The following is a 252,181-nucleotide window of genomic DNA, read 5'->3' as shown; positions in this document are numbered from 1 at the left end:
ACAGGGCATGAAACAAAACCATGTGACAGCACGCTATTGCAGTGAAGCACAAAGATCTGGGGCTTGCCCTGATAGATTGGTTTATTTGTTTTATCTATCCGCTTTGGAAAATTTGGCTGCAAACTTTGCAGTACATCTTATAACTGCCCAAAGGCCTTAGTTGTTTGAGTTTTGAGTTTTTCTTCTTCTGTGTGTGTCCTTGTCCTAGGGCTTGAACACAGGGCCTGGGCACTGTCCCTGAGCTTTTGCGCTCATAGCTAGCCATAGGGCCACAACTAGCTTTTTGGTGGTTAGTTGGACATAAATTGTCTTACAGACTTAGGAAAGCCCAGGCTGGCTTCAAACTTCAGTCCTCTGATCTAATGTCCTGAGTAGCTCCACGGGCTTTAGCTTTATTAATCTGCCAAGTTAACAGCAAGACTGTAATAAAATTTTCCTGAAGAAATGACTGGAAATGCATCACTTTGGCAAGGAATTAGAAGTGGTTTCCATTGGGAACTCAAATATCATGAGCACTTCAGCTCCTTTGGGGATGGGTTCTAATTGCCCCTGGGAAGACATTGTGTCCTTGAGCAAACAGAAGATGTAAGCCAGAGGTCTAAGACACTGGATCTTAGAAGTTGAAGTCTAGATGTTGATGGGGAACATCTCCCATCCTCTCTTCCTCCCATGCTTTCCATCTACAAATGGCTTGAGGATGATCCTACAAGTGGCCTGAGTTTGATCCATCTCAATTCAGTAGCATTGTATGGCAGGACATCTTTACTGAAAGGAGAGGAGGAACAAAAATAAGGACTTAGAGGGTTCACTGTAGGTATTCCATCTGTTTATTGAAGGAAGAGAAAACATCAAAGAAATTGGAACTCCTACCCCATATGTTAATGTCTTTGTTTTGTTGTTTTGTTAGTGGTATTACTGTTGATCTCAGGGCCTTACATTTCTAAGCAGGACTCTACTGCTTGCTTTCCAGCCCTTATTGCATTAACTATTTTTCAAGCAAGGTATCTTGTTTTTTCTGGGCAAAGCCTCAGACTACAATTCTCGTATTTATGACCTTTGACATAGCCGCTGAGATTAAAGCATGAAAACCACCAGATCTGGGTTTTGTTTGTTTGTTTTGTTTTGTTTTTCCCAATCGTGGAGCTTGAACTCTGGGCCTGGGCACAATCTCTCAGCTCTTCAGCTGAAGGCAAGCAGCACTTTACTACTTGAACCACAGCACCACTTCCAGTTTTCGGGTGGTTTGTTGGAGAAAAGAGTCTAACAGATTTTCCTGCCTGGGCTGGCTTTGAACCATGATCCTTAGATTTCAACCTCCTAAGTAGCTAGGATTACAGGTGCCAGCTGTGGGCGTATGGCTCAGATCTGATTTATTAAGGTGGGGGTCACACTAACTCTTTTGACCATGGCCTTGAACCTTATCTTTACTTCCCACATAGCTGGGATTACATATATGATTCACTGCACCCAGCCTGGAGTGTCTTTTATTGGTCATAGCCTTGTAAGGATGTCTTCTAAAATAGAAGGTAAAGTGGTGCTGGTGACTCATGCCTATAATCCTCTCTACAGAGGAAGCTGAGATCTGAGGATCATGGTACAAAGCCAGCCCAGGCAGGAAAGTCCATGAGACCCCAAGAAACCACCAGAAAGCCAGAAGTGGTGCTGTGGCTCAAGTGATAGAGTGCTTGCCTTGAGCTGAAGAGCTGAGGGATAGTACCAGGTCCAGAGTTCAAGCCCCACGGCCAACAAATCAAAAAATAAATAAAATAAAATAGAAGGAAACCCATTCCTTTTGTTAGTATGACATTATCAATTGATAATGCATTGTCATCAATATTATCCCATTAAAACTTTATTTCCGATCCTGTGATTAACTCATATATGCAACATATATGTATATACATACATACTACATACATATATACATACACATACATACAAATTAGTGTTTAATTACTTAAGAATCAATGACCTACAAAAATGTCTAGTTTGTGAATATTGATATTTTGATGCAAATTAAGATAATTATTTAAGCTAATATCTTCTTAAAATTTGTTAGAAAAGTTCATATTACTACTGTGAAATTACAACTTGATTCACTAGTTATAATTCCACTAACATATTCAGTGTAAGGCAAATGAAAGTTGGTAGCTGATTTCAGACAGGAAGAGAAGTTTATTTATTCCAAAGGGCCTGCCTCACTGGGCATGGTGGAGAGCAGTGGCCTAAAGAGGCAAGCACCCCAAAGCCAGGACTCATCAAGGGGGGGAGGGGGGGAAGGTGTGGCCAGGTGCGGAAAAGGTGTGGCCACACTGGAAGTGGGTGTGACCTCCAGGCCTGAGACCCTTCCAAGGTCTGATGGGAGCCATAAAGGGGAGCAGCAGCCCAGGGTGAGACCTTGGAGAAGGGAAGGTGACTGCTTCCAGGCACTGGGCAGAGACTTATGCAGGAGGTGGTGTGGCTTCTGCACAAGGCCTGCATGGTCCAGGAGGACCTTACATAAAGTACGCTAGATACCTAAGGAATGATTTTAAAAGGCATGGACCTACCTACCTGTGTTTACCTCTTTTTAAAAGCAATTTTATTGATAAGCAATTAGATATCATAAAACAAATGATTTTTAGTAGTGAATATTATTATATTTAAAAATTAGTTATTTCTTTTTATTATCTTTACATAGACAAAAAAGGATTTCAACTCAACATGTCAGTTTGTAAGTATAATGAATGCATCTTGATCCCAGTTACCCCCACTTAAAAAACAAATCATTCTTTATCTTATCTACTTCTTGGTTTATCTTTCAAAGAATAAGTAAACTTCCCAGTGTCTATCACACAATGAGTTGGTCGTATAGGTATAATTTTAATCAAAAGATGACTGAAAAATTTCCCACTTCTATGCATGTAGTAACTTATTGCAAAAGTGTATTTTTAGCCCAAATTACTGCATTATGAAAAATATAGATTATAATTAATGTTTATTTCAATTTAGATAGAAGTAGCAACAAAAATTAATGATCAAGCCAAGTGTCAGTGTTTCATGCCTATAACTCTAGCTACTCAAGAAGTTGAGATCCGAGGAAGCTAGCCCCAGCAAGAAACTCTGTGAGACTCTTATTTTCAATTATCCATCAAAAAAAAAAAGCAAACCTGTAAATGAACTGTGGCTCAAGTTATAGAGTACCACCTTAAGCCAAAAAGCTAATAGACAGCACCTAGGCCCTGAGTTCAAACCTCAATACTGGCACACAAAAAATTAATGATCATGATATTATTGAAAGTAACAATCACCCACACAATGTTTACTGTGCCAGGAACTATTATAAGGCATTTACATATATTAGCCCATTTATTCTTCCCAATAATTCCCTAAGTTGGATACTATTATTGTCCTTGTTTTGTGAGAAGTTGAGGAAGAAAATGTCTAAGTTACTCTCCTGAAGCAACAAGCTTGTAAATGGCAGAAGAATAAGTAGAACCTCAACAAATTGGCTCCATTATCCATGTGGTATACTTGTCAATATCCAGTCAATATAGAGACATTTAGAGTTCCAAAGTTTAAGATCAGGAAATGGATTTAGCAAACGGTACCTGCAGCAACCACATGAGCTTGATATTATCAGGCAACTGTGATTCAAAGTATTCTGGCCTGTTGTCCACATAAGGACACTTGAGTTTGTAAGATGCCACCAAACTTGAAATGTGCCTGGATCATATTGCACTGCTAAATGTACTTGCAAATGTTATCTTGAATTTGATAGGGCTATTTGTTTGCTTATTGGCTTTTCTGTGACTTGTCTACCATTTGAAAATGAATCCAATTTTATATTGGCAGAAGGAAGCCACTTCAAGCAAACAGTCAGATTCAGGCTTAAGTCATTAAAATCGATACATAGAAAATATTGTCAGCTGGTGTCAGTGGCTCACGCCTGTAGTCCTAGCTACTCAGGAGTCTGAGATATGAGGATTGCAGTTCAAAGCCAGTCTGGGCAGAAAAGTCCATGACGCTCTTATCTCCAATAAATCACTAGAAAACTGGAAGTGGCACTGTGGCTCAAGTGGTAGAGCGTTAGCCTTGAGCCAAAGAGCTCAGGGACAGTGCCCAGGCCCAGAGTTCAAGCCCCACAACCAACCAAAAAAAAAAAAAAAAAAAAAAGGAAATATTGTCAGTTAGTCTCCTTATTGAATCAGAAAGGAATACAGCTAGAAATTAATTCTGTTTTCTCTACTTCAGTGTTCATGCAGATATTTGTTTTCAACTTTTACTTGATAAAACACAAACAAAAAATCCCTGAAAGGGGTCACGTTAATAATCTGGAACTATTTAAATTAAATTAGTATTCTCTCCAAAAGATACTATTTTTCATTAAATGTGACTTGAGAAATCTTGCCACACTATTTATTGTTGTTTTTATTATAATCTTAATGTTAATATTTCCCCACAAATAACAACTAAGAATTAATAACTTTCTCATCTGATAATGGAGAATTAGATTAGATGCTTTAAAGTATATAATGATGAAGTTCCCTAATCAGCAACTGAGACCAGGTAAGAAGGTAGCCTCATGTTTATTCAGGAGATCTGGCACTTGATACTTTATTAAATATTGAATTTTAACATTCAATTTGTACTATTTCCATGAATAGTACAGTCTTTTTCTGTAAAATGAATAGCTATTTCCAAATAACCTCATATTATTTGAAACTAAAAAGTCTGAAAGTACTAACACATGACCATCTGATGAGACTACGAAACAGCTTCCATACTTACTGAGATACATTGCTTATGGTGTTATGAATTGATGCAGTCCCTGTAGAAAGCAATCTGGCAATACTCCAAAAATCATCTATCTGACAGGTGCTGGTGGCTAGCACCTGTAATCCTAGCTACTCAGGAGACTGAGATCTGAGGATCACAGTTCACAGCCGACCCGGGCAGGAAAGTCCATGAGACTCTTATTTCCAATAAACTACTAGAAAACCGGAAGCGATGATGTGGCTCAAGTGGTAGAGCGCTGGCCATGAGTTGAAAGCTCAGGGACCGGGCCCAGGTCCAGAGTTTAGGACCCACAATCAACCCCATTTCTTTCCCCCACCCCCGCCAAAATCATCTGTCTTTTAAAGCCTCTTGAGCCAATAATCCCACTTAGGAGAAATGGAGTAAGAAATTGGAATGATGGGATGTTATGTTCCTGAAGAATTGCAATGCCATTTATAAAATTAGGAACAAGAAAAATGATAAAGTAGAAAATGTATAACTTTAATAATATGGAGAAAATTCCACACCATAAGACTTTTTCCTGCATAAAATTATTCAACTATTATATAATATTAACTTCAGGCTATATGTGTAAGATATATAGAAAACAGAAATGAATATTTTGTTTAGACTTGTTTAGATTTTTTTGTACTATCTCCAAGATAGCTCATTATTTATATGAAAAGATATCAAAAATTTTTAAATTCAAAATGTTAACTTGTTGTTTCAAGCATTTTGGGTAAAGGATAAACAATCTACATACGTTTTGATTTAATTGATTATGAAATAAGAGAAAGGTTAGATGACTTCTTCAGATAATTCATTGAATGTTGTAGATAGCTATTATATCTCCTGAGAATATAAAATTCTGAGCACAACAAACATTGCAATAAATATTTTACATTATCTCACATCTAATTTTGGTAATTCAAATTAATATAAAATGCTTCTGTATTCTCCAAATGCACTATAATATATTTGTGTTTGTTTGTTCGTTTTGTCAATTCTAGGGCTTAAACTCGGGTCTTGGGTGCTGTCCCTGAGCCTCTTTGTACTTAAGGTTAGCATTCTACCACTTTTTTTTAGTATGTATTTTTTTATTGTAAAGATACTGTACAGAGGGATTACAGTTACACAACTACCCTTTAAGCCACAACACCTCTTGTGGCTTGTCTGAGTAGTTTATTGGATTACAGGCATGAGCCACTAGTGTTTTAGTTATATAACAGATCCCATTCAGTAGTGTACTCAGTTTTCTTAAGTAACAGAGCTCAGCCAAATTCATTGACTAGTTAATCTCATTTATTTATACAGGCTAATGATGGGAGAATTGGCTGTTTCCAACTCTTTGGTATTATTAACAATGCTGTAATGAACATCTTTGTTCATATTTATGAGTAACTATATGAATTATGTGTTATATGTACTAATAGGTCCATGGCACTAAGGAACATGATCACACTGCTCTTGTTAACTCTGTGAAATAGTTCCACCCTCCTCATTAATTTTATACATGTACTCCTAACTAATAACATTCCTAGAGTTTGTTTTCCCATCTTTGGACAGAATGGGTTGAGCCATCTTCTCAATATTATTTTATACCTAAAACCAGGCTCTGATTAGATGTGCTTTCCTAGCTCTGTGCTACTGGACAAAAGAAAGCTGAATGTAACATTTCTTCTACCTATTATTTATCTTTACTACCCTGTGCAGTTTGTTTACCCATACTGGTGATATGTAATATGAATTTTTAGCGGCAAACACTTTGTGAAAATAAATTCAGTCTCTCTTTTGTCATTTCATATGCCCTGTTCCTCTAGTTTTTCTCCTTAATAAGTAACATCTGTCACAACTTCCACTTTGTTTTGGCTTACTGTCTTGGTTTTGTTTGCTACTGTATTCTTAGCACCTATAACATTGACAAGGGCACAGTAGGCTTTCAATAATTACTTGCCAAAGAATTAATTATAAAGCAAAATAAAAATGGATCAATACATGAACAAAAGTGAGAAGAATTCTTTCCTCTCTAACCCTTCAGACATACTGACCACAAATTCCACTCCCCTTTCTAAAGCTAACCACTGTCATCAACAAGTGTGCATTCTTCTCTACCTATTTCTGTGGGTTTATCTATGAAGAATTGTAGCAAAATTGTATGTTCACAATAGAAGTGCAGACTAACACTGTGCATTTATTTTACACAAGATTTGCTTAAAATTGGTGACTCTGGTCAAGATGCATTGTACACGTCAACTGACCCAAATATCTTTTGCATAACTATTTAGAAGTAATTGAAAATGTTAAAAAAAATTCTCCTCAACAGGGCTGGGAAGGTGGGTCAGTGGTAGAGCGCTTGCCTTGCATGCCAGAGGCCCTGGGGTTCGATTCCTCAGCATCACATAAGCAAAAAAGAAAAAAAGCCGGAAGTGGCACTGTGGCTCAAGTGGTAGAGCACTAGCCTTTTGCTGAAGAGCTGAGGGACAGTGCCCAGGCCCAGAGTTCAGGCCCAATGACCGGACCCCCCAAAAAAAACTCTCCTCAAAATATATCGTATATATGACATATATGTCATTTATATATACATGTTAATTTCCTCATATACAAAATTTTCCTCCTCATCTTCCAAGATAAGATATCTCCTGGTCTCCACTGGATAAACCCAAGGGTAAAACAAAACAAAACAAAAACTTCTACTATGTTACTAGACATGAAATTTTAATTTTATTGCTGCTCTGAGAATATACATAATTACTCAATCAAGCCAATTAAATGAGAAGTTCACCTGCTGACAAACAGCTTTCTTGGAATATATCAGAGTAAATTGAAGAAACAATTGGATTTTCTAATCAACATTAGCTCCACTATATTATATCATTACTAATTTTCTTTACATTTATGAAAATAACATTTAAAAACTTTTGTGGAAAAATTCTCAATGTTAAGGGAATAAAATCATAATATTGGATCCATTTATAGTAAGAATAATGATCCTGTCAGAAGTACTATTTTCATAAATTCATTAGTCATCTATTAAATGTATAAACATATAAACATGGTGCTTTAGCTGAAAGCTCAGAGGTCTGTATTCTAAATATCACAACTCTGTATTCTGAATAAATCTTGATATGATGTCATAACACTACTTACACAATATTTTCTGAAGCATTCTGTTAACCCATACATACATGGGAAAGCATGAAAACTGCTCAGGTTTCTAAAACCCTTCCCTTTGGAATATTATTCTCTCAGGAAAGCCCCCATACCCATGTACCATAGTTGGAAGTGACTTCTGATGGATGGTTTTTGTTGTTGTTGGTAGTGGAATTTGAACTCTGGGCTTGGGCGCTGTCCCTCGGCTCTTCAGCTCATTTGAACCACAGAGCCACTTCCAGTTTTCTAGTGGTTTATCGGAGATAAGAGTCTCATGGACTTTCCTGCCCGTGCTGGCTTTGAACCGCAATCCTCAGATCTCAGCTTCCTGAGTAGCTAGGATTATAGGCGTGAGCCACTGGCACCCAGCGACTTCAAGTGTTTTATAAGTGATCATTTTGAAGAGCTCACAAAACTTCTTTGCTCAAAATTCTACAATGACTGTCTCACTCAGTGTCAAAGTCAAATTTCCCACTATGATTTTTCATGTTCCTACATGATCTGAGCCCCCAGGTGTGGTTTTTTTTCTTCTTTTTCTCCTTATTCTTATTTCCCATTACTTTTCCTTGACTTCATCACTCTTATTACCTACCCTAGCTTCCTTGCAAGATCCTTGAAAACCACACAAGCTCAAGTTGCTTCCTTTGCCCGTGTGATTCCATCAGCTTGGAAGGTTTTCCTCCAGACTCCACATAATCACCTCAAATCTTATTTGTTATGTTGTTATAGTTATTGTTATATAGTTATATAACTATATATATTTACGTAGTGATATAGTAATAACTATATCCCTATATTATATAGTTATTTCACTTCTCAATTACAGTTCCATTTACAGCTTTTTGATGGTTAATTGGAGATAGGCGGCTCATAGACTTTCCTTCAAACCTCAATCTTTAGCTATCAGTATCCTAAGTAGCTAGGATTCCTTTTTACATTAAAAAGTAATTAATTTTAATTATATATTAATGAATATATAATTGTTTTCATCCTAAGAATGATGGGAAAAATTCCTGAATTTGAGAATATTTGCAATAACTTTATTTTCTCTTATTTCAAATCCTTCAGAGCCTCATTATTGTTTTGCCTGAGATTTTGAAAAAGACTTCTGATGGTCCTCTTTTTCTGCCTCAATTCTTTTTGGTAGTTCAGTTGGTCTTCGACCTTTCTATTATAAAATCCATGTCAGAAGTAAATCATTCATTTATCAATAACAGAAAGCTACTGTATTTGGTTACATAAATGGTGTTTTATTTGTGTTATTCATTATGAAATCTAAGGGTAGTTACCATGTTGCACTTGTTCTCATGGTCCCAGTCTCCTTCCATGTGTGCTCCATACTACAAAAACTTTCACTCCCTTACTATTTGTAGCCTGAATGCAAGATGGCTGTCATTTCTCCAGGCTTCTAAGGAAGGAAGAAGTAGAAGGTAGTCTTAGAAGATTTCATCTTTTACCTTGCCCACAAAGGAAGACAAAGTAGATGAACATAATTATTAATATTATTGTGTGTGTGTGTGTGCACGCGCGCAAGTGCACATACATGCTCTCTGGGACTGGGACTTGAACTCTGTACTTTGTCCTCTTTTTCTGCTCAATGATGGTGCTCTATCACCTGAGTCATATCTCCACTTAAGGCATTTTGCTGTTTAATTGGAGACAGGATTCTCAGATGTGTCTGCCTGTCAACCAAGATCCTGATATCTCAGTTATCTGAGTAACTAGAATAACAGGTATGAGCTACTAGTGCCTGACTTCATTATTATTCTTTGAGAGCCAAATCATCCATAAAATATTTTATCACAACTTGCTGTGCAAAATCTATATCTCTTATTATTGTGTGGCATCATGTCATAGAAGACTTCTTACCTAACTGGAAATTTATAGACAAGTTGTCTTTACTTTTGGTTTACTTGGTTATGAAGGCTACAAAACCAATAAACTGGACTAATGGTGTAGAGACCAGGAAAAACTGATGTAGTAATACAGCTCTGAAGGCAGTCTACTAGAAGGTTTTGTCTTGCCAGAAAGTCAGCTTTTTGTTCTATTCAAGCCTTTTTCTTGTTGGATGATACTGATTCACATTTCTAAGGATACTGTTTAACTCAAAAATCTCTGATTTACAGGGTTAAGTTTCTCAGCCAGAGAGCGTACATTTAGACTATGAGTTTAATCCCTAACACCTGTCCCCCGCCCCCACAAATAAACAAAAACCCCATCAATCTGAATGGTAACCCCATCTCACAACACCCTCACAAAAATATCCAGAGCAATGGCTCATGACATATCTGAATGCCTCTGAAATTTCATTTATATTTCAATTCTAGCCAAATTGAAATATAATACTAACCTTATAGGATCTAAGATAAGTATGTTTTAAGTATCAGGAAATGACATATGCTAGAGAGGATTGAGAGGCCAGGGATCAGTTGACAAACTGAAATGAGTTGTATGTCTACATCTTTGAGTAGCAAAGAATGACTGGGAAAGATGAGCCTGGAAGGGTACGCAGACTCCATATCATGGAGCATTAGAAGTCTTGATGAAGAGAGTAGCCCTCATGTGAACAGCAATAAGGGAAGTAAAAAGAAGAGTCACTTATGATGTTTACTTACCCATTTCTTCTTCTCTTCATACTGTTCCTTCTTTCAACCAAAGCAATTTGTGTGGAGTTGACCTGAGATTGGTCCAAACCATTTCACTAACCCTTTTTCCCACTTGGTTGAAGACAAGTTAATAACTCAATATTCTATGTTCTGGAGCTTCTAACACAGTGCCTCCTGTTGTATGTACAAGTGTAACTACATGATATTCAGAAAATGTTTCTTGAGAGTGTGGGGGAGAGGAAGTACTAACAATATTATTGACACACAGAAGACAAACCTGTGAGATGGATAAACCTGTAACAGAATATAATCTGAGTTCTTGATCAATAGTTATAACTGAAATTAGATTATTCTTAAAATGTTCAACTGAGACAGAAAGTTCTCTTTCATTGGTTTTACACCCACATGGGTTAGGTTTTAGTAACTTACCACATAAATATTCTTAACTAATTTATGTATCTTAACCTCATTTGCATTTTAAAAAGCTCATTTGGTCCCTAGTGATTATGGATTGAACAGAGAAAAGCAGAAAGAACTATTAGAAAGTTGAAACTTGACATTGGCCTGTACCAGCATGGTGACACTTGGGCAAAGAGAAATGATGACTTACAGATATTTAGGAGCTGGAAACATGGCTCAGCAGTAAATCCACCTTGCCTAGCAAGTGAGGCCCTGAGTTTAAACCCAGTATTGCCGAAAATAAAGATATGATTTAGGATATCATACAGAGGATGTGTTTGAATGTAGGGAGAAGCTGAAGAAAATATTCATACATCCAGAAGATGACCACTTCTTACCTTCCCAAGACCACCATGATAATCTTGAGGTCTAGTGTAAGTTCTCTGATGAAACAAAAACCTACTACTCTCTCATTTGGTTATTTCTTTCAGTCAAGCCATCAAATATGACAGGCACCTTCCTGTTTCACTAGTGTTCTTCCTGCCCAGAATGCACTGAGGATTCCCACAAGGTTTTCTTCCTTCCTTCCTTTCCTTCTGCTTCCAAGTCACCTCCATGAAACCCAGCTGAGTACACCATAGAAAATTGCCAAGATGTGTCTCCCCACACTCTCATTTCCTTCTTTCCTGTTCTACTTTATTAGCAATGCACTTCTTACATGTAAGTTTTCACATAAACTGTTTCATATTATTTGTGATTTAGTTTCTCTCTTCTGGCTCGAGAGGAGGCTTTTCTTCACTGATACAAAACAGAGAATTGCTTTCAGTGACTGGCACATAGGGATAAAGAAAAGAAAAAAAAGATATTTTTACCCGAAGGCAAAGAAATTATAGAGTACTAGACAGAATTTGGAGAAATATTTTTCTAAGATGGGGGAGATGTGAGCATGCCTCATTTTTGAAGGCGTACAGAACAGAATGAAGAAGCAGAACAATGTATTTAACCAATTGACAAAGCCCAGGGCTGCAAGGAGGAAGTTTAAAACCTGGTAAATATTTTAAGGAGCCCTCAGCCAGAGTGAACAGTCTAACCATTACCCATGAGGCTTAAATTGCTATGCAATAGTTGGGTCCTGGGGTTCTGAGCCTACGTCTTCCTGGCTGGGCCTGGGAAGTTTAAAAAAAATTGTTAAAGGCCTGGAAACTTTTAACCAACAATCTTCCCCATTTTATCACCACTCCCACCCCATCCTGTCTGCCTGGACAGGCTGAGGGATGACATAACCAGAGGAAATGAAGAAAGCATGAGTACCAAGGCAGATAGGTAGAGGTTCACTGGAGAGACTTCAGGAAGACAAGATAGTTTCTGTCAGCCTTTTGTTTATTGCTGCAGCAGATGAGGTTATTTGCAATAACTCAGTTTTGCTGCTGATGGTAGCTTTAGTTGTGGGAGGAGAATAGAGCTTAGATTTTTTTCTTAAATTACAGAGAATGGGGGAATATTAAGAAATGCTGCTGTGGCCATAGGTAAATGTGTAAATGTGTGTGTGTGTGTGTGTGTGTGTGTGTGTGTGTGTGTGTGTGTGTGTGTGTGTGTGTGTGTAGTTTAGGATTAGGTTTAGTTTAGGTTAATGATGTGAATTCATAGCTGCTAGAATGTGTCTAGTAGTGCAATGCTTCAGCAATGTTCAGCAACCAGGGCTCAGGCATCAAGTTCAGAATCTCAGAGTTGTTATCTCTTTTGGGCCAGGTAAGAGAGTTAGAAAAAGAGGGCAGTAATTCAAGACTGTAAAATATCTTGGCTGAAGTAATGGATGATGAACTCTATACCAGTTGAGGAACCAAAATAAAATTGAGGGCTCTTTGGATTGCAGCAGTGACTGTGCCAACCTTTAATCTGTGTAAGAATCACCCAGAAGGGCCAGATGCTGACATTTTCATTCAGCAAGTCTTAGGTAAAGAACAGACTCTATTTTTTTAATAAGTTATCCTAGTTGATTCTGATATCAGAGAGCTATGGGTCATTGAGAAGTAAGAGTTTTGAAATTGCACTAACTAAGAAAGTGACAGTTTGGATTGAAAAACAGATGAGGAGGATGAAGAGGAGAGGGGAGGAAGAGTGGAACAAGGAAGAGGAAGAGGAGAAGGAAGAGAAAGAGGAAGAAGAAAAGGAGAAAGAGGAGGAGGGTGCAAGCAAGAAGGATAGTTATAGTGTAAGATGATGAATGTATTATGTCAAAGTGAAAGGTACTCAAGGTGTGTCCAAGGGAGTGGTTGCCGAAGTGGAGTGGAGGTCAGTATTGACCCAATGTGAAGATGTCAGATTGTCTATCATTGTCCGTGTGGACCTTGAAGCCATCTCCAAATGATGGTAATATATGAAATAGAGGCAAAACCATGAGCAAGGTCCACTGGGAGGGCCTAAAAATTCACAGACAAACCAAAGACAGAGGTCAGAGAGTTAACTGGTTAATTTTTTACACAATGGAGAAATGAAACTGGCTTGCATTATCTGAGTGGTTGTATTTGCCAGCATTTTAGTACCTTTTTGTTCCCTTTGATAGTGATGTGGAAACTGCACTGAGAGGTTAAGTCTATTAATTCCCACAGTTCTTATCCATTATAGTATATTGACTCATAAAATGATCATGGAAAGTATTTTATTATTATTATTATTATTATTTGGTTTTTAAAATTGTTATTAGAAAGGTGATGTACAGTGGGTACAGTTCATAAGTCAAGTAAAGAATCCCTTTCTTTTTGGACAATGTCACCCCTTCTCTCATTTCTCCCATTTTTCCCCCTCACATCTCCAATCACAAGTTGTACAGTTCATTTTCAGCAGAGTCTCTAGTGAGTACCACTGCTGCATTTGTATTATTATTATTTTGTTCCAGTACTAGGGCTTGAACTAAGGGTCTTCTGCTGTTGCAGAGGCTGGCACTCTACCCCTTGAGCCGCACCTCCATTTTCAGTGTTTTTGCTGATTAATTTGAGGTAAAAGTCTCACTTTCCTGCTAGGTCAACTTTGAATGAAGATCAAGTGATGCTCAGATTTCAGCCTCCTGAATAGCTAAAACATGAGGCACTGACCATTTTTAGAAAGGGAATTGTTTGGAAATTTTTTAATTTTTATTTAAATTAATCGCTACCAAAATATCTGTTTTCTCCAGCAGGTGGTAGCATCAAGTAACAATTTCAAATTAGTCATCAAGTGAAATTATATTAACCTCCACTGCACACATCAGGACTTCTGTGTGATCCATGCCTTGATGATTTCTTCAGCAGCATCCAAGGTGCTGTCTTTCTGGAAATTAAATAAATAATTGTAATAATCACATACCAATACAAGTTCACGATGAAGATTTAAATATACATGATAACCATACTAGGACTAAATAAAGATTTAAGTGAATATTATCCTAGGTAAAGAAAAATTTTCAGTGTAAATGCAAATATAGAACCAAAAGATGAGAGGATAGTTTATCAGACTAACTATAATTATAGAAAAAAGTACAGAAGAGCTTAGAATTGAAAAAATATTAGGGCCTAGCCCCAGTAGTTCATTCCTGTAATCCTAGCTACTCAGGAGGCTGGGATCTAAAGAACACAGTTCAAAGCCAGCTCCAGGCAGAGAAGTTCATGGGACTCTTATCTCCAATTAATCACCAAAAAGCTGGAAGTGGAGCTATGATTCAAGTGATAGAATGATAAGTCTTGAGTGAAAAATCTAAGGGAAAGTGCCTACCTCCTGAGTTCAAGCCTCAGTACACACACACACACACACACACACACACACACACACACACACACACACACACACACACACACACACATACACACACACACGCACATGAAACTCCCAAACAGCAATCCATTCCATCCCTCATACTTTCCCCTAATAATTCCTCCATCTCCCAAGTATACATCTCATAATAAAAAAGTAAATAATGTGCTTATACTTTCATTTGCTTATTCCTGAACTTTACATATTATTTCGCATACTTTGTTCTGAACCAAGAAAATTTAGTCCATTATAAACATGACTTTAATCGTTTTCCTGTCAAAATTCCAATATAATTATTGAAAAAAAATAACATTATTGAAAAGGACAGGCATATCTCTGGTTTACGGCTAAACCAAAGGATAAGCACTAAAAAAATGTAGCTTTTCTTTCTGGTTTTTCTTCAGCTTTTCTAATTCTTTTTTTTTCTCATTTCCCTCTCTACCAGAAAGATTTGGCACAAAAGTCAATAGATAGGGTTAAGGGAAGTGGATGCCCACCTGTGGAGGCCCAGAATGGGCAAGGAGGGTTTCTATGCAGAGACCAGAGGCAGGCTGGTGTGGAGACTTGGAGGAGGGCACAGAGGGCACATCTGCTGGAGGATGACAGGTTGGCATGGGATGCCAAGGATGTATAGTGAGAATAACCATATGGGGCAGTGGCAACCCTTGGTTCCAAATGTAAATGCCAGAATAGGATAATGGACATCTATGTAGTGGCATTCATGGGAGAGTGATCATAGTCAGAGGTATTGATGAAACAAATAATAATGTGAACCAAGCTCCTCAGTGTTGAAGAGGGGAATCACAAGCAAGGAAATGAGGAAAATAAGAGCAAATCCTGTGCTGGTGTTCAATATATCTGCACACAAATAAGTGCAGATGTAAAAATGTGTGCAAACAGCCCTCCATATCTACCCAACTGCCGATCAGAGACAGGATTTCCTAAACAATACAGTGTAACTTTTTTATGGCATTTACATACTTGGAGATGACTTATAGTATATAGAAGGATGAGCATAGCTTACATGCCAATAGTACACTATTATATATGGGACCCGAGTATCTGTGGATATTGGTAGATATGGATTTAGAGCAGTCCTGAAACCAATAACCCCTGGATATGTACTGTCTATATAATAAATATTTGTGTGTGCTTGTACATTCAAATATTCTCTACCTCTGTCAATTGGGAGGCTTGAGATCAGCAACACTCCAACAGCAGTAAGCTCTCTTACTGTCCAGATTTTGGATAAACAGCACTTTCCAGTAAAAGATATAAGATTCACTGAAAATGGCTGATTGCGGAATGGTGTAAATAACAATAAGGTAAATCTAGTACATCTTGTCATGGAGAACATAAAAACATGATCAAAAAATGATGGAGACATGCCAAAGAAAGCTAGCTCAAAGGAGGTCCTAATGGCCCAAATCTGGGGAAATCTGAATCTCAAAATAAGTAATAGTAATAATTGGCTGATTAAGACAGAAGTCCTAGTTTTTTTTACTAAGACAATGACTAGATAAAATGAATAATTTGATGGTATGCCTGGAATATTTCCATAATTTAATACACAAATATTTAAAATTGTTAATGGAAAAAAGTTAAGTTAAAAGAAAGCTTGGCAAACTACACCTTAATCAAGCAATTAAATGAACATCACCAGTAACAGGAAGAATTGAAATCATGTGCCACCTAATTCAACAAAAAGAAGAAAGCATCATTTCTCTGATTTCCTGTCTAAGTGAACAACCTGAACTAATCAAGGGGAAACATCAGGCTTCAATACTATTGTCCAAATACTGGCCACAGTGACTCATGCCTGGAATCCCAGGCACTTGAGAGGTTGAGAATCAAAGAATTTGAAGTTAGCCTAGGCAAAAAAGGTAAGAGACTACCTTCAAAATAACCAGTGAAAGGGGAGTTCCGGGAAGATGGCGGAGGAGAAGCTGGAATCTGAACAAGCTCTCGCATAGAAAGCAGTTTTAGAGTTCCAGTGAACAGTCCTAAGCCAGAGAATCACACCAAGTGTGCCATCACAGGACAGAGAGTTAGACAAGAGAGGGGAAGCCAAGGCAAAAAGACACATCTCAGCGCCTGCCAGCAGCCGCCGCGGTGGCGGCGGCAGGGTCGCGGCGGAGTCCGCAGCCCAGGCCTTACCTGAGTGCTCACACAGACAGTCCGGGACGAAGGAGCCAGACACAGCAGGCGAGCGGATTCTACTCAACACCAGCAAGAACCGACAAGGAGCGGACATCTTCATCCTGCAGTTCACAGACCAGAGACGACCCAGGATCCAAGACTCGACGTGAGTAGAAGCCCGACGTCCTCACTCCTCAGGGAGCAGAGGAGGGAAGGCCACCACTCCCCCCGCCAGCACCGGTGATCTCCATCTTGGATACCGACAAAGCTCGGAGGAGCTGCCAGCACCAACCCAGGCCTTGGAATAAAATGAGTCATCTAGCAGGTCACAAGAACTTAACGGCGAAGTGACCTGCCAGACTCGGCTCCATCCAGGGAAAAGTCACCCAGCTCAGGCACCAGCCATTGGAGTGGCTTTCCTCACTGGGTAACCAGAGCTAGAGGCTGCCCCTCCCTCTAGCAGCCTCCACAATCAATTGAAAAACAGAAACCCTGAGAACGGCTCCAGGCTGGGATCTGTGTTAGGCCCAGGAAAAAGCTACTGATTGTTGAAAGGCCTCAACCCTACCCAGAACCTAGCCTCACCACTGCATCCCCCTCTTTTGTGATTCTCAAAGCAGATCACCTTCCCAGTAAACTAATCTGGGAGGGGGATCTCAAAAGCTTGGGTAAAGCAGAGCATTTTTCTGCCTGTTCGAACAAACTGACTTAAGAAACCAATCAAGCCACAGGACCTCAAGCTGACCAGAGACTCCAACAAGAGGCTGGTTACAGACAAAAGGGAGATACAGGATTCTTCCCACCCCTCCCAAAAAAAATCAAAAAAAAAATCAAAGAACTTTTTTTTTTTTTCTTCCTCTTCTTTTCTTTTTTTCTTTTTTTTGGTACCTTATATATATATATATATATATATATATATATAAATTTTTTTTCCTTTTCTAAAAATTTTATTAATCTTTAATTTTTGCATTTTTTGAAAAAATAATTGTTTTCCAGTAACTTTTTTTTCCTCTTATAATTTTTATTTTAGGAACACATGAATGTGTGTTTTCCTTTCTTTTCTTGTCTTCTTTCTCTTTTTCTTTCTTTCTTAACTATCTTTTTGTTTTTTTGTCTAGCTCTACTGAACTTCTGATCTTTTTTTCTCCCTTTCTAATCCTTTTCACCTTTTCTTCTCTTTTGATCTTCTGTATGTGACTTAACTCTTTTCCTGCACATCCTCAGATAAACCCGTAGTTAACTAGTAGACCCTATCCCCCATTGTGTACACACTTAATCCACAAATTTATTACTCAATTCAAAACCTCTGAGACTTAAATTCCTTAATAGCAGTACTACCTCTTTATACCTATATAATATTTTAAGCATTTTTTTAAGTTTTTCACTTCTCCTCTATGTCCCTACCCTTCTATTAATATACTCACATTCCTCTCTAAACAGATGGTCTTTTAATCTCCATAATAATATTAATTTTTACGTTTCTTTTTTTTCTGGTCTCTTTTCATTTCCCTTTCCCATTCTTCTTTTTTTCTCTCTCTCTACTTGCATCCTACCCAACCTATTTCCTGCATTGGGATTAGGACATAGTTAACTCTCCCTGTGCCTCCCCACACCAATCTATTCCTATTTTCTACCCACATCTCTCCCTAACCGTAATCATTTCTGGTTTTCCAAATTCTTCTCTGCGGTTCGAAGTACTTTAACATATAGTTGTTTGATGTTGAATAGATGTATCTGTTGAACTAGATTGTATCTGTAGACTATTGACTGTACAAATGCAAACTTTGATTGATGGTTGCCTTAAGATAGTGTTCTAGCACAAAACTGGTGCTATTTTCATCTCAAATGGGCAGAGTAAGCCGAAAAAACACTAGAAAAATGGCAAATCCGGATATCTCAAGTCCCAATCTTGATAATCAGGGGTCAGAACAGATAATGAATAATCCAGAGGAGAGTTCCCAAATAGCTCTAAAAACACTGCTGGCAAACATGATAAATGAGAAGTTCGACAACTTACAAAGGACTCTGTATGATCATGAAAGGGAGAGAGAGGAGGCATCCCAAAAGCTTATACAGGAATATCATAAGCGTGAGGAAGCTACTCAAAAACTGATACAGGATTTGCATGAACAACTTGAGAATACTCAAAGAGAAAGGGAGGAATGGCTTGAGCAGGCTGAGAACACTCAAAGAGAACTGCAGGAATCCCATGAACGAGAGGAAAGAGAACTACAGGAATCCCATGAACGGGAAGAAGCTAATCAAAGAGTAATACAGGAATTGAGAGACCAGGTAGAGAATACACAAAAATCACTAAAGGCATTCATGGAATCCACTAACAAAGAGCTGAAGGAAGTTAGGGAGACCACAAAGGGAATGCTGAATGGAACCCAACAGAAGGAATGGGAGTCCAAAGAAACCATAACCAATCAACTAAGTGATTTGAGAACAAACACTAAACACCAAATTAAGGAAGTAAAGAAATTCATACAAGACCTAAAACAGAGCTTCAACAAAGAACTTGAAGCCATCAAAGCTGACCAATTAGAAGGAAAAGAGATAAAAAACAAAGTAGAGAGTCTTGACAGCAGGTTAGACCATGCAGAAGATCGAATCTCAGGGATTGAAGACAGCCTAGATATTATAGAGAAAGAACATACAACCATCCAAGACAAGTCCAAGAAATATGATAGATCTATCCAACACCTGGAAGACACCATCAGAAGGCCTAATCTAAGGATAATGGGTGTAGAGGAGCACCTAGAAACAGAAGTTAATGGACTAGGAAATTTGTTTAACAGGATCCTAGCAGAGAACTTCCCAAACATACAAAAAGATAGGCCTATTCAGATACAAGAAGCTTTTAGAACCCCAAATAGACCAGACCAGAATAGGACATCCCACAGTCACATTATAATCCACACAGGATCAACTCAGACCAAGGAAAAGATCCTTAAAGCTGTCAAGGATAAAAGGGTAATCACCTATAAAGGGAAACCAATTAGAATCACCTCAGATTTCTCAGCAGAGACAATCAAAGCAAGAAGAGCCTGGAATGATGTATGCCATGCCCTAAAAACAAACAACTATCAACCAAGAATACTGTACCCAGCTAAACTCTCCTTCATAACTGAAGGCCAAATAAAAACCTTCCATAGTAAAGAAAAATTGAAACAATACATCTCCACCAAACCAGCCCTACAAAAGATTCTTAAAGATGTCCTACACATAGAAAACCAACAAGAACGCAACAAAGGCCAAGAAACTGCACCCAAACTGAGAATCCAAGAACCTTAGGAAGAACCCAGTTTTCACAGCCCCCAAGAAGGTGGATAACATGGCAGGAACTCCCAAATACCTCTCAGTTCTATCTCTTAACGTTAACTGACTGAACTCTCCAATTAAGCGACATAGACTCTCTAGTTGGATTAAAAAACAAGACCCTTCTATCTGCTGCCTGCAGGAGTCACATCTTGCCCATAAAAACAAATACATTTTCAAAGTTAAAGGCTGGAACAAAATCTACCAAGCAAATGGCCCCCATAAATAGGCGGGAGTTGCAATCGTAATATCAGATAAAATAGACTTCAAATTAAAATTCGTGAGAAGAGATAAAGAAGGTCGCTACACACTAATTAAAGGATCTCTCCTTCAGGAAGATATTACAATTCTAGATATCTATTTGCCAAACAATGGAGCACCAAAATTTATCAAAGAAACACTACTTTCCCTCGAATCCCATATAGATCCAAAGACATTAATTGTTGGGGATTTTAACACACCACTCTCCCCACTAGATAGATCAACTCGGCAAAAACTCAACAGAGAAACCGCAGATCTAAACAGCTGCATAGATAAACTAGACTTAACAGACATTTACCGAACATTTCACCCAGCAGCATCAGAATACACGTTTTTCTCAGCAGCACATGGAACGTTTTCTAAAATAGACCACATTTTAGGCCACAAAGCAAACTTGTCTAAACTCAGAAACATTGAAGTTATACCTTGCATTCTCTCTGACCACAAGGGAATAAAATTAGAACTCAACACCAAAAGCCACCAAAGAAAGTCCAGCATCACATGGAGGCTGAACAACATACTGCTGAATCATGAGTGGGTCATGGAAGAGATTAGAAAGGAAATTCAAATGTTCATGCTATTCAACAAAAATGAACACACAAATTACCAGCTCCTCTGGGACACAGCAAAGGCAGTACTCAGAGGCAAGTTTATAGCTCTGAGCTCCTACATCAACAAATTAGAGAGATCTGAAACTAGCAATTTAATGACACATCTAAACCTCCTTGAAAAAGAGCAGCAAGATAAACCCCAATCCAGTAGATGGAAAGAAATAATCAACATTAAATCAGAATTAAATGAATTAGAATCCAAAAAAACTATAGAAAGAATCAAAAAAACAAAGAGTTGGTTCTTCGAAAAACTTAACAAAATTGACAGACCCTTAGCAAATCTTATCAGAAAAAGAAGAGAACACACCCAAATTAATAAACTCAGAGATGAGAATGGAAACATCACCACAGAAACAACCAAGATTCAGAACATTATAAGGGAATACTTCTCAAAACTTTATGCTAATAAGATTGAGAACTTGACAGAAATGGACCTCTTCCTAGCAAATATTGACATGCCAAAACTAAACCAAGATGAGTTAAACTATCTTAACAGGCCCATATCAAGTACTGAAATAGAAACAGCAATAAGAGACCTCCCAGCTAAGAAAAGTCCAGGACCAGATGGTTTTACAGCGGAATTTTACAAGGCCTTCAAAGCAGAGCTCACACCAATACTCCTCCAACTCTTCAATGATATTGAAAGAGAAAGCTCACTACCGAACACATTCTATGAAGCCATCATAACCCTCATCCCAAAACCAGGCAGGGACTCATCAAAGAAAGAGAAATATAGACCCATTTCTTTGATGAACATTGATGCAAAACTTCTCAACAAAATTTTGGCCAATCGACTTCAACAACTCATCCAAAAAATCATACACCACGATCAAACAGGATTCATTTCAAGGATGCAAAGCTGGTTCAATATACGCAAATCAATTAATATTATTCATCACATCAACAGGAGCAAGAATAAGAAGCACATGGTTATCTCAATAGATGCAGAAAAAGCATTCGACAAGATCCAACACCCCTTCATGATGAAGGTTTTGGAAAAATTAGGAATCCATGGAACATTCCTCAATACAATAAAGGCTGTATATGACAAACCTACAGCCAGCATTATATTCAATGGTGAAAAACTAAAGCCATTTCCTCTTAACTCAGGAACAAGACAAGGATGCCTACTCTCTCCACTACTCTTCAATCTAGTATTAGAATGCCTAGCTACAGCAATAAGACAAGATGCAGACATAAAGGGGATCCAAATAGGGAAAGAAGAAATAAAACTCTCCCTCTTTGCAGATGACATGATCTTGTATGTAAAGAATCCCATAGACTCCACTCCCAAATTACTCAAGCTGATTCAAAACTTTGGCAAAGTAGCAGGTTATAAAATTAACCCCCAAAAATGAATGGCTTTTCTGTATGCCAACAATGAGAAAAGTGTAGCTGAAATTAGGAAAGCAACTCCATTTGTAATAGCCCCACAAAAAATAAAATACCTAGGAATTAACTAAAGAAGTGAAGGATCTCTATGATGAAACCTTTAAAATCTTGAAAAAGGAAATCAACACAGAACTTAAAAAATGGCAAAGCCTCCCTTGCTCCTGGATTGGAAAGATTAACATCGTGAAAATGGCAATACTTCCCAAGGCTATCTACAAATTCAACGCAATACCTATCAAAATTCAAACATCATTCTTCAAGGAAATAGAAGAGGCAATCCAAAAATTCATATGGAACAATAAAAGACCCCGAATAGCAAAAACGCTCCTCAACGGAAAGAACACTGCTGGAGGAATATTAATACCAAATTTCAAACTCTACTTATAGTAATCAAAACAGCTTGGTATTGGCATAAGAACAGACCTCAGGACCAATGGAATAGAATTGAAAACCCAGAAATGGACCTACAGACCTATAGCCATCTAATCTTCGATAAGGGAGCTAAAACAATAAAATGGAAGAAAGACAGCCTCTTCAGTAAATGGTGCTGGCAAAATTGGTTAACTACATGTAGAAAACTAAAGCTAGATCCTTTTATATCACCCTGCACCAGAATCAACTCCAAATGGATCAAAGACCTTGAACTCAAAGCAGACACTCTGAAAACATTACAGGATGGAATAGGAGAAACCCTAGGTCTCCTTGGCTCAGGCCGAAATTTTCTGAATAGAGACCCGGAAACACAACAAATCAAAGAAAGGTTGGACAAATGGGATTGCATAAAGTTGCAGAGCTTCTGCAGGGCAAATGACATAGCTAGCAAGATCAATAGAAAGCCCACGGATTGGGAGAAGATCTTTACTAGCCATACAACGGACAAGGGTCTCATATCTAAAATATACTTGGAACTCAAAAAATTAAACCCCCCAACAACAAATCCTCAAAGAAACAACTGCCCAATAAATAAGTGGGCGAAAGACTTAAAGAGAAACTTCTCTGAAGAAGAAAGGATGGCCAATAGACACATGAAGAAATGTTCAACATCCCTAGCCATAAAAGAAATGCAAATCAAAACAACATTGAGATATCACCTCACCCCAGTTAGAACAGCAAAAATCAAGAACTCTAACAACAACAACAGATGCTGGAGGGGATGTGGACAGAAAGGAACCTTACTTCATTGTTGGTGGGAATGTAAACTTGTTCAACCACTTTGGAAAGCAGTATGGAGGTTCCTCAAAAGTCTTCACATAGAACTCCCCTATGACCCAGCAATCCCACTTTTGGGCATTTACCCAAATGTTTACAAACAAGACCACACTAAAGCTACCAGCACAACTATGTTTATTGCAGCATTATTGACCATAGCTAAGATATGGAACCAACCCAGATGCCCCTCAGTAGATGAATGGATCAAGAAAATGTGGTATATATACACAATGGAATTCTATGCCTCCATCAGAAAGAATGACATTGCCCCATTTGTTAAGAAATGGAAAAACTTGGAAAAAATTATATTAAGTGAAGTAAGCCAGGCCCAAAGAAACATAGGTCCCATGGTTTCCCTTATTTGCAATATCTAGTATAAGCATGAGTCAAGCAGAAAAGGTCAGATAATGTGATGTCAGGAAAATGAACCCTTAGATATGTATTTTAATGTTTTTTTTATTTCATGCATGTGTTTCTAACGCATTTATAAAATTATATCTTTGTTGCTTTGTATGTCCCTCCCCCACAGTATAACCCCTGCTTTCACTATATTTGATGTCAGTATAACTTGAGGAGGAGATGGGGAAAAACCAGTTGTTTAAGGATACAGGTGGACCTGTTGCAACAATGAGAAGTACAAGTTGTCATGTCCAAAACGAACTTTACAACGTCGGTGCGGGGGGGGGGGTAATGGGGGGGAAGGAGAAGGATTGGGATTGGGGGGGAGGGGGGAGGCTTGGAAGGGACGTGACGGGTAAACAAAAGGAGGAGGCTGCAATGCTTGGTAAGAAATGTACGCATTATCCTGCCCATGTAATTGTAACCCCTCTGGACAGTATGTTCACAAATAAAATAACATAAATTAAAAAAAAATAACCAGTGAAAGAACTGGTCTGGAAGTGTGGCCCATATGACAGGGTGCCAGGTCTTGAGTTCAAACTTTAGTAAAGAAAGAAAATTTTTTAAAAAGGGAAACCAAAAGGACAAAGAGAGGAACCATTCCAGATTGCAGGTGGAATAATATCTGGCCTAGACTAATGGCCTTTGGCAGGATTCTGGTCTAGACCTACTTGTACATAAACAACGTGATGGGATCAGTAAAATTTGGGTTGGATCTCAGCATTGGATGGGATAGTAACTTTTCCATGCTGACTTCATTATGTTGTGCATTTTGAGAAAAATGTCTTTGCTGATGGTGAACATTATAATGATGTACTTGTGGTAATAGGGTATCATCAATAATGAGAATGACAACTTATTCTGAAATAGTTTTTTTTTTAGGTTCTTGAAACATATTGAATGCATTTAAAAATCTTTTTTTTTTTTTTTTTTTTTTTTTAGTGGTACCGGGGTTTGAACTTAAGGCTTTGCTCTTGTGCTCTACCATTTGAACCATGCCTTCCAGCTTCCCTATTTTACGTTATTTTTCAGAGAGGGCCTCACAATTTTTGTTTGGGCCAGTCTTGGAGCATTACTCTCCTCAGCTAGCTGACTAATGCCTTTAATCTCAGCTCCTCGGAAGGCAGAAATTAGGTAGACTGTGGACCCATGTCAGCACAAGCAAAAGGCATGAGATCTTACTTGAAAATAACCAGCAAAAAACTGAGTGAGAGGTGTGGCTCAAGTAGTTCAGCAAAGAAAGCTCAGTATGCTGATGCCATGATTTTAAATCCCAGTACCACCAGGAAATAAAAAATAAAATAAAGCATGAGCCACCACACCCAGCCTGAAAATATTTTTAAGTCAGCCAGAAAACCTTTAGAGTCAGCCAGCCTATCTCCCTCAGCATCTCTAGAATTTTATTATGTATCTGTGGAGTGGTAGTTCAAGCACTAAACACATCTGTTGATCTAGCGATTCATCTGTCTATTTTTTTCCCATTTTTACTAATGATGTGTGCAGAGAAACCATTGGGCCTTTGCTTATGCGTTATCACTAATAGGGAGTTGGTTCATATATTCCTTGAAATGCATCAAGCAGCACATGAAGAATGATTCTTTGAAATCTTGCGATTTAGAAATAATGCTCCAATGAAAACCTTTGACTATAAGTCATTCAAAATGTCAAAGAAAACCCATGGGGAGAAAAACTAGATATAAAATTGTTGGCTCTAAGGGTATGCATATTTACATTTGGATGGAAACTTTCAAACTAACCATTGTAGAAATTTTACCTATTTTACCCTATACTCAAACTGTGAGAATGTTTACAAGATTCTTTAGCTGTTTTGAATGCTGCCTATCAATCTAATACATGAAATAATTTTTTTTTTGGTTGGTCGTGGGGCTTGAACTCTCAGCTTGGGTGCTGTCTCTTAGCTTTCCAGCTCAAGGTGAGCCCTCTACCACTTAAGCCCTAGCACCACTTCTGTTTTTCTGGTGGTTTATTGGAGATAAGAGTTTTACAGACTTTTCTTCCTGGGCTGGCTTTGAAACACGATCCTCAGATCTTAGCCTCCTGAGTAGCTAAGCTTACAGGCATGACCCACCAGTGCCAGCCTGAAATAAAATTTTATTGGGGCTTTAATTTTCATCAATTTTATTGTGAGTTTGAACATCCTTTCACAACTTTTTAGAACTTTGGTAGGATTGATGAGGATTTTACCCTTAACATTGTAAGAGTGTTTTGGCCTTATTAACACTTTCATTGTGTCCTGGAGTTCAGCTGCTTCCTTTAGCTTTCCATTACCTTGGCATGTTTGGGTGTTATTTTATTTTTTAGCCTAAGAGGTGCAGGTGGGTGTGTCAGTCCTCTAGAAACTTGCAGCTATTCCTAAACTGTCTTCCAATGCTGAGGGCTGATATGTTGGTCCTCATTTGGCCCCAGATGAGACCTTTATCTTTTTGTCTAGATGCCTGCTGAACTATTTCTTTGTATTTGAAGCCTACTATCACAGATATATCTATGTCCCACAACTTTTCTTGAGGCAAGGTATTCCTCTGCATTAGAGCTTGAACTCAGGGCCCCTTGCTTTTGTTCACCTTTTTCACTTATGTCTGATATACTATACTTGAGTCATACCTCTAGCCAAGCTTTGTGCTGGTTAGTTGGAGATGGAGTCTTGCTGCTTTTTCTTTCTGGCTTGGCTTTGACATTTGATGCTCCAGGTTTCAGCCTCCTGAGTATCTAGGATTACAGGCATGTGACACTGATACCTGGTGTCATTGTGACCTTTTAAAGATTCAGCGCTGGTTCCTTTTTTGATTATGAAACACTGTTGGTAGAATTCCCTTGGCAAGCTCCCACTGTATGCACGGGCACTGCTTCTGGGTAATGGGTGTGTTACCTGCTGTCTATGATTGGAAATGGACTTGCCTATTTCTATAGTGGAGAATTGGAGCGGTGCTGGGAGACAGTGGAAATGTTCCCAGGCTCACGGTACACTTTAATGCCACTAACGTAGAAGCCAGTCTTTCAGACTTTGTTCCCTACTAATGAATGGGCTGTCTCTAATTGAATATGTCTTCTCCACACTGCTTCCACACAGCTTTAGCCACACTATGCACAGATGAATGGGGGAATTTACAGCTAACCTGTTTCCTTTTCACTTGCCTCATGTGACTGTAGGCTTCTTCCTTATTTCTTCCCTCTGCAAGTTCAGGTTGGCAGAACTTACTGTTTATGGCAATGACTATACAATCTGCTGGCTTAGTCCATGATTTGAAGATAAAGTCCTTTGTAAGTATCTTCCCTAACCTCCCTGCACCCCTTTCTTCAGACACTGTGGCATTTGTGAATTATTTGGAATTAAACTTGGGAACTGTTTCTGAACTATCTCCAAGAAGAGAATAAAGGAGGCTTGTGTTTATTATTTTAAAATTGAAGTCTGATGTTTCTTCTTCCTTCTGTTGATTCTATTGATAGTCTCAAATAATGTATTTGCAAACATGGTCTCTGATTGTTGGTGGCTCAACTTATGATTTTTTTTTACTTTTACAATGGTACAAAACCAAAAGATATTCAGTAGAAACCGTGCTTTGGATGTTGATGGTTTCCTAAGCAAGCCATATGTGGTAAGAGGATGGCTCCAGGTCAGCCACGTGAAAATGAGGTGGAACAACAATGCCACAGTAGCCTGTGAAACTAAGCCTGCTCTGCAGTTGGATAGTACACTTCATGCATTGATAACGTATGTTCCCATCAGGCTTATCTGGATATAAGCCCATGGAAAGTGGAGAAGCATACATCCTTTTATTGTAATACTACAGAGCTATGGACAGCCTTTCTTTGTGTATGTCAATCAACTGAATATTTATACTGTTAGGTTATAAATATTTATAGTCTATTCTGATCAGTCTTCAACAGTTTGCTTACAGGATATCCGTGACAGTTGAAAACAGCATTTACTTCATCTTGACTAAGTTTGTGGAAGGTGAAGCAGTATAGAAAGCGCCTTAATTTCACTAAGACTGTTTTCTGTAGCAGTAACATTTGAGAACTGGTAATATCTTCAGAATCTCCTAATACAGGTTTGATGGTGTTGAGTTCTTTCAGCTTTTGCTTTATCTGGTTAAAGGGTTAGGGATTAAATCCATGCTAGCAATTGTGCTACCACTAAGCCACATCCCTAGCATCCTTTTTCATTATTAAAGAATTTTCTTGCCAGGTACTAGAGGCTGTAATCCTAGTTACTCAGAAGGCTGAGATCCGAGGACTGTGGTCCCAAGCTAGCCCATGCAGCAAAGTCCATGAGAGTCTTACCTCCAATTAACCACCAAAGCATCAGAAATGAAGCCTGTGGCTCCAAGTGACAGGATGGGTAAAAAAGCTCAGGGACAATGCATAGGCCCTGAGTTCAAGCCCCAGGGTTGGCAGGAGTGTTATCTTGGACATAGAAACTGGACTGATTTGTTTTTATATCTCTGTGATTTGAACATGTTATTTCATTATATTCTGGTCCCCACTGTTAATAATAAGAATCTAGATAACATTTCATTTTTCCTGTATGTGAAATATACAGGTCTGTCTCTGGCTGCTTGCTTTCTTTCTTTCTTTCTTTCTTTCTTTCTTTCTTTCTTCCTTTCTCTTTCTTTCTTTTTTTCCTTCCTTTCTTCCTCCTTCCTTCCTTCCTTTCTCTCTTTCCTTTCTTTCTTTCTTTCTTTTCTTTCTTTCTTTCTTTCTTTCTTTCTTTCTTCCTTTCTCTTTCTTTCTTTCTCTTTCTTTCTTTTCTTTCTTTCCTTTCTTTCTTTCTTTCTTTCTTTCTTTCTTTCTTTCTTTCTTTCTTTCTTTCTTTCTTTCTTTCTTTCTTTCTTTCTTTCTTTCTTTCTTTCTTTCTTTCTTTCTTTCTTTCTTTCCCCCCCTCTCTCTCCTCTTCCTTCTTCCTTCTGTGTGTGTGTGTGTGTGTGTAAATAGTACTGGGATTTGAACTCAGGGCCTCAAGGCCTCATGCTTGCTAGGCAAGTGCTTTCCTGCTTGAGCCATACCCCCTGATCCTTTTTGCTTTATTCATTTTTTTTCAGATAGGATCTCATGGTTGTTTTTCTTGTTTCGTTTGCCTCAGACTGTGATCCTTTGAAGTACACTTCCCACATAGCTAGAATAAATCTCTACAGATGTGTACCAACATATCTAATTTGTTTATTGAGATGGGAGCTTACAATCCCCTTTTCTCTAGCTAGCTAGCGAGATTCAATCATAATCTTTGTGATCTCTGTCTCTGAGTAGCATGCAATACCACTTTTTTTGAAGGTCTTTTCTTTTCTTTTTTTTTTTTTACTTTGATTTACTTATTTATTTAAAAATTTTAAAATACTCTCCCCCACTGTATAACCCCTGCTTTCACTGTGTTTGATGTCCGTATAATTTGTGGAGGGGAAGGGCAAAAACAAATTGTTTAAATAGGGATACAAGTGGACCCATTGCAACAATGAGATGTACAAGTCGTTATGTTGATAAAAGAACTTTACAACTTTGGTGGGGGTGGTGGTGGGGGGGATTGGGTGGGGAGGAAGGGGGAGGATGAGAAGGGATGAGAAGGGGAAACAAAGGAGGAGGCAACAATGCTTGATAAGATATGTACTCATTATCTTGCCCATGTAATTGTAACCCCTCTGTACAGTATTTCCACAATAAAAAAATTTTAAAATAAAATTCTGAAGTGCCTTTGTGAGTGCTGAGCAAGCCTGCCATCACTCACTTATACCCTTGCCAGGTAAGGCTTAGATATTCTTTTTTTTTTATTTAATTTTATTTTATTTGTGAACATACTGTACAGAGGAGTTACAATTACATGGGCAGGATAATGTATACATTTCTTACCAAGCATTGCAGCCTCCTCCTTTTGTTTACCCTTCATATCCCTTCCCAGCCTCCCCCCTCCCCCATCCCAATCCTATTCCTCCCCCCCCCCCCCCCCCCGCACCGACATTGTAAAGCTTGTTTTGGACATGACAACTTGTACTTCTCATTGTTGCAACAGGTCCACCTGTATCCTTAAACAGTGAAAGCAGGGGTTATACTGTGGGGGAGGGACATACAAAGCAACAAAGAGATAATCTTATAAATGCGTTAGAAACACATGCATGAAAGAAAAAAACATTAAAATACACATCTAAGGGTTCATTTTCCTGATATCACATTATCTGTGAAGGTCTTTTCTTAACATTTGATTTTCAGTAGTTTAATTATGAAGTGTGTAGAATTTTGTTATTGTTATGTTTTATTTTTGCTTTCTTTATCCTATTATAGTTTAGAGCTTTTGAGATATTTTAGTTGCTTTTCAGGATATATGGTAAAATTTTGTCCATTATTTCGTAAAATACTTGTACCTTTTACTTCCATATTCCTCCTCCTCCCTCTCTTTCTCCTACTTCTTGTACTCCAATAGTGTGTATATTTTTACTTGATTCTATCTCATGTATCAAAGGTTGAGTTTATAAATTCTGCTTTGGGTTTTCAGTTGGACAATTACTCTGGATCTATGTTCAACCTTAACTCCTCCCCTGTCCTCTGCTATCCCTCATTAAGCTTTCATATTAGAGATTATACATTTAATTTAATGAATTTCAATTGGTTCTTTTGTATGGTTCTAATTCTTCTGTTAACTCATTATGATCATATTTGCCTTTTGTTTTCTTAACATATTTCCAATATTTACTTGTTTGTTAATATCTACCTCTGGGTCACTTCTAGATAGGTTTCTACTGAATACTTAAAACTTACTAGTCTCTCAGCCGGGCACCAGTGGCTCACGCCTATAATCCTAGCTACTCAGGAGGCTGAAATCTGAAGATTTCAGATCAAAGCCAGCTGGGGCAGGAAAGTCCGTGAGACTCTTTATCTCCAATAAACCACTTGAAAAACTGGAAGTGGCGCTGTGGCTCAAGTGGTAGAGTGCTTGTCTTGAGCTGAAGAGCGTAGGGACAGCACCCAAGCCCGGAGTTCAAGCCCCATGACCAGCCAAAAACACACAAAACTTACTGGTCTCCTTTTCTTGAGTTTTCACACCTAGCAATTATTAATCATATCTTGGACATTGATACTCCTTGCAAAGGTGTCTGACTTACGTTGTCTCTCCTCTAAGAGACATTGAGTTTTGTTCTGGTACATGCACAACTTCATGACAACAGCCCAAATATAAAAAAATGCACATATGCATATTTTTTATAAAAAGAAATAAAAGGTGCTCATAAATTGGAAGGAAAGGTATTATAAATGGAAAGTGGAAAGGAGAACTTACTTTAATGAAGCAAAATCGCACAAACTTCTCAAACTGTGGTTTAGTCTCTGAATTACAGAATGCTGAAACAGGAATGGCAGATAGTTTCTGAAAAATAAAAAGGATGATTTAACGGGAAAGGTACTATACTGGAAATGTGAATTATGAAACCATGGAAATAAAATGTTTTTTTTTCAAAATCTCCCCCAAAAGCTACAAATGGAACAAACACCAGCTAACAAAACTATAGTTAATATTCTTCAAGCACATTGACAAATTTATTGGATAAAAGAACACAATTCCCTTGATAAAATAATAGTTTTTTGATATAAAATACAATACTATACCACAAAATCCATCAATATTACCTTATTTTTAGTCATCCATTTCACAAATTTATAGTCATAAGGTTCATTGCTCTTCATATCAGAGAGGTCAGCATCTAAAACAATGATGGAAATTAGGTGCCTGTGAACATAAGCAATACGTATTTCATTGGCATCTACGGAGACTCAAACATGTCTCCTGATTTGAATGGTTTAGTTTCAAACCTTCTCTGAAGACATTCACAGAACATGCAGGAGACTCCTCCTGTTCATGAGGTACAATATGAGAAATTCATGGATGAGATTTCTAGATGGCTTAAGGTGATGCCACACATACACCCAATCACATTTGTACAGTGGTTATCATCATGCACAACTTGCACATGTATAAACTGCCACCACACTCCCTTTCCACCTAGGAACAAGAGTCTGCCATCATAATTAAGGAATAACAACTAACTCTATATTCACTAATACTTATATCTTCCAATAGATTATGAGGGTAAAGAATCCATTTTTACAGCCTGTTACATCTTCAACTCGCTGATTAGTTCCTAGCATGAAGAATGAAAAGCATATTTGTTAAATGAATAAAATAATACTGTTCTTTGTTTATAAACAGAGAATGCATAGATCACCTGTTACACTTACTGTATAGCATTCCATACTTTGGGCTTCCATACATTGTGCTGTTCTATGCTGTTCTAAATTTTTAATTTGGAGAATGAACCCTTCAAATACATATTCTTATTCTTTTTACTGTTACACACACACACACACACACACACACACACACACACACACACACAAATTCTACTTCTCTTAGAAAAACATTCTTTAGAAGTTCTTTTCTTAGGAAAATAGAATATATTGCCATGTTGCTATGGTGTTGACAGGGGAAAAGGGGGGATGAATATAATTATATATTATAAAGAGAATTTAAATCTATTTCTCCTTCCTTTTTTTCTGTTCCTTCCTTCTTTCCTTTTTTCCTTCCTTCCTTTCTTTCTTTCTGTCTTTTTCTTTCTTTCTGTCTTTTTCTTTCTTTCTTTCTTGCCCTTCCTTCCTTCCTTCCTTCCTTCCTTCCTTCCTTCCTTCCTTCTTTTCTTCCTTTCTTCTCTCTCTCTTTCTCTCTCTCTTTCTGTCTCTGTCTCTCCCTCCCTCCATCCCTTCTGTGTCGTTTCTTAGTTTTTGCTTACAACAATCACTCTTTATCACTTGAGCCACAACTTCAATTCTGGATGGGTTTAACTGAAGATAAGACTATCACACATTTTCTGCTCAGGCTGGCTTTGAACCAAAATCCTCAATTCTTAGCTACCTGAGTAGCTAGGATTATAGGTGTTAGCCCACCAGTGCTCAGCTGTATTTTTCTCAAAATACCTGAGACAGAGATTCTCAAGAAAGTAAGCAAAGCCATTCTTTATGGTTTAAGTCAAATGTACTAGCATATTTAAGTCATCTATATTGGCTTTTGAGTTCCCACTATATCTTTCATGCTTTTGAATCTCATTATCTTAGCAGAAGAACAGGAATAACCTCCTTATTTGTTACTCTGTCCTTATTTGTTGTCCTGTCCTGTACCAAATGTTATTCTTCCAAGTTCTAGAATGAAGCATGTTGGTCTAGAAAGACTGCTAGCAGAAAACATGTATTCACTGGTTAGAATATGTACCTCTGAGTTCAAAGCCCAGTTCTATTTATTAGTTGATTAACTTCAGTTACTTGACTATCTTTTTAATATTTCACCTCAGTCAGAATATGATAGCATATGGCTTTCTTAAGAATATGGTATTTGTAAAGCTTTTCATATACTATACTAGGTCATAAATGTTCAATTAATAGTAACCAGTCAGCCATTGCTATTGATCATAAAGGTAAATAATCACTATGGTTACAAATAATGTGATTTACTTTTATTCTCGTTTCCACATAGTGAAAGTTCTTGTTTTTGTCTTTAGTAAAAGTGTGTGATTAATCTTGATAGTCAACCTCACTGAATTGGGAAGCACCTAGTATAGTAAAGTACACCTCTGGGCATCTGGGTGAGGGAGTTTCTAGAGATGATTAGATCATGAGATGTGACCTACAAAATGAATTAGTCTCTTGCTGGAGTCAAAGTAGGATAATATTGTTGGGAGGTGGTGAAAAGTAGGAGGTGGAAGCTTTGTTTGGGTGCTATCTTGCGTTAGCCCTCTGTCTCTATTGTCTCCACTCTGCCTCCTGTCTGTCAGGAGGGGAAAAAGCTCCTCATGTGCTCCTGATTTCATGCTGTTTTGTTTTGCTCTGGGCCCAGAAACACTGAGGCAAATAACTATGTACAGAATCACCTTAAACCTTGAGCCAAAAATAATTTAATTCCCCTTTATGTTAGGTATTTTGTCACAGTAATGAGAAACGCTAACTAATACAACAGGAGAGAACCAAACTCTAGCATCTTGAAGAGATCACACATTGCAGTTTAATTAAAGCAAATGAAATAATAAAACAAAAATTTCTTTGTATGTTGGAATCTTTTTTTTTTTTTGGGTCCAGTCGTGGGCCTGAAATCTGGGCCTGGCCGCTGTCCCTCAGCTCAAGGCTAGCGCTCTACCACTTGAGCCACAGCGCCACTTCTGGCTTTTTTCTTTTTGCTTATGTGGTGCTGAGAAATCGAACCCAGGGCCTTAAGCATTCAAGGCAAGTGCTCTACCACTGAGCCACCTTCCCAGCCTGTTGGAATCTTTTAGACATTGACATTCTTCCTCATGGTGAAGGAGAACCACAAAGAAGGGACATATACCTGTCCCCCATCAGCAGGAAAGATTTTCTAATCAAAATCCTTTCTCATATTAAAAAAAAAAAAACTAGTTGAAAGATCTAGGAGCTAAACTAGTATTGGTGGATTAAGTAAGGAATAAATGGGAAGCTAAATCAAAGCCTAGTAGAATAACCTGAATTGTTATTACTGTCCTTTTGGTAACAATGTCAGGATGTAATAAATCCTTTCTAGAATTTACTAGAAAAGCATGAAAGAATTGTTTTTATCTACAATGAAGCAATTGATGCTATTTTTCTATTTGCATTTGCTACCAAGAGTCTCCAGTCCTGAGGGAAAGGGTAGGGTTGGGAGGGTTAGGGAAGAATGATGAAAGGGGTAACAAAGATCAAGAAGCATTATAATCATAAATCAAGATGTTGAATGGTAACTCCTTTGTAGAGATACTTAAATACAATAATAATAAAATAGAGCATCTTCAGTTGATGCTAATTACAGCTATGAAAACCTAGGCAACCAAGACACAACTTCTTCCCACTCTTCTCTGCCATTATTTTTTATTTATATACCATCATTTCCATTTACATATATTTTATATGCGTAGACTTAAATTCCTTTTGGAAACATATGATGCATAAGCCATTTTCTTTTAATAAGCAAAAGAATTCACAGGAAAAAAGTTTTGTGGATTTATGATTCAAAGGCAAAAATGTAAGCAATGCAAACTGTGCTATCTCTTATCATCTCATAAAATGAGCTACATACTTGGGCCCAATATAGGAAAAAATGCTTTCCAAAATGTATAAAACACAGGGAATTCATGCAAAGATAGAGCTTGGGTTTTTACCCAACAGGGTTTTCTGGCCCTAGGGCTTTAAAAGCCTCTGCTTACCACAGCTCATTTTTCTTGCAGAACAATTAAAGAAATATATGAAAAGAGAGACTTGATTTCGTTTGAGCCAACCTTTATGGAGTGAAATCTTGTAATTTTACATCAGTTTGATTACCACACTCAACAAAAACTAGACTGTATCATGCCAGAAACAAAGCTTAACAGGGATGGGAAGTGGAAACAAAGGAGGAGGCAACAATGTTTGATAAGAAATGTACTCACTTCCTTGCTCATGTAATTGTAACCCCTCTGTACAGTATTTTCACAATGAAAAAACTTATTAATACAAAAAAGCTTAAGGCATCTTAACACAGTTTCCAGGTCTCTGCCTCCTCCATCCCTAGGACATATCCTATGCAAGGCAAGCACTCTGCCACTGAGCCACCTTTCCAGCCTCTGGACATTTCTTATGTAACCAGCTGGTAACCACCTCCCTATAGGACAGCCAGAGACAACTTACTTGAGTTGCCCAATAATCTCAATGCTCCTTGTGAACTGAAAAGCCATACCACACTTATAAGCTCCCAGAGTGTAACTCCACTGAGCCATGTCTGCGCTAAAACCACTAATTACAATTTGCTGAGGCACATCTACTTGGGTGACTCCTTAGAACACTAATAAAGGCTTTTGGACAGGTTCCTTGTTCTCTCTTTAATTTTCCACTACCTCTTGAGTGTGTGTGTGTGTGTATTCCAGAAGGCTCTTCACTTCCTGTCAGTCCTGCCAGGAGTATGGCCCTTTCTTCTGCTGACCTGATTGTCACAACCAAACTTGACTATCTTCCTGGCCAGAGCTCTTTTGGACAGTGGCTATCTTGGACCCAGAAACTCCAAGGGTGTCTGCCAGGATAAACAAGTTTCCTGTGAGAGAGAAGTTGGGTCATAGGTCAGACACTGAGGCAGCAAGTAGTCTGTTAACCAGGAGAAGGAAGTATTTTAAGCCAGGCACCTGGTAAACATTCATGACACTTTCTTCTGCAACCCCATCAGGGCAAGGCTAGAGCTTACAGCTCTCCAGAGACATATTTCAGGACCAACCAAATTATAGGAAAATTCCAACTTTTCACTTCCCTTGAAACTTGTGAAGATGTTAATGAAATATTATAAAAAGTAGAAACTGCTAATATAAAAAATGCCAGCATATTAGGAAATAATTCCCATTTAGGATATGTAAGGTCAAAAACAAAATCAGCATTTTCAAAGAAAATAAGTTATATATAAAACATTGTTATGCTGTCAACTTGTTAGAATGGCATGTTAGAACTACATCTATTAGTTTAGATATATGAAGGCCAGAAATTTTCTGAGATAGAACTATTTAAAATTCAGCTGTGAAACTTCAAGCAAGTTATTTAAAGGTTTCTAAGCCTTGTTGTCTGCACAATAGCTTTTTCAAATAGGTGTCTAGATACTTGATATGGAGTAGAATCTCGATAAATGTTATTCTCCTTGTTTATTTTATTTCAATATTTGAAAGTGGAAAAATTTCCTGATGGCTTCTATATTTCTAGAAATCTTGTTCTTCTTAACAAAACACTTTATTTATTTTCACTACCTGTAAGTAATTGTACAAAGGGTTTTAATTCAACAATGCATCTTAATCAATGTCATCCCTTTTATCCTGTCCCTCATCTCTTCCAATTCCACACATCCTGTCAATTTTTCTAGTTACATTCCCCATATATATATATATATATATATATATGCATAATACTAGGATTGCATGATTGCATTCTCTCACCTTTCCTCGCTTTATTTGTTGAAGCAAAAGGAAATTTAATTTTTACTCAAGTGAACAAAGAATATTTCATATTATTTCACATACAGAGTTTTAAATTACACATCAGATCAGAATGATGGCAGAGTCTATGTTTGATAGAATACCTTATTTCATAACCATTTAACCAACATCACATTTCAAGAAAAAGTCCTAGATGTAAAGGAAATCGTAGAAAAGCTTGACATCATGGAAATTCATCCTTTTCTATTAGAGTATCAGAGAAAATACTCCTAAAGCTTTGACACCAAACCTTTCCACATAAATCTACTATTATTTCACATGTATGTTTCTGTATATTTGAAAAAATAAAAACTTTCACAAACCTAGTGATGATACATCAGCAATGATAAAGTAGCCTCCGTCAGGAACTATGGGTTTGAGGCCAACACTTTCAAGCAAATGGGCCATCCGATCTCTTTTGGCTTCCAATTCTTTGGGCAAAGAATTAAAATAACATTCTGGGGCATCCATTCGTTTAATGTCAGTCCAAAAAGCTTGAGCCAAGGCTTCCTGTATGTTAAGATTAAAGAATGTAGAAATGAAATAAGATATTGTTACTTATTTCTCAGTTAACTTACTTGGTTTTTTTTGTACGTTTTATAATTGTAAAAGTACTGTACAGAGGAGTTACAGTTACATGAGCAAGGTAATTTCATATAGAGCATTGTTGCCTCCTCCTTTCTTTTTCCCCTACCATCCCTTCCCTCCCACCTCTACAACTACTCCCCCACCTGCCAAAGTTGTAAAGTTCATTTTCAATACAGGGTCTTGTACATCTCATTATTACAATGGGTCAACCTGTATCTCTAATTAAGCATTTTGTTTTTTTCCCTTCCCCTTCTCAAATTAGAGAAGTGTATATACAAGATGCATGGCACCAGAATCAAATACAGTGAAAACTGTAGGGGAGGAACATACAAAGAAACAAAAAAAAAATCACATGGTACATTATGAATACGTTATAAACAATAGCATAGTTAACTTATTTGTAATAAATAAAGGTCACCTGTGGAAGTGGGAAAGTGGTCTCTCAAAAAATTATAGTTAGATTTCTGTGAACTTGTATTAAACTCTATAGATCAATGTAAATGATTAAATTGGATACAAAGAACTGATAATAAGCCATGAAAATCCAAACTGAAAAAGAACTGACAAATAAAGATGGCTTAATTAATAATAATAATAATAAAATAGTGTTTTTTTTTCCTAAAGTGAACAATGAAATGGCTTGTTAAATCTAAGTTTGAAAAATGACCAGAACACTGATGAAGTAGCCATTCTTTCCTCATTGGCATGGGGGACATGGTGGAAATGAAAGCCAATCCACTCTGCAGAAGAGCAAGGAACTTCCTCATTACCTATCACATGTAATCCTTGCTCTAGCTCAAGAAGGCAGTTTAATTGAAATAGGCTACAAGGTACAGAACACACGAGTTGCTCTTTCAGCATTCCTCAGTAAGGCAGAGAAGCCAGGAGAAAAACTGGACCAAAAAAAAAAAAAAAAAAAAGAAGGTCAATATTGTTAAAGGCTAAATCTCCCTAAGTCCATATGTTGAAACTCTCATTCCCAATGCTATGGTATTAAAAGGTAGATGATTTGGGAGGTAATTAGTTCAGAAGGGTAGAGTTCCTAGGAATGCCATTAGTGTCTTTGTAAAAGATAGCTAGCCCTCTGCTCCACCAAGAAAAAGTGGATATCTGTGAGGAAATAGATTTTCCTAAGACAAAGACAAAGTCTCCATTAGAACCTTGATGTGGGATCAAGGTTCCAGCCACTGGAACTATGAGAATGTGTTACCCATTTAGTACTTTGTTACATTAACTTGCATGGATTAAGACATAAAGGACTATGCAGGTATCTGAGTAAGTAGCAGGTTAGGAACATGCAAATGAGTCAGAATCAGGGCATCTATAAAGAACCAAATCTGCACAAGCAGAAGGAAAGAATCTTGGCAAACAATGAACAGGGATGACTTAGAAATAATGATACTAGACAAATGAGGAGAGCCAGGGTAATATGGGAGTCTGGAATAGCTAAGGAATAAGCAAAGTGGTCAAGTTATAAAGTAACTGATCAGAAGCAAGAGATGACAAGAACTAAAGGAAAAAATTTATTTGTTCAATAAATACATACCAAATACCTATGTTAAGTCTGGAATTCAGATAAAAGAGATGAAAATAGAAAAACTAACAAGATAGGCATTGTCCTTGTTTTCCTGGATCTTTCAGTGATCATTATTCTGGAAGTAGGGACAGAGGTAAGGTAGAAACAAATAAAAGGCAGAAAGCAGGGTATAATTTGTTCTCTTGGAAGAACTGAAAGAAACCAACGTAGCTGACAAATAGCAAGAGACATAGTATGATTAGAGATGAGAAAGGGAAAACAGAGGGCAGGATCAGGGAAGTCTCATGGCAAAAGAATTTAGCAGCAAAATAGAATTAATATTGTTTCTCAGGTCAAAGAAACCAGAGATCAGTTTTCAAACAGAAAGCCAAACAGGGCATCTTGCAGAAGTGAAGAAAAAGATGGTTTACAAAAAGAGATTTCTTCTGTCTTTGTCTTAGCAACTACAATATTCACTATACTGAAGACATAGCACTAAAGAATTTGAAGTGCAGAGATATAAATGTCCATCATTGCCAGGCACAGTTGGTTCATGCACATAATCCTAGCTACTCAGGAGGCTGAGATCTGAGGATCACAATTCAAAGCTGATCCAGGCAAGCAAGTCCGTGAGACCCTATCTCCAATAAACCATCAGAAAACTGGAAGTGGTGCTGTGGTAGAGGGGTCACCTTGAGCTGAAGAGCTGAGGGGCAGTGCCTAGGCCCAGAGTTCAAGCCCCATGACCGGAAAAAAAATGTCCATCATAACTCCAATATTACTCTAGGCTGCTCTTCTCCCTAAAACTCTGTATTCAGTTATCCACCAAGATTTTTGGCTTCACCTTAAAAGTATATGGAGAATCCACTCACTTATCACCCTCATACCCTCATATTGGTTCAGCCCATTGGCATTTCTCTCCTGGGCCTCTGGTACAGGTTTTTTTGTTGTTGGTCATGGGGCTTAAACTCTGAGCCTGGGCGCTGTCCCTCAGCTCTTCAACTCAAGGCTAGTGCTCTACCTCTTGAGCCACAGCACCACTTACGGCTTTTTCTGCTTATGTGGAATTGAACCCAGGGCCTCGTGCATGCAAGGCAAGCATTCTACCACTGAGCCACCTTCCCAGCCCGTTGTTTTTTTCCACTCAACAAGCAATAGATATCCTTGATAACACAAGGAAGACTATGCCATTCTTGTTATCAAAACTCTCCCATGACTTTTTTTGGGGGGGGGTCCGGTCGTGGGACCTAAACTCTGGGCTTGGGCACTGTCCCTCAGCTCTTCAGCTCAAGGTTAATGCTCTACCACACTTGAGCCACAGTGCCACTTCCGGCTTTTTTCTTTTTGCTTATGTGGTGCTGAGGAATCGAACCCAGGGCCTCATGCATGCAAGGCAAGCGCTCTACCACTGAGCCACCTTCCCAGCCCCTCCCATGACTTCTTACATCACTCAGACCTACTTGGGCCAGCTTGATCTGTCTCCTAGCCCTCTGACCTTAGCTCCTTCCCCTCTTATCACCTGATCATCTCATTCCAGCCTCTATGCTATTCAATGATATAAACATGTTATCTGTACTGTCTACCCATAAGCCTTTGCACTTGCTATTATTTCAATACACAAGGGTTTTCAATAACTACATGAGCTAAACCTTCCTTTTGCTGCTCAAATGTTATCTTCTTAGCAAGACTTTCAAAGATTACCCTATCACATGTCCATCATATGTCCTTCGATTTCCCTACTTTATTTTTCTTCTTTATATCTCAACATGTGACATTACATTTAAAAACATTTATTACGTGTGTCCCCTGCAAGGTATATACTGCATGAGTGCAGGCATGTTGTCTGCTATATTTCGGTCTTTCGAGTTTCTACCACTTTCCAAAAGTGCATCAAATTATAATTTTGTCAAGGGATGAATCCATTAATTAGGTCAAAGCCTCCATGGTCCAACTGCCTCTCAGCATAACATAGACCTAGGGTAAATTTTCAAAAGACTGCTGACTGTTTCATAGACCCAGAACTTCTAATTTTGCTGAGCGTGCCATTGTCCTCTAGAGAGTTTTTGAAGCACTGTATTTTCCCACCAACAATTTATGCATATTCAAAGGTACAACCTGTTATAAAATGAACAAAACCCCCAAGTCAAACAATCTTGATAACAGTGAGTCTGCACCTAAATTTCCAAATACATTACAGAACCCTCTCAAGAAGCACATGACAGCATGAACTAAGTCAATTCAAATGCAAAATATAAAATTCTCACCTTTACCAATAAACCAGGCTATAACCTAAATTTCTAGAACACGCACCTGTAAAGGAGTTGGACAGGTATAAATGGTGTTTTGTTGCACTGTCTGTAAATGCTTTATCAAATGATGAGGGCCAATGGACCAGCCAAGCTGGGAAAAGAAAAACAAAGTAGTTTTACAAAACAACAACAACAAATTTAATAGTCCACAGAAAGCTTGAGCACAGTTATACAAGGGTTAAGTAAAGACATTCATAAATGTTCACACTATGAAAGCAGGACAGTGTGTGGACTCAGAAGCATTTCAGCATTCTTCTTTCTGTGGAGATGTTTCCAACTGTAGTCAGCATGCTCTGCCTTCATGGCTCAGCTCTGCCTTTGGAAGTAGACTCTAATCTTGATCAACCTTTTCTCTTAGATGCTCTCCCAACCCCCCCTCTGTTTTCACTATGTAACCCAGACTGAGCCTGGACTCCTGATTCTCCTGCCTCAGCCTCAGGAGTGCTAGAGTTACAGATGTGCACTATAATTTTCTACTTCTGACACTTCGAAGGTGGAAGCAGCAGCATGGGGCTTGTTTGAATTACAGATACAAGTAACTCTATGAGAGCCTATGGGATTCCTCCAGAGTTAAATCATATAGACTCAGAATCTCCAGGTCTCCTAACAATGTGCTCTGAATCACAGCACGTTCAGTAGAAGTGAGGCTGGAAGGGAATTAAGCTGCAGCCAAATGAATTGTTATTGTACTAAATGGCACAGAGGTTAAATGTTTTGATTCTGAAGCCAGAGCCCCGGCCCTGCCTTGAACTTGGTAGCTGTGTCATCCCAGGCATGACATTTTATATGTTACTCTTCTATGTTTTAATTCCATAATCCACAAAGCAGGGATAATGGAACCACCTTGGAAAGTAGTTCCAAGAAGGAAATGAATTTACACATGTAAACATTTAGAGTCCGGCACATAGAGGCAGAATATTAGCTATCGTTTTCTCCTTTTATACCAATAAGCAATAATCTGAAATTCCTTTGTAAAGGAAAAGTAGTATTAGTTGATTACTTACAAAATTTAAACAATATTGAAGGCTTCTTACTTTTAAAGAAATGACCAGATCTTAAGAAGGATGAAGCTCAACATGAAAGCTGAATAAGTCAAAAAGTAAAAAAAAAAAAAATTAAAAACCTGTGTAAGTGGAGTATGTATGCACATAACACATATAACGTGACAAAAGATAAAATAGGTGCTTATTTTTAAGCAGTTCGTTTTCCCCCCTTCTTTTGTGGAAAGGTGAGTGCTAATCAGTAAAGCCAGGGCTTCTCACCTGTTAAGTACATGCCTTACTACTGAGTCACATACTCAGCCACAACCAAGTTCCTCCTCTTCTTACCTTCCAGCCAGTCACACTAAACGTCTTCCCAGCACTGCCGATGGTTACTGTTCTCTCCCACATACCTGGAAACGTGGCTGAAACGGGACCCAAAAAAGGGGAGATGCTTAAAGAACGGTTTCTAATCAATGTACATGTAGTATAATCTAAAAACATGACCCAAGTACAGGAATTCAAAGTATTAACTGTAGTATAGGATAGCTGTAGTAGGTTACTTAAGATAATAGAATTTGAAGCCCAAACTGAGGTGAAAATACTTTACAATACTTCAGTGGTGTGCCAAGTAATTTGGAAATAAATTGAATAGTTTCTGGATTGGCAAAATTATTTCCAGGAACGGTAGGGGCAGTAATATGAGCAGGCAGTGATCTGGTGGCATCTGGTGGACCTAAGCTCCTGTGGCTGTACCTTGGCTGTCCTTCTGACTATGGGATAGTCCTTTGTTTGTCCATTTTTTTTTTTGAGATTTTACAATTCATGCTTTCTAGAGCAACAGCTCTTACAATGTGGTCTCACTGTAGTAAGCTACTACTGGGGAATTTCTAAGACAGGCAAATTGTACCCAGGGCCTCATTCCAGACCTACTGAATTAGCTGAACTAGAGGAGGCGGACCCAGGAACTAGTGTGTGCTTTGTTTACAACTCCACTGAGCTGTATATCCCGTGTCATGACTATATTCTTTTTCATTTGTCTACCTACCTTCCCTTGACCCCACCTCCATCTTTCCAGTGCCTGGTTCCTGGTGTTTATTTTGTTGGGCTGTGGGTTAGTCTTTCCAAAGAATTATACCATTTGGATTTTCCCCAAATATATCATACTTCAGTTACTACATACATGTACCCTTGCATACCATCCCAAAGTATTTATGTATACATTTATTCATTAATTGATGCTTCCACATATGAGAGAACATATGTATCCTTTGTCTCTCTGGCCCTGACACTTAACGTGATTTTTTTTCCAAGTCCTTTCATTGTTTTTGTTTTGTTTGTTTTGTCAGTCATGGAACTTGAACTCAGAACCTGGGCGCTGTGCCTGAGCTCTTTTGCTCAAGGGTAGCACTCTACCACTTTGGAGCCACAGTGCCACTTCTGGTTTTCTGGTGGTTAATTGGAGATAAGAGTCTCACAGAACCTTCCTGCCAGGGCTGCCTTGGAACAACAATCCTCATATTTCACCCTCCTTAGTAGATAGGATTACAGTTGTGATCCACCAGTGCCCAGCCCATTGGTCATTATGTTGTTGTTTTTATAATTTACTTTATTGTTATTTTAGAGGTGATGTACAATGGGTTACTTTTATATACATCGGGTAATAAGTACACTTCCTTTTGCGGAGTGTCATCTGTTCCCTCATTCTCTCCCTACCATCTCCACCCATGAGTTGCATAGTTTACTTTCATCAATGTCCAGTGCTGCCCTTTGATTATTTTTGAGACAAAGTCTTGTTTCTGCCCTGACCAGCCAGCCCTGCAATCCTCCTACAGTGCTTCTCTTTGTTGCTGGGTAGACAGATGTGTGTACTGACTGAAATAGTCTCTCAAACTTTATCACTGGGTTGGTTTGAACCTCTACCTCCGGATTATGGTTTCCCAAGTAGATAAGATTACAGGCTTCAATCATTGTGCCCAGCAAATCCTGTCTTTTCTGAATCTTTATTTATTCTGGTGCCAGTTTGTGGGGCTTAAACTCAGTCTGGATGCTGTCCCTGAGCTTTTTTTGCTCAAGGCTAGTGCTCTACTACTTGAGCCATAGCTTCACTACTAGCCTTTTGGTGGTTAATTGGAGCTAAGAGTCTCATGGACTTTCCTGCCCAGGGGCTGGCTTGGAACACATTCATAAGATCTCAACCTCCCAAGTAGCTAGGATTACAGGTATCAGCCACTGGTGCCTGGCTGTCACCTTACTTAATTTGATTATAAAGTTCTTTAGATAAAATCTCACATGTTTCAACTTGTTTTTAGTAGCATAGCAGGAACTTTTGTATTGTTCAGAGTATCTGTATCCACAATGGGAAAATAAATGCTCATTTCTGCAGGTCTGAGTCTTTTTTTCCTTTTAATATGCTCATATGCAAGTAAAAGTGTCTACCACTCTGTGAGGCAGCTAAAGAAAGTTTTAAAGTGTGCAAATTAATTTCAGTCTAGTAAATACCTATCATTATTTGTAACTGTAGGAACACTACTAAATGATAAAGATTATACTTGCATTCTCTGTGCAACACAACACAAACAGAAAAGATAAGTGAAAATATTTAGAAGGATCATTTCTAAAAAAGAATATTGTAATATTTAATGTTATTACATCCTTTTGAGTTTTGAGATGTTTCTTTCTTCACAAACAATACCAAAAGAACATGACACATACTCTGGCTTCCATCTAACCAAAATCTAAACTATATACAATGAGGAGTATATTAAAATAATGATACATCCTAAATCAACAAGGTCTATCTGGAAAACAATATTTAGAAATAAAACCTTGAAAGTAAATATCACCCTGAGGAACTAGTGTAGTTCTCCCATGTTTCCACTCTGTACTGAAAATTAAACATCAAATGCAGGTGTCACTCAACAAAGTGTCAAAACGAATCATAGTAGCTAAATGAAGAGCTCAGTGATTTGTCAGTGACTAATTTTAGCCATATAAAAGTGGTTGTCTTCCCCCCCACAAAAAGTAAGCAGATCAGTTGAACAGCTTACAAGGAGTATATACTAATTTGGCAAATGTCCATGTATTAGTAGATAGAGGGGTAAGAAGAGAAAGTTTTCTTTTGCTGCCTGAAATATAATTTTAGAAAAACTAAATATAATTTGGATGAAAATTAAATATAATTTGAGTAAGAATCTGATCCAAGAGGAACATTTCATAAAACAAACCTTAAATAATGTTAAAATATGGAAAATGGTTATGTTCTTTCAATCAGGGAGATGGAAAAGCACAAAGACATGATTACAGAGAGCTCTGCATGTGAATGTGGTCATTGCAGGCAAAACCCCAAGGAACCAACCAGCGAAATAAAATAAACCCCAAACAAAGCTTTCCATGTCTGACGACTTTAGAAAACTACAACCATTACATTTTGAGTTGCAGTGACATCTGGAAAGCAATTAGCTTTTGCAGTTTTCAGTTATGACAGACAATGCTTACCTTAGCCCCAGCAGCACTAATTATTTCTCACAGGTGACTGCAATTTCAGTAGAAAGCAGAAAAAGAGGAGACATGATAAAGAGTGCAGCACAGTGTTGCTTGGCTGGCAACATGAACAGGACACTAACTGTAGGATATGTGGTTAGATATATAGTCTCAGTGCATTCACATTAGAAAAGGGTCTCCCAGCTTTGTAAACTGAGGAGCCGGCCTTCTGCATCTTTCACTAATGGACCATTGTAGTTGAGAGATCTTTTTGTGTGTTTGTGCCAGTACTAAGGCTTAAACTCAGGGCCTGGCCTCTGTCCCTTAGGGTTTTCCACTCAAGGCTGGCACTCTGCTATCTGAGCCAAAGTTCCACTTCTGGCTTTTTGGTGGTTAGTTGGAGATAAGAGTTTCCCAGACTTTCCTGCCTGGGCTGGCATCCAACTGCAATTCTCAGATCTCAGCCTTCTGAGTAGTTACAATTTCAGGCATGAGCCACAGGTACCCAGCTGAGAGACTTCTTTTACCGCAAACAGATTGACCTATCTAAATTATTGTCTAGTGAACTCTTTTTTTTCCACTTGTTTTAAATTAGTGGGATGTTATACCAGCTAAAAAAAAAAGTTTAGTTAAAGTACATCTTGCAAATCTTTAACAATTATAGTTCTATGCAACCTCGAAGAGCTTGTAATTCATATATCAAGTCAATAAATTTTGTGATCATTTAAAATAATCATAATAATCTTTCAGAATAAGTATTGCTACATTAACTACTATATATATATAAATATATATATATATATATATATATATATATATATATATATATATATATATATATTTGCTGGTCCTGGAGCTTGAACTCAGGGTCTAGACACTGTCCTTGAGCTTCTCTGCTCAAGGCTAGAGCTCTATCATTTGAGCCACAGCACCACTTCTGGCTTTTTCTGTGTATGTTGTACTGAGGAATCAAACCCAGGGCTTCATGCATGCTAGGCAAGCACTCTATCACTAAGCCACATTCCCAGACCCCAACTACAACAATATCAATTAATCAGGTTGGAGTCACTTTTTTCCACCTTTGGTTATGGGGCTTGAACTCTGGCCTGGGTGCTGTCCCTTAGCTCTTCGGGCCCAAGGCAAGTGCTCTACCACTTGAGCCACAGCGCCACTTCCGGTTTTCTGGATTAATTGGAAATAAGTCTCATGGACTTCCCTGCCTGGGCTAGCTTTGATCTGTGATCCTCGGATCTTAGACTCTTGAGCAGCTAGGATTACAGGTGTGAGCTACTGGCACCTGGCAGTTGGAGTGATTTTTAAGTGGACATTGTTCAAATGACTTGAGACAGGAAATTTTCTTCCACAGTTTTCTTATACCTGGGGCTGTCACTTATCTGACAGTGAATGCTAAGGATAATGAAACCAATTATGATTTTTCTTTTGATTTCTAATTGCCATGTTTTTGTTAGGAAAAAGAAATCCTTAAGAGTTTTAGAGTAGGAGTGGAAAGACACCTAAGACACTGATGTGTGAGAGATATCCCAGAAACAATGGCAGAAATCCCAGGCAAAGACCAAGTGTTATTTACTGTCCCTGCTTAGTGCCAACAGTTCAGAACCTGTCAGGAACAGTGACATGTCCAGTGTCTTATATCCCAAGGAATGGCAGGATTTTCTGTAAGAAGCCACAAAAATGGGCAAAGGAATTTCTCTGCTGAGATCACAGCTTTATAGAACAACTCAGTATCTCTTCTAAATTTGGACTACTTGTCCTTCAAATGATTCTCTAACTCACTCAACTCCATTCACCCAAATTCTATTTTTAGGTGTTCATGCAGGCAGATACTCCTTACGAAGAGTGTTTTAAAGCTGCCTGAGGTCTTTTCTAATCAGTTGATACACATGTGCCAAGCACATTTAGATGTGTGGTCCAGCATAATAATGAGTACCTATTTTTATGTGCTTGTTTCCTGTATATACCAGCCACTCATAAACCTCGTCACTGATGCACAGTATGTCATATTTGATGCAAAGGTCCGCAATTACTTGGAGCTCCTCTCTGGTATACACCTACACATATTCAAGGAAAGAGCACAGTAGTCAATACACCCAGAAAACAATAACACAACGACAGTATGTATAAAGAGGTAAGAGACTTGCTTACCTTGCCAAAGGGATTATGTGGAGTATTGAGGATAATGGCTTTGGTTTTCGAGTTAAATTTACTTTCCAGTTCTTGAGGATCTAAGGTCCAGTCAGAACTAGACCATTTTTTTCCAGAAACAGGTTTCTAAGCATGAAGAATGAAGATGTGATTTAAACAAAATAATTCACATTTGCTGTCTTACATACAAGTTACCTAATAAAGAAAAAAAATTGGAGGTAGGCAGGGCAAACTACATGGTAACTACTGAATGACTGGTAAAGACAGTGAGAAGAAAGGACATTAGTTCTAATGTGAGAATTTATGAGGACCTGAATCTTATACTTACACCTACTAAGTGGAAAAATTGACCCTGTCCACGTAATATCTGTTAAAGCACTTCTCTTCCTTTCCTGGGACCAGCTATAAGTGGTTAACATGTGAGGCACAGTAAGGCTAATAGAAGATTCTGTGGTTCATCTTAGTGCATTAATTATTTGGACAAGACTCACAAAAGTCATCAAGGTAACTGATCCTTTAAGCATATGAATAAGCTGGCAAACTTACAGATCTTAGGGGGATAAATACAGGTGTGGCTCCAGCCATCTTTATCATAGGCTCATAGCAGTCATAGAAAGGCACCATTATTATGACCTGAAATTAAAGCAAAGAAAAATACAATCATCGATCACTAACACATGTGAAATACATGTTGAAAAGGGCAGCCCTGGCTTTCATGGGGCTAGTGTTTGAGTATGAAAAACCCTGGGTATAAACTTGTCCAGGGAGTCTAAGTTGGAGTCCCTGGTGCCTTTGGAGGGTCTATGGATCATTTGCAGTGGAGCATTTGAAATGGTAAGATTTTTATATGTGCACAGGACGATTTATCTGGGAAAAGGGGACCATACCTCTAATTATATTCTCAAAAGGATGCTTTATTCAAAGCCATGAAGAATTTCCTTATATTTCAAGTGAGCAAATACAATACAGGATATAAATGATGTACCAGATAATGAGTGGAGCTGGTCTGAAAGGAAAGAGAATGCCACAGTGCTCTTTGACTCAGAGTGCTAGTTTACACAAATTATTTATCCTGAGAGTAAAAATGTTCTTTCTTTTCAAAGGCATCACACAACAGGGAGGGGATGCCTGTCTTTTCCCCAAGTCCTCTGGAGGATCTCCTGTCCTTTTGCCCCTTTCTCTCCCCATCACTCCTCCTGGGCTTTCAAGAGAGTTCTCAAGCCAGCTAGTCTAGTCACTAGCCTATCTTCAACCTATCAGCTTGATCTAGCATTCCTAACTTTTTTCACTTGTAGAAGGAGAGTTCAGACATACAACTTATAACTATCATAAAATATACAGTCAGTTATTCTTTTTACTTTTTTGTGTCTACCTGTACTGAGGCATGAAACAGAGCCTCATGCTCTCATTAGGTTGTTCTTCTTCTCATGAGGTTTTTTTTTTCTTTAGCCACACCTCCACTTTTGGCTCGTGGTTAGTTAATTGTAGATGAGAATCTCTCAGATTTGTTTGCCTAGGTTGGCTTTGAATCATGATTCTTAGTTCTCAGCCTTCTGAGTACCTAGAATTAATAGGTGTCAGCTACAGACACATAGGTCTTCCTACTTTTGTTTTTTGGTTGTTGTTGATAGTACTGGGGCTTGAACTCTGAGCTTGGACACTGTCCCTGAGCTCTTTAGCTCAAGGCTAGTGCTCTACCACTTGAGTCATAGCGCCACTTCTGATTTTCTGGTGGTTTATTGGAGATTAGAGTCTCCTGGACTTTCCTGCTCAAGCTGGCTTTGAACTGTGATCCTAAGATCTCAGCCTCCTGAGTAGTTAGGATTACAGGTGTGAGCCACCAGCGCCCAGCTAAACCTATCTTCTTAAGTATCTTTTCTATAGTGGTACCTACCTATCCTTGGTGATTTTCTGAATAAATGAACAAGGTCAAGAAATATTAAAGTGGAAGATTTATAACAGCAATGGAGACAGGTGTTAAGAGTTGGTCTTACATTTCAGTACAATATGGCTGAAATGATTTGACATTCCTGTTATATATCCTCACACCCTATTGCTCACATTCTACTGGACACAAAGCAGCATTGACCCAATACTCGTTGACTAAGTGAGATTAAGAGTTCTTTTTCTTCCTTATTAGTTTACTACCCTTGCGTTTTTCTCAGCAGGCTGGAAAAATAAAAAGAACAAAAAGTAACCAAGCAAAGACATCTCCCAGACCTCGTGACAAATGAAAGAAGCCAAACTCAAGAGTCTATCCTATGTGGTTTCACTTATATCAAGTGCAAGAGCAGAGAGAACTAGCTGGTGGGGTAAGGAAGTGGAAGACGGGCAGCTTCTAGGGGAATAGCTTAGGGTGCTAGAAACATACAAAATCTTCACCTGGGGTTTAGTTAGATGGAGGCTTATCCAGTTCTACATTTAAAAGGCATTGGCTTTACTATATATGTGATAGGCTTCAGAAATAATTTAAAACAGAAAAGAGAAAGAACCCAAAAGTAAGTAAACATTCAAAGGCGGAATAAATGATAATAATACAGATATTACAATAATGTGAGTATGCTTACTTCATCTCCCTCATCAACCAGCCCTTGGATGGCACTGAAGAGAGAGCCATATGCTCCTACTGTCACGAGAATTTCTGTATTTGGATCAATTTGCTTCTGATAACATTTTCCGTAGAGGCAGGACAGAGCTTTGACAAGTGATGGATGACCCTGTTGGATTAAAAAGAAAAACATAACCAAAGCTGGAATTTGCTAATAGAACCAACACTGTTGAGGTAATATAACTTTAAATGTTAAGAATTTTTAAAATTTGGGTTAATGTATAGAGTTACAAAGAGTAACATTTTTTTAAGAGTAGTATGGTTAGAACTCAGGGCCTCTACTATTTGAATCCTATCTCCAGACCTTTTAATGTTAGTTATTTTTCAGATATGGTGGTTTTTTGTTTTTTTGTTTTTTTTTGCTTGGGGCTTGCCGCAGACCATGAGCCTCCTCTCTCTGTCTCCTTGTAGCTGGGATTACAGGCAGCCACCACTATATCAGAGATAGCTTTTAGCTGTTCAGATAGTTCTTTGATAGTTCAGAAATTGTTCTGTGTCAGAGATTCTTCTTTGAGATAGTGCCTTACTAACTTTTTGACTGGGCCAGTATTTTCACCTTTCAAGGAGTGGGAATTACAGCTATGAGCCACCATGCCTAGCTTTGTATTTTGGGGGGGATTGAACTCTGGGTCTGGGCACTGTCCTTGAGTTTTTTGACCTCCACAGAATTAGTGCTCTAATATTTGAGCCCTAGCTCCACTTCCAGGTTTTTGGTGGTAGTTGACTGGAGATAAGGGTCTCATAGACTTTATTGTCTGGGCTGGCTTCCAATCACAATCCTCAGATCTCAGCCTCATGAGTAACTAGGTGTGAACCACAGGTGTGAACTATAGGTGCCCTGAAGCAACACATTAACAAGAACAAGAAACAAAAAGCCTTTCCCTGCTGTTAGAGTGGTTCCTACAAGAATGGTTATGAAGATTTGTTAATGATGAACATTCTACTAAATAAAAGGTCTGAGAATACATAGTGTTTAAGTGTTTGTTTTGTATAGAATGAACTTGGGTCATTCCAACATTGCTGGATGGGTCAGCAATGTAATTCATGCAGGAGGCACCTGTGAATCTCTAAGAATTACATAGAAACAGAGTCACCCTTACATACTTTGGCAATGCAGTGCAGTGTTTGGTGTGCAGGTCTCTATGGACAGTGCAGAGGTAGCCTGGAAGGGTAATGGGCACTGGCAATGGGTGGGGCACAGTTAAGTGGGTCTCAAATAGGGCCACACAGCAGCAGTCTGGGTGGGGAAGGCCAGTATCAACTGGATGCTCCCTAGAACAGTGCAACGCTTTTCCACTCACTGACAAGGCCTTAGGATTCCCTAGCAGTGACAACTAACTGTAGGTGTCCACAGTGCTGATAGAAGGGGGGACCGGGGGGGCTGTTTACTTTGTTTTCCTGTTGTTAGAGGACTTCTCTGAGGTCAACAGGTCCAGAGTAGGGTGAAGTAAGACATTTCATTCCTTTCTTTACCAGATCATCTGCAGTTTTTGCATTATCTGAAGGCTAGCTGTTCTACTGTCCTGAATTCCAACACTCAACCCTGAATACTCTAGGCCAACAATGACTGCTTATTTTGTCATCTTGTCAAAATCTCCAGAGCATTCTGGAGACTGGAGAAGTTTCCTTCCATTCTTCTATGTTATCTTCCCTTCCTTCCACTTGCTATTCTCTTCCCTTTCTTTTCCTTGTCTTACTGTCTAGCACTGACTTCCTCCCCCTACCCCGCCCCCCCACCCGGCTTTTGTGCGACAGTACTGGGACTTGAACTCAGTTTTGCTCAAGGCTGATGCTCTACCATTTGAGCCACAGCTCCACTTCTGGCATTTTGTTGTTAACTAGGAGATAAGAGTCCTGCTTGGGCTGGCTTTGAACCATAATCCTCAGATTTCAACCTTCTGAGTAGCTAAGATTAAAGCTATTAGCTACCAATGCCTGGCAACTCCTCCTCATCTTCTTTTGAGAATCTACTCTGATTTTCTGTTTCTGTAAGAGTCCAAGTGCAGGTAATTTCCTTTGTTTGAAAGTACCTTGGGATCTAGAGGAGTAAACAGGTCCCTTTGTATTTCCAATGAAGATCTAGCAACTCCAGTTACTCAGTACTCAGTACATATGTGTGTGTGTGTGTGTGTGTGTGTGTGTGTGTGTGTGTGTGTGTGTGTGTGTGTGTGTGTGTGTGTGTGTGTGTGTGTGTAGAGAGAGAGAGAGGGGGGGAGAAGGAGGTGCTTGGGTATTGCACTGTTGTGATTCCCTCCTATAACTAACCTCTTTTTGGTCTCACTGTATATGACTGTCTAGAATTCTATGTAATTTGTCATATCCCAGTGTATTTTAGATCTAACTTCCGCAGATCAGGGAGAACATGCACCATTTGTCTTCCTGATCTTGGCTTACCTCACTTAACGATTTGTTCTAGTTCTATCCATTTCCCTGCGAATGACATTATTTTATTCTTTCTAATGGCTATGTAAAATTCCATTGTATATAGGTACCACAATTTTTGGAAGCACTCATCTATTGTGGGGCATCTGGGTCGTTTCCATAACTTGGCTGTTGTGAACAGTGAAGCAATGAACATGGAAGTGCAGGTGTCCTTATCATGACACTGGCTCATGACGCTTAGGGTAGATGCCAAGGAGTAGTATGGCTTGGTCTTAGGGAAGGTATTTTGAGGAACCTTCAGACTGCTTTCCAGAGTGGTTGTATTAGCTTGCATTCCCACCAGCAGTGCATCAGGGTTCCTTTTCCCCCACATCCCTGCCTGTATTTGTTGTTACTAGAATTCAAAACCTTGGCCAATATAACTGGGGTTCTTGTGAAATCTTATCCCTGTGCTGGATACTCAGACTCTCTACGAATGCTCTTTTCTTGAATGGGCTAGTCTTAATTTTGGCCCCAGTCTCTGTGCCTGAACTGCTATCTTCCTATTTTATTTTAGCCTTCCTGCTAGGGGTGGGATGGGAGTCATTCAACACCATAAGTTTTTTTCTTGCCCAGGCTAATCTGGAACCTCAATCCTCCTTATCTCCTTCTATCTGATTTCATTTTCTCTGTTTGTCAGTTTTAGGCTGGCAAAAGGGATGTGAATGCATGGGAGTGAAGTATGTGGTTGGGGTCTATGGGATAGATCAGGGGTGAATCCGTGGGAGCACCACAGTCAAATTCCCACCAGGGTCAAATCCTAGGTTATGGTCAGTCTCACATCTTTTACCTATGATCCTGTTTCCAAAGCACAACCCTGCAGACTTTTATAGTTAAAAGACAAAAAGTCAAAAGAGTTTTCTTCCTATCTTCTGTCCTCCCACATTTTCCACACTGTCATAAAAGAAAGACAAATGCTCAGTTGTATAATAGCTGTATGGATTTTTTCTAAGTCAGTGTTTTTGTTGTTGTTGTTTGTAAATTGTGAGGCCTGGGTGCTGTCCCTCAGCTCTTCAGCTCAAGACGAGCACTTTACCACTTGAGCCACAGCACCACTTCTGGCTTTTTCTGCTTATGTGGTGCTGATGAATCGAACCCATAGCCTCATACCTGCAAGGCGAGCACTCTACCACTGAGCCACCTTCCCAGCCCCATAAGGTCAGTTAATTTAGGAAAATGTCTGGTCATCTTAAAGCATTTCATCACCGGAGGATGAAGAAGAGGATCAAGGTAGGACAGAGAAGAAGAAAGTAGTTATTTGGAGACAGAGTACACTCAGAAGCTGGGACTGTGTGCGTGTTTAACAAGATAGAAAGACATGTTCCAAAAGAATGGTTTTTCTTCGATGGCTGCTCTAAGATCTCACTTTGGAACAGCAGTAAATAATGGTCCAGACGACTGGAAGTTAAGGAAGGTCATCCTAGAGAGGTAAGGTCAAAGAGAGGAACTCTGGGTTTACCAGGAGTTAACTATGAATAAGTACATGTTTACATGTAGACAGCATAATATGAAATGCAAACACGTGCCCACACGTATTGAGGAACTTACAAAGCCCCTTGTGTATTGATTCAGGCTATCAGTGAATGCAACTTCTGCTAATGCTTCTTTCACATAAGGAGGAGGTGATATATCTGGAAGTCCTTGGCCAAGATTCACCACAGATGGATCTGCAGCCAACTTGGTAAATTCAGTCCTAAGATGAAGAACAACAATGCTGTAAAGGAGGAGGCTGCAATGCTTGGTAAGAAATGTACGCATTATCCTGCCCATGTAATTGTAACTCCTCTGTACAGTATGTTCACAAATAAAATTAAATTAAATTAAAAAAAACAATGCTGTAATTAGTAAGTATAATAATTATAAACCTTGCTTGGTATGGATTTAGTCTTATTACACAATAGAAAAAAATATAACTTAGTTTTGCAGATTCAAAAAACAAAACAAAAAGCTGAGCACAAGTGGTTCATGCCTGAAATCATAGTTACTCATGAGGCTGAGATCTAAGGATCACAGGTCAAAACCAGTCTGGATAGGAAAGGCCATGAAACTCTTACGTTCAATTAACCACCAAAAAAGCCAGAAGTAGGGCTGTGGCTCAAGTGGTAGAGTACTAGCCTTGAGCAAAAATGCTCAGGGACAGAGGGAAGGCCTTGAATTTAACACCTCCCCACCCCCACCACACACAAATAAAACAAGTGTTTGCAATGACAACAACAAATCATTACCAACAAGGTAAATATACCATGTGTAAATAAAAAAAATGAAGGCTAAATTAATGAGCCTAATACTATTCTTTAAAATCCTCCATTCCATGCTACCCATATTTAACCAATATATTTTTTTCAACCATTCCCAGCTATTGCTTATCAACTACTATTAAGAAAAATTCAGATGGATATAGTGCAGCATGCTTGTAATCTCAGCACTGGAAACCCTATCTTAAAAAGGAGACAGTGGGAAGGAGAGAGGAAGGAAGAAAAGAAGGAAGGAAGGAAAGAGAAAGAAAAGAAAAAGAAACAAAGAAAAGTTAATAGTTTAATAAGATAATAAAATTAAAAAAAATTAAACAGTGTTAAGCCACACAAACCAGATTTCTTTTTTCTGTGCTGTTGTGTCCAGTGCCTAGTATCGAACTTGGCACATTGGCTATATGAAGAAACACAAGTGTGGGTGACAAGCTTCCTTCCATTTCATTTTAATTGATGAATTAAATGAATGGCTCCACTTTTGAACTACTGATGAGGCAAAAAAAAAAAATGCCCAATGATGGTTAGAATTTAAGACACTTACCATACATTGCTATCAATTCCTTCGATTCGTTTTGCATTTTTGAATTTCAAAGCCATTTTCTGAAAGAGATATATATTGAAAGAGTCATTTTAGGTTTTCAATCAAAGATTGGGAAGGTCAGTTAATCAAAAGTCATTCTTCCTTTTTCTGTCATCACCTGTGAATAGTAAGATAAATGAAATAAATTACCTATTATTAACTATTAATGAATAGATTTTTATCTATTAAATAATTCTATTGAATTCCTATGAAATAGAGGTCAGTTCTAGAGTCCAATACAAAATATTGAGGAGGATCCCATTTCCTCCTGTTCTAAGGAATGCTTTTCCTCACTTTTAAAGTTTATTTATTCATTGTACTGGTGTTGGAGCTTGAACTCAGAGCCTTACGTTGTCTCTTGCTTTTTTTCCCCTCAAGGTAGGTTGCTGTACCACTTGAGCCACAACGCTTTTCAGTTTTTGCTGATTAACTGGAGTTAAGAGTTTCACGTTTGCTTGGGCTGGTTTCAAAACAGAATTCTCAGATTTTGGCCTATTGAGTAGCTAGGATTACAGGTGTGAGTACTAGTGCCTGTAATCCTAGCTACTCTTATGAACCCTAAGATCATGTTCTTGTCCAAAACTATCACCCTATCACATCTGCCTTTTAAAGGACTGAAACATATTAAAGAACACAATAACACCAACAAAAAAGTTAGTTTAAAAAGCTAATTTAAAGTTGGGTCTTAGTGTCTTGCATCTGTAATCCTAGCTACTTAAGATACTGAGATCTGAGGATCATGGTTCTACAGCCAGCCAGGAGATTCTTATCTCCAATAAAACTACTCAGAAAAGCCAGAAGTGATGTTGTTGCTCAAGTGGTAGAGCACTAGCCTTGAGCACAGAGAGGCTCAGGGACAGCACCCAGACCCAGAGTTCAAGCACCAGGACCAGCAAAAATAAAAATAAAAAAAAGAAAAAAAGAAAAAAGAAAGCTAACTTAAAGGACTGAAATATAGTAAAGACAATACAATAACACTAAAAGTCAGTTTAAGATATATCGTGACCAGTGCTCTGAAGATCATTTGATGAACATACTCAATATTTTCTAAGTGAGCTCCTTATATGGCATGTGAGAGGAACTTACCAGGTGGTTTAAAAACCCCTGGATACAGGGTTCCAACCAATCACAATTAACATTACAGAGCAGAGTACATCTTAATTAACTAGTTAATATCTCCTAAGCTCTCATTCCCCCTATGATGATAATGAACTATTGGGAGGATTAACACAGTGTTTCACAGATTCATCAAGTAGTAGTTTTCAAACCCAAACGGACTCAGCCTGAGATCTGATCTCATGTTCTCACTCTAGAGCCTACACTTAGAACTACCTTCCTCTCCTAAGGTTCATTGTGTAAGACCTGCTAAGCTACTATTGAAATGCTGCCTCTTATATTTAGTCATTTCGACCGGGTCTAGCCACATCATGCAAACTAAAGACTGTGGTAGAAAAAGAATATTAGAAGTTACGATTATCACATAGTGTGCAATATTTTAATTCTTCAAGTTCGAAAGTGACATCTATACTATTTCTCAAAAGTATTGAAATAGCTTTGAGCTCATTGTTAACAAGCTGGTGAAAATAAGAAAAATGACTGACAGCTTTTTTTGCAGACTTTTGTAATAGAGTATTAAAGTAATTTTAATTCAATCTGGAAGATAATGATAATGGTTATTAAATATACCATTGTTCTCATTCTGTTCCCAATAATGGCACTAAAAATGCCTTTCTCTGTCTATTTTTACTCTTTGAAACTCATATTGTAAGTCACATGCAAAGTCTCCAGAGGTTAAAGTACCTTCTAGAATGACATGTGATTAAGTCCTATTGCAACCTGATGATACTCAAAAGACTACTTTTATAAGACAAAACCTCCTGCATGATAAAGAGAAAAAGGGATTTTAACAAATGTCCTTTAATAGCAGTGAAAGAATGTCACAGCTTTAGCAAGTCATTTAGTGGGTAACCACCAATGCAAAGTACAGATTCATAGTGTGCAGTAGATAAATTACATACCAAATACAATTACATTTAAAATTTACATAGGCCAGGTCTCTTCCTGTGTGTTCCCACTAAATTGTAGTATTTTTTGTTTTTAGCATTCCTCATAGATAGTACTTAAAAAAAATTCCTAGCTGCTCTTACAGCTTGTTTAGTGGTAGTTGTCAGTGTTAGCTTCACAAAAAATCAGAACCAACAGGATGTGTGAGATTTATTTATTTGTTGGCTAGGCCTGGGCATTGAATTCAGGGCCTGGGTGCTGTCCTTGAGTCTCTTTGTGCTCTACCACTTGAGCCACAGTACCACTTCTGGCTTAAAAAAAAAAAAATTGGAGTTAAGAGTCTCATGACTTTCCTGTCCAGGCTGGCTTTGAACTGCAATCCTCAGATCTTAGCCTCCTGAGTAGCTAGGAGTACAGTTGTGAGCCACTGGCACTCAGCTGAGATTTCCTTTTAAGAAAGTGGCTCATGCCATTTTGTAGTAGGGAAGTCTGAAATCCGCAGGTTGCAGGCTCAGGAAAGAACTGAAGTTACAACTCAAATCCAAAGGCATGATTCTGTTCCTGGGCAAGTGGGACAAGGTGTCAACTAAATGAAGCCCAGCCACATTGTGGAGAACAATGCACCGTCCTCCAAGTTTCCTCGCTTCACTTCTAATCTCCTCTAAAAATACCTTCACAGCAATATCTGGGTTGGTACTGGAGCAAACATTTGGGCACTGTGCCCTAGCGACTTGGTATTTGAGTAGATATCTGGGGACTGTGGTCAAGTTACCATCACTGTAGTAACCAACGTGTAGCACCATGCCTAAGACATAGTAAGTTTTCTACAAATATTTAATGAATGGATGAAGAAAACCCACTCCTATTAGGAGAGAATTTTGGGCATTACTCAAATTAAGGTAGGTACTTTTGTCAATCTGCTTACGTTAAAGTGTGATAACAAATGACCCCCACCATACTTTGAAATGATGGATTTCCTTCTTGTTCAGACTGTACTTGCACTGAAATTCAACCACTGCTGTGTTCAATGTCATTGTCTCCATGTGCAGGACTATATAAAGAGAGAAAGCTCTTAAAAGTTTCTGCTTGCATACATGTGAGTTCTTTTTTCATGCTTTATTGGCCAAGATGATTTCATGGCCAGACTTGGGGGAGCAATATATAACTAATTGCCCATCGGAGGAGGGGGTGGGGGGGGAGCAGTAAATACTTGTGAAAAAAACTATGGCAGAAATGAAGTGGAAGTATAATCAAGTAGGAGGTCGAATGGGTTGGATTACAGATGTTGAAATTCTGATTCCCAATACTCAATGTGTGTAGATGAGATAATTGGAAGGAGAATTTGGACACATGCACACACAGGGACGATGTGTGGAAGCAAAGGCAGAGATTGGAGTGAAGCGTCTGCAAGACTATGAACACCAAAGATTGCTAAGAAACCACCAGAAGACTGAGGAGAGGTTTGGCACAGATTCCTCCTCACCTCTCAGGAGGAAACAATCCATCTCAAGCTTTTAGTCCCCCCCCCCCCCCCCCAGGCTATGAGGGAATACATTTCTGTTGTTTAAGTCATTTATTTGTTAAAGCAACCCAGGGAAACCAATTCACTGATAAAGTTTCACAAGACTCCCTACAAAGTGAAAATACACCTATATTCAGAAAGATGCAAATGATTGCTGTATTTCCTATTTCCCCCAGGAGAGCCTGTACCAAGAAATTAAACAAACCTAGAATCCTATAGAGCATTAGGTGTGAGCCCCAGATGTATAAAGGAACACTACAAGGCTTATATAATTTGTGGGCCTAAGTAACTACGTGAGGTGACTTCTTCTGTGAATCAGACATAGTTATGAACATCATTGTATTATTGATACAAAACAACCATAAACAGCTTAAACTTGTTAGCTTGAAGCTAAAGAATGCAGTTCCTTAGATTGACCACAAGGTGGCGAGTTTGGCAAAGATATGAAGAAGCTTATTAAATCTTCAAAATGCTTACTTCAAACCTACTGGAATAAGAAGTTTGGAAGGATGAAAAAAAAAATGACCCATGATCCTAAGAGTCTAGGTACCTTAAAGTTTAAGTCAAGTCTCATCAGGACTTGGCTGATAAGACCTGATGCAGGTAGATGGGATGGGACAGGTGCAGAAAAATCTGCTGAAGCTGAGGGAAATCAAGGCTGTTGACATCTATATACAGTCATCTATGAACCGAAGTCTGAAGGATGAAGCTGGGGAAATCAAGGCTGTTGACATCTATACACCGTAATCTATGAACCAAAGCCTTATACAAAGATTCCAGGATCACAGCTCCCAAAATAGTCATTAGTAATAATAATAGAGAACAAGAGAAGGCAAGAAATAGGAAAAGCTATATATACATATGTATGCATACACATACTTGTGTGCATGGATGTATATACACACACAAACCTATATGAATGTGTGTGTTTATGTGTGTGTTGACATTTCAAAAACCACAGGTATCAGTGGGACACAATCTCCACCATAAACAGTTTAGGTAAAAAGGATTTAGTAGATAGTAAGTGCCATCAAGGGATTGGGAGAAATGCACCCTCAGACACTGTTAAGGCTTACAGTGTTTTGCTTCAAGTCTGTTTTTGTCTCTGCTTTCCTTCACAAGAGACAAACCACCATCCTGTCCCCTAACTTCACTATCATAGAGGTATGCACCCAAGAAAAGTTCATGGCTGTCCATGGCCTGACTTAAAAATCTATTAAGATATCACTCAGTGGAAATAATTATCTCGAAGTTATTCTCTCCCCCCTCCCCCTCGCCCCCCTATGGTACTAGGGATTGAAAGTCAGGAGCCCTGTGTTTTCTAGCCAAGGACTTTACCACGGACCCCTGCCTCCAGTTCTTTTTTTGTTTTCTTCTTTAGTTTATTTTTCAGATAGGGTACCAGTACTTAAATTTCCCTGTCTCTGCCTCCTATATATTTTCAGTTGAGCCACAAAATATTTACAAACACCTATCTTACGAAGATCATTTTTACAGAATATATAAACAATGTTTGCAAGTCAACAAAAGATAGTCTAATTTAACTAGGCAAAAGATCTGACAGCCTTTTTACAGAAGAGAAAGAGCTCCAAAGTGGTTTTTTTAATGCACAACATCATTAGTTATCAGAGAAATGAAAATGAAAACCGTAGTTCGATAGCACAAGGTCCCAATCCATACAACTGTAGATACCCAGTGTCAGCACGTGTGAAGCAATAGAACACTACACAGCACTGAAGGGAGCATCAAATGGCTTAGCCATTTTGGAAAATGGTTTTCCAGATAGGTAAAAATTAAGCAAATCTACTACACAACTAAGTCACTCCACTGTTATATGTCTACCCAACAATATGAAAACGTATGTCCATAAATGACTGGTATACAAATGTTCAAAACAATCATATTCACAGGATATGATTCCAAAACTTGGAAGCAATCTGAAGGTGTATCAACAGGTAAATTATTGTCTAATCATATAAAGACATAGTACCCAAGGTTCAAAAGCTAGGAGTACTGATACATCACACTATTTAAGATAAATGATTAAAATAACATGAATAAGATGATATGCATGACATAATCTCAATTATATAAAATATCAAAAAATTCCAACTACCCTACACTACTAAAGGAAAAAAAATAACTGAGGAGGGATCGACTGCAAAGGAACACAAGGAGCCTGGTGTGGTGGTACATGCTTGTAATCCCAGCACTCAGGAGGTTGAGCATTGTGAGTTCCAGGAAAGCCTAGGTTACATGGTAAGCCACTGTACTGACTTTAAAAAAAAATTAAAAGGAACATGATTAATCTCTTAGGAGTGATGGATATACTCTATATATTGGCTTTGGCAGGGATTTTATGACATTTACAGCCATTGAGTGATTGTATAAAGGTTATTGTAGATTTTAAAAAGTTTCCAGGGTACTCCCTCTAGACAAAACTCTTCTCAAACAATCAGGCAAAACAACATCACCTCGTAGATTGTCCACGTCTTCCAAGGCATGGCTACATATTCAAAACAACAAAACAACCAAAAAAGACCTAGACAAATTACTCTCTTCTGCCACCAGATGGCATGGCAGAATAACAGAATCTGCCTGCAAATGGTGGCAGACCATTTAGGGAAAGATGACTTAAAGGTAGTCAAGCAGAAAGCCAAGGACAGTAAATTCAGAAGTATGTATAATAACAGCACCGTTGAAGCAAGATATATTTATACTTGCTTTATTTTATGGAGTTGTTTTTTTTTCCAGATAGCATCACTAGTCTGTAACCTGTGCTGACAGAACAAATGAATAAAACAGGAGGAAAACAGATTTCCTCAGAGGAATGGGGAATCTTTTCTTTTCGAGACAAGGGCCATATCTGTAACATTATATGGATATCTATAACATTATATGGGCCATACAAAATGATCAGTACCTTCCATGGCCTGGAGTACTGGGCAAAGCACACATGCCTGGCCCCACAGGTATTAAATTATCACTTCAGAAAAGTCACAAACTTTAGCACATGTTTATTGTTATATATTCATAAATCATGATTTAACCTTTTCATTGATTCACTTTAAAAATTGGGTGGCACATGCCTGTAGTCCCAGCGGGGCAGGAGGGTTGGGAACATGAAGTTAGCCTGTGAGACCTTGTCTTAAGAAACAAATAGTAAAAGGAGACAGGTGCCAGTGGCTCATGCTTGTGATCCTATCTGTGCAAGAAGATGAGGTCCAGGGGATTGTGGTTCAAAGCCTGCCTGAGTAGAAAAGAGCATGTGCAAGGCACAGAATTAAAACTCTGGTACCAGGAACAAGAAAGAAAGAAACAACAAAGGGAGGAAAGGAAGAAAGGAAGGAAGGAAGGAAGAAAGAAAAAGAAGGAAAGAGAGAGAATGAAAAAGGAAGAGAGAGAAAGGAAGAAAGAGACAGAAAGAAGGAAAGAAGTAAGGAAAGGAAGGATGAAAGGAGAGAAAGAATGTGTATGTGTGAATGTGTGTGTGTGTGTGTGTGTGTGTGTGTGTCTGTGTGTGTGTATTTCTTTCACCCACATGCACAACTCTGGGCCATTTTGCCACTCTTTAGGCACAGGTAATTTGATTTGATTACAAGCTAAACAAACCAACACAACACCTGGAAATGTGGATCTGAGGCTGAGACAGAAAGGGGTAAATCGAGATCAAAGTTAGCCTGAGAACAATTCCTTCTAAAAGGCCAAGCTCTGTACTGTGTAAAACATACCTACCCTCTAAAATTTACAAGATTATTTAGTGTGGAGCGCTCAAGCCAGATAGAGCTCTGTTCCAAACTAACCATCAAAATCAATTAGCATGTGAAGTAGGCAGAGTATTTGACTTAGCTGAAAATGAACGCCTTCCCCATGTAAGTCTGTGTGGGATAAACGTGGCAAATTCACCGAGGGGCGGGGGAAACACATAATATATGCAGTAAGAAAAAGACACACATGTATGTACTCAAGCCTAGTGGACACTCAGAACATAGCGAAGACACAATTAAGCTAACTTTAAGTTAACTTCACACTAAACAGGTGGAGTGGTATGGATTAAATGTACTGTTTCCACATATAAAAGTCTTCTTTAGGGAAGGACAGATTGAAGGAGGAAAACTGTCTCAGTTGTTGTAAAACAAGTAATATTTTTGTGCTTCAGTTGCAAGCATTTAGGTGTTAGAGGTATCTCTTTCTATAAGCAATACTGGATTTGATTTGATTTTTGTACAGGAATAGAGTCTGAATGCAGTCTTGTGCTTGCTAGGCTGCTGCTCTACAACTTGAGCCAGGTGTTTAATCCTGTTTTTTAGAGATGGAGGACAGTGAACTTTTCTTCCTAGCTTGGCCATAATAGATCCTCCTCCAAAACTTGGTTTTCTGAATAGCTAGATTATAGGCATGAGCCACCAGTGCCTGGCTTAGGCTTTAATGAACTAATTAATAAATCAATCAATTAATTTATGGCAGCTTTAAGGTCCATAACAAAGTTGCACAGAGAGTATAAAGAATACCACTTATCTGGGGCTGGGAAGGTGGCTCAGTGGTAGAGCACTTGCCTTGCATGCCTGAGGCCCTGGGTTCAATTTCTCAGCATCACATAAGCAAAAAGAAAAAAGCCGGAAGTGGCACTGTGGCTCAAGTGGTAGAGCGCTAGCCTTAAGCTGAAGAGCTGAGGGACAGCGCCCAAGCCTAGAGTTCAGGCCCCACAACCGGACCAAAAAAAAAAAAAAAAAAAGAATACCACTTATCCTTTCAATGTCCACCTAAAGTCTGACCACCCACCTTTGGATAGAATAACCATTTCCTATTTATTCATTCAGACTGCATTGTTTAGCCTGCTTAGTTTTCTTCTGTTCTATTAACTTATTGCTTGCCTATCCACAAAACATCCTTCCTACATCTGTCAAAACTCATTTGTTAGATCTTCCTTGCTTTTCTCCTTTCTTCTTTCTGTACTAGTGGATTCATTGTATGCCTCTCTGGATATTCACTAGCTTTCTGGCAGGAGAGGATGATACACATTTTATCTTCCAGTTTCTCTGGTGAAAATATCCATAATCATGATAGATTAAGCCCTAGCTTCTACCAATCATACAGCTAAGAATGCTATAAGATAATATGTGGCGTCATCTACCCAAAGACCACACACTGTATTTTGAAAATACCTGCCCATCACTGTGTTTCATTGGGACTGTGAATGTTCCTGTAACCTCTTCCACTATAAAGCTCTGAGGAACTTGAATTCATGTTTCCTATAACATGGTCACTCACATTTGCCTCAGAAGAAACTTTAAAAAAATTCCTAAATACTATGTGATTTGTTTTTGTTTCTTTTGTATGTTCTTCCCCCACGGTATAACCCCTGTTTTCACTGTATTTGATTCCAGTGCCCTGCCTCTTGTATATACATTTTTCTTATTTGGGGAGGGGAAGAGAAATAACAAAATGCCGAAATAAGGATACAGGTTGACCCACTGTAACAATGAGATATACAAGACATTATGTTGAAAACAAACTTTACAACTTTGGGGCAGGGGTGGGGGGAAGGAGGAGTTAGGGAGGTGGGACTGGAAGGGATGGTAGAGGAAAAACAAAGGAGGGGGTAACAATGCTCGATAGGAAATATCCTCATAACCTTACTCATGTAACTATAACCCCTCTGTACAGTATCTTTACAATAAAAATTATATAAATTTCATCTCAGGTAGAATCATTATTTTATGTTGACATTCATCCTTCCTCTTACTTCCCTCTCTTCCCCATTCCCTCTTTCTTTTGTCTTTAAAGTCTGGATGTTAAAATAGGAAATGTAAACCAATCTTCATCCAAGTGGCTATTAATTTCTCTTCTTGCTATATAAGCAGTATGTTTTTCCCTTTGGCGTCCAGAACACTATTTACTTAGAATTATAGAAGTACAAAAAAAGAATTATAGAAGTAATAAATCAGGTGCTTCATTAAAAAAGTAAGTAAAATAGAAAAGCACAGTTCTGTTTTCATTCCATTCTCTTCCTCATAGTAAGTCCTTCAAAGTAATTTTTCAGTGGTATTAAGATTGTTGTGGATAATAGAAGCTTCTAATAAAGTAAATACGGTTGTAAGGTCTGCTCCTGGATGACGAGCAGACTCCACCTTCCTCACAGCAGTCTCCACCCAGTACCTGTGTTACCTAGGCAACTGGCATACCTGGAAGAGGTCACATCTGCATCTGCTGAGGTCACATCTGGATTCGATGTGGCCACACCTTTCCCCATCCTAGCCTAGATAAGGCCTAGCCAGTCCCAGACGCTCTCTTTCCCAGTTCTTTTCCAGCAGCATGGAGGGCCAACACGGCCTGGTGCCAGCCGGAATGATGAATAAACCTACACCTTACCTGAATACCTTGTGCGCGGTGTGGCTACCTCAGCTACCTCTTTTTAAAAACCTAACATTTTACCTGCTCCTCTATCGACTGCATTTTCTATAAACTAAAAGTCACAGAACCTGCACTTTCACTTGCTATAATACTCTTTCTTGCGTAAAAAAAGAACATAGACATTAGGATGATTGTGGTATTTGGGTTCCCAAACTTTGATCTTGGGCAAGTTACTAGACTTATCTTCAGTCTTTACTTTCTTGTGTGTAAAATAAGAATACAAAAAAATCATACAAAAGTTAAAGGGTTTGAGGAAAGCTAAAGTAATGATTATATAATGCCCAACACATTGTCTGAGCCCATCCAGGCAAGTAGCTGCTCAGTGAATGGCAGTTCTGGTCAATTATAAGACTCATGATATAACAGATACACCCATTCCAATAAGACACTCACTAAAAGCACCTGGAAAGTCAGGCTTTGTAGCACAAACAGATAATTCCAGCACCTTGCAGGCTAAGAAAGTAGAACCATAAGTTTGAGGCCAGCTTGGGCCACACAGTGAGTTTAGCCTGAGTGGCATATCAAGACCCTTTCAGAATAACAGATGCTGGAGATGCAGTGGTATGGTGCTTGCCTGCCATGTGCAAGACCCCGGATTCAATCTTTAACACTGTGAAAACAGAAGTATCTGAGGGGAAAAGAGCATCTTTAAAAAACCAACATTACAGAATGTTTGTCAATATGTGATAAGCAATACCTACAGCAGAAGTAGAGAACCCAAGGGTTTTTGAAGATGGAATTGTCTTCAGAAATTTTACTTTATTGCCAAGGGAACAGAGTCTCATTTGGGCCAAAAGCATGCTAGAAAAGAAAAGAAAAATTGGAAAAAATAGATGAATATAATTATATAAACATATAAATATGATTACAAGGTTACCAGATATTTATAGGTCACTGAGAAACTATGAACTTCTTTATATTATTAATACACAGTTTTGATAACTGAACAAGATTCCCTTCTTCCTCCCTCCCTCTCTTCTTTCTTTTTGAATCTTACTTCTATTCTCTCATCTCTCAATGTGGAATCATTCTGATTAAGTTATTCTTCCTTATCTTATGAAAAATGTGTTGTGAAAGAAATGTACCAAGTTATCACAATCAAAATGGAGCTGCTCATGTCATCCCTAACAGAAAAAGTAAATAAATCTGGAAGTTAAAAAAAAGAAGAGGTTTACACCTGGTATTACATAAGATAGAACCATAAGCTTTCCCAGATTCTACTATAACCATACAAAATATACTTGCTGTTCAAACTAGCACCAAGGCAACTCGTTTTATTAATCATGATGGCTCATTATCATTTCAAAATAATGTGATGTAATTCTTAGTTCTGTTTCTCTCTCTCTCTCTCTCTCTCTCTCTCTCTCTCTCTCTCTCTCTCTCTCTCACACCCCCCCCCCCACACACACCCGTTGTCTGAATATTTTTTATTTTGTCTGTAGTTTCCTGTGCAGGGATTCTCATCACAATTCTCTGCCATTCCCAGATAAACATCAGTATTCTTTGGAGAATGTATCTCTGATATACTGATGTTATAATTAGGTCAACAAATACTTAAGTCATTTAAACTAGAGGTCTTTAAAGAAAGTTGAAATGAAAAATAAGGTGTTTATCTACTTTTATCTAATTAAGAGCAATATATTTCAGTAAATACAATTTTATTCCCTAGTATATTTAATATAATGAATATATCAATCTAGGATCTACTCAAATTTCAGAATCCTCTGGATAATTAGAACCATTGAAAGCAGTATGTATAAGCAGGGTATGGTGGCTCACACCTATAATCCCAGCTACCAAGATTAGAGGTTCAGGAGTTTAAGCTCAGCCTGGTTAACACACTGCAAGCATGGCTTGTTACAACAGGGCAAAAGTGTTTAGGAACAGATTGTTCAGTTGTTTAGAAAGGTGGATGACAACAAATGCTCAATAAACAGAGAATATGTGGGTGAATCCTAGGTTATTTTTTCAGGAACTTTTCCTCAATAACTGCATAGATAGCTAGGGAGCTATTTCTACCGATTCCAGTCACAAAACAGGCATGCATTTTGGAACTGCTTCTCGACTTGTAGGAAACCGGTTACAAGTCACGAATAAGTACAGTTAGATCAAGGAAATGAAACTTCACAAAGCCAGCTGGTGAAAACAGGAAATCAGGAATGTACTGGGAAGATTTTCCTGATAGGGTTATTCTCTTGAGTGTATATATGGCTGCTGTACCCATAAATGGTATTTCTCTAATCTACAACAGTTCATTTAACCTTAGCCAAGCAGATGAAATCTTGTGTTCAAAGGGATGCTGAAGCTCGTGATGAACCTCTCTAAGTTACCAGAATGCTTCTGCTGCAGAAAGCTGTAAAAAAAAAATGGAGTGCTTGCCTAGCACGCATGAAGTCCTGGGTTCAATTCCTCAGTACCACATAAACAGAAAAAGCCAGAAGTGTTGTGTGTGGCTCAAGTGGTAGAGTGCTAACCTTGAGCAAAAGAAGCTCAGGGGTATTTCCCAGGCCATGCGTTCAAGCCTCAGGACTAGCAATAATAATAATAATAATAATAATAATAATAATAATAATAATAATAATAATAATGATATAGGAGATGATTGTTAAAATGTAGAGAGCTGGGGATATGGCTCATTGGCAGAGTGTGTACTTAACATGTTTGGGTTCAATCTTTCAGAAGAAAGATAAAAAGAAAGAAAGAAAGAAAGAAAGAAAGAAAGAAAGAAAGAAAGAAAGAAAGAAAGAAAGAGAAGGAAAGAAAGGAAGGAAGGAAGGAAGGAAGAAAGAGAGAGAAAGAGAAAGAGAGAGAAGTAGAGAGAAAGAGAGAAAGAGAAAAGGAGAGAAAGAGAGGGAAAGAAAGAGAGAAAGAAAGAAAGAAAGAAAGAGAGAGAAAGAAAGAGAGGGAGGGAGGGAGGGAGGGAAAAAGGAAGGAAGGAAGAAAGAGAGAGAAAGAAAGAAAATCCTGCTCATCAATATAATGTAAACTTAAATGACTGTTTCCAGAAAGGCTTTCCCTAACTATGTAACCTATGCCAGCCTCTTATCTAGCCTATTATTATTTCTTTGCAGAACATTTTTGTTTGTCTGTTTACTCAATCTCTCACTGGTTAATTTGTAAACTTTACTAGGAGAGAGCTGGTGTGTTCTGCTCACCACCAAACTCTCTGCCAGCAGCAAGCAGTCTATTAAGCAACTGTTGAGTCAGTAAATCCATAACTCACATTTTAAAAAATGAATGATTGAATGCTGGGCACTGGTGGTTCATGCTTGTAATTCTAGCTGCTTAAGAGGTTGAGATCTGAGGATTATGCTGTACAGCTAGCCAGGGCAGTAAAGCCCCTGAGATTTTTTTTTTTTAAATCTCTATTAACCAGGAAAAACTGTAAAGTACAGCAGTGGCTCAAAGGGCAGAACACTAGCCTTCAACAAAACAAACATACAAAAACAACAACAACCCAGCACACCTCAGGGACAGTGCTCAGGCTCAGAGTTCAAACTCCAGGTCAGGCACGTGCATGCACATGCTCACATACTCACACAATAATAATGATTTAAGTGAGCTACTTATGAGAATTCTTGTATAAAAGATGGCCTTTTTAAAAAGTAACCAGTAGCTGACCTAGCTCATGCCTGTAATCCTAGCTACTCAGTAGGCTGAGATCTGAGGATCACAGTTCAAAGCCAGTCTGGTTCGGGGCTGGGAAGGTGGCTCCGTGGTAGAGCGCTTGCCTTGCATGCATGAGGCCCTGGGTTCGATTCCTCAGCACCACATAAGCAAAAAGAAAAAAGCCGGAAGTGGCGCTGTGGCTCAAGTGGTAGAGCACTAGCCTTGAGCTGAAGAGCTGAGGGATAGTGCCCAGGCCCAGAGTTCAGGCCCCATGACAAAAAAAAAAAAAAAAAAAAAGCCAGTCTGGTTCAAAGCCAGTCTGGGCAGGAAAGTCCATGAGACTCTTATCTCCAATAAATCACTCAGAAAACCAGAAGTGGCACAGTGGTTCAAGTGGTAGAGCACTAGTCTTGAGCTGAAGACTGAGGGACAGTGTTCAGGCCCAGAGTTCAAGCTCCATGACCACCAAAAAAACAAAAAAAAAACCCCACAAAAGTAATTAGATACCCTTTATATTTTATGTTTTCAAGTCTAAGATCAAGTTTTCTTAAAACTACATGTACATATTCTTGAGGCACTAACTCTTCTGGAAAAAAGACTAAATAGATTAGATGAAAGGAAAGTCTTAAGGAAAAAAAAAGGAACCATCTTGAGCTATCATGAGTATATCTGGATGATACTCTTTTTTGTGTGTCAGATCCTTAGATCTCAGCCTCCTGAGTAGCTAGGATTACAGGTGTGAGTCACCAGCGCCCAACTCAGGAAGATACTTTTTTCATCAAATAAATGCCCAATTATTTAACTCAACCTGATTTCCTAGGTACTTAAACAAATAATAAGTAAAATCCTTTTCTGTATTGTAGATAAGTGTATTGTAGATAAGCTTCTTGAAATCAATGGACTAAGTGTCATGATAATCTACTTCAGACAAGTCAGACTCTCACGAACCTGATATAATCTAATATTTTTCCTCAAGACAAATGAGTAAATGAATTCCCAGCCTCTATAGTGTTATCTATTTTTCTTAAACAGGAAAAAAAACCGATGAATTCCTGCTAGAAGGCATTGTCAAGCCACTGGATAGTCATCTGTGAGCTTAAATTCTAGCTCTGCAGGTTTGTGAGCCAAGCCCTGTACTGGATAGTCATTTGTGAGCTTAAACTCTAGCTCTGCAGGTTTGTGAGCCAAGCCCTGTAGTCACCAGTATGACCAGCTTCTTAGGGAACAGCTGACAAAATGACTTGTGACCACCTGTATATCTCAAAGCAAAACTCTACAGGCCTCTGCTATATGCATCCTATTTTAGTTGACTGCTAGAGAAAGCCACGTGAAGTAGCAGGACTCGTTTATTTAACAATTTATGATCATCGTCTTATTTAGCTTTCCGATACCATGAAAAACAAATACCCCAGAAAGTCAATTTAAAAAAGAAAAGGTTTACTTTGGCTCCTGGCTCAGAGGTTTTAGTCCAAGGTTGGCTGGCTTCATTTCTTTGGGCCTGGGGTCAGGCCGAATCTCATGGCAGCAGGAATGTGTGGTAGAGGAAGTTGCTCACCGAAGAAAGAGAGAGAAAAGGGGCCAGAGGCAAAATATACTCTTCAAAGAGTTTTCAACTGCAGCTAGACCCTTAAACTTGATGGCACATTAAGCTATGAACTCATCCACTGATAAGATCAGAGATCTCATGATCCAATAATTTCATCATGCCCCTACCTTAGAACACTGTTGCCTTGGACAAGTGACCCAATATTCAATCCAAAAGAGACGTCAGGCTCAAATTGACCCACAACACTGCCCAGGATTTCAACTCAATTTTGTAGTGAGTACTTCTCTCCCACGGTTCAAAATGATTATTCCTTTTCTATATCCAAACCTGACACTTTCTACCATTCTTCTCAGTCTAAGCATATGACTCTGCTTCCTATCCCAGGGAAACCATAAGATATCAAAGGGCTCAACTCTAAAAGCCCAACTCCCAAAGTCCTTTCCACACCCCTCCCCCACTGCCATCTTATAATAAAGGAAATGATCCTCCTACAACAGCATCATCCCTCCACCATCTCTGCCTCCAAATGCTTTCCACTGCTCCATGGTTTGGGTTATGATTTTTCTGCTCAAAATCATTATAACCTTGTTTTCTATATTCAACTATTTCCTCATTCTCTTTCAAATTAAGAAAGAACACAGAGCAGGGCACTGTTGCCTCAGCCACCTGAGATCTGAGATTCATCGTTCAAAGCTGACCTAAGCAAGAAAATTGATGGGACTCTTATCTCCATCACAGTACCAAAAAAGCTGGAAATGGAGTAAGGGTAGAGTGCTACTAGTAGAGTCTTGAGCAAAAGAGCTAAGTGATAATGTCCAGGCCCTGAATTCAAGTCCCAGGACCAGTACCACAAAAACAATAACAACAACAAAAACAAAAATGCACAACATAAAAAAATATAAAGCTTTCCACCGTAGCTTATTTTACTAGCTGTCTCCTTTTCCTCAATCTAATGTACTCTGACTTCGCTAACATTTCTTCATCAAAGCAGTTCTTGCTAAAGTCAGTTTTGACTATCAGGTTGTTACATCTGGTGGACATCTAGCAATTCTCACATCTTTTAAGGATGTGAAGTTTAAAATATTGATAGCCCAGTCCCCTTCCTCCCATAAACACTATGTTCCTTTGGCTTTTGCCACATTATAATCCCTCTTTTTTCTTGAACCTTTCACCTATCACCATTCAGTGATGGAATTTGCAACACTCAGACCCAATTCCATCTTACTTCTCACATTTCACTTGGTTCCTGGGTAACCTCCTTGTGGAAGGAACTAGGGGCAACAGTGGCAAACTCAAAGAATCTAAGATCATGGGCCACAGCTCCATTTCCAGCCACCATCGCTTGGCTGTTAAGGCTCTTTTAAAGTTTTTTTTTTTTTGTTATTGTTCTTCAAATGTTTGTATCCTTCAAAAAAATCATCCAAAATCATTTAGTCTATCTAATTCACTCTTTTTTCTTTTCTTTCTTGTTTTTTTTTTTGTCAGTTGTGGGGCTTGAATTCTGGGCTTGTGTGCTGTCCCTCAGCTCTTCAGCTCAAGGCTAGTGCTCTACCACAGCACCACTTCCATTTTTCTGGTGGTATATAGGAGATCAGAGTCTCATGGACTTTTTTTGCGAGGGCTGGCTTTGAACCGTGATCCTCAGATCTCAGCCTCCTGAGTAGTGAGGATTACAGGCATGAGCCACTGGCTCCTGGCCTCTAATTCATTCTTTTAATGTGACCTAGAGTAAACTCAATTCATTCTAATAGTAAATTCCCTATGCAGGGGCACTCTTGTCTACCTTTTTTTTTTTTTTTTTAACATGTGATGTATAAAATGAATATGTGCCGGAATGTGCCTGCCCGGGCATGTGCTTATAGACCATTCTTAATATGGAGGTGCATATTTTTCTATGAAAGCTCTTTGCTTTCTTTGTTTGGAAAGGCAATGTTTTGTGAACTATTTCTAGTGTGCTTCCAACTTACTGCAAGTAATGACCTTCTCTTTACTCTTTTTACCCACTAAGGGAAGAACCCTTCGTGTTCAGTCACACATTGAGAAGCTTTGAAGCAAGCCAGTTTTCTTCTGTGCATGAAGTAAATATGTATTGACAAACATTTTCTAATGCAATTAGAATTATAGTGAACATGCCTATATTTACTAATAAGCTACACAAAGACTTTGCACAGTGAATGAATAATTACCAGATTGGAGACAGCTTACAGAATGGGAGAGCATCTAGGTTAGTTGTTCATCTGACAACTGACTAATATCCAGAATATCTAAAGAACTCAGAAATTAAAGACCAAAAGAACAAACAGTCCAAGCAAATGGTCAAATGAGTTGAGCAGACCTCAAAAGTAAAAATGGCAAAAAATAAATAGTTGTTCAAAATCAGAAATATTCAACATCTTTCGTTATTATAAAGGACATGTAAACCAAATCTCCTCAGTGTGAATGCTATCATCAAGAAACCCAATAACAAGTGCTGGTGAAGATGGGGTGGAGGACTTTTACATTCTTTCTGTGGGTAGAAATATAAATTAGTGAGGCCATTGCTAAAGTTATTATGGAGATTCTTCAAAAAATTAAAAATGGAACTAATCACCTTATGATCCTCCTGCACTACTCTCAAGTATGGACAAACTCAAGGGGATCAAAGTTAACATATAATATACTTTCATACTGCTGTTTACTGGGACACCATTCAAAATATCCAAATCATGGACTCTGCCTAAGTGCTCACTTGAAATGAGTGGATAGAGAAAAAGTAGTGCATATATACTCAGTGGAGTTTTAGTGACTCACTCATAAAGAGCAAAATTATGTCATTTTTCAGAAAAATGGAACTGAACACCATTAAGTGAAATCAGTCAAACTCAGAAAGACAAAATTATATTTTATCTCTCATATAAAACAAAAAATAATAAAAGGACATAAAAGCAAATGGGAGTGTTCAGGAGAAGTGGGAGACTAGCAGTAAAAGGGGGACGGAGAGGAAAATGAATAATATATAAGTGACAGAAGAACATGGTAATCAAGTATAATAAGGTCATATGAAACCCAGTTATGTTGGATAATTAATTAGGTGTTTTTAGACAAGCACTGTTGGCTCACACCTGTAATCCTAGCTATGCAGGAGGCTGAGATCTGAGGATCGAGGTTCAAAGCCAGCCCAGGCAGGAAAGTCCATGAGACTCTGATCGCCAATAAACCACTCAGAAAAAGGAAGTAGTGTTGTGGCTCAAGTGGTAGAGCGCTCACCTTGAGCAGAAGAGCTGAGGGACAGCACCCAGGCCCAGAGTTCAAACCCCACCACAACCAAAAAAAAGGGGGGGAGGGGTTAATGCTCTAGATTTAAGTTCAAATGATCAATATCAAGCTGTAAACATTTTCATATATATGCATATAGAGTGTATGCATACGCATAAGTAGGCAGAAAAGGCAATTCCAGAAGGCTCTCCTGAGCTTGTAAACTAAAGCCAGATTACCACCAGATAACTGCACAGTGGGGTAACTACAGAAGAACAGACCACATTGATCAAAGAAATCACTAAGCGAGATTATTTTCACTTCATGCTTTTCCTGTTAGACCACTTCTAAAAGGTTTGTAATATTCACTGGTTACAACAGAGAGAGCATCCAAGAGGTGAACAAAATGCTGGCTGGAAAAGGAAAGTAGGAAGGAAAAAACTCAACATCACGTTGTTAGGCAAAGTTATTGCTAAAGTTCATCAGCACAAGATTGAAGGAGGTCCATCCAGAAATCGTTGAAACAAATGCTCAAGTGACTTGAGATCTGTGTAATTATCAGTTTCTCCAAAAGGAAGACAGATGGCTGCCTGGTGCAACTTGGGCACATCATTATTGCATGCAAATCCTAGGCTTTCATACGTGAGGTCAGATTTTAACAATCCCTGTATGGGATGTGTCCAGAGGCTGGGGCCTCCTCCTTTACTGCGTTCCCAGAGGCGAGATTGGCTTGCTGTTGTCCGGTAAACACTTTTGGACTCCACTAAGATTCACTTCTGGGAGGAGTCACCCCTGATCATGGGTTCGCGAAGAACTGGGACAGAAGTGCTACCTTCGGACTTCTTTCTTTCTGAATCTCCAAATTGCACAATCAATGAGAACAAAAGGTGACAGGTCGGTGACTGGGGTGCAGAGGCTCCCGGGAGGCCAGGCACCCACGCCAGGCTCTGCGGGGAAAGCCAGGGAGACCCTGGGGCGGTCCCTCAGCCACGGCCCCCCAGGCCCTGGCTTAGGATCCGGCTGCAGCGGCCCCGTGGCTACTGAGCGAGAGTCTTGTTCAGGAATGTGAATCGTACCTGGCTCGTCCCAGCCCGGCCCGACGCACCCGGCCCCACGGCCCCCGGCCCACTCACCTCGCTGTCCTGCCGGAGTCCAGCCCCGGACTGAGCGCGGAGGGAGCTAGGACTAGACCGACCCGGCGGTCTGAATGCGGGCTGCTGATTGGCTGTGAGCTGAGCTGATTGCGGATTGGATGCTCCTCCTGCGCGGGAGGAGGGCGGGGCGGGGCTGCGCGCGGTCGGAGCTAGGTCGTGGCCTGGGGCTGCGGGCACGGCTTGCCCTGGGAGTTCTGCCCCGCGCGGGTGGACCAGGGTGGGTGCGGCTTCTGAGCCGAGGAGGCTAACGGGAGGGGAGAGGGCAGCGGGTTTGTTGTGTTTGGGGCGGGCGAGATGGGCAGTAAACTTGGAACAGAGAAAAAGGCAGGTTTGGAAGATCTGGGGCGCAGATGGGGTCGTTGGGCCTGGGATGAGGCCTGGGCTAGGTTTGGACGGTGGTGGGTGCACTCGCGGGCCCGGGGGCTAGACGAGGGTGGGCTCCAGGTGGAGCCCAAGAGTCCGCCGACCCTAAGACTGAAGCAGGCTTGCAGATCGGGTGGGAAGGGGTGGGGGAGAGGCTGTTACCTTCCAGGACAGTTTAACCAGTCTGGTGAAAGAAGAGAGAATGCAGGGGAATGGGGGGAAACAGATGACCTCTTTAGAAAGGACATAAGAAAGGAAGAGCACAATGGGTCACTCCTAAGAGGAGGGCAGTGTTCCAAAAGGTGAGTTTCTATTAAGTATCCTCCCTCCCCTCCATCTTTCCCCCCATTTCTTCCTCCTGTATTTTAAGAAGAAGGTATGGTAGGAGTGAGGGAAGGAGAGAGGGAATTCAGACCTCCAGGAACCAACAAAACCAGTCTTGGATGGACGAATGGAACGTACTGCAGTTGGCAAGGTGTGTAGCTCAACTCCTTCCTAAATGATAGATGTCTTCCTCTTAATTTCTTGGGTAATTTAGTATATATATATTTGTTTCAATATCTATATTCAATACTAGACTGTTAGCTCCTTATGAGACAGACTACAACCATACTTCCCAGTCCTTGGCAGAGTACACTGTAGATACTTAATTAGTGTCTATTAAATAAATAAGTCCCTGTAGCCTAAGAAATTACTGTCTAATTTCTCAGTATTAGGGTTTGAACTAAAAGTCTGATGACTTTTACTTTGCCTATTGGATGTATCAAAGACTAAAATATTTTGTTAAATCTTTATGTAGATTTCTAGTTTTTGGTAAAGGCAGCCTACTTGCCCTATTTGATTCTTGAGTCTGGACTTTGAGGAATTGCTCTTCTTTCATTTGTATTTCAATGTTTGATATGTTTCCCCTCCCACACACACACACATCAAAGGAACTTGTATTTCCTTTTACTAAAAACATAGAAAGAAAAGTGGCAACTTATATCTTAAACAAGAAAAGATATCTTAACTAAGCTCAAACACAATTAAAAAGTCTATTAAAATTCAAACTATGTTTGACACAGAAAACGACCTGAGTGTTAGGCAATGCAGCCTGTGCAGCAGCAGCAGACTGAAGGCATTCCTTTCCCTTTCCTTGTGTTTATTGTACCCAGTGACCCTCTCAGACCTATTCTGTCAGAAAGCCAGGGCAAGGGCAGAGAGCAGGGAATCTTTTTAATAAGTTGATGTTCATGCACAGCAGGATTGAAAACAGCACAACATGCCGACCTAAAGAAGGATTTTTTTTTCACTCTTGAAAAAAGGAGGCACAAAGCCAGAAGACAGAGAATTTGAAGTTTAGCTGAACAATGATGCTTTAAACTAGGAAGCAAAAGGCTTAATTTTGTTGTCTTTATTCATTTATTTATTTATTTATTTATTTACTTCTTCTGAGAGTTTGAACTTAGGGATTTGTACTTGCTCAATTCATGTTCTATTACTTGAGCTATGTCTCTTTTTTTTTTTTTGCTGGCTTTTTTCTTTTTAAGAAGAAATTTAGCAGACTTTTCTGCATGAGCTGCCTTCAAAGTGAAGCCCTTCTGATCTCAGCTTCCTGAGTCGCTAGCATACAAGCATGAGTCAACAGATCATTATTGGTTTTGAAGGCAGTGTTACTCTTTTCTACCACAAAGTTTTTTCACTTATTATTATTAATAACAAATATCTTACTCCTTTGTAACAATGCCATTTGAGAAAGAAAAGTTAAAAATCTATCTACATAACATAAACTAGTGTTGTAGTCTTGCTTGGACCACTATGAAGTTCAAGTTCAAGTGAAGAAATACTGCTTGGCAGCATCATGGTCACCTGTGAGGAGGCATTTGACAGGGAAGGAGAGGAGGGAAGGGAAGGGGAGAAGAGGGGAAGGAAGCACAAAGTAAGAACATACCTTTAAAAATTAGAAGAAAAAGCATCAGGGCTTTTAGTGAGCACTTAATAGCATTAACTACTTCTCTGCATTTTTTGGAGCATAAAATATCTTGAAACATCACATAATTTTTTCAGGTTCCTAATATAGGCAGCCTATCCATACAATTTCACTGTGTAGCCCAGGCTGGTCTCTTGTGAGCCTCTTGCTTTAGCCACTTATGTGGGATTATGGACACATGCCACCATGCCCTGCCTTCCTGTGATTTTTCTAAATGTAAACAACATAAAGTGGCTATATAGAACTTTGGTCAGGGTTTCTGTAGAGGTGTACAATCTATTGATATCTATTTTGAAGATAGTGTTTTACTGGAATACAGCCAATTTATGTGCTGCCTATAGCTGTGTTTGTGTTACATGCAGAATTGAGAATTCTAAGCTTGCAAAGCTGTAAATAGTTAATTTCTAGTTTTTCACAGAAAAAATAGCCAACCATTGTTATGAAAATGAAGAGCTTTATTTTTAGTTTAAAACAGAAAGAAAGAAAAGTCGTGTGAAAAATACAAGTTTAAAAACAATTCTTAATCACTTTAAAAACTTCAACTACTTACTTTGGAATTTTAGCAATTAGAATATGAAGTAATAATAGGAGCAACATTTTATTGATCACAACATATCAAAACAAAGTCTCTCTTGGAAAATCAATAGAATTTTGAACTTAACTGATAATAATTAGAAAAACCCTGGCTTAATTAGGCTTTCCAATTACAAACAAAACATTAGAGTAGATCTTTTTTCTTTGTCTTTTTTATTATTTATTGTAAAGGTTATGAACAAGAGTGTTGCAATTACATAAGCAAGGTAATGAGTACAGTTCTTTTTTAACTGTTATCCCCTCCCTCGTTTTCTCCTGCTTTCTCCTCCCTACTCCCCACTCTTTTAGCTATTCTCATTAAAAAGAAAATTTTACCTTTGCAGAGCTGGACACATAGTTCAAATAGTAGAATACTTGTCTAGCAAGCACAAGGTACTGAGTTCGAATTTCAGTACTGCATACAAGGTAAAATACAGCTTTCCAGCTCATACATTACTAGGAGTAAACTATACATTATAAATACCATGTTACTGTTAATCCATTGTCAACTATCTAAAATGTCCCATTAAAGTTATAATCTAGATGAATTGAACAAGAAGAAGAAATCTTCATAATCAAAGTCCTTCTCGTGCTAGTGTGCTTTTTTCCCCCATCTTTTTTGTGGAGACTATATAGTCATTCCATATTTCTATATAATGTTGTTTACTTTAGTATGGAAACCCATCAGTGAGCCTTATCTATTGCCTGTGTTTAGAAATCACATTTTCTAATAGAGGGAACACTCTTCTTGTAACAGAGAACTGTATGTCTTCAGTAAGAACTAGGATGGCTTCCCTCAATTTTTGGACCCATTGATTCAGTTAAACTGGTGCCTATGTGCCAAGATTTTTACTTAAGACTTTGTTCAAGGTCTGACTGCTGGTAGTCCTTTGGAGGCTTACATTTCTCCTAAATGATCTCAGTGATATCCCTTGTATTGGCACAGAGGTTAAAAGCATTCATGCACAATTTACAGTCTTTTAAAGAAGATCAACATGCTTTCAGATATTGTTCTGAATGTTTTGGTATTATGTTACAAGACCTATGTATTACTAAGTGAACTGACATATGTTCCAAATTCTAAACTTGCTTCAGCTATGTCTTGAGTAAAGGTGATTTAAAAAAATAAACTTTATTCTTTAGGTCTTCAACATATGACACATCTACGCCTTGGTTCTGACATCCTCTTCTGGAGATTTTGTATCTCATTATGAAGCTGTCTGCTCTCTGATTGAAATCCCTCTTTTAGTAGTCGGGCCTGTTCCTAAATTAAAAAAAAATTAAAAGGAAGATAAATGGATAATTAAGATCCATAGCATTGAATAGATGCATATTCTACACAGTTTTTATAATTATTGATTTATAATATGCAATTTCTTAGTGACATTTTCTTTTGTGTTTCTAATTTTTTGTACGTTTTTATTGTAAAAATTCTGTATAGCAGGGTTACAGTTACATCAGCAAGGTAATGAGTACATTTCCTATTAAGCATTGTTGTCTCCTCCTTTGTTTTCCCCCTACCATCCCTTCCCTCCCACCTCTACAACTACACCTCCTTCCCCCCCCACCCACATTTTCTTTATTCTTAATTTTTATTATACTTCTTGGGCAGGTCGGCATGTGATAACATCTGAATGTCTTTCAGCTATGAAATTGTTTAAGCTGCACCTCCTAATATATGAGCCTAAAATTACCAACGTTGGTTTTTCTCCCAATGTTTTTCTTCCAGTGGTTTTCTTTCCAACTAGGAAGCCTTTTGCTTCCTAGTTTAAAGCATCACTGCCCAGCTAAACTTCAAATTCTCTGTCTTCTGGCTTTGTGCCTCCTTTTTTCAACAGTGAAAGAAAACAAAAACAAAAACCCGCTTTCTTTAGGGAGGCATGTTTGGCTTCAAATTTTTTTTCTGTCAGTTGTGAGGCTTGAACTCAGGGTCTGGGCACTGTTCCCAAGCTCATTTGCTCAAGGCTAGTGCTCTACCACTTAGAGCCACAGCTCCACTTCTGATTTTTTTGTAGATCATTGGAAATACAAGTCTCACGGGGACTTTTATGCCTGGGCTTGCTTCAAACCATGATCCTCAGATCCTCAGATCTCTTGAGTAGCTAGGATGACTGGCATGAGCCACCAGTGCCCTGCTACTTCAGATCTCATCCATGTATTTTAGAGAAGGAAATTTGATCTAAGCCTCTATGCCTTGGATGGGTGGGAGAAGATAGGAAGGGAGGTCATAATTGCAGAATGACCAGATTGAATTTCTGCGCAGAACTCCCAACCCAACACAAATGGGAGCAGGGCATAGAAGACAAGTAGGAGTGGCAGACTATCATGGAGACGGAGAAATTCTGCTCATAAAGGTTTCCTTAGAGCTAGGTCATAGCAAGTATGATAGAAAAATTCATCGTGGATTCTACCATATAGTAAAAGTAGCTCAGATACATAGCCAGCTATAGGGCCTTTTAAAATAAGAGTTACTTATTCTTATCAATGTCTGTGTTTCTTTTCTTTAGTAATAAAAATACATTTCTTGCTTCAGGTAGTCTTTTGTTGTTATTGTTGGTTGTGGGGCTTGAACTCTGGGCCTGGGCGCTGCCCCTCAGCTCTTCAGCTCAAGGCTAGCACTCTACCACTGAGCCACCTTCCCAGCCCTTCAGGTAGTCTTAAGCAAGAGATAGTGATAAAAAAAAATTGCATGCTTCATAGCCGTGAATTCTGTCCTTAAAGGAAGGATGTCCTGAAAGAAAGTGGAGTTTAACACAATTGCACTCACTTAATAACCAGATGCAGAATGCAGGCAGTTTGGCAGACACAAGAGAGCAGGCAAGGTCACTTAGGGGGTTGTAAGCTCTCTTTGTCATGTTCAGTTTGTACAATGAAGAGTGAAGAGGAAACAGAAAGAAACCTGAAGGTGATATATTGAGATACCTGAAGTTTAAGAGCAATGGTCCTCTCTTGCTCTGCCATCAACTCTTTCCTTTCCTTCTCCATCTTCTCAGTCAACTGTTTCACATGCTCTTGATAACTCTTCTCTTTCTGTTCCATCATCTGCTGATTTTTCTTTTGCATTTCCTCCAACATTTTCGTTGAAGCTTGTGCAGCTTCAGCTTTCACACGTTCCACTGAAGAGGAAAAACAAGAAAAAAATGTAAATGGTGATGCCATGTTTGCTTTAGCTTTTTCAGATCTTTCTAGGCCCTCTAGTCTTAGGATTGTTCCTCACCTTCAATCTCCTTTTCCTTTTCGGAGAGAGTCTGGTCTGTCTGTAGGAGTGCATCTGCCACATCTTGTTTAGACTCCAAGTACTGCTGCAGAATCTCTTCAGCCTTAAATTCCAGAGAATATAGAATTGATATCAAGAAATAGCATCATATTTATTCCTGTCCCCCCAACATTTCTTTCCTAATTGCTCCTTTTGATTTTGATGTGTCTAGTGGCCAAGGTTCCCTATCACAGGCATGGTCACATGATCTAGACTGGCTAGATTGAGCACTTAGCAATGCCCTTTATAAGAATCCTATACTAGGAAAAATGGAATCTCTGTCCTTTTAGGCAGAGGTTTCTAAGTGGAATTCATGGTACAGTATTCAGATATCTGGTAAGCTTACTGGAGGATGAAACTCTCCAGTAAGGGAGAAAGATAAAAGGAAGAAAGAAGAAAGGAAGAAAGGGTTGGGAATGTGGCTTAGTGGTAGAGTGGTTGCCTAGCATGCATAAAGCCTTGGGTTCAATTCCTCAGTACCACAGAAACAGAAAAGGCCAGAAGTGGTGTTGTAACAGCCTGGAGCAAAAGAAGCTCAGAGACATTGCCCAGGCCCTGAGTTCAAGCTCCAGGACTGGGGGAAAAAAGGAAGAGAAGTATGGGGATGAGAAGAGTAATGGAGAGAGAGACAGATGATATATTATTTGAAATCTTAAATCCAGCTATTCAAAGCTACCAGAGAGCCCAAACTGATGACTTATTGTTGTTGTGTAAGAGGTCCATCAGTGAGTTTCTGTTCCATTCAACATAAAGTGTTCAGCTGTAATAACAGATGGCAGTAACAATAATTTAATTTGTGACTTGATTTTTAAGTGATTACATTAACATGAGTGGGTCTAGTATAATAGACTCCTGCGCATCTCACTGAGTGAAAAATGAATGTTAGGTTATGTCACATTGCTGTTTAAAGGGGTTTGTCACACCTTCCTAGGAGACACAGATAAATCTTAGTTACCTGAATTCCCTTCCCAGGTTCCATTTGGTACTTTTTCTTCAGTTCCTGTAACTTCTGAGTAAAGAAACGATAACCTCCAGGTTTAGAATAAATTCCCTGTTTCACTTCTTCTTCTAGAGGGCTGAAAATTTCCTGAATTAAAGCTGAGCAACAATCTGCAGATGCTTTAATGTTCTTTGTACAGAACTCATCTCGCTTTCTTTCTAGCTGGGCCTTTAAGTAAACATAAGAAATAGAAAATAACAGGGAAAACATTAGATTGATCTCAGGATTTCTGGAAACATTTCTCCAAGAAGAAAAGCTATGGTTTCTAGGAAAACAAAATGTCCATATACCTCCTCCTGACCCCCATTAAAAAATAATAAAGTCCTTTTCTCCTTGGAAGTGAAGGTAAAAGCAGAAATGGGTAGCTTTGAGCAGTCTTGAGCAGTAAATTACTTTCTCACATTAGACCATTGATTGCACATGATACAAATGTGGCTCAGTGAAAGCCTGCCCCAGATAGCTGAGACTAAATATTGCTTTGCCTTTGGCTTGAATATTAAATCAATTTGATAACAGTGGCTATCCCCATGGATTGTTACTTATATGCATTTAATTTTTATTAGTTGGAATATCATTAGCTTATTCATGACAGGAGAAATGTCTCAAAACTTTGAATTCATAATAATATTATTTTTGATTATTATAATTATCAGTAGTGAAGTTTAAAATCTAGCATTAATTCCCCTCCCCAGAATAAACACACATTTTAATTTCCTCATAGAACTTTTCTTTGTAAAACTTGAATCTGTATAAACCTGAAAGGAAAAATTACCGCTAATTCCTTTTGAAATTGTTGGTCAATATCTTTGAAGGAGGTTTTGATGAAGAGTTCGATGGACTCTTTCTCACAGGCCCTGTGTAGATCCAACAGCTCCTGGAGGGTATTTGTGGGCAGCTGCACCCTTTGGTTCATCTGCTGGACATAGTAAGCAATGGCCTTTTGCACTGCAGCCGAGTTCTCTATCTGGGCTAAGGCCAGAACTGCGTTCTCCATGCATGGTAGATCCCCACAGCTAATGGCATTGATATAGGTCAGCACCAAGTTCTGGAGACCTATGTATACAGATCAGGTGATAATGTTTGTTTTACATTGGCAGTCATATCTCTGTCCTATGCAATTCTGAAAAGGTCACTTATTTGCTATAGTGTCAATGTCATCAGCATCACTTCGAAGTTTATTAGAGATGTAGTATCTCAGCCCCTATTCCAGATCTACCAAGCCAGACTTGATGCTGTTGAGCTCCCCTAGTGATGGATGTGTACGTCAGACGAGAATGCCAAGCCTAGACTACATAAGCCTGTATCTATCGGATGTTTACATCCATCTTCATCAACCAAAGCACCATTAGGCACCATATACTTTCATTTATGTCTGTATCATCAGCCCTGAATGTAGTGAGCACTTGATCGGTATTTATGGAACAAAAGATGTTACTTTAATCACCAGGCCATCTTCTATTGGCTTATTAAGAAAACAACATTATCTAAGAGAACTCTCTAAATGTGCTAGTACAGCACACCAGCCACAGGTAGATAGGAGCTCTTGAAATACAACCATGCCATCTACTATTTAAATTTTAATTTTGTGTTAAATAAATTACATTTGAATTTAAACAGCCATAACATGTTTAGTGGCTATCCTATTGGCGACGACAGGTTTTGCTACTAGGCCAATTTGAAGCATTATTTTTCTTTCATCCTTTGCTTTTCTATCAAGAAATTTGATTAACAAAATCTAGTGAAAAAAATGTTGGTGCCATCTAACATTTCACACAATGAGTGTAGATTTTTACTTTTCAAAGATGAACTTAGTGGATGCTTTTTCGTGTTCTTTTAGGTTTAATAGTAAGCAGAGGACTGGGGAAAGTACTCACGAGGGCCATTGACCTTGATGCCTCCTGAAATCGTTTTTGTCTTAGAATTGTTGAAAATATAGGAGCAGAATTCTGCCACTTGTTTCACAAATTCAGAGTCCAGTTCATCATCATGTAATGTCTCAAGTTTGCCAAGCTTCTTTCGGTGAGCTGGCCTATCGAAAATGAAGCATTTCTTCTTGGGGAAGAACTTGCGGATACAGAGCCGGGGCAGGTTAAAATTTTTTTCTTTGTGACCGTTACCTATAGAAAGGTTAAAGAAAGGGATTTGCAAACATTTTCTTGAAAAGGGTCGAACCGTGTATCTTTTACTTTTTTTTTTTTTAATTGGTTGTGGGGCCTGAACTCTGGGCCTGGGCCCTGTCCCTCAGCTCTTCAGCTCATGGCTAGTGCTCTACCACGTGAGCCACAGTGCCACTTCTGGCTTTTTCTGCTTATATGGTGCTGAGGAATCAAACCCATGGCCTCATGCCTGCAAGGTAAGCACTCTACCACTGAACCACCTTCCCAGCCCCTTTGATGAGTCTTTTTTTCTTTTTGCTTATGTGGTGCTGAGGAATCGAACCCAGGGCCTCATGCATGCAAGGCAAGCACTCTACCACTGAGCCACCTTCCCAGCCCCTAACTTTTACTTTTTATGGACAAGTGGTTTCTTCTCTAAATATTTACTATAGCATGAGTTACAGTTCATGGACAATACGTAAGTGAAGGGACAGAATATTATTCCAATATAACTTATTTCCATAATGGCTAGCAGGGTTGTACTGGTCATCATTTATTTATGGACTATAGTTTCCCAACACTTGGACTATGATATTGTTAATGCTTTAATCAGTTTTCTCCCAAAATACATAGTCATTGCACTTCATGTTTTTTACTTAAATACAGAATTACAATCCTTAGTAAAAAGATAAAATTAACCTAATTGTAGTAAAGGGAAAGTGATATATATATATATATATATATATATATATATATATATACACACACACACACACACATATATATATGAGGGGCATTTGGATTGGTTAGGATCAAGTATCTTTTCCTCTCACTTTCCCTTTACTACTATATATATATATATATATATATATATATATATATATATATATATATACACACACACACACACACACACACACACACACATATATGTATACACACATATATCAATTCTATGCCTCCATCAGAAAGAATGACATTGCCCCATTTGTTAGGAAATGAAAAGACTTGGAAAAATTTATATTAAGTGAAGTAAGCCAGACCCAAAGAAATATAAGTTCCGTGGTTTCCCTTATTTGCAATAACTAGTATACATCTAGGATAATCTTACCAGACAGAAAAGGTCAAAAGCTATGTACATATGACCATGTAAGATGATGCTAAGTGAAATGAACACAAGATAGGGACACAAGAGGTTTTTCCTTTGTTGCTGTTATTTATAATATATTATGTGATTGGTTTTTTGTTTGTTTCTTTCTTTTCTACATTCTTCCCCCATGGTATAGCCCCTGTTGTCACTGTATTTGATTCCGGTGCCCTGCATCTTGTCTATACATTTTTCTAATGTGGGGAGGGGAAGGGAAATAACAACATGCTGAAACAAGGATACAGACTGACCCATTGTAACAATGAGACATAGAAGACACATGTTGAAAAACAAACTTCACAACTTCAGTGTGGGGAGGGAGGAGTTGGAGAGGTGGGGAGGGAAGGGATAGTAGGGGAAAAGCAAAGGAGTGGGTAACAATGATTGATAGGAAATGTACTCATTATCTTACTCATGTAACTGTAACCCCTCTATACAGTATCTTTACAATAAAAAAAGCAAAACCAAGATACTTGATCCTATTAAACATTAATGTTCACAAATATCCACTTAGAAGTAGAAAAACTGTAAAAGTTAAGAAAACTGTGACCAGAAAAGTAAACCCCACTATTTTCTAGTGTTTTGACTTCATTACCATTGTAAGTCTTTATTACCTGATACTAGCTTTAGGGAATTTGCCAGGTACTCATCTGCTGAGACAGTTTTCCCATCGATGTCTAACTCCAGGGAGAAGTCTCTCAGAGTCCACACGAAGTCTGGGAAGAAGCTCACAAAGTCAGCTGAGTCCTCTACCTCAGTCTGCTCAGGTGAGGATTTTGATCTGATTCTGTCTGTCAGCTCTGTCACATAGCTAAGTTGCTAATAAGGAAAACTAGCAAAAAGAACACAGCTTCCCATCCCATATTAGTCTAACATATTTGCAAATCTTCATTTTGCCTTTGTTCTTTTTTTTTTTCCTGTCATGGGGCTTGAACTCAGGGCCTGGGCACTGTCTCTGAGCTTCTTTGGCTCAAGGCTAATGCTCTACCACTTGAGCCACAGCACTACTTCAGGCTTTTTACTGTTTATGTGGTATGTAATTAAGTAATCAATTTATTTTTATGTTTTCACTTTTCCTGTTGAATTTGTCCAAATTTAGAGTCAAGCAGCTGGTGTGTATTCAGACACATCTCCCCTCTGACTTTGTGCTGGGCTGCACCATAAAAAAGGATACTGCAGTTGGTCCATGGCCTGCTGGTTGATGGTTCCCATGCTATTGTACACGAAGGTGCTGCTCAGAAGTATGGCCAGGGCAAAGATCCAGCTGTCATTCTGGTTGTCACCCTGGAAATCAGAGTATGTTTGAACAGGAGTAAGTTTTGTTCTCATAATACTTCTCAGAAGAATAGTGGTAAAGGTGATTAATGGTAATTTAGTGGTAATGGTACTTAGAACTTTTTTACAGTAATGTCCCATAGAAGGAATCTGAATCCAAGTTCATAGGCCTTGAGCTTTGAATGAGTTTTTAGTATTTTTAGTTTTCCCTTGTGCTCTCTAGTACTTCTTATAATTACTCATAGCTAACTATAAAACAGTCTAGGCTGGCAGACACTCTAAAGTCTTAAATGCAATTTAAATTGAAAATGATCATATATATATATGATATATGTCATATATATATATGTATATATATATATATATATACACTTAGTGTGTGTGTGTGTGTGTGTATGTGTGTTGGTCTTGAGGCATGAATTCTATTGCTCAAGGTTAGCATTCTACCACTTGAGCTACAGCTCCACTTCTTCTTGGGGTAGTTTACTGGAGATAAAAGTCTTATGGACTTTCCTGACTGGGCTGGCTTTGAACTGCCATTCTCAGACCTCAGCCTCCTGAGTAGCTAGCATTACAGGTATGAGCCACCACCAGCACCCAGCATGTTTCCTTTTTTTTTTTTTAGTTGGTCATGGGGCTTGTACTCTGGTCCTGAGCGTTGTCCTTGAGCTCTTCAGCTCAAGGCAAGCAGATTACCACTTGAACAACAGTACCACTTCCAGTTTTCTGGTAGTTAATTGGAGATAAGTATGTCACAGACTTTCCTGTCTGGGCTGGCTTTGAACCGTGATCCTCAAAACTCAGCTTTCTGAGTAGCTAGGATTACAGATGTGAGCCACCAGCACCAGGCTGTTTTTTTATAGCAACAATGACCCATAAAAAGGTGATAACACTAGTAGCTTTTATGATGCTCCTGAGATATGATTTACCTTATTAAATATTTAAAATAATTCTTTTTTTTTTTTTGTCGGTCGTGGGGCTTGAACTCTGGGCCTGGGCGCTGTCCCTCAGCTCTTCAGCTCAAGGCGAGTGCTCTACCACTTGAGCTACAGCGCCACTTCCTATTTAAAATAATTCTATCATATCCACCTGACATATCAGAGTGAGACTGAAGGAAGTCAATTTGTTTAAGGTTACCAAGTTAGCAACAGTTTAAATTTAAACACAAGGTCACAAAATCTCAAACTGCAATACTTTTTTTTTTTTGCTAGTCATGGGGCTTGAACTCTGGGCCTGGGTGCTGTCCCTAAGCTCTTTAGCTCAAGGCTAACACTCTACCACATGAGACACAGAGCCACTTCTAGTTTTTTGAGTGGTTTATTGGAGATAAGAATCTCATGAACTTTCCTGCCCAGGCTGGCTTTGAACCATGATCCTTAGATCTCAGCCTCCTGAGTAGCTAGGATTATAGGCATAAGCCACCGGGCGCTGGCTCAAACTGCTTCTTTTGTTGTTGTTGGTCATGGGGTCTGAACTATTGGCCTGGGCCCTGTCCCTCAGCAATTCAGTGCAAGGCTAGTGCTCTACCACTTGAGCCACAGCTCCACTTCCAGCTTTTTCTGCTTATGTGGTGCTGAGGAATCAAACCCAGGGCCTCATGCATGCAAGGCAAGCAATCTACCACTGAGCTACCTTCCCAGCTGCAATTCTTTAACACAGGTTGTCTGTAGGAATAACATCCGTGACCCTAAATGCATCTGTACTGCCTTTACATTGCGGGATTACTTGCTTAGTTTACAGCCTGTTGTTAGCAGTTAGAATACTGTGCATTGGCCATCTTGCCCTTCCATTAGAATTCTGTTTTAGGAATGCTTTTTCCTTACCTCTGGTTGTTAATCTCAGTTTCATGCCAGATTAGTAAAAATACCAAGTCATATTATGGCTAAATCCAAGCTCTTATTTAAGGAGAAACTACTTAGAATGGAGAATATTCAGAAATGAAGGCCTTAATCCAAAACTGAATCCTCAGTCCTTACTTTCTCAACGTCTCCCAGGCCCTCTGTGTCAAGCAGAACTAGGGTGTGTTTTGGCTTTATGGGATGAGGCACACACCACATCCAGATTCCCTTGGTGTGAGACTGCACTGTGGCACCCAGAGAGAAGCCTGCAAAGCACAGAAGAGAGATTTAGTGAGCCAATAGTCTTGGAAATCGACATAAAATTTAATATAATGGTTAAGAGAGCTAAGGAGAACCATATCTAGTATTGCTTTTTTTTAAACTAGAGAAATGATACCAAGTTAGTAACTGAAACACATTCAGTACTTTTATGTTTAAAAAATATTCAATAAACTAGAAATAGAAATAAGTTGTCTCAACACAGGGAGGGTCATATATGAAAGCCACATCACACTCAATGGTGAAGGGCTAAAAAGATTCCCTCTGAGATGTCAGAAAACAGAAAAGGAATCCACTTAGACAACTTATATTCCAGATAGTACTACAGAAGTCCTATCAAGGTTCACCCAAAGACAAGAAGATGGAGGAGAAGGCATCCAGATTGGAAATGTAGATCACCACAAAGTGATATCTGTTAACACGTGACATGGTTTTTTTTTTCTTTAGAAAATCTTATGTATTCCACTTATCACTGAGATGTAATCAATGAATTCAGCAAATATACTGCATATAAAATCAATATGAATAAAGCATTTACATTTCTAGCTACTAACAGTACCAATAATAATACACACAAAATGAGTTATTTAAAAATAGATTTAATCAATAATAAACTAGTTAGGAATACATTACAGTTTTTAGATGGTAAAACTAATAAAAAGAAGTTCAAATATCCTGTGGAAGGAAAGAAGAGGAAGATGCAATTGCTCAGCAGCATGCTGTTAGGCCAACTTCCTATACCAAACATTTACTGGTGGGAAAGTTGGGGTGTACACATGCAATTTCTTTCCAAGAGGAAAGAAATTTCGACACATGTCCTAACATCAAAGAACCTTAAGGACACTGTCCTAAATTAAAGAAATCAGTCACAAAAGGGAAAATCTTGTCTAATTCTATTTACATGACATTCCTAAAATGGCAAAATTCATACAGAGAGAATGGAGAATGGGGCTAGGGTATGGAAAAATGGGAAGTTACTAGTTGCTTAATGGTTATAGAGTTTCTTTATGGATAGAGGTGAATAGCTACATAAAAAGGTGAATTTGGGGCTGGGGAGGTGGCTCAGTGGTAGAGTGCTTGCCTTGCATGCGTGAGGCCTTGGCTTCGATTCCTCAGCACTACATAAGCAAAAAGAAAAAAAAAAGCCGGCAGTGGCGCTGTGGCTCAAGTGATAGAGTGCTAGCCTTGAGCTGAAGAGCTGAGGGATAGCGCCCAGGCCCAGAGTTCAGGCCCCATGACCGGACCCAAAAAAAAAAAAATAAAAAGGTGAATTTACTTAAGCAATAACTGTATTCATAAAAATAGTTATAAGTATAATTTTTATGTATATTACAATAACAAAAATATCTAATCCTAGGGGAAATATTTTTCACCATTTAAGAATAATGGAAATATGGTATTATTCTATAAATGTTTAAAAATAAGTCTTAGTTTATATGTGAATTCCTTCTAGGAAAGGAACAAACTGGAGGATAATGGGGGGAGAATTTGCAAACTGACTGAAGTCCTGAGAGTAAGTGAAGATCAAAGCCTAACTTTGAGCAGGGCAGGGGAGAGAACAGCTGGGAGAGGTAGATGGATCACAAGTTCAAGGCCAGTTTGGACTTAAGTGAGAGACACTAAAATAAAAATAAAAAATAAACCTAAAAACTAAAGGAAAAAATAAACCTGGTCAAACCTTCCTTGAACCAACTGCCCCACCCTTCATGTATACTCTTGTTCTAATAAAGCACTATTGCTATTGTCTCCTTACCCTTTTTTTTTTTTTTTTTTGATCTCAGGCCTTGGTGTTGTCCCCAAGCCTCTTTGTGCTCAAGGCTAGCATTCTACCACTTGAGCCACAGTGCCACTTCAAGTGGTTAATTGGAGATGAGCCTCTCATGGGGACATTTCTGCCCCAGCTGGCTTTGAACCACAGTCCTCATATCTCAGCCTCCTGAGTGGCTATGATTATAGGTGTGAGCCACTGGCACCTGGCTATCTCATTACTCTTTAAGATTCCTTTACACAATCCTAATTTTAGACACTGTATCCATGGACTGATGAACATCTGACATACCCCAACAACCAGTACCATGTTGGTGCCATGAATGGTGTCTGCTGAATGGGTGGATAAACCTTTTGTTTTTCCTTGTCTTCTCAGCTAGCTAGAGGCTGCCTCTGATCTCCTGCTTTTCTACTTTCTTTCAAGCCTTTGCTCTCTCCCTCCCTGCCTAGTCCCTGTGGCAACCAAACACCAAGACTAGGAAATTCTTGGAGTTCTGACAGGTCCCAACCCTTTTTGAGACTTCTTCCTTTTGTGTGTTGATACTTTTCATGTTTCGTGGGTCTCCTTTTCTACTCAACTCAAATCCAGACACAATCAGATTTCTTGATATTTGTCTCATTAGTTCTCTCCTCCAACACTGGGAAGTAGAAACTAAAGGGATCTATAGGAAAGCTATATTCCTGACCCTCTGAGCCTGAAAGCCTTGACCCCCATCAAATGTTGACATTTAAAGAGACAATGGGATTTAAAGAGGCCTAATTATGAGGAATACATCTGAGGGTGACTAGAGTCACCATGCTCCACATAGCCAATGGTCAACTCAAGACAGGAAGATTATAGGGCAGCTCAACCTCAGGGATATGCTACTGAAACACCTTCAGGCCTTGGAAAGGGGAGGATATTTCCCTGGGAGTAGGTTCTATAGAGGAAGCCTATGAAGGGACACACTCAAGCCCTCTGTGATAGGCTATGTTTTCTCTTCCTCACTCTTTCAGAAATGGGGAACGCCTTGGGTCTCGCCCATGGTTGTATTTTATATGACTGGGAAGAATTCAACACCAGGTCTTCAAATAAAAGTATCTTGTTTGCTCCCATATACTTTATCACTTGTGCTAGATCTGGTGTTATGGCCTACCAATGGGTAGGCATAAGATGTATGGGTCTATTACCAAATGTGTTGATACATTGTTACTTATAGAGAGACAGTTTTATCCCATGGATCATCATTGAAATAAGTTCTTATTTATCAAGCAAGTTATTTTTTCCTTTAAATATTTGTTCTTGGTTTTATTTTGTTTTTTCATTGTAAAGCTTTGTAGCTGTTGTCTGTTGACATTCTGCAGAAGCACAGCTTTTAAGAAAATAGTTTGAGCAGTGTTGAAATACCTACAGCACAGTCAGCATTAAATCATAGAATAAGCTTGAGGTCATCCTAGCCTAGGAACCACTCTTAGTTGATTAAATTTGGTCAAAAAGACCATTGACACTGACTCTTGCCTGTCTCTGTCTATTATTTTTCTCAGCTTGGATCAGATAATTCCAGCTGGATGTTTCATCCAAGCAGCTAGTGACCATTAAAGACATGCCATAGAGTGATCAATTAACAATGTTTTCATAGAAAAATTGTCCAGCGATAAGATGATGCTGGCAGAATAAAAATGGCATCAAAGCCATATGTGGTAGAGCAGGCCTACAATCTCAGCACTAGTGAGGCTGAAACAGCTTGGCTAGTTGGAGATTAAAAGTAGTTCTTATATCTTTAGAGCTAAACAATGGTTTCTTTTCAGTTGAATGCTTCCACCATTGCAACATTTCCCCCTTCTGTTCTAGTTTGACCTTGCCCTGGAAACTCCAACGCTAGCCTGGCAGACATCCAAATTCTCTCAAATTGAGAAATGTTTAAACACGAGGGTTACAGTTGATACTTAGAAGTGTTTTTTTGTTTTTTGTTTTTTTCCCCAAACAGCAGTGACTTCTTACAAAGACTTGCATATATTCTAGATCCATTTTGCATGTCTTCTTTATCTGACCTATTGCTTTCTCAGATCTCCTTGGATTCCCAGAATAACAGGACAACTTTCTTATCCTGGCCAATCTCAGCCTAGTCATGTATCCAATCTGCTTTGTTATACAGACTCCAGTCTCAACTCGAAATGCTGCAAACTATCTCATTTGAACATCTAATTTTGAACATTCTTATTAAATTTCTTGCTCTGAATCTCTGAACAACCCGAGGGTTGTCAGTATTATGATAGTTGTTTCATTTCATAACAACCTAGTGGCTCAACAATGGGAGGGCTATATTCTTGGCAGCCATCTTTTCTAAAGCCTAATTGACTTTCTAGTTCCTGACAGATAGCAAGACTCTGGAACCTGAGATCAGGGTCCATAACCCCAAGGAAATCAGGATCCTGAGTTTGCTGGCTTGCTTGAATTACACACACACATACACACACACACACATACACACACACACACACACACACACACACACACACAGAGGTGTCATATTAGCTTTTTTGCTCAAGGCTGGTGCTCAACCACTTGAACTCTAGTTCCAGCTTGTGTGTGTGTGTGTGTGTGTGTGTGTGTGTGTGTGTGTGTGTGAGAGAGAGAGAGAGAGAGAGAGAGAGAGAGAGAGACAGACAGACAGACAGACAGACAGACAGACAGACAGACAGACAGAAAGAGAGGGAGAGAGAGAGAGATTAATTGGAGGTAAGAGTCTCACAGACTTTCCCACCCTGATTGGCTTTGAATTGTGATCCTCAGATCTCAGCCAGTGGAGTATAGGGGAAACTCAGAAGTGCTGGGTTGATCCTGAGCTCCTAGGCAGATAGGAAGACATGAGCAAGAATGCTGAAACTTTTCAGACTATCGATCTCCAGGATGGCCCACATCCTGAGCTAATAAGTAGGCTAATGACCCTATATTCTCCTTATGTAGTCAGGAGTAAACCAGAAAGGACAAAGAGCATCAAATGGAAGGGCAAAAAAGGTCAAGTGCACAATCATGTACCCTTCCACACTGGGGCAGCATCTGCACAGTGGACAGCGGTTTAGGGAGGGCCACAAGGGAGGTTCTGACCAACTAGTAACGTCAACCAGTTGGATAAAATCCTAAGTCCCAGTGCTCCCCTCATCCCCTGAAGCATATTGGGTATGTTTAGGCAGTCAATCCTTCTTTGAATTGACTGTTTCATCTCCTGAGGTGCATTTGTCCTTATAAATCACTCTCTACTGTCCTCCAAGAAAAAAAAAAAGTAAAAATTCCAACTGTATGTGGAAGAATATCATTCGCTATCCATTTCTGTCCTTTACTTTTTCCTCTCACATGCCCTTACTGCATTCTGACAATGTGATTGAACAAAAGGGGATCATCCAGGCTTTGCAGGTAGCACTCACCCTTTTTCTTCCCAGCCAGCTTGTTCATCAGGTAGGATTTGCCTGTGCGGTAGAGGCCCACAATAGCCACCACCACCACAGGCTGTGGGATGGTCGACAGGATGTCCAGAGCTTCCTGATTAGCCAGCAGTTTTCCTTTTACATTCTCGATGAGGCACACAGGGGCTGGCATTTGGATCTCTGAATCCATGTTGAGGGTTGTCAGTTGTCTGCAAGGAAGGGGGGCAAGAATGAGAGTTTCCATTCTGTTGTAGTTAGATGGTAAATCCTAAATTCCAAGCATGAAAGAAAACTTTTATGTGTGTCAGTGAGGTAGGTAAGGGAAAAATTATTATAGGGAGTTATGGAAGTATTAAAAAGCATTGCTACAAAGATAGAAAAGGCTGGGAAGGTGGCTCAATGGTAGAGCGCTTGCCTTGCATGCATGAGGCCCTGGGTTCGATTCCCCAGCACCACATAAGCAAAAAGAAAAAAGCTGGAAGTGGCGCTGTGGCTCAAGTGGTAGAGCACTAGCCTTGAGCTGAAGAGCTGAGGGACAGTGCCCAGGCCCAGAGTTCAGGCCCCACAACCAGACCCCCTCCCCCCAAAAAAAGAAAAAAAAGAAAAGGCTGAGTCTCTGATAACGTTGTGGAACAGCCACACAAGTTGGCCTGTTATTTTGTTGTTGTTTTGTTCTTGGTGGGTTTGTTGCAAAGTAATGAAACCCCTCATTGGTTAAATGAAAAAGAAAAGCCATCACTATGAAGGTGAGTTATAAACTTTCACCTGCTCTCAGAAGCAAGCATGCCATGACTTATGTAACTGTAATCTCTCCATACATCACCTTCATCATAATCATCATAATAATTAAATAATAATAAATAATAATTAAAAAGTTCAGGGATAATGCCAGGCCCTGAGATCAAGCCCCAGGACTGGCACAAAAGAAGAAAGAGAAAGAAAGAAAGAAAGAAAGAAAGAAAGAAAGAAAGAAAGAAAGAAAGAAAGAAAGAAAGAAAGAAAGAAAGAAAGAAAGAAAGAAAGAAAGAAAGAAAGAAAGAAAGGAAGAAAGAAAAAGAGAGGAAGAGAGAGAAAGAGAGAGAGAGAGAAAGAAAGAAAGAGACAGAAGGAACCTTATATGAGATCAAATCTAAACTAGAATAGGATTTAGAGAATTTATTTCCCAATTCAACAATATGCAAGAAGTTAATAATTGATTTGTTTATCCATTATCTCTTCTAATGGATAGAGACCCATAAAAATAAATGCTTTATTATTTGATATGTACCCTTGGAATAATTTCTAGGAATTTTGAAGTCCATTTCTCTCTCCTACCCAAAGAATGTATGCTTGTTTTATTGCCTTAAGGCTTCAGAGAACTTTCCACATTGCCATTCTAGAAGTGAAACCAACACAACTTAAAAAAAAACAAAAAACACCTGACTTTTATAATTAGAGACCTTTCTTTGGAATGGGCCTGTGCAAACAAAGCAACTTAAGAAACGTAAGCTTCATTAGTTTCACAGAAAACCTAACTAAAATGAGGTGCAAATGTACCATTGCAAATACTAGATGTGCAAAAAATAACTATGACATGGAGATTACGAAATCAGGGAGCGAACCGAGAGAGCTAGAAAGTGGTTCAAAGAAGACGTCTGTATTTTCTACCATGAACTTTCAGCCTTTCTCTTTTGTTCTCTTTGGTAGAGGCCTAGAAGGAAGGATAATGTGAGGGGAAGAAAAGGAGTGGAGGAAAACAAATTATCACAAGAGAGATGGTGCCGAGTGCTACTAGATAAGACGGTAATAAATGAGGCTAGTGTCCAGCCGGAATTCAGATGAACAATTTCCAGAAGGCAGGGCAAGTTGTCCCAGGTTATGAGGAGGGTAAGGTAAACAGAGATGCTGCCCTTATTACTGACACTTTTAGGAAATTCTTTTAGAGAAAGACTTTCGTGAAGTGCTGGACCTGCATTCATTCCACTGGGAGGGCCGAGGAGTGAGTAGACACTGAGAAAAGAGTGTCTTTGCACCACTTCTAACAGAAGATCGCTGATTACAAAGGATGTTGGGTTGAGCCCAGGTAGTTCTTTCCATTTCTCAGCTGTATCAGGACACAGAGAGGCTAGCTCATCAGTGACCCTCTGTCAATAGTTGATAGAGACAATTTTGAGCAAGGAGAAAGCCATCCTGCTGCCTTTCACCCTTCGGTGAAGCCTGAAGGTTGATGCCTAACTCAACACTAAGCAGGTATTTGCACTGATACATCCAAAGCTATATATTCAACACCAACCCAGTACTGCCCTGACATAGCCAAATGTCAACTCACCTTTGTGTCCTGCCCAGTTTCAGCGGCAGCCTGTGGTCTCGGTAGTTTTCAAGAAGATGAACTGGCCTTTATAAATCTTTTTCACTTCTGCCCCAACCATAAAATCATAATTTTCCTGATAGAGCTCCTTCAGAAATGGATAGAGAGCACTGTAAGCAGAGGAGGCAGTGTTCTTACCTGAGCTTTGCCCGCAGTCTGGATGGAATGGCTACCCAGTTCTCTTTTATCTCCTCCCAGATGCTTCCTGGATTTTCTTGTATGAACAAATCATTACAAGAACAGCAAGAGTTTAGAGTAATGGGAAACTGAAAGTGCTTAGTCTGGGCTATGAATCAACAAGTGTAGCTGCTTTCCTAAGCCTGCCTGGTAGGAGGAGCTAGAAAGTCTCAACCAGAACCTTTAAAACTGTTTGTTGGAAGTAATAAAAAAAAAAGTTACCAGTAAGTAGTTGCACAAAGGAGTTTCAATTCAATGTGCCTGTGTATGAGCCAATATATCCTGATCAGTGTCACCCTTCATCATTCTCCCCCATCTCTCCCAATCTCACTCATCCCTTCCGTTTACCTGGCTTCATTTTCACATGTGTACACTGAAAGTTAGGACTGCATTCACCCACACTTCCTCTCTCCTCTTGTCTGCCCTCCCTCCCCTGACCACGTCTTCACATAATACATGTTTCAGCTTCCTGGTGGTATCCATTTTGTTAAACTGTAAGTTAGTTGTTCAAAGGAGTTACACCATTATGTATATAACATACTACATAGTTAATATATAACTAAAGCATATAACATACTTTAGTGAATATATTCTATTCTTGTAAGTATTCACTTGACCCTGTAATTTACATATATTTATAATTTAGATCGGATAAAAGAAATCTTTGAAAGCATTTTCTCTTTTAAGAAATGCCCTAGAGATACAGAAAATATCAAATTTTCCTCAAAGTTGGGGAATCAGTTCGAGATGTCTGATTTCTGGAAACAATAGATCCATTCGCAGTAGAGCTAACGATGCTTTTAGAGATGCTGTCAGCTTAGGAAAGAGCATGTTAAAATTGAAAACAGGTATTTCTCATGATTTTATAGAAAATGAGCCCTTTATTATCTTAAATCATAGCACTGTAATCAATCTGTATCCAAGCCATTCTGATTCCAAACTGCTTCTTGAATGGCCTCCCTGTTGCTTCTGTTTGCTGCATAAATAATTGTAAAAAGAATGGATTTTATTTTTAGATCATTCAACTTGATATGTTACAGATGAAATAGAGTTCTGACTATAATCATTCTGAATAAATAGTATTGTTTCTATTTCTCAATAGAAGGGGAGTTCAGAGGGTGGGTCTGTGATCAGATGTGGCTTGAACATGGCCTCCAAATGTTCCTTTTCTTTATTTTAAACATTTTTATTAACATATATTAGTCATTCAAGGGGAGGTTCACTGTGGTTTTTCATATATACATATACACATACACACATACATACATATATATATATATATATACATACATACATGTACCCCATCAACCTCACTTTCATCTAAAAGAGATCAATACGTTTCTTGTGGCTGTGTTTGGGGGATTTTGGGTTTTTGTTTTATTTCTTATTGTTATTATAAAAGTGACATACAGAGGGGTGATGTTTGTGGTTTTTGTAAGAAACGTCACAAGTGTGCATTTTTTAAGGTAGTGCCACTGCCCCCACCCCTTCTCATTGTGCGACATTGTGCAACAACATGCAACATCTCTGTCCCGCATGTCAACCTTAACAAGACCCCACCCACAATGCAATAAAGGATACACTATGCTCTCACCAGAGGCCAAATAGATGGGGCCACCCAATGTTGGGCTTTCCGCTTCCAATACTTAAAGCTAATTTTTTTTTCTGTATAAAATACCAGACTTTACATATTAAAAAAAATAGTAACACCTATCTGACAGAGAGAGGCTAAGTTTATTTTTGCCCAAATTCCTGAACCAAGTCAGAATGGTTGTGAACAAAACAAACTCTGTTTAATTTTAAATTCTATGTTCTTTCTTCCCCCATTGCTGATAAGCTAATTTTTTTTTCAGCTCAGTGGAGATACCAGCATCTGGGATTTGACAAATGCTCTCATTTCTTTTCCCTTTTTGCTATGATCTGTTAAAAGACATCTGGGTAAGTAGTACTTACTGAGATTCACGGGAGATTCAGTTGTTGTGAAATGTCCACATTATTCTTGCTTTGGAGGTCTTTGTGTGAGCAGTTTTTCTTCTCCTAAAGCTCTCAAGCCTGGTTCTTTCATGCACTTCAGGTCTCTGCAAATAGGCATGTTTTTAGAGAAGTCTATCATGGCCCTGTTTTCAATCTCTACCACATTTTAATTTTGTTTTGATTACTTTGCCTGAAATTTAATCTCTCAGTTTCAGGAAATTATCCATAATCTACAATGGGCTTGACAGAAAATGGAAAGCAGCTCAATGACCAAATATAAAACAACTCTGAACATCATACGAACCACACATTGTTTAATAGTTGGAATATATAAATTTTGAAGTGTAGAAGAAATTCAGAAGTGTCTCTGTTAAACATTTATTGTTAACTCAGTTGCATACACATACATGAATTTTATATCACATGCACATATGATGCATGTGTACTATCTTTTTATTTACATGTTGTAATATATGTGATATATGTGTGTGTGCATTTTTATATTTGGAAGTACTGTGGTTTGAACTCATGGCTTTGTACTTGCTAGGCAAGTACTCTTTCACTTAAGCCACACATTTAACCCTGTGGGCTACAGTTTCACATTTATGACTGTGCCCTGGGTGGCAGTCCTCTTATTTACCTCTCCCACATAGCTGGTATGGCAGGCACATGACATTTCACGCAGCTTTTATTGGTTGAACTGTGGTCACTGAAACTTCTTGCCCAAGCTACTCTCAAACTTGATTCTACCAGTTTTAGCCTCTCATGTAGATGGGATTACAATTATGAGCTATAAAGTAACTTTATTCAACACTTTGCCTATCCCTCCTTATTTTTTGACTTCTTTAAGGGCTACTTTAAAGTCATTTAACTTACTTTTTTCAATCTTGCTTCTGACAGAAATAAATTTAAAGTTCCTGCAGATTGACTTAAAAGATATGACCACATCGAAACAGTTCTCTAGAAGACTTCTTACGACTCTAGTGACCAGCGAGTGTGGCACTTTAATCATGACTTGCTTTCTTCCCATCGCAAGCTCTACTCTTAGTGGGTTTGGTCAAAAGACAGGGCTGTTTTTATTTCCAAGCAGCAGCAAGATACCTCATTGGAGAGCAGGTTACCAGTGTTCATTTAGTGAATGTGATGACAGCCCAGTGCTTCCATTCTTGCCCAGTTCCAGTCAAGCAATTGTAACAAAGCACTGCATAGTTAAACTTTCTCATTAAGCTTCTTTGAAAGATATTAAATTAGCTAACCTGGTGCCTCATGCTGCTCAGGATGCTATAATATGAGAACTGAGGTTTGAGGCCAGCCCAGGCAGACAAATTCATGACTCCTTTATCACCAAATAGCTAGCAGAAAAGCCAAAACCTGGAGGCACGTCTCAAGGGTACCAATGATGAGCAGAAAAGCCAAGCAAGAATGTGAGGCCCTGATTTGAAGCCCCAGTACTGTCCAACACACACACACACACACACACACACACACACACACACACACACACACACACACACAGGCAATTAGTTATATAAAGCCTTTATTTTACTAATTGTCAAAACATATAAAGTTAATATGTAGATAATAATAGCACAAAATTGGGAGAGGGCCAATAGAGATATATAGTCATAAAAGTAACAATTCTGCATCTCATTGGAGTTAAATATAAATTTCAGGTTTTGCATATTATATACATATATATATATATTCATAAACGGCTTTGTTAAATGGCACCTCTTTTTTATTGTGAAAATACCGTACAAAGGGGTTACAATTTACATGGGCAAGGTAATGAGTACATTTCTTATCAAGCATTGTTGCCTCCTCCTTTGTTTCCCCTTCCCCTCCTTCCCCCCCCCAATCCCCACCAAAGTTGTAAAGTTCTTTTTTTTTTTTAATATTATTTTATTTTATTTGAGAACATACTGTACAGAGGGGCTACAATTACATGGGCAGGATAATGCATACATTTCTTACCAAGCATTGCAGCCTCCTCCTTTGTTTACCCTTCACCTCCCTTCCCAGCCTCCCCCCTCCCCCCACCCAATTATACCCCCCCCCCACCGACATTGTAAAGCTGGTTTTGACATGACATTTTGTACTTCTCATTGTTGCAACAGGTCCACCTGAATCCTTAAACGACTTGTTTGCCCCATCTCCTCCACATGTTATACTGACATCAAATATAGTGAAAGCGGGGGTTACACTGTGGGGGAGGGACATACAAAGCAACAAAGAAATAATCTTATAAATGCGTTAGAAACATATGCATGAAAGAAACGAAAACATTAAAATACATATTTAAGGGTTCATTTTCCTAACATCACATTATCTGACCTTTTCTGCTTGAGTCATACCTATACTAGATATTGCAAATAAGGGAAACCATGGGACCTATGCTTCTTTGGGCCTGGCTTACTTCACTTAATATAATTTTTTCCAAGCCTTTCCATTTCCTAACAAATGGGCAAATGTCATTCTTTCTGATGGAGGCATAGAATTCCATTGTGTATATATACCACATTTTCTTGATCCATTCATCTACTGAGGGGCATCTGGGTTGGTTCCATATCTTAGCTATGGTCAATAATGCTGCAATAAACATAGTTGTGCTGGTAGCTTTAGTGTGGTCTTGTTTGTAAACATTTGGGTAAATGCCCAAAAGTGGGATTGCTGGATCATAGGGGAGATCTATGTGAAGTCTTTTGAGGAACCTCCATACTGCTTTCCAAAGTGGTTGAACAAGTTTACATTCCCACCAACAATGAAGTAAGGTTCCTTTCTGTCCACATCGCCTCCAGCATCTGTTGTTGTTAGAGTTCTTGATTTTTGCTGTTCTAACTGGAGTGAGGTGATATCTCAATGTTGTTTTGATTTGCATTTCTTTTATGGCTAGGGATGTTGAACATTTCTTCATGTGTCTATTGGCCATCCTTCTTTCTTCTTCAGAGAAGTTTCTCTTTAAGTCTTTCACCCACTTATTTATTGGGCAGTTGTTTCTTTGAGGATTTGTTGTTGGGGGGTTTAAGTTTTTGAGTTCCAAGTATATTTTAGATATGAGACCCTTGTCCGTTGTATGGCTAGTAAAGATCTTCTCCCAATCGGTGGGCTTTCTATTGATCTTGCTAGCTATGTCATTTGCCCTGCAGAAGCTCTGCAACCGTATGCAATCCCATTTGTCCAACCTTTCTTTGATTTGTTGTGCTTCCGGGTCTCTATTCAGAAAATTTCGGCCTGAGCCAAGGAGACCTAAGGTTTCTCCTATTCCATCCTGTAATGTTTTCAGAGTGTCTGCTTTGAGTTCAAGGTCTTTGATCCATTTGGAGTTGATTCTGGTGCAGGGTGATATATAAGGATCTAGCTTTAGTTTTCTACATGTAGTTAACCAATTTTGCCAGCACCATTTACTGAAGAGGCTGTCTTTCTTCCATTCTATTGTTTTAGCTTCCTTATCGAAGATTAGATGGCTATAGGTCTGTAGGTTCATTTCTGGGTTTTCAATTCTATTCCATTGGTCCTGAGGTCTGTTCTTATGCCAATACCAAGCTGTTTTGATTACTATGGCTTTATAGTAGAGTTTGAAATTTGGTATTGATATTCCTCCAGCAGTGTTCTTTCCGTTGAGGCGCGTTTTTGCTATTCGGGGTCTTTTATTGTTCCATATGAATTTTTGGATTGCCTCCTCTATTTCCTTGAAGAATGAGGGTGGAATTTTGATAGGTATCACGTTGAATTTGTATATAGCCTTGGGAAGTATAAAGTTCTTTTTTTTGACAAAATGTCTTGTACATCTCATTGTTGCAATGGGTCCACCTGTATCCCTATTTAAACATTTTGTTTTTTCCCTTCCCCTCCACAATTATACCATCATCAAATACAGTGAAAGCAGGGGTTATGCTGTGGGGGAAGGACATACAAAGCAACAAAGAAATAATCTTATAAATGTGTTAGAAACAATTGCAAGAAAGAAAAAAAACATTTGAATCCTTATCTTGGGGTTCATAAATGGCACCTCTTTTGTCCTAGTGTTGAAAGATAATAATGAAAGGAGTCGAGAATAGAAAAAAATAGATAAAAATAAATAAAACTATAATAAGCTTTTTTCTTTCTTGAGATAGGGTCTTATTATGCAGTCCAATCTAGCCTCAAATTTGTGTTCTTCTTACCTCAGCTGCCCACATCCTGGGTCCAGATTCAAAAACCTCACTTTTGAAACCATAACAGAACAGCTAGCTCTTAGCTAAACTGTTCCAAACAACAACATCTCAGAAAACTCAAGTTAGGAATGAAACAAGACATTGCTATTGATCTAACAGAAATAAAATGAGCTATGGGTTTATTCTTTCAATACTTGTCTGCTAATTAAAATCACAAGATGTTATTCACAGACTGAAGCCCTATAACTTTGTTTCAGCCCCTTCTTGATGTTGTAACTAACCATTGTGTTGTTAAAATGTATCAACCCTTGCCCTGTGCACTCTCAGTTCTCAAGTTACAGGAAAGGTCACAAAGCAAAAGCCATTATCAACAAAGTATAAAACATAGACTAGCTATAAGGAAGACAGGCATACAGACCTTCAAACAAGAAGCTTGTCTCAATAATATTTACCTAGGTTCACAGGCCCAGATGCTCTGTGACCTTTGAACCAAGATAAGATGTTCACACTCTGCTTCCAGACTGTTCATTTCTCCAGACTAAGGAATTACCCTGATAGCCAGCTGCCTAGGACTGAAAACATTGCTTCACAAGAAGCTCACAGGCCTGGGCTTCCCATCTTCCAGAATGTAGGTGGTTGCTAAGGAAACCTTGTCTTCTCCAGGCACTCTGCCTGTGCAGTGGTGGCAGAACTGGACCTTCTGAAGTTTTACAACTGCTAGAATTTTCTCAAGAAGAAACAGAACACGAGAATAAACTTTAATGAAGAATTCTATTACTATTAGTGTTACTAAAAACGATAACAAAGAAAAGCTCAGAGCTTCATTGTATTTGTAAACATTTGAACTTGTACACATCTATAGCAGTAACTTAAATTTCTCACACACTTGACCAAAAGGAGTAGAGTACAGTTTCTAAGTATGTAGCATTGATAATGCTATCTAAATCCAAAACACCATAAAACGTAGACCATCACTGAATAAAATGTGTTTACATTTAGGTAAATGTCAAACCCAAACTAGCACAGCCAAAAATTAAGATAGGATAATGATTCATTACCTCCTGCAAATAGGAAAGAAGATCAGGGGGATTTACCAAAACAATACCCTTTCTGAGCAAAAGAAGCCTGAAGGTTTTCTTCCAAGAACCTGTACATATTTATACAGGATGGCACTTGGAGAGTTGCACATTTCTGATCATACTGTTTATGGTCACAATTTAGGAAAGAAAGATTGTAGATACTTTTTGTGGAATACTTGACTCAAGGCCATGTTGATAGGCTAACATGGTAACAGGCTAAAATGTTGTTGAAGAACAGCTCTAGGCACAGTCAGCTTCTGTTGTGAAGTTTTATATGAAAGTAAAGAAAAAGGAAACTCTGAAGATGACAGTACAGGAATACGTCTCTTAACAGTGCCTGCTTGCTCTGCAGCTAATACATTGTTACTGAGACATTTCATTCTTCATTCTATTTTTTTCTTTTGCAGTAGTGACACTTCTGAAACTACTTGATGTCTGTGACTTTTGCACCACTTCCTGATAAAGTTTCAAAAATGTTTAAAAAAGTTGTAACATCTGACCCTGAAGTAGATCAGAATGAACTGATCAACAAAAATGTACAAAGCGAGGTGTTAAATAAACTAGATTCTAAACAGTGCTCCACTATTGCTGATTTTCAATGAGACTAGACAAGACTAGTCAATTTGCCATTATTCTGAAGTTATTTATAGAGAAACCTGAAATAATTGTTTCTATCTGATTTCCACCTATATATCTTTATTCAACAAAGTGAAACTGTTTATGGTGATTTAACATGCTACTGAACAGTATGTCAGGGGCCAACCACAACATGACTATTATGGAAAATGGTGTAGGAGACTGAATATACCATCATAAACCCTTGAAGTTAGGGTAAAGTGTTGTGTGCTACTCATTTCCTTCTGAGAACATAAGCTCACCTTTATGGACCCAAAGCTGTTGAATAAGTTGCTTTCAAGTTATATTTTTTGGGGGGGGTGGTGGTATGATGATGATTAGTCTTGTAAATAAATACTTTTAAGTACATAGTTCAAATTACCTTGTTTTTTTTGTTTTTTTTTTTTTTGTTTGTTTTTTTTTTGTCGGTTGTGGGGCTTGAACTCTGGGCCTGGGTGCTTTAGCTCAAGGAGAACGCTCTACCACTTGAGCCACTTCCAGTTTTCTGGTGGTTAATTGGAGATAGTCTCACAGACTTTCTTGCCTGGGCTGACTTTGAACCGCAATCCTCAGCTCTCAGCCTCCTGAGTAGCTAGGATTATAGGCATAAGCCACCAGTGCTTGCTCAAATTGCTTTTAAGTTTTAAAAATTACGTTAATTATTTTGTGGTGCTAGGAATCCAATTTCAGGGTTTTGTTATTGTTAAGCATATGCCCTACACTGAGCTACATGCTTAGCCCCTATTTTAAAAAGATGGTTCAGTGAGATGCCTGTTGTTTGGTACAAAGAGAGGTGGAAAATCCAGAATGGATGGTGGAGGTGGGAGATGATGAAGTCAACTGTGTCCTAGGACAAGCTGCAGGAGCAAATTCTGGGCATGTTTCACTAACTTCTGCATACTGTGGTTCTTTGGAAAGCATGGAACTGGTCATTAACTGGCACACTGGGCAATGCCTGAGCGTCACCTAGGTCTCAGCATTGAGAGTGGCAGAGGTGCGGATGGATCAGTTGCATCCATTGCATTGACACACCTTCTGAATTGACCTCTGACCCCAGCAGTGGCTGTGGTGGACATGTCTGTGAAAAGGGGCCTAGAGTCAGGCACTGGTGGCTCAAACCTGTTCTCCTAGCTACTTGGTGATTTGAAGCCAGCCTGGGCAGGAAAGTCCATGAGACTTTTTTTGGTTGTTGTTGTCAGTCCTTGGGCTTGAACTCAGGCCCTGGGCACTGTCCCTGAGCTTCTTTTGCTCAAGGCTAACACTCTATATCTTGAGCCACAGCACCACTTCTGACCTTTTCTGTGTATGTGGTACTGAGGAATTGAACCCAGGGCTTCAGGCATGCGAGGCAAGCTCTCAACCACAAAGCCACCTTCCCAGCCCCACTCCCACTCTTATCTCCAATTAATTACAGGAAAAGCTGAAAGTGGTATTGCAGCTCCTCAAGTGGTTGAGTGCTAGCCTTGAGCAAAATGAGCCAGGGTCAGTGCCTATGCCCTGAGTTCAAAACCCAGGACTGAAAAAAAAAAAAGGGGCCTAGACTCATTTCAGGTTTTTGCTTTAAGATGAATAAAACCCATGTTTTCCTAAGTGAATATAGACATGATAAGACGAGTCTTATCTGATCAACAGCTGTCACTCCTGTAGTCTTTCAGACGTGGTAGGCCATCACTTACGCATTTACCCGAGATATCCAGGTGACAAACTCCTTTATGCCTTAGGTGTTCAGTATCATTTTTATTGATGCTTTTCCTAATCCTCTTGCAAAATTCTTTTAGTTTAATGTGCAAGCTTCTGCTCTTCCTCTTCTCTGCTTCATTTTTCTGCATAAGAGTTATAGTTGTTTGACTTTCCATTTGCTTTACAATGTTCTTTACAACTTGCTAGAATGTATCTCCTTGAAGACAGGGCTTTCTCTCTCTTTCTGACTGCTTAATCAAAACCTCTGCCACATAAGCCCTGAACAAGGTTTTTGTTTTTGATTGACTGAATCGGCACGGTAAAAGTGATTATGTTCATGAAAGATGAAGTTTTTCTCTTATAATATATGGATGCCAGACTGGAAAGAAACATCTCTGCAAAGTATATTCCCCTTTATGGCTCTGAATTTTGCTAAAGTGGACTGAAACTTGCTGTGAATATAAGTCTCTCCTTTAACGGTTCCTGGGTTCTAGGTTCCTGGGTTCTAGGCCTGGGTGCTTTCCCTCAGCTCTTCAGCTCAAGGCTAGTGCTCTAACATTTGAGCCCCCAGCGTCATTCCACCTTTTTCTGCTTATGTGGTGCTGAGGAATTGAACCCAGGGCCTCATACATGTGAGGCAAGCACTCTACCACTGAGCCACCTTCCCAGCTCCTAACTGTTCCTGTTTTTGAAGTCTGTTTAGCCTTGCAAAATTTTAAACTCTCTGGACTTACTATGTTTTTTTTTGGTCTTTTTGTCATGGGGCCCAAACTCTGTGCCTGGCGTTGTCCCTCAGCTCTTCAGGTCAAGGCTAGCACTCTACCACTTAAGCCACAACACCACTTCTGGCTTTTTCTGCTTATGTGGTGTGAGGAATCAAATCCAGGGCCTCATGCATGCAAGGCAAGCACTCTACCACTGAGCCACCTTCCCAGCCCTGCTTATCTGTTTTTATTCATGAGCAAGAGATTTCTGGTGTTAATTCAGGACAACTTGAAACAACTTTCAGTTTGGACAAACCTAAGTTTGAAAGTGAAAGCTAACAAACTTAATTTCTCTGAAACAGCTTTGGTGTTAGAAAAACAGGCCCTTTCTCAAGGCAGTGACTGGAAAGCAGGTTTTCATCATTTGTACATTAGGCTGCTTGAAAGTTTTCTTGGAAGTTGGTTTTTTGTTTTTTAAATGCTGGATACAAAGAAGACATATTTTCTCCTTTGCTTGTTGAATTAGTTCCCAGTCTGTGTCCTGAAAATTTTTGAATAGTCACATATCAAAGTATATATGTTGAGTGATTTCAAAGATGTTCCAAATATTAATGTCCTACATACAGACAAGAATGTGAAGGTAGAATATGGATGTGTGTGTGTGTGTGTGTGTGTGTGTGTGTGTGTGTGTGTGTGTGTCCTAATATATGATATATCCTGACAAGGTCTCATGTGTGCTTGAGAAGAAAGTATACTGGTGTCAGAATATAGAGTACCTGAATATTGGTCTATCATGTTTCTCATGTCTCTTTGGATATTTTATTAGTAGTAGTAGAATGTTAAACACACCTATCATAGTGTTGCTGACTAGTTCTTTCAGTTATGCCAGTGCTGGTGTGTGTGTCAGGTCGTTTGGACTCTGAGGTTGGCTGCATATTGATTTATTATGAGCTTATTTTTAAGGTAAATTGCTCTTTGTTTTGATCTGCTGTGACAGCTTTTCACTGAATGCCTATGTAGTTACAAACATTGTGGTCATTCTGCTTGTTTTGGAGACCATTTTGGTGACCATTTCCCATCCTTTCACATAGATCTTATATATGTTTGGAGCATGAATTCAGTTAGCATTCTGTAGGATCTTTTCTTCTTTCCACTCAGCCAACAGACGTCTTTTAATGGAAGTGTTCAATTTATTTACATTTAAAGCAATTACTGATAGGAAAATACTTTTCATCACTTACTGTTGTTTTTTTCTACCCCTGCCTATGCATTTTTTTTACTTTTTTTATTGTAAAGATACTATACAGAGAGTTACAGTTACATGAGTGAGGTATTGAGTACACTTCCTCCTGAACATTGTTACCCCCTTCATTGTTTTCCCCCTACCATCCCCTCTCCCTTCCCCAAGGTTCTTTTTTTTTTAATTGTGATTAAGTGATTACATAATTTCCTGAATTTCACAGTATTGTGGGATAATGATGTTCATTTAAAGTCACAAGTTCATTCTAACTTTCCTGGAGCAAATTGTCTATCACAGTCTGTGACACATAATGGTGTTCACATGTTATATACCATATATGTGATCAGCAGCATGGGGATATTTAGTAGTGGTTCAACCAGATGAGTGGGAGTTCTTTGTTTCTTAAGGCCTGTTAGTTTTGTCCTATCACCTAACATTTTGGATTTAGCATCTGCTTATCAGGGGGACCATGTACCATTTGTCTCTTCGTTCTTGGCTTACCTTGCTCAACATGATTCCTTCTAGCTCCATCCATTTCCCTGCAAATGCCATTATTTTGTCATTTCTAATGGCTGCATAATATTCCATTGTGTATAGATACCACAATTTTTGGTTCCATTCATCTGTGGTGGGGCATCTGGGTTGTTTCCATAGCCTAGCTATTGCGAACAGTGCTGCAATAAACATGGAGGTGCACGTGTCCTTGTATATTGGTTCCTGTGTTCAGGGTAAATGCCTAGAAGTGGTATGACTGGGTTGTAAGGGAGGTCAATCTTTAGCTTTCTAAGGACCCTCCAGACTGCTGTCCAAAGTGGTTGTATAAGTGTACATTCCCACCAGCAGTATAATAGTGTTCCTCTTTCTCCACATCCCCTCCAGCATTTGTTGTTGGCTGATTTGTGGATGTGGGACATTCTGACTGGGGTAAGGTGGTATCTCAGGGTTGTCTTTATTTGCATTTCCTTCACCACCAGGGATGATAAACATTTCCTCATGTGTTTCTTTGCCATTTTTATTTCTTCATTTGAGAAGTCCCTCTTTAGTTCCCTTGCCCATTTAGTAATTGGTTTGTTAGGTTTGGGAGGGATTAGTTTCTTGAGTTCCCTGTATATACAGGATGTTAACCCCTTGTCTGATATATTGCTGGTAAATATTTTTTCCCAATTAGTTGGTTGTCTTTCTAGCTTAGTTGCGATAGATTTAGCTGTGCAGAAGCTTTTTATTTTAAGGTAGTCCCATTTGTCGAGTCTCTCTCCAACTTGTTGTGACCCTGGGACTCTGTTCAGGAAGTTCCTTCCTGTGCCTATTAGTTCAAGCGTCTCTCCTACTCTGTCCTGCAGTAGTTTCAGAGATTCAGGTTTAATGTTAAGGTCTTTAATCCATTTTGAGTTGATGTTAGTGCATGGTGATAGGCTGGGGTCCACTTTTAGTTTTCTGCATGTGGCTGCCCAGTTTTCCCAGTGCCAGCGGTTGAAGAGGCTGTGTTTCTTCCATTGTATGTCTTTGGCCCCTTTATCGAATATCAGCTGGCTGTAGGCTTGTGGATTTATTTCTGGGTCTTCTATTCTGTTCCATTGGTCTTCGGGTCTGTTTTTGTGCCAATACCATGCTGTCTTTGTTATTATAGCTCTGTAGTAGAGTTTGAAGTTCGGCATGGATAGCCCTCCCATATTGTCTTTATCCCCTAGAATTGTTTTGGCTATTCTAGGCCTTTTGTTGTTCCATATGAATTTTTGGACTGTTTTCTGTATTTCAGTGATGTATGTCATTGGGATTTTAATAGGAATTGCATTGAATTTGTATATTAGTTTTGGAAGTATTACCATCTTTACTATATTAAGTTGGCCTATCCAGGAGCATGGGAGGTCTTTCCATTTCCTAGTGTCTTCTGCAATTTCTTTTTTTTAACTTTTTATAGTTCTCATTAAATAGTTCTTTTACATCTTTGGTTAGGTTAATTCCTAAATATTTTATTTTTTGGGAGGTTATGGTGAATGGGGTTGCTCCCTTTATTTCCCTCTCTTCTTGTACATTGTCAGTGTACAGGAAGGCAACTGATTTTTGTGGGTTTATTTTGTATCCTGCTATTTTGCTGAAGTAATTTATGATTTCTAAGAGTTTGGGGATGGAGTTTTTGGGATCGTGAAGGTATAGTATCATGTCGTCTGCAAAAAGGGATAGTTTAAACTTCTTTCCCTATGCGGATCCCTTTAATGTCTTTTTCTTGCCTTATGCCCTGGCTAAGGGTTCCAGGACTATATTGAAGAGGAGTGGAGACAGTGGGCATCCTTGCCTTGTTCCTGACTTTAGGAGAATTGGTTGTAGCTTTTCCCCATTAAGTATAATATTGGCTATTGGTCTGTCATAAATAGCTTTTATTGTTTTTAGAAATGTTCCTTCTATTCCTATTTTCTCCAGAGCTTTTAGCATGAATGAATGTTGAATTTTATCTAAGGTCTTTTCTGCATCTATGGCAATAATCATGTGATTCTTGACCTTGGCTCTGTTGATATGTTGGATTACATTTATTGACTTACTTATGTTAAACCATCCCTGTGTCTCTGGGATGAAGCCTACCTGGTCATAATGTATAATTTTTTTAATGTGTTTCTGGATTCTGTTAGCTAGAATCTTGTTAAGGATCTTTGCATCTGTGTTCATCAAGGAAATTGGCCTGTAATTCTCCTTTTTGGTTGAGTCTTTGCCTGGTTTGGGGATGAGTGTGATATTGGCTTCATAGAATGAGTTTGGGATAGCTCCCTCCTTCTCTGTTTCTCTGAATAGCTTGAGGAGTATAGGTATTAGTTCTTGTTTAAAGGTCTTATAAAATTCTGCTGTAAATCCATCTGGTCTTGGGCTTTTTTTTGTTAGAAGACTTTTGATAGCTTCCTGTATCTCGTTCTAGGATATTGGCTTATTTAATTGGTTAACTTCTTCTTTGCTCAGTTTGGGCAACTTGTATTTCTCTAAAAATGCGTCCATTTCTGCCAGATTTTCTTCCTTTTGAGAGTATAGCTTTTGAAAGTAGTCTGTCAGAATTGTTTGGATATCTTGGGTACGTGTTGTGATGTTTCCCGTGGCATCCCTAATCCTATTAATATGGGTTTCCTCTCTTCTTTTTTTAATTAATCTAGCCAACGGACCATCAATTTTGTTTATTTTTTCAAAGAACCAGCTTTTTGTTTGGTTTATTTTGGTTATGGTTTTCTGATTTTCTAATTGGTTAATCTCTGCTCTTATTTTGGTTATCTGGCTTCATCTAGTAACTTTAGGTCCCATTTTTTCTTGCTTTTTCAGCTGTTTTAATTGCAACATGAGATTATTTACTTGGTCTGTCTCCATTCTCTTGATGTGGGCACTGAGGGCAATAAATTTGCCCCTCAGGACTGCTTTTGCGTTGTCCCACAAGTTTCTTTGTGAGGTGTTTTCATTTTCATTGAGTTGTAGGAAATGCTTTATTTCTTCTCTGATCTCTTCCTTTACCCAGGCATTGTTAAGGAGTGTGCTGTTCAATTTCCATGTATTAGAGAAATTTCTGCGGTATGCTTTGTTATTGAGAGCTTGCTTGATTCCACTGTGGTCAGATAGGATACAGGGGATTATGTTGATCCCTTTGTATTTGCTTATGTTCCTTGCATGAACTATGATATGGTCTATTTTGGAGAAAGTTCCATGAGCTGTTGAGAAGAAAGTGTACTGTGTTGTTTTAGGGTGAAATACTCGGTAGATGTCAGTTAATTCCACTTGAAGTATGGCCTCACTTAATTCAGTAGCTTCTTTGCCAATCCTCTGGTTGGTAGACCTGTCCTTTGGTGAGAGTGGTGTGTTAAAGTCTCCTAGTATTATCGTATTGGGATCTATTTTATTCTGTAAGTTTGAGAGCATTTGTTTAACGTATCTGGGTGCACCAATATTTGGGGCATATAAGTTGATGATGCTTATATCCTCCTCTTGGATTGTTCCTTGTATTAAAATGTAGTGTCCGTCCTTGTCTTTCTGTACTGATTTTAATGAAAAGTTTATTTTGTCAGATATCAGGATAGCTACGCCTGCTTTCTTACTGGGGCATTTGATTGGTAGATCCTTTTCCACCCCTTCACTCTGAGTTTGTTTGTATGTTTGGCTGAGAGGTGGGTCTCCTGAAGGCAACAGATGGATAGGTTTTGTTTTCTGATCCAGTCCTCCGTTCGTTTACTTTTAATTGGCGAATTCAGCCCATTTATATTAAGAGAAAGCATAGAGAGATGCATTGCTGTCCCTACCATTCCGTTTTCCTAAGTTTTTCTTCTTTCCTTTCCTCCTGTGCTTGCTCAGTTAGACTTTGAGTAATGCCTGTTTGGGGTAGGTCCCAGTTCCTGGTTGCTTTCTTCAGGTTGTGTTCCCCCTCTTAGAATTCTTTGTAATGCTGGCTTAATGTTTATGTATTCATTTAGTTTTTCTTTGCTATTAAAAGTTTTCAGTTCTCCATCGAATGTGAATGCTAGCTTTGCCGGATATATCAGTCTGGGTTGGCAGTTATTGACTTTCAGGGCTCGTATGGTGCTTTCCCAGGCTTTTCTTGCATTCATTGTTTGTGTGGAGAGATCTGCAGTGATTCTAATTTTTTTCCCGTTGTAGTATAGCTCCTTCTTCATTTTTGCTGCATGCAGGATTGTTTCCTTATTATTCAGATCTATCATTTTTACTAAAATGTGTCTAGAAGTGTTTCTCCTGGGATCTTGCTTGTTTGGTGTTCCATAAGCTTTTGTAATGTAGGTAAGATGGTCTTTTTTGAGGTGGGGAAAATTTTCGCTGATTATCTTATTAAATAGGTGTTGCATTCCCTTCCTCTGGAATTCCTCAACTTCGTCCACTCCGATTATGCGAAGGTTAAATTTCTTAGCATTATCTGCTTGCTCTTGAATTTCCCTTTGGTTTAATTTGAGTGATTTTTCCATATCTGTCACTTTTTGGTCCAGTTGATGTATTCTGTCTTCTGTATCTGACACTCTACCTTCCATTTCATTCACTCTGTTGACCGTGGCTTCTATTGTGGTTTGCATGGAGGAAATGGATCCCTTTATGGATTCAATGTTGGTTCTCAGAGTACAGATCTCACCTCTCAGTGAGGTATGCATTACCTCTAATTTGGTGTTTATCTCACTTCTTACTGAGGTTTGTGCAGCTTCGATTTTTGCATCCAACTTTTGTTTGATATCCTGTATCTCTTTTGATAGTTCATCCTTGTGCTCTTTCAATTTCTGATCAATTTCTCGCTTTATTTCTTGAGTCATTGCCTCCAGCAATCCTTGGATGTAGCTTTTGTCTTCCATTCCTGCTTTGCTCTCACTGGGGCTCTCCCCTGTGTGGCTGCTGGCTTTTGAGGTGAGCTTGCTGTCCTGGGCGGTGGTAAACCTTGTGATTTTTCTCTGTGATTTTCGCATGGGGTTTCAGGAGACTGCTCTGCAATTTTGTTTTGGTGTGTCTGTCTTTGCTTGGTTGCTGATTCTGTATTGGTAGAGAGAGTCTGTGCCTGATCTGGGTTCTGTTGGGAGCCTAATTCCAGCTGCTATTCTGACCTACTTAGGATTCTCAGCTTTCTGCTGTAGATTGCTGACAATTCCCGCCTTTGGAAGGGTTGAGCAGCCTAGACTGCTTGTGTTTGCTCCTACGGGTGCTCTTGGGATGATCAGATGCTCTGGATGCACTCTCCCAAATACTGGAGTCTGCTATGGGCTCCTGGTGTGTTTTTGTTTGTTTGTTTGTTTTGGGCTGGTTGTGGGCTTGAACTCTAGGTTTGGGTGCTGTCCCTCAACTCTTCAGCTCAGGGCTGGCTCCCTACCATTTGAGCCACAGCACCACTTCTGACCCTTTTTGCTTTTGTGATGCTGAGGAATCAGATCCAGGGCCTCATACATCCAAGACTCTCACTCTACTGCTGAGCCGCTTTATCCGCCTGAGCTCCTGCTTACTATCAGGTGCTGGCAGCCTGTGTTGCCCAATTTCCAGCCTAGGGTATATGGGTGGAGTTTTGGTGGGGTTTGGGCTTCTCTTGTCCTGAGCCTCCAGGTCTTTTGTTGTCACAGGCATGCTTCCCGGGGAGTGCTGTTCCCTGTTTTTCTCCCCTCTGTTGAGGTGTATGCTCAGCTTTTTACTTCAGTTGGGAGGAGTTGGTTGTGTTCAGGTGCCCAATCCCCGGGCCTGGTTCTGGCTCCAGCCTGGGGCGCGCTCGTTAGGCCTGTGCTGATGTGTATACCACCTAGGTTATGCAGCCTGGAGCATGCTCGTTAGGCCTGTGCTGATGTGTATACCAACTAGGTTATGCAGCCTGGGGGACACAGTTCAAATTTCTTCTACTGTTGGTAGTCTTGACTCATGGGCGCTGTTCCTGGATTGGGCATTTATGCTCCCTTCCAGGGGCACTCTTGCTCTGGCCTGGCCAGCGGAGTATGCTCCACGGGCTGGTGGAGCTCTCAAACAGTTCCCAGTTTTAGTGGTTCCTGTGATCCAGGTGTTGGGGTAGGGAGTCTAGGTCAGGGTCTGGGGATTCCCTCCAGCTCTGGTCTCCCTTGAGGGATACACTGTCCCCTCTGGGGTACTCACCCTGGAGCTGGTTGTTTTTGTGTGGTGTAGATCGTCAGTTGTTGTTGCAATCCGAGTTCAGTTGGGGTGATTGCGGGCTGGGTTGGGCGGTGGTAGCTCTGTGTGATTCTTTTCTGTCTCTGCCTCTATCGAAGCTGTCAGGTCCACAGTGTCCCCGCTGGGTCTTGAGATTGCTATTGGGCGGGTCCGGTAACCTCAGGCAGCCTCTGTGCAGGTGATCTGCAGACAGGTCCCTTTGTCGAGCTGCCTGTGCCAGGTCCCTTTGTGGAGCTGCCGGTGCTGGGCAGCTTTGGCGGGATGGAGCCCCTCTGCTCGGGTGGGGAGTGAGGTGTGAGGGTGGGTTCCTCGTGGAGACTCCTGCCTTGTAGGTTTCTCTGTTCCTGGCGATCAGTTGTTCTGCAAGCCGGTACCTCAGGCGGGTGATCTCTGTATTTTTTTTTTATTTGAAGTATTTAACCTAATTACTAAGAAGAAAAGATTTATTATAGCTTACTGTTGATTTTTTTCTATGTGTGTTAGTGGGTTAAAATATTATAAAAATAAAGTCTATTATAATCTCACCTCAAAATTCTTTTTTTTAATTTTAATTTTTTGTGAACATACTGTACAGAGGGGTTACAATTACATGGGCAAGATAATGAGTACATTTCTTATCAAGCATTGCAGCCTTCTCCTTTGTTTATCCTTCACATCCCTTCCCAGCCTCCCCCCCGGCCCCCCCAATCCTCCCCCCCCCGCCCCCACACCTAAGTTGTAAAGTTAGTTCTCGACATGACAACTTGTACTTCTCATAGTTGCAATGGGTCCACCTATATCCTTAAATGACTTGTTTTTCCCCATCTCCTCCACAAATTATAGCGACATCAAATATAGTGAAAGCAGGGGTTATACTGTTGTGGAGGGACATACAAAGCAACAAAGAAATAATCTTATAAATGCGTTAGAAACAAATGCATGAAAGAAAAAAATTTAAATACATATCTAAGGTTTCATTTTCCTCACATCACATTATCTGACCTTTTCTGCTTGACTCATACATATACTAGATATTGCAAATAAAGGAAACCATGGGACCTATGTTTCTTTGGGCTTGGCTTACTTCACTTAATATAATTTTTTCCAAGCCTTTCCATTTCCTAACAAATGGGGCAATGTCATTCTTTCTGATGGAGGCATAGAATTCCATTGTGTATATATACCACATTTTCTTGATCCATTCATCTACTGTCACCTCAAAATTCTTGAGAAAGAAATGGGTGTGTTTCTAAGCAGAACTGAAATGCCTATTGCAAAAATACACCTGTGACGACAAGAATGAAAACACAGCAGAAACAGGAGCAATATAATATGACTAATCAGTTGTTTGGTAATATTTTGTTGCTCAAAAATATTCTGAGTGGAAAGCAAACAATATGAGAAAGGAGAAATTAGAGCTAGAAAGGTAGAAATAATTTGGGCTGAGTTAGTGTGATGAGGAAGACTATTGTTCTCTTCAAAGTTTATTATGGACAGATGAATCAAAGGAGAAAAGATGACATCTCAGCTAGGTATGTAGCTCAGTGTAAGATCCTGGGTTCCATTCTCAGTAACACAAGGGGAAAAAATAGATCAAGAAACAAGAGATAAGTTCCCTTGTCCACATCTCCAATCTCCAGCAAAATGCATTGCCATGTAAAATGTCAGCTGTTGTGCTTTTGGGGGGAAGAATTACATCATGTGGTGTGTGCAGCTGTTCTCAGAGTAAGCTGCTCTCTCCAAACTGGGAGGTCATCAACACACTATCTGCAAACTGCAAGTAAGCTGTCAATGGCCCAGTGTGTTCTTAGCTAACTCTAAAAAGGCATGCATTCTTCACAGGAAAATGTTCTCTTAAAAACCCTTCCTCCAAGTAATTGTGATACTAGAAATGGTACAACGTGATTCATAAATAATATTATTTTTAATACAAATAATTATATCAAGTTGGACATTAAATGTGACTATTGAGTTATAAAACTTTTATAAAATGTGAATTAGTCAACAGGACATGGTATGATGTTGTATCATCAGCCAAATGGGAACAGACAGGTTATATTAAGGTTTGATAAATTTGCAAATCTATCAAGTGATTGACAGTTTATACTTATACTAAATATAGCCACTCATGGCAAACGGTTACTAGAAACACATGGATATGCACATTTTAATCTAAGCAACTTGTAAGCAATATCCACATAATAGTCATGAATGCAAATGTCTTCCGGCATCAAGTGTGAGTACTCAAGCACTTCACACTGAATATTGAGTTCTACTGACGATTGGTGGAATGAGACCCCGCTACATTTACAAGGTTGGTGTCCCAGCACTGACCTCTAGTGGTTACTTTGTATTTTTCCCTGCCACATCTCTAAGGTTTAAGTATTCAAAGCGGCAGAGATGACATCCTCATGTTGGTGGCTGGATCATTTATTCTATTCCTTCAGAAAGCATACAGACAATGAATAATAGCAAAACACAGGAGATGTCTTTGAAGCACATGACATTGTGGTGTTGTACTTATGACACACTTATTCTAGACAGCACCCCTAATCCCTCCTTCCCCCTTGGTGAATTCTCTAAAACCCTCTATTGAATCATAATGTCTTTTGTCTAGCTTGATCATACACCCTTCTGTTTTGATACCCTCCTATATAAGTTGGGGTTTTATTACTGGAGTACTAGCAATGGTGCCCAAGTAGGAAAGGAAAGGTACTGGGACACAGTGTTTTACAGATGTCTTTCATAGCAGACAGAATGATACCTGGTTTCCTCACTCACAACCAAAGCTCCCTCACATTGGGACCTTGTTCATAATTGTGCCTGCCTTGTGAGTCTTGTGTGACTTTTGTTTAGTTCATGAGAGCCTCACCGTGGAGCTGCTGAGGGGGCGGGGAGTGTCAGGGTTTTGAGTTCTCTTAGGTCAATCTGGAAAAACCAGGTGAATCTGAAATAGCTCCCAGTCCTTCAGATGGAAAGCACAGATGATATTATAACAACAGGAAGCAAATGGGAATATTTTACTATCAGATCCTGGGGTGGAGGGGGTGTACTATGAATGGAAGGAAAGCCAAGGCTACTTGAAACAATATGCTAAGCCACTTGCAACAATAAATGCGGGTCATATTAAGTGGAGAGGGAAATGCATGAACGGTCTATTTAAAGAGAGCTCAAAAAAAGTGAATAGCCTCTAGTTATTAAATCACCACTGACTTGAGTTATTCAGGTGGGGTGTATTTGGGAAATTGTGCCTAGCATACCTGCACCTTGCCTCTGTATATTGGGAAAATTAAACATTTTATATTTAAAATGGTTTTCCAGGCAACATAAAATCATAAGAATCCACTACCTTATCTCAAACTATATGTCTTATCAATAGAGCAAGTCAGTGAATGTTTTCATCATTTACCTGTGACACCTGGATAGCATCCAAGGGTTAGGTGAGGTCATTCTGGAACACTGACACAACCTCACTTACAGTGAAAGTGGACTTTGGCATTCTAGACAGAAATGTAATCTGACTTAGAGCTGGAAACAACCCGTCTGAACCTGCCAAATATACAGTGGAAGCATGCTTGAGCATAGCAGACTTTACTGAGGATGGCGGGTTTAAAAATTGTATTTTTAGAAAAACTCATCTGCGTCTTCATTTTTTATGTTATCCTCGACTGACTAATGTAAACTGGCTCCTCTGTCTTTTCTTTTTTTAAGTTGGTGAATATCAATTGTACACAATGACAAGTTTCCTTGTGACAGTTCTATATACACATAGAAGGTACTTTGACCATAGTCAATCCCCTTTTGCTTTCTCTTCAATTCTTCGCTCCCCTTCCACCTTTCCCTTAAGTGTCACTAACCCTTCCTATTTCCATGATCTTTGGTTTTATTTTCTTCAGAAGTTCCACAGATGAGAGAAAATATGTTTTCATGGGAATGGTTATTTCACTAAACATTATCTTCAGTTCCATCCATGTTTCAACAAATAGTAGTTTTACTCTTCTTAGGTGGAATAAAACTTTATTGTTTTATTTCATACTCACACACATCCATATATGTGTGTGTATATAAATTTCCACATGTGGAAGACTGACACATCTTTGGTTAAGTTTATGCACTGTGTGTGTAAGGAAGAACATGCTACACTTGTCATCCCCAGTCTGACCTTTTTTGCTCACATGATGATCTTTAGTTTTCTGTTCCATTGGTACATATGTGTCACATCCTGTGACTACTGTGCTGTTTTGATTACTGTAGTTTTGATGTATGTCTTTTAGTTTAAAATATGAGTCTTTTAACTTTGTGTCTTTCCAAGCTTTTTGTTTGCACTTTAGAATAACCTTAAGCATAAATTTTAAGCTTGGCATTTGTGAGATTATGACAAAAAGTGCTTTAAATATGTGAATTGTTTTAGTGAGCATTGCCATTTTAACAATGTAAAGTCCTCCAATCTATGAAGATTAGATACTTTTTAGTCATAATAAATTATTTTTTTATTGTGAGAATCCCGTACAGAGGAGTTACAATTACTTGGGCAAGATAACGAGTACATTTCTTATCAGGCATTGTTGCCTCCTCTTTCCCATTCCTTCCCATACTCCCCCACCTCCTCCCACCCGATAATAAATTAATTTTTAACAATGCATTGTAGTTTTCAGAGTATAAGACTTGTAAATATTTAGTTAAATTTATTCACATTGTTGTGCAGGTCCTTGAGCTTGAACTCAGAGCCTGGGCACTGTCCTTGAGCTTTATTTTGCTCAAGGCTAATGCTTTATCACTTTTTACCACTTGAGTCACAGCTCCACTTTCAACTTTTTGGTGGTTAATTGGAGATAAGAGTCCTGTGAACATTTTTTCCTGAGCTGGCTTTGAATTGCAATCCTGAGATCTGAGTCTCCTTAGTAGCTAGGACTATAGGCATGAGCCACTAGTGCCTGGCCATATTGTTTTCTTTTTGATGCTACTGTAAATAGAGTAGTTAAATTCCTTTTGGGATTAATACTATTGAGTAGAAATAGGGATGCAGATGAAAAATGTTATAGTTACTTATCCTGATTGAATTTACTTTGCAAAGAAAAGTTTTATGATACTATATCTTTAAAACTTCAGCTTAGTCTATCTCTGTACTTAGTTTATCTCTGAACTTCAGACCTATTATTTCTATCAACTGTTCCTTACTTTTTTTCCCAGGTAGAAGACCTAGTTCATTTATCTCTCAATGTTTTGACAAAATGACTTCTGTTTAGTTTCTTCTGCATTCTGGAGAACTGTTAGATGGAACACTGGAATGTCTCTGGAACATCTGCCCACAGGTCAAATGAGACAAAATAATTTCTTATAACAAAACTGTTCTACTAGTGAGGAGCAGAACCCACCTGGCATTCAATACAACGTATTCTAGTTCTCATACTGAGAGGAGCATGATGTGAGGTCCAGTTACAAATGACACCGTTTATTATGCTGTTTGTGTGGCCTTCTTCTTGGTCAAAGATTTGCTTAGTTGCCATACCCTTTTTCTCCCTTTCAGAGTTCTGGTAAAGCTGTTTGGAAATTTTGCCCAAGGTTTTATTATGGAAGAGGAATGGGGTGAAACTTTCTTGCTTTCGTCTTGGCCTTTCATTACTTTCTTATCTGTCTAACTAGCTATTTACCTACCTATCTATATTTAGTACTGAAATTTGAAATCAACTTAGTTTTGAAATATTTGAAATCAGGCCCTATGCTTGCTCAGCTTGTTTACTTGGTTCATACTCTACTACTTGAGCCACTCCTCCTTTTTGCTGGTTATTTGGCAAATAGAGCCTAACAAACTTTAATATCCAGATAATCAGATCATTCAGATCTCTGCCTCTTGAGTAACTAGAATTTCAGACATGAACCACCAGTGCTTGGCTCTTTTGTTAGTTTATAAAAGGCTTTTTAAAGAGATGGTGCCTAAAATGTCTTAGTAAAGTGAGTAACTTGTTCATTAATGTAGGAAAAAAGTTAAAGGAATATTGAAAGACTACAGTAAAAATAAATATTAAAAAGTACTGCAAGGTACCTGAAAATACTAAAAAATAAAAAAAGGTTCTTGTTTCCTAGAACTTAATGGGGACAGCACACCTCAGTGACCTACCTGCCTGTACTGGATGACCTTAACAAATGTCATTTACTAATGTAGAAGGTTCTGTTAGCAGTGTAGCACATGAACAAACCCTCACATTCAGTATCACACACAGGAAAGTATTTTGATTCTGCCGAGACGATGAACTTCTGTCAGACTTAGAAGCAGACCTGTTATGAATGTTGGGGCAATTTATTTACTGAATGCATCAGTGGAGAGCCTGGCGTGGTGGTGCACAGGTGCAATCGCAGCACCTAGCAGTTGAGGCAGAATAGTGGGGAGTTCAATGCCAACATGGCCTACATAGTGGGTTTAAGTCCAGCCTAAGCAGAATAAAGCAAGCTAAAAATATAAACAAAACCAACCCAACCACAGAACAGATGAAAACAAAGCAAAAACAAACAAGTAAAAAGAAAAGGAAGAGAAAAAAGTGAAAATGGATATACCCAGGCTGTCTGAACTAATGTTGGGTATCAGTACAGGTTCTGGCCTTTGATACAAAGACTTTGGTGGCAGATGGTACTGACTGTGGTATTATCTCTTAAGCAGTTATTTCTCTTTTTTTTCTGTTTTAGTTTTCTGTACCATTTGTCTTGTATATAAGTTTATCTGATCTGTGGAAGGGAAAGGGAATCACAGAAACAGCAGGACAAGGGCTGAATTAATGCAACAATGATACTCACTAGAAATGAACTTTACAACTTGGGAGAGGTGGAGAGAGTGATAAGCATGAGTAAATGAGGGAGGGGGTAATATACTCATTACCTTACTCATATAACTCATTACCTTACTTATATAACTGTAACCCCCCTGTTCATCAGCTTTATAATAAATTTAAAGAAAAAGACATTTGAAGTGCTGTTGTTCTGGGCTAAAGAACTATAGAATCTGGAGCTGGTTTTTGAAGAGTCTGCTACTAAAAACTTTAATATGAAATTCATCTCAGTTCAAAATCTGTATGAGTTTCTTGGTTTTAATTGATTTATTTTCTGATACATCTTAAGGAGACATTTTATACTCAGTAGCTCAAAGAAGGAAATAATAACTGAAAAGCAGAACAAAAATGTTGTTAAATATAAGTCTTTTAAGATTCTTAGCTCTCAAACCTAATAAAAGGACAAAGCAGACCCTTGAGTGAAAACATGGTGGTGAGGATATCTAGCACTGTGTGTGAATGAGACAGAAAAGTCTGTGCTAAATACAATAACTATATATATATATATATATATATATATATATATATATATATATATATGTAAACCTACTTAACTAAAGACAGTTATAAGTGAAATCTTGGTTACACAGCTGAAAATTTGCTTAGAGTAAATGTGCCTGATTTCTGACAAAATTACTTTCAATAGTGATTTATTAGTACTGCCGAAAAGTATGAATGACATTTTCAATAGGGTAACACATTGCCTTTACTCATAAGCTTTCCAATAATTATTATTGGAGGCTGAATGTAAAAAGTTCTGTAGTTCTGCTCATTGAACATAAGTTTTGAAGAAAAAAGACCAGAAGAGAAAGCCTATGTTTCTATGAAAAGTTAAACTTTCACATCAAAGAACATGATGATTTAGCACATTGTTTTCTTCTTGTGATTCTCCATTTGTTGCTGATGTGGATTGGTTAGTTCTCTGATTCACTCACTATGACGTTCGTCTTGTTTCTAGAAAGAGAATGTGGAAATAAAAATCTTGTGCAGAATAAATTAGGATGAACAAATTCAGTGTATGCCTAAACAAGCAGGTTGAAAGTGAAACTCCTTTGTACAACTACTTAAAGACAATAAAATAAATTTAATAAAATAAAAAGAATTTGTTCAATAAAAGTGAGATAAGTCCCCCCTTTTTTATATCTAGCTGAAGGCATGGCTGAAGTCGTAAGGCACCTGCCTAGGGAGAATGAAGCCCTGAGTTCAAACCCTAGTACCATCTCTACATCCTACATTCTTGCTACATAATTAATATAAACAGGTACTTTTCCTCATCATTAGAAAATCATGCTCAGAAAATTATTATTTAAAATATTGTTGTTGCCTTCCTGCATCATATAAGGTGGACAAAATAAAACAAAAGCTCATATAGGACCAGGGAAAACAGGAAAATACCTACCATCTGGACACACTTCTGGTGAATAGAGTTAGGGAGTTTTCCTACTTAGGAGGTTGGTCAGAGACATGAAGACACAGAATATTGCAAATATAAAATACCTATGGACCTTATGAAGGAAAGTAGTCATGTACAGCATATTTGCTTGTGTTAGGCCCCATAGCAGTTTCTATTATGAAATTATAATTTTCTCAATTGAAAAAGATGATTGGATCGTTTTCTCTCACTAGATAAAGATTGATATTTGATACATATAATGCACCTTGTGTGATTATTTATTGTTGTACATTGACTGATTTGTAAAAGACCACTAGCAATCATTAACTAGAAGTGACAGGAACATGAAAAAAAGGAAATCTTTAGTTGGTTTTCTGGTTGCAAATTTTTCTTACCTGGACCAATAGCACTAACTTGAAATTTCTGTCATTTATCCCTGCTCATTGGATAAGAAAATTGAGAAGACACAATGAACTACCTGGATTTTTAGAGCCAGGGCCTGGTCTTTCTCTCCTATTAATTGAGCTCTAACCTTCTTCATATTCTCAGTCAATTGTTCTACACAGTTCTGAAAAGTCTGTTCTTTCTCTTCCATCGTACGCTGGTATCTTCATTGTATTTCTTCCACAATTTTTTGTGTAGCCTGTGAATTTTCAGCCTTTGCACACTCCCCTGAGAATAAGATGGATAAAATAAAGTAATATTACTATATTCTTCTCTTTTTATTCAAATGTTAATTATGTTGATATCTTTATCTATCTCTGTGATCTATTTCACAGTGCTAGAATTTGAACTGAGGGCCCAGTGCTTCCTAGGTAGGTACACTAACACTTCAGCCATGGTCCCAGCCTTTTATGTTTAAATATTTCTCAAGTGGGTCTTTCGTTTAAGGTCTGGTTGACCTGGAACATCATCTTCTTATTTATGCTTTCCAGCTGGGATGACCAGATCACACCACCACACATGCTGCTTTTAGTGGTCCACATAGGATCTTATAATGTGTTGCTTGGCTGTCCTATAATTATGATTCTATTCCATCCCCTGAGCAGTTAGGATTCCAGACATAAACCACCATACCTGGCTCTGAGGACAGTAATTCTTCTAGTGTGACATACTTTCTCATGTTTAGGTAGAGCTTTGAAAGTGAAGTCAAATCTTTTGCTATTCTTGTACTAATTTAGAGATCAGACTTGGGTCTGAGGAGAGGGTTGTGGTTACTCTTGGGCTTTATTGACAACAAACATCAAGCCTTGGCTTAATATAGTTGCTCTTCTGAGTGAAGCACTTCTGCTAGGGCTCTGGAATGTGGTCCCTGCCTACATCTTCTATATATAGAATGCAGTCTAATTGTTATGGATAGTCCTTGGTAATGTGAAAACCATTATTTTGAGGAATTTACATTTGCTACTAAATTTCAAAAAATATAAAAAGGGACAATCCCCCTTTAAGTTTAGCAGAAATGACTCCTTGACCAATCTTTACCTAAGGAATACCTATGCCAAAAACATACTGTTCACTTTCTATACTTTTGTCTGTTTTCACAGAATTCATACCAGAGAGGATGCCTAGAAGTAATTTGTAGATGAGGGGACAAAAGGCTGCCTTAAACAGGCTACCTGATAGTTTCCTATTCTAAAACACAAATCAACAGCAAAATATATACCTCCTCCACAGGAAATGTGAATGACTTGGTATACAGGATGTGTGTAAGTTCACTAAAATCATTAGTATTAGTAGTTTACATAAACAAGAAAGGAAAGCTTTTACATATCTCATTTCCTTTCCACTTCAACTCCATTTTGGCCAAGTTTAAGGGCCAATCTATATGCAGACACATTTCATGTTCAAGTCCAACCGTTTGAAGCTTGGAAACTGATCATTGCATCTGTAGCATAACAACAGGCTCTATGAGAAGCAAACTTTGATCTTTGTATATTTTACATTATAATACCTGACTGTTTCATTTCTCTATTCCTTTCCATGTCCTGAGACTGTTTCTTATACTTTCTTCTTTCTTCATTGATTTCCTCCTGAAGACGTTGCTCTTATTCCTAAATAGGGAAAAATATAACTAGGTTACATACATAAAATGATTTTACATAGATTGCTATGTAACTCTCAAATGGCATTCTCTTTCATTCCTTAAATAAATCTACTAGATTTTGAAATACCACTGTAACTTCTTTCTTCACTTGGTGTTAATTCCCCTTGAGCCCTCCTGTGTTTGCTATTATTTTTATAGAACTTCTTTCCATCTTCAGAAGAGGTTTATTCATATAGTCCTTGAAATACTATAGCTCCAGAATTTATCCTTGGGTTTCATGTATAATTATCATAGTTGTCTGTTGTTTAACCTTTTGCCTTATATGAAATGGATTTTCATCTCACAATCATAACCTATAGGAAGATTTCTACATGGTGCTGGAAAGCAGGGAGTTGTATGATCCTGAAATTTATTTCAAGCCTGGGAGAAAGAATTGAGGAGATCAGAAGAAGAGCTATCCAGAGAGTACTTCTGGGCAGATGTCTGTCATCTTCATGTATTTAGAGTAAGGCCCAGAGAACAGGTGGGGAATAGTGGTATGGACATTTATCCAGAGTGTTCAAGGAAGAGACGGTTTCTGAGAAAGTTTTCCTATGTTATCAGGGTATTCCATGAGGTTATGACACTGTAGGTAACTAAAAAGAAAACCACTATGGACTCCATGAGGCAGAAAATAAATGCTATTATTCTATGAGGTATGAGACAGTCAAGTCCTTAATTATTACTTATTTGTTTTTAGGTCTGCTAGTGTGGCCTGAACTCTGGGGCTGGGCGCTGTCCCTCAGTTATTCAGCTCAAGGCTAGAGCTCTACCACTTGAGCCACAGTGCCACTTCGGCTTTTTTTTTTCTGCTTATGTGGTGCTGAGGAATAGAACCCAGGGCCTCATGCATGCAAGGCAAGCGCTCTACCACTGAGTCACCTTCCCAGCCCAATTATTACTTATTACTTACTTAAAGTGTGATCATACAATAGTTTCTGTGCCATTAGTCAAGAATACAAATCTGTAGCATATGCAGAGCTTGTTTTCCTGGATCTTTTCAATTGATGGTTACTTAAGTGGAGTGATGTCATGACTCAAACTTCATGAGGAAAACTTGTTTGTAGAAGACATTTAATGAACATGCATAGACTGGCAGGGATAGATATGTAAAGAGAATCAAATCTATAGGAAAATGCCTGGCTGTTTATGAACTTTATTTGGTTCTAGATCTTTATTCTCTGATTTGTGTATTGCAACCATTAGAGTAAAGAAAATTAGGCAAACACATGAAATACCTACAGTTTAAGGGCAAGATTCCTGTCTTCTTATGCTATTAACTGAAATCTTTCCTGTTCTGCTTTCCAATTCAACAACTGGACAAGTTCCTGATAATTCTTTTCTTTAGTTTCCATTATCTCCTCATACTTCATTTGTACTTTCTCCAATGGTTTTCCCCTTGCTTGTGCAGATTCGGCTTTTGTCTGATCCATTGAGGAAAAATAAACACAAAGAAATGAAGTATACAGAATTAATAATGTTGTTTCCTCCTTCTTCAAACACTTATTGTCTATTTTGCTATTATATAGAAGAATTTCACCAGGAGAACTGTTCCTTTTGGGGTGATCATATTGCCTCTGATGTATTATTTCACATGAGACATGGCATGAGAAGTGAAGACTATCTGTTTCTTGCTCTGCTCTAGTTCAAAGGTCCAACGTGACTTAAATCTGAGAATGAGCACTAATAACTCCAAATACTAATATAGAGATATGAAAAAACCTTCTCTGATATAGGTACTTCCACAGATGCCAGATCTTTCTTCATCCAGGGTCCATGTGGTACATTTTCCCCACTGAACATGAGCTATTTATTTATTTATGTCGTTTCCTTTTGTGTTTCTAGAGATTGAACCCAGGATATTGCACTTGCTAGGCAAGCACTTTTCCATTGACCTACATCTCAGACATGACTATTCAGTTATTAACTGTACACAGTCTACAAACTAAAATGAATATGCTTTGGCATTGATGGTTAATATAGACTTCTTATTAAATTCAATACCTGTGATCTATTGGCCACTGGCAGTAGTACTACCCTACTGTGCCCCAAAAGTTTGTTAACTACTTATGGCATACATATTTCCTTGAGTAAGAGCATGGGGTTGAGGAATCTAGAAGTACGATATGGATGAAGATGTAATCTACTATCAGGAGGAACCCAATAGCTCTCCATTATAAATGTACTTCACTTAAATAATTTATTATATCCTATAGTATAAAATGCTGATGATTTTAAATATAGGATCCAGGAAAGTGTATATCAATCAATTAAAATGTAGGTAAGAATAGGGGCTGGGAAGGTGGCTCAGTGGTAGAGCGCTTGCCTTGCATTCATGAGGCCCTGGGTTCGATTCCTCAGAACCACATAAACAAAAGGAAAAAAGCCGGAAGTGGTGCTGTGGCTCAAGTGGTAGAGTGCTAGCCTTGAGCTGAAGAGCTGAGGGACAGCGCCCAGGCCCAGAGTTCTGGCCCTATGACCAGACCCCCCCCCCAAAAAAAATGTAGGTAAGAATTAAATAGATAATGTTAGATGATAACAGATTGCTTTCTCTATTTTATCTTTGCAAATTTTGTGGCTTAACAAATGTACAAGTGTGAATTTCCAGTGTAGATGTGTAGCAATCATATGAGGTTTCAGTGTCTTTCAGTGTCTTCATTACATTTGGACTTGGATGTGAGGTTATAGAAATGGAAACTAAATCCATGCTCTAAACATTTTGTGACAATTATGTATGTGTTAATACATTTGTCTCTATATCTCCTCTCCATATAGTAGATGTCCACCTGAAGTCTTCTGTTCTCCTCTTTGAATCCCTCCTCAGGTAGTTGTTTCTGTTCCAAAGAGGAAAAAGGAATATTAAAGATTATAAAACTTATTAATACATTCCATATTGCTTCAAATATTTGCTGAAGAACTTTAACATTTGACCTTAAATTCTGTCCTCCATCGGTTTCATTATCCATCTTTCTCTGAAGTCTTCTATACTTGTTACAATTTTCTGTTTTTCTGTTAAGTTTTTTAAAATACTTTTGCTGTAAAACAATTCTGGAATCTTTGAATATGAATGGAATTCATTGCAATCTAAATGTTTTATTAGAAACCAACAAAATGGATTGTGCAGGATTATATTCTACATGCAAATGGCTTGTAATAGAGAGTTGAAATAGGAAAGCAATAAAAGTGGTGTTAGAATATATGGGCATGAGCATTTTTTATTCTGTATGATTCTGTAACCTTTCTACTGTGGTTTTAATTCAGATTGTGAATGCTAAGGATATAATGAAATACCCGGAGTTTAAGAGCAATAGTCTTCTCTTGAATTGCTAATAACTCTTCCCTTTCCCTCTCCATTTTCTGAGTCAGCTGTTTTATATGTTCCTGATAACACCTTTCTCTCTGTTCCATAATCTGCTCATTCTTCTTTTTTCTTTCCCCAGCAGGTATGCAGTCACCTGTATAGCTTCAGCTTTTTACATACCACTGAAAAGGAAAGGCAGAGAAATGTTATGCACGATTGCAATGTTCTACAGGCTGGATAGTAGTGTTCCCTCCAAACTCTATTTAGAAACCTTCTTAAATTATATTTTTATTATATTTAAGTAGTTGTACAAAGAAGTTACCATTCAGCAAGTCACTTTATAAATGCAATGCATCTTGGTCAATGGAGACTTGTATTTTTTGATTTATATGATGATTATAGATTTATATCTATATTATATAGATCTGTATACAGAGATCAAAGTCTCTGTAATGAAGTTATTATGTTTTAAGAAAACAAAGATGAATACTCCTTTGAATATATGTCCAAATTGTGATACAGCAAGATCATATAGTTGTTCTATTTCTTTCATAAGGAATGTCTATAATAATTCTCAGAGTGACTGCACTAACTTAAATTCTAGCCAATTGTGTATGAGGGTTCCTTTTTCTCCCCTTGCGTTCTTGTTGCTGAGTATGGTGAGACTGAATCTCAGTGTAGTTTTTAGTTACATTTCATCTCTGGTTAAACATGTAGGCCATTTCTTCCTTTTTGTATCTATTGGTCATTTATAGGAGGGTGAATGGAAACAGTGAGAAAGTTTTAATATGATTGAAACACTTCATACAGATGTATAAAAGAGAGTAACAAAACTCAGAAATGGACTCATTACCTTGCTCATGTAATTGTAACCCCTCTGTACAGTATTTTCACAATAAAAAATACTTATTTAAAAAAGAGTAACAACCCTTTGCCTCCGGACTTCTCTGGGGCCAGCAGCCGCCCGACCAGGGGCCCAGGGCCGCGGGCTCAGCCGAGGACCAAGGGCTCGGTGTCCAACCAGCAGTTTGCAGGTGGCTGTGCTAAGGCAGCAGAGAAGGCGCCCCAGGAGGCGCCTGGGGACGCCGCTCTGGCGGCCGAGGAGCCGCAGCTGCTGCACGAGGCCAGCATCTGTAAGTGGTTCAACGTGTGCATGGGGTTCGGCTTCCTGGACGTCTTTGTGCACCAGAGTAAGCTGCACATGGAGGGCTTCCTGATTCTTCTGCCAAAGCATCAACCACATGGAGGCCTCCTGTGCACTGAAGGCTCAGCGGTCCCCAGTTCCCAGGGAAAGCCTGCCTACTTTCAGGGGGGAAGAAGAAGAGATCCACAGCCCTGCCCTGCTCCCCGAGGCCCAAAATTGAGCCACCAGATGCCCCTCAGTAGATGAATGGATCAAGAAAATGTGATATCTCTATATCATCTATCTATCTATCTATCTATCTATCTATCTATCTATCTATCTATCTATCTATCTATCTATCTATCTATCTACCTACCTACCTACCTATCTAGTGGAATTCTATGCCTCCATCAGAAAGAATGACATTGCCCCATTTATTAGGAAATGGAAAGATTTGGAAAAAATTATATTAAGTGAAGTAAGCCAGGCCCAAAGAAACATAGGTCTCATGGTATCCCTTATTTGCAATAACTAGTATATGTCTGGGACAAGTAAAAAAGGTAAAAAACTATGTACATATGACCGGATAAGATGATGTTAAGCGAAATGAACCTCAAGATAGGGACACAAGTGGTTTTTTTCTTTCTTGCTATTGTTTCTAACGTATTTATAATGTACTATGTGATTTTTTTTCTTTGTATGTTCCTCTCTCATGGTATAACCCCTGTTTACACTGTATTTGATGTCAGTGCCCTGCATCTTGTATATACACTTCTCTAATTTGGGGAGGGGAAGGGAAAAAACAAAATGTTTAAATTGGGATACAAGTTGACCCATTGTAACAACGAGATGTACAAGACACTATGTTGAAAAACAAACTTTATAATTTAGGTGGTTGGTTGGGGGTAGTGTAGTTGTGGAGGTGGGAGGGAAGGGATGGTAGGGGAAAAACAAAGGAGGTAACAATGCACAATAGAAAATGTACAGTTACTCTGCTCATCTAACTGTAACCCCTCTGTCCAGTATTTTTACAATAAAAGTATTAAAAAAATAACTGTGAGGAGTACACTTTTGTTGCCTGTGCCTTATGTCTGGGGCATTCTGTTACAGCAGTTCATGGGGAAAGAGACATAGTATGGCCTCTTTTCCTTCCATAATTCTTTGCTTTTTGTTACTCTTTGAAGAAAAAACAATTCCTGGGAACATTTTTTCCTTAGGTGTAACTATTTATGTCAGTGATTACTTATGCTGCACTGGAAAATGAGCTATGCTCTCTTTATTATTCTTGTTGTGGTTATTAATCTCAGTTTTAACCTAGACAAACACTTAAACTTTGAAGAAACTATGTGAGTAGTGTTCTGGGTTATCTCATCTTCAATATCCTTTTCTTTGGTTGTGAGAGCCTGGTCTATTTGTAGGGTTGTGTTAGATATCACTTCCTTGGACTTCAAGTATTTCTTCAGGACCTCGTCAGCCTTAGAGTCCAGAGAATAAGATGTTAGTAGGAGGGAATGTTTCCTTTAGTGAAGCTTAAGAGAAGCTTAGCTTCTCTTCTCCCCATAATTCTCTGCCACAAGAATGGACAACTTCTTTCAACTGTCCAGTAATATTAACCTACTATGTATAATCTATTATAGGAGGTTAATCCTCAGAAACAAACAAAGAGATTGTTCATTTTGAGTCAGGTCTCTAAGTCTGGAGTTATTGGTGTCATAGTCCTATATGTATTTAATATACTAGAGTATGAAGTCTTCATAGAAAAAGCAAATTGGAGAAATGGGGAAGGGAGAAGGAAGTATGGTAGTAAAAGTATCAGACAGGGAAGGAAAAGATGATGTTATTTGAATGTTTGGAGCTGGCTCTTTTTAAAAGCCAGTTTTATAGCTACATTCACTACATTCACTAAATACTACTACATTCACCTAAATGACTATCTGTGGATTACATCATTGAAATGTCAAATATTCAGCTGTAATAATATTCTAGCATAATGTTTAATCTCAAAATTTAATTATAATTCAACTTTAATTGAGCATATTCTTTTTGATATCTCTATTACAACAGGAGTCCTATAACCCTTTAGCCAATAGGAGAGAATGCTGTGTGAATTGGAAGCCAAACTCTCTGCAGCTGCATTGCGGCTGTGGGCACATTGGTTTCAAAGTGCTCAGCACTTTCCCAGAACACACAAGTGAGAATCTTGCTTACTTGGATCCCCTTCCTTTGTTCTTTAAGGTACTTTGCTATCAACATTTCTATCTTTTCAATGAAGTTTGTAAGCTCTTGGCCTAGAAAAAGTCCTCATTTCAGATCTTCTAGAAGACAGAAAAGATCTTGAAGTAATGCCCTGCACCGATCTGATGAAGCATCCATATTGTGTTTATAAAATTCATCCCACCTTTTTTTCTAGTTGAGACTTCAATTTTAAAAAAAGGAGTAAGGTTATGACCATGTAAAATGTTAGTAAGACTTCAGAACTTTTAGAAATGTCTGAAAAAAATGTGATGTACCCCAGAAATCTAAACATAAATAAGAAGAACTATGTTCATCTTTTTTTTTCTGTTCAGCAGTATTAGAGCTTTCTCTAAGCCACTTGAGCCCTTTCAACTTTAGATTATTTTTCACTTCAGGTCTCTCATATTTTTCCCTGAGTAGTTTAGGACCATAATTCTCCTATCCATGATTCACATATAGCTTGGAATTTAGTCATGTACTAACATGGCTGGCTTGTTGAAATGGTGTCTGTTAATTTCTTTTTTTCTTTTTCTTTACCCTGCTCACCCTCCCCCAGCTGACCTTAAACTTTAATCTTTCTGACACCTAAGCAGTACTGATATGGGTTATCATTTTTTTTTCTTGGAAGTCCCTTTGTTGTGGAGCTGATGCTCAGAGCAGATATTTTAAAATGTATGTTAAACATATATAGTTAAATTTTGCTTTTCAAATCGATGATTGGACTAAATGGGATAAACGGAGTCAAGGATAAGCCCATTGAAGAGAATTGAGAGTACAAATTTCATTTCTTTTGTTTAGTATAACAAGTCAGTCTGATAACAGTGGGTATGTAACTTGATTGTGAGCATTGATGATCAGTCATCATTTATATGTGTTTAAAGAGTATCGATTAGAAAATTGCCTTAGTGTCTTACAAAAGTAATTCACAAAATTAGCTTACAAATGATTAGCATTTTGATCACAAAAGGTCCTTTTACAAATTGCTTTCTTCAAAATAAATGTTAGTACTGTTCCATCTTCTGTAACACTAAGCCATATAAACTTGAGAGAAAATTACCACCAATTCCTTTTGAAATGGATACTCCATATCCTGGCCTCTCTCTTACAGGCCTTGTTCAGGTCCAGCAGTTCCTGTAGGGTGTCTGTGGGGGAGCTGCACCTTCTGGTTCATCTGCTGGTCATAGTGAGCTACTATGGGCTTTTGCATTGCAGCTGAGTTCTCTATTTGGGCCAAAGAAAGGACTGCATTCTCAATGCAAGGCAGCATGGACATAGCTCTGCACCAGGCTCACTAGACCTGAAAATAGAAAGAAAAAAATGTTTACTTCTGTCAGACTGAAAAACATTCTTCATTCTTTGATATTCAGAGCATGTCTGTGACCATTTACTTCCCTTATCAATAGCTTTAAACATACTCAAAAAGCCTGGAACAAAGGCAGATTATTAGGTTTCTTAAATTTTTTTTAATTTTAATTTTATTTTCAAGATGATGTACAGAGAGGTTACAGTTACACAATTAAGGTAATGAGTACATTTTTTTTTTGGTGTGTTGCAGGGCTTGAACTCTGGGCCTGGGTGCTTTCCCTCGGCTCTTCAGCTCAAGGCTAGCACTCTACCACTTGAGCCACAGTACCATTTCCAGCCTTTTCTGCTTATGTGGTGCTGAGGAATGGAACCAGGGCCTCATGCATGCAAGGCAAGCACTCTACCACTGAGTAACCTTCCCAGCCCACATTTCTTGTCTAACTTGTTACCCTCTCTTGCATTTTTCTTCCTCTTTCTCTCCCTCCCAATCCCCCACCCCCAAGTTGTACAGATCATTTCCAACATACTGTCTTGTGAGTATCGCTGTTGTATAGATTCCCATTTTGTCCTTTGTCTCACAATTTTGTTGTTTCCCTTCCCTTCCTTAGTTCAGATAAATGTATATGTAATACCCAGGGTACCAAAATCAAATAGAGTGACAACGAATTTTATATTACTTACAGAAGATCATTCCATTCTGTACTTGCCATAAAATGTCTGTATATTCTTCTTATCTATTATTTGAATCTATAATTAATTGCAAACATCTCATTCAACTTTCTGTGCTTCTATATTCTCTAAATTTTTATTGTATTAACTAGTAGTTTTCAGTTTATATTTTACTTTGTTTTTGTTGGTTGTGGGTCTTGAACTCTAGGCCTGGACACTGTCCCTAAGCCCTTTAGTGCTTTACCACTTAAGCCACAGTACCATTTCCATATTTTTTCTGGTGGTTAATTGGAAATAAGAGTCTCACAGACTTTCCTGACTGGGCTGGCTTTGAACCATGATGCTCAGATCTCTTCCTGAGTAACTAGGATTATAGGTGTGAGCCACCAGCACCTGGCTTTATATAATTTTTTTTCAAACAATCTGTTCTTGCAGTTGTATTTTAAGTTTTTTCTTTCTTCTTTCTTTCACTTGTACTCTGGGCCTGGGAGTGGTCCCTCAGCTCTTTAGCTCAACTCTAATACTCTACCACTTAAGCCACAGCACTACTTCCAGTTTTCTGAGTGGTTTATTCAAGATTAGAGTCTCATGGACTGTCCTGCCCAGGCTGGCTTTGCACCATGATCCTCAGATCTCAGCCTCCTGAGTAGCTAGGATTATAGGTGTGAGCCACTCATGTCTGGTAAGTTTTTTGTTTTCTAAATTATTAATTTCTGCTTCTTTTTTAATTTTTATTTTTTATTGTGAACATACTGTACAGAGGGGTTACAATTACATGGGCATTAATTTCTGCTTCTATCTTTGTGTGTTCTATACTTTTATCAGAAAGAAGGACACTGCCCCATTTGTAAGGAAATGGAGGGACTTGGAAAAAATCATACTAAGTGAAGTAAGCCAGATCCAAAGAAACATGGATTCCATGGTCTCCCTTATTTGTAATTAGTATACATCTATGATAATCTAAGCAGATGAGCAGAAGAGCTCATCCAAGATGACCATATAAGATGATGCTTAGTGAAATGAACTCTAAGACATGGGCACAAGAGCTTTTTTTTCTTTGTTGTTGTTCTCAATATACTATGTGATTTCTTTTTTCTTTTGTGTTTGTCCCCCACTATGGGGTTTATCCCCTGTTGTCACTGTATTTGATTTTGGTACCATGGGAATTGTATATATGCTTATCTGAACTAGGGAAGGGAAGGGGAACAACAAAATGGTGAGACAAAGGACAAAGTGGTAACCTATGCAACAGTAATACTCACAAGATAATATGTTGGAAATGGGCTTGTGGGGGAAGAAAAGTGGGAGAAGATGAAGGAAGGGGTAATACGTTAAACAAGAAATGTAATCACTACCTGACTTATGTAACTGTAACCCCTCTGTACATCACCTTGACAATAAATTATTTTTAAAGTAGCACACACAAAGATAGAAACATCAGGTTTTAAGTCAGACATAATGAAACAGAGAGACACTGAGGTAAAGATCTACATATGGCATAATTTATTGAATCTAATTTATACTCAAGCATCCCAAGCATAAGATCTTCCCTTTTTACATCTGTTTTAGTCCATTGTACCATGCCTTATTAATCTTTATCAATATCTGTAAAACAAGTAAGATATTTTAACCAAAAGCAATTTTTGCTTTGGTTTATTCATGATTAGTATTGCCCAAAGAACAATGAGATGACCTTGATGACTCCTGGAAGAGTTTTAATTTTTGACTAGTTGAAGATCTATAAACAGAATTCTGTTACCTGATGCACAAAATCAGAATCTAGCTCATTATCATGCAGGTTCTCCAAGTTTTTAAGTTTCTTCCATTCAGTGGGTGGATAGAAGATAAAGCATTTCTTCCTTGGAAAGAACTTTGGGATACAGAGTTGGGGCAAGTTGAATTTTTCAGCTTCCTCATTAGTACCTGGAGAAATATGTTTAAAAATGAGTAGAAGTAGCTAGTAGGGTGTTTTAAAAAATATTTCAGGGTGCCACTTAAAAATGTGCCATTTAAAAATGTGCCATTAAAATGTCTTCAAATAAAGATTCCTTTCAACACTTATGGTTGGCTATGTATAGCTTCATAAAACCTAAGTAGAGAGATGGAGGCAATCTAATAGGATAAAGGGAAGCAAAAGAAGCTTGTTACTTAATGTAGTTAAAATTGAGTATATGAACATATAATAATCAAGAATCACTTCTTAGGAATAGAATAGATCATAAAAATAGAAAATTGAGTGTAAGTACACACACAAGAACATGATTTTTCTTTATTTTGTTTCTGTTTTCCAATCAGCAGTCCCTTTACCTTGCTTTAGCTTCAGCACATTCTCCAAGTACTCATCTGCTGTGATGGATTGTCCATTTACTGCTAGCTTCAGAGTCATATCTTGCAAACTCCACACAAAGTCTGGAAAGAAGCTCACGAACTCAGCTGAGTCTTCTACTTTATTCTCATCAATTGAAGACTGATCTGATTTGCTCAGTGAGTTCTGTCACATAGCTGAGTAGCTAATTAAAGAAAATGAGGATAAATGTATATACAAGGCACAGGGTATCAAAATAAAAAACAGCAACAACAAGGGATAAACCAAAAGGAAAAAAAACTTAAAGAAAAAAAAACTTCACAGTACGTTAAAAACAAAAACAGAGAAATAACAATAAAATTATCTTGTTTGCATATCTTAGAGTTCATTTTGATTAGCAGCATTTTATATAGTTATATGTACATAGCTATTGAGCATCATATATGGTTATGTGTACATAGCTATTGAGCATCATTTTATATGGTTATATGTACATAACTATTGAGCATCATTTTATATGGTTATATGTACATAGCTATTGAGCTATTGTGTTCCTCTGCTAGGACTATCCTAGCAATAGACTAATTCTTACAAATGAAGGGAACCATGGAGCCTGTTTCTTTGGGTCTGACTTAGTTCTATTTCCTTGATTTTGGTACCCTGTGTCTTGTATATATGTTTATCTGATTTGGGGAAGGAAGGGGAATAACAAAATGGCAAGACAAAGGATGAAGGGCGAACCAGTGCAACAGCAATACTGATAAGACACTATGTTGGAAGTAAACATTACAACTTGGTGGGGAAGGATGGAGGGAGGGAGGGAAAGTGGGAGAAAACAAGGGGGAGTATAACAATTTTCAACAAGAAATGTATTCATTATGTAACTGTAACCCCTCTGACATCACTCTTACAATAAAATAAAGTAAAATACTTTTTCTTTAAAAAAGAGAAAATGAGCAGCTGGGAAGGTGGCTCAGTGGTAGAGTGTTTGTCTTGCATGCAAGAGGCCCTGAATTTGATTCCTCAGTACCACTTAAACAGAAAAAGGTGGAAGTGACATTGTGGCTCAAGTGGTAGAGTGCTAGCCTTGAGCTGAAGAGCTGAGGGATAGTGCCCAGGCCCAGAGTTCAGGTCCAGGACTGGGGTGGGGGGAGGAGAGAGAAAAGAGAGAGAGAGAGAGAGAGAGAGAGAGAGAGAGAGAGAGAGAGAGAGAGAGAGAGAGAGAGAGAGAGAGAGAGAGAGAGAGAGAGAGAGAGAGAGAGAGAGAGAGAGAGAGAGAGAGAGAGAGAGAGAGAAGAATAGTTGGATATTGGTGATTTGCTCACCTGGCTTGTAATCCTAGTTGCTCAGGTGGCTGAGATCTAAGGATCGTGGCTCAAAGCCAGCCCAGGGAAGAAAAGTCTGAGAGACTCTCATCTCCGGTTAACCACAGAAGACCTGAAGTGGAGCTATGACTCAAGTGATAAGAGTGCTAGCCTTGAGCACAAAATCTTAGGACAGTGTTCAGGCTCTAAGTTCAGTCCTAGTATTGGTGTGTATGCATGCTCTCTCTCTCTCTCTCTCTCTCTCTCTCTCTCTCTCTCTCTCTCTCTCTCTCTCTCTCTCTCTCTCTCTCTCACACACACACACACACACACACACAAACACACACACACATACACAAGAAAACGAGGAAAAATAGCAGTCTTCCACCTTATTTTGATTCCATATATTCCTACACTTAATTTTGGTTTAACCTAAGTGTAAATCATTTAGTAGGCACTTAACTGTTCCCTCTGCATTAGTTACTTTTATATTTTTAGGTTTTCTCTTTTTGGGCTGGGATCTAGAGTCATGGTTTGTTCAGCCAGGTCTCCCTTCTGACTTTGTGCTACTCTGGACCACAAAAAGGATACTGAAGTTGGTCTATGGCCTGCTGGTTGATGGTTCCCATGCGGTTGTACATGAAGGTGCTGCTCAGAAGTATGGCCAAGACAAAGATCCAGCAGTGATTCTGATTGTCACCCTGGAAATCAGATCAGTTTGAGACCAGGATTAGGCTTAGTTCATTCTTATGCCTTTCTCCAGGTCACCAATGGTAAAACTAGGCTCATCTACTTCAGGGTTTTCTACATTAATTATAAAAACCTATGTTATCTTTAGAATCTACAGAATGGACTCAAATGCAATAAAAATATTGTCGATACAGTATTTTTACAGGCGTTTAATATATTTTGATTCTTAATTTTAATTTACACTGTTTGTCATGATGCTTTCTTACAATTATTGACAAATGATAACAGAATAACCATGAAGGTTGGTAGTTATTCTATGGTCTTAAATACCATTAAGATTTAAACAAATTTTTCATTTTTATGGCAACTTTAAATTACATATTACATATAGTATTGTTCTTGCTCTTTAACGTGGTAGAGTGCTAGCCTTGAGCTGAAGAGCTCAGGGACAGCACACAGGCCCAGAGTTCAAGCCCCACGACTGACCAAAAAAAAAACAACAACTTTTTGACAGTCCTTGGATAGAACACAGGACCTTGTACATCTGAGGCAAGTGCTCTACCACTGAAGAGCATCTCTGCCTATTGTACCTGTTTGGTTGAGCAGTTATTATGTACCTGAAATTAATTTAACTTATCAATTATACAAAACACTATTGGGAAACAAATATAAAACTCTTTTATTCATTTGACAGATGGAAAAGCTGAGTTCAAAGAAATTTCAGTAACGTACTTAATATCACAATAGCAACAGTTAAACTATGATTCACTGACACAAGGATTTTTGTCTTATTAATCTCCTTAACCCTGGTTGCTAAATTTAGTCTCCTACTAAGTAAGCTAAAATGCAAATTGCAAGCACCTAAAGCAAAAGGGGCTTAATCTAAAATTGAATCCTCCATCCTTACTTTCTCAACATCTCTCAGGCCCTTGGTGTCAAGCAGAAGTAGGGTTGATTTAGCTTCCTGGGATGAGTCACACACCATATCCAGATTCCTTTTGTGTGAGACTGGACCGTGGAACATAGAGAATACTAAGAGGAGATATTCAAAGTGGAGTTTTAGCAGCAGTTGAACTTGATAACTTTTGTGTCTGGAAAGTAGATACAGATAACTAGTGCATGAAAAGACACTTTTATGTCTAGGAAGACTTCATTATCTTAAATATTAGTATACCTTAAAATGATAGAGAGATCAATGCAAGCCCTACCAACATTCCAATGGTGGCTTATGTTAATAGGAGTAAAACTAATTCCACCCAAATTTTTATTTGAATTTCCAAGAAATTATAAAATAGCCAAAGAGTCTCAAAAAGAAAGAACAAAGTTCTGTATATCATACTTTCTGACTTCTGAAACATATTTTTAAATTGTGGTAATCAAACCAGTGTGATACGGTATAATGGATTGACATACAAACCAGTGGTCCTAATTGGAGAACTAAAATATAAACTGTCACTTATGTGACCTAATGATATTCATAATGGTACCAAGATCATTTATGATAAAAGGATCATCTCTTCAACAAAAGACTAGATATGCATGGAGAAAGAAAAGATTCATCTACAGCCAGGGCAGGAAAGGCTGCAAGACTCTGATCTCCAATAAGCTACCCAGAAAGGGCCAGAAGTGGCACTGTGGCTCAAGTTGTAGAATATTAGCCTTGAGCTAAAGAAGCTCAGGGACAGTGCCCATGCTCTGAGTTCAAGCCCTAGAATGGGTACCTCGGGCAAAAAGAAGGAAGTTTTCATCTAATTCATCTAGAATTCCATTGTGTATATATACCACATTTTCTTGATCCATTCATCTACTGAGGGGCATCTGGGTTGGTTCTATCTCTTTGCAGATGACATGATCTTGTATTTAAAGAATCCCATGGACTCCACTCCTAAATTACTCGAGCAGATTTGAAACGTTGGCAAAGTAGCAGGGTATAAAATTAACACTTAAAAATCAATGGCTTTTCTGTATGCCAATAATAAGAAAAGCATGGCTGAAATCAGGAAAGCAACTCCTTTTGTAATAGCCTCACAAAAAATAAAATACCTGGGAATTAACTTCCCTAAAGAAGTGAAGGACCTTTTTTTTTTCCTGTGGTTGGTCGTGGGACTTGAACTCTGGGCTTGGGCACTGTCCTTGTGCTCTTCAGCTCAAGGTGAGCACTCTACCGCTTGAACCACAGCGCCACTTCCAGTTTTCTAGTGGTTTATTGGAGATAAGAGTCTCATGGACTTTGTTTACCAAGGCTGGCTTTGAACCGCGATCCTCAGATCTCAGCCTCCTGAGTGGCTAGGATTACAGGCATGAGCTCGACACCTGGCTGTGAAGGACCTTTATGATGAAAACTTTAAAAACCTGTAAAAGGAAATCAAAGCAGAAAAATCTCCCATGCTTCTGGATTGGAAGGGTCAACATTGTGAAAATGGCAATACTTCCCAAGGCTCTCTACAAATTCAATGCAATATCTATCAATATTCCAACCTCATTCTTCAAGGAAATAGAAGAAGCAATCTAAAAATTCATATGGAACAATAAAAGACCCCAAATAGCCAAAACGATCCTTAACAGAAAGAACAGTGCAGGAGGAATATCAATACCAAATTTCAAACTCTACAACAAAGCCATAGTAATCAAAACAGCTTGGTACTAGCACAAGAACAGACCTCAGGACCAGTGGAATAGAATTGAAAACCCAGAAATGAACCTACAGACCTATAGCCACCTAATCTTCGATAAGGGAGCTAAAAAAACAGAATGGAAGACAGCCTTTTCAGTAAATGGTGCTGGCAAAATTAGTTAATCACCTGTAGAAAACTAAAGCTAGATCCTTATCAACTCCAAATGGATCAAAGACCTCAGAGTCAAAGTAGATACTCTGAAAACATTACAGGAATTATTTTTCATGTCTCTCTGACCCAGTCATTGTAGATTGCATACTTTTAGGTATTTATCCATTTTTAAAGGTTGCCTGATAGGTAGCATAAATTATTTGTAGTATTCTGTTATGTCTTGTGTCTTCAGTGGTATCATAACTTTATCAATTTCAAACATTTATTTTTTTCTTAGTAAATCTGAACTTGAGTGTGTCAATTCTGTCAAGCTTTCAACAAATCCTACCACTAGATACATTGTTTTTGTTTGTTTGTTTATTTGTTTGCCAGTCCTGGGGCTTGAACTCAGGGCCTGGAGACTGTGCCTGAGCTTCTTTGGCTCAAGTCTAGCACTCTTATCACTTAAACCACAGTTCCACTTGTGGCTTTTTCTGTGTATGTGGTACTCAGGAATTGAACCCCAGGCTTCATGCATGGTAGACAACCATGCTAAGCCACCTTCCCAGCCTGATACATTGATTTTTTAATTGTTCATTGTCTTTATTTTTATCTCTGCCTTAATCTCTATGTTTTACTCTTTCCTACCAATTTTGGATTTATGTTGTGCTTCTCTTTGTAGTTCCTTCATGTTATAATTAATTTAGTATTTTTGTTCTTATTGAGAGCATTACCAGATTCTCTTCATATTATTTGCCTGCATCCCCCAATTTTTAGCATGTTTAAAATTTTCTCAGACTATTTTATGATTTTTCCCATGATTTCTCCCTTGACATAAAACTTTCTGAAGAGAGAATTGTTTATTTGCCATATGTTTTTGTGCTGTTTTTCAGTTTTTCTTATACAATTGGTTTTTTAGGTTTATTCCATTGTGGTCATAAAAGATAGCTTATATGCTACCAATCTTTTTAAATTTGTTGAGACTCTGGCAAAAATATAGGTTGCTACTGGAGAACATTTTACATGCACTTGAGAAAAGTATTCATTCTACTGTATTTGGCATGAGTTCCAGTAATAATCTATAAGGCTCATAAGATTTATAGCATTGTTTGACTACTCTGATTCCTTGTTTATCTATGGTATTTACACCAGGCTGGAGGTGAAATATTCAATCACCCTTTGTTTTATTGCTATTTCTTCCTTCAATCTTATCAGTGCTTGCTTTCCATATTTGGAGATCTGATGTTAAGGTCAAATGCAATTCTAATTTATTATGCCTTCCTGGTGAGTTTTCTATTGTAGCAGTTTTGGGCTTAGTGTTGATTATGCCTTATGGAGTGTCCATTATTACTCTCTTTTGGTTTTGATTGACAAATGTTTACCAAATTTTCTTTTTTGTTTTTTATATATTTTTATTGTAAAAATATTGTACAGATAGATTACAGTTACATGAGCAGGGTAATGAGTACATTTTGTAGCAAGCTTTGTGATGGTGGGGAACACCATCACTTCCCTCCCTATCTCCACAACTCCCCACCTGCCCCCCACATTGTAAAGTTCGTTTTCAACATAGGGTCCTGTACATCTCGTCATCACAATGGGTCAACTTGAATCCCCATTTAAACATTCTGCTATACCCTCCAACTCCCCAAATTACAAAAATGTATATATAAGATGCAGAACACCGGCATCAAATATAGTAAAAACAGGGGTTATACTGTGGGGGAAGAACATACAAAAGAAACAAAAGAATCACATAGTGCATTATAAGTACATTAAAAACAATATCAAGAAAGAAAAAAATCACTTGTTTTCCTGTCTTGTGGTACATTTTGCTTAACATTATCTCATGTGGTCATATGTACATAGCCTTTGATCTTCTCTGATTGTCCTAGACATGTACTAGTCATTGGGAAGGGAATTACGAGGGAAATCATGGGACCTATGTTTCTTTGGCCTGGCTTACTTCTTCCACGTCTTCCCATTTCCTAAAAAATGGGGCAATGTCCTCTTTCTGATGGAGGCATAGAATTCCATTGTGGGTGTGTGTATGCATATATATATCTATATATAGATATATCTATATCTATCTATCTATCTATCTATCTATCTATCTATCTATCTATCTATCTATCTATCTATCTATCTATCTATCTATCTATCTATCTATATATAACATTTTCTTGATCCATTCATCTACTGAGGGGCATTTGGGCTGGTTCCATATCTTAGCTATGGTAAATAATGCTGCAATAAACATGGTTGTGCTGATAGCTTTGGTATGACTTTGTTTGTGATCTTTTGGGTAAATGCCCAAAAGTGGGATTGCTGGCTAACAAGGTAACTCTGTGTGCAGTCTTTTGAGGAACCTCCATACTACTTTCCAAAGTGGTTGAACAAATTTACACTCCCACCAACAGCAGTAGGGTTCGCTTTTGGCTGCATCCCCTCCTGCATCTGTTGTTACTAGATTTCTTTTTTTTAAATTTAATTTAATTTTTTTGTGAACATACTGTACAGAGGGGTTACAATTACATGGGCAGGATAATGCGTACATTTCTTATCAAGCATTGCAGCCTCCTCCTTTGTTTACCCTTCACATCCATTCCAAGCCTAACCCCCCACCCCCCACAAAATGCTCCCCCTCCCCTCCCTCCCCCCGCACCAACATTGTAAAGCTCGTTTTCAACATGACAACTTGTACTTCTCATTGTTGCAACAGGTCCACCTGTATCCTTAAGCGATTTGTTTTTCCCCATCTCCTCCACAAGTTATACTGACATCAAATATAGGGAAAGCAGGGGTTATACTGTGGGGGAGGGACATACAAAGCAACAAAGAGATAATCTTATAAATGCATTAAAAACAAATGCATGAAAGAAAAAAACATTTAAATACATATCTAAGGGTTCATATTCCTAACATCAATTATCTGATCTTTTCCACTTGACTCATACATATACTAGATATTGCAAATAAGGGAAACCATGGGACCTATGTTTCTTTGGGCCTGGCTTACTTCCCTTAATATAATTTTTTCCAAGTTTTTCCATTTCCTAACAAATGGAGCAATGTCATTCTTTCTGATGGAGGCATAGAATTCCATTGTGAATATATACCACATTTTCTTGATCCATTCATCTACTGAGGGGCATCTGGGTTGGTTCCAGATCTTAGCTATGGTAAATAATGCTGCAATAAACATAGTTGTGCTGGTAGCTTTCGTGTGGTCTTGTTTGTGAACATTTAGGTAAATGCCCAAAAGTGCTGGGTCATAGGGGAGCTCTATGTGAAGTCTTTTGAGAAAACCTCCATACAGCTTTCCAAAGTGGTTGAACAAGTTTACATTCCCACCAAAAATGAAGTAAGGTTCCCTTCTTTCCACATCCCATCCAACATCTGTTGTTGTTAGAGTTCTTGGTTTTTGCCATTCTAACTGGAGTGTTGTGCTATCTCAATGTTGTTTTGATTTGCATTTCTTTTATGGCTAGGGATGTTGAGCATTTCTTCATGTGTCTATTGGCCATCCTTCTTTGTTCTTCAGAGAAGTTTCTCTTTAAATGTTTAGCCCACTTATTTATTGGGCAGTTGTTTCTTTGAGGATTTGTTGTTGGGGGATTTAATTTTTTGAGTTCCAAGTATATTTTAGATATGAGACCCATGTCTGTTTTATCGCTAGTGAAGATCTTCTCTCAATCCGTGGGCTTTCTATTGATCTTGCTAGCTATGTCCTTTGCCATGCAGAAGCTCTGCAACTTCATGCAATCCCATTTGTCCAACCTTTCTTTGATTTCTTGTGTTTCCGGGTCTCTATTCAGAAAATTTCGTCCTGAGCCAAGGAGACCTAGGGTTTCTCTTATTCCATCCTGTAATGTTTTCAGAGTGTCTGCTTTGACTTCGAGGTCTTTGATCCATTTGGAGTTGATTCTAGTGCAGGGTGATATGTAAGGATCTACTCTAGTTTTCTACAAGTAGTTAACCAATTTTGCCAGCACCATTTACTGAAGAGGCTGTCTTTGTTCCATTCTATTGTTTTAGATCCCTTATAAAAGATTAGATGGCTATAGGTCTGTGGGTTCATTTCTGGATTTTCAACTCTATTCCATTGGTCCTGAGGTCTGTTCTTATACAAATACCAAGCTGTTTTGATTACTATGGCTTTATAATAGAGTTTGAAATTTGGTATTGATATTCCTCCAGCAGTGTTCTTTCCGTTGAGGAGCTTTTTTGCTATTCCGGGTCTTTTATTGTTCCATATGAATTTTTGGATTGCCTCTTCTATTTCCTTGAAGAATGAGATGGAATTTTGATAGGTATCACGTTGAATTTGTAGATAGCCTTGGGAAATATTGCCATTTCATCCAGGAGCATGAGAGGTTTTGCCATTTTCTAAGTTTTGTTTTGATTTCCTTTTTCAAGATTTTAAAGTTTTCATCATAGAGGTCCTTCACTTCCTTGGTTAAGTTAATTCCTAGATATTTTATTTTTTGTTGTGCTATTACAAATGGAGTTGCTTTCCTAATTTCAGCCACACTTTTCTCATTGTTGGCATACAGAAAAGCCATTGATTTTGGGGGGTTAATTTTATACCCTGCCACTTTGCCAAAGTTTTGAATCAGCTTGAGTTTTGAATCAGCCTTTATTGTATTGAGGAATGTTCCATGGATTCCTAATTTTTCCCAAACCTTCATCATAAAGAGGTGTTGGATCTTGTCAAATGCTTTTTCTGCATCTATTGAGATAACCATGTGGTTCTTATTCTTGCTCCTGTTGATGTGATGAATAATATTAATTGATTTGCGTATATTGAACCAGCTTTGCATCCCTGAAATGAATCCTGTTGATCGTGGTGTATGATTTTTTGGATAAATTGTTGAAGTCGATTGGCCAAAATTTTGTTGAGAAGTTTTGCATCAATGTTCATCAAAGAAATGGGTCTATAGTTCTCTTTCTTTGATGAGTCCCTGCCTGGTTTTGGGATGAGGGTTATGATGGCTTCATAGAATGTGTTCGGTAGTGAGCTTTCTCTTTCAATTTCATTGAAGAGTTGGAAGAGTATTGGTGTGAGCTCTGCTTTGAAGGCCTTGTAAAATTCCGCTGTAAAACCATCTGGTCCTGGACTTTTCTTAGCTGGGAGGTCTCTTATTGCTGTTTCTATTTCAATGCTTGATATGGGCCTGTTAAGCTGGTTTAACTCACCTTGGTTTAGTTTTGACATGTCAATATTTGCTAGGAAAAGGTCCATTTCTGTCAAGTTCTCAAACTTATTAGCATAAAGTTTTGAGAAGTATTCCCTTATAATGTTCTGAATCTTGGTTGTTTCCGTGGTGATGTTTCCATTCTCATCTCTGAGTTTATTAATTTGCGTGTGTTCTCTTCTTTTTTTGATAAGTTTTGCTAAGGGTCTATCAATTTTGTTAATTTTTTCGAAGAACCAACTCTTTGTTTTGTTGATTCTTTCTATAGTTTTTTTGGATTCTAATTCATTTAATTCTGATTTAATTTTAATTATTTCTTTCCGTCTACTGGATTGGGGTTTATCTTGCCGCTCTTTTTCAAGGAGGTTTAGATGTGTCATTAAATTGTTGGTTTCAGATCTCTCCAATTTGTTGATGTAGGAGCTCAGAGCTATAAACTTGCCTCTGAGTACTGCCTTTGCTGTGTCCCAGAGGAGTTGGTAATTTGTGTGTTCATGTTTGTTGAGTAGCATGAACATTTTAGTTTCCTTTCTAATCTCTTCCATGACCCACTCATGATTCAGCAGTGTGTTGTTCATCCTCCATATGATGCCGGACTTTCTTTGGTGGCTTTTGGTGTTGAGTTCTAATTTTATTCCCTTTTGGTCAGAGAGGATGCAAGGTATAACTTCAATGTTTCTGAATTTAGGCAAGTTTGCTTTGTGGCCTAAAATGTGGTCTATTTTAGAAAACGTTCCATGTGCTGCTGAGAAAAACGTGTATTCTGATGCTGCTGGGTGAAATGTTCGGTAGATGTCTGTTAAGTCTAGTTGATCTATGCAGCTGTTTAGGCCTGTGGTTTCTCTGTTGAGTTTTTGCCGAGTTGATCTATCTAGTGGGGAGAGTGGTGTGTTAAAATCCCCAACAATTAATGTCTTTGGATCTATATGGGATTTGAGGGAAAGTAGGGTTTTTTGGATAAATTTGGGTGCTCCATTGTTTGGGGAATAGATATTTAGAATTGTAATATCCTCCTGAAGGAGAGATCCCTTAATTAGTATGTAGTGACCTTCTTTATCTCTTCTCTCGAATTTTAATTTGAAGTCTATTTTATCTGATATTAGGATTGCAACTCCCACCTGTTTATGGGGGTCGTTTGCTTGGTATTACTAGATTTCTTGATTATAGCCATTCTAGCTGGGGTGAGGTGGAACCTCAACGTTGTCTTGATTCGCATTTTTTTATGGGTAGAGAAGTTGGGCATTTCTTCATGTATCCATTGGCCATTCTTATTTCCTCTTCAGGGAAGTCTCTCTTTTCTTTAATCCACTTATTAATGGGCAGTTGTTTCTTTGAGCATTTGCTGTTGGGGAATTTAGCTTATTTGATTTGCAAGTATATTTTAGATATGAGACTTGTGAAGTTCTCCTAGTCCATGGGATTTCTATTGATCTTGCTAGCTATGTCCTTTGCCTTGCAGAAACTCTATAGTTTCTTGCAATCCCATTTGTCCAATCTTTCTTTGATTTGCTGTGTTTCTGAGTCTCTATTAAGAAATCTGGCCCTGTGCCAAGGAGCCCTAGAGTTTCTCCTATTCCTTCCTGTAATGTCTTCAGGTGTCTGCTTTTATTTTGAGGTCTTGATCCATTTGGAGTTGATTCTGGTGCTGGGTGATATATATATAGATCTAGCTTTAGTTTTCTACAGGTGTTCAACCAATTTTGCCAGCACCATTTATTGAAAAGGCTGTCTTTCTTCCATTCTACTTCTTTAGTTCCCTTGTCAAAGATTAGGTGACTATATGTCTGTGGGTTCATTTCTGGGGCTTCAGTCCTATTCCATTGGTCCTGATGTCTATTCTTGTGCCAGTACCAAGCTGTTTTGATTACTATGGCTTTGTAGTAGAGTTTGAAATTTGAAATTGATATTACTCCATCACTGTTCTTTCTACTAAGGATTGTTTCTGCTATTCGGGGTCTTTTATTGTTCCATATGAATTTTTGGATTGCTTCTTCTATTTCATTGAAGAATGAGGTTGGAATGTTGATAGGTATTGCATTAAATTTGTAGATAGCCTTTGGCAATATTGCCATTTTCACGATGTTAATCCTCCCAATCCAGGAGCATGGAGGTTTTTCCACTTCCTTATTTCTCTTTTAATTTCCTTTTTCAGATTTTTAAAGTTTTTGTCATAGAGGTCCTTCACCTCCTTTGTTAGGTTAACTCCTAAGTATTTTATTTTTTGTGGGGCCATTACAAAAGAGTTTGTTTTCATAATTTCAGCTGTGCCCTTCTCGTTATTAGCATACAGGAAAGCCAATGATTTTTGAGGGTTAATTTTTTTTTTGGGGTACGGTCATGGGGCCTGAACTCTGGGCCTGGGCGCTGTCCCTCAGCTCTTCAACTCAAGGCTAGCGGCCTACCACTTGAGCCATAGTGCCACTTCCGGTTTTTTTGTTTTTGCTTATGTGGTGCTGAGGAATCGAACCCAGGGCCTCACACATGCAAGGCAAGTGCTCTACCACTGAGCCACCTTCCCAGCCCCTCTGAGGATTAATTTTACATCCTGCTAGTTTGCCAAGGTTTCTGATCAGCTCAAGCAACTTGAGAGTGGAGTCCATACGGTTCTTTAAATACAAGATCATATCATCTGCAAATAGGGAGAGTTTTACCATATTTTCTTTCATATTTAAGTCATCTTCTTATATCTACAGTGACATTTAGAGAGTATAAAACTGGGTTAAAAAAAACCCTCTATCAACCTGACTATGTCCTTACTAAGGGAACTAAACTTGTTACCCTGAATGTCATCATTGAAAGAGAAAGGTTTACAGTAGTCTGCTGTTAATTTCTGTACATTTATTATTTTGAATTTGTTTCCATTTTCTTTTTGCTGTTTTGTTATTTTTTATAGTGCTATACATTTTTCTCTTTTCATTTTCTATATGTTAACTATGTGTTTCCTGTCCTTGCCCAATTAATTTGTTACCCTTTAGGGCCTAACCTGCCCTAAACGGGCCAAATAGGGTTATCTTTCAGTATCTGACTTTCCCTGCCTACAACCAAGTTATTGCTCTTGAGGACCTAGAATAGGCTGGCCCAATAGTTGTTGATCTTCAAAGTCTAAAATGGACTGGCCCAATTGAGTTCCTGCCCTTTGGGGCCTGTCCTATTCTGTCCTAGTCTAACCCAATCAAGTTATTTTCCTTCATGTCCTAATTGATTTATTGACCTTCAGGAACTGAACTAGACTGGCAGAAAAAAAGTGGATATCATTCAGGACCTGGTCCAATCAATTTATGTTCTTCACAGCATCCAAATCCATATCGGTCCTTTCACTATCTACTCCATCCCTCCCAAGCCACCCTTATCCTTATTTGCTTAGAAGATATCCATGGACGATTATGAAGGGTATTCTTCTTCCCCATTCTTCTTTGTCTACTGTCTACTCATTTTGAGCAGGTCCATATTCAACTTTCCTAATTGGAAGTTTCTTGTGTGCCCCTTTCTTTTTTTATGTATATATCTCTTTTTTTAAATTGTGAACATACTGTACAGAGGGGTTACAATTACATGGGCAAGATAATGACTACATTTCTTATCAAGCATTGTAGCCTCCTCCTTTGTTTACCCTTCACATCCCTTCCTAGCCTCCCGCCACCCCCCACCCAATACTACCCACCCCACCAAAGTTGTAAAGTTCGTTTTCGGCATGACAACTTGTACTTCTCATTGTTGCAACAGGTCCACCTGTATCCTTATTTAAACGACTTGTTTTTCCCCTTCCCCTCCACAAATTATACCGACATCAAATACAGTGAAAGTAGGGGTTATACTGTGGGGGAGGGACATACAAAGCAACAAAGAAATAATCTTATAAATGCGATAGAAAGAAATGCATGAGAGAAAAAACATTTAAATACATATCTAAGGGTTCATTTTCTTAACATCACCTTATCTGACCTTTTCTGCTTGACTCATGTGGTATATATATACAATGGAATTCTATGCCTCCATCAGAAAGAATGACATTGCCCCATTTGTTAGGAATTGGAAAGACTTGGAAAAAATTATATTACGTGAAGTAAGCCAAGCCCAAAGAAACATAGGTCCCATGGTTTTCCTTATTTGTGTGCCCCTTTCATACAGACCCTCTGCTACTGAGATTTCTCATCTGTATGAGACTGCTGCCTCAACCTCCAACATTTTGTTTTCCCTAATTGGAGAATCAGATCATGAGATAGTGTCTTGTGTAGCTTCTTTCCTTGAACATATGCTCAGTCATACATACACTGGACCACTGAAAAGCTCAGTTCTTCTGGTATCATTTTTCCTGCCTTGGCATACATGGGGTCATGAGTTATTGAGGTCCCTGTTGTGGTTCCTTCTTCACATTCCTGATTAACCTTGAATTGCAGGTCCAATGTCAGCCAGACCTGGAGGCTGCTGAGGTTGGGCAGTAGAACATGTCTCCTCCTAAACAGAAGCTTTCTTTGATCCTCTTAGTCAATGTCAAAAAATCAAGCCTAAATCAAGCAAGGCCTGGTGGGTACTGGGTAGTAATTGCCCAGCTTCTTCTTGAGAGCTGGATTCTATTCTCTGCTGGGCAAAGCCAGTGTTCCTTCAAGAAACCCAGAAAAATCTTGTATTAGTCACAATGTTGTTCAGACATGGCTCAATGTTACCAGTCAGAAGGAAACTCCCTATAGGGAGTTGTCACACATGATTTAGTCTCTCCATGAACAACTTTGATACCCCAGGCAGGCCTTCCACATCCCCCCTCATTCCACTAAGTTATCACTTGTATGTGCTTTCAAGCAACTTCAGACTTCCCTCTTACAGCCCTGACCATCCCTGAGATTAGTCACAGTCTCTCAAGGTCTTAACATAGGAGATGCCTACCCGATTGAGGCTGAGGCTATAATTCACTTATGGGTTTGAGCTGAACATGTGGATCAGTGAAAATGGGTTGTAAAGTAAAGGAATAAAGAATTAGCTCAGCAGATCACCTATAGCTTTCCCTGACCCAGTAAAGTACCTCAATGTCTGACAGCAGTTGCCCTGCCCTTGTGAGACAGGCTCTCAGGCTCTCATGGAGGACAGTCATTCCTCCCAAGTGAACTTTCTGCAGGTAATACATTGTCCCAAGTCAGTTTGTAATGTGAAGCCACCCTTTAACTGGAAAACAAGTGAAGCCACCCTTTAACTGGAAAAGTAGCTTGAGGTGTGCGAGCTGCCATGGCAGGAACCACCTGTTGCAGGAAGGAGGCTTTGGCCCTGGTGCCTGTAGATAGTGATACGTGGGGATGGGGTGGGGCCAGATAGCTGCGGTAATTTCACTTGTTTATGAATATCGCAAGTTAAAACACATAAGAAGATAATTTGGTGGTACATGCCTGTAATCTCAGCAGGTAGAATTATGAGTTCCAAGCAAACCTGGAATACATAGCAAGAATTTAAAAATTCCAAAGTAATGACTTGGCATTGGTGGCTCATACCTGTGATCCTAGCTACTCAGAAGACTAAAATTCAAGAAATAAGGTTTGAAGTCAGCCCAGGTAGAAAAGTCAGTAAAGATTCTTATCTCAACCAGCACAATGCTAAATGTGCAGGAATGGTTCAAGTGATAGAACCAGCCTTGAGGGAAAAAGGCAAATAGACTACAAGGTCCTCTGAGTTCAAAACCCAGTACTGGTTTTAAAAAAAAGTCAGCAAAAATTAAAATTAAAACTATCTTGGCAAATTCCCACCAAAGTGAAATGCTGATTACAGCAAAAGGCAACATTGTTTCTGTTCAACAAGGCCCAGGTGCTGTGCTAAACAACTGACATATTGTTGGGTTTAACTCAGATTAAATCCCTGGGAGACATTCTTCATTTATTGAGTACCACCCACCCCTCAAGTTGTACAAGCTTCAAGCTTCAGCCAAAAGCATGGCAACAGGATGCATACTTGCTTGCAGGAAGCTTGAAGCCCAATAAAGAGGACTCTCAGAAAGGCAAAGAAAGGTGTTCTGGAAAGTTTACTTGTTTGCTCCCATCCTAGCTTTAGTCATTGATCAGGCTAGAATTATTTGTTGATACCTCTGTCTCATCCCATACATGGTCATGCCCTCTGCAGGCTGCTTCCTTCCTGCCTATTCCAAAGAGTTTGGGCAGAGGATCACAGTCTGGGCATGTGCACACACACACTTTCTTTCCTTTAAGGACAGAAAAGGTGCACCAGAAATCTGTGGGAGTGTGGAGGTGTTGAACTGCTTCAATGTTGCCATGAGCAACAAAATGTCCTCCCTTGTGTTCTGCTTTCCTAGTATCAGGTGGAAATTCACAGCATTCACTTTGCATGGCCCTGAGAACTGACCATTGCCTAATTAGTGGATTTGTCTCTGAGCTCTGTAAATACTTGGAAATGTTCTTGCTTGGGGAATGTGTTTTTTTTCTGAACTTCTTACAGTGGTAGGAGTATTCTTTTTTGATTATTTACCTTTTCTTTAAATATGATTTATAATATATAACACAGAAACATAAAAGATACCACAAATGCCCTGTTCCCCTGTCCCAGTTTTATTTCCTGTATGTCTCTGGGTTCACAGGGTGAAACAATAAAACATTTATGGGCAACCAGTTTGTTGGTCCCTCTGCTCACTCTCCTGAGTGGCTTTTGCTTGTTCAATAAACTCTTTGCGGTGGGAATTAGACAGAAGGGAACAGGAGATGGTTCCTGCTTGCCTAGCAAAGACAAGGGCTCCAATATCTCTGGGCCTGTGCTGCTGAAGTGTGGCAGGACCTGAAGTTAACCCCCAGTTCAGATTAAAATTACCTGCCCATGAGCTACTTTTGCTTCCATTAATTTGCCAGGCAGAACATCTGAATCCAGGTTAGAAACTAGAAAGAATTGTCATAGAACTGTGTGAGTACATTGTATTTTGTGCTATGTTGTGGGTTTGTGATAAATTTGATTCAAAACTCACCTTAGAGTTGGCACTCTGATAAAACTATTCCTGAAGAGATTGAGCTCAAAGATCAAGTGGCATCTTGAAATAATCATTCTCATCTCCATTTGTGAAAACGATCAATATTTCTCTGAGCCTCTCGTAGTGTCTTGTTTCTCATCAACAAATGATGTTAAACATTTTCACATGTCCCAACCCCAAGGTAATGTTGCTTGAACACAGATTCTTGTGTTTGCTCAGGTCTTATCCTCACAGCTGGTGCTTTACCACTGAGCCAAGCCTGTAGTCACCATTTTGCTGATGAACTGGAGGTAAAGTCTCACAGAATTTTTGCCTGGGCTGGAACCCCAATCTTCCAGATTTCAGAGTTTTAAGTAGCTAGGATTGCAATTGTGAGCCATCAGTGCCAGCTTGTTCAAGCCTTAAATTTTCACATTTTCTCTACTGTTACTGGCTTGGTAAAAGCCAGTTATCAGCCTCCAAATCTTCAGAGATGAAAATCATGCTTGAACTGAGAACCTCCTACAAGGCAGAAGGAACTCATCTAGTTTAAAGATGATATAAACAGTAAGATAATATCGTATCAGAGTCTAGAACTATATTCCAGATCCAAAACAGAATATTTATGTGTATGATAGATAAAATAATAGTGGAATGTGTAACTTTTATTTTCGTGTGTGTGTGTGTGTGTGTGTGTGTGTGTGTGTGTGTGTGTGTGTGTGTGTGTGTGTGTGTGTGTGTGTGTGTGTGTGTGTGTGTGTGTGTGGCAATTCCAGGGCATGAACTCACGCCTGGGTATTGTCCTTGAGGATTTGTTCCTCAAGCCTAGAGCTCTACTTGATGAACATCTCCAAGTTTTTGGCTTTTGCTTAGTTAATTAGAGATAAAAGTCTAAAGGACTTTCCTACCAAGGCTAGCTTCAAATTATGACCCACCATTTTCTGCCTCTTTAGTACATAGGATTCCAGGTATGAGCCACTGTTACCTGTTTTTTTCAAGTATTGAAAATATCTTTTATCAATGTTGGGGGACAGTGATAACTCAGATGGTAGAATTCTAGCTATTCAAGTAGAGACTCTGCATTTAATCTCTAGTACTAACCACCCCCCAAACCAAAAAAAGAAAGGAAACATTCTCAGAACACTTCAGATTTACAAAATCTCAAGCCACTATGATCAACTAAATCTTCATACACATTACTTTTCAAAACTTGTGTCCCTAAACTGTCTATGTTCTTTCTGATATTTTATTTACTCTCATTATTTGAATATGAAAACTTTAGTAGAAAGTACAGTAATTATTTCCCTCTGTGCTGAGTTCAACCTCTGATCTTTGCATATGCCAGGCAAGCCTCTACCACTGATAACCTCCCTAGCTTAGAATATTTGGTGTGTGTGTGTGTGTGTATGTGTGTGTGTGCTTGGACCTAGGGACTGGTTAAGATCCCATAGCTTTTTCACTCAAGATTGGTACTCTACCACTGAAGCCATACCTTTGCTTCCCAATTTTTATAGTTAATTTAGATAAGTCTCATAGACTCTCCTGCCTGGGCTGGCTTTAAACTGTGAACCTCAGATTTCAGCCTTCTGAATAGCTAGTATTACAGACATGAATCACCTGTACCAGCTTGGTAGCTCTCATTTTCTAAGAGGAAGAATACATTGTCCAAAATATGAAAGAAAGGAAGAAATATACTCATTACCTAACCAATGGAGTGGTGACCCCTCTTTACAGCCTTAATAATAACAATAAAATTATATTCAAAATAAAAAAATCCTCTGAAAATAGGTTCAAACCTTGGACTGTATTTTCTTGTAAGATGGAGGCAGTGTTTATGTCAAGGAACTACTTTGGTAGAAAAGATTCTAGCTCCTTCAACCTGAGCAAAGAGTTCATGATTAAACTCCATCTCCAACAATAAACTGGGCATGGTGACATATGCTGTGTCCCTGTGTCCCTGGTAGGTGTTCAGTTAGGTAGTGACGAGCCAGCCAGAGTGACTCCCAGCCAGAGTGACTCTAATCTTACGGTAGTCCTTGAGACTTTGAAAAGCCTGGAGCTTGCTGAGAACCACAGTATGAGTCAGCCAATCCCAAGGGAAACAGAAATAGTAGCAAAGAACCTAAGATAAGCAGAAGAAAGACCCCTTGCTTACTCATTTTGTATTATAAAAGCTATGAGAAAACAGAGATCAGGGCCTTCCTGCTTAACCAGCTGGGACTGTGTGCAGGGAGGTCCAGCTCCAGCTTGCAATAAAGGACCCTTTTGCTTTTGCAAAGGATTAAGGTCTCTGGTGGTCTTTGGGGGTCCTGAAGGTGGACCCAACAATAGGATTGCTATTCAGGCTGGCTCTGGGGGCCAGAGACTCCATAGAATTCAGAAATGTAAGAAAAGGGGTGGGTTGAAAGAGGATGAAGATGTTGAAGTGATGACCCAGATCAAGATATATTGTACACATACATTTGTATTTCATGGCAACAAATTCAACAATGACCTAAACTGAAGATGAGTGAGAGAAGGGGTGAGATGAAAGGCATGGGTGAGAGTCTTGAAAGGGGTGACATTGATGAAGATGCCCTGTATTCATCAACTGCTTCAGTGAAGGGCAGCACCTTTATACAACTATGCAAAGATAATCAAAATAGTCAAAAAGAAGAAGAAAGAAATCAGTCTGGAGGCATGACTTTTGTGATATACATGCCTTCCTGGCAAGAGAATATTCCCAGTCTGACACTCAAAATATATACACACACATTCATACACAGTATTTTTCAATGCATAGAAGTTACCAAGAAATTGCTTCTTGATATCAATCATTACTCTTTCTTGGGTCATTTGTGGGACTTGAACTCAGGGTTGAGCACTATCCCTGAGCCTGTTTGTACTGAAGGCTAGCACTCTACCAATAGAGCCACAGGGCCACTTCCAGTTTTTGAGTGGTTAATTGGAGATAGGAGTCTCATAGGGATTTTTCTGCCTGGGCCAGCTTTGAACCATTATCCTTAGACCGCAGCCTCCTGAGTACTTAGGATATATTCATCATAAGTTATCACCACCCAGCTAATCATTGCCTTTTGAAAATGAAGGTTTATTTCTATGACTATAAACCACTTCATAGAAAATAGTTATAATATGCAAAGCCAGTGAAATAAAAACAATCATTAATTCCTTCAATGAAGTAGCAATATTTTAAAATTTAAAGTATATATCTCTATGATTTAATCATTGTGGATTTATAAACATTTTTCATCAATGAAATCACACTAAAAATTAATTCATTCTTAGTGAATATCTCCATATTTACCTTTAGACAATAAATAAATTGACTTGGGAAAGCTTCTTGAGCAGGTAGAAATCTCATTCTTGTGTCCGTAAAATTCACAAAAGATTTCAACTGTCCTTGGAATAATGTTTTGCTTGTTGATGTAAACAGTGGCTATTCTTAGTGAGAAAGAACGCAGCTGACTTCTGGATATTACTCCTATTTCCAGGAAACTCTGTTCTGTTTTACTTTCAGTTGCTTTTATTAGAGGCAAGTGGAGAGTCAATCTGTCTTGAGAAATAAGCCCTGAAATACACTTTTTATGAAAACTCATGGGATAAACCTAATCATTAGCATTTATCCAAACATAAGCTGGCAGGCTGAGAAAGGTAGAGCGCTAGAGAAGAGATGCAAAATGGATGAATCCTTTCTAGTTTTTCTATTTAGGGTTAAACTGAGTTTTAACCCCTGTTGGACCCAATGAAAAGTAATTTCAGTATCTGAGCATCTGTTGTGAGAACCTGAGTAAGAGTCTTGTTTTTAGGCTTATAGTTCTATTGATGTTGGTCTGACGCCTAGATGTCCAACAGTTCTAGCTTCTAATATTAGATATTAGATTGCCATATACAAACAGCGTATAATATGTATCCTACTATGTCCAGTTCATACTCCTCTACATTGTGATCATGATGTTGATCATGTTGCTTAGAGTAAGATGTTGTTGCTAATTTTTACTGCTGAAGGAATTTCCAAAGTGCCCCATTATATTTGCTGTTAACACTTGAATATTTTTAGCATAGAGAATTTCAATAAATATTCTTTCTAGGGTTATTCCCTACATGTTTGCATGCACATGACCACGTTCCCAACTGGTAGGAATTAATGGACTCCTCAAAGAGCAATATTGAGCTTGGTAGATGATCTTAGTAATGAATGCCACTTTCTAGTGTATACCATAATAGCCTTTTAGTTTCATTTGGACTCTAAACCAATAACACACATTACATGTTACTCAAATTATACAGCAAATTTTATGCCATTTTATGTGGGTAAAAGAAATTTGTTTGTTGGCTTAAAACCAAATCTCATTGTTCCTCGAGTTCTTTGACTACTCCTGTGATTTACATAGCAGGCATATTTCTATTATGATACCATGCTATTTCTGAATAAATGCCAGTGTTCTTTGACTATTCTGTTTTGTTTTTATTCTTTGCTAAGTTTTCAGTTTGAGAAGCTCTTGCAGAACACTAGAACTTTCCTCCCTTTGCTCACAAAGTTGATCCTCTGACTAACTAAGAACTGTGCTAAAGCTCTCTGATTACCTCAGCAACACATGAATACAGTTTCATTTTCACTGTTCTTGTCCAACATTTACTTGGCAGGCTGCCTTATGCGATTTGATGCTCAGCTTTAAGAGCAGTGCTTTCCTGACTAGCCAGACAGAAGAACTCAGAGCTAAGGCAGCTGAGAACTTGTCTCCTGACTACAGAGCCTACACAAAGGTGAGTTCTGTGGAGAAACATGGTCTTTGGTGTGCTATTCCTTGAGGATTAGCAACAGGGAGCTAGGTCCATAGCAATTTTACTAGTGGGGGGTAGGGGGTAGGATAGGGTATTGGGAAGGGGTCAGAGGTTAAGCAGCAGTGGAGTGGGAGGACATGGGAAGCTCCATGGTGTGTGACCTTCCAGAGTACTTCTGGAGATTCAGCTTATAAGGCTCCTTCAGTCCTCAGGCAGCCATGGGGTGGTGGACCTTACGGAAGCATACACAGGACGAGCTGCTCTTCCTCAGGTGTCCAGCAGGGGCTGCAGCAGAGAGCCCTGCATGGGACACCTACCCTCCTGTGCCTCAGGGACCTTAGTTCCCTCCTGGCACTGAGGGACCAAACCCTAACTCCAAACCCCAGCAGAGTCACTGCTGGAGGGTCGCTCCTTCCAGCTCTCTCTTGCCCCAACTTCACCATTACCCTCAGTTCTCAGATGTTTCCCCGACGGTAGCTACCTGGATTCGGAAAAGCTGAGAGCAAAAGTAGTCTTCACGAGTCCATCTGAAACCTCAGGGCAGGCTTGCCCATCTTCATGCTGTCCATGTGCACTAGTTCATGGATTCCCTGCAGCTGAGCCGCTTGGACTACTTTCTTTTCTCATTTCTTTATTTCAACATTTCTTTAATGTTACAAACAAAGATAGGTCAATTGTAACAAACAACAGTAAGGTCTCAGCCCGGGATCTCTTCTGAACTGTTTAACTCCCTTAAACAATTTACTGTTCTGTTGAAGCTGAACATGTGAACATGAGGTCAAGATGTTGGAAGCGGGGTGGGCGGAGAGAATATTCAGTATTCATAGCTGAAAATGGAACCATGTAAACTAAGGAGATGGGAGGTTTGAGGAGAAGCATGAAAGGGGTGTCTTCGATCAAGATGATTGTACTCACAGATTGACATGTGAAATTGAAACTCCTTGTGCAACTTCTTGAAGATAATTTTTTAAATGTGTGAGCTCCATAGTAAGACCCCAGTGTGCTTGTGTTATTTAGAGAAAATCAGTTTGGGATAGTTTTAATTTAATTGTATCTTGGTCTAACCCAGGCAACAGCTTTTGGAAACCACTAATCCAGTATATGACCTTCTTCTCCTGTTTAATTTGGATTTGAAAGCGTCTATGCTCACCATCTTAGTCCTGTACTGCAATCAGACATGGGGGAGAAGGAGAAAGAAGGAGAGAAAAAGAGAAGAGAGGGGGAGAAAGAGTAGGGGAGGTGAGAAGGCGAAGGACAGGCAGAGATAGGGAGAAAAGGGAAGTTGCCGAGAGAGAGAGATTGATGAAAAAGGAACGACGGAGAGAGAGGAAGTCAGGGGAAAGATAGGGAAAAGACAGGAAGCAGAGGAGCATGGGGAGAAAAACAAGAGGAGAGAACAGAGAGAAGGGAGTAGAAAAAGATAGGAAGGGAAGGAGAGAAGAGAGAAAGAAAATGAAAGAGGGGAAGGAGTGGAGAGAAAAAGAAAGGGAAGAAGGAAAAAATCAAGGAAGAAAGAACTAAGGTGTGTGAGCACAGTTATTATGCAATGATGAATCATCTAAGAGATGTTCTTGAAAAAAAGGTAGCCTTGCCTTTCCCTTACTGATAGGATGGTACCTATGACAATGAGCTGTTCTGGCCAGGAGTTGTTATGTTCAAAATTGAGGGGATGAGTGGGGTTGGGAGACATGGAGAAGAATGAAGGAAGGGTGATGTTGATCAAGATGCATTGTCCTCACAACTCACATGTTGACTTGAAACCCCTGTGTATAGCAATTGAAAGATAATAAAAATGTATAAAAAATAAATTAATTTTGTAAAAAGAACTTAACACCCAAGTGAGATTGTACTTGCTCCTGGGGTTGCCACTAGATCTGTATTCTATTAATCTTCTACTTCTTTTTTTTTTGGTGGGGGTGCAGGTTAACATGGCATCAGAATCCACGGTGATGGCCCCCATTTGTCTAGTGGAAAATGAGAAAGAGCAGCTGATGGTGAACCCCAAGGCAGTCAAGGTTCTTGAAGCGATTACACAGCCTGTGGTGGTGGTGGCCATTGTAGGAATGTATCGTACAGGAAAATCCTACCTGATGAACCGCCTGGCAGGACACAACCAGAGTGCTTTCTTAGGACAGGAGCCATTTGCTGGGATCATTGATAATGCAAGGTAATCATGCTTGTTATACCATCAAGAAGAATCTGACTCCTGCTAAGGGAAAAACTTTCTATCTTTATTAAGATTGACATGAAAGCTTATCATTTTAAATCCATACTCATAAGATATCATACTTCTGTAAACAACAGGAATTTTCCTTATTCTCTTTAATGACCTACAAGAATAATATTCTGTTGCAATCTAATCTTACCTACTCAGTTCCTTTGATTATTTCCTTCCTCCCACTGAAATAATTTCGTTAAGACTGTAGAATCAATGCAGATGTCACCTAGTATGCTTTGTTTATAAAAGTGAAATTGAAAGACCCCAGACTCACCAGGATACTTTTGTCTACGGGAGGGCGCCCCAGAAACCAAGACTCCACACCAGTAGATGCAACAAGCAAGAGGAATTTATTCAGCTTTTGCGCAAATGGACTCTCTGCCTCTGCTAGGGAGAGAGCCCAGAGCAGTGGTTACAGGCATTTTTAAAGACAAAAACCACAAGATTAGCATATGTCACCAGGTGCCCCAGGATTGGTCCATTTACAAGTCACTGTGTACTCCAGCAATCATTTTGCTATGCAGGAAACTTTGTAACACTCTTCGTAAAATGGTTGGCTCAGGGCAAATCTAGTGGGGTGGTTTGCTGGACTCTCCAGATGGTCCTTATCTTGGGTCCCATTTGGGGAATTTTCAAACAAGAACTTAGAAAAACATACTCTTTTGTTCTTTATCTTTAACCACAGACCTTGTCCAGGGGCCACATCTGGACTCTGAAACTTTTTACTTATTTTTAGGGAGGGGAAGGGTCAGTGCCTTAGCAAGTTTACAGAAGCAAAATCAGCAGTTAGCAATTGTAAAATGTAACTCTAATTTTTAATCTTTCAAAATAAAGGAAGATTTTGAGATATAAGAAAGCAGTAAGAATTGCATTGTCTAGAAAAAAAGATGCTTTATAAGTTTTACTAACTTTATAACCCATATAAATAATGTAGTAAAATTGTTTCCCATACTGTTATGTGTATTCATTATTTTTTTAAATGCAGGGTGATTTTTGTGATATTTTTATTTATTTTTTCATTTTATTATCTGCAAGTCATTGCACAATTGTGTTATCATTCAACAACACAGTTCATGATTGCAGTGCATCTTGATCAGTGTGAGTGATTTCCTTAAATAAGGTCATTTTATTTGCTCCTTCTTGATTTCGAGAAAATCTGTCGCTAGTTCTATCAATCCTTCGCCTATGAAGGCTCCCTTCATTATATTTTATATCTTCTCTTCTAGCTCATTATTTTGAAAGACAGACTCAGTATGATATTCTCAGAACTTAAATCACACCTATATTAATATTCTTCTCTTTGGTTGCAGGTTTCCAGCTGGGCAGTACAGTGAGGCCTCAAACAAAAGGTATCTGGATGTGGTGTGTGACTCACACAATGAAACCAAATTTCACCTTGGTCCTTCTGGACACTGAGGGTCTGGGTGATGTGGAGAAGGTAAATGAAAATCATGGAGAATTCTCCTTTGGTTGTATTTCTTAACTTACCATATGTCATCTTAATTCAATTTCCATTGCTTAATTCAACTCCTACAACTACAAATCCAGTTATGAATTAAGGCTAAATTGTCTCTTGGCATTACTCTGATAAACTCTAATATTTTGATGTATTATTATTCTTTTTAAAAACTTTCCCCCTTTTTCTGACTTTGATTTTTGGAAGTGGGTCACTAGGTCTACCCATTCTTTGTTCTTTTATTAATCCTGGGAATCAAAATTAGGATTTTGTACATCCTACACAGTATTCTACCAATGTGCTACAACCCTAATCTAGTATAGACATCTTAATGAGAGATGGTAGTGACATTAAATTCTACCTCAGACAAAGGGAGCATGTACATGTGCTATCGGAGATCTTCCATAAGGAAGAATTTTCCTCTACTCTGTCAGCTGCTCATTTATTAATCATTCATATCAGTAGAAAAGAAAGTCTATTTATGCTTTGATTTATGCTTTTCTGGAAGGTATTGGGGATTGGAAAAAATAGAGCCTTGCATACATACTAGTTATATACTTACCACTGAGCTGGACTCTGGTTTTATACCTTGTTTTTGCTTTGTTGCATCTTTGGATATTGAGCGTTCTTTCAGTTTGTTGTCCGTGTTATGGTGAAATTTTCTCTGCAGCCGAGAGTATGTTACAATGTAGTAAATATTCACTAAAGATACCAATTCTAAGTCCCTATCCTATATTCTATAGATCCATCAGTAAAAGGTAAGGACCTAGTTCAGGAGCCAACACCCATTTTGTATAACCAGTACAGGTGCTATAGATGTCCAGAAGTGTCCATATAACCCAGTTATATAACTCAGAGACTATTTCCTAGAGGTATGGACTCTCAGCACTCACTTATCAGGCCAAGAGGACTTTAAATCTATTACCATAGTATAAATTGCTTTTGTCTAGAATTACTCATTTCCTTTGTAGTTTGGTGGGAGTTGAGTAGTACATAGTTCTATTTTTCTATACTTCATGATCCATCTCATCCTTAATCTTGTTTCTGCTTTATCTTTCAGCCCTTTACACATGCTCACTGCTTCAGCCAAATCATATGACTATGTGATACATATGTATGACTTATACTTTATAATATTTCTCATTTGTCTACTATTTGTTTTACAATGTGTGTGATCTTTTAATCTCTACTTAAACATTCTATCAGCTTTTTAAATAAATGGAGCAGATTGAAACAACAGCTATTATTCCATTGAGACATTCATATGTGTGAAACTGCAAAACATTTTTTCCTATTTACTAAAATGGTCAATTTTCTCTCACACAATAAAATTTTCGTGAATTATTGTCAGAGATGATCATCTGGGATACATATATGCATAGAGGTGCATATATGTTGCATTTGTTCATATACAATATATATGATCATATATAGTTGCTGTAGAGAATATTTTATGCACATTGACAATATCATTCACTCTAAGAACCCAAGGCCTGAGGAACGTTAATGAAAAGCAAGTATAAACTTGGGATATTTTCATAAACTTTGTCTTCTTTGTATTCTCTATTTCAACTGTAGTCCTAAATAAACAATAAATGAAAGAATGAAACAAGTAGACTTCTCTGTTCCTTGCTCTCATGTGCTTTCTAGTGTGATCCTAAGAATGACTTGTGGATCTTTGCCTTGTCCATTCTACTCAGCAGCACCTTTGTCTACAACAGCATGGGAACCATCAATCAGCAAGCCCTGGATCAGCTGCAGTATCCTTCCTGGAAAAGAATAGTCATCTTGTATTGAGTTTAGGAAAATGGCAACTAACTCTGTTTCTTTAAGTGACTCAGTTTTCCTGGTTTAGGATGGGTACATTACACAAAATGGAATGTTATCAATGAGTTTGTAGGTGAGATCTGAAACTTGTTTATGATGTGTGGTGCTTTTCATTCCTTAGTTAAGATCCCAGCTATGTAACTGAACTAACAGAGCTAATCAAGGCAAAGTCCGCTAAGAAGTCTGATGAAATGGATGACTCTGATGAATTTGTGAGTTTCTTTCCAGACTTTGTTTGGGTTGTTCAGGATTTCATTCTGGAGCTGAAGTTAGATGACCAGCCCATCACAGAGGATGAATATCTAGAGAATGCCTTAAAGCTTATTCCAGATATCAGAGCGAGGCTCGGGAAGGGGAAGGGTTCAGTAGGGTTATGGTATATACTAAGCCCTTTTAATCTGCATTGGATGTGCATGTGTATTTGAGATTGGATTGTGCTACAATATGAAACACTAATTTTTGAAAGGCAACTGATTAGTTTTTAAAAAATACAACTCCATTTAAAAATTACATTTTTACTCTATTAAAAATTACATCTTAAAAATGTAATGTCTATTTCCACTTTAAAGTCCTCTAGTATCATTTATGACAACAATTCTCATATCTAAAAAAGTTAAATATATTTCAATAGACCATTTTATGAAATACTACATGTAAGCCAATGTTTTACAGAATTCTATCAGTTCTCATAGATGATATGTCATAAAACCTGAAGTTTCAAAATAAAAACCAACAATTCTTTCTAATATGTTGTACCTGAACATTTAAAATAACATTATCTAGTGAAATAGTTCATCAACAGAACCATATACAAATAAAATATTAACAAAATATGTTGTAGAAAAAGTTTTGGGTTTTCTTTTTTTTCTGTCTTTACAAATACTATTTAAAAATTTTTTATTTTTATTTTTTGTGTTGTTTTGGGTTTTCATCTGAACAATTAGTAAATCCACAGACACTTCTATGCTTGTTCTGGCATTATCGTTTGAAATTTTCAAGTGGAATATAAAATCACTAGAATGGGCACAAATACTGGATCAAATTATTTTAGGCCCATTAACATCATGAAAAATTATCCCTATTATAATCCATCCTATAATGTTGAAAGGTCCATTTATTAATTTTGGTTTTTTGTTTGTTTTTTGTTGGTCATGGGGCTTGAACTCGGCCTGGGCACTGTCCCTGAGTTCTTCAGCTCAAGCTGAGTGCTCTACCACTTAAGCCACAGTGCCACTTCCTAGTAAGTTTTTTAAAGTAAGTGCTTCATGTGAAAAAATTTAAATTTGGTTAGTATAGAATTACATGTAATAAAATGGGTCAATTTTTAAATCAAAATATTTTCCACATTGTATTTTACTAGTATCTGGCTCATTGATGTTCCTTAATGGAAGTATATTGTACAGTGAATACTTAAGAAAAAGCCCTGATATTTCTTTTGAATAAGGCTGTCAATCTTTTAGTTACATTCCCTATAATATCACTGTGTTGATTTGTCATCCTCATACTTAATGAATTATATATTTCACAATTGTTAAATGAACATATTATCAAAGTAGAATGTTTGGGGCACTTGAAAAGACTATCAATATTTTTAGATATTATTTTATTCAGTCTTTCAACATTTATTGATCAATTCTTTTTTATTTTTATATGTTTTATATTGGACAAATACTCTATAGGACAGTTACAGTTACATGAGTATGGTAATAAGTACATTTCCTATCAAGCATTGTTGCCTCCTCCTTCCCCTCCCCTATAATCCCTTCCCTCCCACCTCCACAACTACACTCCTCTATCTACCGACTCCCCCCACCCTGCCTAAATTGTAAAGTTTGTTTGTCAACATAGTGTCTTATACAAAGTGGTTTCTATTTTCTTGCTATTGTTTCTAACGTATTTATAATGTACCATGTGATTTTTTTTTTTTTTGCATGTTCCTGCCCCACAGTATAACCGCTGTTCTCACTGTATTTGATGTCCTTGCTCTGCATCTTGTATGTACACTTCTCTAATTTGGGGAGGGGATGGGAAAAAACAAAATGATTATTGATCAATGCTCTAGTTGTTGACATTGTCTCTGTACAGCCTCATAGATTAATTTAGAGAATGAACAGATATCCAGAATACATCTAAGTTAATTTTACTCTTCAAAATTTTCAGTGAAAGTAGTCTTTAAGCAATTTGTGGTATGTACTTATACTTGTGAGTGTGTATACATATATACAGATATATGTATTTGTATATTTCTAACAGCTTTTCTGTTCTGACTTGAATATTATGTATCTTCTTTCTAGCATTTTCTCCAATACCATCTTACCCTTTGCTGATATAATTTTATTTTATGTCTTAGATTTCATTTCTGTCAAAGATACAATAGAATCATAAAACTGCTTCTAACGATTTTGCTTCACTACTCACTAGTTAAATTCTTAACTCAGGAGAGTTTTGCCAGAACTAGGGATACTAATCAATTTTCTCCTTTTGTGGACAGATAGATACCTAATCTTCAATTACTTGTTGCCTTTTGCCTCTGTGCACACCGTTGGTTTGCAATGAAGTATCATTTTAAGGAGATTTTAAGACAGTGATGTAAAAATCTCTGGCAATGAAAATACTCAGCCCCTCGGATGTGAGGGCGATTTGGCTGTGACATCTGTCACCGCATTGATCGCCAGGGTTGGTTCAAAATACTCAGCCCCTTGCCTGATGGCTGCCCTTCCAATGATCAATTTTTCCATTTTATGTTTTTATTGTAAATGTTCAAAATGTGTTATTGAATTTGTGTGTTGTCTATAGACAAGTATCTTAATTTTTCTTAGAGATCAACTTTCATTTATAACTGTTACAATTAGGGCTCGCTACTATATATTATTAATATATGACGGCATTTTTAAATGCCAGTTTGTTATATCCATTATCTCCTTTTTTCCTTTCCACTTATTTTATTTTTTTATTGTGCAAATTTATTGTTCAAGTACAGAGGGGTTACAATTACATGAGCAAAGAAATGAGTACATTTCTAATGAAGCATTGTTGACTCCTCCTTTGTTTCCGCTTCCTAACCCCTCCCCTTCCCTCTTCCCCACAGCCCCACACCACCCCCAATAACTAGTATATGACTGAGACAAGCAGAAACTGTCAGACAAGTTGATGTTAGGTGAAATGTACCCCAAGATAAGGATTCAATTTTTTTCTTTCTTGTGATTTTTTCTAACATATTTATAAGATGATTCCTTTGTTTCTTTTTATGTCCCTCCACCATGGTATAACCCCTGCTTTCACTGTATTCCTTTTATTTTTTATAAGCATGAATCCAAAAATTCGAAATGCCAACTTGCCTAGGGAGTGCATTAGGTATTTCTTTCCAAAACACAAATGTTTTGTCTTTGATCGCCCTACAAAAGAAAAAGAACTCTTAATTCATATTGAGGACTTGCCAGAAGACCAGCTGGATTGCAATTTCCAAGTGCAATCCAAAACCTTTTGCTCCTACTTCTTTGCCAATGCAAAACCCAAGAACTTGAGAGAGGGAATTATTGTCACTGGGAAACGTGAGTCTTCTTTGCTCCTGGATTTACCTCTCTTCTTAATTCCCTTAAGTAATTCTTTGATTACATTTTTGCATTTGTTAAGCATATAGAAAAATAGTTGTTCATGTTTCATATAATTTCATCTTTCCTAATTATTGTTTGTGTTGATGGAGCTTTATTGAGATAGAATATACCTTAAAAACCATTTCACTGATCATATAAGAGCTGACTGATGCTAAAGATTAATTCCTGTGTTTTAGATTAAGTCACTTGGGAAAGTGTTCTGTATGGACAGAAAAATATTTTGTGAATTTAAACTAGTTATGAAGCATATAAGATGCCCAGTTCCCAAAGGTTCATTGGGAGTTTAAAATCAAAATTCAGTTAAATTCTAGCTACAGAAGTGGCCTTAGGATGTGTACAACATGCATACATAATGTTAAGTTCTGTTATGATGTTCTTCTTAAATTAACATGCAGATTTTCATTCATATTTAGACTTGGGTCCCAAAAGTTAGACAATTTATTTCATTTGTAAACTTCATTCATTTTGCCTGTGTAATCTGCTTTTTTAAAAAACTTTATATAGAATTCTCTAGACAGGACACATTGATCATATTGGTGATTATTAGTGATTTAAATTATAATGTGTGAATTAAGAGCCTGAAAGAAAAATTGAATAGGAAAAAGCAGTGGTGCCAGAAGAAGTAGACTTTGTCAAATACGATAAAGGAATTTCATATCAGCTACTCAGGAGTCAGTGACTGGGAAGATAATAAATTAAGGTTATCCAGGGCAAAAAATTAGCAAGAAGTTACCTTAATCAGTAACTAGGCATGGTGGCTTGTGTCTGTTAACACAGATATGCAGAAAGCATAAAAAGGAGGCTCACAATTCATGATAGCACAGGTATATACAAAGGATGCTATCCTTAAAATAATATCAGAAGCAAAAGTGTGGCTAGGAATGTGGTGTAGTGGTAGAGTGCTTGCCTAGCATGCATGAAGCCCTGGATTTGGTTCTTCAGTACAACATGAACAGAAAAAGGCAGAAGTAGCGCTGTGGCTCTAGAGTCAGAGTGCTAGCCTTGAGCAAAAGAAGCTCAGGGACAGTGCCCAGGCCCCGAGTTCAAGACACAGGACTGGGAAAAAATCAAAAAGTGTTGGTGGTGTGGTTCTGTTCATATAGCATTTGCTTAGTAAGCTCAAGGCCCTGATTTCAAGCAATGATATCACCAAAAAAAAGTGTGAAAGTTGTTTAAAGTCTTAATGTTTTTTACAATGCTAATTTTAGAATAAAATAGAAGTGTATCTTGATGTTTCTCCTTAAATTATTGGGCTCATCCAGGCCTGGGGACTCTGGTGGAGACTTATGTCAGTGCTATCAACAGTGGAGCAGTGCCATGTTTGGAAAACGCTGTGACTGCCCTGGCCCAGTGTGAGAACTCAGCAGCTGTGCAGAAGGCAGCCAACCACTACAGCCAGCACATGGCTCAGCAATTGAGGCTCCCCACTGAGGACCTCCAGGAGCTGTTGGATGTGCATGCGGCCTGTGAGAGAGAAGGCATCGCAATCTTCATGGAGTTATCATTCAAGGATGACAAGAGGGAGTTTCAAAAGTATCTAATGGTACCATGTCTGCTCCTGGTCTGTCTTTCCTGAAGTCTTCCCCTTTTAAGACAATGCTTCTGCTCATCATTTTAACCCAATGGATCATTTCCTATGTGTACATTAGGAGCCTGGAATTTTATGAGTGTGAGGATTTTCAGGCTGATGGGTGCCAGACATCTAACTTTTATTGGTGCATAATAAATTACAATATGGTTGGCAAGTAAAAAACCCAGGCACCAGTGGCTCATATAGTAATCCTACCTACTCAGAAGACTGAGATCTGAGATCATGGTTCAAAGCCAATCTGGGTAGGAAAGCCCATGATACTCTTATCTTCAGTTAAACAGCTAAAGTCCAGAAGTGGAGCTGTGACTCAAATGGTGCTAGCCTTGATCAAAAAACTCAGGAATAGCTCAGTCCCTGAGTTCAAGCCCCAGGAACAGCATTAAAAACCATATGTGCATTTATAAATTTTCTATACCATTGTATACATATGACCTATGGTTCTGTATGTCATATGCAATCATATACTTAAAACATACAGTTGATATATATCTCTATATATGTGCCATACAGTCGTGTTTATCATAAGTATAGTGTGTGGATGTTAGATAAGTCAACAAGTGCTCTGCTCAGGGCACCCAAATGAGGTCAGAACTTCTGACTCTGCAATCAATTTTCTGTCAGGATAAAAGCACTTCACACTCTTATGTGCACACTGCAAGAATTAACAAATGGTTCCAAAACCTTGAGCATATGAAAACCTTCAGAAATATTGCAAACTTTTTAGGCATTCCTTTTCATTCATCCTTGCAACACACATCCTGAGCTTACTCTCCTTTTAGATACATTCACTTGCTATAGCTTCTCTTATGGCTTTATTGTTGTTCATCACTGGGCTGTTGAAAGAATTGTGTGGGGCCTGTTACTGAATCCCATCATTTTACAGAGAATGATCCAGGCTCTCAGAACGTTCAGGGACTTACTTACCAATATTACTCAGACTGTTTTCAGAAGTGGTAATGGCTCCGTCCCCTGTCCCCATGTGCTCCGAGGCCTTCACCTTACGTCTTCCATGAAGATCACCTAGAATTTCTTTCTAATGCCTTCATTGCACTGTCTTCCTATCGCCTTAACAGAATACCATAGAGAGAAAGAAGGAAGATTTCATCCTGCAGAATGAAGATGCATCTGGCAAATACTGCCAGAAGGAGCTGAAGAAAATTTCCCAGTCTTTCATGGAAAGCATTTCCAATGGCACTTTCTCTATACCTGGAGAGCATAAGTACTACTTGGAAGCCAAGAAGAAGGTTGAACAGGACTATAAGCTAGTGCCCAGGAAAGGGGTAAAGGTGAGGAATAAGGGGATGAATTGCAGTTAGTCAGAGAATCTCATTTATGTACTTATTTGTTTCTTTATTTATTTATATTTTCTTAGTTGTGGGGCTTGAACTCTAGGTTTGGTCTTTGTCCCTGCCCTCTTCAGCTCAAGGCAAGTGCTCTACCGCTTGAGCCACAACACCACTTCTAGTTTCCTAGTGGATGTTTGGAGATAAGTTTCATGGACTTTTCTGCCCTGGCAGGCTTTGAACTGTGATCCTCAGATTTCAGCCTCCTGAGTACCTTGGATTAGAGGCATGAACCATTGGCACTTGCATGGGAATCTCATTGTTAAAGGACACAAAATCTGTGAGAAGAAAATCTGCATTTTTCCCTCTATATTCACAATTAGTCTTCCAGATACTTCCAGAACTTCCAGATAGAATAGGATTTTTTCATAGATCAAATTGTGCAATTGTTTCTTAATTAAGTTGATGAGATTTAAAAATTAAATATACCCTTTGTTCTATTCACAAGCAACTGATAGACTTGCCTCAGATACAAATAGTAAATTGAATTTAACAAGATAAGGTATGTTATGCTGGCATGAACACCAAGTAAAAAATAATGGTGGGATTAATATGGTAATAATATTAGTGTTAATAATGCTCACACATATGCAAAATCATATTCTATTTTTCATTTTGGGTTTATTCTTTTTGTTTGATTTAACTCAAGGTGTTTCATGTAGCGTAAGCTGGTTCCAACTCATATCATTTCCACTTCAGCCTCCACAATGCTATGATTAGAAGTATGCACCACTATGTCTCAATTTCGACACCCTATGTTGTATCATAAATACTCAATAACCTGTAATTTCAGGCTACTTGGAAAACTATAATTTAAATTTCAGAAATATCCTATAAATTACTACTAATGTTATCCAAGTTTTGTAGTTGAGAAATACGAGGCATAGGGAAGCTAATAAGTTGTAAATTCCTAGAGCCTGTACTCAGGAAACCTGGTAGACAGTTCATAGGATAGCCATACAGAACTCTGGAGTTAGCTCAGGAAAGATTTCTCTAAGAGTAGAATGAAGGTCAAGATGTATTATCAGAGGATTCCTTGTATTTTAAATAAAAGAATGCAAGTATCTTGGTAGAAGAATAGAATGTAGGGATATATTTTTATTTTTGTGGTACTGGGTTTTGAACCTAGGGATTCCTACTTGCTCAGGTAGTATGTTGTCATTGGACCCACGCTTTTAGTTAGGCTCTCTGCTGGTTATTTTGGAGATAGCGACTCATGAATTTTTCTGTCTGGGCTTGTTTCAAATGAGGATCTGCTGTATCTCAGTATCTGACTAGTTATGATTTGTAGTCATGAGCCACCAGTGCCCAGATAAAGAGTATACACTTTGGGTACATGTAACTCTCATTGATATCCTGGAATAGCAATAGATTTCTCTGTTGCAAAAGAAAAAAAGGCTTGAATCTGGGTGCTTTTGTCTCATGCCTATAATCCTAGCAAGTATACACACATACATACATACATATATATGTATATATTTATATATATACATATATATGTATAATCTCAACAAGCTGAGATCTGAGGATTGCAATTCATAGCCACCAAGAAAATATGTGGTACTGTTATCTCCAATTAACCACCAGAAGAATAGAATTAGCACTGTGTTTCAAAATGGTAGAGTGATAGTTTTGAGCACAAAGATTAGGAACAACAGCCAGGCTGTTAGTTCAAGCCCCACAATGAATGAAAAACAGGCTGGAGAGCTATGGCAGAGGCTCCTATAAAATTTTTCTAAGCACTACAAGAGAAATTGGCTTTGCTATTGTGGTTCAAGAATGAACAGACACAGAGGAATCTTGAAGACAATTGAAACTTTACAGGATTTGAAGGAAATAATTTCTGCAACAAGAGAATAGACTTTTGTTGTTTGACATATTCCTCTTGTTTATTGGTTTCCTAGGCAAATGAGGTTTTCCGGACCTTCCTGCAGTCCCAGGATGCTATAGAAAAATTGATCCTACAGTCACACAAAGCTCTCACTGATGGAATGAAGGCCATAACAGGTACTGGCGAAGGTAACGCTTTCAGAGGAGGGGGTTGGTTCCTGAAAACCTTAACTGATGGACTTGAACATCTTTATGAAAGGAGCTTCCTGTTCTACACTGGAATGTACAAGATGCTAAATCTGAAAAATAAGAGGTCAGGTCTTGTCATAGCCAGTGTGGCAGCACATTTCCATGTCATTCTCACATGTGCCTGAGTTTGATCGCTGGAAAAATTCAGAGACAGTTTGGGTTCTGATCCCAGGAGGTTAGGGTTAATGTTTGATTCTTGTTGTTTTTCTTCTCTAAAACCAATGTGGAATACCTGAGTGGGCTGCAAAGGAAGCAGCTGAGAAGGAGAAGGAGATGCTAAGACAGGAACAGAAGGAACAGCAGCAAAAGATGGAGGCCCAAGAGAAAAGCTACAAGGAAAATATGGCCCAACTACAATAGAAGATGGAAAGGGAAAGAGAGAATCTGATCAGAGATCAGGAAAAGAAGCTGGAACACAAGCTGAAGGTGAGTCTGATGGGGCCTGGGATATATCACAAGGATACTTGTGAGCTTGCCTTTGCCAATATCTCAATAGAAATAAAAAACGTAACTTGAATATATCAGGGCCTGCTGTACAAATCCTGAACTTAATATCAATCATATTAGTGTACCTAATAAGTTGATTAGAAGACATACTGAAAGAAAATACTAGCCTATGTAATATATCAAAATTAATGAATGATAATAAAAATTTTTAAGTAAAATATTGTTCCTAAAAAGATACATGAAGTACTCTACAATAAAATCAGAAGAACTCTTTTAATTATTACTAAAATATTAATTTTAGATTGATAGGATCAAAATGTAGATGATTCCTAAGTCATCATGTCAATATACTGTGATTCAAAGAAATATGTAACACAAATGTTCAGGAAGTATATTTTAACATTTATATGTCAGATTACAAATATTAAAATTACCTCAAGAGGCAAAACCCAAAATTCAGCAAAATAAAACCCCAAGAATTGTGAACTCAAAAGTCTTGAGGTCAAGGGGACGTGGGGTAGATTAATGAACAGGAGAAGAGAGGGAGAATTCAGTCAAGAATGTAATGTATAACTACAAAATTAAAAATAATAAGAGAAGGGGGGTAAAAAAAGGAGGATGAGAAAAGAATAAGAAAAAGAGGGTGACATTGATCAAGATATATTTTTTCAGAAACTGCTCCTTTGTACAACTACTTAAACATAATCATAAAAAGAAAAAGTATGAACAAAACAACCAAGGAAATTCTAGAAAATGAAAGGATGGATCAATTAGAGAGCAAAAGCTCCAACCATGTTCTAGCATAGTGGCACCAGCCTCTGAATATTTCCATAGGAGTAAAAAACAAAATCTAGGAGTGTTGGTATTGTAGAATCATGCATGCAACGAATTTCAAATTCTATTTGGCCAAAACAAATTTAAAAATCTCTCTATATTGGTGTGTGTGTGTGTGTGTGTGTGTGTGTGTGTGTGTGTGTGTGTGTGTGTGTGTGTGTGTGTGTGTGTGTAACCACACTATGGAGAGGCTTCAAAAAAGAAATCTAGAGAGTTATGTCATTAGATAATAAAATAAGGATAGTAATTTTAAAAATCAGTGCTATAAAGAACATCCACCTTGAAATAATGGAGCAAATATGTAAGAAGGAATTGAAGTTTCATTGCAAATGAGTTGTGCAAAACAAATTTCTGAGATGCCAGTGCCCACTATAGATCCATCAGGAATATCAAATTTTGGTTTTGATTTGACCCTGGGTTGGCAAAGATTTGGGAGAACAGGAATTACTTTCTCATTGCCGGTGACAGTGGTAATGTGATGTACACTTGTATATCAAAGGGTTAAATGCAGAAGCCTGTGCTCCATTTCATAATTATGTGGTAGATTGCCCCTGTGCCAACATACATACAAAGGCATATGTTTTCTAGCAGACAACTGGATATACCTGTCTGTCTGGTAATAGTACGGTTCTCCTGCCATGTATATGTTTAGTATGATACTCACTTACTACTTAGTCAAAAAGAAATAAAGGTGAGAACAGAAAACAAAAGTTAGCAAACATTTGCGGGATTGAAATAATCCCGCTACAGGATGGACTATTAATGCTCTGGAAAATGGTGCCAGTCAGTTCAACAGGAAGAGTGTGGCTATCACAACAACCGAAGAAGCACAGGTCTGCATCCTCACCTTTCTTTCCATATGTATTCACTATAAAGCCTGGGATGATGGCTACAAATGGTTTTCTAATTGCAACCCCAATGTATAAAGTTAATCAATTAGAAGAAATCATTCTCTTGGGGCTGGGAAGGTGGCTTAGTGGTAGAGCGCTTGCCTTGCATGCGTGAGGCCCTGGGTTCGATTCCTCAGCACCACATAAGCAAAAAGAAAATACCCGGAATTAGCGCTGTGGCTCAAGTGGTAGAGTGCTACCCTTGAGCTGAAGAGCTGAGGGACAGTGCCCAGGACGCTGCCCCCGCCAAAAAAAGAAGAAATCATTTTCTTCAGGTCCAACTCAGAGATTTTGGATCCCTCTCAGCTATTTTACTGAGGACTCTGACAAACTAAACTGAAAGAATATCACTTGTGTCAGTTATATATGTTATTTTTGTATTGTAGGATTTTCACTCAGTCTATCGACTTCTTTAAATAACCCAGTTTTCATATCCAAATTGTGTCTTTTCCAGAGTCTGCTCCTATTTATATTCTCCTATTTCAAACCTTCTTGACTGAATGGGGTGTCCTCCTTGTGTGAACCTTAAAGTATGGTATCACAAATTCATTCTTGGAACTGTAAAAATGATACTACACATGCATTGCTATCTCCCCTGCTATCTCTTCATCCCATGTATTTGGTCTTGATCACTATTTATTTATTTATTTATTTTTAATTTTATATTATTTTATTTGAGAACATACTGTACAGAGGGGTTACAATTACATGGGCAGGATAATGCATACATTTCTTACCAAGCATTGCAGCCTCCTCTTTTGTTTACCCTTCACCTCCCTTCCCAGCCACCCCCCTCCCCCCAACCCAATCATACCCCCCCTCCTCCCCCCACACCGACATTGTAAAGCTGGTTTTGACATGACATTTTGTACTTCTCATTGTTGCAACAGGTCCACCTGAATCCTTAAATAACTTGTTTGTCCCCATCTCCTCCACATGTTATACTGACATCAAATATAGTGAAAGCGGGGGTTACACTGTGGGGGAGGGACATACAAAGCAACAAAGAAATAATCTTATAAATGTGTTAGAAACACATGCATGAAAGAAAGGAAAACATTAAAATACATATTTAAGGGTTCGTTTTCCTAACATCATATTATCTGACCTTTTCCAATTGACTCATACCTATACTAGATATTGCAAATAAGGGAAACCATGGGACCTATGTTTCTTTGGGCCTGGCTTACTTCACTTAATATAATTTTTTCCAAGCCTTTCCATTTCCTAACTAATCGGGCAATGTCATTCTTTCTGATGGAGGCATAGAATTCCATTGTGTATATATACCACATTTTCTTGATCCATTCATCTACTGAGGGGCATCTGGGTTGGTTCCATATCTTAGCTATGGTAAATAATGCTGCAATAAACATAGTTGTGCTGGTAGCTTTAGTGTGGTCTTGTTTGTAGACATTTGGGTAATTGTCCAAAAGTGGGATTACTGGATCATAGGGGAGATCTATGTGAAGTCTTTTGAGGAACCTCCATACTGCTTTCCAAAGTGGTTGAACAAGTTTACATTCCCACCAACAATGAAGTAAGGTTCCTTTCTGTCCACATCCCCTCCAGCATCTGTTGTTGTTAGAGTTCTTGGTTTTTGCTGTTCTAACTGGAGTGAGGTGATATCTCAATGTTGTTTTGATTTGCATTTCTTTTATGGCTAGGGATGTTGAACATTTCTTCATGTGTCTATTGGCCATCCTTCTTTCTTCTTCAGAGAAGCTTCTCTTTAAGTCTTTCGCCCACTTATTTATTGGGCAGTTGTTTCTTTGAGGATTTGTTGTTGGGTGGTTTAATTTTTTGAGTTCCAAGTATATTTTAGATATGAGACCCTTGTCCATTGTATGGCTAGTAAAGATCTTCTCCCAATCGGTGGGTTTTCTATTGATCTTGCTAGCTATGTCATTTGCCCTGCAGAAGCTCTGCAACCTTATGCAATCCCATTTGTCCAACCTTTCTTTGATTTGTTGTGTTTCCGGGTCTCTATTCAGAAAATTTCGGCCTGAGCCAAGGAGACCTAGGGTTTCTCCTATTCCATCCTGTAATGTTTTCAGAGTGTCTGCTTTGAGTTCAAGGTCTTTGATCCATTTGGAGTTGATTCTGGTGCAAGGTGATATATAAGGATCTAGCTTTAGTTTTCTACATGTAGTTAACCAATTTTGCCAGCACCATTTACTGAAGAGGCTGTCTTTCGTCCATTCTATTGTTTTAGCTCCCTTATCGAAGATTAGATGGCTATAGGTCTGTAGGTTCATTTCTGGGTTTTCAGTTCTATTCCATTGGTCCTGAGGTCTGTTCTTATGCCAATACCAAGCTGTTTTGATTACTATGGCTTTATAGTAGAGTTTGAAATTTGGTATTGATATTCCTCCAGCAGTGTTCTTTCCGTTGAGGAGCTTTTTTGCTATTCGGGGTCTTTTATTGCTCCATATGAATTTTTGGATTGCCTCTTCTATTTCCTTGAAGAATGAGGGTGGAATTTTGATAGGTATCGCGTTGAATTTGTAGATAGCCTAGGGAAGTATTGCCATTTTCACGATGTTAATCTTGCCAATCCAGGAGCATGGAGATTTTGTCATTTTTTAAGTTCTGTGTTGATTTCCTTTTTTAAGATTTTAAAGTTTTCATCATAGAGGTCCTTCACTTCTTTAGTTAAGTTAATACCTAGGTATTTTATTTTTTGTAGGGCTATTACAAATGGAGTTGCTTTCCTAATTTCAGCCACACTTTTCTCATTGTTGGCATACAGAAAAGCCATTGATTTTGGGGGGTTAATTTTATAACCTGCTACTTTGACAAAGTTTTGAATCAGCTTGAGTAATTTGGGAGTGGAGTCTATGGGATTCTTTAAATACAAGATCATGTCATCTGCAAAGAGGGAGAGTTTTATTTCTTCTTTCCCTATTTGGATCCCCTTTATGTCTGCATCTTGTCTTATTGCTGTAGCTAGGCATTCTAATACTAGATTGAAGATAAGTGGAGAGAGTGGGCATCCTTGTCTTGTTCCTGAGTTAAGAGGAAATGGCTTTAGTTTTTCACCATTGAGTATAATGCTGGCTGTAGGTTTGTCATATACAGCCTTTATTGTATTGAGGAATGTTCCATGGATTCCTAATTTTTCCAAAACCTTCATCATAAAGGGGTGTTGGATCTTGTCGAATGCTTTTTCTGCATCTATTGAGATAGCCATGTGGTTCTAGTTCTTGCTCCTGTTGATGTGATGAATAATATTAATTGATTTGCGTATATTGAACCAGCTTTGCATCCCTGAAATGAATCCTGTTTGATCGTGGTGTATGATTTTTTGGATGAATTGTTGAAGTCGGTTGGCCAAAATTTTGTTGAGAAGTTTTGCATCAGTGTTCATCAAAGAAATGGGTCTATAGTTCTCTTTCTTTGATGAGTCCCTGCCTGGTTTTGGGATGAGGGTTATGATGGCTTCATAGAATGTGTTCGGTAGTGAGCTTTCTCTTTCAATTTCATTGAAGAGTTGGAAGAGTATTGGTGTGAGCTCTGCTTTGAAGGCCTTGTAAAATTCTGCTGTAAAACCATCTGGTCCTGGACTTTTCTTAGCTGGGAGGTCTCTTATTGCTGTTTCTATTTCAATGCTTCATATGGGCCTGTTAAGATAGTTTAACTCATTTTGGTTTAGTTTTGGCATGTCAATATTTGCTAGGAAGAGGTCCATTTCTGCCAAGTTCTCAAACTTATTAGCATAAAGTTTTGAGAAGTATTCCCTTATAATGTTCTGAATCTTGGTTGTTTCCGTGGTGATGTTTCCATTCTCATCTCTGAGTTTATTAATTTGGGTGTGTTCTGTCCTTTTTCTGATAAGGTTTGCTAAGGGTCTGTCAATTTTGTTAAGTTTTTCAAAGAACCAACCCTTTGTTTTGTTGATTCTTTCTATAGTTTTTTTGGATTCTAATTCATTTAATTCTGATTTAATTTTGATTATTTCTTTCCGTCTACTGGATTGGGGTTTATCTTGCTGCTCTTTTTCAAGGAGGTTTAGATGTGTCATTAAATTGTTAGTTTCAGATCTCTCCAATTTGTTGATGTAGGAGCTCAGAGCTATAACCTTGCCTCTGAGTACTGCATTTGCTGTGTCCCAGAGGAGCTGGTAATTTGTGTGTTCATTTTTGTTGAATAGCATGAACATTTGTATTTCCTTTCTAATCTCTTCCATGACCCACTCATGATTCAGCAGTGTGTTGTTCGGCCTCCATGTGATACCAGACTTTCTTTGGTGGCTTTTGGTGTTGGGTTCTAATTTTATTCCCTTGTGGTCAGAGAGAATGCAAGGTATAACTTCAATGTTTCTGAATTTAGGCAAGTTTGCTTTGTGGCCTAAAATGTGGTCTATTTTAGAAAACGTTCCATGTGCTGCTGAGAAGAACGTTTATTCTGATGCTGCTGGGTGAAATGTTCGGCAAATGTCTGTTGAGTCTAGTTGATCTATGCAGCTGTTTAGATCTGCGGTTTCTCTGTTGAGTTTTTGCCGAGTTGATCTATCTAGTGGGGAGAGTGGTGTGTTAAAATCCCCAACAATTAATGTCTTTGGATCTATATGGGATTTGAGGGAAAGTAGTGTTTCTTTGATAAATTTGGGTGCTCCATTGTTTGGCGAATAGATATTTAGAATTGTATTATCCTCCTGAAGGAGAGATCCTTTAATTAGTATGTAGCGACCTTCTTTATCTCTTCTCACGAATTTTAATTTGAAGTCTATTTTATCTGATATTAGGATTGCAACTCCCGCCTGTTTATGAGGGCCGTTTGCTTGGTAGATTTTGTTCCAGCCTTTCACATTGAAAATGTGTTTGTTTTTACGGGCAAGATGTGACTCCTGCAGGCAGCAGATAGAAGGGTCTTGTTTTTTAATCCAACTAGACAGTCTATGTCGCTTAATTGGAGAGTTCAGTCTGTTAAGGTTAAGAGATAGGACTGAGAGGTATTTGGGAGTTCCTGCCATCTTATCCACCTTCTTGGGGGCTGCGAAAACTGAGTTCTTCCTATGGTTCTTGGATTCTCAGTTTGGGTGCAGTTTGTTGGCCTTTATTGTGGTCTTGTTGGTTTTCTATGTGTAGGACATCTTTAAGAATCTTTTGTAGGGCTGGTTTGGTGGAGATGTATTGTTTCAATTTTTCTTTGCTGTGGAAGGTTTTTATTTGGCCTTCAGTTATGAAGGAGAGTTTAGCTGGGTACAGTATTCTTGGTTGATAGTTGTTTGTTTTTAGGGCATGGCATACATCATTCCAGGCTCTTCTTGCTTTGATTGTCTCTGCTGAGAAATCTGAGGTGATTCATTCTTGGTTGATAGTTGTTTGTTTTTAGGGCATGGCATACATCATTCCAGGCTCTTCTTGCTTTGATTGTCTCTGCTGAGAAATCTGAGGTGATTCTAATTGGTTTCCCTTTATAGGTGATTACCCTTTTCTCCCTGACAGCTTTAAGGATCTTTTCCTTGTTCTGAGTTGATCCTGTGTGGATTATAATGTGACAGTGGGATGTCCTATTCTGGTCTGGTCTATTTGGGGTTCTAAAGGCTTCTTGTATCTGAATAGGTCTATCTTTTTGCATGTTTGATAAGTTCTCTGCTACGATCCTGTTAAACAAATTTCCTAGACCATTAACTTCTGTTTCTAGGTGCTCCTCTACACCCATTATCCTTAAGTTAGGCCTTCTGATCTTGTCTGCCAGATGTTGAATAGATCTATCTTATTTCTTAGACTTGTCTTGGATGGTTGTATGTTCTTTCTCTATGATATCTAGGCTGTCTTCAATCCCTGAGATTCGATCTTCTGCATGGTCTAACCTGCTGTCAAGACTCTACTTTGATTTTTTTTTATCTCTTTTCCTTCTAATTGGTCAGCTCTGATGGCTTCAAGTTCTTTGTTGAAGCTCTGTCTTAGGTCTTGTATGAATCTCTTTACTTCCTTAATTTGGTGTTCAGTATTTGTTCTCAAATCACTTAGTTGATTGGATATGGTTTCTTTGGACTCCCATTCCTTCTGTTGGGTTCCATTCAGCTTTCCCTTTGTGGTCTCCCTAACTTCCTTCAGCTCTTTGTTAATGGATTCTATGGATGCCTTTAGTGATCTTTGTATGTTCTCTACCTGGTCTCTCAATTCCTGTATTACTCTTTGATTAGCTTCCTCGCGTTCGTGGGATTCCTGCAGTTCTCTTTGAGTGTTCTCAGCCTGCTCACCCCATTCCTCCCTTTCTCTTTGAGTATTCTCAAGTTGTTCACGCAAATCCTGTATTAGTTTTTGAGTAGCTTCCTCACGCTTATGGTATTCCTGTATAAACTTCTGGGATGCCTCCTCTCTCTCCCTATCATGCTCATACAGAGTCCTTTGTACATTGTCAAACTTCTCATTTATCATGTTTGCTAGTAGTGTTTGTAGAGCTATTTGGAAACTCTCCTCTGGATTATTCATTATCTGTTCTAATCCCTGATTATCAAGATTGGGAATTGAGATACCCGAATTTGCCATTTTTCTTGTGTTTTTCCGGCTTACTCTGCCCATTTGAGATGAGGATAGCACCAGTTTTGTGCTAGAACACTATCTTAAGGCAACCATCAACCAAAGTTTGCATTTGTACAGTCAATAGTCTACAGACACAATCTAGTTCAACAGATACATCTATTCAACATCAAACAACTATATGTTAAAGGACTTCGAACCGCAGAAAAGAATTTGGAAAACCAGAAATTATTAGGATTAGGGAGAGATGTGGGTAAAAAATAGGAATAGATTGGTGTGGGGAGGCACAGGGAGAGTAAACTATGTCCTAGTCACAATGCAGGAAATGGGTTGGGTAGGATGCAAGTAGAGAGAGAGAGAAAGAGAAGAGAGGGAGAGGGGAATGAAAAGAGACCAGAAAAAAATAGAAATGGAAAGATTAATGTTATTATAGAGATTAAAAGACCATCTATTTAGAGAGGAATGTGATTATGTTGAGAGAAAGGGAGGGACATAGAGGAGGTGTGAAAAACTTTAAGGATGGGAAAGGGAGAAGAAAAGATCAGAAGTTCAGTAGAGCTAGACAAAAAACAAAAAGATAATTAAGAAAGAAAGAAAAAGAGAAAGAAGACAAGAAAAGAAAGGAAAATGCTCATTCACATATTCCTAAAATAAAAATTATAAGAGGAGAAAAAAAAAGTTACTGGAAAACAATTGTTTTTTCAGAAGAGGCAAAAATTAAAGATTAATAAAAGTTTTAGAAGAGAAAAAAATTTTTATATATATATATGGTATCAAAAAACTAAAAACAAACAAAAAAAGAAAAGAAGAAGATGAAAAAAAGTCTTTTGATTTTTTTTGGGTGGGGGGAGGGGTGGGAAGAATCCTGTATCTCCCTTTTGTCTGTAACCAGTCTCTTGTTGGAGTCTCTGGTTAGCTTGAGGTCCTGTGGCTTGATTGGTTTCTTAAGTCGGTTTGTTGGAAGATGCAGAACAATGCTCTGCTTTACCCAAGATTTTGAGATCCCCCTCCCAGGTTAGTTTTCTGGGAGGTTGATCTGCTTTGAGAATCACAAAAGAGGGGGATGCGATGATGAGGCTAGGTTCTGGGTAGAGTTGAGGCCTTTCAACAAACAGTAGCTTTTCCCTGGGGCTATTTTGTGATAAAGCTCACAGCGCCCAGCCTGGAGCCATTCTCAGGGTTTCTGTTTCTCAATTGATTGTGGTGGCTGCTAGAGGGAGGGGCAGCCTCTGGCTCTGGTTACCCTGTGAGGCAAGCCACTCCGATGGCTGGCGCCTGAGCTGGGTGACTTTTCCCTGGATGGAGCTGAGTCTGGCAGGTCACTTCGCCATTAAGTTCTTGTGACCTGCTAAATGACTCGTTTTATTCCAAGGCCTGAGCTGGAGCTAGCAGCTCCTCTGAGCTTTGTCGGTATCCAAGATGGAGATCACCGGTGCTGGGGGGGGAGGGGTGGCCTTCCCTCCTCTGCTCACTGAGAAGGAGTGAGGACATCGGGCTTGTACTCACGCCGAGTCTTGGATCCTGGGTCGTCTCTGGTCTGCAAACTGCAGGATGAAGATGTCCGCTCCTTGTCGGTTCTTGTTGGTGTTGAGTAGAATCCGCTCGTCCACTGAGTCTGGCTCCTTCGTCCCGGATTCTCTGTGTCTCAGGTATGACCCCGCGGCGGTGGTCTCCGCCGCGACCCTTCCGCCGCAGTGGCAGCTGCTGGCAGGTGCTCAGATGTGTCTTTTTGCCTTGGCTTCCCCTCTCTTGTCTAATTCTCTGTCCTGTGATGGCACACTTGGTGTGATTCTCTGGCTTAGGACTGTTCACTGGAACTCTAAAACTGCTTTCTATGCGAGAGCTTGTTCAGATTCCAGCTTCTCCTCCGCCAGCTTCCCGCCACTATTTATTTTTAATGCCTAGATTCTATTCAGAACATAGACAACAGTTATTCCAGAAAACCTTTTGAGGCAAGTACTCACTGAAAAGCCAGAAAAGAACTTGACAATAAAAGACAACTATAGACCAATAAAGTTCTTGCTAAACAAATTCAACAATACATCCAAAACATCATACACCATGCTCAACTTGGTTCCAGCTATGCAAGATTGGTTCAACATATATAAATCAATAAACGTAATACAGAACATAAACCTGATTAATGACAAGAATCACAATCATTAATTGATGCAAACAAGGCCTTTGAAAGAATTTGAAATCCTTTAATAATTTAAATTCAGAAGAAACTAGTAATAGTAGTATTCTTTACCATAATAAAGGTTTTATGTGACAACCAACAGCCAATGTTATAGTAAATAGGGACAAATTAACCTATTTCTCACTTTCTTTTTTGGTTGGTCATGGGGCTTGAACTTAATCTATTTCTTATAAAATCAAGAGTGAAACAAAAGTGTCCATCTCTCCACTTTAATTAATATAATAAGAATTTTAAGCCAGAAGAATAAAACAAGAGAAAGAGATAAAAAGGGATAAGAAGTTGCCATATCATGTGTGTTTGAAGATCATATACTACTATACCAAATTATTCTAAAGCCTCCACATGGTGGGAAACTTAGAACCCTGTGTCAGCTATGACTGGGTATAAGACATATGATTGGATGGTATGTGGATGTAGAGAAAGGCTGATGCTATTGTGTGAATGAATTAAGAAAATGTGATACACAATTCAGCTATAATGAAGAATAAAATTACATAACTTGTAAAGAAGTGAATAGATTGGAAAAATGTCATATTAAGCAAAGTAGGAAAAAGTAGGCATGTTTTCTTTTATATGAGGATTCTAGGCTTAAAAGATAAATATATATGTAAACACATAAAGATGATAAAAATGTAAATTCTGATTATATATACACATACATAGTCTTTAATCGCTATGAATATCTCTCACAGAATTTGTGAAGCTCCTTTGAAAAATTAACATGCTATGTCACAAAAGGAATATTAGAAAGTTGAAATTTGTTCAGTCTGAGATGTCACGGAGAGTGAGTAGGTGAACACAGAAAGGGAAGGATAGTGAATGTGGTCAAATGCTTAATGTTCAGGTGTGAAAATGGAACAGTGAATCTTCCTGAGATTGGTTTGCAAAGGAAGAATGCTGAGGAGAGAGAATAACAGAAGGCATGACTTTGACCAAAACATATTGTACACATAAATAGACCTATTAAAATAGAATCCCTTTGTACAACTAACAGGCTACTAAAAGGAAAACTGACTGCATAAAAACTAATCTTTGCACATACAACTGAATGAGCTGTCCCATGCCCTTTGAGGACAGACACTATGTATGCTCCAAACTTCTCTCATGTGTCACAGATATAAACACTGAGAGGCCATCTCTGTCTCACAGCTGGAACAATTGTTATGTTTAAATGGCAAAGGAAGTGCTACAATCATGTAAACATCCCATTTCTACTATAAGTGATCTTTCAGTTAAGGGTCTTTTTTTTTGTTTGTTTTATTGTGAAAATACTGTACAGAGGGGTTACAATTACATGGGCAAGATAATGAGTTCATTTCTTTTTTTATTATTTTATTTTATTTTATTTTGAACATACTGTACAGAGGGGTTACAATTACATGGGCAGCATAATGCGTACATTTCTTATCAAGCATTGCAGCCTCCTCCTTTGTTTACCCTTTCACATCCCTTCCCAGCATCCCCCCCACCCCCCACCCAATCTTTCCCCCTTCCCCCCGCCCCCCCCCTGCACCAACGTTGTAAAGCTCGTTTTCGACATGACAACTTGTATTTCTCATTGTTGCAACAGGTCCACCTGTATCCTTAAACGAATTGTTTTTCCCCATCTCCTCCACAAGTTATACTGATTTCAAATATAGTGAAAGCAGGGGTTATACTGTGGGGGAAGGACATACAAAGCAACAAAGAGATAATCTTATAAATGCATTAGAAACAAATGCATGAAAGAAAAAAACATTAAAATACATATCTAAGGGTTCATTTTCCTAACATCACATTATCTGACATTTTCTGCTTGACTCATACATATACTAGCTATTGCAAATAAGGGAAACCATGGGACCTATGTTTCTTTGGGCCTGGCTTACTTCACTTAATATAATTTTTTCCAAGTTTTTCTATTTCCTAACAAATGGGGCAATGTCATTCTTTCTGATGGAGGCATAGATTTCCATTGTGTATATATATACCACATTTTCTTGATCCATTCATCTACTGAGGGGCATCTGGGTTGGTTCCATATCTTACCTATAGTAAATAATTCTGCAATAAACATTGTTGTGCTGGTAGCTTTAGTGTGGTCTTGTTTGTAGACATTTGGGTAAATGCCCAAAAGTGGGATTGCTGGGTCATAGGGTAGCTCTATGTGGAGTCTTTTGAGGAATCTCCATAGTACTTTCCAAAGTGGTTGAACAATGAAGTAAGGTTCCCTTCTGTCCACATCCCCTCCAGCATCTGTTGTTATTAGAGTTCTTGATTTTTGCCATTCTAACTGGGGTGAGGTGGTATCTTAATGTTGCTTTGATTTGAATTTCTTTTATGGCTAGGGAAGTTGAGCATTTCTTCATGTGTCTATTGGCCATCCTTCTTTCTTCTTCAGAGAAGTTTGTCTTTAAGTCTTTCGCCCACTTATTTATTGGGCAGTTGTTGGGGGATTTAATTTTTGAGTTCCAAGTATATTTTAGACAGGAGACCCTTGTCTGTCATATGGCTAGTGAAGATCTTCTCCCAATCTGTGGACTCTGTATTGATTTTGCTAGCTATGTCCTTTGCCATGCAGAAGCTCTGCAACTTCATGCAATCCCATTTGTCCAACCTTTCTTTGATTTGTTGTGTTTCCGGGTCTCTATTCGCGCTGTGCCAAGGAGACATAGGGTTTCTCCTATTCCATCCTGTAATGTTTTCGGAGTGTCTGCTTAGACTCTGATTTGGAGTTGATTCTGGTGCAGGGTGATATAACAAGATCTAGCTTTAGTTTTCTACAAGTAGTTAACCAATTTTGCCAGCACCATTTACTGAAGAGACTGTTGTTCTTCCATTCTAATTTTTAGCTCCTTTATCGAAGATTAGATGAAAGCCTTTGGTTTTTGAGGGTTGATATTATACCCTGATACTTTACCTTTCCGATCTGCTCAATTAACTTGGGAGTGTAGTCCATGGTTTTGGGTTTTTTTGTTGTTGTTGTTGGGTCAAACCCCACCAAAACACGACCTATATACTCTAGGCTGGGAATTGGGCAGAATTGGGCAGAAGACAGAGTACACCAACTGGACCAAAAAGAGACAGATATGGAAAAATCACTGAAATTAAGCCAAAGGGAAATTCGAGAGCAAGCAGGTAATGCCAAGAAATTTAACCTTCGTATAATTGGAGTGGTCTAAGGTGAGGAATTTCAGAGCAGGGAATGCAACACCTATTTGACAAGATAATCGGTGGAAATTTTCCCCACCTCAAAAAAGAACATCTTACCTACATAACAGAAGCATATAGAACACCCAACAAGCAAGATCCCAGGAGAAACACTTCTAGACACATTATAGTAAAAATGATAGATATGAATAATAAGGAAACAATCTTGCATGCAGCAAAAATGAAGAAGGAGCTCTACTACAATGGAAAAAAATAGAATGACTGCATATCTCTCCACACAAACACTGAATGCAAGAAAGGCCTGGGAAAGTACCATACATTCCCTGAGAGCCAATAACTGCCAACCCAGACTGATATACCCGGCAAAGCTAGCATTCACATTCGATGGAGAACTGAAAACTTTAATAGCAAAGAAAAACTAAATGAATACATGAACATTAAGCCAGTATTACAAAGAATACTAAGAGGGGGGACACCACCTGAAGAAAGCAACCAGGAACTGGGACCTGCACCCAAACAGACATTAATCAAAGTCTAACTGAGCAAGCACAGGAGGAAAGGAAAAAAGAAAAACTTAGGAAAACGGAATGACAGGGACAACAATGCATCTCTCTCTACTTTCTCTTAATATAAAGGGGCTGAATTCACCAATCAAAAGAAAAAGAACTGCAGACTGGATCAGAAAACATGATCCATCCATCTGTTGCCTTCAGGAGACCCACCTCTCAGCCAAAAATACAAACAAATTGAGTAAAGGGTTGGAAAAGGATCTACCAATCAAATGCTCCCAGTAAGAAACAGGTGTAGCTACCCTGATATCTGACAAAATAAACTTTTCATTAAAATCAGTACAGAAAGATAAGGACCAACACTACATATTAATAAAGGGAACAATCTAAGAGGAGGGTATAACCACCATCAACTTATATGCCCCAAATATTGGTGCACCCAGATACGTTAAACAAATACTCTCAAACTTACAGAATAAAAGATCCCAATATGATAATACTGGGAGACATTAACACACCACTCTCACCAAAGGGCAGGTCTACCAACCAGAGGATTGGCAAAGAAGCTACCAAATTAAGTGAGACCATACTTCAAGTGGAATTAACTGACATCTACCGAGTATTTCACCCTAAAACAACACAGTACACATTCTTCTCAGCAGCTCATGGAACTTTCTCCAAAATAGACCACATCATTGTTCATGCAAGGAACTTAAGCAAATACAAAGGGATTGACATAATCCCCTGTATCCTATCTGACCACAGTGGAATCAAGCTAGTGCTCAATAACAAAGCATACGGCAGATATTTCACTAATACATGGCAATTGAACAGCACACTCTTTGGAAATGCCAGGGTAGTGGAAGACATCAGAGAAGAAATAAAACATTTCCTACAACTCAATGAAAATGAAAACACCTCCCAAAGACACTTGTGGGGTACAGCAAAAGCAGTCCTGAGGGGCAAATTTATTGCCCTTAGTGCCCACATCAAGAGAATAGAGACAGACCAAGTGAATAATCTCATGTTGCAATTAAAACAGCTAGAAAAACAAGAAAAAATGGAACCTGAAGTTACTAGATGGAGCCAGATAACCAAATTAAGAGCAGAGATTAACCAATTAGAAAATAAGAAAATTATAGCCAAAATTAACCAAACAAAAAGCTGGTTCTTTGAAAAAATAAACAAAATTGATGGACCATTGGCAAGATTAATTAAAAAAAGAAGAGAGGAAACCCATATTAACAGGATTAGGTATGCCACGGGAAAAATCACAACAAGTACCCAAGATATCCAAACAATCCTTATGGAGTACTTTCAAAAGTTATACTCCCTAAAGGAAGAAAACCTGGCAGAAATGGATGCATTTTTAAAGAAATACAAGTTACCCAAACTGAGCAAAGTAAACCAATTAAATAAGCCAATATCCTACAAGGAGATACAGGAAGCTATCAAAATTCTTCCAACAAAAAAAAGCCCAGGACCAGATGGATTCACAGCAGAATCTATAAGACCTTTAAAGAAGAACTAATACCTGTACTCCTCAAGCTCTTCAGAGAAACAGAGAAGAAGGGAGCTATCCTAAACTCATTCTATGAAGCCAATATCACACTCATCACCAAATCAGGCAAATACCCAACCAAAAAGGAGAATTACAGGCCAATTTCCTTGATGAACACAGATGCAAAGATCCTTAACAAGATTCTAGCTAACAGAATCCAGAAACACATAAAAAAAATCATACACTACGACCAGGCAGGCTTCATCCCAGAGATGCAGGGATGGTTTAACATATGTAAGTCATTAAATGTAATTCAACATATCAACAGAGCCAAGGTCAAGAATCACATGATTATCTCTACAGATGCAGAAAAGGCCTTTGATAAAATTCAACATTCGTTCATGCTAAAAGCTCTGGAGAATATAGGAATAGAAGGAACATTTCTTAAAACATTAAAAGCCATTTATGACAGACCAATAGCCAATATTATACTTAATGGGGGAAAGCTACAACCAATTCTCCTAAAATCTGGAACAAGGCAAGGATGCCCACTGTCTCCACTCCTCTTCAATATAGTCCTGGAACCCTTAGCCAGGGCAATAAGGCAAGAAAAAGACATTGAAGGGAACCGCATAGGGAAAGAAGAAGTTAAACTATCCCTTTTTGCAGATGATATGATACTATACCTTCATGATCCCAAAAACTCCATCCCCAAACTCGTAGAAATCATAAATCACTTCGGCAAAGTTGCAGGATACTAAATAAACCAACAAAAATCAGTTGCCTTCCTGTACACTGACAATGTACAGGAAGAAAGAGAAATAAAGGGAGCAATCCCATTCACAATAACTCCCCCAAAATAAAATATTTAGTAATTAACCTAACCAAAGGTATAAAAGAACTATTTAATGAAATGTATAAAAATTTAAAGAAAGAAATTGCAGAAAACACTAGGAAATGGGAAGACCTCCCAGGCTCTAGAATAGGCAGACTATTATAGTGAAGATGGTAATCTGCCAAAATTAATATACAACTTCAATGCAATTCCTATTAAAATCCCAATGACGTACATCACTGAAATACAGAAAACAGTCCAAAAATTCATATGGAACAACAAAAGACCTACAATATCCAAAAAAATTCTAGGGAATAAAGACAACATGGGAGGAATATCCATGCCGAACTTCAAACTCTACTACAGAGCTATAATAACAACGACAGCATAATACTGGCACAAAAACAGACCCGAAGACCAATGGAACAGAATAGAAGATCCAGAAATAAATCCACAGGCCTACAGCCAGCTGATATTCGACAAAGGAGCCAAAGACATAAAATGGAAGAAACACAGCTTCTTCAACCACTGGTGCTGGGAATACTGGGTGGCCACATGCAGAAAACTAAAAGTGGACCCCAGCCTATCACCATGTACCAACATCAACTCAAAATGGATTAAAGACCTTAACATTAAACCTGAATCTCTGAAACTACTGCAGGACAGAGTAGGAGAGACACTTGAACTAATAGGCACAGGAAGGAACTTCCTGAACAGAGTCCTAGGGTCACAACAAATTGGAGAGAGACTCGACAAATGGGACTACCTTAAAATAAAAACTTCTGCACAGCTAAATCTATCGCAACCAAGCTAGAAAGACAACCAACTAATTGGGAACAAATATTTACTAGCAATATATCAGACAAGGGGTTAACATCCAGTATATACAGGGAACTCAAGAAACAAATCCCTCCCAAACCTAACAAACCAATTACTAAATGGGCAAGGGAAGTAAAGAGGAGCTTCTCAGATGAAGAAATAAAAATGGCAAAGAAACACATGAGGAAATGTTCATCATCCCTGTTGGTGAAGGAAATGCAACCCTGAGATAAAGACAACCCTGAGATACCACCTTACCCCAGTCAGAATGTCCCACATCCATCATCCAAGACAAATGCTGGAGGGGATGTGGAGAAAGAAGAACCCTATTACACTGCTGATGGGAATGTACACTTATACAACCACTTCGGAAAGCTGTCTGTAGGGTCCTTAGAAATCTAAAGATTGACTTCCCTTATGACCCCGTCATACTACTTCTAGGCATCTACCCTGAACAACAGGAACCAATATACAAGGACACGTGTTCCTGCATGTTTATTGCATCAGTGTTCACAATAGCTAGGATATGGAAACAACCCAGATGCCCCACCACAGATGAATGGATCCAAAAATTGTGGTATCTATACACAATGGAATATTATGCAGCCATTAGAAATGACAAAATAATGGCATTTGCAGGGAAATGGATGGAGCTAGAAGGAATCATGTTGAGCGAGGTAAGCCAAGAGCAAAGAGACAAATGGTACATGGTCTCCCTGATAAGTGGGTACTAAATCCAAAGTGTTAGGTGATACGACAAAATTAACAGGACTTAAGAAACAAAGAACTTCCACTCATCTGGTTGAACCACTACTAAATATCCCCATGCTGCTGATCACATGTATGCTGTATATGTGTACACCGTTAAATGTTATAGACTGTGATAGACAATTTGCTCCAGGAAAGTTAGAATGAACTTGTAACTTTAAATAAGCATCATTATTCCACAATCCTGTGAAATTTGGGAAATTATGTAATCACTTAATCACAATTAAAAAAAAAAAAGAACCCCAGGGAAGGTAGGGAGGGAAGGGATGGTAGGGTGAAAACAATGGAGGGGGTAACAATGCTCAATAGGCAGTGTACTCATTACATTGCTCATGTAACTGTAACCCTCTGTATAGTATCTTTACAATAAAAAATTAAAAAGAAAGATGTTTTTCATCTTAAAATTTTGAAATCCCTTCCAACAATTATTATACATTTTAAAAAAATGACAGCAATGTAAAACAGATTTTCTCTGCCATGGGTGGAAGGAGAGCAAATGGAGAGGTTGAAGTGAATATGGTCAAAATACTTGCGTACATGTACGAACGTGAAAGTTTAGTTAGATTCCCATGGGAAGAAGGGAGAGGATAATAGTGATGGAGGTAGTGCATGATCCAAGGTATATTGAATGTATGGTGATATGGACATATATATGTATATATTAAAATTAACCCTCTTGTACAATTAATTGATGCAAATATTTTCTATTGTGGAAACAAACAATTTTAAATCTTTGAGATCCAGCATAATTTTCTTCCAAAATTTCTACTCCTTGGTACTATTAGCCTGGAACATATTACTAATTAATACTGTTATCTACATTTCTTCTTTGTCTATGTTCCCTGACAAAAATAAGATCCTTTCCCTGGTTTCTAAGATATAGAAATGAATAGAAGTGTATGCTACATTCATTAGTTATTCACCAAAATTTTCTGCTAGGTTCCTTGGCTCCTACTCATTCCCTAATTGTCTCACAGGACATTAATATGGCAAAAGTGGTATTTACATATAACTATATTTTCATGATTAGTGTATGTTATTTACATTTATGTATTTTATATTTACATATTTTCTATTTTTTAATTTTTATTTTAAGTACAAAGGGGTTTCAGTTCCACAAGTCAGATTATCACTACATCATGATCACTGTCACCATTTCTATTTTTCTCCCCATCTCTTCCTATCCCATGCAAATACTGAGGTTGGACCGTATTTTCAAACCTTCACAACAACACTATGTTTTCTACCTTCAGTGGTATTAACTATTGTAAAATGAACTCATTTTTGTTGTTGTTAGTCATGGGGCTTGAACTCAGGGCTTGAGTGCTGGCCTGAGCTCTTTTGCTCAAATCTAGTGTTCTACTACTTTGAGCTTCAATGCCACTTCTGTTTTTCTGGTGGGTAATCAGAGATAAGGGTCTCATGAGAGGTTTCTTCTGGGCATTGCCTGTGAACCATGATTGCCAGCTCTCAGCCTCCCGAGTAGTCAGGATTACAGGAGTGAGCCACCAGAGCCTACCATTTAAATGACTAAATTTTAAATGTAATATAAGGAATACTGATTTTCCAGGGAATCTAAATGATGAAAGAAAGCCTTTCAGTAACTTGATTTCACCTCACAGACTTCTAGTTTCTCCTTCATAAACCTGATTTACATAGCAAAGTAACAGTGCTCTGTTGTTTTGAGCCACTGAATTTGTGGAAATTTGTTACAACTCCAGCTGGAGACAAACATAAGTTAGTAATTAGGATTTTAAGTAGTTATAAAGCTTATATTTTTCCTTTCAATTTTCAGGTTTATGTTTATGTTTTTATATTTATATTTTAAAATCTTTATATTATTATTATTTATTTATGTTATTTATGTTATTTATTTATTTATTTATTTTGGTTAGTTGTGGGGCTTAAAGTCTGGGCTTGGCCACTGTCCCTAGGCTCTACAGCCTAATGCTAGCACTCTAACGATTGAACCACAGTGCCACCCTTGGTGGTAATTTGAGATGAGTCTCACTGACTTTTCTGCCCGGTCTGGCTTTGAATCGCAATCCTCAGATCTCAGCCTCCTGAGTATCTAGGATTACCAGGTGAGCCACTGGCTCCTGATTTCAATGTTTGTATTCTTATATTTTAATTTACTTACATAGAGCTACATTTGCTCAATTAGTATATGTTATTTATATACTTTATATTGACATATTTTTGTATATTTTAATTCTTATTTGAAGTTCAAAGGTTTTCAGTTCCACAAGTCAGATTCTGAGTATATCATGACCATTGTCACCCCTTCTATTTTTCTCCTTGTCTCTTCCAATCCCAAGCAAATACTCAACTTTTGTAATTATCTTTTATATACAGTACATTGAATATATGGTTGTATTTGCTGACCTTTCGTTCATAAGCCCTCTCTTTACTTTCCATCCTTTCCAAACAAAACATATTTCAGCTTCCTGGTATTCATTTTCTTAATTATTTAGAAGAGTTTCACCATTAGATTCTTATCCTGAGTATATCATCCTTTATATATATAGCACTGTATACGTTGTGAAACATATCCAGATTTTAAATCTAACTTTCACATATGAGAGAAACACATAGCTGAATATATTTTCCTTGTATGTATAAACCACATTTTCTTGATAAACTCAGCCATTGTATGACATCTGGGCATTTCCAATAACTTGGCAATAGTGCAACTATTGAATATTGCAAATTGATTAATGCAATAGGGAACTTTGAAGTGCAAGTGGCCTTAGCAAGTTCTGCACAGGGACACCTCCCTACCTCTTGGCTAAGTTTCTGCCCAGTCTCTGTTACCTAGGTAACTGGCAGACCTGGAAGCTGTCATCTTCCCCTCTTCTTAGGTCACATCCTGGGCCATCTGAGGTCACATCCAGATCCAGTGTGGCCATATCTTTCCCCCATCTGGCCACACGTCTTCCTGACCCTATCCTAGATAAATTTTGGCCCAGGGGTGGGTGGTCCCCTTTTTTCCTTTTACAGCCATGCCTCTCCACCATGCACGGTGGGGGAAACAGTTTGGTAAATGAACTTCTTCTCCTGCCTGAATAGCATGTGGTATTCTCTTCATTGGCTACCTAATGAAACCTACCTTGTTAATATACCTTACATATGGTGCCATGACTCGGATGGGGCATCTGAACTGGAAATGTTAGACTTTCCTAACCACCCCTTTTCTGTGAATGGAACTGCCTTGAGACACCATGTGAGACTTTTCACCAATACCATTGCTGACCTTCACATCCGAGTCCACACCACTTCTCTATTCTGGTGAGTGAAATTACTCTCTACAGTTCTCTGTTGCTCAGTCTCTGTCCAGAATGGTGCCATGACAGAGAGTTCCTATGGCCTTCAGCCAAAAGGCCAGTCACCTCAGGAGCCGAGGATGCTTGGTTTTGGTTGCTTGGCCATTTCTCTCTAGAGAGCTCTGGGGGAAGTCAGCATGTTGCTTCTGCCTGGTCAGCTCTCCTTCACTCACCAGACTGACACTCCTACTCATTTAATGGGGTCCTGCGAGTCATGCCTGAGCTGTGAAATCCCTTTGAACTGCTTCCTGTGTTCCCTGGAGAATCAAAGCATCTAACTTTTATGCATTCTCAGATTTCAACAGTTTTTGGCACTGCAATGGTAAATGCTCAGAAGTCTGTAGACTTTCAGGCTCTTTGCTCTCTCTCTGTCAATCATGTCCAACTTTCCCTAGCTCTCCCTTTCTCTTTTCTACAATATTTTGACTTGTGCCCTGAAGAGGGTGAAGCTGGCTGGGTCCCTGTGTACCCCCTCAAGTTTCCCTCTCAAAGGCTAACCACTCTAGGTTTGAAAATTGTCAGAGTTTCCATTTGTTCAGGTTTTCTTTGCACTTTTTCAGAAATTTGCCATCTTGAGTTCACCATCTTGGCCACATGGTGGGTTAAGGGTTAGGGCTCATCTGACCCTTAACCTTCCAAAAGCTTAGTATGCCTCCACACATTTTTTGCTGCTTCTTCACAGGCCCTGGTAACTGAGGCCCAACAATCAGATGTGCTTTTTTAGCAAAGATGTCTAAACATTGTTGTCAAAAATTTTAGGTTTTGAGTTTTACCTTTTTTTTTGGTGTTGTGTATTCCACTACTGACCATGTGGTTCTAGAAATTGGGCAAAAAAATGTCATAGTACTACTGTCATGGTACGGCCATCATTCATTTTGGATGCTGTCATACTTAATGTACACAGTGTGTATGTGTCTGTCTGTCTGTCTGTGTAAACTTGTTATCTGGCATTGTAATGAAGTTATTTAACTTAAATGGTCTGAGATTTCTGATGTTTGTTCAGTTTAGATTTGGAGTTCAGTGTCAGCCAGTCTACATGCAGTCCAGATCCAGCCCATCTCTTCCAACCTGGAAGACAGGCCTCACTCCTGCCTAGACCATCTTGACTCCCTCCACCATTGTAAAAGTAGACTGGAGTCTTGCTTGCCACGATCACATACAGCTGATTCCTAGTAAAAGATTGCTTTGGATTTGCAAAAGCTAAGACTCTTTCTGTAACTTTGGTTAACTTAAGCACTGTTAGTGTTACCAGAAAGAAATTAATAGTATATCTTTGCTAAAATTCTAATCACATCCAACAAGTTTTGTCATTACAGAATATGTGTTGGTCAATTTTTGATAAGGAACAGGTAAACTCTACTTATTCTACTTGATCTCCTTGTTGTTTTAATTGGAAATAATAAAGGTTTTTGTGACAAAGATTGCAGTTCAAAGCCAACCTGGGCTGAAAAATCCTTAAGAATCCATCTCCCAACTAACCTACAATGAGCCAGGCTGAAGCTGGCATAAGACTCTTATCTCTAACCAGCCAAACACTGGAAGTGGTACTATAATTCAAAGTGGTAGAGCACTAAACTTGAGCAGAAGTACTGAGGGACAGTGCCCAGGCCTTGAGTTCAAACCTCTGTGAATAGCAACTGGGACAAGACATTTCACCAACGAGCACTTAGACTCAGCCTGTCTGGGGAACAAGGGACCATGGAGAGGAGTAAGAGGACATGATATCTCCAGCCACTTTGTGCCTGCCCTTTCAAAATTAACCAGAGCTGGGAGGTCAATAGAAGTAAGAAGACTGCCCATCTAATGTCCATACCTGTATACCTTTTAATTAGACAGGAATTTGCATTCTTGCCTTTGTTACCTGAAGTTCTCCCTACCTGCTTGCCAGATGTGAGAAGTAGCTAGGGACATTTCCACCAACTCCAGGAAATCCTGGAATGCAGGAGATAATTTTCAGCTCCAAGTCCTTCCTCTTGCCATTTATTTGCTCTTTAGTATTTTTTTCAGTCCATCAATGCCTCATGAGACTTCTCCAGACTTCTTCCAAGAGACTTGCCTCTTCCAGACTTCATCTAAGGACTCCTGCCCCCCAAGGGACAGCTGCTGCCTGCTGCCTTCTCCCAGAGGGGACCACATCTCAGCCTTTTACCCCTAATGTCGATGCCCCTTGTCAGCAGGAAGTAGCCAGAGAGAATCTGCACCCTATTTCATGATTATTAAAAGGCTAGAATGTAAGTTTCCTCCTGGGAAGGCAGAGCAGATTCATGCCTCTTCTTGGTTAAGTCTCCACCCAGTACCTGTGTCACCTAGGTAACTGACACACTTGGAGGCATCCATTTCCCCCCTGCTCAGGTCACATCTGTATCTGGTGTGCCCACACCTTCTTCTACCCCTGGCCTTGATAAGTCTGACCTGGCTGTGGTTCCAACCCTTTTTATTCCTGCTCCAGAGGCTTCCAATTTTACAAGAGGCGGCCTGCAAATAAACCTTTCCCTTGCCTGAATAGCACTTGCTACTCTCTTTAGTCAGCTACCAATTGAATTTACCTAACAAGCATATCCTAACCCGTTCTATTCTGAGTAATATTCTGGATGGATACCCAAGAGTGGTATTGATGGAACATAGTCTGTACTTTTATGTTTAGTGCTGAAGGAATCTCCAAACTTCCTTCTAAAGCACTTGTACTATGTTACATTCCTAACAACAATATAATAGTGTTTCTTTTCCCCGTATTACTACTAGCATTGTTTGTATTCTTGCTGATGGCCAATGTTATTAGGGTGAGATGGAATCTCAATGCTGTTTTGATTTGTGTTTTCTTTTTGACCAGGGATGTTGAGAATTTCCACATGTGTTTTTTTGGCCATTCTTATTTCCAAGAAGCCTCTATTTAGCTCCTTGGCCACTTATTAATTAGGTTATTGATTTGGGATTAATTTCTTAAACTCCTTGCATGTTCTGGATATTAAGGCCTTGTCTAATATCCAGTAATGACAAAGCTGGTAAAGATCCTATACCACATTGCAGGCTGTCTTTGTAGTCTTTTGCCTTGCAGAGTCTTTTTAGTTTGAAGACATCCTTTTTGTCTATTTCCTTTCCAATTTGTGCTCCTGAAAATCCAAAGTTCCTGTCTGCCTAGAAATCCTAATTTTTCTCTTAGTCTTTTCCATAGTAGTTTTAAAGTCTCAGGTCTTATGTTGAGGTCTTTGATCCATTTTGAGTCACTATCTCTGTTTTCTACATATGGATATCCAGGTTTCTCAACACCAATTTGGGGGAACTGTCTTTTTTCAAAGATATATTTTTGGTTTCTTTGTTAAATATCAGATGTATGTGAGTGTATGGGTGTAATTGGATATTCTAGTCTATTCCATTGGGCTGAAGCACAAAGCTTTTTTGTTATTGTGAGGACAGAATTTATAATAACTTCAGCACTGTTATTACCCAGATTTGCTTTGTCTGTTCAGTACCTTTTGTGGTTCCATATGATTTTCTTTTTCTTAGTGAGGCATTGAGAAATATCCACTTTCCCTACCTTATTATTATTTTGTGGTGCTTGCTTCTTTCCTATTCCTTACTTTACTTTCTACAATCTACTTGTCAGCCTTCAGGACTTGGCCAGGTTCAATAGTTGTCATCCTCCATACTAGTTTTTGTCCTTCAGAGCTTGTCCTTGCCCAATTAAGTTGTCATCCTTCAGTGCCTGACATGACCTAAACTGGCCCAATAGAATTGTCTTTCAGTATCTGACCTTCCCTGGCTAGTACAAACAAGTTATTGCTCTTGAGGACCTAGAATGTTCTGGCCCAATAGAATTATTCATCTTCAGAGTCTAAAATAGCTTGGCCAATTGAGTTGCTGCCCTTTGGAGCCTGTCCTATTCTGTCCTAGCCTATTCCAATCAAGTTGTTTTCCTTCATGTCCTAATTAATTTATTGACCTTCAAGGACTGAACTAGACTGGCAGAAAAAAAGTGGATATCATTCAGGACCTGGTCCAATCAATTTATGTTCTTTAGAGCATCCAAATCCATATCACTCCTTTCACTATCTCTTCCATCCCTCCCAAGCCACCCTTATCCTTGTTTGCTTAGAAGATATCTATGGACCATTATGAAGATACTCTCCTTCCCCATTCTTCTTTGTCTACCCCTCTACTCATTTTGAGCAGGTCCATATTCAACTTCCCTAATTGGAAGTTTCTTGTGTCCCCTTTCATATAGACCCTCTGCTACTGAGATTTCTCATCTGGTACAAGACTGCTGCCTCAACCTCCAACATTTTGTTTTCCCTAATTGGAGAATCAGATCATGAGAAAGTGTCTTGTCTAGCTTCTTTCCTTGGACATATGCTCAGTCATACATACACTTGACCAAAGAAAAGCTCAGTTCTTGTAGTCTCATTTTTCCTGCCTTGGCATACATGGGGTCATGAGTTATTGAGGTCCCTGTTCTGTCCCCTTCCTCACATATCTGATTAACCTTGAATTGCAGGTCCAATGTCAGCCAGATCTGAAGGCTGCTTAGTTTGGGCAGTCCAACATGTCTCCTCCTAAACAGAAGCTTTCTTTGATCCTCTTAGTCAATGCCAAAAATTCCTAGATGGGTCCCAAAATTGTTGGAAATATGTTGAGAGATTGGAGTGTCACACAGGTAGGAATAAAGACACCAATTTGAACTGAGCAAGACAAAATTCTCTTAGACAGGAAGCCAAATAAGCAAGTACCCTGAACCAGAAGGCCATGTGCATTTTACTCCTAAGGTGTCACTTCCCTGTGTTCTGATTGGTCAGAACTTAGTTTCACAGTCTGTGTAATTAGCTAGTTTGAAAGTGTTTAAAATTTTACCTGATAAAGTAACTAAAGCCAGAATACCTATAATAAGAAAAAACTCAGAAAAACCATTCTTAGTCAGCTGAGTAAGAATTGAACCACACCTCCAACCCTTAAGAAAACAATTCTTACACTACAATATGGCTAAATTAAAATACCTTCTTGTAAGATGGAGGCTATCCTTAAAATAACAGTGCTTATGGGAAGCAACCTCTGTGATAGAAAACATTCTAATTCGTAAATCAAGCAAGGCCCAGTGGGTACTGGGTAGTAATTCTCCAGCTTCCTCTTGAGAGCTGGATTCTATCTCTGCTGGGAAAAGCTTGTATTCCTTCAAGAAACCCAAAAAAGTCTTATATTTGTCACAATGTTGTTCTGACATGACTCAATGATACCAATCTGAAGGAAACTCACTATAGGAAACTGAGAACACCTTGACCCACATGGTCTAGTCTCTCCATGAACAACTTTGATACCCCAGGTAGGCCTTCCACATCCCCCCTCATTCCACTAAGTTATCACTTGTATGTGCTTTCAAGCAACTTCAGACTTCCCTCTTATAGCCCTGACCATCCCTGAGATTAGTCACAGTCTCTCAAGGTCTTAACATAGAAGGTGCCTACCTGATTGAGGCTGAGGCTATAATTCACTTATGGCTTTGAGCTGAACATGTAGATAAGTGAAAATGGGTTGGAAAGTAAAGGAATGAAGGATTAGCTCAGCAGATCACCTATAGCTTTCCCTGACCCAGTAAAGTACCTCAACAGCAGTTGCCCTGCCCTTGTGAGACAGGCTCTCACGGAGGACAGAGATGAGGAAGCCACTGACCATTGTGGCTAGAGTTGAAGGTAACTTTTCCTCCACTGGGATGGGTTCTTGACAGTCATTCCTCCCAAGTGAACTTTCTGCAGGTAATACATTGTCCCAAGTCAGTTTGTAATATAGACAAGTGAAGCCAACCTTTAACTGGATAAGTGATTGAGGTGTCAGAGCTTCAGTTGCAGGAACGACCTGTTGCAGGGAGGCTTTGGCCCTAGTACATGTAGATAGTGATAAGTGGGGATGGGGTGGGGCCAAATAGCTGGGATAATTTCATTTGTTTTTGTATATAGCAAATTAAAAAGATAAGGGAACTACCTGTGGTGGTACATGCCTGTAATCTCAGCAGGTAGAATTACGAGTTGCAAGCAAACCTGGAATACATAGCTAGTGTTTATCTTAAAACTTCCAAAATTATGACTTGGCACTGGTGGCTCATACCTGTGATCCTAGCTACTCAGAAGGCTAAAATTCAAGAAATGAGGTTTGAAGTCAGCCCAGGTAGAAAAGTCAGTAAGATTCTTATCTCAATCAGCAAAATGCTAAAAGTGCAGGAATGGTTCAAGTGATAGAACAATCCTTGAGGGAAATAGTTAAACAGACTACATAGTCCTCTGAGTTCAAGACCCAGTACTGGTTAAAAAATAGTCAACAAACATTAAAATTAAAAATATCTCGGCAAATTCCCACCAAAGTGAAATGCTGGTTACAGGAAAAGGCAACATTGTTTCTGTTCAACAAGGCTCAGGTGCTGAGCTAAACAACTCACATATTAAACTCTCCCTCTTTGCAGATGACATGATCTTGTATTTAAAGAATCCCATAGACTCTACTCCCAAATTACTCAAGCTGATTAAAAACTTTGGCAAAGTAGCAGGTTATAAAATTAACCCCCCAAAATCAATGGCTTTTCTGTATGCGAACAATGAGAAAAGTGTGGCTGAAATTAGGAAAGCAACTCCATTTGCAATAGCCCCACAAAAAATAAATACCTAGGAATTAACCAAAGAAGTGAAGGACCTCTATGATGAAAACTTTAAAATCTTGAAAAAGGAAATCAACAAAGAACTTAAAAAATGGCAAAACCTCCCATGCTCCTGGATTGGAAAGATTAACATCGTGAAAATAGCAATACTTCCCAAGGCAATCTACAAATTCAATGCGATACCTATCAAAATTCCAACCTCATTCTTCAAGGAAATAGAAGAAGCAATCCAAAAATTCATATGGAACAATAAAAGACCCCAAATAGCAAAAACGCTCCTCAACGGAAAGAAAACTGCTGGAAGAATATCAATACCAAATTTCAAACTCTACTATAAAGCCATAGTAATCAAAACAGCTTGGTATTGGCATGTGTTTCTATCGCATTTATAAGATTATCTCTTTGTTGCTTTGTATGTCCCTCCCCCACAGTATAACCCCTGCTTTCACTATATTTGATGTCAGTATAACTTGTGGAGGAGATGGGGAAAAACCAGCTGTTTAAGGATACAGGTGGACCTGTTGCAACAATGAGAAGTACAAGTTGTCATGTCCAAAATGAGTTTTACAACGTCGGTGCGGGGGGCGGTGGGGGGGGGAAGGGGGCAAAGGAGAAGGATTGGGATTGGGGGGGAGGGGGGAGGCTGGGAAGGGATGTGAAGGGTAAACAAAGGAGGAGGCTGCAATGCTTTGTAAGAAATGTACGCATTATCCTGCCCATGTAATTGTATCCCTCTGTAGAGTATGTTCACAAATAAAATGAAATTAAATTAAAAAAAAAGAAAGAAGGGAATAGGAGACGTTTCCTGCTTGAAAAGCAAAGACAAGGGTTCCAATATCTCTGAGCCTGTGCTGCTGAAGTGTGACAGGACCTGAAGTTAATCTCCTGTTCAGATTAAAATTACCTGCCCATGAGTTTCTTTGGTTCCATTAATTTTCCTGGCAGAACCTCTGAATCCAGGTTAGAAACTAGAAAAAATTGTCATGGAACAGTGTGAGTACATTGTGATTTGTGTTGTGTTTGTGGTTTTGTGATAAAGTTGATTCAAAGCTCACCTTAGAGTTGGCACTCTGATAAAACTCTTCCTGAGGGGTTGAAAACAAAGATCAAGTGGCATCTTGAAATCATCATTCTTATCTCCATTTGCGAAAACCATCAATATTTCTCTGAGCCTCTCATAGTGTCTTTTTTCTCATCAATAAATGATTTTAAACATTTTCACATGCCCCAACACCAAGGTAATGTTGCTTGAACACAGATCCTTGTGTTTGCTCAGCTCTTATCCTCACAGCTGGTGCTTTACCACTGAGCCAAGCCTGTAGTCACCATTTTGTGATGAATTGGAGATAAAGGCTGACAGACTTTCTGCCAGGGCTGGAACCTTAATCTTCCAGATTTCAGACTTTTGAGTAGCTAGGATTTCAAGTGTAAACCATCCATGCCAGCTTGTTCAAAACTTTAATTTTCATTTTTTTTCTATGTTACTGGCTTGGTAAAAGCCAGTTATCAGCCGCCAAATCTTCAGAGATGAAAATCAAGCTTGAACTAAGCACCTCCTACAAGGCAGTAGGAATTCATCTAGTTTAAAGATGATGTAAACAGTAAGATAATATCTTATCAGAGTCTAAAACTATAGTCCAGATCTAGAACAGAATATTTATCTGTATGATAGATAAAATAATATTGGAATTTGTAAGTTTTATTTTCGTGTATGTGTGTGTGTGTGTGTCTGTGTGTGTGTGTGTGTGTGTGTGTGTGTGTGTGTGTGTGTGTGTGTGTGTGTGTGTCTGTGTCTGTGTCTGTGTGTCTGTGGCAATTCCAGGGCATGAACTCAGGCCTGGGTACTGTCATTGAGGATTTGTTCCTCAAGCCTAGAGCTCTACTTGACGAACATCTCCAAGTTTTTTGGCTTTTGCTTTTTAAATTAGAGATAAAAGTCTCAAGGACTTTCCTACCAATGCTAGCTTCAAACCATAATCCACCAATCTCTGCCTCTTTATTATCTAGGATTACAGGTATGAGCCACTGGCACCTGCTTTTTTCAAGTATTGAAAACATCTTTTATCAAGGCTTTGGGTCAGTGATAACTCAGATGGTAGAATTCTAGCCATTCAAGTAGAGAACTTGTATTTAATCTCTAGTATTAACCCCCCCCCATCACCAAAAAAAGAAAGAAAACATTCTCAGAACACTTCAAAAGCTTACAAAAGCTCAAGACACTGCAATCAACTAAATCTTCATACACATTAGTTTTCAAAACTTGTGTCCCTAAACTCTATGTTCTTTCTGATATTTTATTTACTGTCTTATGATTTGAATATGAAAACTTTAGTAGAATGTACAGTAATTATTTCCCCCTGTGTTGAGTTCAAACTCTGATCTTTGGCACTAAAGCCTCTACCACTGATAACCTCCCTAGCTTAGAATGTGTGTGTGTGTGTGTGTGTGTGTGTGTGTGTGTGTGTGTGTGTGTGTGTGTGTGTGTGTGTGTGTGTGTGTGTGCGTGTGCTTGGACTTAGGGACTGGTTAATATCCCATAGCTTTTTCACTCAAGATTGGCACTCTACCACTGAAGCCATACCTTTGCTTCTCAGTTTTCATTGTTAAGAGAAGGTAAGTCTCATAGACTCTCCTGTCTGGGTGGGCCTTAAACTGTGATCCTCAGGTTTCAGCCTTCTGAGTAGCTAGTATTACAGATATGAATTTACCTGTGCCTAACTTGGTAGTTCTCATTTTATACGAGGAAGAATATATTGTCCAAAGAATAAAAGAAAGAAATGTACTCATTACCTGACCTATGAAATGGTAACCCCTCTGTACAACACATTAATAATAACAATAAATGTATCCTCTGACAATAGGTTCAAATCTTGGACCGTATTTTCTTGCAAGACGGAGGCAGTGTTTATGTCAAGCAACTACTTTAATAGAAAAGATTCTAGCTTCTTCAACCTGAGCAAAGAGTTCATGATTAAACTCAATCTCCAACAATTAATTGGGCAGGGTGACATATGCTGTGTCCCTGTGTCCCTGGTAGGTGCTTAGTTAGGTAGTGAAGAGCCAGACAGAGTGACTCTAATCATAAGGTAGTCCTTGAGTTTTCCAAAAGCCTGGAGCTTACTGAGAACCACAGTATGAGTCAGCCCATCCAGAGGGAAACAGGAGTAGCTGCAAAGTACCTAAGATAAGCAGAACAAAGACCCCTTGCTTGCTCACTTTGTATTATACAAGCTATGGGAAAACAGAGGCCAGGGCCTTCCTGCTTAACCAGCTGGGACTGTGTGCAGGGAGGTCCAGATCCAGCTTGCAATAAAGGACTCTTTTGCTTTTACAAGGATTAAGGTCTCTGGTGGTCTTTGGGGGTCCTGAAAGTGGACCCAACAGTAGGGTTGCTATTCAGTCTGGATCTGGGGGCCAAAGACTCCATAGAATTGAGAAATGTAAGAGAAGGTGTGGGTTGAAGGAGATGAAGATATTGAAGTGATGACCCAGATCAAGATACATTGTACACATACATTTGTATTACATGGCAACACATTCAACACATGACCTAAAGTGAAGATGAGTGAGGGAAGGGGTGAGTTGAAAGGCATGGATGAGAGTCTTGAAAGGGGTGACATTGATGAAGATGCCCTGTATTCATCAACCACTTCAGTGAAAGGCAGCACCTTTATACAACCATGCAAAGATAATCAAAATAGTCAAAAAGAAGAAGAAAGAAATCAGACTGTAGGCATGGCTTTTGTGATATACATGCCTTCCTGGAAAAAGAAGATTCCCAGTTCTGGTACTCAAAATATATAAACACTCATTCATACACAGTATTTTTCAATATATAGAAGTTACCAAGAAATTGCTTCTTGAAATCAATCATCACTCTTGTTTTTGTCATTTGTGTGTCTTGAACACAGGGCTGGGCACTGTCCCTGAGCCTGTTTGTACTGAAGGCTAGCACTCTACCAATAGAGCCACAGGGCCACTTCCAGTTTTTGAGTGGTTAATTGGAGATAAGAGTCTCATAGGGACTTTTCTCCCTGGGCCAGCTTTGAACCATGATCCTTAGATCTCAGCCTCCTGGGTACTTAGGATAAATTCATCAGAAGATACACACAGCTAATCATTGCCTTTTGAAAATGAAGGTTTATTTCTATGACTATAAACCACTTCATAGAAAATAGTTATAATATGCAAAATTAGTGAAATAAAAACAACCAGTAATTCCTTCAATGAGCTAGCAATATTGTAAAATTTAAAGTATATATCTCTATGATTTAATCATTGTAGATTTATAAATATTTTTCATCACTGAAATGACACTAAAATTAATTCATTCTTAGTGAGTATCTCCATATTTACCTTTAGACAATAAATAAATTGACTTGGAAAAGCTTCTTGAGTAGGTTGAAATCCCATTCTTGTGTAAGTAAAATTACAAAAGATTTCAATTGTCCTTGGAATAGTGTTTTGTTTCTTGACGTAAACAGTGGCTATTCTTAGTGAGAAAGAACGCAGCTGACTTCTGGATATTACTCCTATTTCCAGGAAACTCTGTTCTGCTTTTACTTTCAGTTGCTTTTATTAGAGGCAAGCGGAGTCTCAATCTGAGTTGAGAAATAAGCCCTGAAATGCACTTTTTAATAAAACTCATGGGATAAACCTAATCATTAGCATTTATCAAAACATCAGCTAGCAGGCTGAGAAAGGTAGAGTGCTAGAGAAGAGATGCAAAATGGATGAATCTTTTCTAGTTTTTCTATTTAGGGTGAAACTGAGTTCAAACCCCTGTTGGACACAATGACAAGTAATTTCAGTATCTGAGCATCTGTTGTGAGAACCTGAGTAAGAGTCTTGTTTTTAGGCTTATAGTTCTATCTAGGTTGGCCTGAAGCCTAGATGTCCAACAGTTCTACTTCTAATATTAGATATTAGATTGCCATATACAAACAGTGTACAATATGTATCCTACTATGTCCAGCTCATATACTCTACATTGTGATCGTGATGTTGATCATGTTGCTTAGAGTAAGATGTTGTTGCTAATTTTTACTGCTGAAGGAATTTCCAAAATGCCCCATTATATTTGCTGTTAGCACTTGAATATTTTTAGCATAGTGTATTTCAATAAATATTCTTTCTAGGGTTATTCTCTACATGTTTTCATGCACATGACCATGTTCCCATCTGGTAGGAATTAGTGGACCCCTCAAAGAGCATTATTCAGCTTGGTAGATGATCTTAGTAATGAATGCCACTTTCTAGTATATACCATAATAGCCCTTCAATTTCAACTGGAGTCTAAACCAATAACAAACATTACATGTTACTCAAATTATACAGCAAATTTTATGCCATTTTATGTGGGTAAAAGAAAACTTTTTGTTTGTTGGCTTAAAACCAAATCTCATTGTTCCTCCAGTTCTTTGACTAGTAGGCATATTTATATTTCTACTATGATACCCTGCTATTTCTGAGTAAATACCAGTGATCTTTGACTCTTCTGCTTTGTTTTTATTCTTTGCTTAGTTTTCAGCTTGAGAAGCTCTTGCAGAACAGTGGAACTTTCCTCCCTTTGCTCACAAAGTTGATCCTCTGACTAACTAGGAACTCTGCTAAACTCTCTGATTACCTCAGCAACACATGAATACAGTTTCATTTTCACTGTTCCTCTTGCACAACACTTACTTGGCAGGCTGCCTTATGAGATTTGATGCTCAGCTTTAAGAGCAGTGCTTTCCTGACTAGCGAGACAGAAGAACTCAGAGCTAAGGCAGTTGAGAACTTGTCTCCTGACTACAGAGCCCACACAGAGGAGAGTTCTGTGGAGAAACATGGTCTTTGGTGTGCTATTCCTTCAGGATCAGCAACAGGGAGCTAGGTCCATAGCAATTTTACTAGCTGGGTTGGGGTGGGGTAGGGTGTTGGGGAGGGGACAGATGTTAAGGCAGCAGTGGAGTGGGAAGACATGGGAAGCTCCATGGTGTGTAACCATCCAGACTGCCTTTGGTAATTCAGGTTCTAAGGCTCCTTCAGTCCCCAGGCAGCCATGGGGTGGTGAACCTTACCAAAGCATACACAGGAGGAGCTGCTCTTCCTCAGGTTTCCAGCAGGGGCTGCAGAAGAGAGCCCTGTATGGGACACCTACCCTCCTCAGCCTCAATGGACCTTAATTCCCTCCTGGCACTGAGGGACCAAACCCTAGCCCCAAACCCCAGCAGAGTCACTGCTGGAGGGTCGCTCCTTCCAGCTCTCTCTTGCCCCAACTTCACCATTACCCTCTGTTCTCAGATGTTTCCCCGACGGTAGCTGCCTGAAATTGGAAAAGCTGAGAGCAAAAGTAGTCTTCACGAGTCCATTTGAAACCTCAGTGCACGGCTTGCCCATCTTCATGCCGTCCATGTGCAACTAGTTCATGGATTCCCTGCAACTGAGCCGCTTGGACTACTTTCTTTTCTCATTTCTTTATTTCGAGATTTCTTGAATGTTACAAAGAAAGGTCAATTGTTACAAAGAACAGTAAGGTCTCAGCCTGGGGTTTATTCTGAACTGTTTAACTCCCTTAAACAATTTACTGTGTTGAAGCTGAACATGTGAACATGAGGTCAAGATGTTGGGGGCGGGGTGGGCGGAGAGAGGAGGGTGGGCAAATGCAGTCATAATATTCGATATTTGTATGTGAAAATGAAACCATGTAAACTAAGGAGATGGGCGGGTTGAGGAGAAGCATGAAAGGGGTGTCTTTGATCAAGATGATTGTACTCACAAATTGGCAAGTGAAATTGAAACTCCTTTGTGCAAGTTCTTAAAGATAATTTTTTAAATGTGTGAGCTCCATAGTAAGACCCCAGTGTGCTTGTGTTATTTAGAGAAAATCAGTTTGGGATAGTTTTAATTTAATTGTATCTTGGTCTAACTCAGGCAACAGCTTTTGGAAACCACTAATCCAGTATATGACCTTCTTCTCTTGTTTAATTTGGATTTGAAAGCATTTATGCTCACCATCTTAGTCCTGCACTGTAATCAGACATGGAGGAGAAGGAGAAAGAAGGAGAGAAAAAGAGAAGAGAGGGGGAGGAAGAGGGGGAAGTGAGAAGGGGAAGGACTGGCAGAGATAGGGAGAAAAGGGAAGTGGCAGAGAGAGAGAGATCAATGAAAAAGGGACAAGGGAGAGAGAGGTAGTCAGGGAAAAGATAGGGAAAAGACAGAGGAATAAAGGAGCATGGGGAGAAAAACAAGAGGAGAGAAGAGAGAGAAGGGAGTAGAAAAAAGATAGGAAGGAAAGGAGAGTAGAGAAAGGAAATGAAAGAGGGGAGGGAGGGGAGAGAAAAAGAAAGGGAAGAAGGGAAGAAAGAACAAAAGAAAAAGAAAACAGAAAGAAGGAAAGAAAAACAAAAAAAGAAAGAAGTAAGGAAAAAAGGAAAGAAGGAAAGAGAGAAAGAACAATAAAGAATAAAGGAAGAATGGCAGGAAAAAAGTGAAGACCAGGAATGAAGCAAAAATTTACAATTTTATCTTCCTTTGCCCACTGCTTTTTATTTTTATTTTTGTCATGGGGATTGAAATCAGGGCCTGTCTCTGAGCTCTTTCACTCAAGGCTAATTCCCATTCTGAGACATAGAACCACATCCAGATTTCTGGGTGTTAATTGGAGGTAAGAGTCTCACAGACTTTCCTGCTCAGGCTTGAACAACGATCCTCAGATCTCAGCCTCTTGAGTAGCTAGAATTATATATTCTATCTATAATTCTGTCTACAATTCTATATATAATTCTATAATTCTATAGCCACCAGCACCCAGCTTCCCAGTGCTTTCTTAAAAGTCAAATCTAAAGAAAAGCAATCTTGAGTTTCTCTTGTGTCTAACACAGTAGTTGAAAGGTCATGGTTGACCCAATTTTTTGTGTTCTCTAACAGCTACAGAAGAAAGGAAGTTTTACAGAATAACTGTATGAAGAAGCCATTTGGAAGGCAGGTTTTTGGTTTCTTTTTCTGACAGAAATTCTCTTCTTTACCCTAGTTTCCTTGGTATTTTATATTTTTCAGGACATAGTGACACTTATTAACTCACTATCTCATTTGTTCTCTGGAGGGAACAGAACCATCCCACTGCAAAATTTTTTTAAATATTGATTTCCTTAACCTGTACCGTAGTGAATCAGGCAGGACTAGTTTTATTTATACTGTTGACAAGATAATGAAAGTGTACAGAGGCAGGTTCTCCTTCCAGGTCTGATAGTGAGTAAATGATGGGAACCCTGGGGTTTGACCCCTGGAAGATTGTCTTCTGAATCTTTGCTGTGACATCTCTGTTGGATCTGGATTCTTGTTTCTCCATTCATCCTCCATGGGTCCTGCTTGCAGCATCTTTCCACTGCTTCTCTCCTGCCTACTCTTCTTCCTCACAGGAAGCCTCTTTTCTTATTCCCATGGATCCTTGTCTCCTTCATATTCAAACTGACTCTTGGCTGGGAGCCATGGAACTGATTCTACACAAAGCCAGTACCTTACTCATTTAGAATTTCACTTTTCTCGTCCTGGTACATACTGGTACATGCGCGATTTCACATATCCCACAATTATTATGTAGTATTTAAATCCTTCACAACCAACTGTAGAATTTCAAATGACAAGAGGGAGTAATGAGTGTGATACACTGCATAAAATCCTTTACTGTTTGAAATACTGGTACTCAATTTGTATCATTTTATTTGAATGGTCATCATTTTATTAGAATTATTTTGACTCATGTAATATTCTTTTTTATTGTGAAAATACTATACAAATTGGTTTCAATTACATAGGCAAGGTAATCAGTACATTTCTTATCAAACATTTTTACCTCCTCCTTTATTTCCCCTTCCCATCCCTTCCCATCTCCCCACCCACTCCCTCCTCCCCCCCCCCTCAACCTCCCTGGCCAAAGTTGTAAAGTTCGTGTTTTAACATAAGTTCTTCTATATCTCATTGTTGCAATGGGTCCACTTAAACAATTTGTTTTTTCCCTTTCCCTCCATAAATTATACCATCATCAAATACCATGAAAACGGGTTATACCGTGGAGGAGGGACATACAAAGAAACAAAGAAATTATCTTATTTATATGTTAGAAACAATCACAAGAAAGAAAAAAAATTGATTCCTAATCTTGGGGTTCATTCACCTAACATCAACTTATCTGACCATTTCTGCTTGTCCCAGACATATACTAGTTATTGCAAATAAGGGAAACCATAGGACCTATGTTTCTTTGGGCCTGGCTTACTTCAGTTCATATGGTGTTTTCCAAGTCTTTCCAATTCCTAACAAATGGGTAATATCACTCTTTCTGATGGAGGCATAGAATTCCATTGTGTATATATACCACATTTTCTTGATCCATTCATTTACTGAGGGGCATCTGGGTTGGTTCCATATCTTAGCTATGGTAAATAATGCTGCAATGGACATAGTTGTGCTGGAAGATTTAGTATGGTCTTGTTGTGATCATTTGGGTAAATGCCCAAAAGTGGGATTGCTGGGTCATAGGGGAGCTCTATGTGAAATCTTTTGAGGAACCTCCATACTACTTTCCAAAGTGATTGAACAAGTTTACATTCCCACCAAAAATGCAGTAAGGTTCCCTTCTGTCCACATCCCTTCCAGCATCTGTTGTTATTAGAATTCTTGATTCAAGCCATTCTAACTGGGATGAGGTGGTATCTCAATGTTGTTTTGATTTGCATTTTTTTATGGGTAGGGAAGTTGAGCATTTCTTCATGTGTCTATTGGCCATCCTTCTTTCCTCTTCAGAGAAGTTTCTTCTTAAGTCTTTAGCCCAATTATTTATAGGGCAGTTGTTTCGTTGATTATTTGTTGTTGGAAGATTTAAGTTTTTGAGTTCCAAGTATATTTTATATGTGAGACCCTTGTCTGTTGTATGGCTAGTGAAGATCTTCTCCCAATCCGTGTGCTTTCAATTGATCTTGCTACCTATGTCCTTTGCCATGCAGAGGCTCTGCAATTTCATGAAATCCCATTTGTCAAATCTTTCTTTGATTTATTGTGTGTCTGGGTCTCTTTTAAGAAAATTTTGGCCTCTGCCAAGGAGACCTATGGTTTCTCTATTCTGTCTTGTAATGTTTTCAGAGTGTCTGCTTTGACTCTGAGGTCTTAGATCCATTTGGATTAGATTCTGGTACAAGGTGATATATAGGATCTAGCTTTAGTTTTCTACAAGTGATTAACCAAGTTTGCCAGCTCCATTTACTGAAGAGGCTGTCTTTCTTCCATTCTATTTTTTTTAGCTTCCTTATCAAATATTAGATGGCTATAGGTCTGTGGGTTCATTTCTGGGTTTTCAATTCTAGTCCATTGGTCATGTTATTCTCTATCTTAGTTTATCCTTGTTTTATTCTACTAGTTATTTGTTTATGTAACCATCATGGTATTTCCATTCTTATGCTGCCATAGTGGTATATAGTGTAATTATACCAGCATACTGTACAATTTTGAGATCCTCAGGGTTACTCTGAGAACACCTTTCATCTTCCAATTTCTGTTCTTCTTTTTTTTTTACACTGTAATAAAACACTTGCATTCATCTAGACAATTAACAGGCTACTAGAAAGACTAAATGTTTTAGCCTTATTTGTGATTGGAGTTTCAAATTTACCAATCAGAGTGTGAGCAGATTTATTATGCAATGATGAATCATCTAAGACATGTCCTTGAAAAAGTGGTAGCCTACCTGACCCTTACTGATAGGATGGTACCTATGACAATCAGCTGTTCTGGCCAGGAGTTGTTATGTTCAAAATTGAGGGGATGAGTGGGGCTGGGAGACATGGAGAAGAATGAAGGAAGGGTGATGTTGATCAAGATGCACTGTCCTCACAAACTGACATGTTGAATTGAAACCCCTCTGTATAGCAACTGAAAGATAAAAATGTATTAAAAATAAATTAATTTTGTAAAAAGAACTTAACTGTAGCGACCGTCTACTCGACCAGCGAGGAAAAACGACCACCACACCAGGAGTCTTCTCAGATCACGCTTTATTGGAGAGCCTTTTAGTTGTAGGAGAGCTTGGGCGCGAGAGAGCGTGCACCCGAAACATGGCCACTTATATAGGGAATTGGAACATTGGTCTTTCTATTGTTGGTCGCCTGCCTTTCACTGTCACCAGGTGTCATGGGATTGGCTGGGGACTCTACCTGGCTCGCGCACGCGCACAGCCCAGGCGTCTAGCCAAGCACTGTCTGGGGTGGTTACCTCAAAGCTGCAAGGGAGTGGGCGGAGTCTCGCCTCGGCTCCCTACAGTTCCCCCTTCTTTGTTTTATGGCAACAGGTAAGAGTAGAGGTTGGGCCTCTGTCTAAAACATTAGGACCTTGCACTGGCCTTCACCTGAGGGGCGCCTTCCCCAGTGATGACCAGGCCCGTCCGATGCCTTTTTTGCAGAGGTGGGATCTTGGGCATCAACCCACTTGCAACCCAGCATGCTCTTCTTGAGGAGATGAGAACCATCTCCTCAAGTGCAGTGCACTTGCCTTGCACCCTGTCCCAAATTACAAGTTGCATACCTGTCCTGGTGCAATGGGATCCCCTGATCCCTCGGGGTGCTAAGGCTATGCAGAATGGTAAGGCTTAACTGCCTCTTAGGGCCGACAGCCAGATCTGGGGTGAGGATCCACTCTCCAAAGCGGCTAATGCTTGCGAGATAACAACCTTGTCCCTTCTGGTTTGGGCTCGAAGGCGACAGACCAACCATAGGCAGACCACGCATCCTCCCAAGCAGCAGGCTAAAAACATTCCGACTCCCACCCGCTCTTTGGAAAAGGACACCGCAGAGGCAATCCAGTCAGTAAATTGTAACAGCCCACAGCATCATTGGTTTAGCTATCACAGGGATTGCTATTAGCACTGTTGCTAACAGCAGGAAGATCAGCTGCATCTTTAAGAGGGGGTTCTGTTGCCGTCTCCACCGGCCTGGTCAGTCTCGTTGGCACCCAGTGAGGTACTTCTTGACTCTGTGGAAAAACACAAACAGCTCCCCTGGATCTCGTTATTACCGGATCCGGTCCATACCATTTATTATTAATAACATCCTTCCACATAACCATGTCTTTAGTATCCATGGAGTCTCTTGTTATATGCTGATCTGCGGCAGACTGATCGTTGTCATTTAGAATTAAAAAATTAAGGGTAAAGAGCGCAAGAGAAAGTCTTTCCCTTGGGGACGCGGACTCAGCAATTCCCCCTTTTTGCTTTTGAAGCATTTCTTTTATGCTTCGATTAGCTCTTTCCACTATACCTTGTCCTTGAGGATTGTAGGGCAATCCGGTGGTGTGGGCAACCTGCATTTGTGCGCAAAAGGCGCGAAAACCATGGGAAGTATAAGCAGGGCCATTATCCGTCTTGAGTCTAAGGGGCTGTCCCCAAGCTGCCCAAGCTTCTAAGCAGTGTATTCTGACGTGAGACACCTTTTCTCCTGCCAGAGGTGTGGCATGAATGACACCAGAAAAGGTGTCCACAGACACATGTAAATATTTCAACTTACCAAATTCCGTCAGATGAGTAACATCCATTTGCCATAGGGCGTTTGGTCTCAACCCCCTGGGGTTTACCCCCACATGGGGAGGATGAAGAAAGGTAACACAAGATTTACAGGCTTTAACAATATCTCTTGCCACATGCCTGGACAAATTATATCTTTTCCTAAGGGTATTAGCAGGTACATGATACAATCTATGAAAGTCTTTTGCCAATTCTACAGGATCAGCAGCAACCAGAGCCACAGCCCGAGTTGCCTGGTCCACCAAATCATTACACTTTGCCATCGGGCCCGGCAGCATAGAGTGGGCACGAATATGTCCAATATAAAAAGGATGTTTTCTGTTTAAGATAAGGGATTGAATCTGTAACAAAACATTAGAAATTATACTGGCCTGCTTGATTGAAGCAGCAACTTCAAGAGAAGCAACGGCATTTACAACATATAATGAATCAGAAAATAAGTTAAAAGGTTGATCAAATCTTTTAAAAACTTCAAGCACAATTAAACATTCAACAGCCTGTGGGGCATTCGGCCGAAAATTAAAGACTACCGGCTGTTTGTGTCCTTGAACAAAAAAGGCACCTTGTCCAGATTTTGATCCATCCGTAAAGATGGTCAGAGCATCAACCAAGGGCTCCTTTGAAGTGACAACAGGAAAATACACTAAATTTTTGTTAACTATGGCAAGCAGAGGATGCTTAGGATAATGATTATCAATTACATTTGGAAATGAGCAAACAAGAATTGCCCACATATCCATTGTGGCTGCTAAAATTTCAACTTGCTCACGGGTGTATGGAATAATTAATTTTCTGGAATTTTTGCAAAGTGCATCAAACAATACTTTATACCCAAAATTGCCTCTTTTTTTTATTTTTTATTTTTTTATTTTTTTTTCTCAGATCAAAATTGCCTGTTTAGCCACTAATTCAGGAAAATATTGAACAGTTTTTGCTCCCACAGAATCATAGCATTAATAGTTAGCCTTCGAAGCAAGGCAGTGGTATAATTGGCCGTCACTCCATAAGTCCTGACTGCCTCAACTAAATCTTTTAACTGGGAGTAGGAAACCGGCTCAAAATTTCTTTCAGCAGTAATGGGATTCTCAAAGACTGGGAAAGCTGCTGCTAATCGCGACCAGGTGTTTTCTTTTATAAAGTGACTCTTCCCTGCCGGCGGGCACGGCGGGGGGGGCTGACGGGTGAGGGCCAGCTCCGTTTCCTCTTCCTGGCTGCTGCGGTACTCCCACCCCTAGGGGGCGCCACCCCCCATATCTGTCTGCCTCGTGCTCCGCCGCAGCCTCTTCTAACTCTTCACTATCAGCTGGATCGAGCTGCTCTCCCTCCTCCTCTAACATTTCTTCCTCTGAGTCACTCACAAGATTACTATATTCTTGGTCCCGCCCTTCCACATGTAGGGCTGAGAACCGGTTTGCTTTTAAAGAAGGGCATGGGGGTCTCCTTGAGAGCCCTTCCCTAAAACCCTTCTCCTTTTGTGAGGGCTGCAGTCCCTCTTGCTTTAATTCTTTAGGATCCTTTTGTCTTTTTTCCCTTTTTCTTTTAGGCCTATTTTCCTCCCCCTTACTGTATGCTGACTCTGATAGACTATCCTGATGCCGCGTTAGTACTTTGCATCCTTCCTGGATTAAATCAAACCCTCCCTCCTCGAGGCAAGTGCGCACCATCAAAAAGACAAGCCACAAAGGAAGAAGCAATGCAAGCAACCAATAAATATCTAAATCTACAGTGAACAGCATACCGGGGGATATTTACCGACGTCCCCTCTCCGCGTGTTGAGTTCTGGCTCCAGTTTTCAGCCTCTTGCGCGGGTCCCGTCCCTGGTTCATTCCCGGGTTTCGGCACCACTTGTAGCGACCGTCTACTCCACCAGCGAGGAAAAACGACCACCACACCAGGAGTCTTCTCAGATCACGCTTTATTGGAGAGCCTTTTAGTTGTAGGAGAGCTTGGGCGCGAGAGAGCGTGCACCCGAAACATGGCCACTTATATAGGGAATTGGAACACAGGTCTTTCTATTGTTGGTCGCCTGCCTTTCACTGTCACCAGGTGTCATGGGATTGGCTGGGGACTCTACCTGGCTCGCGCACGCGCACAGCCCAGGCGTCCAGCCAAGCACCGTCTTGGGTGGTTACCTCAAAGCTGCAAGGGAGTGGGCAGAGTCTCGCCTCGGCTCCCTACACTTAACAGACATTCTACAAGTGAGATAGTACTTGCTCCTGGGGTGGCCAGGAGCAAGTATTCTATTAATCTTTTATTCTTTCATCTACTTCTTTTTTTGGGGGGGGTGCAGGTTAACATGGCATCAGAATCCACTATGATGGCCCCCATTTGTCTAGTGGAAAATGAGAAAGAGCAGTTGATGGTGAACCCCGAAGCAGTCAAGATTCTTGAAGCGATTACAAAGCCTGTGGTGGTGGTGGCCATTGTAGGAATGTATCGTACAGGAAAATCCTACCTGATGAACCGCCTGGCAGGACACAACCAAGGTGAATGCTTTCTTAGGACAGGAGCCATTTGCTGGGCTCCTTGATAATGCAAGGTAATCATGCTTGTTATACCATCAAGAAGAATCTGACTCCTGCTAAGGGAAAATCTTTCAATCTTTTTTAAGGTTGACATAAAAGCTTATCATTTTAAATCCATACTCATAAGATCTCACCCTACTCTAGTAAAAAGCAGGAATTTTCCTTATTCTGTTTAGTGACCTACAAGAAGAGTATTCTGGTGCAATCCAATCTTACCTACTCAGTTCCTTTGATTATTTCCTTCCTCCCATTGACATAATTTCGTTAAGACTGTAGAACCAATGCAGATGTCACCCAGTATGCTTTGTTTATAAAAGTGAAATGAAGGAAGATTGTGAGATATAAGAAAAGCAGAAAGAATTGCATTTTCTAAAAAAAATGCTTTATATTTTTACTAACTTTACAAGTACTATAAACTATATAAATAATATAGAAAAATTGTTTCCAATACTGTCATGTGTATTTCTTACTTTGTTAAATGCAGGGTGATTTTTGTGATTTTTTATTTATTTTTAAGTTTTATTATCTTCAAGTCATTGCACAAAGACGTTATCATTCAACAGAGCAGTTCTCTATTGCAGTGTATCTTGATCAGTGTTGGTGATTTCCTTAAATAAGGTCATTTTATTTGCTCCGTCTTGGTTTCCAGAAAATCTGTCACTAGTTCTATCAATCCTTTGCCTATGAAGGTTCCCTTCATTTTATTTTATATCTTCTATTCTAGTTCATTTATTTTAAAGGACAGACTCTCACAGTATGATATTCTCAGAATTTAAAACACACCTATATTAATATTTTTCTCTTTGGTTGCAGGTTTCCAGCTGGGCAGTACAGTGAGGTCTCAAACAAAAGGTATCTGCATGTGGTGTGTGACTCACCCAAGGAAAACAAATTTCACCTTGGTCCTTCTGGACACTGAGGGTCTGGGTGATGTGGAGAAGGTAAATCAAAATCATGGAGAATTCTTTTGGTTGTATTTCTTAACTTAGCATTTGTCATCTTAATTAAATTTCCACTGCTTAATTCAATTCCTACAACTACAAATCCAGTTATGGATTAAGGCTAAATTGTCTCTTGGCATTACTCTGATAAATCCGAATATTTTGATGAATTATTATTCATTTTAAAAAACTGTCCTCCTTTTTCTGACTTTGATTTTTGGAAGTGGGTCACTAGATCTACCCATTCTTTGTTCTTTTATTGGTCAAAATCAGGCTTTTGTACATCCTAGACAGTGTTCTACCAATGTGCTACAACCCTAATCTAGTATAGACATCTTACTGTGAGATGGTAGTGACATTAAATTCTACCTCAGACCCAGGGAGCATGTGCTATTGGAGATGTTCCGTAAGGAAGAATTTTCCTCTACTCTGTCAGCTGCTTATTTACTCAATCATTCATATCTTCATAAAAGAAAGTCTATTTATGCTTTGATTTTTGCTTTTCTGGAAGGTATTGGGGAATGACCAAAGAAGAGCCTTGCATACATTCTAGTTATATGCTTACCACTGAGCTGGACTGTGGTCCCTATACCTTGTTTTTGCTTTGTTCCATCTTTGGATATTGAGAGTTCTTTCAGTTTGTTGTCATGTTATGGTGAAATTTTCTCTGCAGCTGAGAGTATTATCCAATGTAGTAAATATTCGCTAAGGATACCAATTATATGTCCCTCTCCTATATTCTATAGATCCATCAGTAAAAGATAAGGACCTAGTTCAGGAGCCAATACACATTTTGTATAACCAGTACAGGTGCTATAGATGTCCAGAAGTGGCCATACAATTTAGGTATATGGGTCAGAGACTATTTTCTAGGGTTATGGACATCTCAGCACTAAATTATGAGGCCAAGAGGACTTTAAATCTATTACCATAATATAAATTGCTTTTGTCTAGAATTACTCACTTCCTCTGTAATTTGGTGGGAGTTGAATAGTACACAATTGTATTTTTCTATACTTCATGATCCATCTCATCCTTAATCTTGTTTCTGGCTTTATCTTTCAGCCCTTTACACAGGCTCACTGCTTCAGCCAAATGATAGGACTATGTGACACGTGACTTACACTTTATAATATTTCTCATTTGTCTACTATTGGTTTTACAATGTGTGTGATCTTTTAATCTCTTCTTACACATTCTATCAGCTTTTTAATAAATGAAGCAGATTGAAACAACAGCTATTATTCCAGTGAGATATTCACATGTGTGAAGCTGCAAAGCATTTTTTCCTATATACTAAAATGGTCAATTTTACCTCTCACAATAAAATTTTAGTGTATTATTGGCATAGATGATCATCTTGGATGCATATATACATATAGATGCATATATGTTGCATTTATTTATATACTATATATATTTATTTATATACTATATATATACATATATATATATATATGATTTTTTTAATATTGTAGCATTCTACTGCATATAGTTGCTGAAGAGGATATTCATGCACAATGACAATATCATTCACTCTAAGAAACCAAGGCCTGAGGAGAGTCACTGTTAATGAAAAGCAAGTATAAACAGGATAATTTCATAAACATTGATCTTTGTGTTCTCTATTAGAATTGAAGTCCTAAATGAACAATAAATGAAAGAATGAAACAAGTAGACTTCTCTGTTCCTTGCTCTCATGTGCTTTCTAGTGTGATCCTAAGAATGACTCGTGGATCTTTCCCTTGTCCATTCTACTCAGCAGCACCTTTGTCTACAACACCATGGGAACCATCAACCAGGAAGCCCTGGATCAGCTGCAGTATCCTTCCTGGAAAACAATAGTCATCTAGTATTGAGTTTAGGAAAATGGCACCTAACCCTGTTTCTTTAAGTGACTCAGTTTTCCTGGTTGAGAAAGGGTACAATACACAAAATGGAATGTTATCAATGGGTTTGTAGGTGAGATCTGAAACTTGTTCATGATGTATGGTGCTTTTCATTCCTTAGCTAAGATCCCAGCTATGTAACTGAACTAACAGAGCTAATCAGGGCAAAGTCCACTAAGAAGTCTGATGAAATGGATGACTCTGATGAATTTGTGAGTTTCTTTCCAGACTTTGTTTGGGTTGTTCAGGATTTCATTCTGGAGCTGAAGTTAGATGACCAGCCCATCACAGAGGATGAATATCTATAGAATGCCTTAAAGCTTATTCCAGGTATCAGAGGGAGGCCCAGGAAGGGGAAGGATTCAGTAGGGTTATAGTATATACTAAGCCCTTTTAATCTGCATTGGATGTGCATGCTTATTTGAGATTGGATTATGCTACAGTATGATACTAATTATACTAAGGCAACTGATCAGTTGCCTTTTAAAAAAAATATCACTCCATTTAAAAAACTACATTTTTATTCTATTAAAATGTACATTTTAAAATATGTAGTATCTTTTTATACTTTATAGTCCTCTAGTATCATTTATGACAACAATTCTCATATCTAAAAAAGTTAAATATACTTCAATAGACCATTTTATGAAATACTACATGTAAGCCAATGATTTATAGAATTCTATCAGTTCTCAAAGATGATATGTCATAAAACTTGAAGTTTCAAAATAAAAACCAACATTTCCTTCTAATATATTGTACCTGAACATTTAAAATAACATGTTATTGTGAAATAGTTCATCAACAGAACCATATGCAAATAAAATATTCACAAAATATGTTTTGGAAAATGTTTTGGTTTTTCATCTGAACAATTAGTAAGCCCACAGAGACTTCTATGCTTGTTCTAGTGTTATTATTTGAAAGTCTTCAAGTGGAATATAAAATCACTAAAATGGGCACAAATACTGGATCAAATTATTTTAGGCCCATTAACACCATGAAAAATCATCCCTATTATAATCCATCCTATAATGTTGAAAGGTCCATTTATTAAGTTTTGGTTTTTTGTTTGTTTCTTTTTTGTTGGTCATGGGGCATGAACTCTGGGCCCGGACACTGTCCATGAGCTCTTCAGCTCAAGTGGACTGCTCTAAAACTTAAGCCACAGCTCTACTTCCTATTAAGTTTTTTTAAATTTATTTTTTATTCTTTTATTGTGAAAATACCATACAGAGGAGTTACAATTACATGGGCAAGATAACGAGTAGATTTCTTATCAAGCATTGTTGCCTCCTCCTTTGTTTTTCCCCTACCATCTCTTCCCTCCCACCACCACAACTATACTCCTCTACCTCCCCACTTCCCCACCCCGTCTAAATTGTAAAGTTTGTTTTTCAACATAGTGTCTTGTACAAAGTGGTTTTTATTTTCTTGCTATTGTTTCTAACGTATTTATAATGTACCATGTGATTTTTTATTTTTTGTTTTTTGTTTTTGCATGTTACTGCCCTACAGTATAATACAACCGCTGTTCTCACTTTATTTGATGTCCGTGCTCTGCATCTTGTATGTACACTTCTCTAATTTGGGGAGGGGATGGGAAAAAACAAAATGTTTATTGATCAATGCTCTAGTTGTTCACATTGACTCTGTAAAACCTCATAAAGTAATTGAGAGAATGAAGAGATATCCATAATACATCTAAGTTAATTTTACTCTTCAAAATTTACAGTGAAAATAGTCTTTAAGCAATTTGTGGTATGTACTTATACTTGTGAGTGTGTGTGTGTGTGTATATGTATGTATGTATGTATATTTCTAACAGCTTTTCTGTTCTGAGTTGAATATTATGTATCTTCTTTCTAGCATTTTCTCCAGTAGCATCTTACCTTTGCAGATATAATTTTATTTTATGTCTTAGATTTCATTTCTGGCAAAGATACACTAGAATCAGAACACTGCTTCTACCATTTTGCTTCACTGAGATAAATTCTTAACTCAGGAGAGTTTTGCCAGAACTAGGGATACTAATCAATTTTTTTCCTTTTGTGGACAGATAGATGTCTAATCTTCAATTACTTGTTGGGTTTTGCCTCTGTGCACAACGTTGGTTTGCAATGAAATATCATTTTAAGGATTGTGAGACAGTGATGTAAATTCTCTGGAATGAAAATACTCAGCCCCTTGTCTGATGGCTGCCCTTCCAATGATCAATTTTTTCCTTTTATTTTTTTATTGTCAATGCTCAAAATGTGTTATTGAATTTGTGTGTTGTCTATAGGCAAGTATCTTAATTTTTCTTAGAGATCAACTTTCATTTATAACTGTTACAATTAGGGCTCGCTACTCTGTGTTATTCATATATGACTGCATTTTTGACTGACAGTTTCTTATATCCATTATCTATTTTTTTCATTTTATTTTATTTTTTGTTGTGAAAATTCCAAACAGAGGGATTACAATTACATGAGCAAGATAATGAGTACATTTCTTTTCAAGCATTTTTGTCTCCTCCTTTGTTACCCCTTTTCATCCTTGCCCCTCTCCCCACCTGCCCCCACATTCCTCCCTAATGACTAGTATATGTCTGAGGTAAGCAGAAACTATTAGACAAGTTGATGCTAGGTAAAATGAACCCCAAGATAAGGATTCAATTTTTTTTCTTGTGATTGTTTCTAACATATTTATAAGATAATTTCTTTGTTGCTTTGTATGTCCCTCCCCCATGGTATAACCCCTGCTTTCACTGTATTCCTTTTATTTTTTACAGGCCAGAATCAGAAAATTCGAAATGCTAACTTGCCTAGGGAGTGCATTAGGCATTTCTTTCCAAAACGCAAATGTTTTGTCTTTGATCGACCTACAAAAGAAAAGGAACTCTTAATTCATATTGAAGACTTGTCAGAAGACCAGCTGGATTACAATTTCCAAGTGCAATCCAAAACCTTTTGCTCCTACATCTTTGCCAATGCAAAACCCAAGAACTTGAGAGGGAATTATTGTCACTGGGAAACATGAGTCTTCTTTGCTCCTGGATTTACCTCTCTTCTTAATCCCCTTAAGTAATGCTTTGATTACATTTTTGCATTTGCTAAGGGTATAGAAAAATAGTAGTTCACGCTTCATATAATTTGATCTTGTCTAATTATTGTCTGTCTACATGGAGCTTTATTAAGAGAGAATATACCTTAAGAAACTATTCCACAGATCATATAAGAGCCGATTGATGCTAAAGATTAATTACTGTGTTTTAGATTAAGTCACTTGGGAAAGTGTTCTGTATGGATAGAAAAATATATTGTGAATTTAAACTAGTGATGAATCATATAAGATGCCAAGTACCTATAGGATCATTAAGAGTTTAAAATCGAAATTCAGTTAATTTCTAAATTCAGAAGTGGCTTCAGGATGTGGACAACATGCACACATAATATTAAGTTCTGCCATGATGTTCTTCTTAAATTAACATGAAGATTTTCATTCCTATTTAGAATTGGGTCCCAATAGTTAGACAATTTATTTCATTTGTAGCCTTCATTCATTTTGCCTGTGTAATCTGCTATTTCTTAACTTTATATGGAATACTCTAGACAGAATTCATTTATCATATTGGTGGTTATTAGTGATGTAAATTATAATGTGTGAATTAAGAGCCTGAAAGAAAAAAATTAATAGGAAAAAACAGTGCTGCCAGAAGAAGTAGACTTTGTCAAATACGATAAAGGAATTTCATATCAGCTACTCAGGACTCAGTGATTGGGAAGATAATAAATTAAGGTTATCTAGGGCAAAAAATTAGCAAGAAGCTACCTCAATCAGTAACTAGGCATGGTGGCTTGTGTCTGTTAACACAGATATGTAGAAAGCATAAAAAGGAGGCTCACAATTCATGATAGGACAGGTATATACAAAGGATGCTATCCTTAAAATAATATCAGAAGCAAAAGTGGGGCTAGGAATGTGGTGTAGTGGCAGAGTGCTTGCCTAGCATGCATGAAGCCTTGGATTTGATTCTTCAGTACAACATAAACAGAAAAGGCAGAAGTAGCACTGTGGCTCAAGAGGCAGAGTGCTAGCCTTGAGCAAAAGGAGCTCAGGGACAGTACCCAGGCCCTGAGTTCAAGACACAGGACTGGAAAAAAAGCAAAAAGTGTTGGTAGTGTGGTTTTATTTATATAGCATTTGCTTAGTAAGCGTGAGGCCCTGCGTTTGAGGCATGATATCACCAAAAAAAAAGTGTGAAAGTTGTTTAAAGTCTTAATGTTTTTCAGAAAGCTAATTTTAGAATAAAATAGAAGTGTAGCTTGACGTTTATCCTGAAATTATTGGGCACATCCAGGACTGGGGACTCTGGTGGAGACTTATGTCAGTGCTATCAACAGTGGAGCAGTGCCATGTTTGCAGAACGCTGTGACTACCCTGGCCCAGTGTGAGAACTCAGCAGCTGTGCAGAAGGCAGCTGACCACTACAGCCAGCACATGGCTCAGCAATTGAAGCTCCCCACTGAGGACCTCCAGGAGCTGTTGGATGTGCATGCGGCCTGTGAGATTGAAGCCATTGCAGTCTTCATGGAGTTATCATTCAAGGATGACAAGTGGGAGTTTCAAAAGGATTTAATGGTACGATGTGTGCTCCTGGTCTGTCTTTCCTGAAGTCTTTCCCTTTTGAGACAATGCTTATGCTCATCATTTTAATCCTATGGATCATTTGCTATCGTTACTTTTAGGAGCCTGGAATTTTATGAGTGTGAGGATTCCTACAGGCTGATGGGTGCAAGACATTTTATCTTTTATTGTTGCACAATAAATTACAATATGGTTGGCAAGTAAAAAACCCAGATACCAGTGGCTCATGCAGTAATCCTACCTACTCAGAAGACTGAGATCTGAGATCATGGTTCAAAGCCAATCTGGGTAGGAAAACCCATGATACTCTTGTCTTCAATTAAACAGCCAAAGTCCAGAAGTGGAGCTGTGACTCAAATGGTGCTAGCCTTTTTCAAAAAGCTCAAGAATAGCTCAGGCCTTGAGTTCAAGCCTCAGGGACAGCAGTTAAAAAACCACATGTGCATTTATAAATTTTCCATACCATTGTATACATATGACCCGTTCTGTATGTCATATGCAATCATATACTTATAACATAGAGTTGATATATCTATATAAAATACAATCCTGTTTATCATAAGTATAGTGTGTGGATGTTGGATAAGTCAACAAGTGCTCTGCTCAGAGCACCCAAATGAGGTCAGAACTTCAACCACTGCAAACAAGTTGCTGTCAGGATAAAAGGACTTCACACTCTGATGTGCACACTGCAAGAATTAACAAATGGTTCCCAAACCATGAACATATGAGAAACTTCAGAAATATTGCAAACTATTTTTAATGCATTCCTTTTCATCCTTGCAACACACATCCTGAGCTTACTCTCCTTTTAGCCACATTCCACTTGCTATAGCTTCTTTTATGGCTTTATTGTTGTTCATCACTGGGCTGTTGAAAGAATTGTGTGGGGCTTGTAATTAAATCTCATCATTTTACAGAGAATGAGCCTGGCTCCCAGAATATTCAGGGACTTACCAATATTACTCAGACAATTTTCAGAAGTGGTAATGGCTCCGTCCCCTGTCCCCATGTGCTCTGAGGCTGTCACCTTACTTTTTCCATGAAGATCACCATGGAATTTCTTTCTAATGCCTTTATTGTACTGTCTTCCTATCATCTTAACAGAACACCATAGAGAGAAAGAAGGAAGATTTCATCCTGCAGAATGAAGATGCATCTGGCAAATACTGCCAGAAGGAGCTGAAGAAAATTTCCCAGTCTTTTATGGAAAGCAATTCCAATGGCACCTTCTCTATATCTGGAGGGTATAATCTCTACTTGGAAGGCAAGAAGAAGGTTGAGCAGGACTACAAACTAGTTCCCAGGAAAGGGGTAAAGGGGAGGAATAAGGGGATGAATTGCAGTTAGTCAGAGAATCTCATTTATGTATTTGTTTATTTATTTATATATTCATATATTGTCAGTTGTGGGGTTTGAACCCTGGGTTTGGTCTCTGTCCCTGCACTCTTCAGCTCAAGGCAAGTGCTCAACTGCTTGAGACACAGTGCCACTTATAGTTTTCTAGTGGATGTTTGGAGGTAAGAGTCTCCTGGACTTTCCTGCCCTGGCTGGCTTTGAACTGTGATCCTCAGATTTCAGCCTCCTAAGTACCTAGGATTACAGGCATGAGCCATTGGCACCTGCATGGGAATCTCATAAATAAAGAACACAGAATCATTTGTGAGAAGAAAATCTGCATTTTTTTCGTTCTGTATCCACAATTAATTATTCTTAAACCAGAAACTTCCAAGTAGAGTAGGATTTTTTCTTAAATCAAACCGTGCAATCGTTTCTTAATTGTTAATGAGATATGAAAATTAAAGATACCCTTTGTTCTATTCACAAGAAACTGATAGTCTTGCCTCATCTACAAATGGTAAATTGAATTTAACAAGATAAGGTATGTCATGCTGGCATGAACACCAAGTAAAAAATAATGGTGGGATTAATATGGTAATAATATTAGTGTTAATAATGCTCACACATATTCAAAATCATATTTTATGTTTCATTTTGGGGCTTTTTCTTTTTGTTTGATTTAACTCATGGTGTTTCATGTAGTTAAGGCTGGTTCCAACTCATATCATTTCCACTTCAGCCTTAACAATTCTATGATTAGAAGTATGCACCACTATGTCTCAATTTTGACCCCCTAATTTGTATCATAAATACTCAGTAACCTGTAATTTCAGGCTACTTTGACACCTATACTTTAAATTTCAGAAATATCCTATAAATTACTACTAATGTTATCCAAGTTTTGTAGTTGAGAAATATGAGGCATAAGGAAGCCAATAAGTTGTAAATTCCTAGAGCCTGTACTCGGGAAAACTGGTATGCAGTTCATAGGATAGCATTACAGAACTCTGGAGTTAGCTCAGGAAAGATTTCTCTAAGAGCAGAATGAAGGTCAAGATGAATTATCAGATGATTCCTTGTATTTTAAATAAAAGAATACAAGAATCTTGGTAGAAGAATAGAATGTAGGGATATATTTTTATTTTTGTGGTAGTATGTTTTGAACCTAGGGATTCCTACTTGCTCAGGTAGTGTGCTGTCATTGGACCCACGCTTTTAGTTAGGCTCTCTGCTGGTGATTTTGGAGATAGTGACTCATGGATTTTTCTCTCTGGACTTGTTTCAAATGAGGATCTCCTGTATCTCAATATCTCACTAGTTATGATTTGTAGGCATGAGCCACCAGTGCCCAGATAGAGAGTATACACTAGAGAGTATACACTTTAGGTACATGTAAATCTCATTGATATCCTGGATTAGCAATAGATTTCTCTGTTGCAAAGGAAAAAAAAGGCTTGAATCTGGTTGCTGGTGTCTCATGCCTATAATCCTAGCAAGTATTCACACACACATACATACATATATACATATATATATATACATACTTACATATATGTATGTATGTATATAATCTCAGCAGGCTGAGATCTGAGGATTGCAGTTCATAGCCACCAGGAAAATATGTGGTACTGTTATCTCCAATTAACCACCAGAAGCCAGAATTGGCATTAAAAATGGTAGAGTGCTAGTCTTGAGCACAAAGATCAGGAAGAACAGCCAGGCCATTAGTCCAAGTAGGAGAGTAGGGCAGAGGCTGCTAAAAGTGTTTCTAAGCATTACAAGAGAGATTGGCTTTGCTCTTATGGTTCAAGAAGGAACAGACACAGAAGAATCTTGAAGACAATTGAAATTTTACAGGATTTAGAGGGAAATAATTTTTGCAACAAGAGAATAGACTCTTGTTGTTTGACATAGTCCACTTGTTTATTGGTCTCCTAGGCAAATGAGGTTCTCCAGACATTCCTGCAGTCCCAGGATGCTATAGAAAAATTGATCCTACAGTCACACAAAGCTCTCACTGATGGAGAGAAGGCCAGAGAAGGTACTGGGGAAGGTAACGCTTTCAGAAGAGGGGGTTGGTTCCTGAAAACCTTAACTGATGGACATGAAGATCTTTATGAAAGGAGCTTCCTGTTCTACACTGGAATGTACAAGATGATAATCTGAAAAATAAGAGGTCAGGTCTAGTCAGAGCCAGTGTGGCAGTACATTTCCATGTCATTCTCACAGGTGCCTGGGTTTGATCGCTGGAAAAATTCAGAGACAGTTTGGGTTCTGATCCCAGTGGGTAGCATTAAGCCTTGATTCTTGTTGTTTTTCTTCTCTAAAACCAATGTGGAATAGCTGAGCGGGCTGCAAAGGAAGCAGCTGAGAAGGAGAAGGAGGTGCTAAGACAGGAACAGAAGGACCAGCAGCAAAAGATGGAGGCCCAAGAGAAAGCTACAAGGAAAATATGGCCCAACTACAGGAGAAGATGGAAAGGGAAAGAGAGAATCTGATCAGAGATCAGGAAAAGAAGCTGGAACACAAGCTGAAGGTGAGTCTGATGGGGCCTGGGATATATCACAAGGATACTTGTGAGCCTGCCTTTGCCAGCTCCTCCCACCTTCTTGAGAGAATTGCAGGGAACTAGGAGCACATATGTTCTTACTACCCATGAATCAGGAGGAAACATTAGACAACTGTGTCAAAGAACATTGTGGTCCTGGATTGTGGGGAAAGGGAGACAGAGACAAAGAGAGAGACAGGGACATCCTTAGCTCCAAGGGTTGTTAAGGGAAAACTCTTGATATTCAGTAAGTTTTATTTTCAAGGTTTACTTTTTCATTTTGTAGATTCAAGAAGAAATGCTTAAAGAAGGATTTAAAAATAAATATGAAGATATTTGTGCAGAAATACATCAACTGAAGAAGGAGATTGAAACAAGCAAGACAGAGAAGCTATGGGGTGGAAAATTATTGGATGGACTGGGTGATGTGCTTCTTTTATCAGCGCCACATCTTCATGCTAAGTTAGTTGGAGCCTTTTTGAAAGGGGTACCCTACACAATGAAATTGACTCCAGATTTCTTTTAAGAATTAATAAAGAAATCCATTCTTTTGACTGAATCTTAACTTTCAAGTTGATATCATTCTATTTTTTAAAAAGGTTAAAAGAACAAGGGGACACAGGAATGGAGGGATGATGAGCAAATGCAGTCATTATATTTAACATACATTATATTAAAAATGAACAATGTAATGGTGGGTAGGGACCAGGGGAGAAATATGGGGAAAGTGAAGGAAGGGGGAACATTACCCAAGAACCATTGTACTCATAACCTGAGTTATGGAACTCTAACACATTTGTGCAGTTCCTTAATAAGAACAATAAAAATTCAGTTTATAACTATTAAAAACAAAAATATATACGCTATTAATTATCTCAGTGGAAATGAAAAAAAAGTAACTTGAATATATCACGGCCTGCTGTACAAAACCTGAACTTAATATCAGTCATATTAGTGTAACAAATAAGCTGATTAGAAAACATACTGAAAGAAAATATTAATCTATGTAATATATCAAAATTAATGAATGATAATAAAAATTTTTAAGTAAAAAGTTGTTCCTAAAAAGGTCCATGAAGTACTGTAGAATAAAAATCAGAAAACTCTTTAAATTATTACTAAGCTATAAATTTTAGATTGATAGGATCAAAATGTACGTGATTCCTAAGGCAATATGTCAATATACTGTGATTCAAAGAAATATGTAACACAAATTTTCAGGAAGTATATTTTAATATTTATATGTCAGATTACAATATTAAAATTCCCTTGAGAGGCAAAAACCAAAGTTCAGCAAGGTAAAACACCAAGAATTGTGTACTCAAAAGAGGTGAGGTGAAGGGGACGTGGGGTAGATTAATGAACAGGAGCAGAAAGGGAGAATGCAGTCAATAATGTAATGTATAACCACAAAATTAAAAAAGAATAAGGGAAGGGGGGATAAAAAAAAGGAGGATGAGAAAAGGATAAGAAAAAGGAGAGTGTCATTGATCAAGATATATTTTGTTCAGAAACTGCTCCTTTGTACAACTACTTAAACTTAATAATAAAAAGAAAAAGTATGAACAAAGCAACCAAGGAAATTCTAGAAAATGAAAAGATGGATCAATTAAAGAGCAAAATCTCCAACCATATTCTAGAGTCCAACCCATAAACAGCATAGTGGCACCAGCCTCTGAATATTTCCATAGGAGTAAAAAAAAATCTAGGAGTACAGGTATTGTAGAATCATTCATGCAATGAATTTCAAATTTAATTTGTCCAAAACAAATATAAAAATCTCTCTCTCTCTCTCTCTCTCTCTCTCTCTCTCTCTCTCTCTCTCTCTCTCTCTCTCTCTCTCTCTCTCTCTCTCTCTCTCTCCATATATGTGTGTGTGTGTGTTTGTGTGTGTGTGTGTGTGTGTGTGTGTCTACAAATAACCACACTATGGAGCACCTTGAAAAAAGAAATCTAGACAGCTATGTCACTAGATAATAAAATAAGGTTATTAACTTTAAAAATCAGTGCTATAAACAACATCCACCTTGAAATAATGGAGCAAATATGTAAAAAGGAATTGAAGCTTCATTGCAAATTTGTGCAAAACAAATTTCTGAGATGCCAGTGCCCACTATAGATCAGTCAGGAATATCAGATTTAGTTTTGATTTAATCTTACTGCTTAGTCAAAAAGAAATAAGGAATAGAACAGAAAACAAAAAGTAGCAAACATTTGCAGGCTAGAAATAATCCCTCTACAGGATAGACTATTAATGCTGTGGAAAATGGCACCAGTCAGTTCAACAGGAAGAGTGTGGCTATCACAACAACCGAAGAAGCACAGGTCTGCATCCTGATCTTTCTTTCCATACGTATTCTCTATAAAGCCTGGGATGATGACTACAAATGGTTTTGAAATTCCAACATCATTTGTATAAAGTTAGTGAATTGGAAGAAAACATTCTCTTCAGGTCCAACTCAGAGATTTTGGATCCCTCTCAGCTGTTTTGCTGCGGACTTTGATGAACTAAACTTGTGTCAGTTATATATGTTATTTTTGGATTCTAGGATTTTTCACACAGTCTATCGACTTCTATAAACAGCCCAGTTTTCATATCTAAATTGTGTCTTTTCCAGAGTATGTTCCTTTTTATGTTCTCCTTGAACTATGGTATCACTAATCCTTTCTTGGAACTATAAAAATGATACTACACATGTCTTGCTATCTCTCCTGCTATCTCCTCATCCCATGTATTTGGTCCTGCTTACCATTTATTTTTCATGACTAGATAGTATTCAGAACAAATACACTAGTTATTCTAGATAACTTTTTGAGGCAAGTACTCACTGAAAAGCCAGAAAGGAACTTGACATAAGAGACAACCATAGAGAGATCCCAGGCACTCACAGCTGAGGTACCTCAAAACTGCTACACTCATCTCTGCAAATGCACCTAGCAGCCCCAGGCGGCCACACCCAAGGCTGTCTGCCACCTGCCACCTCCAGCTGCCACTGCTGCAGACCAGCATGCCACCACCTCCCCCACTCCCGCAGTCCACACCAGTGCGCTGCATGAACCTCCACCTGCTCTTCCCAGTGCCAAGACTCACCATGTTGTCACAGAGGAAACCCTTCAGCATCAGCAGAACCCCCCACCCACCTGCACCTGCCAACACCCAGACCCTCTGAATGAGAACCTGTGAACTCCATCCAACCCACCACAGCACAGGCTCTGGGTCCAGCACACCAGCAGCTACAGACCTTGTGATTAACCCAACTGGGTCCACTCCCTGGAAGGCAATTCCCTGTGGGATTCCAAAGCCCTCTGACCCAAGCCCCCTTCCAAAAAGCAGGGATCATACCAGAACAGAACATGGACATAACTTCTGTTCCTAATGTTCCTGTGGCTACCAGGGAAAGCCTGGGAATACAGCTCCAGGCCTATGATAGCAGCCTAAAAACCTGAAACCCCCAAAACTCTCTCCCACCAGGCTTGAGAGGGGACTGTATATAGCAGGGAAGCCTCCCCCATCAAAAGGCCATCTGCTCCCAACCAAGCCACGAGGAAGGTGGACTACAGCAAGGCATACAAGGCTCCATCAGAAATCTGCTCGGAGGACTACTGGAAGACTAAACTCCCCCAAAGAACCAAAAAATACAATCTTTAATTTTTTATTCTTGTTTGTGTTTAGTTTTGTTAGGTTTTTTTTTTGTCTGTTGTGGGGGCGGAACACTTGGCCTGGACACTGTACCTCAGCTCTTCATCTCAAGGCTTGTGCCCTACCACTTGAGCCACAGCACCATTTCTGGCTTTTTTTCTGCTTATGGATGCTGAGGAATCAAACTCAGGGCCTCATGCATGTGAGGCAAACACTACCACTGAGTCACCTTCCCAGCCATGTTTGTTTGTTTTTATTTCTATGTGTTAATGTGTATTGTGATTTAGAATTTGCTATTCCACTTAAAGCTTTTATTTGTCATTATTATTTTTTTCTCTTCTACTTTCCAATCTCCTAATTTGTAAGTTTTTCCCCCTTCTTTCTTTTCCTTTCACTCTCCACTTCTCCTTTCTCTCCACATTATACTATACACCATCAGAGCTACCCTGCCTAGTTCTATACACAAAGTAAGGTCTCCTTCTATGTGTGTAAACAATAGTTACAGGAGTTAACTTAGATTCAGCTATTCTCCAATAATATCTGAGTAATCTTTCTCTCATCTCAGCAAGTCTCCCAAATACATTAATATATAACTTCTTTTTCTTAACTTCATTTGTATCTTTAATCTACTCCCTACATAACCTTTCTTCGAATTCATTTCCACCACTTATACTCAGTAACATGGTCTATATTCTCCTACTACATATACCGATCCCCTAATCTTTTCTTACCCCTCTACTATCATTTTACCCAAGTTCTCTTCTGAATTTAAATTCATATCTCTCCAATCTTAATTCTTCATTTCTCCATCTGCTACAGCCCATTGATTCCTAACGGTTTATATCTGAACCAACTTACAGTTGGTTCTATAGTTGACCACAAAATTGGTTCCATTAGACTATTTTGAGTACAAGGGGCCCATCTTGTTAACTCTAAGGAGCAGACTACTTATCAGCCAGACCCAGGTTGTCTCAAAAGTTGCAACTATACATAATCTAGACCCCAAAACCACTATCTCCCTCACCAAGAAAAGAAAAGGAGAGCTAAATAGGAAAATACCTACACATAATTTTGAAACCCTAAGATCTATACATCTACATGACACCGGGTTGGCTCTGGCCCCCTCCCCCCAAAAAAAACACTGTACTACTGTTGCACCACTGTGATTGTTCTCTCCAAATGGGTAGAACTAACCACAGAAATACAAGTAATATGGCCAACCGACAAATCCCAACACCATCTCCACATAAACAAGAAACACTACTTTCCCTCAAATATCACTTCGATCCAAAGACATTAATCGTGGGGGACTTTAATACAACACTATACACCACTATCCCCACCAGATAGATTAACCCAGCAAAAGCTCAAAAGAGAAAACTTGGATTTCAAAATCTGCATAAATAAAATAGACTTAACGGACATCTACCAAATATCTAACCCAACAGCATCAGATAACACCATCTTCTCAGCAGCACATGGAACATTCTCCAAAATAGACCACATTCTAGGTCACAAAGCAAATCTGTCCAAATTCAGAAACATCGAAATGATACCCTACATTCCCTCAGACCACAAGGGAGTTAAATTAGAATTCAACACCAAAAGCCACCAAAGAAAATCCTGTAACACATGGAGGCTGAACAACACACTCTTGAACCAGGAGTGGGTGGTGGAAGAGATTAGAAAGGAAATTAAAATGTTCATGATATTCAACAAATTACCAGCTCCTCTGGGACACAGCAAAGGCAGTACTCAGAGGCAAGTTTATAGCTCTGAGTTCCTACATCAAGAAATTGGAAAGATCTGAAACCAACAACTCAATGAGGCATCGAAAGCTCCTTGAAAAAGAACAACAAGCTAAACCCCAATACAGTAGATGGAAACAAATAATTAAAATTAAATCCAAATTAAATTAAATAGACTCCAAAAATACTAAAGAAAGAATTAACAAAACAAAGCGGTGGTTCTTCAAAAAAAATTAATAAAATTGACAGGCCCTTAGCAAATCTTATGAGAATAAAAAGACAACACATCCAAATAAACTCAGAGATGAGAATGGAAACATCAACACAGAAACAGCCAAGATTCAGAATATAATAAGGGGATACTTCTCAAACCTTTCCACTAATAGATCTGAGAACCTGAAAGATAAGGACAAATTTCTAGCAAATATTGACATGCCCAAACTAAACCAAGATGATTTAAAACAACCTAAGAGACTCATATCAAGCATCGAAATAGAAGCAGCAATAAAAGACCTCCCACCCAAGAAAAGACCAGATGGATTTACAGCTGAATTCTAGAGGCTTTTAAAGCAGAACTCACACCAGTATTCCACCATCTCTTTAATGAAACTGAAAGCCAAAATTCACTACCACACTCTTTGTATGAAACCAGCATAACCTTCATCCCATCTCCAGGCAGGGACTCATCAAAGAAAGAGAATTATAGATCCATTTTTTAAAATTGTAAAAATACCATACAGAGGGGTTACAATCACATGGGCAAGGTAATGAGTACATTTCTTATCAAGCATTGTTACCTGTTCCTTTGTTTCCCCTTCCCATCTTTTCCCATCTTAGATCCATTTCTTTGATGAATATCGATGTAAAACTTCTCAACAAAATCTTGGTAAATCGACTTCAACAACTCATCAAAAGAATCATACACCATGATCAAACAGGATTCATTTCAGGGACACAAAGCTGGTTCAATATACTAAAAACAATTAGTATGATTCATCACATCAACAAGAGCAAGGATAAGAACCACAAGTTTATCTCAATAGATGTAGGAAAAAACATTTGACAAGACCAACACCCCTTTATGGTGAAGGCTCTGGAAAATCTAGGAATTCATGGAACATTCCTCAATATAATAAAGGCTATAAATGACAAACCTATAGCCAGCAATATACTTAATGGCAAAAAGTTAATACCATTTCCTCTAAATTCAGGAATGACACAAGGGTGTTCACACTCTTTACTCTTTTTCAACCTAGTATTAGAATGCCTAGCTACAGCAATAAGACAAGGTGCAAACATAAAAGGCATCCAAATATGGAAGGATGAAGTAAAACTCCCCTCTTTTCAGATGACATGATATTGTATTTAAAAAACCCCATGGACTCCACTCCCAAGTTACTTGAGCTGATCAGAAATTTTGGCAAACTACCAGGGTATAAAATTAACCCTCAGAAATCAATGGCTAAAAAAAAAGAAAAAGAAAAAAAGAAATCAATGGCTTTCCTGTATGACAATAATGAGAGGAGCGCGGCTGAAATTAGGAAAACAACCCCTTTTGAAATAGCCCAACAAAAAAATAAAATACTTAGGAGTTAACTTAACAAAAGAGGTGAAGGACCTCTATGATGAAAACTTTAAAAACCTGAAAAAGGAAATTAAAGCAGAATTAAGGAGGTGGAAAAACCTCCCATGCTTCTGGATTGGGAGGATTAACATCGTGAAAATGGCAATACTGCCAAAGGCTATCTACAAATGCAATGCATTACCCATGAACATTCCAACCTCATTCTTCAATGCAATAGAAGAAGCAATCCAAAAATTCACATGGAATAATAAAAGACCCCGAATAGCAAAAACAATCCTTAGTAAAAAGAACAGCACTGAAGGAATATCAATACCAAACTTCATACTCTACTACAAAGCCATAGTAATCCAAACAGCTTGGTACTGGCACAAGTACAGACCTGAGGATCAATGGAATAGGACGGAAGCCACCTAATCTTTGACAAGGGAGCTAAAAAAATTGAATGGAAGGAGGACAGTAAACAGTGCTGGCAAAATTGGTTAAACACTTGTAGAAAACTAAAACTAGATCCATATATATCACCCTGCACCAGAATCAACTCCAAATGGACCAAAGGCCTCAAGTCAAAGCAGACACCCTGAAAATATTACAGGAAGAAAAAGGAAAAACTCTAGGGCTTCAGGGCACAAGCCCAGAATTTCTTAATAGAGACACAGAAGCACAACAAATCAAAGAGAGGTTGGACAAATGGGATTGCATGAAACTGCAGAGCTTCTGCAAGGCAAAGGACACAGCTAGCAATATCAACAGAAAGCCCACAGACTGGGAGAGGATTTTCACTAGTCATACAATGGACAAGGGTCTCATATCTAAAATATACTTGAAACTCAAAGAACTAAATCCCCCAACAACAAATCCTCAAAGAAACAACTGCCTGATTAACAAACGGGCTAAAAACTCAGAGAGACTTCTCTGAAGAGGAAATAAGAAATGCCAATAGATGCATGCTTGACCTCTCTATCCATAAAAGAAATGGAAAACAAGACAACGCTGAAATTCCACCTAACCCCAGTCAGAATGGCTATAATCAAGAAATTCAGTAACAACAGATGCTGGAAGGGATAGGGCCAAAAGGGAACCCTATTGTATTGTTGGTAGGAGTGTAAACTCATTCAACCACTCTGGAAAGCAGTATGGAGGTTCCTCAAAAGACTACTCATAGAGCTCCCCTATGACCCAGCAATCCCACTTTTGTTCATTTAACCCAAACGATTACAAACAAGGTTATACCAAAGCTAGCAACACAACCATGTTTATCACCGCATTATTTACAATAGCTGAGATATAGAACCAACCCAGATGCCCCTCAGTAAATGAATGGATCAAGAAAATGTGATATATATGTATATAATTCTATGCCACCATCAGAAAGAATGACATTGTTTCTTTTATTAGGAAATGGAAAGACTTGGATAAAATTAATTGAAGTGAAGTAAGTCAGACCCAAAGAAACATAGGTCCCATGGTTTCCCTTGTTTGCAGTGATTAGTACAAGTCTACAACAACAGAGAAGGTCAAAGGTTATGTACATACGACCACATGAGATTATGTTAAGCAATATGTATCCCAAGACAGGGACACGAGAGGTTTTTCTTTCTTGCGTGCTTGCTAGTGTTCTCATTGTACTTACAATGCACTATGTGAGTCTTTTGTTTCTATTGTATGGTATAACCCCTGGATTTGATGCCGGTGTTCTGCACCTTGTATATGCATTTTTGTAGTTTGGGGAGGAGAAGGGATATTGCAGATTGCTTAAATGGGGATGCAGGCTGACACATTGTGATGACGAAATGTATAGGACACTATATTGAAAATTAACGTTACAATGTCGGGATGGGGAGGAGTGGTACGAGTTGGGTAGGCAAGGAGGGAAGTGATGGTAGGGGGAAAATAAAGGAGGAGATAACAAAGCTATCTATGAAATGTGTGCATTACCCTGTTCATGTAACTGTAACCTCTCTGTACAATACCTTTACAATAAAAATAAAATCTATACATAAAAAAATAAAGTCTGCTCAGGAGAATGAGCAGTGGTACCTGGAAGAAAAAAAAGACAACCATAGACCAAAAAAGTACTTGCTGAACAAAATTAACAATACATCCAAAAGATCATACACCATGCTCAACTTGGTTTCAATCCAGCTATGCAAGATTGGTTCACCATATATAAATCAATAAACATAATACAGCACATAAACTTCATTAATGACAAGAATCACACAATCATTAACTGATGCAAAAATGGCCTTTGAAAGAATTTCAATGATTTAAATTCAGAAGTAACTAGTAATAGAAGCATTCTTTACTATAATAGAAGTTTTATATGACAAATCTATAGCTAATATTACAGTTAATAGGGACAAGTTTAACCTATTTCTCACTTTGTTGTTTTTGTTTTTGTTGGTGATGGGTCTTGTACTTAACCTATTTCTTATAAAATCAAGAGTGAAACAAAAGTGTCTATCTCTCCACATTAGTTAATATCATAAGAATTCTAAGCCAGAAGAATAAGACAAGAGAAAGAGATAAAAAGGGATCAAAATAGGGAAAGAAGATGCCATATCATGTGTGTTTGAAGATCATATAGTACTATACCAAAGGATTCTAAAGCCTCCACACAGTGGGGACCTTAGATCCCTGTGCCAGCTATGACTGTGTAGAGGAAGTGTGATTGGATGGCATATGAATGTAGAGAAAGGCTGATGCTATCTTGTGAATGAATTAAGAAAATGTGATACACAATTCAGCCATAATGAAGAATAAAATTACATCATTTGTAAGGAAATGAATAGATTGGGAAAGTGTCATGTTAATCAAAGTTGGCCAGGTCAAGAAAGACAAAAGTAGACTTGTTTTCTTTCATATCTGGATACTAGACTTAAAGATAAACATACATATAAACACATAATGATGATAGAGATACAGATTCTGATTATATATACACATACATACCCTTCAATCATTATACATATCTCTCACAGTGTTTGTGAACCTCCTTTGAACAACTAACATTCTCTTTCACAAAAGGAATATTAGGAAGTTAAAATTTGTTCAGTCTGAAATGGCAGGGGAATGAGTAGGTAAACACACAGAGGGAAGAATAGTGAATGTGATCAAATGCTTAATGTTCAGGTGTGAATCTTCCTAAGATTTGTTTTCAAAGGAAGAATTCTGAGGAGAGATAATAACAGAATGCATAACTTTGACTAAGACATAATGTATACATAAATAGACCTATTAAAATACAACTAACTGAGGCTAATACAAAGAAAACTGACTGAATAAAAGTTTAGGCTATCATGTAATAGGGCATAGTTTTATCTATACTTATTGTCTTAGTTCTTCTTCGAGTTCTTAAAACACCTCATCTTTGGGGCTGGGAAGGTGGCTCAGTGGTAGAGCTCTTGCCTTGCATGCCTGAGGCTCTGGGTTCGATACCTCAGCACCACATAAGAAAAAAGAAAAAAGCCAGAAGTGGCGCTGTGGCTCAAGTGGTAGAGCGCTAGCCTTGAGCTGAAGAGCTGAGGGACAGCCCCCAGGCCCAGAGATCAAGCCCCACGACCAGACCCAAAACAAAACAAAACAAAAAAACAGAACAAAAAACCCCCTCATCTTTGCACATGCAACTGAATGATCTGCCCCATACCCTTTGAGGACAGACACTATGTATGCTCCAAACTTCTCTCATGTGTCACAGATATCCAACACTGAGAGGCCATCTCTGTCTCACAGCTGAAACAATTGTTATGTTTAAATGGCAAAGGAAGTGCTACAATCATGTGAACATCCCATTTCTACCATAAGTAATCTTTCAGTTAAGGGTACTTCTCTAAACTAAAATGTAAGAGTCAATTTGTAGTGAAAATGCTACAGGCTTGCAGAGTTTTCATGAAATGATGACTGTGTAGGTCATAGAATTGAGAATGTGTAAGCAAAGCAATGTTTATTAACATAACAGCAATTGGAGATCAGAAACATACAAAATTGAGGCGATGACAGTTGTAAGCAAAGTAAAAGCATGTTAGAACTTTTATCTTTCAGTAATAACTTGTTGGCTGTTTCAATGCAGTTGATGTACAACCAAAAATTGGTTCTTAGAAGACCTTGACATATATGAAAGTTTGAGATATGTACTAAATGGTTAAAACAATCAAATAGTTTTTATCAGGCATATCATGATAAATACTATAAGAAAGTGGCCGCGTGATTATTATTCACATAATATTAAAGTAAAAAGTCATTGCTTATCCATGTCCGTTATGTTTTTTGGCCTTTCAAAGACTACCTCCATCAACTCCCTCTGTTTTTTTCTGAGTTTAGAAAAAATTTCATTTTAAAGTCAACAATGCTGAATTGTAAAAGATGTTTTCATCAATCAGACAGAAGTAGCACGTATCTCATCATTAACACAAACTGATTAAATATATGGTAGAAGAGTTCACTATTTTTTTATACATTGGAATCTTAAAGGTCATCTTTCCTTTGAACTAAAATTTAAGTAATTTAGCAGAACTTTATTTCCACTTTATTTCCATAATGTGAATCAATTCAATCATATTTTCATTATTAAAGCTGAACAAACACAAAAGTAACTGGACTACAGTACATAATGATAAACTTTAATAACAGAAAATTATTTAAGTATGAGAATTCCCTTTTAAATGTAAAGCATACATAGAACAAAAAGAAGACACTGAACTATTTCATTCTTAGTTAAGAGGAAGTTTTGCATATGGTAAGTACTTAATATTTTTTTCAAGTGAACCTCAAATTTATATCATCCCATGAATGCTTAAATAAAGTAGAGCTCATTGTGTGTATTTTAAAAGTTTGTAAAATACTCTCATGGGTGCTCTCTTTGTAATCTAGGAACACTAAATAATTCCACTTACCCACCCACCTCCTTTTGCAGGAATATATTTAATATTTTACCTAGCAGAGGACTTCTGCTTAGACTTTATATTTATGCACAATTTTTTAAAATTTTATTTTAAAGGTAATGTTCAGGGGGGTTACAGTTACATAAGTCATTTTTTTGAACAGTGTCACCTCCTTCCTCATTTTCTCCCAATTTCTCTCTTTCCAAACTTGTCTTCCCAAGTTGCATAGTGCATTTCCAACAGTGTCTACTGAATATCACTGCTGAACTGGTTCACTCTTTGTGCCACCATTTCTGTTCTTCCCTTTCCCCTCCCTAAATCAGATATACTTATATACAAAACAAAGGGTAAAGAAATCAAGAACAGTGACAAAAAGGAATAAACCAAAGGGGGAAAAACAAGCCACAAACAATGTAATAGAAAACCTCTGTTTCCATTTCTTGGAGTTCACATTGATAAGTGTTATTTTATATGATCATATGCACATAGCTACTGGGCCCTTGTGAACTTCTCCTGAGAATATCCTCCTTTGTTGTCATTGTGTGACTGTTTAAAGTGGTATTTAATCATGTACTGTTGTAATTTTTGTCTTTTACTATCCATTGGGTTTACTTGAAGTTTTATAGGCACATTCTAATTAGAGATGAGGGAATTCATGCAGTCTATGTATCTTTGTGTGTGGCTTACTTTGCTTAATATAATTTTTGCAAGTGTTAAACCTTTCAACATTTTTATCTGGACCAAGGGACAAAATGAAATGTCAGCTGCCTCAAAAGTGAAGTTGGAGAAAAATTCAGTTTTCTCCTTCTGGATTCCAAAGGGAAGAAACAAAAGCAATGGAAAGGTGAAGAGCATGTTAGTTTGTGCCAAGAAAGGACTGGGGATTTAAAAAATTCACTAGAAGGAATTTCTTTCTTGATGAATCTGGTGATCTTGTACCAGATGGCAAGCTGACAATATTTTCTGAGATGAGTGTGGTTGAAGATTTATCAAACATATCAGGACATACTAATAGAAGATTTAGCTAATATCCAGGAAAACACAAAAATTACAGAAGGCTGGATTCATTAGTTTGGTTTTTGTCTGAAGATGAGAATTTAAGTCTCATAAACCTGTGTTGAATCTGGATCACTGGTATTTAATACAATATTAAAACATGAAGAGGAAAAGAGCAAAAAGAATCAAGTGGAAACAAGTGATTTAAAACCCCGAGGTTTTAAAAGAAATGATGAGATTCGTTTACATGGGAACAAAACAACCCTTGATACAAATGGTTGTCAACATGGTGGCAGGCACAGATCACTATGCACTGGAATGGCTGACAGTCACCATGAAGAAGCCTTGTGTATCAACCTCTCAGTAGACAATGTTGCTCATACCCTTACCTTTGCAGATTTGCAATTTAGAACAGTTGAAAGCACTTCAAGGCAGACGTTTAGGAGTGACAAACCATGTTGAACAATAATAATTTTTGGATTGCTATTTCTATGTCATTGAAGAATGAGGTTGGGATATTGATAGGTATCTCATTGAATTTGTAGATAGCCTTCGGCAGTATTGCCATTTTCACCATGTTAATCCTCCCAATCCAGGAGCATGGGAGGTTTTCTACCTCCTTAGTTCTGCTTTAATTTCCTTTTTCTGCCGCACTATTCTCATTGTTGGCATATAGAAAAGCCATTGATTTTTGAGGGTTAATTTTATACCCTGCTACTTTACCTAAGTTTCCGATCTGCTCAAGTAACTTGGGAGTGTATTCCATGGTTTTGGGTTTTGTTTTTTTTTTTTTTTTTTTGATTGGTCATGGGGATTGAACTCTGGGCTTGGGCGCTCTCCCTGTGCCTTCAGCTCAAGGCCAGCACTCTACTGCTTGAGCCACAGAGCCATTTCCAGTTTTCTAATGGTTTATTGGAGATAAGAATCTCCTGGACTTTCCTGCCCGGGCTGGCCATCCTCCGATCTCAACCTCCTGCATAGCTAGGATTACAGGCGGGAGCCACCGGCCCCTGCCTTCCATGAGGTTTTTAAATACAAGATCATGTCATCTGCAAAGAAGGAGAGTTTTACTTCATCTTTCCCTATTTAGATCCCCTTTATGTTTACATATTTTCTTATTGCTGAAGCTAGGCATTCTAATCTAAATTGAAGAGAAGTGGAGAGAATGGACATCCTTGATATCTGAGAGAGGGCTGAGAGAATGCAGGGCATAATTTCAATGTTTCTGAATTTGGACAGATTTGCTTTGTGTCCCAAAATATGGTCTATTTTGGAGATTGTTCCATGGGCTGCTGAGAAGAATGTGTGTTCTCATGGTGCTGGGTTATACATCCTGTAGTTGTCTGTTACGTCTAGTTGGTGTATGCAGTTGTTTATATCTCAGGTTTCTCTGTTGAATTTTTGCAGAGTTGATCTATCCAGTGGGGAGAGTGGTGTGTAAAGCCCCCAACAATTCATGTCTTTGGATCTATGTGTCATTTTAAGGAAAGTAGTGTTTCTTGGATAAATTTGAGTGCTCCTGTATTTGGTGAATAGATTTTTAGAAATGTTATATACTAATTTATTTTTAAGCCTATTTCATGTGATATTAGGATTGTCACTACCACCTGTATATGGGGGCTCTTTGCTTGGTAGATTTTGTTCCAGCCTTTCACTTTCAGAATGTTTGTTTTTGAAGGCAGCAGATAGAAGGATCTTGCTTTTTTATTGCGAAAATACTGTACAGAGAGCTTACAATTACATGGGCAAGATAATGAGTATATTTCTTATCAAGCATTGTAGCTTCTCCCAGCACCCCCACCCACTCCTCGCCCTCCCTCCTCCCCCCCCCGCCCCAAAGTTGTAAAGTTCCTTTTTGACATAATGACTTGTATATCTCATTCTTGCAATGGGTCCACCTGTATCTCTATTTAAAGGATTTGTTTTTCCCCTTCCCTTCCACAAATTATACCGACATCAAATACAGTGAAAGCAGGGGTTATTCTGTGGGAGAGGGACATACAAAGCAACAAAGAAATAATCTTATAAATGTGTTAGAAACAATTGCATGAATGAAAGATTACACTTGAATATATATATTTTAGGGTTCATTTCCCTAATATCAACGTATCTGACCTTTACTGCTTAACTGAGACATATATTAGATATTGCAAACATGAGAAACCATGGGACCTATATTTCTTCGGGCCTGGCTTACTTCACTTAATATAATCTTTTCCAAGTCTTTCCATTTCCTAATAAATGGGACAATGTCATTCTTTCTGATGGAGGCATAGAATTCCATTGTGTATATATGCCACACTTTCTTGATCCATTCATCTACTGAGGGGCATCTGGGCTGGTTCCATATCTTAGCTATAGTAAATAGTGCTGCAATATACATAGTTGTGCTGGTAGCTTTAGTGTGGTCTTGTTTGTAAACATTTGGGTAAATGCCCAAAAGTGGGATTTCTGGGTCATAGGGGAACTATATGTGGAGTCTTTTGAGGAACCTTCTTAATACTTTCCAAAGTGGCTGAACAAGTTTACACTCCCACCAACAATGCAGTAAGGTTCCCTTCGGTCCACATCCCCTCCAGCATCTGTTGTTATAATAGTTCTTGATTTTTGCCATTCTAACTGGAGTGAGGTGGTATCTCAGACTTAAATTCAGAAACAAATAGAAAAAGAAACAATTAAAACGTGAAAAACAAAGTAGTTATGTATGCAAAAAGAAATAATGCTATAATTAAAGGAGCTAAAGTTGAGATATAATATTAGAGGAATGTAGGAAGGGAAAGGAAGATAGGGAAAATAACTAGGACCTAAATTCAGAAACAAAAAGAATAAGAAATAAAGAAAAAGAAACAGAAATCTCAGAATTTTACTCAATGACTTTGTGCGGAAGGACAAGAGCCTGATCCAGTGGCAATAGGCAGGAGGCAGCCTACCATGGTGGCTCAGGGCAACAATTCAGAATAGTACTGCAGATTGTGAATCAATACCAGTTTTGGCCAAACATACAGGTAAGGCAAGTTATCTGTTCCCTGCCTCATTTTCTGCTTGATTAGCATGTAAACAGTGGTGATACCTTTTCATACATTTGTTCTCAGAATTAAAGGTATTGATGTTCATGTTTAGAATCAAGTTTGCTTCAGAGTAAGAAATATGAATAGTTAAGGAAAATGGATACATTTCTGGCCCACAGAAATTAGTCTTCTCTGTGAGTTTGTATTTGCTCTAAACAAACCTGTGCCTTGAACAAAGCCACTATTGCACATCAATAGGACGTTTCTGTACCTTTGCTCTTGGTTTTCCCTGATCATTTCTGTTTTTATGGCCTTGGGATTAAAAGGTTTCTTTAATCCATTCCTTCAGTTTGTCAGCACTCACCAAGTAGTTGTTTCTATAATGATCCAAAGAGAGCTGAGCGCCAGTGGCTCAAGCCTGTAATCTTCTCAGGAGGCTGAGATCTGAGGACAACAGTTCAAAGACAGCCTGGGAAGGAAGGACCAGGAGACTCTTATCTCCACTCAACCACCAGAAAACCTCAAGTGATGCTGTGGTTCATCTAGTAGAGCACTAATATTGAGCTGACGAACTCAGAGCCAGCACACAGACCCAGAGTTCATGCCCAGCCACCAACAAAAAAAATCCAAAGAGATAACTAAAGGCCAGTATCCCCTAGCCTTGCAAGTTGTCAAGACACCCTTGCTAGTGAGTAGGATCTATAATGTAGCCTCTCCTACAAATATGGTATAAAATACCTATGCAAACACTCCCAGGAGACAGGTTGTCCTAACATTCTCCCTGCTTTTCCAATATACCTGCATGTACTGGTTACTCAGGACTAACTCCAATATACTTTTGAGATTTCAAGTCTTTCCTGAAAAGCAGTGTGGGAAACCTATGGTGTTTTATTTTCTGAATCTTCCACTCTCTATGTCAGAGAGAGGTAACCCACATTACATTCTTTACCTCAAGCACAAATACCACACTGAACTCTTCTGATCATTTGAAATGCTCTATATTGTATCAAACTCTTCTCCAAAATGGAGCTAGTGATATCCTATACATTAAGAATTGAAGTTTAGCCGGGCACCGGTGGCTCACTCCGGTAATCCTAGCTACTTAGAAGGTTGAGATCTAAGGATAACAGTTCAAAGCCAGCCCAGGTAGGAAAGTCTGTGAGACTCAAGTGGTAGAGTGCTAGCCTTGAGCTGAAGAGCTGAGGGACAGCATTTAGGCCCAGAATTCAAGACCCACATCCAACCAAAAAAAAGAATTAAAGTTCATATTTGACTAATATTTCCCAAGGAAATTGTTTAATATATTGAAATGGAGCCTTAAAATGGAACTCTAGAGATACTAACATTTCAAGAATTGGAATATGATTGGAATATGATGTATCTGGAGCTAGAGAATGGGGAATATGAAAATTGGATATGCAATTTTGACAACTTGCAAGGCTCGGTGACAGTAGCATTTAGTTATCATTTGACAAATTACTGGAATGGATGTTCAAGAATTGAAGAAATATTGGAGTGCTATTACTAGTCTTGATTAATATAAGTAAGGGAAAATCAATGATTAGACAGAAAGAAAGTTCATCTTAATTTTGCTAAGTCAATTTATCATTCCTTAGGAAGAGTCTGAAAAATTCAAAGCAATCCAAGACACGGAAATAAAATTTCAGAAGCACCTCACAATTATCTACCATCATCACTCATCTACTTAACGGGTGAAATGTTTATTTGTGTTCCATTTATTTAATATATAACTTCAGCAAAACATTTTTTAAGAATTGTAGGAACATTATATTAGGATTTCCATTGTCACTGTTAAGCTCTCTTCCTTGTCTAAGAAACTGCAGACTTAGGTGATAAGAATTAATTATTTTAAGTTTCTCAAAAGCTGTTTCATTTCTTACAGAATAAAAATTATATCCATGTTAATGTCTGTGTGTTTTCCTATTCCTTGAAAAGTTTTATCTCTTTGAACTTTTCATATTGCATGATGGAAACATTACATTTTAAGAACCATGGAAATGAATGCCTCTTTTATATAGATATTATTCATCTTAAAATTTTGAAATCCCTTTCAACAATTATTATACATTTTAAAAGAATGACAGCAATGTAAAACAGATTTTCTCTGCCATCAGTCAAAAGGAGAGCAAATGGAGAGGTTGAAAGTGAATATGGTCAAAATACTTGTGTACATGTATGAACGTGAAAGTTTAGTGAGATTCACATGGGAAGAGGGGAGAGGATGACAGTGATGGAGGATAGTGCATGATCCAAGCTACATTGAATGTATGGTGATATGGACATATATAGGTATTTATTAAAATGAAACCTCTTGTACAATTAATTGATGCAAATATTTTCAAGTGTGGAAATTTAAATAATTTTAAATCCATGAGATCCAGCATAATTTGCTTCCAAAATTTCTAAACTTTGGTACTATTAGCCTGGAACATATCACTAATTTGTACTGTTATCTACATTTTCTCTTTGTCTATGTTCCCTGCTAAAAATGAGATCCTGGTTTCTAAGATATAGAAATGAATAGAAGTGTATGCTACATTCATTACTTATTCACCAAATTTTTCACTGCTAGGTTCCTTGGCTCCTACTCATCCCCTAATTTTCTCACAGGACATTAATGTGGCAAAGCTGGTACTTACATATAACTACATTTTCATGATTCATGTATGTTATTCACATTTATGTATTCTATATTTACATATTTTCTATATTTTAATTTTTATTTTAAGTACAAAGGGGTTTCAGCTCCACAAGCCATGATCATGATCACTGTCACCATTTCTATTTTTCTCCCCATCTCTTCCTATCCCATGCAAATACTGAGGTTGGACAGTATTTTCAGACCAACACAACTACACTATGTTTTCTACCTACTGTGGTATTAACTATTGTAAAATGAACTCATTTTTGTTGTTGTTAGTCATGGGGCTTGAACTCAGGGCTTGAGTGCTGACCCTGAGCTCTTTTGCTCAAATCTAGTGTTCTACCACTTTGAGCTTCACTACCACTTCTATTTTTCGGCTGGGTAATTAGAGATAAGGGACTCGTGGGAGGTTTCTGCTGGGGGTTGCCTGTGAACCATGATCCCCAGCTCTCGACCTCCTGAGGAGTTAGGATTACAGGAGTGAGCCACCAGAGACTGGCATTTAAATGACTATATTTTATTTTATTTTTTTAATTTAATTTAAGTTTATTTGTGAACATACTGTACAGAGGGGTTACAATTACATGGGCAGGATAATGCGTACATTTCTTACCAAGCATTGCAGCCTCCTCCTTTATTTACCCTTCACATCCCTTCTCAGCCTCCCCCCTCCCCCCCAATCCCAATCCTTCTCCTTCTCCCCCTTCCCCCCCCCCCCCCCCGCACCGACGTTGTAAAGCTCATTTTGGACATGACAACTTGTGCTTCTCATTGTTGCAACAGGCCCACCTGTATCCTTAAACAGCTGGTTTTACCCCATCTCCTCCACAAGTTATACTGACATCAAATATAGTGAAAGCAGGGGTTATACTGTGGGGGAGGGACATACAAAGCAACAAAGAGATAATCTTATAAATGCTTTAGAAACACATGCATGAAAGAAAAAAAAACATTAAAATACACATCTAAGGGTTCATTTTCCTGACATCACATTATCTGACCTTTTCGCTTGACTCATACATATACTAGATATTGCAAATAAGGGAAACCATGGGACCTATGTTTCTTTGGGCCTGGCTTACTTCACTTAATATAATTTTTTCCAAGTTTTTCCATTTCCTAACAAATGGGGCAATGTCATTCTTTCTGATGGAGGCATAGAATTCCATTGTGTATATATACCACATTTTCTTGATCCATTCATCTACTGAGGGGCATCTGGGTTGGTTCCATATCTTAGCTATGGTAAATAATGCTGCAATAAACATAGTTGTGCTGGTAGCTTTAGTGTGGTCTTGTTTGTAAACATTTGGGTAAATGCCCAAATGTGGGATTGCTGGGTCATAGGGGAGTTCTATGTGGGGTCTTTTGAGGAACCTCCATACTGCTTTCCAAAGGATCCTTGGCTCCTACTCATCCCCTAATTTTCACACAGGACATTAATGTGCAAAGGTGGTATTTATATATAACTACATTTTCATGATTAATGTATGTTATTTACATTTATGTATTTTATATTTTCTATATTTTAATTTTTATTTTAAGTACAAAGGGGTTTCAGTTCCACAAGTCAGATTATCACTACATCATGATCACTGTCACCATTTCTATTTTTTTCCCCATCTCTTCCTATCCCATGCAAATACTGAGATTGGACAGTATTTTCAGACCATCACAACTACACTATGTTTTCTACCTACTGTGGTATTAACTATTGTAAAATGAACTCATTTTTGTTGTTGTTAGTCATGGGGCTTGAACTCAGGGCTTGAGTGCCGGCCCTGAGCTCTTTTGCTCAAATCTAGTGTTCTACCAGTTTGAACTTCAATACCACTTCTGTTTTTCTGCTGGGTAATTAGAGATAAGCGTCTCATGGGAGGTTTCTGCTGGTGGTTGCCTGTGAACCATGATTGCCAGCTCTCGGCCTCCTGAGTAGTTAGGATTACAGGAGTGAGCCACCAGAGCCTGGCATTTAAATGACTAAATTTTAAATGTAATATAAAGAAAACTGATTTTCCAGGGAATGTAAATGATGAAAGGAAGCCCTTCAGTAATTTGATTTCACCTCACAGATTTCTAGATTCTCCTTCATAAACTTGATTTACATAGTAAAGTAACAGTGCTGTGTTGTTTTGAGCCACTGAATTTATGGAAATTTGTTACAGCTCCAGCTGGAGACAAACATAAGTTAGTAATTAGGATTTTAAGTAGTTATAAGATTTACATTTTTCTTTCTTTTTCATGTTTATGTTTGTTTTTAGACTTACATTTTTAAATCTTTATATTAATATTATTTATTTATTTTATGTTTTTTTTTATTTTTTGGTTAGTTGTGGGTCTTAAAGTGTGGGCTTGGGCACTGTCCCTCAGCTCCACAGCTGAAGGCTAGCACTCTAATGCTTGAACCATAGTGCCACTCTCAGTGGTAACTGGAGATAAGAGTCTCACTGACTTTTCTGCCCGGGCTGGCTTTGAATCACAATCCTCAGATCTCAGCTTCCTGAGTATCTAGGATTACAGGGTGAGCCACTGTCTCCTGGCTTCAATGTTTGTATTCCTATATTTCAATTTACTAACATAGAACTACATTTGCACAATTAATATATGCTATTTATATACTTTATATTGACATATTTTTGTATATTTTAATTCTTATTTGAAGTACAAAGGGTTTCAGTTCCACAAGTCAGATTCTGAGTATATCATGATCACTGTTACCCCTTGTGTTTTTCTCCTTGTCTCTTCCAATCCCAAGCAAATACTCAACTTTTGTAGTTCATCTTTTATATAAAGTACATTGACTGTATGGTTGTATTTCGTCACCTTTCATTCATGAGCCCTCTCTTTACTTTCCATCCTTTCCAAACAAAACATATTTCAGCTTCCTGGTATTCATTTTGTTAATTGCTTAGAAGAGTTACACCATTAGATTGTTATCCTGAGTATATCATCGTTTCATCAATATTTTGTATATATGCATATAGCACTGTATATGTTGCCAAACATATCCAGAGTTTAAATCTAACTTTTACATATGAGAGAAACACATAGATGAATACATTTTCATTGTATGTATAAACCACATTTTTCCTGATAAACTCATCCATTGTAGGACATCTGGACATTTCCAATAACTTGGCAATAGTGCAACTATTGAATATTGCAAATTGATTAATGCAACAGGGAACACTGAAGTGCAAGTGGCCTTAGCAAGTTCTGCACAGGGACACCTCCCTACCTCTTGGCTAAGTTTCTGCCCAGTCTCTGTTACCTAGGTAACTGGCAGACCTGGAAGCCCGTATCTTCTCCTCCTCTTAGATTACATCCTGGGCCACCTGAGGTCACATCCAGATCCAGTGTGGCATATCTTTCCCCCATCTGGCCACACCTCTTCCAGTTCCTGGTCCAGGTAAGTCTTAGCCCAGGGGTGGGTGGTCCCCTTTTTTCCTTTTTTAGCCATGCCTCTCCACCATACATGGTAGGAGCTGTACTTCGGCAAATAAACTTCTCCTGCCTGAATAGCACGTGGTGTTCTCTTCATCGGCTGCCTAATAAAACCTATTTAATATACCATACATATGGTGCCATGACTCAAATGGGGTTTTTGAATTGGAAATGTTAGAATTTCCTAACCACCTCTTTTCTGCGAATGGAACTGCCTTGAGACCCCATGTGAGACTTTTCACCAATACCATTGCTGGCCTTCACTTTCACATCCACACCACTTTTCTATTCTGGTGAGTGAAACTACTCTCTACAGTTCTGTTGCTCAGTTTCTGTCCAGACTGGTGCCAAGCCAGAGAGCTCCTATGTCTTTAGCCGAAAGGCTGGTCACCTCTGGAGCCAAGGATGCTTGGTTTTGCAAGCTTGGCCATTTCTCTCTAGAGAGCTTTGGGGGAAGTCAGCATGTTGCTTCTGCCTGGTCGGCTCTCCTTCACTCATCAGAATGACTCTCCTACACATTTAATGGGGTGCTGTGAGTCATGCCTGAGCTGTGAAATCCCTTTAAACTGCCTCCTGTGCTCCCTGGAAAGCCAGAATATCTAACTTTCATGCCATTCTCAGATTTCAACAGTTTTTGCCACTGCAATGGTAAATGCTCAGAAGTCTGTTGACTTTCAGGTTCTCTTAGCTCTCTCTCTGTCAATCATGTCCAACTTTCCCTAGCTCTCCCTTTTTCTTTTCTACAATATTTTGACTTGTGCCTTGAAGAGGGTGAAGCTGGCTGGGTCCCTGTGTACCCCCTCAAGGTTCCCTCTCAAAGGCTAGCCACTCTAGGTTTGAAAATTGTCAGAGTTTCCATTTGTTCAGGTTTTCTTTGCACTTTTTCAGAAATTTGCCATCTTGAGTTTGCCATCATGGCCACATGGTGGGTTAATTGTTTGGTCACATCTGATACTTAACCTTCCAACAAGCTTAGTACTCTTCCACCCATTTTTTGCTGCCTCTTCACAGGCCCTGGTAACTGAGACCCAACCTTCTGATGCGCTTTGTTAGCAAAGATGTCTAAACATTGTTTTCAAACATTTTAGGTTTTGAATTTTGCCTTTTTTTGTTTGGTGTTGTGTATTCTGCTACCGACCACATGGTTCTAGATATTGGGCAAAATAGTGTCATAATATTACTGTTATTCATTTTGGATGCTGTAATACTTAATGTACTCAGTGTGTATGTATATGTATGTATGTCTGTCTGTGTAAACTTGCTATCTGTCATTGTAATCAAGTTTTTTGTCTTAAATTGTCTGAGGTTTCTGAGGTCTGTTCAGTTTAGATTTGGAGTTCAGTGTCAGCCAGTCTACATGCAGTCCAGATCCAGTCCATTTCTTCCAACCTGGAAGACAGGCCTCACTCCTGCCTAGACCATCTTAACTACCTCCACCATGGTAAAAGTAGACTGGAGTCTTGCTTGCCTCCATCACATGCAGCTGATTCCTGATAAAAGATTGCTTTGGATTTGCAAAAGCTAAGGCACTTTCTGTAACTTTGGTTAACTTAAGCACTGTTAGGGTTACCAGAAAGAAATCTGTGCTAAAATTCTCATCGCATCTAACGAGTTTTGTCAAGGCAGAATATTTTTTGGTCAATTCTTGATAAGGACTAGGTAAGCTCTACTTATTCTACTTAATCTCCTTGTTGCTTTAATTGGAAATTGGGTTTTTGTGGCAAAGATTGCAGTTCAAAGCCAATCCGGACTGAAAAATCCTTAAGAATCCAACTTCCAATTAAACTGCAAAGATCCAGACTGAAGCATGGCTCAAGACTCTTATCTCTAACCAGCCAAACACTGGAAGAGGTATTATATCTCAAAGTGGTAGAGCGCTAGCATTGAGCAGAAGTACTCAGGGACAGTGCCCAGGCCTTGAGTTCAAACCTCTGTGAATAGCAACTGGGACAAGCCATTTCAGCAACAAGCACCTAGACTCAGCCTTTCTGGGGAACAAGGGACCATGAAGAGGAGTAAGAAGACATGATGTCACATCAGCCACTTTGTGCCTGCCCATTCAAAATTAACCGGAACAGGTAGGTCAATAGAAGTGTGAAGCCTTGCCCCTCTAATGTTCCTAGCAGTCTACCTTTTAACTGGACAGGAATTTACATTTTTGCCTTTGTAACTTGATGTTCTCCTTACCTAATTGCTAGACGTGAGAAGTAAGTAGGGACATTTCCACCAACTCCAGGACAGCCTGTAATGCAGGAGACAATTTTCAGCCCCAAATCCTTCTTCTTGCCATTTATTTACTCTCTAGTGTTTTTTTTCAGTCCCTCAATGCCTCATGAGACTTCTCCAGACTTCATGCAAGACACTTGCTTCCTCTAGACTTCATCTAAGGACTCATGTCCACCAAGGGGCAGATTCTGCCTGCTGCCCTCTCCCAGAGGAGATCATATCTCAGCCTTTTACCCCTAATGTCAATGCCCCTTGTCAGCAGGAAGTAGCCAGAGAGAATCAGTACCCTATTTCATGATTATTAAAAGGCTAGAATGTAAGGCCCCCCCTGAGAAGGCAGAGCAGACTCATCCAATTTCTTGATTAAGTCTCCACCCAGTACCTGTGTCCCCTAGGTAACTGACACACTTGGAGGCAGCCATTTCCCCCTGCTCAGGTCACATCTGTATCTGGTGTGGCCACACCTTCTTCCACCCCTGGCCTTGATAAGTCTGCCCTGGCTGTGGTTCCACCCTTTTTTATTCCTGCTGCATGGGCTTCCAATTTCACAAGAGGCACCCTGCAAATAAACCTTTCCCTTGCCTGAATACCACTTGCTACTCTCTTTAGTCAGCTACCAATTTAAATTACCTAACAAGTATATCCTGACCCGTTGTATTCTGGGTAATAATCTGGATGGATACCCAAGAGTGGTATTGATGGAACATAGTGTGTACTTGTATGTTTAGTGCATAAGCAATCTCCAAGCTTCCTTCTAAAGCAGTTGCACTCCATTACATTCCTATGAATAATAGTGTTTCTTTTCCCCACATTCCCATCAGCATTGTTTGTATTCTTGCTGATGGCCAATCTTATTAGGGTGAGATGGAATCTCAATGCTGTTTTGATTTGTGTTTTCTTTTTGACCAGGGATGTTGAGAATTTCCACATGTGTTGTTTTGGCCATTCTTATTTCCAAGAAGTCTCTATTTAGCTCCTTGGCTATTTATTAATTAGGTTATTGATTTGGGATTAATTTCTTAAACTCCTTGCATATTCTGGATATTAAGTCCTTGTCTAATATCCAGTAAAGACAAAGCTGGTAAAGATCTTATACCACATTGCAGGCAGTCTTTGTAGTCTTTTGCCTTGCAGAGTCTTTTTAGTTTGAAGCCATCCTTTTTGTCTATTTCT

At 38.6% G+C, this 252,181-nt stretch overlaps 3 protein-coding genes and 2 pseudogenes across 8 annotated transcripts; 2 read left to right on the top strand and 3 right to left on the bottom strand.

Moving 5' to 3' along the window:
* Positions 1 to 13,555: 13,555 nt before the first annotated feature.
* Positions 13,556 to 75,460, bottom strand: Kyat3 (kynurenine aminotransferase 3). Of its 5 annotated transcripts, none has more exons than XR_011368679.1 (15): positions 75,404 to 75,460; positions 66,583 to 66,682; positions 55,903 to 55,961; positions 54,661 to 54,805; positions 50,651 to 50,800; positions 48,630 to 48,716; positions 48,084 to 48,209; positions 47,869 to 47,989; positions 42,786 to 42,862; positions 41,459 to 41,548; positions 37,368 to 37,554; positions 31,658 to 31,731; positions 31,311 to 31,397; positions 16,857 to 16,960; positions 13,556 to 14,219 (listed from the first exon to the last, which is right to left on the bottom strand). XR_011368679.1 is itself a non-coding variant. In XM_070006333.1 (15 exons), the coding sequence occupies exons 2-15, from the start codon at positions 66,679 to 66,681 to the stop codon at positions 15,229 to 15,231; spliced, it is 1,467 nt and encodes a 488-aa protein (XP_069862434.1). In that variant the 5' UTR covers position 66,682; positions 75,404 to 75,460; the 3' UTR covers positions 15,068 to 15,228. The 5 variants fall into 5 exon arrangements, 4 of the variants coding, with proteins under 4 accessions (XP_069862435.1, XP_069862434.1, XP_069862436.1 ...); XM_070006333.1 differs by lacking the exons at positions 13,556 to 14,219; positions 16,857 to 16,960 and adding exons at positions 15,068 to 15,288; positions 26,654 to 26,758; XM_070006334.1 differs by lacking the exon at positions 16,857 to 16,960.
* Positions 75,461 to 75,572: 112 nt separating this feature from the next.
* LOC138816535 (guanylate-binding protein 7-like) lies at positions 75,573 to 172,314 on the top strand. The gene is made up of 14 exons (XM_070006338.1): positions 75,573 to 75,641; positions 76,158 to 76,262; positions 86,516 to 86,595; positions 98,770 to 98,854; positions 157,727 to 157,846; positions 159,787 to 159,982; positions 161,393 to 161,520; positions 163,189 to 163,298; positions 163,499 to 163,695; positions 166,671 to 166,916; positions 168,242 to 168,522; positions 169,644 to 169,856; positions 171,818 to 171,920; positions 172,230 to 172,314. The coding sequence occupies exons 4-14, from the start codon at positions 98,804 to 98,806 to the stop codon at positions 172,250 to 172,252; spliced, it is 1,668 nt and encodes a 555-aa protein (XP_069862439.1). The 5' UTR covers positions 75,573 to 75,641; positions 76,158 to 76,262; positions 86,516 to 86,595; positions 98,770 to 98,803; the 3' UTR covers positions 172,253 to 172,314.
* Positions 78,215 to 96,959, bottom strand: LOC138816531 (guanylate-binding protein 1-like). 2 transcript variants are annotated; one of them, XM_070006332.1, is made up of 11 exons: positions 96,878 to 96,959; positions 94,393 to 94,601; positions 89,080 to 89,207; positions 87,003 to 87,112; positions 86,443 to 86,639; positions 84,460 to 84,702; positions 83,358 to 83,638; positions 82,541 to 82,753; positions 81,547 to 81,649; positions 81,252 to 81,445; positions 78,215 to 79,593 (listed from the first exon to the last, which is right to left on the bottom strand). In XM_070006332.1, the coding sequence occupies exons 2-11, from the start codon at positions 94,580 to 94,582 to the stop codon at positions 79,477 to 79,479; spliced, it is 1,776 nt and encodes a 591-aa protein (XP_069862433.1). In that variant the 5' UTR covers positions 94,583 to 94,601; positions 96,878 to 96,959; the 3' UTR covers positions 78,215 to 79,476. The 2 variants fall into 2 exon arrangements, with proteins under 2 accessions (XP_069862433.1, XP_069862432.1); XM_070006331.1 differs by having other exon boundaries at positions 96,701 to 96,923.
* On the bottom strand, positions 114,979 to 143,398 carry LOC138816760 (guanylate-binding protein 1-like; annotated as a pseudogene).
* A 22-nt stretch (positions 172,315 to 172,336) lies between the features above and the next one.
* LOC138816534 (guanylate-binding protein 7-like) lies at positions 172,337 to 227,357 on the top strand (annotated as a pseudogene).
* The last annotated feature ends 24,824 nt before the right edge of the window (positions 227,358 to 252,181 follow it).

This window comes from Dipodomys merriami, unplaced genomic scaffold (assembly GCF_024711535.1).
Source record: "Dipodomys merriami isolate MVZ:Mamm:240054 unplaced genomic scaffold, mDipMer1.0.p SCAF_7, whole genome shotgun sequence".
NCBI lineage: Eukaryota > Metazoa > Chordata > Mammalia > Rodentia > Heteromyidae > Dipodomys > Dipodomys merriami.
This window is presented reverse-complemented; position numbering and strand designations above follow the sequence as displayed.

Excerpts from the sequence above, each read along its gene's own strand:
- Kyat3 (XM_070006333.1), bottom strand. The coding sequence starts at position 66,681 with ATGCTTTTGGCCCAAATGAGACTCTGTTCCCTTGGCAATAAAGTAAAA. Across the intron at positions 48,717-50,650 it reads TGGTTGATGAGGGAGATGAA|GTCATAATAATGGTGCCTTT; the intron begins GTAAGCATACTC and ends CTTTAATTTCAG. Across the intron at positions 31,398-31,657 it reads AATGGATGACTAAAAATAAG|AAACTATCTGCCATTCCTGT; the intron begins GTAATATTGATG and ends TTTATTTTTCAG.
- LOC138816531 (XM_070006332.1), bottom strand. The coding sequence starts at position 94,582 with ATGGATTCAGAGATCCAAATGCCAGCCCCTGTGTGCCTCATCGAGAAT. Across the intron at positions 82,754-83,357 it reads AATTTCAAAAGGAATTAGCG|GCCCAGCTAGAAAGAAAGCG; the intron begins GTAATTTTTCCT and ends GTTTACTTAAAG. Across the intron at positions 81,446-81,546 it reads AAAGGAAAAGGAGATTGAAG|TGGAACGTGTGAAAGCTGAA; the intron begins GTGAGGAACAAT and ends TTTCCTCTTCAG.
- LOC138816535 (XM_070006338.1), top strand. The coding sequence starts at position 98,804 with ATGCTCTCATTTCTTTTCCCTTTTTGCTATGATCTGTTAAAAGACATC. Across the intron at positions 161,521-163,188 it reads GTCTGGGTGATGTGGAGAAG|TGTGATCCTAAGAATGACTT; the intron begins GTAAATGAAAAT and ends TGTGCTTTCTAG. Across the intron at positions 163,696-166,670 it reads TGCCTTAAAGCTTATTCCAG|GCATGAATCCAAAAATTCGA; the intron begins ATATCAGAGCGA and ends TATTTTTTATAA.